At 46.3% G+C, this 288,358-nt stretch overlaps 1 protein-coding gene across 4 annotated transcripts; it reads right to left on the reverse strand.

Moving 5' to 3' along the window:
• Positions 1 to 30,707: 30,707 nt before the first annotated feature.
• Positions 30,708 to 222,551, reverse strand: LOC144129295 (glutamate receptor 1-like). 4 transcript variants are annotated; one of them, XM_077663319.1, is made up of 17 exons: positions 221,676 to 222,546; positions 171,417 to 171,491; positions 168,881 to 169,027; positions 128,646 to 128,894; positions 83,608 to 83,855; positions 82,063 to 82,227; positions 76,714 to 76,914; positions 75,042 to 75,149; positions 72,867 to 72,977; positions 71,376 to 71,591; positions 64,282 to 64,637; positions 59,037 to 59,235; positions 54,646 to 54,890; positions 52,599 to 52,707; positions 43,918 to 44,055; positions 40,557 to 40,631; positions 30,708 to 34,375 (listed from the first exon to the last, which is right to left on the reverse strand). In XM_077663319.1, exons 1-17 carry the CDS (start codon positions 221,758 to 221,760, stop codon positions 34,274 to 34,276), a joined length of 2,829 nt encoding a protein of 942 aa, XP_077519445.1. In that variant the 5' UTR covers positions 221,761 to 222,546; the 3' UTR covers positions 30,708 to 34,273. The 4 variants fall into 4 exon arrangements, with proteins under 4 accessions (XP_077519445.1, XP_077519447.1, XP_077519446.1 ...); XM_077663321.1 differs by having other exon boundaries at positions 40,532 to 40,631; XM_077663320.1 differs by lacking the exon at positions 171,417 to 171,491 and having other exon boundaries at positions 221,676 to 222,551.
• Positions 222,552 to 288,358: the final 65,807 nt, after the last annotated feature.

Genomic DNA, 288,358 nt, shown 5'->3' on the forward strand with positions numbered 1-288,358 from the left:
CCTCTGACACCGAAGGTCTGGTGCGTGGTGCCTATTAAGTGAGCGGCAACTAGCTGCATACAATTGCAAAGAACCTTTGCAAAAAGCCTGTAATCTACATTACAGAGGGAAATTGGACGATATCTCTCAACGGTTTTCTACCGATTTGTATCTGTGCTTCTTGGAATTAATATAGTGTGCCCAGAATAGAAAGCGGGAGGGGGGCAAAAAACCAACATCGTAAGAAGCATGGAAAACCTCCATCAAGACAGGCGTAAGGCAAGTGGAAAATGTTTTATAGGACTCGCTAGTAATGTCATCTGGCCCAGGAGATTACTGAGCCGTCAGTTCAGAAATGGCAGATTTAATTTCGTGCAAAGCGATAGGCCGCTCCACTACAGCACGCTGCACATCGTTAAGTCGGGGGAAAGGCTTCGAATAGTAGGGAAAGAAAGCCTAAATAATAGCAGGATCATCACTGCATGTGCGACCCCCATATTGAATTTACAATATTTATTTAGCGAGAGCTGTCTGCCTATCATGACTCAGGGCCGACGATATAGTTGCGTTACAAGCGTCAGTGTGTGGCGTATGGTTCTGGATAAGCAACCATACGCCACACACTGACGCTTGTGTGCAAGCGGAGATTTATACGTATTTCGTGCTGCCTTTCATCACCACCATTTATTGTCACTTGAGAAACTCTAGGTGGAGCATTACATAAGGGGGGGGGGAGCAAATAAACAAAAGTACGATGTGATCGCATAACAACAGAAGACGAACAAATTATGACAAGGCATTGCAGAAGGGCGAACAGACCATACATAGGTACAGTCTTTGTCAAAAATATACAGCCCAATGGGTTTGCGAGGCGTGTAGCGGGGCTGTTTAGCACATTTGACAGTCCTAAGCATGGAAAGGTTGAGAACTTAAGTTCCTCGTCCTCCTTCGTGAGATTAGGGTCCCTGAATATGCGAGAGGAGCCGCGCTGCAGGGCACAGAAGCAGATCCTTTGGGCTGCATACTTTTGGCAAAGACTGTATGCTGTGGCCATCTGGCAATACAGGTAAAGCCAAAAAGGGTGCACGTAATACGGATTAGGGCGCAACATGTAACTCGAAAAAAAGGTAATAAGAAGTGCAGCTGTGGTACATGAGGAGTAGTAGGCAATGCGTGTTAGTGGCGGCTATTAATATATATGGCCTAAGAGTAGATTCTTGAATTTATTCGAATTGCGCTCAGTTGCTACGGGTTCTGGCAGCTCACTCTATTGTTCTATAGCTGATGGCAAGAACGATTTGTGGAATGATGAGTAGAGTTACGTAAACGCTGCAAACTTAAGCTGTTAAAGTTAACGGCGATGTTCTGTTGGGTGGAAGTAGGAGTGTTTTGTGCAGGTGAGGGAAATTGTAATATAGTTTATAGAAAAGACAGAATTTGGCCAATTCTGCGACGAAAAGACAGCGGCGGTATGTACAGCGACGATTTTATGCCAGAAACACTGGTTCTGCGGTTTTAACATGATGTTATAAATTGGACTGCGCGACTTCGCATTCATTCTAATGAAACAATAAGATGTCTGGTACGGCTCCAAATGGGTGAGGCATATTCCAGTTTTATGCAAATGAAGGTTCCGCAGGCGAGTTTGCGGATAGCAGCTTGCGGTACGGTTATAATTGGAAAGCATGAAGCAAACGGTATTATTTTGGATAAGTTCGATAATAGTTGTAAGGTTTTTTTGCGTAGGGTCCCATATTAATGCTGTGTATTCAAGCTTATGAAGTATTAGTGATTTATAAAGTAAAAGTTTTTAGGGACGATGAAGCGGCGAAGTTGGAACGTAAATGCCCTAACATGCGATTAGCGTAATTAGTCACGTATGCGATATGGGCATACCATGTTAAGTTTCGTGTGGTATGAACGCATAAGTATTTATATGCTGTGATAGAATCAAGAGGGATGCCATTAAAATAATATAAAGCAAGAATTCTGGTTGTGCGGGAAATGCACATGGACTTCTATTTGTTAATGTTTATTTCACTTTTCAATGTTCTGCACCAGTTGAGACGAGATTAAAATTGTACTGGAGAGTGTCTATGTCGTTGTGGTTAAGGTTTTCCCGGACCGCATTCCTTTTTCTTTAAAGTTACAGAGTCGTCTGCAAAACGATAGAATGCAGAAGATGCGGTAGAAGGAAGGTCCATAATATTAATTAAATATAAAAGCAGCCCAAGGACGGATCCTTGTGGTAGACCAGAAATCACGTTAGTAAGCGGCGAGGGAGTGCCATTGGCAAATACAAATAGCTAGTGGTTAAGTAGGAGTCGTTAGGAACGAGCTTAAGATGACTTAATTTATGATACAAATATAAATACAGTCGATATAAAATGCAGTGGTGTGCAAATAGCGGATTGATGATATGTTGCAGGTAAGATTTGTGGTAAAAACTAAAAAAAGCAGTAGAGGGCCAAGCATATGCTCAGAGAGACACCCGAAATTACTTCAGTTGCTGCGGAATGGTGATTATCAATTACAGTGTGTTCTGACGGTTAAAGAGAAAATATTTGAGCCAAGATAATGTGAGTTGGTCAACACGAAAGCTCTAAATCTTGACCATGATGCGACGATGGGGAACGCGATTAAACGCCTTGGAAAAGTCAATATCAATGATGTCTGCTTGAAAGCTCGAGTCAAGATTATGGTGAAGACATGTTGTGAGTTCGAATAGCTGGGTTTCGCATGAAATGCCTCGACGGAAACCATGTTGAAAAAGGAGTTGTTGTGAAGGTGCGATGCAGTTAGAGAGTATATTACATGCTCGAGGAATTTTCAGGAGTTACACTTTAACGAAATAGGGCGGTGATTGGGAGAGTCAGAACGGCTGCCAGCTTTTTGTACAGGAATAATGTGTTAATTTTCGAGTCGTTAGGTGCTGATTTTGCGGCGATAGATTGGGTGAAAATTATCAGTGAAATATGACTTGAAATCAGTTTGGTGCCTTTCAATATTTTTAGGGGATATATTGCCAGGGCCAGGACGGCTGTAAACCTTACGGTTGTCTATAAATTTGGCTCTGCCTTCAATGTCAGTGACCGGCTGCATTTGAGAAAAATTAAAACTAGGGTAGAAGGGGGCGTCGGAAGTGGGCTCTTCGGCAAATACTCTGGTAAAATATCTGTTCACAACTTCAGCGCACTGGTTAACTAGCACTTGCGAGCCATCAGCGTTGATGAATGAAATGTGTTGTGAATTGCATTTCGCAGTTAACAACACAATTCGTGTTGTGAATTGCAATAAGCTCCAAATTTTTTGCAAGTTTTCTCAAAGAATAGGCAACAATTCCTGGTCAAAAAAATCGTGTTGAGGACCTTAATAGGCTTGTAAGTTCACGTACTCCTCTAAAAAAGGAAGATAATTTTTGCAGGAAATTTGCTTTTTTAGCTTCTTGAAAAATATGCTTTTTTCTTCAAACTAGCTTTCTCAGCGAATTAAAAAACCATGGGCTGCTGTGAACACCTGCAATTAATACCAAAGGAACATATTTATCAGTGAGGAACAAACAAAACAAACAATGAGGTTGTCAAACAAAATCTTATGTTGGAAAAGGGATTAGTTTTTCAATTTTTTCTAGAGCTAGTTGAGAGACTAAAATATTGCAGCAGTACGTCGAGTTCGGCATTGATTTGGTTGAAATTAGAATTAACAGGTTTGTAACGCAATGGACAGGTTGAATAAGAGAATGTTGAGATCACCTACGCCGTTAATTATCCGTAGATATTTAATTAATTCGTGATCCGACACTAGAATCAAATTAAGAATGTCAGATTCAAAGGTTGGGACAGTGACATTTGGGTGAAAATTAACAAAATAACTACATCGATAAAGTTTTTTGATAGGCCGGATTTAGCGGTGAAATTTTCGCTGTCTATATCGGTGAGACTGAAGTCGCCAGACAATAAGTAGTTCGTGGAGGAAAGCAGCAGTGCAGGTTTAAAATGATAGACCGAAGTTCATAACTAAAATAATTATCACAGTTTGCTGCGCCGCAGCACGAAATGAGGATTACCGTGCACTCTGGAAGTTAAATATTCAGGCATAGAATTTAGGGGCGGCAATTTATGCGTGTGTGCTCACAGATGAGTCCGGGTTTTGTGAATACCAAGATGTCTCCCCCTTGAGACTTCACGTGGTGAAGCCTATCAATGAGTAGGCGTCATTAACGCTGAGAAGTTCCTGGTCATCAATCTCTGGGCTGAGCCATGACTGAGTTATTATGGCGATGTCAGTATCATTATCTCCCTGAAATGTTTAAACAGCCTCTTTTTTGCACGTGTATATGCGAACTCTTGATAAGAAGACAGACACTGTGGGAAATGTTGGTTCTTTTTGACGGGACACGGCGGATATTGGTGGACGAGAACATGCAGGAACAGGTGCACACTTTGGTTTGGTTCATGGTTTATGGGGGTTTAACGTCCCAAAGCGACTCTATGAGAGACGCCGTAGTGAAGGACTCCGGGAATTTCGACCACCTGGGGTTCTTTAACGTGCACTGACATCGCACACTACACGGGCCTCTAAAATTTCGCCTCCATCGAAATTCGACCGCCGCGGCCGGCATCGAACCCATGACTTTCGGGACAGCAGCCGAGCGCCATAACCACTCAGCCACCGCGGCGGCTGGGTGCACACTTTGTAGTTTATGATAATTTTATGACTGAATCAGACTCGGCTTTATAGATGAACTGTTTATTGTCCATGAGTAGTTTATCATATCACATCTTAAACTTGGATTCGCTTTGGAATGGACACAAACAAAACTTTTTCCTGGCTAGACGCACACGTGCGGAGAAATCTTCTCGAATTAAAAAAAAAAAGAAAACGTTTTCTACAGTTGCGATGGTGCAACAAGACTTTTGGATTTGTCTTTGAAGCACAGAAATTTGACAGCGACTGCACTCTTCATAGACGCTTGGAAACGTCCTAGTCTGTGTGCTCTTTCGATGTCATAAGTTGACATCATCGATGTTTAGTTTCTCAGATAAAAAGGTGACTATATGTGCTTTGAATTGAACCCACTTTTCTCTGTTAGTATCGGCGATACCAAAGGACAGTCAATTCGGTCTTCGTAATCAAATAACCGCGTCGTCACAGTTTTTCTGCAAGCTTTATGATTTCACATCTCAAGTTGGCAGCATCATCATCGCAGCATTGCATCGTAAGATGGCACCTAAAGTGGTATTTCGGTGCAGACGAAATACTAGATGCCGGTGTACTGTGCGATGCCAGTGCACTTTAAAGAAACCCTGGCGGTCGAAATTATTCGGAGCTCTGCACTACTGCTTCTCTCGTAGACTGAGTCGCTTTGGGACGTTAAACCCAATAAACCATAAACCTAAACCGGAAAGAGTTGCTGCATTGATGGATGTGGTGTAGTAGGGGTCGGTTTTTCTTCCAAAAGTAGAGGGCTTGTGTCTTTTTTCTTGCTTTATTCCTTCTCTTAGTCCAATGTGGAGTCTCTCGAGGCTTCCGTGAGGTCCTTCTCTGCCGTTTCAGAGCAGTGATTCTGAAATGTACTTACACGACCCCCGCTTATACCACCGTGCTAGCTATCCTCCTAATACTTCGTGAACACGAGCAGAAAACAGCGCGTTGACACGGTACACAGGCGGAGGCAAATAACGGAAAGTACAGGCGATAAACTAAACACTTACTGCCGACGAAGCGAGAATTAAGGAGCGAAGCTACGTCTAAGGTGCTTAGAAAACACGGGGGTACTGCTGTTTTTGAAAATGCTCTGCGGAATCCTAAATGACCTTTCCTTTGGTTTAACACAGGTAGTACTAAATAAGTTGTCCCATGACATTGATAATGTAAGCCTTTCTGAGCCAGCATCTTTATTACGATAGCACTAGGAGGGCCACGAAATAAAAAAGGTGTTCTGGGGGACGTGCGCCTCTCTCCACCGGCCCTTATCCCCTCCCTCTCTCCACTTGTAAGGGAGAGGAAGGAGACGCCCGTTGAAGAATGAGTCCGCAGAAATGAAAATCAGTAAGAAGAAAATGATATCTAAAACAGGATATCTAAAAATGAAACTTGCAAAAGCTATTCCTTCTCGCATTGCTCGCGAATAGCAACATGGGTCTATAAAACCCCACCGGTGGCTGGCTTAGAAACCGCCTGCTAGTGCTGTGGCGTATCGGTTAACGGCTGCTCCTCTGCGCCGCTAGTGGTTTGAGGGTTCGTCGCGATCTAAGAATGCGACACATTTTGCTTTGAAATAGGCTATGTAGTGAAGAACAATCCACTCAGAATTGGAATAGAATCAGAACTGGAATAGATTGGTGAGTGAAAGATGCATACTATCGCGTTTCCTCCTTGCAGGCGGTACACCGTAATACGGACAAAAGACGAAGAGGAGACCACACGGACGAGTGCTCGTCCGTGTGGTCTTCATGACGCACTGAAAATATATAAGGATGCAACAAGTGCAGCTTAGTGGAGTTGCCATTTTAGCGCAGTGATAGCTCATGATTTGCGTTTCTCAAAAACTTTAAATTAAAATCTGTTTCTGGCACTTTTGGATGTAAAATATACATAAAAATTTTTTGAATCTAGAATACCTGAACTCCACCAGTGCATAAGTACAAGCGCAAAAAAAAAATATCAGCTGTCTAATCCAATCAAGCACACGAGCACACACTTCTACGGCTTTTACGGCTTGAGCCAGATTCTTAATTTATGTATAGCATATGCGTCAAATAAAACATAGCAATTCAGGATTTATTAGCTGTCTCAGTGAAAAAAGAAGCAAAAGTATTTTTATTCACATGAACATGTTGAAAGCGAGGAACAGTAATCTTTTAGTATACACACAGCTGTTCCATATTACAAATGTTACCATCTCCTCACTGAACGGTGGCATTAATCATCTAACTTCTTGGCATCAAAATTCAAGAAGATCCCTTCTGCAGGCACTCTTTCTGCGACAGGTCTAAATTGCGCTCCAATAAAAAGTCGGTGATTTTAACGTCTCAAAATTTTCGTACCGATTCGCGAGCTACAGGTAATCGCCAAAAAATACTTCCTCAAGTAAGCAGCAATATCCTGAGGAGTGGCTGGCAAAGAAAGCGGAGGGGTATGTGCGCTCGTCCTCGCGACAGCTCTCGGCTCTCAGAGAAAGCAGTGTGCAAGCTCTCCAGCAAAGGTTTTCTAGAGCTGGAACCAAAAGAGTACAATAAAACTTCATAAAGCTTGCAGGAGCATTTGCGATGCTCGGAAACTAGTTTCGACGCCCGAGCGTACTGACTGCAGAGAAACACAGGCCGGTCTTTTTTATTTTTTTTTGCGCTCGTCGCTTTGCTTTTCCACGTGCCGGCAGACTTCAACGCCAGAGGGGCTTCCATGCCCAAGGGAGACACTGCGACCCTTCTGACCTGTCCTGCGTAGGTTCTCGTCCGGTGTCTTTTCTCCTGGGGATCGCTTGAGAAAGAACGCGCTGCCTCTTCCCTTTTCTCCGCTTTCCCGCGCCGGTCGCGGCGTGTGTCCACTCCGCTATGCCACTGGGAGTGCTTTCAGAGCAGGCTTACATTAGTCATGACAGCGCTGTCACCGGGTTTAACGTTTTACTCAGCAGCCTGCCGTTCCGACGCGGCACCGAACGTGCACCTCCGGTCCGCCTCTCTGCCTGTCCTAACCCTATGCCGCCCTCCCTCTGAACGCCTCCTGCTCATCTATTCCTCAAGAGAACCAGATGGAGAATTGGGTCCTGTGCTCGAGCCACTGTGGCGGAGAGCGAACAGGGAAACACACTAAAAGGCGATATATAAAAACGTAAATTATTTACTTTCAAGCTCAAGTTTCATTTGAGATGTGTTTGCGCTCCCAGTTTGGTGCGAGCTCTACAGTACACGTCAGTCGACAAACATCTTTTTTCTGTAGCTGTAGTGGAGACTTTGTGTAAATATGTCTGACAGCGATATACGAGAAAAAAAAAAAGAAGCGAAGGTCCTACAAGCGGCGGTCTTAATGAGACGGTTCTCTTTACAACTTCCCACTTCATTTGTCGAGCTTGCATAATAAAACAAAAACAAATGCACACACAGAGTGTTTATAAGTTGCCATCGCACACTTGCCTTTCGTACCTACTGCTCGCTTAACGCGAGCCATGATAATAAATGCGACATTTTTGACAGGTTTCAACTTTTCCCTTTTTTTTTAATGTATGAATGGCTTGCAGAACAAGGAGAGCGTTAACGCTTATTTATGCCTCAGCATTTTTGCAGGAAAGGAATTTTTATTAACGCGTTAGGAGGGATATTTTGGGACTTCTTTAATAATGAACCGCAGAATGTCAACTCTATAGATAAGGCTTCATGGTGATATCGTTCGCTTCTTATAAGTCCAGCATGAAAGCGATTGACAGCTCAGTCTATCTCTTGAATCTGTGCGTTCAACCAATTGCCGGCAAGCGGCTTGGTATGACTGGCTTGGTTGGCCTCCTAAGCTCTTAGGTGCACTTTGCGTAAGGAATAAAACGTTTACTAAACGACTGTTAACAAACGAAAATCGCAAAAAAGGAGCCTGAAAGTAATTGAATGCAGTGCATGGCTTATTTCCATGCGCAAAGCGGACTTAAGACGTGTTCTGTTCGCTTTATTCACTAGCGAAGCACGCGTGGAATCTTCGCGACCACTGCAGTGGGACGGACGGAGTAGGAGCGTCTACACAAGTCTTTTCACTTCCACAAGCTTAGCAAAGCATCCTCGCTCCCCACGCTCGACATATTTGCAAACTCATAAAAGACAAACACGGTAGATACACAACTTCGTCGAAAACCCGTCTCCGAGGCGGAATGCCTCATCAGTTTGTCGACAGTGGAAACCCTCGGGGACCGTAGCATGCACAGTCAGTAGGCGAACACAGCCTGCCCGAAAAAGCGCGTCAGCCAGGGCGCCTCGCTCCAGAATGACGTGCGCCAATGAGCGGTCATTGTCACCTGCGTAGCCATCGTAAGAACCGACTCGTTGACGATAGGTTATCCCGGAACGCAGCAAAAGACAGCATCCGCATCCATCGCCGACGCCGTCGAGAGGGGAGTAAATGGCACAACGCGGATGACTCGTTGCTTCCCGCGTCAGGTAGCGCCTACGGTGGGGACAAAAGATGCCTCCTCCAGGGATACTCCAGCTTCTCAATATACCGCAAGACGCACTGCCCAGCACTGTCCTCAATAGTGGCTCGGACTCGTCACTCGCGGAGTCCAAATAATAAAAAAAACCTCGAACAAATTTACACACAGCGCCCAGCAACGTGGCGCTCGGTCCGTCCGTACTGGGGGCTCGAGGGGTGAGTGTGTCTGGTTTGTGTGAGTGTGTGAGCGGGGGGGGGGGGGGGGGGGGGAGGGGTGTATTCGAACCACGCATACGATACCTCTTTTCAAAGTGTGCTGTGTACTATCTTAGGATGAAAGTGCAAAAAACTTCGAGGAAGAGAGCAGAGGACGTGTCACGCGTTTCCTTCCCAAAACTTACTCTTTCCCTCAAGAAATGGGACCGGAGTCAACTTCCGTCGCATTCAAGTAAACGCGGCTTATGAGGGACGCCGTAGTGAAAGGCTCCGGAAATTTCGACCACCTGGGTTTCTTTAACCTGCACTGACATCGCACAGTACCGGGCCCCCACAATTTCGCCTCCATAGAAATTCGACCGCCACGGCTGCGATCGAACCCGAGTCTTTCGGGTCAGCAGCCGAGCGCCGTAACCACTGAGCCACCGCGGCGACTCATCTGCAGTTTAACGACGGCACCAACACTTTGTCGCGAATGCAACGTGATATTGAGCAGAGAATTTATCAGGTTTGGTTTATGGTTTATGAGGGTTTAACGTCCCAAAGCGACTCAGGCTATGAGAGACGCCGTAGTGAAGGGCTCCGGAAATTTCGACCACCTGGGGTTCTTTAACGTGCACTGAGATCGCACAGCACACGGGCCTCTAGAATTTCGCCTCCATCGAAATTCGACCGCCGCGGCCGGGATCGAACCCGCGTCTTTCGGGCCAGCAGCCGAGCGCCGTAACCACTCAGCCACCGCGGCGGCTAGAATTTATCAGGTATTGGCTGCATTCATTAAGAGTGCAGAATAAATCTCCTTTCATTTCCACCATCACTGGGGCCCGCGCTTTCGCATGGGCCGCTCCTATCAGCTAGAAATTGCTATTGCAACCGTGACTGCAAGCGAGAGCTCGCAGTTCACATCCCTGTTGTTTACGTCGAAGGCTTTTCTAGCCTGGACCCACTGCGAGAAGTAACCTGCAGGCACTTGGCTCGGCATTCGCTGCCTTTCATCATCATCATCAGCCCGACTACGCCCACTGCAGGGCAAAGGCCTCTCCCATGTCTCTCGAATTAGCCCTGTCCTTTTCCAGCTGCGCCCACCCTATGCCTGAAAACTTCTTAATCTCATCCACCCACCTAACCTTCTGACGCCCCCTGCTACGTTTGCCTTCTCTTGAAGTGCACTCCGTTACCCTTAAGGAGCAGCGGTTATCTTGCCTTCGCAGTACATGCCCTGCCCAGGCCCATTTCTTCCCCGTGATTTCGTCTAGGATGTCATTAACCCGCGTTTCTTAACTCACCCAGTCTGCACGCTCCCGGTCCCTTAACGTTACAGCTATTACTTTTCTTTCATGGCTTTGTCCTCAGGTTGACGTTCCGTTTGACAAGATAAGGCGACTGCTGAACATTTTTTTAACTATGACGCTCGGAAAGCATCCGTGAGAGCAAAGCCTTGCGTTTTTTGTCCAATGTCACAGTAAAACGAGAACCTCAGGCCAATTTTTCGTTGGGAGATGCGGCAGCCATTGTCAGCTAGATCGGCTCTCGCTCAAGCTGAGATTGCGACAGCGCACATCTACGCCGCAAGGCGTTGACTCGCCGCCGAAGCGCTGGAGGCACCGATTACTATCTCTACCGTAAATCCAATGAGAAGAGGAAGCACTCAGGCGTTGTATGAAGGTAGTGTTAGCGTGGCTCGGATTGGACAGTTGGCATCATGCAAGTGGCATTCGCAGGGGCTGACTTGAACCAATTCCGCCTGAGTGTGTTGTGCTTGCAACCGGTGATTAAAAACAACAAAAAGCACCTGTAAACAAGGAATATCACCACTCAGCTGCGCTGTCCATTCTTTATATCGGCAATCATAAGTTCTGTTAATTTTTTTTAATGCACTGATTTCCACAACGACTGCAAGATTCAGGCATCTTTACACTTCAGCTATCTTGTGTACTTATGTGTTTTCCTTTGAGGCATAATTTGAAATGATGAGAACTCGAACAGCTCTTAATATTGATTATGAAAGGCTTGTAAATGTGGACAATTCTTTGCCTTCTTCTTTCAACGGCAGCGAACTTCATTTGTGCCGATGCTTTGACATTTCAATGATTGAAATTACGATTGAAAGCTCATGCTTTCTGAAGTAATTTTCTGGTGTTCTGCATCCTGCATTAAAGCGTTCTAGCACCAAGTGCTCAAGGCTGTGCACGTATGTAAAATCATAATCAAGGTTTGCTGTCGGCACACCGTCCCTTTTCTCAAGAAATCACCTCCGGATTGGAGATCACAGTGGCATTCGTTATCCGCAACGGTTGTTAACTACTATCGTGACGAGTTAGAGGATCGCTCAGTATGAAATGGAACACGGAAGCGCGTGGCTTTCATAAGAATGGGCGCCAAAGGCGCATGCTCACCAAGCTCTGCCGACTGCTCTTTTCGCGCATGCTCTTGGTGCCGCTCATTCTCGCCAAATATCGGAGGCAGCGCTTCGCGAAGCGCCAATGTCGCGTGCTCCAGTGTTCCCTTTCAAACTGAATTGTTCTGTTCATCATTTTGTGGTCGCGCCATGCTGCTGCTGCACGTAATGCAGAATCATTTGGCAAAAAGTTGAAGACGCACCACGCGCTCCCACGCAAACTCTCAAACGCACGTACTCTAATAACTCGGCCTGCGTTCGGGCTTGACTCCGCTCAGATTATTCTTTTACGATCCCTCCACCGAAAAGCTGATTTTCTGGCTTGTCGTGGTCAGAAAAACACTCAGCTTCCACAACTGTCACTTCAGGTCGGCCTACTTTAGTGCTGAAAAAAGAGAAATAATATGAATACTAAGAAAGCAGAAAGAAAATACGCCAATATCTTGGAACGCACCATCAATTCCCTGCGCTGATGGTTTTTCTCTCCGGCGCACAAAAAACAGCAAAGATGCATTCTTTTCCACGCTAACAACCGAATCGAAGGTGTTTATGTGGGCAACTCATTTTTCTCTCTGTTTCTTTCCGTCCATTTTATGGAAGCCGTTGTTCCGCGCCCTTCAAGATAAACTAGCCTAAGCGGCTTAGGCAGCTTCTTCCTTAGTATACAAAACGCTGGCTACGATGGGCGCCGTCTTCTTTCATTCAGGCCGGCTTATCTCCCTAGTGTGCCCGCCTTTTGCGCGTCAGGGCGTTTTTCGACAGAAAGGTGGGTTTTTGCGCCCGTTTTCTTGCAGATGCAGTGGATTTAAGGCGAGAAAAACTTAGGCCAAGTAAAGTGCGAGGCAAATATTGTTGAGCTGGCGGATATCATATTTTAGCTTGCGTGGAGCACGGCGCTATGGATGCCCACAACAACCCTGTCGGTCGCGGAGATGACTGTTACCTTGACCATAAGCTTCTACCTAACCGCAGCCATGCAGCTACGAAGGAGGGCTGCCTTAGAAACTGCGCAGTTGAGGAAAAATCACCACGTGTTTGCACTGTGCTGCGCAACACACTATACTCAGCGAAAACTCTCGCCATGCTGCTGCCACCAGTCCTCTTGCTTACAACGGTGTTGTTGCGGGCTAGTTGATATAACATTGCTGAAAAGGGAACAGCGCAAACACAGGACGAAGAGCGGAACGTACAACACAGGCGCTGACTTACAACTGACTTACAACTTTTATATCTTTTAAGATTTTATCGCTTTTATCCGGCCCTTTACACCGCCCCTGACGTTCACTCGGCTGGCAGCTTGCCACGAGACTACTTATATTCTCCATTCTACCAGCACGTCGTACACCCCGCACAGGCCATCCAAACAGCGCCATCCCGCATCGTGCCCGCACTACTACTTTTCAGAAATCATTTTTTGTCCACACAGCTCGTGACTGGAATGACCTTCCCTCCGACTTAGCACTAATCCCTGATCCAGCCCATTTCAAGGCTGCCATCGAGGAAGCCACGTCATCGTCATGATTCCCATGTAACATTCATTGTTAACCGCTGTTCTTGCGCCCATCCGTCATGTAATGCCTGCCAGGGACCCTTGGGGTTCAAATAAATAAATAAATAAATAAATAAATAAATGTATGTGTGTGTGTGTGTGTGTGTGCACCTTACGAATGAATATCAGTTGTAAGTCAGCGCCTGTGTTGTAAGTTCCTCTCTTCGTCCAGTGTTTGTGCTGTTTCCTTTTCAGCAACCCTTTTGCTAATGGTTACGACCGTACAGTAAGAGTCAAGCTCTTAAGAAATTTTTCCAACTTGAGCTTCTGCAGCTATCGCAACGAGCACACAATCATGTGCTTGGCTTTGGTCACGTGGTGACATGTGACAGGTCATGTGACAGCCACGTGACCGGATGTCCACGGTCTGCGCTCTCAATCAGCCGACAGCTTTCGGCGTAAAAAAAACTGTCCTGTATCGGCATTGATACCTGGACCATCGCTTATCCGGGGCAGTTGCTCAGCCAGCTAATGGCGTAATCCGATTGCCGATCCAAAGCAACAAATATTGCTCGGCGAAACTGAACAGCGCATTTCAATGGTCGATTTGGATTGATATATACTGAGCTCTGATTGGTTCGCGACGAATACCTTGCTCTCTCGTAGATCCGTAATGCTGTTCCTGATCGCCGATAGGAATGCGCCCTAAGATAACCAGAATTATTATGATTTGCCGGCAAAAGCCGAATGGATCAACAATTCGAAGCGCGGACCATCTTAAACCAATGTATTTAGGAGAATTCTCCTAAGTACAGTATATTTCAGTTAAGGAAGCAATTACCTACTATCTGTTCGTAGCCCTGTAGCTGCATGGGGACGCTAACGACTTATTGCTCCCTTCGTTGAAGTCTACCCCTCATTTCGGGATTTACCTAAGTATAAATTATTTTAATGTCTAAAAGAGTGACCTTCAATGCATTAAGAAATAAAGCCAGATTTGTTCCTGTGCGTGGCGCAGCCACACATGCCTTTTGAGAAAGAACGAATCACATAAAGACGGGTATCGTTAGATCGTTATTTCATCCGCAATACTGCAACGTAGCAAGTGACGAACGGCGTAAAGACGAACGCCAGAGAAACGAAAGACAACTTTATTGCACTCACATATGTGAAAAATGCTTCGTATCCTCTCGTAGACGGCCGCTATGGATTCTTTGGCGTAGAATATCTGAGAGGAGGCTGTAAAAGGTTTAATGTCTAGCTTAATTATTGGACTGGAAAGCGAGAGCTTTTACGTTGGTCTGTGGTGCGTGCGCAGTCAAAAACGATTACTGATTGGCTCGTGCATTCAACAGAGGCTGAATGCTGCGCTTTTGCATTGGCACATATGCTTTTATCGTTTGACGTCAGATGGGGTGGTTACCCGTCCTCCTCTCTCTCTCTCTTGAACAGTGATCCCTTGCTGCTTGCCTTGTCTGGTTCGCGCAGCAAATTTTCTTTCGATAGGTCATGCACAGATGCAGGCTTTATAGCAGCAGAACGGGCCACCGAATAGCGTCTATACTACATTTGGCATAAGAACGAAGCAAGTTTCCTGTAAAACTTTCCGGGCCTATGTACCTTTTAAAATAGCAATGTCAAATGTGTAAAATTTACGGCTCTAAAAGGTCAACGGAGCGTTGCTTCTGACAATGCAGCGTTTGCTGTCTCGCATTCTTTAAGAGTTTGGGGTCACGCTTAAGCATGCTACGCTGTTCTTTTTGCGCACAAGCTGCTTTCTTCTTTGAGAAGTGACTGAAAGCAGGGTAATCTTTTTATTACATTTTTGGAAAGAGCCAAGAGCGGAAGACGTCAAAATGAGAAGCAGAAGACACGAAGCTGGACTGATTGCATCTTGATAAAAGGCGATTTTATTTAATGCTGTAATTTTGATGTATAGTAAAATGAAAAGAATTCACCTAAAATAAACTAAGGTGCGGCGGCACGTGGCGGCGAGCACGTAGCAAGCTTTTAAATTAAATAAATTAAATTAAATTAGTGATTTTGAGGAAGTGAATGGCGCAGTAACTCTCTCACTTCAAAGTGGACACCTCAACCGCGCTGTGAGGGTAGGGAGGAAGGTGGTAGTGAAAGGAGAAACAGAGGAGAAGGCGCCGTAGTGGAAGACTCCGGACTGACATCGCACAGCGCACGGACGCCTTTTGCGTTTCGCCTCCATCGAAACGCGGCCGCCGCGGTCGGGTTCGAACCAGGGTACTCCGCCTCAGTAGCCAAGCGCCCTAACCGCTGAGATACCGCGGAGAGTATGTTTTATAGGGACGGAGAGAGGAAGGCACACAAAAGAACGCAAAGTATTCTACCCTACACGCGGTAATGCAGAAGAACAATAGCGTTCTATTTGTTGCTAAGGCTTATAAACGGCGAACTGACGCGCTCGGCGCCATTGTCATGAGGTGAATGCGTCCACTACTTTCCGAAGATGCTGATCCTTGTGTTCTTTTTCTAATATGGCTAATATGTCGTGAAGGTATACTCTCGGAAAAGGCATTGTCGGAGTGCCTTCTGTCAAGATTTGAGTTTCGTCCTACTATTCTTGTGACGTTATCCGCTCTGGGATGATACGAAAAATATAACTGATTAGCAATTCGCTCAGTTCCAGGAAATTAACAGCTACTGTTCGTTTTCTTTCACGTTTTTCACCTCGCAGTAATAAATACTGCAGACGAAATAAAACAAAATTTTGTTTTAGACCTACGCATGCAGTCAAAAGCAAAGGATGTTACGTTTTTTCATTAAACAAAAAGTTTTGACCAAAAACGAACGGGTACAGCAATGCCGCTCTCGTAATTTCCTGGCAATTCTTTCTCCGAGAAGCCATGCGGGTTTGTTTTCAGTGCCGCAAAGAATTCGGTTATGTAGTGCCGTTCGCAAATTACCCCTTTTTTATACGTGCACTGACTGCTTGACTGTTTACATATTTTAGCACAATCCGATTTCTTGCGCGGCAATATCAGAATGGTAATGGCATGCGATCATTTTTATTTCGGTTCTGCGTTCCACTTCATTTATGCGGAAAAAAAAGAGACAGAAAGCAGGAATGAAAGTACCTCTCTCAGTTTTTTTTTTTTTTTGTGACCCACATGTCGAGTCAGATTGGTCCTGCCATTTCCTGTTGCGCGGACCGTGTTAGCGCCGGGTACACACGGCGCGTTACCTGAGCTCTCCGGCTTCTCCCTGCTGGGGGAAGAGCTGGACTGCCGGGAGAACGTTTGCTCAGGAAGGAAAACATTTCTCCGCGATCTCGGCGAGGCAAACACACCGGAGGAGCCGCGAACGATGTCTTGTTCGGGTCGCTGTGCGCACCGCACTTGGGCACGTATAGCCCGGCGAACATTGGGCAAGCAACACCCGGTGCGGGGGAGGCGACGTTACTTCGGCATCCCTTCTGTTTGGCTTCGGGGGCTCGGCGCTTCTTCTGAGCTGCGGTTACTTATATCATGAGCGGTTCATTAATAAAATAAAAAAGCTGAAGGAAAAGATGCTGCCAGCCGCGACATCTGCCATCGAAGCCTGAAGCACCTCAGCTGCGGCTATAGCGGAAATAAAAGGGACAGTGAGGGGGAAAGACAGAGGGAACGACCGTAAGAAGGAATAGTTAATTGAGATGTGTTTGATGACAAATTAATTGAATGTCAGCGTGCAATCGGGGAAAGAAAGGAGCTGCTTGAAATAGAAGAACAAAAGAATAACAGAGGGATGAAACGAAACATGAAAAAAATTGAACCCGCAACTCTGAAAACCCGCAACTCTGATCTCTCGTTCGGCCAGTCTAAAATGCCGCGAATTCCTTGACGAGCATCACGAAATGGAAAATTTTTGGCAACGCTGACATGATTTACACCGACAGGAAAGAAGTTATTTCTTACTGCGGCAGAATACGTTTTACTTTCAGTCCTGAGGCACAGGGTCCACTGCTAGGGGCGCAACGCTTACGGGTGCCGTTCGAGATGAATATTCGTGTTCTTTGTGCATTTCCTGCGAGAACGGGAAATGCAAGGTTGAAGATGAGAACACGAAAAACGAGCTCTCCTTTTCACATAGATGTTTTATGGAGTGTTATCAAAAAATTATTTGAAATAAGTTGGTGTACTCTTTTGCACTATCTAGGTAGGGGGGACCTAAGCCGCGACCAGCGGCTCTTGTGACTGAGGGGTAAATGCTGCAAAAGGCTTAGTCCGAGGAAGAAAAGGAGAGAACTTGAGCTGGATTTCGGCCTACCTTTAAATCCCGCGATCCCCTCGGGGAAGAAAACCGGAAAAAGACAACGCTGCGCGAAGAAGTGAACGCGTAAATGATTCAGGCGTTTCCAGGGACGCGACAGATGGCGGCGGGCTTTATCTTGCCGAGTTTGGCTGCAGACTCGGAAGCTGGACAGCTGCCTGCCGGGAGCTTCAGGCAGTCTCAGGAAGCTTAGCCTGGAACGTGACTTCCTACAGTTGCGTCAAGATGGCCTCGAAGCAGGGTGGCACAGCGAATTCTTTATGTGCGATGCACTTTTGTAGCGCAGACTTGCTCTCGTCGACGGGGAAGGAAAACCGGCAGGAGACGGCTCTCATTGAACACGGGGGGCTCTATGGAGGGCCCAGGCTAGTGTCCTAGGCGCCGTATAGTGCTGATCTGGTGAACTGGAGGAAATGAGGGTAGCGACCTTCAGCGGCATTGCTGAAGCTTCACGTCGCCTTCTGTGCTTGACGATCGGGCTTTAAGTGAGCAACGAGTGTTCATTCTGGCCGCGACTTCGTTCGTGTGGTTCATGCGCACTATTTTTTTTTTATGCGAAGCATACTAGCCGCACAATCGAGCTTTTCCTTGCTGCGCCACGCGCGGCCGCGTAGCTACCACTTGACCTACATCGGCGCACCACGTGATATGACGTCACAACAGCTGTGAAAGCTGGGACTGAACTCGTGCGCTCGCTTGCGGACACGCAGCCTCCGCCGGCGGCCTAACTCCCGCTCCTACCGCTAGGAGATACTGACGTCACGCAATTGTATAAAAGGCGACGCACTCGTTGAGTCAGTTGAGCAGCGAGATGTCGGCCAGGGAGAGGGCGGCTCGCCAGACCGCAAAGCGCAAGTTACAAAGAGCCACGGAAACGGGAGAAGAACGAGAAGTACGGCTTGCCAAGCGACGTATGCTTCACATCCTAGGCTTAACCATAAGCTAAGCCAGGCCATTTTTTTATCCGGCACTCGCATACCTTACTCTTAATGAAATTCTAAAACGGAAAACTATACCGACAGATTTGGAACAGCGGCACATATAGTCAGTAAACCACATTATTTGTCAGGCATTTATAAAAAAGAAAACAGATGTGTCATTTTTTTTTATTTCACTGTTACAATTGAGTCACTTGAACATTGCATTGAGAGGACACTTATAGTTGCTCGTACAGACTTTTAGGGTTACAGAGGTGTGCAATCAAAAAGCCGGTTTATGAATGAGGAGTCCCCATGCTTTTACCGCAAAGGCGATCGCAATCACTGGAATTTCAACAGCGCGTGGCAAGTTGTGTTTTCTTTGTGTGCACTGCAAACTGGGCAGTTGCTCCGTAGGAGCGTGTCGTATGTGTCCCCGATGCCATGCAGTCGCTATTTCTCTTATTTTCTGGCTCTCGCGCGTATCGTGTGAGCAGTGGCAAAAATTGAAAAATTGTTTTTTTTTTGTGGAAAGGAAATGGCGCAGTATCTGTCGCACATATCAGCAGACACCTAAAAGGTGCCTTAAGGGAAGGGATAATGGAGGGACTGAGAGAAAAAAGGAAGAAAAGGGTGCCGTAGTGGAGTGCTCCGGAATAATTTCTACCACCTGGGGATCTTTTACATGCACTGATATCGCACAGCTAACGAGTACCTTTGCGTCTCGCCTCCATCATTTCACACAGACGTTTTAATTCGCGATCGAGTTGATTTTAATCGTTTCGGTGTTCAGCCAGTGTGCATGCATAGCCAGCTTCAGTCACAACCGAACCCAATCATGCTGTTCGTCAAGACAGTTCCAAGAGCGATAGTGAAATTTTCACACTGATCCAGGAACTACCACTGTTACCCTGAGGCTCAAAAAAGATTCAAATGGAAATTAAAAACTTTTTCAAACTGTTTTCATGCGCGTAACTGGAAGTTTGCGTGGCAGTATTGAGATCAAAAGTGACGTTTATTACTTTCACTTGATTACTAACTCACGTGCTTGCCTTAGGCTACGTAGCAAAAAGTGGGTATGGCGCCATCTGGCGTTGAACAAGCCCTTTCATTGAACTGGATCGAGTGAGGACGTTTAGCAGCGTTGAATTTTTCAGCCGGGATCGGAAGCAGTCGGGAATCAAAGTGGCAATGTAGCAGCGCTACAGCACCCTGTGCAGGGCCAACTGGTTCGGCATGTTCCTAATACAGCAGCGCCAAAAGCCGGACGGGACAAAGCGAGTAGCAGACGCACCTGCGAGTGGTCGTGTGCTGATTAGAAAGAATTTCATTTACATACGTACACATGATAAGGTTACCGGATACATTGACATTCGCAAGTAGACATGATGCTAAGCATGTAAGACGAGCCAATTGATGAGGTACCCTAAGTATCTTTGAGCAACTTACGCGAATTGCTTGTGAGCGATATGTAAAACGGGATAGCATACCTACTGACAGAAGGGTGAAGCAGCAATAATCTGACACGGAAAAAAAAGACCTTAGGGCCAGTTTGGTCTAAAGACCAGAACAAGACGATCGTTGTTAACAGAAATGAATGAGAACGACCACTGCCGGAGGAACTCTTCCTCCCCCAAGAAAAAGATTTCCTCCGACAAGAAACTGATGAGCTCTCTTCGAAGACGGCCAAGTATTGGCCACACAGCACGGCGTCGAAAGCCACCAGCGACCGCAGTGCGTCGACTGCGCCATAAACTAAAAAGACCCGCAACAATTAACAGGCGAGCAAAACGGCCGCTGGGAAAGCGGCCGTGGGAGACAAAGCTCGAAATGCCCTGCCTGCGGAATTCCGCATGAACCGCGCGCCAAAAGACACGCGCTACCACGCAGGTGACTGTAGCGTGACGTATGTTTGTCTCTTCCTTCCCTTTGTACGGCTCTTGGCGTTCCTGGGCGACGCGCTCTGGTGGCCTTTTGCTGCACTATGGATTGCATTCGTGCGCAACGTGACAAACGCTTTCACTGCCTGCGTCCCCGCATGTACTTCAGCGCAGCCTGCGAAAACTCGTAAAAACAAAGCGCAAATGTAGCTGCAAAAAACTGCATTTCACTCTAGGTAAAACTAGGCATATGAATAGCTGGGGAGCTCAAAGCAGATTGTACATGTGGGCGTTACGCGCCTTGGTTGCGATAGCGAAGACAGATTCTTTAAATATTGGCATTTTTCCGCGCGCAGGTAGTCTCTGGAAGACCTCTATATTTCTACGCCACATGATCCTCGCTCCTTTGGCACGCGGCATCAGACTTCGCGAAAGAAGAGGACAAAAGAGCGACGCTGCAAAACGGCAGCCGGTGATGTCCCTTGAAGGAAACGGGAGGAGGCAGGGGAGGAGGGGGCATCTGCTTTCCGTTAGATTGAAACCGGCTGATGACCTTAGGCAGGTAGGGTGCTTCCGGCCCGGTCGCGGCTCCCCAGGTACCGCGATGCCTCTGCCGCCTCTGCGAGCCGGAGTCAGAATGGAGGCCATTCATCAACTCTCACCGCCGCGGCGCCACTGCCTGCGCTGCGGCTTCGCAGGAAGCCAAGCCCGCAAAGGCGTCCCCAGCTCCCACTCTTACTCCCTACGCGCTATAGGGGCTGCGAGCGAAGAGTAGAGGGTAGGGAAAAAAAGGAGGAAAAGAAATGCCCGTGAACCACCGCTTGCAATGTTGATGGGGCACCGGAAACAACGTGCCGGCATCCGAAGAAGGAGCTTCCCTTCGTTACCCTTTCTCCCGAGCTGTGTATGGCTCTTAGCTCGTTTTCCTTTTTGGTTGTCGTGAATGTTCGCGGCCTTGCGGTGGCATACATAAATAACGGTCTGCGCTCAGCAGCCACACAACGCCTCCTGCCTTCACCACCGCCCAGTCAGTGGCAGAGGCGGCGGGCAGCAGAAAGAGGAAAGAGCGAGGAAGGAATGGAGACGCGATGCGTAGAGACGACCAGCAGTACCAAACACACCCGACGGGTGCGGCCTCCGACGCCGCGTCTGCTGCAAATGAAATACTATCTTCGTCCTCATCTCGGCCACGCTTCCTTTGGTCGATAAGTGCTACGGATGCACTGCTGGAGTTGCCAGTGCGCGTTTGTTACTCTCTTAGGTTCGTCTGGTATGAATGGTTCTGATGAGCCGCAGGTGTTTCCGTGGCTCGTGCCTGCTCCAAGGTCTCGGAAGGCACGACGTTGTTTGTGTTCCTTTTTTTTACCTCCTCCCAGAGTTTCTAACTCTCTCCCCTTCTCCATAACGCTGCTCGTTAGCTTATTAGCTCTGAACCGGTTCAGTAATGAGCGCATCGACAATCGATACCAACCGTGGAGTTAAAACGGCCTGCCCTCCGTAGCAAGTCAGCGACTAAGTTTAAAGCTTAGTGCTCATCGACGTTTCTTCTTCGTCGATGCTAGCCGCAGAAGTGCGCCGTCTAGAACTGGAGTTCCAAGAAGGGGTAGTTTACTTGACTGACTGCACAGTCAATATTCATTGGACGTTCCAATAATTAGCTTCCTTGATTTTTGTTCGTTATTCGCTTGGTAGTGCAGGGGCGGCTGGCGGAGGGGGGCCCTAATTGGATATTGGTGAGAGAGGCTTTTGTTTCGCATTCGGCTTGGCTTGGCTGGCAGTGGTGATAATGATGTAGATGACGATTTATTTTCAACTTGTCCAATGTTTTGCAGTAAAATCTAACTTCATGAGGAGTGTCAATATTGCCGAAAAAAAGACTTTAGGAATTAGTTTTGATGAATGCCTAGCTTTGTTATGAGTATTTTATTTTCTAATTAACAGTTCACTGCCTGAGTGATCCGGTCACCTGAAGCCAACAACTTTTTGCAGTTGAAGCAGACGAAAGTTTTGTGGTTGATAAATGTGTTAATTCGCAAAAAGCATCGAGTGGATATATTTTTAGTGGAGGCTAGGCACGAAAAGTGCGCTTATAATTCTACGCATGAGTCGTTAAAATATGCGAAAATAAAAAAAAATTTCCCATGATCAGCTGTATTGAAAAACCTGGGCATGATCGGGTACATTTACTGGCAGTGGGAATGGTGTATTTAGAAATGCGCATCCACTGTGTCGAGAGCTAGCGGTGCTTGTTGCAGAGGGTTCAACTTTCATATATAGAAACAATAACAACGTTATAAAAATTGGTTATTTGGTTCTTCTCTCAAACGTCTTGGAATTTGAAACTTCAAGGGCACTCACAAAAGGTCAGTAATCGGTGCTAATTGAACAATTCAAGCGGGAAATAATAATACTTTTGGAGGGTTAGACGGACTCCAGAACACATTAAATAAGCGTCGTTCTATGAAGTCAGAAATATTTTGGTGCTCGCTAGTTGAAACACCAAGTAGGAGCAAAAGGGAAACACAATACGTTATTGTCAGTATGCATACAGTTCAGAACGTGAAAACAGACTCCTGTATGTAGATTTCCACTGATTCTCTTTGTTTTGATGACCGTAGAGCAAGCGACTGCTAAAGAATTCTGCCATCAAAACCATTTTCCTTACGTTGTGGAGCAGCCCACGACCAAAACGGCACCTTTTAAAGTATTTTTGTAATTTTCTGACATTCATCATTTAGTAAACCCAAAGGAGCCCCTCTCGAAAAATCTCTTATGATATCATATGTATCTCGTATGAATTCACGTGTGTTTCATACGAGTTTCATGTGTTGCAAATGTGCCCCGTATAAACTCTAATGGACAGCAGATGAGTCATATGTATCAAGAAATGTTTCTCTTATGAATACATGTATGCTTCATAAGTGATGTGTCACAAAGTGTGCCGTATGAACTCCTATGGTCTGCATAAGAGTTCGTACTTGACAGGAGGAACAAAACACCTGAAAAATAAGCGCGAGTATTGTAATGGGCAGTGGAGGTGTTGTAATAAAGAAAAAAAATATGCCATGGTGTAGTGGTTTTTGCACAGAGCTGAAGATCTGCAGGATGGTGGCTTGATTCCTCCTGAAGGCAAGTTTTTGTTTTAGCGCTCAATTCTCTGTATTTGCAGCCCCCTCTCTCTCTCTCTCTCTCTCTCACACACACACACACACACACACACACACACACACACACACACACACACACACACACACACACACACACACACACACACACACACACACACACACACACACACACACACACACACACACACACACACACACACACACACACACACACACACACACACACACACACGTACGCACGCACGCACACACACACACACACACACACACACACACACACACACGCACGCACGCACACACACACGCACGCGCGCACGCACGCACACACACACACGCGCGCGCACACACACACACACGCACACACACACACACACACACACACACACACACACACACACACACACACACACACACACACACACACACACACACACACACACACACACACACACACACACACACACACACACGCACACACGCACGCGCACACACACACACACACACGCGCGCGCATATATATATATATATATATATATATATATATATATATATATATATATATATATATATATATATATATATATATATATATATAAGCATAACAGGGGCGTACGGACGTTTCGGCTGGGGACCAGTTTTCTTCAAAGTGCTTCATGATTATTGCAGACGAGTACTTATAGCGGTTGCAAAAGGCTGCTACAATGCGCCCGAATTGATCCTTCCTAAAAAAGAAAGCTTTAGAAATATAGCACCTACGCGCTTGGCGCATGATGAAGCACAGAACGTATCGCCATTCCGATCACTCATAGCTCTTGCCGGAAAACTAGACCGCCATCAACACTTCTGGCTCGGAATATCTGTACTTCTGACCCATGTCCTTCCTTCAATGAAAGCAAGTGCTTATCATATCAAGAAAACGTGGTTTGACCAAGGCACCGCACGCTATACAGACAATGAATTTATCAGAGACTTCACTGGAGTGGTAAGTGTGATTGGGCTATTAACGTTTCATTGCGCAAAAAATGATAAAGGAATATAACTAAGCACTAAATAGTATTCAGTTGGTTAACATGAAATAAGAAATATCGCTTTGTGTGTTTTGTTGCAAATTTGACACAATTTTAGAGGAAAAAAGTATATAATCATGCTAGTCTTACCCTACCACAGCTGACTTGAGCCGGTCGGTACATGTGGACCATGTTCAAAGAAGGCAAATTTTAAACTGTAGACATTGAGGAAGAAACTTCGGAGCGATGTCAGATGTAAAAAGTTTAGATACTGTTGCTGGCCGGAGTGACGTATATATATACAGTAGTGAAAAAAATCAACAACATATTTTCATGTTTTCGTATAAACTCAAAATATCGTAGATATAAAAGTGTTATTTGCTTTTTCTTAAACATTATTATCTACTAAGGCCGTCTTCCTCCTCCAGGAGTTGTTGAGGGCGTTACTGTTTGCCTTCACTTCATTTTTTCATTTTTGTCCTTGCATGGGAGCTTCCAATTGCGTTAATTTTCTGTCTGCTAGAAATTATTAACTCGCTGTCATTTTCAGGTCCCATATTCTGCAGTTACAGGTATTACTGCATATCTTTATAAGCAGTGGGCGGAGTGTGTGGTTAATAAAAGGTCATCAAGACTGCTGAAGAGGAAAGTATCCGCGGCCACAACTAAGGGATCGAACACTGCCAGCTTTCACTGGATCTCAGAGTAGCGCAGCCCGCGCCTTGACAAGGTTTGGGAATATACAGGTTCAGAAGAGGTTCGGTTTTTCCATCTTCACAGTAGGCACATCCGAACGACCAACCAAGCTGCCGAGAAATACACTGTCCGCGGGAGCATATAAACCTCTAGTCTTCCTTTTATCAACATTTCCGAATACTCGGTCCTTTTATCAGGCTCTACAATAACTACATCGACTCTGAGACGTGCAACGTGCTGAGCTAAACTACAGGATCCCAGCTCAAATCCCCGATATCTATGAAAATAATTTGGTTTCCAGGCTGATGTAGGCAAATTTGGGACACTTAGTGCGGGTAGGCGACGAATGAAAAAAAAAAGTGATATCATTAGACGAATGGAAGTTCTTGTTTTGCGGGAATGATGGAATTGGTTGTATGTATCGCCTCGAACGGAATTTATATGGACTATAGTTATCAACTTCCGACGTTAAACCACAGAGGCGGGAACGTAATGTCGGGAGGCTGATTCTCCGCTCGTAGAGTTTGTCTCCTTGACTGAATCCAAGGCACCATGAGAGAAGAGGTTGATCAGGACATTCTTAAAAAGGTTATACTTCCGTAAGCATGCAAGAATGTGGATTTGGATAGGTGTTTCAAGAGAATTACGATCCGAAACACTCTTCTCTTTTCCTGAAAAACTGAATGAAGAAGAGGATGGCGGACCTTATAGAGTACTCTGAGCAGTCTGCTGAGATCTTTTCAATTAGATATCTGAGTGAGCATCGCGCATCGTCCGATGGACAAAAAGCGAGCAGCGCCCAGCATAATGTCAAGAATCGGCGGCAATTTAAAAGTGGGGGAACATGACTAGACGTTCACTGTCAGCTTTCTACACTCCATGCCTCGGCGGAGTCAAGCAGTGATCGACAGAAAAGGATTGCATATTAAGTACCCACGCATTAGGTTACTGTATAAAGACATTCTTGAAATTGTTACCTTTCTCTCTATCGCTCCCCTCCTTCTTTCCCCCTCACTGCCCGTTTTGGGCACTAGCCGCAGCTTAGGGGCTTAAGGTTTCGATGGCAGGTGCCGCGGCTAGCAACATCTTTTTACTTCCGTGTTTATTTTATTACATAAACCACTAATAATAAGTTGACAAGGGAATGGGAAAAAGGTCCTCGTTATGACATTCGGTTATGACATCGTCTTCCGTTGGCTTCCGACACTATTAATAAGTCGTTGACTCATTCAGTCATAAAAAAATCATATAATAGCCTGTATCTTCTCGCAGGGCAGAAAGCCGTTGTTTATTAAATTTGCTGCGGGAACAAAATTTCGCTCCATATTATAATACACTTTGGTTGATATTGTGTAAAAAGTCTGACATCGTCGTGCTAGCAACCTCGTGAGCAAATTTTAGTGCGGCAAACAAAATGTAAATTAAAAAACTGGAATATCATATATTTTTGATCACTAATGTACATTACTAGCGAGACAAAATAATTTTGAGTTGCAAGACTAGCCTCCCTAAGAGCCTAAAATAATCAGCTACTTCCACCTACTTGCAGTATTTAGGGCGCCCCGGCGCCCCAACATAAGCGATCATAGGCTATCAAACTTAACGATACTGACCATTTAAAGAGAGCTCCTCGAAAACACTAAAGTTACCACTAAAAGTATAATGAATCTGCAGAAGTCAAGTGTCGGAAAAAGAACTTCTGACAAAAAAAAAATTGTCTTTAGCTGCCATTAGGATTTAGCGTAAAACGTTCAATGTCACACCACGGTTCGCGAATCGTCAGCATGCACGCAGTGTTCCTTTTATTCTCTTTCGCGGTTTCGAATAGAAACATTGTCTGCTGGCTAATACCGTCCTTGATTATTTTCCTGTTGCTTCGTGAATTCACGTCACAAATACAGAGCGCCTTGTTTCAGCTGCCCGAAATTTTATAAAAAATGCTAATTTTCTAACTATATTTTCCGAAAAGCTTTCAGTTTATAAGACTTTGTGTGTGACCACTAGGAACTCGGCATCGTGCATATTTCGGTTGATAATTTGCAAGGATATCTTAATGAGCTGCATAATTAGCAAATATAGAAGGAATGCTGCTGCCCTGGAATTGAAGTCAGGAAGTCATATCTACAAACATAACAAATGCTTTTTCTCTAAAAAAAATGTATTCGCTCCTGCAGCCTGCAGTAGCTTGGCACTGCGGGCGCCTTACGGGCGTCTACGACCCACGGGCCCCGGTTGCCAGATCATCTAACTGTGCCGTCACTGATTGAGGTGACATATTTCATCGTGGAAATTTGTTCTTAGTGGTCTTTCGCCATTCTTTTTTTCTTCTCAGTGCTAGTTAGAAGCTCCGCAAAGAAACTGACGGGGAAACGAGGTTAGCCTTCCTCTTAACTCTGTATCCTTATCTAATTTTCCCCTTGCATAGAGCGGGCAGCGCGCACTAGAAGACAACACCAAAAAAATGAGATCACTTTGCAATGCACGAGCGCGCTCCAGCAGAACTGGCGCGCCATCTCCTAGACGGAAGTAAAAACGGGTACGCTTGGCCACAGTCGGTCTGGAGCGCGCGCATCTCGCTCCAGACCGGCCGTGGCTTGAGTTGAGTACTGTTGAAAACCGGCGCTTCGTCGCCAAGTTTGGTAGAATCTAACAGCGGAACTGGCGCGCCATCTCCTAGACGGAAGTAAAAACGGGTACGCTTGGCCACAGTCGGTCTGGAGCGCGCGCATCTCGCTCCAGACCGGCCGTGGCTTGAGTTGAGTACTGTTGAAAACCGGCGCTTCGTCGCCAAGTTTGGTAGAATCTAACGATTTATATAAGAAACTAATAATAAGAGTATTGATTTTGAACTCTTCAGCCCTGTCGTGAGTGCAAAAAAATGTTTTTTGTTAAAAATATTTGCGCTATCACACATTGCATTAGAAATGCCGAGCGTTGGAATATGGAGGCCTAATTCAAATGTAGTAGACTTTATGCGGAGATTATTTAAATATCACTGGTTGCGTTCGGGACGATGAGTGTTGGCTGCGTAGTTCTGAAAGTTTCTACCTAGGACACAATACATCTAGCGAAGCGAAGCCTGCAAAACAAAAAAAAAATTGTTTGTCTGCTAGATAATTCAACCGAAGCAGTTCCTCTAAATCTCGTTTCTTGCTGCATTACACCCGTGGCTCAGCTAAAATTTGTAAGATGTGATCACTGCTTCTTATTAAATGTGTCATATGCCTGCATACATGTATGTTAATTTTATTTTACAAGCAAAGTTAAAGTCCTAGTTTTTTGATGAGGCTGCCAGGAAAATAGTTTTTTTTTTTGCTTTCATGCGTTGTGTTAGTTGTGAAGGTGAAATTTCGAACAGAAGACAAGAAGTCAGTTTGTTTCACATGAATCGCTCTCCATTTGCCATTTTCTATGCTTACCTGAAGTTTCGTGCCAGCAATGCAGAAAGGTTTACATCTTAAAAACACGAAAATACACTTTTGCATCTGGTAACCTTGCATAAACGGTTGCTACACCGTGGTTTAAGCCCAATGGCTGTGAGAGTGTTAACACAGAGTGTTTGCTGCCTGCAGAAAGAGATAGAGCACTGGGTTCAACGTTTCAGAACTCTGATGTCGCAGTGGATACTTCAAATCCACAAACTTGACGCCCTACCGAGTAATGTTTAAGTAATACTTTTGTTTGGGCAAGTTGGTTCATGTCGTGTGTGTTCCTTTGTTGTATACCGTCTTCCTCGCGCAAGTACGCACCCTTTCTAGGTAAAGTTCGAGTGCAGCGGGTGAAGAGTTAGGCAGTAGTCAATCAACGAGGACAAGGATTTTAAGCAAAAAGAATTCTGCATGCCGTTCGCTTCTTGTCCTCCTTCCATGATCTTTGCGCATGTCATTGCCTCACTACTTCAATTTGTCAACTAGATTAAATTCGTTGTTTTTTAATATATATTCATACTCTCCGGATTAGCCTAGACAGGAATTTCACGATGTCTACAATAACAATTATTACAGATTTATAGTAAAAACATCAATACAACTACTCAATCCACTGGCACTTGAAAGTGTGACTATACAGGATGCACGAAACACTGCTCTATAAAAACTTCGCTTTACAGCTTTAATTAGCATAGAACAAAAACAACTCATAATTCGGCAAGTGCATGGAATGACTAGTGTGGCTTCCCCAATAAAATTACACAACTTTTCATGAATTTGTTATACCGTTATCAAGTAGTTTGTCAAATAATTTTCAAACGCTACAAGTTCTGCAAGGATCTCTTTATCATGTGGTCGCTTGTTCCACTCGTCTATTGACTAAAATGAGTAATTTCAGGAATCTGGTCTGTAGACTAATGGTTTGATGTATTCTGTGTTTTGTTGATTAGTGAAAAATGACATATTTTGTGATGTGTCCTCTAATATGCACCTGATAGTATCCAATAAAGGTTTGAAGATTTGAAAAAAAAAGCAATCCAGTCTACTGCATTTCATTCTTTGACTTAATGTAACCCGCCTCAGTTGTTTTTTTCTCAGTGCTGTAACAGGCTGTTCTTTAGAGGAGGCATTACAGACGAATCTATGTGCATTATTCTGAACCCTCCTGCATTTCTGTGCATTTTTTTTGTATAAGGTAGCGAGACATGAGTTGCGTATTTAAGAGCGGCATCACAGTTATTTTATACGCAAGAAGCTTTACATCTGACGTCGCACCGAAGTTTCTTCCTCAGGGTTTGCAGCTTTAAAGTTGCCTTCTTTGAACATGGTCCACATTGCCAACCGGTTCAGGTCGGTGGTAAAGTAACGGTCAATATGTTTATATTCTTCTTTTCCTGTTAAAAATGTTGTCCAATTTGCAACAAAACACACAAAGCGATTTTATTTTTTGCGTGTCAACCACGTGAAAACTGTTTTCTGCTTATTTATATTCGTTTGTCATTATTTACGCCAATGGTAAATTTTATCTAAAAGGTCACTAAGTATAACCTGGACATCGGAAGTCTGCTTTTTGTCATAGACTACGACGTCATCGGCGTAATGGCGTATCCTTACATCTGTGTGATTAGTAAGGTTAATAAGTGAAGCCGCCGCCGTTACTCAGTGGTTATGGTTCTTGACTGCTTACCCGAGATACGCTGATTCGATGCGAGCCGCGGCGGTTGCATTTCGGTGGAGGCGAAACAAGCTGAGAACGTGTCCAATACAGCGCTTTTGTATTTTTCATACGTCGCACATCAAGTGACGAGAGCCTAACGATTAGTAAGCCGAGGTGCGCTTGTTGTGAAATAGCCCTGCCGCACTAAGTAATATATCAACTATCGTGTGTGTAGCTATGTCAGGCGTGAGTGCATTAGCTCTGCCCATAGAAAAGCTCATACCCCGAACAACTGTGGTTCAGGTTGCTGTAAACAGTACGTTGTTTCCCGCGGGGTAGCTTCGTCATGTAAAGCGACGAAATGTCGGTCACACACTGTTTAAAAATATTTAAAGCTTTCAGATTGGCTTAGGAGACAAGCCCAACTTCACAGTGCCAGAGCGATATGCCACTTACCTTGTGTCAAAGTTACGTGCATTGAGTGGTAAGACGCCAGACAGAAAACAGAAACAAATATGCTTTATTATACACAATATTCATTTTTTTCCTTAGGTTCCTTCTTGTTGATGCGAAGTTTGCGAGTGTGTTTTGAATGTTTCTCAACGCCAAAGCGACTGAGAGAAAAGTGAAGGTGTGTTCGTTAAACGAGTTTAGCATCGAGGAACTCGCTTAGCAAAACACGTTGTGGGGCTAGTTGGGGGCGAACTGTTTTTGTTGAAAAAGTAATCCAGCACTAGATTTTAAGACAAGGACACAGAAATATCTCGACAGGTAGGGCACTGGATTACTTTTCCAAGAAAACAGCCAGGGCTACGCAGAGTAAATGCCTTCGATCGAAAACATCTATAAAACCTTTACCATAAGAAGAAAAGTGCAATTGTTATTTCATTAAGGCAAGAACCTAATCATATAGCGATGAGAATCGCATCAGAACATCAATAATGCAAGTTAAACACAATCATACACATCCTTAGGGCAATTAGAATCAAAACTGAACATATGTACTAAATGCAGTCACAGAATTTCAAAAACATGATTCATAAGAATAGCTTCACTCACAAAAAATGGAGCTCATAACAACCTATCAGGGATCGAATCCCAAGTAAATTAACGAAACACGCGTTTCAGTACAATGTGTGCAATAAAATTCTGATCATATTAAGTGATTAATGGCAGCATGCAGTAAATTGAATTTCCTGGTTTGGCATCTTTCCTGCGCGATGTCAGGAGTCGCGGGTGAGACCACTAACTGCTTCTTCACATGTGCGGTGTGAGAGAAACGGCCACAATTAGCACCGTGTTCAGAGTTCAAGAATGCTTACCAAGACAAATATGTACACAGTTTCAGACTTAAAATTCTTCGTACATCAGTGAGAAAGCGTTTAAAGCGAACATTCCGTGTCGTGCAGGCAAGAACGATCGTTTCTGTCTGCTGAGCCTCCGCGGTCTTGAATTCAAATTCTTATTGCAGTTTAAGCAGCTTGTGATGCTTGAGGATAAAAGAGGGAAAGCTTATAATCAAGTCTTCAAAAGAACATCCCGATAAACGGGTTGATATATCTATAATACGTCAACAGCTTTGTTACTTTATCTCGACTTCTTAGTTGGAAGTTCGGCAGCGTAGCGTGAGCTTATCCAAACTGTCTGTACAACTGCTTGAGTTAATTTTGTTCTTATTAGAATACGAACTACACTATTTTAAATAGAGTAATTTTATGTACAGTTATTATATACCAGGGGCCATATTTCTACATGCAGGCAAGGATCGTACACAAGGGTAATATAAAGATTGGCCACTTTCTAACATTACAGAAAGATGCAAAATTCTTTCTCGTTCTACATCTCGCTCACTTTTGCCTACCATACTGAAAAGAGCTGTGCTTTCAAAATGTCACGGTACCTCAAAAACTGTATTTGAGTATAAAGAGATCATGAAGATCTGTTCTTTTTCTGTGCTGTGAATCGACGCGTTCAAACAGTAACTGCGGCTGCATATCTTCAGCGATTAAGAAATAGCCGCTCAAGTGCTACTTTGTGCTAGGAGGAAAACACAGACACCGCCCAGATTTACATTGCGCTGAGTCCTGTTCTGGCTTTTTGCTAATGGCTCACTTTCATACAGCAGGGAAGGATTAGCTTAGCCATTGCTGAGCTTGGCCACCAGAAGCCGAAACACTGTCTAAATACCGTGGCCACATGAAAACGAAAAACGTTTCAGCATAGCCGGTTTCTTTCGTTGAATTTAACATTTTAACACGCTTCGCTGCGTAACTGTGTACACGGCGAACTCACAGCTTTTTCGTAGTCTGCTGCACCTTGCAGTGATTCCATTGTTTCAGGTGAAGTTAGGATACTTCTTGTCGCAGATAAAATGACGTTTTATTCCTTATATTTATTTATTTACGTTACTCTCTTGGCCCAGATGGCATTATAGAGAGAAGTGATCGAGAACAAAACAAAAAATAAAAAAGAAGAGCTAAAAATGAATACAGGAGGGAACCAGGGATTATTCTCGTCCGAAAAACACACGGTAACGCGCGGTAACAAAAAATACTAACATCGCATGGAAAACATAGCTAATAAGTGGCAACACTCGTAAGTGTTTGCTGTTAAAAATGGAGAAGAAAGTGGAGCACAATATGAAACCACATAAAACACACAACAATATAACTGAAAACTGGCAAACTAAAGCAGTTAGAAGAGAGAAACTTCTCTATGGTATAATGCAAGCATAGGTTTTTCCTGAATACTTCGATATTGTTTGTAAGCAACAGCGCGGCAGGCAGACGATTCCACTCTGTTGCTGTTTTAGGAATGAATGAATATTGATAGGATGCAGTGCAGAAGTAGGGGATGCCTACTTTGCACGGATTATCGATGCGCGACGATATATATGTGGGTTACGCGATCAGTTCAGTTTTTAGAATTGGATTAGTGTGGTAAATTTTAAAGAAAAGGCACAAACGGGAAATTTTTCTGCGCATTCACAACGGTGCTATTGATAAAGTTTCTTTCATGAATGTTACGCTTGATAGACGACCATAGTCACCAAGAATAAAACTTGCGGAGCGATTTGGGCCGCTTCAAGGGCATTGGTTAATCCGTCGGTATGTGGGTCCCATACTGATGAGGCGTATTCGAGCCAAGGAAGTGAATAATATTTTGCTAAACAGTGATAGACATACACGTGAAAATTTCTATGCAGACAGATTTTGCCGCCAGTAATGTTCAAGTGTAATGTTTATCTTTAAAACAAATTTGTTCTGTGATCCTACGGCTCTTTACGTGACAACTCGCGGCATTTAGATTTTTCATCTTAATCGACTGTGATACATTGTGTGAAATTTTGCGCACCCCTGTAAAATATCCGCTAGAATTTTGTGCTGGAAGTTAATAAACTATCAGCCTTGAAGCCTCAATTTAATAATGAGGCGGAAAATATCTGTTTCGCATGGAATGCAAAAATCGCACCTGAACGGGTTAGCCCAAGCAGCATACACGCCGTGACCTATTAAACACAATTTAGTTTTCTTAAACAGCAAAGAGGAATTTGTATGTTACTGTCACGAGACGAAGTTTAAACTCCATTGCTTCTTTGCGCTTGCACAAGAAGCTAATGAGAGGTTATAACTCAAGATGTTTTTTCAACTTCCTGTTTTCAAACGAGGGTATGCTTGAGACACGTTAGAACGAAGATATTTAGCGGTTATATTTAATTTTTTTTTCTGTTTGAAGCTTGAAATCGAACTGCCATTAAACTGTGCAAATAACTGTGAATCTAGTGTGTTGGTTCAGAAAAAAAGTGGATACTCGTTAATTATTATAACATTCCTGGATTCACAAATAACTTGGAGTGACGTAGAGCTGTTCGGAAGTTCCTCAGGTGAAAGCACACTTCTGCCGACGCTGTCAGCAAGCCATATCAGTTTCGATGTAGCAGCTGCGCTTCCTGACTTCACATTGCTCAGAAGTTCATCACAAGAAGTTCACGTGAAGGTCCAGTTTCTGTGCTTGAAGTATGCGTCCCGGCCGCGCAGCATGTTGCTGCGAGAGGCGTCAGCGGGGTCAGACCTGGGTGTGGGTGTTGTCTCCAGCAAAAGCATGATGTTCGAGACTACTGTGGTCCACACCCACCATGTTTGCGGTTGGGCTGTACATCTGTTGTACCTGAAAATACAGGTGAGAAGAACGAAACCGAAATGAGTCAAGTGTGGAAGTGTTTGTTGCACACAAGTCCCTCATACGGGAATGAGGAGTCCGGCGGACCAGCTTTCTGTTTTAAGTTTGTTTTTCTACGTCTTGTTTGTCCACAAAACTATTTTCCTGCCGCGAGGACAAAAGATATTTTCAAATGGCAAACAAAAATATAAAATTACAAAAAGCATAATGAACTACCAGTTCACTAAAGGCTGATTGGTTTGTTGAAAAACGATGCCAACTTCTCGGTCTGCAGAGGATACCTAATAGAACAATTTAAAGTTGAAAAATGAAAAATGTCGGCAAGAAATGCTTTTAGCTTGTGTTGTCGGCACGCCGCTGGTGACTATGGCGCAAGAGCCAAGGAGAACACAGAACCGAAAACGAACAAATGCGAAACTTTCAGTTCACCCGCCCCTGGTGCCTATGTGCGGCGCTGCCACCGGAACCGCGCATGCGTTAACAACAGCGTCTTTTTGGTTCCGTGGTGGTGAAAGCAAGCCCGCGGCACGGAGGAACCTAGTAGAACTTTCTGGCGGGCTAGTTGGTACATTTCAATTGAATAGCGTGCGCTAACAGGACGAAGACAGGAAAGTTGGAGAAGTCGAAAGAAGCGCAACTACCAACTTTAATAACAGGAAAAAGATGCCAGACGCTCTTTTATAGCTGCTGGGGTGTGAGGGTGTGCGATATGATTAACAGAGGCAAACAACTTCAGCAAAAGAAAGCACGTGGCGTAACATGGCTCATCATGCAGTCCAAAAGGCGGGATGTAAGGTGACCAAATAGTGATAACGGTTTATATGAAGTACGACAACATGGGCAGAGGAAACGTAAGGAACAACACGATGGAAATGTAAAGGATAAAACTTAAAAATGCACATAAAGCGGCGCGTAAAACGCACCTAAAACAGTAAAAAAGAAGAAAAAATAACAACATAGGGGAATGCATAGAAAAAGTATACTACTAAAAACATGAGAAAAGAACCTAGACGAAATCATCTAGAAAGGATAGTTCCTTTCTGGAAAGAAGAATAGAAGGCGTGCTAACGCACTTGTCTTTTCTTTGGTCAACGTAAAAGGCCTCAATGATTTCTCTTTCAGCCTTGTCCGGTGCCTTGGCTAGGAACTTTATTTCATGGAACTTGGGACGGCGATCTTTACAATGGCTACAGAGTAGAGGAAGGTTACCTCCCTTCTTACTATTCAAGGTCACATTGTGCTTTCGGCCGCGCTCATTAAAACATTTTCCTGTTTCTCCCACGTAACCTCTGCCGCACGTCAAAGGGATCTCGTAAACCACATCGACAGTACACTCTGTAAATTTTTTTTTGATGTTTGATGAAAAGTTCACAGAGTGTACTGCCAATGTGGTTTCCGAGATCCTTTTGACATGCGGCAGAGTATACGTGGAACAAACAGGAAAATGTTTTAATGAGCGCGCCCGAAAGCACAATGTGACCTTGAATAGTAAGACGGGAGGTAACCTTCCTCTACACTGTAGCCAATGTAAAGATCACCGTCCCAAGTTCCATGAAACAAGGTTCCTAGCCAAGGCACCGGACAAGGCTGAGAGAGAAATAATTGAGGCCTTTTACGTTGACCAAAGAAAAGACAAGTGCGTTAGCACGCCTTCTATTCTTCTTTCCAGAAAGGAACTATCCTTTTTAGATGGTTTCGTCTAGGTTCTTTTCTCATGTGTTTAGTAGTATAATTTTTCTCTGCATTCCCATATGTTGTTCTTTTTCTTCTTTTTTACTGTTTTAGGTGCCTTTTACACGCCGTTTTATGTGCCTTTTTAAGTTCTATCCTTTACATTTGCATCGTGTTGTTCCTTACGTTTTCTCTGCCCATATTGTCGTACTTCATGTCAACCGTTATCACTCTTTGGTCACCTGTTGTTACATCCCGCCTTTTAGACTGCATGATGAGCCATGTTACGCCACGTGTTTTCTTTTGCTGAAGTTGTTTGCCTCCGTTAATCATATCATACACCCTCACACCCGAGCAGCTATAAAAGAGCGTCTGGCATATTTTTCCTGTTATTAAAGTTGGAAGTTGCGTTTCTTTCGTCTTCTCCAAGTTTCCTGTGTTCGTCCTGTTAGCGCACGCTATTCAATTGAAGGAACATAATACCGTTGTCAAGTGCGCAAAATAAAGTGCGCTTACGGTGATTGAGCCTCAGCCTCTCGAGTGCACTTAACGTTACTCGGTGCTAAACGGGAAAGCGAAGTACGCTAGTAGATGCGAAAATGGCAGCTAGATAAAAATGCTTTTTCGGAATTACTATATGTAAGCATAACCTTCAGAATTGTGTTTGTTTAAAGCAGTGGTGGACGTAAAAATGAGCATAACATGATTTTCGGCCACGGCCGCATTAAGTTTGTTTTATGGTAATTCTAACAAGTGGAAAGAAGTTCCTAGCACATCCAGAATCTGGACAACAATCAATATAGGCCGACTACAGCTCGTTTTCGTTACACGTTGTTTGGCCAGTCGCTATCATAAAACTGGTGCAGAAATAAAATGTATATGTAACAGGTAAAATCAACTTGTGCGCACGTCTTCTTTTATGGTACATTTTGTACCGGAAAAATCAATGCCGTCGAGGCTGGGCTCTCGGCCCTCAAAGTGTCACTGTGAACGCACTCCGGCCTGAGTGCGCGCTTCGGCGAGTGCACTAATGTTAAGCCGTTTAGCTCTGCTAGAGTGCATTTTATTTTTCGCGCTGCACAGGAGTATACGCAGCTGCCCTGCAGCCCGACAAGCGCATGCGCAGTCCTGGCGACGGTTTATGAGCGAGGCAAAAGCGCCGCGTGAGTTGCCGTCATTACGCAATGCCCACGCCGGCGACAGAGGTCTCGTGGCGCCATCCGTCGACGTGGCCAGTAACCAGCTCTGGTGGCGCGGGTTACCGTACAGCCGGCCAAATCATTTAGCTGGCGTGCGTGCCGGCCGCGTTTTGCGTGCTCTTGCAGCTTATAAGTAAATAAGTAAGGTTTATTCCGGTTGACGGAGAAAACGTGTGAAAATATCAAATCTAAGCATAGGCTCACTAAGCCCGTGCTAAATATTGAGCTCTCCGCAAGATTCCTTGGTCCCAATGCGCAGGAGCGCAGAAAAAGTGGCTGTCGCGCACGCCAGTTAAAAAGTTGGCCGGCTGTACATAAAAAGCGGCACAGGAAGCCGAGTGCGCTATCGCTCGCGAAGGACAGCTTATGAAAGAAAAACGGCTGATGTGGGACGCTTCCCAAGACACGAGTGTGGCTATCAGTATCTATGAGCCGTCCTAGATTACGGTGCGCGTTTCATGCAGTGCATTTAATGCTGACATCTACTCTCGACGGTGAGATAGTCTGCGGACTTTTTAACGTTGATTTCTGTAGGCTAGGAAACTCCCCGAGAATAATTAGAGGAATATGAATCATTTCTCGTCACCAACAAATGAGAGCTCTGGACAGTGAGGTAAAAATGTTTTCTGCTTTTTCCCTCGGGATGTCGATAGCACAGCGTCAAATTTAAAAGAATTACAAGAAAAGGGTGCGTGAAGAAAAAATAAGCATAAGAACTACGGCAGTTCACATGGCGAATGTCGGCAAGAACAACTTGCTCATGCTGCATGAACGTTGCGAAAATGCTTCGCTCAGTTTTTCGAATAAAACAAGGAAAGGTTTAATATCGAGAGCTACTCAGCGCATGTGGTTGTATATAAAGACATCATATGGATATGTGGCATACTACTGCCCGTCGCTTGATCCACTTGTTGAGCCAAGTGGAAACTTCCGCCTTTTATTCGAGAGGCTCCAAGTTCGAGTTACAGTTCTAATGGTAATGGATACAACTTCTCCGAGCCTGATGAATTACCTCCCTACGAAAGAAAGGCTCGTAAAAGCTGTTACCTGGCTTCTTTGCTTTATAGACAAAACAGGAGCGTTTTGACAAGTTATACGTGCAGGGAAGGTCACATTACAGAAAGAGACTGCAAAGAAAAAGTAATTGGTTGTTTATTTGTCTGTCGGCGGAGATTTGGTTATGTCGGACGCTTCCGACATCTTGTTGCGATTTTTCTTTACAAAAGGAAACTGATTCGCAGTTATAGCTTGATTTCAAATGCCTCGTTCTGCCTGTAGAATGTGAACTTTTAAGACATAGACAGGATGTTCCAACTAGAGTAATTCAAAGCTGTAGCCGTGGTTTTTGAGCAGGATATGCGCCAGACACGAAGTGAATGGTCTTTATTTGGAGTTGGAAGAGGAATAATAATGTCGGAGGCAACTGTCGTATCGCATCATGCTGGACTTGACAGCTGGTTGCATGCTGCTGGCTAGGGAAAAATTTAAACTGTCCTCACTCGGCATAAAATTAGCACCGCAAAGTACTGGACATAGAAGAAGTCCTTCGTGAGGTTGAGGTTGTTGAACCTACAGGTGGGAGCAGCCTAGCGGATTCTGCCGGCATTTGCTCCACGGTAGCGACACTTAAATGTTAAGTGAGATCCACAAATCAGGCACATACCTGAGCCCTTACTGATCCACATTACTATAAACACACAATCACTCAAAACAATCAAAATCCACATTGCTATAAACACAAAATCACTCATAGCAATCAAAAGTGAACTCCTGCTCTAACCATCTGGAGTTCTCCTCCAGGACTCGGATCTGGAGTGCTGGAGGAGCTTTGAAAGAACGCGTGCGGCCTTTTTTTCTACATGACTGTTTTTCTTCCTGTTCCTTTTGCGCACTGCATGTGTCGCCCCGAGGTGGCTGTCACACATCTATATGCGTTATCGCATCACGAACACAGCTCTGGCCTGCATGGTGGGATGTTTTGCCAAATGTGCTGGTTTTTCGTAATAGTCGCTTTCAGTTATGTATATTGTAGAAATGCCTTAGTGGGCTATTAAGTAAATTATGACAAGAACACACGGTAAGAAACCATATGCACTGAAAGCGAAAATTCCAACGTGAAAACTGCAATCGTAGATCTTTCGAGAAGATCCAAATTTTTATATAGCACGTCAGAATAAAATAACGAAAGCAACTTGTCTATCGCCAGCCTCAATAATGTATGGACGCTCAGAAAAATTCCTAAGAGACAGTGTAATCAATTTAAACTCCATGAAAAATACTTTTCTAATGCTATCTCTGCAATGCATTTTCTCGCGTGTTGGTCGACATGTCTTTACTAGACCCCTTAACTTCAGCAACCCGGAAAAGGAAAACAAAATTGGAATGTATTTTTCGACCAACGGAAGCTCCGAGCCCTCAACACGCAATCAAAAGAACCGACATAGCGCATCAAATAGCGGTGCCTTGAGAAACTCATCATTAGATAAGTACCACCCCAGTATCTGAAGGACTTTTCAGTGACAGCGATATCGTGTGCGTCGTCCAATTTTTTTCACGCCTCCGCGCGTAGCTTGATGTCTCGATTAAGTGCTGCTCAAAATGGTCGCCCACTTTCGGGAAGTATGAGTTGCCACGCGGTTGAGCCTCGAAGAGAAGTTTCGTTTTTACGACGATGCCAGAAAATCGCGCGGTCTGTACGGTGGGGCTCCGTTCTTATCCTCGGATCGGCATTATCTGCCAATCTTTTTTGCAGTTTACTCAAAAACGAAGGGGCGCGTGAAACGTTTGTATAGCAAGGACAGGACGGCAGCAACTGCCGTATTTTGTGAAGGCTCGAAGGTTTCGATTATACAGCACACTCCTCAGCAGTATCGTTAACGTTGTTCTCTCTTCCTTTTTAGAGTTTGGAGTCGAGTGTACACCCCCCCCCCCCCCCCCCCCCAATCTGGCTGTGGTTCACGTGTTTGGTCGGTTCCCGAGTTTGGAAAGCACAACTTGGAAAAAAGTTCGAGTCATACGCGATTAAGTGTGACAGCACACTACGGCATTGTTTGGCGTCCGGCTCTAATAGACATTTTAACAATGACAAAAGGGAGCACGGTCAGCACACCACCAGCGACAACGAAATGAAGCAAAGCAGGACTGACATTATAATGTAAATACGAGACATGTTCCTAACATGGTCTTTCAGCTGAAAGGAAAGAAATAAGGTGCCCTTGAAGATAAAAAGTGAGAGTTCAACACGATGTCAAGAGCGCAGAATAAGGTTAAGTACCCAACTAGAGAGAGCCTTGCCGTACCCTTCCACGATCGCCATGTTGTGTCCCTGTGATGGACATGCGTACTTTGGCCTTCATAGCCTCATACATTGTCATCTGGAACAGAAGAAGTGGCACAAGAGGTCAGTCATAACAAATAAGTGGCGAAAAGCGCGAGTGCACCTTGTACTGCATGGGGCATCATGTAAATTGTCGTGGGTGGAGTATTTAAGCGTTTTGCTAAAACCTGTCGAATTGTTGTGCAGCAGAATTAGTGAATGTCGCATATGAATAGCGGATACCTTTTTTTTCTTTATCTCTTACGTGCATGAATTGAGAATAATGCCGCACACACCGGAACACACCTAAAACTCTGCAACAACACTGCAAACGCTGCTTATTGGGCTGCAGTTCGCAAACAGTATGTCGAAATTAACACAAGCGCATTCTTTGGAGTTTCCCGGGAGGACACCCTCATACGTAGTTGCATCATGAAAACGTTCCAAAACAGGTGGTTGATTATAAACAGAAAATATTATTTAATGCCCTTGGTGGCGATGACCCAAAAGTGAGCTACAGCTGCCTGAAAATGGTGAAGTTGGGCGTTTAGGGTTAATTCACCTTCGAATTCGAGGGTGTCGATTTTTTTGTGCCCGTTCTCAAAAGAAACCACCACAAGAAAGAAAACAGCTTTTTCTCGACGCCCAAACGAGGAACCGATACTACCCGTGCCGCATCATTGGCGCCTTAGCACGTAGTGCCAATTACGAGAGGAAAAAAAAACAGTACTTAAAGAAGACCATCTATCGCCAAAATCGGCTCCAAAAACGCCCACTCATGTGGCGGGTTACACGCATCCTCCACGAGTTGTTACGTTTTCCAAGTGCCATGAATACAGTGATGTTAAATTTGGCATCGTAAAAAAGAGGCGCCGGCTTCACTTCGAACGTACTACGCGGAACACTTGTAGCAAAAGATGAGCAAAGCTACACGTGTGAAGAACAATCCAGACCTTCCAACTTCATTTGAGGATACAACGGCCACAGGAACTGTAAAACAAGGTTGTATCAATGGTCTTCGCAGATTTGCCTCCAATCTCGCCCGTATTTCGCCCAGCGTTGTTAATCCTACAGACGTTGTAATAAATTGCGGGACACTGAGCTGAAATCTGACCAGAGTTTTTCCCATTTCCAGATAAGTTATAATAAACAAGATTGACGCAACTGGCTGACATGTGCGATGGGAACATATGTTCCAATCGAACACATGTTGGATAGGAATCCTTGACGTACTCGTACGTTCTCCTGCCGTAGCCCGTGTCGCGGAGGTTAACTCAATACCGCCCTTTTAGGTAAGCTGTCGGGTGCTGGGTTAGAGTCTACAGCGAGGATGGCGCTCTTGTGCCTCGTGCTCAGTCTTTAAGTTGTAAAACGGCGTCCTGAGTGGAGAGGTGCGGGTGAAAGCTGTATATGATCTTGTTGTCAACCATGGGCTGCTTGCGTTTTCCGGCGCATGAAGTTAGCGAGATGGGTCTAAAGTTTTGCAAAATGATTGGCTTGTTCGGATTGGGAACCTTGTGAGATACGCGCGCTCCGGGACTCCGGGTCGATCCCCGATTCCCAGCTCCGGTTGATGTGTACAAGATGTAAAGTGGCTGTTGGGCTTGTTGGTCAGTGAACATGGTTAAAGAATGCAGCGCGATAAGACAAGGACAAACGAAGGAGTGGACTGGACTGGCGCCAGTCACGTCCAATTCTTCGCTTTTCCTTGTCTTTTCGCGCTGCATTCTTTAACCATGTTCAAGAAGTCATTTCGCCGACCGTCGTCGAGGTTGCCAAGCGTGTAGTTAATGCGGTCTCTGCCTGGCGCGATTTTCCTGATCAACTGCATCAAAGCGGCGCCCACATCTTCTCGGAAAAAAGGGGTTGTCCTGCTCCGGGTTCACGCTTTCTTTATACTGCGGGTGACCTGGAGGAGCGATGGACGGTTGCTTGGCGACCATCTTCTCCATAACCGCCTCGAAGACTGGTTCTTGAGTTCTTTGAAGCTTGTGAACGAGGATTTTGATGCTTCGATCTACGACAGTCTTCAATTCCTTTGTGGCCAGCAGCGACATGAGGATGAGACAGATCGTAGGCCTGATTTGCGTTCTGTTTGCGGAGTTGTTCCACGTGCTGCTTACGTCGGCTTGGTTTCTCTTCTGTTTCGTCCACTTTCTGAGGAGGCCCAGGTGGCCCAGGTGGGTCTCCCAGAGGTGGAGGAACTGCGCTTCGTCTTCCGGGTTGTCTGTGGTTCGCTACATCTCCTCCGCGTTTTCACACTCTTCACGACGATTTGGTCCACTTTTTGAAGTTTTTCGACACTCGGGTGACACTCTTTGCTGAAAGCTGACCAGTCGGTGTATTGTCCCTGCCCAGTCTGATGGGCGCCTTAAGGAAAGCGATCTCGGTCTGCACGGAGCGGTGATCGCTTCCCAGCGTCTCCTCTAGCCTCCTCCACTCAACCTGCCTGATGCCCGCGGTAACGTTAAGGTCTGGACGCGTGTCTTTCGAGCTGCTGTTGCCGATACAGGTTGAAGGGTGCGGATCATTCCAGAGGGTTAGCTAGTGTTGCTGGGCTCCATCTTTTACGTCCATTCCCATCTTGTTTGCCCTGTGGTAACTCCGAGTGGCGTGGGGCGCGTTGAAGTCTCTGCGAAGCACGATCTTGTTTCCCTTGGTGATCTTCTTCATCTCTCGCAGGGACATTTCCAGGTCCGCAAGAGTGTCTCTGTGTACATGTTGAGGATGACCAGGCTTTGCTCCATCTTCTTCCCCTGGATAATCTCGACCAGGGTGCGTTCGATCCGGTGGTCGGTGCTGTGTTGTTTTGTGGCAAGGTGTATCTGCGTCAATACGGCTGTGCAGGTTCAGCCATTCGTGATGGGAGATTCGTAGCCTGTAATTGGGATACGGTCACTTATCATTACCTGTAAGCCAGTGACGTCCGGCTTGTCTGTAACAGCTGAAGTAGGCTTTGCATTTTGGATCGAATGAATATTAAGTTCTACTTCCAGATATTGAGCTTTCGGGGCACTAGGATAGGCGCAAAAGCTTTAACATAGCATGGCGCAACCTTCTGATCTTTCCTGAATTTATTCGCCCCCCAATTTGGAATATTAAATTCCTGCCTAAACAGCGAGTTTGGCTCTCGCTGTTGTCATTGTAGCGAAAGATCTAGAAGAATATGCTGAAATCTTTATGCTCGTGTCTGGCAGTAGGCTGCCCCTTTAAGCTTTTGATGTCTGTTTCGCGCAGAGTGAGCATGCGCTTTATCGCAAGCATTGGTTGCACCTGACTGCGCGAACGCCAAGGAAGCAACAATTTGTTTCTACTGAAAGTCATGTATAGAGATGGTCGCTTACCTTTGAGCGCGCCGCCTCCATGCGAGATTTGTAGCAGAACTCAAGCAGTGCCACCACCATAGCCAACACGAGTCCTCCGATGAGGATGTAAAAGCAGCCGGCGACGTTGCTCAGCGTGAGCTCGTTTTGAGTTGACTCCTGTAAGTGCGGATAATCCAGATGTCCGTAAGAATCTGAAGGCGATTACGCAGTAACAATTAATACAGGGGAAAAAAACGCTCAGTTTTCCTCAGGATATCTATACCCTGTATCTTCGGTAATGTTCTTTCCAAAACCGGATAGCCTGCCGTCCACATTTTAACGCGACAGCGTTAAGGAGCTCGTGTCGCAGAAATACCGGTGTTGTCGGCGTCTTTGGCCGTAAGCGAAAAATCGCGCATCTCGGTGGACACCTGAACCGCGCCGTAAGGGAAGAGATTTTCCTTTCCTTAGGGCGTGGTACGGGTGTCCACCGAGATATGTGAGACAGGCGTCTTTTCCTTTCCTTAAAAAAATATTTTCGTTTTCCTTGCTTTACGGCGCGGTTCGGGTGTCTACCAAGATCCTTTCCTTAAATTGTCCGGGCAAGGGGTCGCACCGAAGGACGATGGCATTCCGTGGATTCCTTGGCAATGCTGCAACGCGCTGTCGCGTCCAGATCTTAAAGGCTAACCTTAAGCGTCCTCCAACTTTTTTCATCCCTATTGACACTCATGGAGTGCTGTGCAGTCAACTTGTTTTACTGTCAATAGCCATTCGCAAGCCTTTTCCTTCGTAGGATAAATATTTTTGAGTAGTGGTATTAGCAGTAGAGAAAAGAAAAAAAAATTGTGCTTCTTCGTTATTTCATTTCGACTTAATTCGTTACCATCAAGATGTGAAGGGAAAAAATACGGTTCACGAGAACACTGTAAAATAACACTAAATGCATAAAGTTATTTCTTTACAAATCACTAATTTAGTATACGTAGCCTTACAAAATAGATATCTGATTTATTAGAAGAGGATGATTGTTTGGAATGTGGGGGTTTATGTTAACGAAGCTGCCCATGGGCACTGAGAGCTTCGGAGTAACTTCGACTTTCTGGGGCTCTTTGATCTGCAGTGACGTCGCCTGAACTCAGGGGCGTTTTTGCATTTTGTTTCTACCTAAACTCAGCTTCCACAGCTTGTATTCTAGCACCTGCCTGCTTCCTCCGCGTTCTAAAGACTTAGCCACTGGGCCATAACGCCCTGCGAGAGAAGACGACATTGTCTGGATAAGTTCTAGCAGATCAGTTATTATTAGAAGTAACCTACGAGGATTCGAGCCCCGAAAAACCAAGGAAGAAGATAGATTCAAGATTCCAGAACTAAAAACTGCAAAAATTGCATGTCCTACAACGAAAAACTGAAGACTCCAACTATCAAGGTAACCAGTAGAACTTTGAAATGATGTGTAAAATGAGTTTGCATTAAGCACGGAAGTGGCAGGGCAAATTCACGGGCAAAATAATGAAGTGCCTATTTTTGCAGGCACATCCATAATGCGCAATTTAGATAAAAAATTAAGGCAAAGAATAAGGAAAGAACGAAGGAAGAAAAATGAAGGGCGGTTTAGTATAGTTCGGCCAAGTGCGAATGAGGTGCGTTGGCACTTCGGTTTTGATTTTAATTTCGGCCCGAGGCTCGCTTTAAAAGGGCAACGCCACAGCGGCGTACCCTTGATCCACTGTACACGGATAGAAGTTGACGAAGACGACGACATTCAGAGCACTGAGCGAGAGACTGGCAGTTAAAGACGGAGGGTATTCGGCTGCGGAGATGACGCCGTGGCCAAACGCAGCGGCTAGCGAAGCAGGTCTGTTCGCACCAGCGCTCATTCGAAACAGACTTGCGGGCGTAGTGTATTTTGCGATAAAGTGTTTTGCATAGTTGGCCAAAGAGACTTCTGGTAGGCTGCCCACAACCCGGTGGCCGGGCTGCCATCTGCCGATAGCATGTCGGCTCTGAAAGCTATAAAAAAAAGTCCTATGAACACTAACCCTCCTGTACAAGATTTTTAGACAACCATTTTGAAAATTGGGAAATTGTAAGACACCTTTATGAAAATATTGAAGGCAAGGTGCATTCTTCTGATATGTAGAAAGATCTTTCTTTTAAAGTGTTTCGAAGTACGGAAAGCTGAGCAAGTTGGTTAATGTTATCCATGGTAAAACAGCGCGGAAAAAACACAAGGTAGGAACAAACACGACGACACGAGCGCTGACTTTCAACTGGTGATTTATTACGCACGTGTGTACATATACTATTCCCGCCAAACACTACACAGAACAAAAAATATTCAAGAAACACTGCGTCATCACTGAACACATTAAATCTACCTTGCTGCAAATGCATGCTCCAAACAGGTGATTTCGTGGTTAGCCAATGATAATGAGGGCTTGCTAATGCATGCTGCACCCCCCTTGTCAATATGATATGCCTCTACTAGTTCCCTTACTATCTGATCTTTATGTTTGAAGATGACATATGTCTGATGAAGCAATGGGGCGCACGTGTGCTTAGGTTGCCTGCAGTGCAGTGCCAAATTCGAACCGGCTGTCCTGTCCAAAGAATTGTGATGCTCCCTCAGCCGTTTGTTAAGACATCGCCCAGTCTGGCCAACATACCACCCACCGCATGAAAGGGGGATCTTGTATACTACACCTTCGACGCACTCAACCCTCCTTTCTGCGTGTGCTGTGGTACAACCACCACCAATCGTCCTTCCTAGTAGGGACTCTCGCTTCCGCTGCACAGCTCGGCAAATGTTGCTTAATTTTCTGCGAGACGAAAATACAACATCAGCTAGAAATTTTCGCCCCACTTTCTTCAGACTGTGTGATAATGCATGGACATAAGGGATGACAGCAATCTTCCGGCGATTCGTGACCTCATCTTCCTCAGGAGCACGCTTATGCTCCGATTTGATTTTGGCCATCAGCCTTTCGCATAACCTTCCGATAGTTGCCTCAGGAAAACCAGCGTCCTTAAGCCTAGAATTGAGCCCGGAAATGTTTGCTGGCTGTATTCGCCTCGTTCCGTCAAGCCCCTACTCAGCTTCCAGTCTGGGTACTCTAAGCTGGTAAAGGATGGCATCGCCCTGTCTTGTGTTCGCGCCGCCCTCAACAGGTCGTGTGTCCATATCATTGAGGAAGGTGTGCAAGGCCAGATTTCTAGGCTTAAGGACGCTGGCTTTCATCAGGCAACTATCGGAAGGTTATGCGAAAGGCTGATGGCCAAAATCAAATCGGAGCATAAGCGTGCTCCTCAGGAAGATGAGGTCCCGAATCGCCGGAAGATTGCTGTCATCCCTTATGTCCATGCATTATCACACCGTCTGAAGAAAGTGGGGCGAAAATTTCTAGCTGATGTATTTTCGTCTCGCAGAAAATTAAGCAACATTTGCCGAGCTGTGCAGCGGAAGCGAGAGTCCTTACTGGGAAGGACGATGGGTGGTGGTTGTACCACAGCACACGCAGAGAGGAGGGTTGAGTGCGTCGAAGGTGTAGTATACAAGATCCCCCTTTCATGCGGTGGGTGGTATGTTGGCCAGACTGGGCGATCTCTTAACGAACGGCTGAGGGAGCATCACAATTCTTTGGACAGGACAGCCGGTTCGAATTTGGCGCTGCACTGCAGGCAACCTAAGCACCCGTGCGCCCCATTGCTTCATCAGACATCCGTCATCTTCAAACATAAAGATCAGATAGTAAGGGAACTAGTAGAGGCATATCATATTGACAAGGGGGGTGCAGCATGCATTAGCAAGCCCTCATTATCATTGGCTAACCACGAAATCACCTGTTTGGAGCATGCATTTTCAGCAAGGTAGATTTAATGTGTTCAGTGATGACGCAGTGTTTCTTGAATATATTTTGTTCTGTGTAGTGTTTCGCGGGAATAGTATATGTACACACGCGCGTAATAAATCACCAGTTAAAACTCAGCGCTCGTGTCGTCATGTTTGTTCCGTCCTTGTGTTTTTTTCCGCGCTGTTTTACCATGGATAAAAGTGTTTCCATTGACCGCATCGAACTGTTAAGGCTCCCATATAAAACCATGGGGAACGCTTTTGACGATAGCAAAAACGTTAATAGAAAAAAAATACAAGACTGCCGTCGGGTGATCTACGCACAAATTGATTCTTTTAGTGAAATGTTACATTATATAAAAAATTGCGTTAAAAAAAGGTTTCCCGCTCGAAAAAGCATTTGTCTACAATTTCCAGCCATGATTATTCACATAGTCAAAGGGAACCTTTTGAAACTCCTGCGGTACCAAAAAATTTAACCTATTTCAAGAGACACGGAGGAAATACCGGCAATGAAACAGCAGATCAACTACCGAAGGAAGCGCCAGATACAGGAGGGGGAGAAAATCTACCGGTAACAGCACAATTAATAAAAAAAAGCAACCAAACATGAAACTTGCAAATGAATGGAATAACATCTGTCTGTATGAAGGAAAAATACATTCGCATTTCAGTGGGTTCAAGGAGCACTAAACAAAACCAATTACCACAAACACTTCCAAGGAGTCAATACCTAGCACGAGCCATCACCGGGCACGGACGATGTCCATTTTACTTCCAGCGATTCATTATTGCGTGATAGAGCAATTGAAAATGTGGTGCGGAAGACAAGGCTTTGATAATTCCCTGCGTAATTTTATCTTAACGAAACATGAAAGAAAAATGTTAACAGGAAAGCTTGAAAAAACATATCAAAAAAGAAAACCAGAGATAATAAAATATCAAAAGCTAGTTAAAGTATCAGAGGATATGGTGAAAAACATACTGGAGAAATCATACGAAAAACAGCATGCCTGCGTTGCCCCCTGAAGACAATCATTTGGCAGCGGGGCAGATGGCCAGCATGCTTCCATGGGACAACACAGCAAAGTAACAAAATGAATCAACAAAGCGCAATCGGCAGACAACCACAAGACACCACATGCGTCATTAGTGCATCACATTTCAGGAGACGATCGAGAGATACTATAGATACTGGTACAGAAGCAGCAAGAATCTACAAATCAAGAACACCAAGCAAGAACCGTCGGCCCATACAGGATTTTCTGGCGTAGGCAGCAAACATTGACACATATCTTGGACCTACCTTACATTTAGTAAATTTACCCGCGGACTAAGACGTATCAACTATGACTTCGACAACGGAAGAGGAGGAACAAGAAGAGGAAAGAATGGAAAAAAAACACACTTTTTTGGACGCCAATGTCGTGAAAAGTCTAACTTCACCTCTTTTCTTGCTTTCATATCCTGAACATTTTCCCCCTTTCATCATTATCAAAATTTATTCCTTTTCTTGGCACTATGCCCCTCTCTTTTTTTACATTAGATTTTCTTCATCACCCGCAATACATTAGTGGTGCGAAGAGGTCTTCTTCTATTGACCTCAACCAAGAGTATGTATGTTAGTCTCTTTACTTATTGAGAGGCATGTAGCCTCCGTAATTAACATCGGCGTAACTATTTAAAATTTCGAAAGCGAGGTTACCCTCGGGGCTGTGTCTCTACAAAATGCGCCTATTGCAACGAGTTACGTGTTGTGAAGGGGTTGCCTTGCCTGCAAGCTTTTAGAAAACGCGTGTATTTTGGTGCAACATAGCCTAAATGTGTTGGGCCACAGCGCCGAAGGTAATTGAAGTTTCGAAATTCTATAAACTGAAATGAGTATAACTTACCGTGAGCTACTATCCGGGACAAAAGTGGTATACTCCATGTAGCGGGAGCCAGAGCAACGGAAAACTACATTTTATCGCCATCTAAAGCACGAAACATTGAAACGAGTCAACTGACATGCCTGCAAATAATAAAGGGCTCCCATTGGCTGTCTCGATCCCAGATGGAGCCAGTAGATGGCGTTACGATGCAGTTTTCCGTTGCTCCGCCTCCCGCTACGTGGAGTATACCAGTTTTGTCCCCGATAGTACGTCTCTCAATAAATAAGGAGACTAACAGTAATAGCTAAAAAAGTGATCTGTTCAACAACCACTCCTTTACCTTCCCTTGTCTGCTCAGTAGTTAACGGGGGCCTCGATTCTGGCAGTCTTGATGCCATGGGTAGCATAAGAGGGCTGTCGCGCAGCTTCCGCCCTAACCGTTCGATCACGTTTCACGAGGCACTCGCGGTAATGGAGGACGTACTACGTCCGCCGCTATAAACGAGTGACGCTGGTGGACACCTCAAGGCCATGTTACGCTACACATAAATACACCCTAGAGCAGTAGATCGAACAGCTCTGGCCGTAGCTGAGTTGGTAGAGCACTGGACGCGACACTCGGAGGTCGGGGATTTGGATTCCATAGGCGGCATGTGGCTGTTTTTCTTCTGCTTTCCAAACAGCTGTGTTTAAATAATTCGCTTATTAATTCACAAATTGAAAAGCAAAAACAAAAAGAAACATCCCCTGTACTCCTGGGTTTCAGTAACTGCGGGCTTTCATCATGTATTCAATATTAGTTAACCAACCTACTAGTTAGCGCGCCTTAGCTCTATTCTGATAAACTACAAGGCTGAGAATGCTATGCCGAAAAAAGCGGTCTTCTACCTCAAAAAAACCTATTTTTAAAAACTGCAGAACATCTTAGGCAAAATACCCGATATACCATGCCGTTTCGTTCCCACTCGGGTCAGTTATTGAATGTTGTTCAGCACCGAATATTGTTCCTCTCCCTCTGAACTTGCGTAGAATCTCTACTTGTCGCTGCTCCTTTTCTACAGAAATGCGAACATCGTAGTTTTTGGCAGCTCTACTAAAACAATCCATATGAGCCGCTCATAAAAACTTTGAGGTTATGGAGTCCATCTAATATAGAATAGTTATTATAATTTGTTTTCTATATGATTTCATCATCATCATCATCATCATTTATTAACCCTTAAGGGTCCCGTAGGGACATTACATAATGGGGGGGGGGATACATAGTGTCCGACGGTCATACATATGAAAAGGCAAACAAACTTGAGAAAACTAGGCAAAGTAAAAGAGACAAATTAATATAGTCAACCAAAGAAAATGTGAAGAAGAAGCACACAGAAATACACACTATAGTAATAGAACGTGTTCAACAAAGTGTGTGGTCGATTTACAGTGCATCGTAGCTGACACCGGGTATAGGAAAGTTTTATTATTCTTCGAAATGTTCGATGAGTAGCTGCCTAAATTTGGAAGGATTAGTCTCAACGGCAATGTTTTCGGGTAGGTTATTCCAGAATTCAATGGCACAAGGAAGGAACGATTTGTTGAATGCGTTGGTGGAGCCGTGCAAGCGTTGTATGCTCGAGGAATTAAATAAGCGGCGAGATGATCGTACCGGAGTGCGCAGGAGGTTTTCCCGAAGTGCTGGAAAGTTAAAGTACAGTTTGTGGAAGAGGGAGAGAATTGAAATTTTTCGGCGAAGCGCTAAAGATTTCTGACCGAAAGATGATTTCATGACAGTAACACTGAGCCGGGGTTTGTACTGCGAGGTGATGAAACGTGCTGCCCGGTTTTGGGTGGCTTCTAGTGAGTCAACCAGGTAGGCCTGGTGAGGGTTTCATATTGTTGAGCCGTATTCAAGTTTGCTGCGAATATATGTTACAAATGCTAGTTTTCTGATGGCTGGAGGAGACAGGCCAAGTGATCTCCTGATGAATCCAAGTGTCCTGGAAGCACTAGCACATAATTACGTTATGTGATCTGCCCATGTTAGACTGGTCGTTATCTCAATGCCGAGGTACCTGTATGAATATGTTTGAGACAAGGCTATGGAGTTCAAGGTGTATGGAAAATAGAGATTGGAGCGTTTGCATGAAATGTGCATGAATTTGCATTTTGAAACATTGAGCTGCAATAGCCAGTCGGAGCACCGCTTTTGGATTCTGCTGAGATCATCCTGTAATATTTTCTGATCACTGCTGTTGCTGATGCGGCGGTAGATTACACAATCGTCAGCGAAAAGACGGACAGTTGGTGAGATACCAGAATGTAGATCATTGATAAATATTAAAAACAGTAACGGAGCAAGCACCGATCCCTGGGGGACCCCGGAGATTACTCTTGTAGTTTCGGATGTATGACTGGCGATGACTGTTGGCGGTTAGTTAAGAAGCAGTGGATCCAGGATAAAGTAAGACGGTCGAGTATGTTGCTCATAAGTTTTACATATAGCATTTATGTAATTCATTAAAATGTGCATGATGTCACATGTAGTCCGTAAGGGTCTAAATGGGCTTTCTAAAGCGCCGATATACGCTTCATATATTCCATAGCGCTCTATATTATCCATATGGAAACATAGAATGGACACTTCCAGAATGAAAGAAGTAAACAAAAAGATATCCTGTCGAAATGATATCATAAGCAACACTCACTGTGTGAGAAATCAATACCAAAATTTAAAAAAATGTAAGAAAAATCCGCACGTGGAGAATGATATTTTTCCATATCCTGTGTCCAGTTTTCAGTGAAACTTTGAGGAGACCAGCTGCATCAAGGGCCATTCTCTAGGCAGGTTTTGAGATGGCCAGAGTGAGAAGTTCCTCGCCGAATCGAAAGAAGCGGATGATTTCCAACGCAAACACGAAGAAACGGAGCCACAGACAAGCGCAAAAAAAGTGTGCGAATGATACTTAGGGAAAAGGTTGTGCCTACGAGACGATCGGTGTAGTGCTTACCTTGCTGTCACCGCTTCTGCATTCGCTGCGATCATACCACCATTTGTTTTCTAAACGAGCCAAGTCTCCGTTTTCCTTCATGCTAAGAACTGCGAGGTTCAGGCGGTCCCTACAGAGACGGAAGGAACGAAAAAAATAATGGTGAATAGGTGGGCACAGAAAAAAAAAACGGATGCAAGAGAGAAAAATTTGGTTCACTGTAACTTTCGGTCAGAAAAAAAAAGGAACAAATCAATAGAGACGAGTACGGCAGACTGAATGCATGCAGATTTGTGTGGAGCCCTGCAGCGGTGAATATAAACACCTTGATGTTGCATACATGACGCAAACACTCCCTCTCACCTGCTTTCTCTTTTGCTCTTTGTACGCTTCGTAGATGTAGTGGTCCAAACCAAAAATGGAGCGAAATGGAAGTTTTGCGTAGATACCATCATTAGTACCGTTCTTTTCTGCGAATAATTTGACGTCGCCGCGACCGCAGTCTGACCTCAGGTGAGAGGCGAGGCTTTGAGGCTTGAAGCGGCTGGCCTGAGTACAAACTACAGTCGACTGCACAAATACAGTAGCGTCTACGTTTATTTAATGATCACTACATGAAAAATTAAGGGAGACGCTTTTTATATTGCAGTCAGAAGCACAGCTGTAATCTGCGTATGCGTTCCTGCTTTCTCGTACTCGTTTGGTACTGTACCACATGATGTACTTTGATTAAAGGTCACTGAGGAAACGACATTGGAGAATGGTCACATGCATATATCAACATTACATTATTTTCTTATTTAGCCTCAGTGCTCGTCTTTTTCTGTGGATAGTCTTCTGTTTCTGACAGGCTGCCTGAAATATGATTTATTTGATGAGCGAAACAACACGAGAAGAGCCACTTATGGGCGGATAACAAAAATCCACTAAATTTGATGGACACCCTCGCAGTCAACGTTGTAAGTTTTGAGTGAAAATAACACATCCATGCATGCATGCGCTTTGTTTGATGCTTCACGTAGGTGATCCGTGGACGTGTTTGCATCAGTAAATCATTTCATAACGCTTTGTTAATCCGTAGAGCGGAAGACCAAAAAAATTTTGCTAGCATCAGAAATTACACCACGCAGGCTGTCTTAATTTCAGCGGTGAAAATACCGGAACGTCAAAATGCGTGGTACCGTCGGTGAACAGATGATAAAGGTGTGCCTCACAAGCGATGCTAACGTGCGTTTAGCGCTTGCTAGCCGACAGCTCTCGAGCCAAGTGATTTTTCTTCGCGTTTGAGACAAACCTTCCCTGGGGCAACAGGCATTACTTCACAGTAAATGCCGTGCATTCATCATCATCGCCAGACCCCTTCACGTCCACTGCGGGGGAAAGGCATCTCCCACTGACTTGCAATTAAGCCTGACCTGCGCCACCTGCGACCACCTTTTACCTGCCGACTTCCAGGTTTTTGCTACTCGCCCCATATTCTGCTTCCTGCAACGTTTGCCTTTTCTTGGAATCCACTGCGTTGCCGTAAAGGGCCATTCATAGCTCATGCTGATCTCCACCGGTCTCGCAACACTACTGCAGTGACTATAGTATTGAACCCCAGATTTCCATGAGGCTGCAGAAAGGAATGAGTGAGGGTTGTTTCTCTATATATATATATAATTATAATTGGTTTTGGGGGGAAAGGAAATGGCGCAGTATCTGCCTCATATATCATTGGACACCTGAACCACGCCGTAAGGGAAGGGTAAAGGAGGGAGTGAAAGGAGACAGGAAGAGAGAGAGGTGCCGTAGTGGAGGGCTCCGGAATAATTTCGACCACCTGGGGATCTTTAACGTGCACTGACATCACACAGCCCACGGGCGCCTTAGCGTTTTTCCTCCATAAAAACGCAGCCGCCGCGGTCGGGTTCGAACCCGGGAACTCCGGATCAGTAGTCGAGCGCCCTAACCACTGAGCCACCGCGGCGGGGTAACTCGCTAGTTTCGATGAAAAACGATGTATCCCGTTGTTTTGAGCCGGAATACAAGTTTTCGCGCAGTTCTGAGAGAAAAAGTTTTTCTCTACCTGAGATTCGAGCCGAGAGGCGTGGCGACGCCGTATCCCTTTGCGTCGAGATTCCTGCCCACCTTCATGGTGTCGCAGGGGTGTCGCTCGTTGATGTAGTCGTTCTTTGTGGACTCCATGAGGAAGGCGTATTTACCCTTGGACTCGCGTACGCGCCGGATGCCTTCCTCGTATGTTGACGTGAAGACATGCTTGCGGGTGTTCATGAACTCCCACATCCGCGCGTACACGGCAATTTTGGATCGCTGAAAGGGAGAAGAACGCTTACTTGGCGCGGCTTGTAAACAAGAGCAGTGAATGGCGTGGCACATTCAAAGCAGGCTGTGTATGTGGGTGTCAGGAGGCTATACACCGCAGCAGAACATATGACAGAGAGAGGTGACGACACAGGCTGGTGTCTCACCTACTGGCCTACACAGCTACCCTCCTAACTGTGTGTTAATGCCAGTAGCCTGGCATTAACACACAGTTAGGAGGGTAGATGTGTAGACCAGTAGGGGCCTGGCATTAACACACAGTTAAGAGGGTAGATGTGTAGACCAGTAGGTGAGACACCAGCCTGTGTCGTCCTGGCATTAACACGCAGGATCTGTAAGAAGTATGAAAACCTGGGAAGGATCTAAAGCGGGAGAATCCTCTGCACTCACAGATGGTCGTAAAGAATTTTTATTGTGTGTTCTTGTTAGAAGGAAGTGAGTAAATATAGTGAACGCGAATGGCGCCAAAAGAACAAGGATATTAAACAGTGAGAATATTAGAATAATAAATATACTAGATTAAACAAATATTAAATAGAAGCATAAGAATATTAAATAATATTAAACAATAGAATATTAATCAATATTAAAGATTATTAAACAAAGAATATTAAGAATATTAAAGAGGGAATATTAAACAGCTGATATAAAGGCCAGTGAAACACACGCGAATGCTTCACATAAATAGACAGAACAGCGTTATAACATAATACTAAACCAAAGCTGGGATAGCGTCAGTATACTATTGTAAATAAATTGTTATGCTATTCTAATTTTTTTCCATTGGCTCAGCCATCGTCACGCCCTCGTTATCGATTGCGTCAGCCCGTCTTTTTCTAACAGTAAATTTGGCAAACGTACGAGACGAGCACTAAAGGAACAACGGACATGGCGAATGAAGACGTTCAATTGACTTTTTTGCGCTTAGGAAACCGCATATATAGGAAAAGTTCGAATATGCGCATTATACATACCATATTATGAATACGAGTTAACTGTTTACTATACACACAAGTCACTTATTATATCATGCTCGACTTCAATTTCTTGCTTAGGGCGCGTAATGCGTATGCCTGATTGTTTTCTCTATTTACGTTGAATAAGCGATGGTAGTCAAATGCAAAAGACTGGATTCCAGGAGAAGGGAAGCGTAGCAGGGGGCGGCTGGAAATTATGTGGGTGAAAGAGATTAAGAAGTGCGCGGGGATAAGGTGGCGGCGACTGGCAGACGACGGGATTAATTTGAGAGATATGGGAGAGGTCTTTGTGGTACAGTGAGCGTAGTCAGGTAGCTGCTGCTGCTGCTGATGATGATGTTTATGGAAAGCAAATAAAACCAGTTGAAAGCCTAATACAGGTAAGGGAATCATCCGATGTGGAGCATACTTCATCAGCATCTGCGTGAACGCCGCCATATCGCTATGAAGGATGGAAGAAAGCTATACAGGTTTCTCACAAACTTCGCTGTTGGTGGAAAAGTCCCGCTCCGTGACTAGAATCGGGAAGCGTATTCGCCAACTGCAGCCTTACAGCCACTAGGCTTGAATACCTCTTTATGGACCACCGCGACTGAAAACTGCCACAGTGCTTTCCTAAAGGGCATAACAAACCCAAGAGGGTACGTGAAATAACATACCAAGCCGGTAAGTTTGAGCTTAAAACCTTAAAATGATTGGCCAACAACGTGAACAATTTGTAAGGAGAGACGGCAGAAAACGCTTATCTCAGAGCTTCTTAAACATCGTTTTAAACTTCTAAGCATCCCGATTTGCACTCGAAAAAATACTCACCGAAGGATACCTATAAGTTTAAAATGCGAAAAAAAAAAAAAGATTGCGAAAAAGAAAGTGGTCTAGAACTACTTTTCTCCATGCAGGTATAATCCACTACTCCACAGCGCCGGTGCCAAGCCGCGTTTTGATCGTGTTACTAGAGCCAAATCGACGGGGCTGGGACCAGCCGGTGAGTGGCGCTGCCATCGCTGGCTGTATCGGCTGCATTTGGCAAATAGACAATCCAGAACAACCGCCTCTCCTAAGCAGTCGCTTTCCAGCAACTAAGCCAACCAGGACGGCTAGTAGTTGGCAGAGCAGGCAGAATCGATCAACAACAAAAAGCGGGAGCCGATCCTGCTTACCTATACCTACTGCTTCAGCTGCACAGCGATGCTGTTAAGCCTAATCCATTTGCTATTAAATAAACATTACGCATAAAAGCGCACAACCGAATGCCAAAAATGTAGAGGACATTTATCGTTGTGGTTGTAAGAGGGGCCTTGGGTTCCGGAACGTTCAGTGGCTGGCGCTTAAATGGAAGAAGATGACGACGCTCGTGTATGCTCTGGACTTATCGCTGCAGCTGGACTGGATCTGGACTGCACTGCTAGTTCGCGACGCAGCGCCTTGTGAGACGCCCCCTATTGGATACCAATGTAAATTTGATCGACAACTGGGGTTCTAGAAATGCTGATGCCAGTTGGAGGCCTTTTGTAAAGAGTGCGCTAGTACTAGTAGTGCCCATCCCCATATTTAGCCGCTGTGTGTTCGTTCGAAGCTTGTCTTGTGGAAGGCTGCTCTCCTGCCCGTTTGTGTGTGTGTGTGTGTGTGTGTGTGTGTGTGTGTGTGTGTGTGTGTGTGTGTGTGTGTGTGTGTGTGTGTGTGTGTGTGTGTGTGTGTGTGTGTGTGTGTGTGTGTGTGTGTGTGTGAGAGAGAGAGACGATATTACGTACATATATGTGAGAAGTGATATGCTTATAAAGTAGACTGACCGAGCCTTAAAAACACAAGGTTTTACTGACGCTTCGGCTGGGGACCAGGCTTCTTCAGAGTGGTTACATGATTATTGCAGACGACTATTTATAGGGGTTCGAAAAAGGGTGCTACAATGCGCCCAAGTTACACCCCTTTACCCCCCCCCCCCCTCCTCAAAAAGAAAGAAAATAAAACTACAAACACAAAAATGGCAGCTACGCGCTTAGCGTGTGATGTGTCACAGTCCAGAGGGGTGTACAGTGGGTGTACTTCGGGCATAGCACAAAACGGCGAAACACACGCACAGCACACAGCTGTGTGCTGCTCTCGTCGTCATCTGAAGCCGACTCCAGCTCGCGAATGAAGTCATAGCCACTATCGGAAACAAATTCTACATCGTCAACAACGCTGCCGTCACAACTGCTCCAAGAAATAGGTCTTTTTCTCGGTACATCGCCGCCAACGGTACTTTTTATGCGTGGCGCCATTATGAAATGGCTGTTGTCAGGCTTAAAGTGCGCACTAAAGGCGCGAAACGGGTTTCTTTCCCCGAAAAACGACCCCCCTCTGGTATTGCAAGCGATGCTATTGCCGCTCGTAACTCGTCTTTGGCCGTGGGAGAAGCTCAGCATCGCGACGGACTAGAGTTACTCGTCGTGGGCGATATTGATACAATCTCCAATGACGATTATAGCTCGGAGTTGGCGGTTAGAGGGAGACTGAGGCAAACTCTATCCAGATAACGTTCTCCCTAAAAATGGACTCTTTGGAACTTTATGTCAATGTTGATGTTTGTCCGGCAACAGACGATGCATTTAACGGCGGGAAAATTGGACTTCCCTCCATGGGATGCGAACTCCTGACGCCTCATGAAAAATGGCGTGTTGGCATCATAATTAAGGGAACGGCGTCGTGGCGTAGACTCTGGGATCCGTCCTGAAATCGGTGTCGACGCATGCGATTTACTTGCGGAATCGGCCTTCAGTGGAAACGCCTTTATTATGTTTTTTGCACGATTTTTAGCTCCGTTTTCGTTGCGAGTGTTCTCATTGCGATCAGAGTGCGGTACAGGCGGACGCCTTTTGACCTCGGTCTACCTTTTATTAAGCTTGCGTGACGCACGGTGGCCCTGCACTCCGTCCGTGTTTCTTTGCGGCCCGTACATTGACACTGTCCACGGACCGTGATTTCGCCCAACGTGCCACATGCAGCTGAAAGACACGGCGTGGGAGAGTAACACCAGCTAGTACAAAGTGACACCCTTGCACAGCTGCAGCAGTATAACTACTAGTTTTCTGCTGTGACTGTCTAGTTTGCGCCGTTGCAATCTCGTGTTTTCTTACAATGTAGGTAGTGTCTACAAAGTAATGCTTTGACGACTTACTCGAAAGAATTCCTGCGTTGAAGAAAAGGAGAGGGTGCCGTATTCAACCTCCGTCTGCTTCGCGAGGTCGTCGGCCGAGTTGATGGGCGTGACCATTCTCTCGACGGTCAGGAAGGCGGCCAGGTTGGCAGTGTAGCTCGATATGATTATGAGCGTGAAGAACCACCACACACTGCCAACGATGCGGCCGGCCACAGATCTGGAAGGGAAGGCCCAGACTTCAGGGCGGGCTGTTTAGGACGAAACACAAGCGTTGCTGAGAGAACTAGTGTACGACATCGGATCTGGTGCACAATACTATCTGAGGACATCTGCTACACACTCGAAGCTCACTGGAAATAGCTTACAGCATATTAATGCAAAAGTTCTAACGTTGTCGTTGTCAGACGCCTAGTCCGAAGGCAACAGTTACAAAAATTACGCACTCATGCCAAACCCAGTCCATGCCAGACACAGCGTCAAATTTTAGGCCTAGTAAAATGACAAACAGCCGAAACTAAAATATTTTTCTCAGGGCATTGTACACATCATCATCATCAGCCTGACTAAACCACTGCAGGGCAAAGGCCTCTCCCGTGTCTCTTTAATTAACCCATGGCCTTTGCCAGCTGCGCCCACCCTATGCCTGCAAACTTGTGAATCTCATCCGCCCACCTAACTTCGTCTGCCCCCTGCTACGCTTGCCTTTTCTTACACAATTACACACAATAACGGCTAAATAATATATTAAACGAGTCACAATGCCGGAGCTTCCTTAGCGATACAAAGATTAGAAATTTCTATAAACTCATGCCCAGGCATCCACCCCTAAATAAGAAGGACAAATGTGCAGCAAGTGATCACACATAGTAGTTATAATTAGATATATACAATTTTGTGCATATGGAAGGAGTCACTTTTAGTTTCTTTTTGTGTGAAGAGTGCTGTAAGCTGGAGAAAGCTGCTCAGATCTTGTTAGGGAGTATCAAAATGCAGCACAATCAAGAGCAACAACAAAAAGAAACACAACCAGTGAAGGCTTATCTTGCGTGATTCCTAGAGGCAACAAAACACCTCGCTCTACGTTATTTGCCCGTCTGGGCCAATTCGTCTCCGGGCCCCGGAGTCCTGGGCACCACCCACCGACAAAGTTACGACATCTGCCCGTCGTCAGTGTGGGAAAGGTTTCCATCAACTTAGCACAGGCATCAGCGTGAAGCGGAGAGGGTGTAAGGCACGGAGGGACTAAGAGGATTACTTGCCGACAGAAAGAAGCACGCAAGACAAGAGAGATGGGAGCGACGCGACAGAAATGCGCAGTCCCCGTGTGATCAACTGCAGCTCAGATCCGGCTCAACTTCACCGGATAAGTAGGTGGCGTCACAGAATAGAAACATTGAATATCTTGTTACGAACTGAGTCGTAGAGAAGTCAGTGCGTCACCACGAGTCGATTTAAAATTGCACGCTGGATCAGAGATGGAAGAAAACACTGACGGGGTGAGTTATTTTGTCTTGGTGCGTAAAAATCCTAACAATTAATACAAATTCGTTCTTCACCTACACTGCAGAAGTGAATATTGTAAGCTTCGTTACTATCATGACATCTGAATGGATACTCGCCTAAACCAAATCAGGGACAGAAAGCACCATGCAAGGATATGCAAGGATTGAATAAGTAGCATGAAAGCTGTGAGTGCTGTAACCGCACAAAGCTTATGATAGAACATACATAACCTATTATTTTTATTAACAGTAATAGCAACGAACCCGAAGACGAATTGCGCCCTACAGTTCTAATGCCTCATTATTCTCCCTAGTGCATATGCATATAAACGAAACAAATTGCTGCATATACCATGCGGAAGGAACGTAATGTAAGTTTTCATGCTTAATGAGTATGCAGCTCAAATGTTTGGTTTATTTGTCATGAGCTATACCTGAACGAGCGAAAGGTGTCCGTGCGCACTTGTCTCCCACATCTTTCATGAAATGCAGACGTAAAAGGGGATCAGTCTTTTTTTTTCTTTCATAGCAGCCACGCTTGAGCATTCCCACTTTCTGCATAGTTATGACAGTTTACCAACATTCCTGAAGAAAAAGTATATAACTGCAGTATCTTACCGGCGCTCACCTATGGGGCTGAAACGAGGAGGATAACGAAAAGGGTGGAGCTTAAGTTAAGGACAACGCAGCGAGCTAAGGAAAGAAGAATTATAGGTGTAACGTTAAGAGTCCGGAAGCGGACAGAGTGGGTGAGGGAACAAACGCGGGTTAATGACATCCTAATCGAAATCGAGAGGAAAAATTGGGCTTGGGCAGGGAATGTAATGCGAAGGCAAGATAACCGCTGGTACTCAAGGAGTGGATTCCAAGGGAAGTAAAGCTTAGCAGGGGGCGGCAGAAGGTTAGGTGGGCGGATGAGATTAAGAAGTTTGCGGGGATATGGTGGCCGCAGCTGGCAAGGGAACGGGCTTCATTGGAGAGACATGCGAGAGACCTTTGTACTGCAGTGGGTGCAGTCAGGCTGATGATGATGATGATGATGATGATGATGATGATGATGATGATGATGATGATGATGATAGTATAACAGCTGTATCTTGTCGATACTCACCTATGGGGCAGAAACGTGGAGGCTAACGAAATGGGTTCAACTTCAACTAAGGAAAACGCAGTGAGCTATGAAAATAAAATGGTACGTCTAACGTTAAGAAACAGGAAGAGCGCAGTGTGTTGATCACTGACATACTAGTCGAAGTCAGGAATGAAAAATGAGATTGGACAGGGCATGTAATGCGATGGCAAGATAACCGGTGGTCCCTGAGGGTAAAGGAGTGGATTCCAAGAGAAGGCAAGAGTAGCAGGAGGGGGCAGTAAATTAGGTGGCCGGATCAGATTAAGAAGTTTGCGGGGATACGGTGGCCGCAGCTGGCAAAGGACAAGGTTAATTGAAGAGTCATGGGTGAGGCCTTTGTCCTGCAGTGGGTGTAGTCAGGCTGACGATGATGATAAAGAATTCGCTTGTTAATTTTTTTTGACGAATTAGGAGCAAGAATCATAACGAGTGAGGTAAACAATGCCGAAAGTCGGAACGCTGAGGCGTGGCTGCTAAGAAGAAAAGAAGACAGGTCCCGTTTTATGACCGGAGTTGATGAGGAGTGTGCGAGACAGGCCCGGAAATCGCGTTCATTTTTCAACATTGAAGCTTAGGTGCGCATGGTGATGCAACAACAGAACACTTTGCTCTCTATGAGGGCCTTGGGGCCGCCTTGACTGGGAAGTGCAAAGTGAATACAGGGCTGTTTCTTAGTAGGATGCGAATAACCATTCGAAAAGAAAATGGGTTTTGCGCTTTGGGTCTTGTAATCAACCAGTGTAGTTTGCGCAGGATTCAGTGCTGTCTTTCTTCAGCGAGCGCAACCCCGTCAAACGGCTCGTGCGTATGTGTTCATGCTTGTAATGGTGCGTGCGTTTTCGAGCAGGGCAGGCAAGGTGCCAAAAAAAGCGGGGCGAGCGGTGGAAACGGTGCCCACACTGAGAGAGTGGTGACAGGGGAGCTCTGGCTCGTTCGCAAACCGCATCGTGCGCCGTATCCTAGCCGACTGTAGCCACACTCCACTGGTGGTGTAGTCAAATACGTGACATGTGCAGGCCGCGTGTGGTGCTGGGAAAACAAAAATAGGTAAATGGGCCTTGTCCCCAATCCCACTAAAAGTTAGAAAGCCAGTGGCCTTTGTATCATCTTCGAGCAGTGCTGAGGCAGTTCTGTTATATTGCTCTTCCGATTAGTGACAGCTCTGTGACATAACGTCATGTGCCTGCAGGCACTTGTGACTTCGTAGTCCCTTTATCTGATTGGTCGACCCAATGTTACTATGTAATGTGACGTCGCACGCACATGCCTCTACAACATTACATGATTGCAAGTGGGTGCGACGCAATCGTACGTGCATGCATGTGAATCGTCTTGCCCCTCACCCCATTTCCAATAACTGTATCCTATGGTGTTATGACGACATCTTGTGACCTGAATGCAAGTGTTAGCTCCGTCGATGGTGATCGTTCTTTTCTTGGGTTTCATTTGTCTGTAGCTATGTAGGTGTAATCTAACCTAGTCGTTCCAGTGTTTAGTAGCACACACCTTACACGCGGTGGCAGCTGAGGAAAATCCTTCGCCATCATGGCGCACAATACGTGTTATGAGTTGGTAACTAACCGCGTATTCTCTTTATTTCCTGAGGAATGCGTTATCTTTTCACGCTCTTTTAGGATTGCTACAGCTTGGCTGTTCTCACGTGCACTAAACGTTTCTAGACTCTATTCAGCATGCTTATATTCGGTGCCGATAAACAGAGGAAAGCCTACCGCAGGGAAGAAGGCCTCATCATTAGAGGGAATGGTCGCGCAATGCAAGAGGGTCGAGGAGTTGATATTCTCTGCTGTCATAACCGAGCAGGTTCAGTAGAGTTCAGAAGAAGCAGGCCGAGGTACAGCACCTAACTGTTTTTTGTCTGTGTCTGTCTGACTTGGCCATAGATTAGTTTCTTTGTTTTGTTTGCTACTTGCGCGACTCGCAAACATTACGAGATTGAAGACAAATGCTATGAAGTTTGACACCATAAGAATCACAAGACGTCACCGAGGCTGCGCATGTGTGAAAGTAGCAACAACTGGAAATTGAGGTTGTCTACTCAGTTTTTGGCAGCGCAGTGCTATCCTTTGCTGCCTGCGATATTTTTGCTTGCATTGTTTGCCGAATCACTGTGCCGCTGTGATGAAACATACCTTGTGTCCTATGATCCGAGGCTGATTTCACAGAAACACATAAACGTGCCAATAGTTAGCGGAGGAAAAAATAAACCGGAGAGGTGTCTGAAAGAGAAGCCAAAAGTTGGTGTGCGTAGTAATATTGTCGGTCCTTTCACTTCATTCAGGTTACGTGTTTTCTTGAGCTAGCGCCATGTGTAATGCACTTCATATTCTTTGGTACAGATACGGGATTGAGGAGCGACAGTACGTGTTATTTTATTTTCATGAAGAAACGTAAATATGTTGCGGTACGTCTGCTTTGCGTAATGAACGTTGAGCGGTGCAACGAAACTGTGGTGTTCAATAGCACCTAATTAACAACTCTCTCTCTCAGCGCCATATTCCTCTCCGTTTCGGCTGCGATGGCGAGCTTTGAATCTCTATGAGAAGGCAGTGCACGATGCGGTCTGCGAGCGGCGCAGCGCGATCTCTCGCGGACTCCCCGGGGCGCCTACCTGGGGCAGATGTCGCACCCCTGTTGCATGAAGGCTCCCAGGGAGAACCAGAGACTGTTGTAGAGCGAGAAGTCGTTGGACACCGAGGGCCCCACGAAGGTCTCCTCGTAGCGCCACTCGTGGGGCGAGAAGCGGCTGACGAGGAACAGCACCACCGAGACGCCCACGTAGGCAAATATGATGCACATCCAGATCTCGCGAGACAGCGGGTTCATGAAGGAGAACACGCCGGGCTTCATTTTCATGGGCTTCTTGATCATGATGCTGATGCCGAGTGACATGAACGGCTTCGTGAAGTCGATCACACGCTCCCGGGCCGAGGTGATGGTCAGGGGTGCGATTGCGATGTCTGCCTCCTGGAAGGAAAGCGTGCGCAAGGACAGAGTCAGTGTGCTGAAGTCAGGAGCAGGGTGTTTCACTCGCGGAGGTGGCGCTCCATCAGTAATAAAAATTAAGTTGACAGCTCACTGGGAATTCAGTTGTTTAATAGAGGGGGTCCTCAAGTGAGCAACTGTTGGGAAGCTGAAAGTCTAACGCTCCTACTGCTAATACCATACCTCTTCACCATCTCTTTCTCCTGCATAGGACTGACGCTAAAAGAAATGAATTACGCTCGAATTAGAAAGAACAAAAGAACTCAGAACTCCGTTAATTTTTCAGTACAGCCTAGTTTTATTTCAGAGTAGAATGGCATTTCACGACAGGCGGTATTGCGACTGAAAACTCTTCACGTAAGGAATTGACCAGAGACACATTTCAGCCTTTGTGGTTGTGCAGAAGATGTGTTTAGGCTTTTATTCGAATCAAAGCCTGCGCAAGCTAGAATAGGTCACGAGCTTCGCATGCAGCAGATTATTTCTTTCAATCTGATGTCAAAACCATATTTTGTATTAATTCATACTTTAATTAGCTAGTGATATTGTGCAAACGCTATTACAAAGGGAATTTTGCATATTTACAAAGTGAACGAGTGATGGTAAAGCCTGCTCATGTTTGCCTCTCTTAAAAAGCACCGTACTAATATTAGGAGTGTGCTGTGAAGTAAAGGAAGACACAGAAGTACAGGATGCTTTTAACTGGCAGTGTCTTTTACAGCCTCTTTTACTATTTCTTCATAAAAACAAATAATGCGCTGATTTGGAATGTACTACTAAACACCTTTAGGATCAAAATTGTCGGATCATTCAAATGTTTCGGCGTATACTCTGATCACAATATTTCTTGGCACTCTCATGTAAATTTTCTCGCCGGCGAACTGTTTCAGATGTTGACTCTAGTCCATTCCTTCAAATACCTTCCTCTATCTGTAAAACAGTTAATCTATAATTCACCTGTTCTCACTCATCTTAATTGCTGCTGTCTTATATGGGGGACAACTTACACAAACATTCACAATCTGCTAGTCTTCCAGAAGAATGTTCGTCAAGTCATGTGCAATAAGCCTCACGACTTTCATTTTGCTCCTCTCTTCCCTGAGCTTAGATCCCTAAAATTTCCTGGCTTAATTAATTGCCGCCTGATTTAAGCTTATCGAAAAGATTCAAAAACAACCCTTGGAATTCATAGCTCTCCCTAATTTCTCAAAGCACATAGCCTTCATACAACTTAAGCCCCAGAGACTTGGTGTGTTCTTCACCTACGAAATAATTGTTGTCAGTAAATAAGGTGCAACAGGCTACCAAATTTACTGAATGATTTTAGTCAATGTAATAGCAATTTGCTCACTTGTCCTCCTGGAAATTTGTATGATGCTTTAGCGCTCATGACTGTGTACTGTAAGAAGTTGTGTACTGTCATGCGTTCCGCATCAAACTTTTATAATTGTTAATAAGTTTTTTTTACTTTTTATTGTTGGTGCTTGTTACATTTCTCTCCGCCCTGCTACAGCCATTGTAAAGAACACTAAGGCAAGTCATACTGTGTCTCAGCAGCTTTTTCTCATTGTTCCCCACAATAATTGGGCCCCTTGTTTGTGCAGATAAATCTAGTCACTTTCTAAGACACACACGCGCACGTACATACACACACATCTAAGCATCTGTGCGCTCACGCGTACAGGTGCAGTCAGAAAACAAGAAATCAACCATTTAGGTATCTTTTTTTTATCGTTGGCACGGGGATGACCCTTCTAACACCTGCGTTAAACTACCTTTTACATACATGAGTAAGGGCGTTCTATTCAGTTCTCCGTTTTTGGTTTGGTTTGTGGGGGTTTAACGCCCCAAAGCGACTCAGGGTATGAGGGACGCTGCAGTTAAGGGCTCCAGAAATTTCTACCACCTGGGGTTCTTTTACGTGCACTGACATCGCACAGCACACGGGCCTCTAGATTTTCGCCTCCATCGAAATTCGACCGCCGCGGCCAGGTCGAGCCCGCGTCTTTCGGGCCGGCAGCCGAGCGCCATAACCACTCAGCCAGCGTGGCGGCAGTTTTATTTTATTTATTTTTATTCAAGTTACCCCTAAAGGCCCTCCAGAAGAGGGTATTACATAGGGGGGGGGGGTACAATCATAAGTAAAAACGCTAATTAAAACATAAGGCATCACACAAAGAAAAATTGAACACTAACAAAAACAGCAAACATTTACACATTTCCGTCACAGCGAAGAAGCTCTTGGAATTTTTTATTGTCAGTTTCTGTGGCGATGACTGATGGCAAACTATTCCATTCAGTGATAGTACGGGGAATAAATGAATTGGCATAAGACGATGAATGACAGTTTACGCGTTTAACTTTGAAAGAATGATCACGGCGTGGAAAGAGAGCATCAGGCGACTGAAACAAATCACGGCGAAGGGATGGGTGGTGATAAAGCTTATGGAAAAGGGTTAAGCGAGCAAGTTTACGGCGATATGACAAATCTTCCAGTTCGGCACGTTTTTTTAATGCTGAAAGGCTTGTGAAGGGTGAGTAGTCTGAAAATATGAAACGAACAGCACGGTTTTGCAAGGATTCAATGTTAGTGATAACGTAGGCTTGAATAGGGTCCCAAATGGCCGCAGCATATTCGATTTTAGGGCGTATTAGAGTTATATAAGCAAGCTTTTTAACGTGTATAGGGGCGTATCTGAGGTTACGTTTAAGAAAACCAAGTGAGCGGTTAGCAGATGCTAGGGTGAGGTCGATATGGTGATGCCATGTTAGGTCAAACTGAAGGTGCACCCCAAGGTACTTGTATGTTGATGTTAGTTCCACAGTATTGTCATTTAGAATATAAGTGGTTGGAATGCGAGCTGTACGGCGAGTGAAAGATATTAGTTTAGTTTTAGAAACGTTTATTGCCATTAACCATGATGAGCACCAAGAGCTTACTGCGTTCAGGTCAGATTGTAGAGATTGGCGGTCACTGTCTGTAGTAATGTTACGGTAAATTACGCAGTCATCAGCGAAAAGGCGAAGTCTAGATGTTACACAGGCAGGTAAATCATTAATATAGATTAGAAAAAGCAAAGGCCCTAGCACGCTTCCTTGTGGTACCCCAGATGTCACATTAGCAGAGGAAGAGTTAGAATTATTAACGGAGGTAAACTGAGTTCTAGATGACAGAAAGTCCTTAATCCAAGCGAGCACGTTAGGGTGTATATTAAGCTGTGCTAGTTTCAGTAGAAGTCTTTGATGAGGAACCCGATCGAAAGCTTTTGAGTAATCCAGGAACACTGCGTCGACCTGAAAGCCCGCGTCAAGTGATAATTGTAAGTCATTAATAAAGCCAGCTAACTGAGTATCACAAGAAAATCCCTTGCGAAAACCGTGCTGATAATCGAAAATAATGTTATGATCTTCGAGATAGCTGATGACTTGGCTGTGAATGATATGTTCGAGTAGTTTGCAAACAGTGCTGGTTAACGAGATGGGTCGATAGTTTAATGGAGAGGAACGCTCACCTGATTTAAATATAGGTATTACTTTGGCTATCCGCCAGTCATTAGGAATTAATCCGTGCGATAATGATTGCGAAAACAAACAGGACAACACAGCGCTAATGCTTTGGGATGTGTTCTTCAGCAACTTATTGTTGAAACCGAGGTGATCCGAACTATTAGTTATTTTAAGATTGTTTAATAAAGCTAAAATACCAGTTTCATTAATAACTATTTCCGGCATGCAAATATCTTGGATTATATCTAAGTCAGGGAATGCGCTAATGTCTTCTTTGGTGAATACTGATGAGAAGGCGTCGTTGAAAACCTGAGCACATTCATACTCTTTAATTATGACGCCGTCGCTGTCGGAAAGCAAAATGTCGGGTTGAAAGCCAGGATTTATGATGCGCCAGAATTTACGAGGGTTGTTGGTTAGCAGAGATGACAGGTCGTGATTGAAAAAGTGACGTCGAGTGGATTTCAGTAGTGACTGGTAGTCCTTGTCGCATTTCTTGTACTTTTCCCACGCGCTTAGAACACCATTTTTCACTGCCTGTCGGTAAAATCGCTTTTTCTTGTTATTGGCACGTCGCAACTTCTGGGTAAACCATGGTGCACTGCTGCTACATCTAATGGTCATTAGAGGAACGAAATCATCGATAAGTTTATTAAAAGTACTCTTGAATAAATCCCAGTTTTGCTGAACAGTGCGCAATAAATATTGATTAATGAACTGGGTGGAAAAAATTTCGAATTCGGAATTTATTTTTTCATAGTTAGCTCTGTTGTAACATCTGATTTGTTTAACAGTCGTTTTCTTTTCGTTAAAAGAACCAGTTATGCGTCCTGTTATTACGTCATGATCCGAAATGCCATCTAAATGAATAATGTCTGAACAACTATCGGGATTATTTGTTAATATTAAGTCTATAATGTTGGCAGTACTCGATGTGCGACGCGTGGGATTGGTAATGAGTTGCGATAGTGAAAAGTCAAGACATGATTGAAGAAACATGTTAGCTTCAGTTTCACTCGCTGTGACGGATTGTGTGAACCAGTTGATACTAGGAAAGTTAAATTCTCGAAATATGAGTAAAGTACAGTTAGGAAAACGCGTACATATTTCACACAGAATTCGATTAAATTCAGAAGAAAAGCCATTATTCATGTTAGGAGGACGGTTAAAAACACCAATAATTATAACTTTAGAACAACACTTAAAAGAAACCCATGTACACTCAAGAAAAGAACTAATCATGAGAGGCACAGTTGCCAAATCATCCCTTATCGCCAAGAGTACACCACCTCCTCTCCGGTACGGTCTGTCGCAGCGAAAGATGTTAAAATTTGTCTGGCTTACAAAAATTGAATCATCAGGAATAACATCACTGAGCCATGTTTCGGTTAGCGCAACTAATGATGCGGAGCACGAGTCGATTAGCGAAGATATTGCGACATCTTTCGATAAAACACTTCTGATGTTAGTGTAAAGGAAAGAAATGGTTTTGGGAGTATTACATGACGAACTTTGAGAAAAAAGGAAAGCTGGGATCTGATTTGAGTAAGTGACAGAAGAACGTCAGTCTTCTTGCGAGGGGTGCTGAGAAACACATACCACGCGATCAGCCTTAGTGTCCCATACATAGGCATCGTTATTAATGTGAAGCTTATTAAATGCGAGACGAATGCGGTCGCCTTCCTTTTTCACGGATTTGGCGTACTGCCAGAGATGACGGCGCTTTTGTCGGACGGCCTCAGAATAATCGCGAGAGATGCTGAAATCTGTACCCTTGAGCTTTGAACCGTTTTTATAGGCTTGACAAGCCTGCGTTCTGTTATTTTAAAGTAAAATGTGTATGAGAAAATAATGTAACTAGATAAATGCTTCATCGCTTCTGTCTCCTCAGGTTTTTCGGGCAGTGGCGGTAAGTTAGAAAAAAACGCTGTCTTCCTGGTTTGCCGTGAAATTGTATGTATAGTCGAGAGTACAAAACGTTTAAAGCACCGAGTCAAACCTTTTCTTTTTTTCAACTTAAAATAACAATAATATTGTTTTTTGGGGAAAAATAGCACAGTACCTGTCTCTCATATATCGTTGGACACCTGAACCGCGCCGTAAGGGAAGGGATAAAGGAGGGAGTGAAAGAAGAAAGAGGTGCCGTAGTGGAGGGCTCCGGAATAATTTCGACCAACTGGGGATCTCTAACGTGCACTGACATCGCACAGCACACGGGTGCCTTAGCGTTTTGCCTCCATAAAAACGAAGCCGCCGCTGTCGAGTTCAAACCCGGGAACCCCGGATCAGTAGCCGAGCGCCCTAACCCCTGAGCCGCCGCGGCGGGTTAACTTAAAATTCAAGAGCTGATTTCGATGCACATTTTGACAAGTTCGGCGTATTTTTTTACTGTGCCACAGATTTCGTTTACGTGATCGCGGCCCATGCGAGTATCTTACTGTCAGTGAGCCAAGTTTGTGCGGCTCAAGACGCGCCTGGTTTGAGGATACTCAAATCAATTGTCTATGCGATGGCAATGGGCAGAGAGACAGAGTCGCCTGCACACAGCAATGCTAAGTCACTTTCAAAAATTATATAAAGCGCACCTAGGACAACAGACAAGGGAGACCAAACAACACAAACGCTTGTCTGTTGTCCTAAGTGCGCTTTATATAATTTTTGAAAATGAAAAACCAACTAGCTCAGATGTCAATGCTAAGTCACCTTGGCGTGACGGTTGCCGCTCTCTGCTCGAACTGCCAATGCCACAGAAAGGGCTTCACATTTAGCAATGCTGCAAATTCCTCATTGTTCATCCTTAGCTTCAATGTAACGACGTCACTGACTACGAGGCCCAATTTACAAACTCGTTAGCGGCCAGAAATGTTTATGATGACATCGGTGGCTGTTGTGGATAGATCGGCGTATTGGCTATTTGGTGAACGGTTACGTTCAGTTAGGATGGGCGCACGTGAGCAGGGAAAGTATTTTCTGACGGTTAATTTCTCAATCAAGTTTTGTTTCCATCACTTGCAACTGGTCTGTCAGGCGTCTGCGTTATCAGAGACATTGCTATTCAAAGTCAAAAAAGCTGAAGAATAAACTCGTAATAGAACCCCTGCAATACACAGATACAGCAGTAGTAGGTTCTCGCTCAAGCTAATGTATTGGTGTACGGCTTCGAGTGAACATATTCTGCGTTTCCTCGGAGCAGATAAAGCAGATAAAGCTCACCTGTCGGATAAGTTCTCCAACCATTCCATTCCAGCCGGCGGGAGAGTTGACGTCGCGGCCTCCGTATTTGGAGTCGTTGACGAGCTTCAGAATGTAGTTGACCTTCACCTGGTCGGCTATTAGGTCGGCCAAGTCTTTGCAATAACCTTCAAACTGGTCGTTCCCAACTAGAACTTGTCCTGGTTCGGGCTTCTTAAACATCAGGTACGGCTCCTCCTATCATCGAACGACACGTAAGAAAGGAAAATGAGTGACATGCAAAGGAGTTGCTTTCGTTTTGAGCGTGCTCAGCGATGGCCCTGACCGGCAGAAATGGCTGGCCACTGCGGCGGCGTCGACAAACGGGACCACGGACTACGCTCCCACCCCTTTTCTCTCGTTGAGATTAAATAATTTTTCGTCCCATTCCTCGTTGAGAAGACAGGCTGTAATCAGTTCTCAAAGAAAGCATATTTTCACGCAAGAATTCTGTAAACAATATGCCCTAGAAGCATATAATATGTTGCTTATTATTAACCAAAAAATATCAGTTTTAACGTCAGTATCCGTAAACATTTGATCACATGCGTAAGAATGTCGTTATCTGTGAAAATATGTACAAAGAAAATGTACTATTGAAATCCTAAACACAAACACAAAAGTAGCTTCCCATCGCCACAGAGTGCTGAAAATAAGGCACGAAAACTGTAAATGATAGCTTGCTTTTATCTTCGTTTTTTGCATGCGACAACGCTTCACTGCTCAAAAGTTCATTTGTTTCGAATTGAGAAGAAAACATTGGAGGGTACTTAAGCATCGCCTTTATGACTGGAACGCCACAGCATGTTGCAGCGCTGCCAGGGTATTACTCATGTACGCATCAGTACGCAAAGACATTTCACAAAGTCATAAACGACAACGCACTCACTAGGTTCACTTTCATTCAGTTCCAACCAACGAGCCTTCGTAGCGCGTACTGCGCGTGCTCACCTCGCAAGCTAAAGTACCCGAGTTTGATTCCGCTTATCTCCACAAAGCTTTTTTTTATTTGAAGGTTATCGCGTTACAACGCCGACACCGGCTTTTCAGCGACACGAGCTCCTTAAGGCTGTCGCTTGAAAATGTGCTGTCCTCGGTGGAGGTTTAAAATTGAACAGCAACCTATCACAAGCAAAAGAAAATTTGTGCCAAAGAAGAAAATGCTAAAATGTGCATCCAGACAGCGATAGAAAAGAGGCATTTACATGTTTTTTGTCCGACAGATAACATTGTATTTATGATGTTAGTAGGAATATCTGCTGATGCAGCCATCAGCGATGTGGGTGAGTTACATGCACAATAACAAAGAAGAATAGAGCATAAAGGTAACCATCACTGCAGCAAGTTCGCTAATATCAAACAAATGGGAGGAGAATAAAAGAACGAGAGCCTAAGAATACTGAATGTGCGCATGGCATTGCTAACGAATTACGGCAGGGCAGGTATGAGTGCTAAATGCAAGAAGAGACTTACCAAAATGCTTGTCACAATATACGTCTTGTTTTCTAGTTCGCTGTCTTGTTTAACTCTTTTGTACTTTGGTGGGTGAGGGTGTAAACCAGATGAATCACTCCACTCTGCAATCTAGAAATGAGCAACATTTTAGCAACCATGAGCCAGGTAGAAAATGTGCGGAGGAATCTTTTTGCCATTACGTGTCAGTATTGTGTAACTATTGTTTTTAATACCTTTCAATCACATGAAATCAGGGTGCTGTAAACCTAATTATAGTACAGCAATAACTGCTGACAGGCAAGTTATAGTTTTTTTAAATTTAAAAACCGTGAAAGACAAGGAGACCAAGTGTTGACTCAAAACTGAAATTTATAGAAGCATACAGGGTCTGTTCTGAAAGTAATAGAACTTATTTAAAAACAAATTATTCATGGGAATAGTGCAAACGATTAGAATTTTTCAAAGTAGCACCCCTACCCATCTACATACTGCTGCCAACGAGTTTTACAGTTTTTGTACGCCTGGAGGAACGCCTGGACCGGAATGCTGTTTAGCTCCCTCGTCACGGCCTGTTGATCCGCCTCTACCGATCTGTGATGCTCCCGCTTGAGCGTAGATTTTAATCTCGGGAAAAGCAAAAAAGTCTGGCGGGGCCAAGTCGGGGCTGCAGGGGGGCTGAGGCAGCGTTGCCACCTTGTGCTGGGCGCGTTGTCATGGTGCAACCGCCGATTGTTGGCGATGGCTGGGCGGACACGAACAATGCGTTTTCGCAGTGTTTTGAGAACTTCCACGCAAAAAATCTGCATTAACTGTTTTTCCGCGTGGTACGAACTCTTTGAAGATGACCCCATGTTGATCAAGAAGGCAAATGAGCATGGAATTTAGCTTTGATTTGCTCATTTGCGCTTTGTTGGGGCGTGGTGAAAAAGGGGTGTGGCATCCTGAGATCTGCCGCTTGCTCTCCTGGTCGTATTCAGACAACCACGTCTCGTCACAGGTCATTACATTGTGCAAAGAGTCGGGGTCCTCATTCATACGATGAAGAGAATCCTGGCAGATAGCTTTCCGGTTGGCCTTTTGCTCCTCTTACAACACTCGCGGTACCAACTTTCCACCCACTTTTCTCATGGCTAAGTTTTCTGTCACGACCTCAAAAACACAGGTTTGAGGAATGCTCAAGTCATCAGCAATCATTCTGATACTCATCCTACGATCACTGATCAGTAAATTTTTCACTCGCGACACACTTTCGTTGGTCGTGCTGGTCGAAGGGCGTCTAGAGCGTCTTCGTCTTCCACTCTTTCCCTACCTTCTCGGAACAACTTGGGCCACTAAAAAACACGTGATGCTGCCCATGGCAGCATCACCGTGGGCCTTGTTAATCCTATCGTTAGTCTCTTTGCCCGTTTTAGCAAGCTTTACACAAAATTTGATTCCATATCGCTGATCCAGTAAACGCTCCGTGATCCTGCGTGACGAGGCGTTTCGACAGGGGTTCACTGTACAAGCGACCTACTCTCTTCAACGGCCGAGAGCCGACTGCCGATTTTTCCCAGCGTTTCCAATACCCCCCTTCACCGATCCTGTGCGCGCAAACTGCCTCTCATCCGCCCGTTCACCCAGGAAAAAACCAGTCCTACTAATTTCAAAACAGACCTGTATACTTCACCTGCGGGACAGCGCTTGTCATCTGTAGTTCATGTCCTTATCTTTCGTGCTGATAAATTCAAAATGGTACGTACCAACTTTTTCACATTTCTATTCTTCTGCAAGTTCTAATTGGCTTTCTCTAATGATCGTAATGCATTTTCTTCTAGCATTGGGTTTTATAAAGGGAGTCGGCCTGTGAGGCGGTGGTATCGGGTTGGAACCCCAGTTTGTTAAAAATTTGTAGCGCAGAAACAGACAATCAAAGGATACGGCCCACATGCACACAGCCACACACACGTGTAAGTGTGCCGTCTTCCTGTGGTTGTCTGTCTTCGCGCTATAACCTTTTACTAAATCATTATGCACCAACTGGCCTAAAAAAAGTTTTAATGAAGTTGCACCACCGGATCAGGACAAATTTATCTTTAACTACGATGTTTCCGAGGAAGCTGTATTTTTTTCCTTTGCGGCCGTATGGGCGCGCTAGGGAGGATTCCATTAAGTAATTACTCCGTGATTACGAATTACTTAAAGTTATCTCACCTTAACCATCTCGCTGTTCATCGTCATCTCTACTACGTCGATAGTAAAATTGACACGGTTTCCTTGTTCATCAAAAGATATATTTCCTGTGAGACCTATAATTTGAGTCTGAAAAAAAGAGAGTTCATTAGTATTGCTTCAGCAATAAAAAAACGTGAAATAAGTGTTTTTTTTTTACGTGGGAGAGAGGAGGAACGAGGTCCCAATATGCCCCCAATAATTTAAGAGGTGGCGCCGCGAAATTAAAGGTTCCGTTAAAGGAAGGGTACGTCGAGTGTACACGTTGATACCAGATGGCCATTACACAGACAGAAGAAGCAAATCACACAGTTAGAGTTCAGCTAAAAAATACGCAAACCTTCATTGCCTGTCATACCCTGCTAAGATTCTTTCTTGAATAAGTCACTCCAGTTTCGCTGCAGGTACAAATCGTTTGAAGGTGTAAATACAACAGAAATGAAGTTCAGCTTATGCCTATGGCACGGTTGATTGCGGTTATTTTTTTTTTCTCAGGAATATTTATTGACACGGCTCTCTACTGCCACACTTCTTTTCTTAAAAGGGCTGTGGTGTCATTTAAACTGTAAATGCCAGAGCATAATTAATGTGGTGCGTATTCTCTACGACGGCGACGCATAAATGACAAATATTAGCCCGGAAACCCGAAATTTTTGTGCCGTTTGCCCACGGCGTAGCGCTGTTCGTCTACCGGCGCCAGCTTCGATCACATACGTCGCATTCATTTAATACCACTCGTCTCTAATGCAATTTGTGTGTCCTGTGGTGGAGAACTGGCAGACTGCATTAGTGCATCCTAAGAGAACTAACTCTGCGCAAGAAAAGAACGAGGTCCAGGTAAAAAGCAAACGCAGTATTTTGCGCCAGGTAGGATTCATTGAAAGGCGATAGCGGCGACGTTCTTCTCGATCTTTTTTTCTTTTGTGTAACATATTCAGAAAGCAGAAGCGTTCATGTACCAGCAGCATGGTGTACGATTGAATAGCGTTTCCTAATGCGGCCGGTAGACCTCGGAACTATACTGGTGTGTGAACAGCTAATGGCTTGGCACGGCTTTTGCGACAGATGTGAGCAGAACACCGTTGAATGGGCTGTGCTGCTCCCGGATTTCTAGCTTTATGGCTGTGTAGCTCTGAGGAAAGCATGGCAGATATATGAATGAAATGAAGCTGGGGGCACTAGGATCATGTTTTGCGCACGACGAGGGAGCAGTGGCGATGCTTCGCTTCCGTTCTGTCGCGATTTTAAAAGGAGAAATAGAATTTACTGCAGCATCGTGTTCGTGGCAAGAAGCACCTGCGTTTGAATGGCAAGATCGAACTATATCTCTAGATGTGGCCAACAGCAGTGCCCCTTTGTTAGTTCGCCTGTGCTTGCCTCTTATGGCTGTAGCGGCTAGTTCATGCGCTCTGCTGTTCGGTTATTACTGTATTTATTTTCTATTTCGCTTGTGGGCAGCACAAAATTGCTACACAAGTTTTCAACGCAAGCCTGCGGACTGTTGCGTTCAGATCTGTGTATGCGTGTGCCAATACTTTACCCGAAGGTCATCTGTCTGGTTCGCGAGCGTTTTACCGCTGAAGCAGTAGATACAAGATGGGGACCCCATTTAGCCGTAATGTGCACTTCCTCGAATGTAGGGCGATGCTCTTACCTGTCTGAGAAACTCGGCGATTGCCTTGCCATGTTCCCATGTGACGGCAGGCCAACTCTGGCAGTCGATGCCTTTCATACCGCGGTTGTAGACTTCACCTCGGCGAAAGTTGTTACGGAAGATGTCAGACTTATTTTTCAGCAAACGGCTGTATGTGTCCAGGATTACTTTAGCGGCATCGTGCATTAGCGCCACATCCGCCTACGAAACAAATAGACAGAAAATGATTAGACTCTCAATTCTGCTCTTTTCTTGATAAATCTTGCCTTAATACGCCAGAGAAAGGGAAGGGGAAGTATGTTCTTATGGTTCATCGAAGCCTATCGTCACTACTGTATCTAGAGGAAATGTAACGATCAATTGTGTATTAATCATTAGCTCTAATACAATTGTTTATTACTGCTTATTGTATTGCCCATCTCGCCTTTGGCTTCAGCACATACCGAAGCAAGGAAACAAGTCAGGCTAAATTATCTCATATGAACATGAGCCAGCGAACATGAATGCACAACAAATTCGTGTCTATCCTAATTTTAGGATTTGGCTATGTCACCAAGTATTTTGCTCGAGACCAAAGCTGTGATGTGCACCCGGAATCAACAGAGGTTACGACGGCACTTGTGTCTCTTGTGTCCGAAAGTTAGAGGATCAGTTAACACTCAAGTTGTGATCATCTTAATTTGCGGACGACGTGTGATCACAAGACAGTGCAGCCAAAAGAAAAAATGCTAGGCGAAGCTCTGATACGACAGCTGCGGTTAGTGCATATGCGGCATGTGAAAGGTCTCTTGTGGTCTTGAATAACAGGTTTCATAGGACTGAATTGTTTTTATTGCTTGCTAGCATGCCCTGCTGCGGGCAATGACGCTAAGAAACTAAATTTTGAAGAAATTTGATGGACTTAAAAGATTTACTAGCACAGTCTAGAGTTTAACCTAACAACTTCCTGAGCGTGCCATGAATGCTCAGACTGCGCTAGACCCATTTGCCAATGCAAATGTTTCTTTCGGCTGAAATGCCGCGTTTTTAAACAAGGATGTGCGCATTTCTGCTCGACTATGCACATTACAGCGATCAAATGATATAAAACTTGTGCCCGAGCTCCTGGTTATTAAGGCTGCTGCAGTAAAGCCTAAATTTTATCATTCGAACTTCTTACGGGCTACTAGGAGTATTTATATCGCTATGTCAAAATAGTGCGTGTCTGCAAATATTCTGAAATGGAAATTCATCCAATAGATCACCAGTGCGCGGAATATATATTCGCCGTATGAAGCGATTCCTCTTTGCCGACGGTTCTTTTTTTTTCTTCTAAGACGTTGGCGGGCTTTGTCAGAGCGCGATGGATTTGCATGTAAATGCACCCTTCTTGGACGAGCTCGCTTAAGTACCCAACTTTAATATAAGGGACTGCGCCCCGCAGCAAGAACACCTTTCCTAAGGCATATGCACTCATATTCCACGTCATTGAACAAGCAAACCGTATGGAGTACATTTGCATATATTTAGGAGCTTCCCATTATACTTCCTTTTCTGTCCCAATTCAAAATCTGCCCCTGAAGAAAACTACTTATATAGGCTCCTATTCCGCTACTAATACTGTTTTGTTATGCACCCCAGGAAAGGTTTTAAGAAACGGTTATAAAAACAAAACACGGAGGGGGGGATATGCATCAATAAGTCTGAAATACTTCACTCCAACCGAAATGATCGGCGAAGACTGCTTCTGCCTTGTCTGAAACAGCAAGGATGGAGAGGAAAGAATTGCGTGTGATTAGGCATTACCTCGTGCGTCTTAATGAACATCGTAGTTACGTTTTTTTCTACACCACCTCATCTAGACCATCTGAAGTAAGGTGGTAGGCGTGCGCGCTTTGAAGATTCCTATCATTTTAGGTTTATCGTAAACGCTAAAAAATTTTCTGCATTTTCTGACATCACTGGTAATAATGAAATATTCCGTCTTGTGTCTTGAGCTCATTGCGTGCGGTCTGTGCATGTTAACTGAAGTGCAGTGATTTCGTATCCGTAATTGCTGCTCAATATTTATTCATTTACTTGTTTACTTATTTGTTTATTTCTTGATTTATCGTAATGTGGCCACTGACAGACATAGGCGTTTCACAGAGGTGTACTGACAGCAGTGGAAGAGAAAACAATTAATAGAAAGGAGTAAGTGGTTTATGAGGTTTAACGTCCTAAAGTGACTAAGGCTATGAGGGACTCCGTAGTGGAGGGCTACTAATAATTTCAACCATGTGGGGTTGTTTAACGTGCACTGGCCCCGCCGTGGTGGCTGAGTGGTTATGGCGCTCGGCTGCCGGCCCGAAAGACGCGGGTTCGATCCCGGCCGCGGTGGTCGAATTTCGATGGAGGCGCAATTCTAGAGGCCCGTGTACTGTGCGATGTCAGTGCAGGTTAAAGAAGCCCAGGCGGTCGAAATTTCCGGAGCCCCTCACTACGGCGTCTCTCATAGCCTGAGTTGCTTTGGGACGTTAAACCCCTATAAATCAAACCAAACTAACGTGCACTGACATCGCACAGTACACGGGCCTCTAGTATTTCGCCTCCAGCGAAATGCGACTCCCATAGCCGGGATCGAATCAGCGTCTTTCGGGTGAGCAGCCGAGCACCATAACCACTTAGCCACTGTGGCGGCTGTAAAACAGAGCAACCAAAGAGAAATTAAAACGGTTAAGACGATGAGAGTGGCAACGAATGATAGAAACAGTTAACAGACGAACAGTTAAAGACAACAATGAGGAACAAGAAGTGTAATCCGGTTGTAAACATTTCTCTGCAATAGACGACACGTTAAGGTGGGGAAACTAGCGGGAGCCGTTGAGAAAAAAACAGAACACTAAAGGGAGAGAAGAGGAAGTCCGCGAAGGGCGAGACCGATACATCACATTATAAACAACCGGAAACGCTAAAATAGCGGGGCTTTACTCTCAATATAGAAGACCGCGGCTCTTGAAAAATTGTGCTACCTTAGCACAGTCACTGGTCGCTTTTCCTGTGATGTCATCAGATCATCAAATTGCTTTAATTTTTTTATCAAAGCATCTGAGTGGCAAAATTTTAAAAGGGATAGGTGGTCGCGGACGTTTTAATAGAAGCGCCAAGCTTAATGTAAAGAGACGAACTTGTTTATCCAGCTACGGAAAAAGGATTTTAGCCGGAAATCACACTTATAAAAAAATGGACGCCTAAAGCTTTGTAGAAAATGGCTAGTTGGCCAACGAATTGTACTAGTAATTACATGGTGACTGTCACGTAGAAAGATTTTACCTGGCAGCCGCAGTTCAAGAACTGCACGTTTTTAGCCTCGATAAATGTGGCTGGTTGAAACAAGGAATTTCACTCATAGTCATGTGGTGACCGTTACAAACATTTTGATCCACATTTAGGAGATCAACATGGCACAACACCGTTCCCACTTTGAGTTGTTGATCAATTCGATTCCCACCTATCATACTGTATGTTAGCAATCCAGGTTAACTCAGGGAGTAGAGCGACTGCTTCGGCGAGGCCTAGTCCCGGGTTCGGCCCACTGACCAGGGCAAGTTTTTCTTCAACCATTTTGTTCAATTTTTATGGAAGCTGTATAGTTTTCCTTTGTAGCCGTAAGGCTGCGCTTGGGTGGATGCTAACGAGTAATTACTCCCTGAGTACAAATCTTCTACACCTAGGGGAATTCCGCTAAGCATTGTACCAACACCGTTGCATTTCAAACTACTGACCGATTCACTCTATCCCTGAAATGTACTTTACCCGTTCAAGTTAGCTCAGTTGGTAGAGCGACTGATCCGGTGAGGTGGTGGTCCTGGGTTAGACTTCTGGACCAGCACGAATTTTTCTGCACGGTATTTTTGTGCCAGCTCTTTAGTTGTCCTTTGTAGTCGTATGGCTGCGCATGGGTGGATGCTAGTAATTACTGCTTTATTAACGAAAGATTTTATTTGGGAGCCATACTTCAAGAATATGACGCTTTTGTTTTTGTTCAACATTGATGGCTGACGCAGCAAATCGCGCTCGTACTGACTTCGTGACTACCGATTATTTTTATTCCTAGAGATAAGACGTTCACATGTGGCTTAGAAGAAATTAGTGAACTTCAGTAAAGCTTTCATTTGCCTGTGCTAAACACTACAATTCAATATAGTTATCAGCTACAGCGTTTTGTGAAATAATGAGAAATCTAGGCGCTGTTAAGCCGTCAACGCCATATAATTTCGAATTGTTCTAGGTGCAAAGGTTCTGCTTTCTAGATAAAACTAACTGGTCAACAGTTTTCGCAAATAAATAGTTAGAACCTTGCACACAAATTGCGGTGATTTCATGTCCCTCCGCTCGTCCCTTTCCATGCAGACAAAAAACCAAAAATCCCAACACGGTCACAGCACTTTCGATATATGAGAGAAGTTGACCACCTTACTTCGCTCATAATGCCCTCGCAACCTGGAGAACAGTGCGCCACTTGAGTGGCAAATGTTGTCCTCAGGTTCTTCAATTTGTACATCTGCATGCCTTCTACATGATGGTATTATGTCTTAAGCACTGCGCAGGATTGTACTACATAAAAAACCGTCTCTGGAAGCTTGCAACCTGCTTCGGTTTTTCTGCGGTCATGTGGAATAAAATAAGATGTGCTAAGACTTAATGAAGTTCGTGCATACAGTTTAAGCAGCTTTTCTCTTAACTAGTGTTTCGTCATCAAACGGGTTTGGCTAGTGTTTTGGGGCTGGCCATTTACGAATCAATTAATGTTTGCTTCCGTGCACTACAAACTCCTGAATATATCCCCAGGAGGAGGAGGAGGAGGAGAAGGACTCTTCTCAGCACACGTATATCCTCAGAACAAGTGTAGTATTGCTCGGACACAAGCAACTTAGGCAGTCAGCAAATGACTTAAGTAATCGAAAGCAAACAGGTGCTGGCATTTCAGGAGAGCAAGCTGCCGGGCTAGTTGGTGATGCATGTTGTAAACTTGGAAGCGCAAAAAACCGGACGACAGACAGAGCAAGGGAACACAAAAAATAGCGCTCGAGAACCTGTTTTTTGTGTTCCCTTACTCTGTCCGTCGTCCGGTTTTTTGCGCTTCCAAGTTTACAACATGCTGGCATTATGTTCACATATTTTGGGAGTCTCATTAGCACGCCTTAAACATCTAGATATTATAGATAATCGAAGAGAAGGTGTAGAGAAAATTCTAAAAATTTACTAATATAGCCTTATCCTGTGCTAAGTATCACAGTGGACAATCTTTATTTCAGTACACAGGTTGGCAATTTTACTTCGACTTTCTTCAGCATTGAGCAGAGAATAGCACTAAAAAACGACGGTTACCGAAACGTGAGGTGTTCCAGCTCCTGGCCATTTGTTGTGGTCCAACTTTTCCCAAGGCTTGTGGAACAGTTTGAACTCATCTCTGTTGACCTGGATTATCCTGAAGCCAGTGATGTTCACTACTCCGAGCTCGAGGATTTGGTTGTTGAAGTACTCGTCCATTACCTGTGTTCAACAGCGACACAAAAGCGTGGCGATAAGAACATGTGCAAGCATTTTTTTAGACAAATGGACAAAATTAGGTGATGATAAATCATCGTTGTGAGCTCGCTGGTGTTATCTGAAAGTACGAAGTCTATGATTGCCAATGTTCCGGAGAAATAATGGCATTAGATGCATTAAAATGTCAATCACGTCTTCTGAAGGTCTATGATTTAATCCATTTGTGCGCTCGCGATTAATATAAAAACTGCGAATCACAGTGTATTCCGCGATATCTGCGAAGAGAACCATTTCAGTGTTTCTGCCTTCTGCTTGGAAATGAAGCAAGATTCACGAGATGTTTAGTGAGCTTAAGCTACTCACAGCTACTGCAGATGTGAACAGAGTTTCGCTACGTTTAATAAGTTGCTGTTGACTTGGCACCATAAATCTCCATTTTTTCTACCGGTTACTTGAAGTCAATCGTTAGCAAAACTACTAAGAAATAACATATTTATATTCGAAGCACCCGATGCGGCTGTTGTAAAATATCTTCCTACCGACGTGCCATTGAAGTCCCTGTAATACACCGAGGCTATTTCCTCCTTCGTCAACTACTAATAGTAGTAAGTGGTTTTAATAAAATCATAATAAATAGGAAGGAAAAGATTTTTGCTAGCCCCGGCATCTGCCATCGATACTGCAGCACCTGAGCTGGGGCAGCGGAAATAGAGGATACTACTAATACGTCTTGTTCCTGTTCTTGGAAGTGCGTGTGGATAAGACAGAAAACTTCTTCTCTGAGGGGCCGTGCGTACAGCGCACATGTTCAGATCACTGTGCGGTATTCACTGTAGCTAAAGTAGCCTTGGACGTGAACTGTCATTGCAGATATTCCTCGCAATGCAGACGCAAGAGTGCTGCCGCGAAGGGCAAACGCGAAAGCGATGCTTTACCAAGTTGGGACGACGTAGACGAACAAAGCCTGTGGCGTGCATCGCCTCAGGGATCCTATGCAATTTTTTCAGGCATTGCTCAAACTTGGTGGCTCATCATTCGACATGCGCTCAACCTAATGCAGCCCCATGCCTCCGACCGGCGACTCAATTTATTAAGGCATTTCGCCTAACCACTACCAGGACGTCGTTCGCTATTTGTCGTGCAATACCTGCCAAAATGAGCTCCCACTTTTCAAAATGAGAGGCGTGAGATAACTTTCTCTAAAACCAAGTGGGCACCTCTCAAGTTGCCTGTTATGAGCCATTGTCTTATCAGCCATAAGGGCGATGGGTCTCGCTAAAATTCGGACGTTTTTTTTTTTTTTGCTGGGGGAGAGGGGAAAATTGTGAGGCGGAGGCCAAGAATGCACTTCTACATCAAAACGTGTACACGAAGGATACTCACTAAGCTCGTCAGCAGGAAGTGGAAGTTCCTCCTTCCAGTGTAGAGGTCGCGAACGTGGTTGATGATGATGTCCCGCGCCACGTCGGCGCTGCTGTCGAGCACGACGTACTTGCGCGACTCGCGGTCGTTCAGCTCCATCTGGTGGAGGAACGCGTTCGCATCTGACGCGTTGTAGAAGCGTCGCACCACCCGCACCTCGAGTTTCTTGTTGGCAGTCATGTGAAATATCTGCTGCAGTTTCAGCAGCCCTGCAAGGAGAGGAGGAGACAGGGAGTTGGACCACGGATACGACTGGTAGTTGCCAACTTTTAACTTGGGAGACGGACAACGAGGTGAGCAGAATTCTAAAGGATACAAGGCGAAGGAGAGTATAGTAAACCTAGGCTGTTCAATCTAGGAGCGCTACTACATTGCCAGTAATTGAGTACTACTTGTGCTGCTGCTTGCTCAGTACTTAAATATTAAGGCGATTAAATATTAAGTCATCAGTGGCATAATTGCTAAAACCCTTATACATACTCTTAGCAATTACTAAGTAATGGGTGATTAGTAATTATTTATTAATCTTAATTATGGTTAAGTTACTAATTAGGTAAATAAATCAAATATAAAAATAAATAAACAGTTAAACAATAGAAATAAAAGAAATAACTGAATAACAAATTTAAATAAAGATAGTAAGAAAGGCTTTTTTAAATAAAAAATTAAAAAATTAAAAATAGCAAAGGGGAAAAGTAAGAATGAATGACGGAATGAAAATTAAAAACTAGACAAATAAATAAATAAAATAGATAAAAGAAAAATCACAGAAGCAGGCAGAATGGACGCAGAAAAGCTTTCGCCTCGCGCACTTTGCATTGCCAAAGTAACCCCTGAATTTTTTGGACGCAAGAAGACATCTTATAATGCGTCATAATCAGAGGGATCTGTGCCAGCGGAAAGGCGACCGCCGTCTGGCAGTAGCTAGCGGCAGGTGCAAACCTGCCCACCGGCTACGCACGAACTTAGTACACCACCTATACGAACTTCGTATATTAACTCGGATATAACCAACGTTTGGCTGCTAACGCATCAAACGATCCATCCAGGACCGCCTCTGTGTTTTTTTTTAATGGTTTAGCACTGAATGGTCTATGTAAACGGGAATGGCGGCTGCCGTCTGAAAGTGGCCAGTGGTAGGTGGAAACTAAAGTGCCTTGATTAGATTTGTAGCGATAGCTAAATTACGGTAGCATATTGAGCCTGCAGCGTGGCGGCGCGACACTCTGTGGCTGCGCCGCCACGCTGTCACGTGGGTGGTCACTTGGTGCGGAGCAGCTGCCGGTGGCCTGACGCCGTGGCTGATCACGTGGTTCGTCACGCGCTTGGTCACGTGACCAAGTTCTGCTCCGCCAGCTGTAGCTATCACGTCACTTCAGGTTTAACCAGAGCTAAAGCACCGCAAATTTTTTTTTGAAAAAGGCTAATTAGCGAAAACGTTTGCGGTGCCGCCGACGAATTTTACTGGACAGCATCCATTCCCGGTTTCAGAGCTGCTTCTGTCTACCACGTTCTTCTCGAAGCGGTCCGGCTTCCTCAGTCGTTTCGTACACGCAAGCTTTACGTGTTGAATGCGTTTTACGCTGGAAACATTTGACCGCCGAAACTGTGCCTGTCATCGCCAAACGAGTGCACAGTGCATCTTTAGGGGCCACTTGTTAGGAGATTTCAATGCGCACTCTTTTCATAGCAAGAGACGAAGCGATCAAGCTTTAGGACTATTTTGATAATTCGCGCCGAAAGAAGGAAGTGGTGTGCCGTCTGTGATTAAGTGGTTACGAAAGTGCACAATCGAATTGGAATATGTGCTCAGGTGCATTGCCCGCCTTTCTGGCGAAAACACAATCACTTCATTCTTGTAAGAAAGTAATATATACCTGGTAGGCAAACATGAACGACAAGAAAACAGGTTTTCCCGCACAGGCGTCTCCCCACTGGCATCGGCTGGGGTCAGCCGCGTAACTCACCAAAAATTTTGGAAACAAAGTTCATTGACGAATTCCCAACGTGTGAACTGTGGCGCATGTATTACCGTACCTAAGTTGTGTTTATTGCCTGTAGCTTGGAAAGCACACTGGCATATTTTTCAACCACGTGACAGCCAAAAGCGTCCACAGCGTTCTTCCGTTTTCTCAGCAATAGTCTTTTGCAGCGAGGACATCTTTAGGTCAAACTCCGTTTGGTTCCACTGTCTGATATTTTTACCTTGGTTTCTTGTGTGTGCTTTCTGCATTTCCTATTTATTATTTGGCATCCAGTAAACCTACAGCTATTAGTACAGCTCGTGCTGTCTCTTCTATTTTCCTTCTTGATGCGCTTGCTTCTGTAAAATATGCCGCCTCTTCGGCTGCAAACACAAACGAGTTACATGGTTCCTTAGCCGTGCAAAGCGACACGCCGCTTAGCCGGAATTTTCGTGAAGCTACTGCCTAGGAAATATCTTGAATAGCAGCATACAGGGGATACAGCATGCCAGAAAGCGCTCGAGAAATCGGCCGCCGCACTAAGCACTTTGTCACCCTCACCATTTCCGGCAAAACACCGCGTAGAATATTAAACTTGAAGCGCACTACTGGCATTTCTAGTGCTTGTCTCTACCTAGTTCATTCACCACAAATATCACTGCGCCGGACGGCAAAACTGTGGCTCTGCAAGGTCTCCCAACGCCCCGCTCGGATACTTGCGGCCGCACACCCCAACCGCGGTTGGGAGAACACGGCGGACGACGCGAGCCGCGCAGGAAAGGATGCTGGGAAAGGATGCTGGGCAAAGAGGGACTTGCCGGCACTTAGCAAAGGTGAACTACGGAGTTTAGTGGAATCCTATTCGCCGGTATCTGAATGAACTTAGTATACTACCTATACGAACTTAGCTTACTACCTATAGGGTATAACGACCTTTCGTGTGTTAACCTCGCATATAACGAATCTTGGTATGTCACCACGGATTTATCATACTTTAATGTATTAACCGTGGATACAGCGAGCCTGAGCATGCCACCTCGGATATAACCAACTGACGCGTGTTAATCTCAGCCATAGCAAAACTCCGTGTATTAACCTCGAACGTAACCAACTTTCCTGTGTGGAGCTCGGATGTAACGAACTTAGCGTGTTTACCTCGGATACAACAAACCTTTGGTCGCTAACGCGTTCAGACGATCCACCGAGTATCGCTTAAGAGTTTTAAATTTGTAGACTTGGGCACCACAGTAGCGTCTTTAGATGTATACTCCGTTCCAAGCATCATGTGCAACGCTGTCAAAGCTAGCGCTCTTGTTTGCGCTGCCTGCATCCGCGACCAAAAAGTAGTGCGTTATTTCTGGTGAGCGAAACGTACTAAATGCTTTGCCTGTAGGCTTACCTCATGACACATTTCTCATGATCTTGATTAAATGCACTCTTATTATAGACCACTCGGCCACAGAACAAGCGCGGAATAACACGGCTTTCTTTGTTTTCCCGTCTGGACTACTTCCGTACCTTTCACAGCGTTGCACCTGATGTATGAAACGCAGTATAGAAGCACCGTAACGGTCAAGTCACAGAGTATCGCGTGTACTCCTCGTACACCTTAGAGGTATCCTTGAAAATGCAGCAGGTTACGCCACAGGTGATTTGGGAAGAACCCTGATTCACAATCCGAAGACGTTGAAGAGGAGGTGCTGCGGATTTCCCGGTCCCCTAGGTGAGACGGTGCAGGTTTTCAGCAATATACAGTCGCTGACCAGCCGTCTTGAGTTACTACCGAACTAGTTTAAGACGTTTAATGCAAAAATTATAATATTTAGTGAATTTTCCTACCTCTGCATCTTTTTTTCTAAATGAGCGCTTCCGTTTAAAGAAACGCTGAGGACAACTCTATCCAATAATTTTTCACAGTAAAAATCAATTCTGTGCCTCTCTCTGAGTATGTAGATATTTGTAGGGTAAGAAAAGGCGCATTTACTGCAGCTGAAGCCACATGTAACTCCCTTCCCCCTCATCATTCGTCTCAAACTTGTGACGTCTACAGCGAAAAGCGCTCCGTGATCACAAATTTGAAGTGAATGACGGTTTAGCGTAGCCTCTTGGATCCGCGATCCATGCCTTACGCTCCGTTTTCATTAACAGCGTTGTTTTCAGTTAATGCAGCGCCTTTACCTTAAGAAAGTGATAATAACGTTGTAGGCTTTAGTTATTCCTCATTGTTACTTTAAGCATAAGGGCCTACACTCTGTGTCTCTCCTTCTGCATCTATATTTTTCTTAAATGAATAGTAGCTGCTTGAGGATAAGGATTATTTGCGCCGACTCTGCAAGCGGGGCTCATTTTCCCGGTTAGAGGACGGCTCAATCGCTAATTGAGACAGGAGTCTCTGTCGGCTTTCTCGACCTCTTTTACGATATCGCTGCAGCCAACATTTCCGGCGAACTGAGGCCTATTCAGAAGCCAGGCGAGAGCATGCATCTCCTGCGCACGCTTTGCAGTTTGTATAATCTGGAAGCGCGAGAAGCTTTCTGTAGCGGCGGAACTCAAGCGGGAAACGTTGCAGATTTGTTTTTCTATAATTAAAAACTATAGCTCTTCACAAAACACTGAAAACATATATCGAATTGCTTCACTACGCTAAGGGCTTCGCCATCCAAAAACTAAACTGCTTAAATAATGGCCGAACTACTTTTGTTTTCACCTAGTTGTGCTGCTATTCACTTTTTCAGCTTTGTATTCGCATTTACAGCCTGCTCCTGCTACCTTCAATAAAGTATAAATGTGCAATTTTCGCCCGACCAATTTTTTTTTTCTGCGAGCTGCTCCAACTTCTGGTTGTAGATTGTGATGGAGTATGGGAGACCCCACACCCATCAATTGGAGAGCACAATGTCACGATGACAGAGGACAAAGCGCGAGCGGCCCAGAAATGAAAGTGAAAGTGTCACCAGAGACCTCAAGAAAAAAAAATGTGGTCAAGCCGGTCAGAATAGAAGGGCAGCTGGGAAGTGCCGCGAAGAACCGTTTCTCTGTCGCATCGATCGGAACGTGTTAATGCTGTGCCATTCTCGCTGAACGACCGTTATTTGCGGGCACTAGTCTGTATTTTAGAAAAATCCGCGAGAGAAAGTCCGGCGCACGATTCCAGGCATTTCGACGAAACTATTGAACTCATACTTCTGAACGTTTGTGTGAACTATATCTCCTTCATTTCTTTGACGGGGAAAAAAAATGCACGATTGGAGGATGATTTCAATTCGCAGAAAGGTTTTGCGAAACTCTAAAAAGCGTTTTCTAGATCAGTTCAACTGAATTTTATTCGAATTTACCGCATCTTTGGCATATATGCCTCCTTTCCTCCGTCACTCGTAAACGGTGTACAAAATATCAGAGAGGACGATGGTAGAAGTAGCAGTCAAACTGTCTCAGTGTGGGTCAACCCGAAGTGGCGAAGTCGAACGCTTTTAAGCTGTTTGAATTTCCTTAAAATTAACTACGTATAGTATGCGTTTCTGGCAAAAGAAATTTTCCCAGACTTTTTCTCCTCCTCATCTGGTGGTGAGCCTCGACCTTCTCTCCTTAGAGCACTGCAGCCCGCTCTCAGCGACTAGGCCATTCAACCAAGTTTCAACCAAGGCCATTCAACCAGCGGCACCATGCTTGGCATGTTGCCCTCTAACGGAGAATTGTCGGGCCGAGACTTGAGCGTGCTTCCGTTGTTGAAATTCCATCTGCCGCGCCCCTTCGCAAACACTCGAAAAGGTGCAGGAACAGCTTTGAGGAATGCCACGGGGCGTGCGGTCTGCTTATCCGCTTCTCGAGACAGTGACAACACTGCCCCCGCTCTCGGAGACTAACCGATTTGACGGTAATCGCGGGACATTCTCTTCCTTTTTGAGTGCTTAAATGAACACATTGGGTGCATCCACTTATCACCTTTTATCAAGCTTCGGATGCCTGGATGGTCCGTGCGACAAGGCTATGTGTTTGACGAGTGATCGTTCAAATTATGCTCCATTGTGCAAATGAATCGTACGTATAACGTTGTGGCACCATGTGGTCTTCATATATTTCAACAATATGTTAACTCTTTCACGCAAAAGCTGCTGTGCCACTGGGAAAACAACCCATTTTGACAGGAAACTGCTTCTATCATTCATTGCCACTGTCATCGTCTCCATAGTTTCCATTGTCCTTTTATTCTTTTCTTATTGTTTTCATCATTTGTTTGTCACTGCTCTGAGTGCGCCGCTGTAAAAACATTACGGAGAGTTACCAGGTCAGTCGGTACGTGATTTCAACGAAAACAGTGCGCGAAAAACAGGACCGAGAAGCGGAATTCCTGGACGCCCTCATTACCAGTCTCGGCTACAAGCTTTTGAAATAACTACGCCAATCAGGCCAGTCGAACGAGTTGCAAGAAAATGAAATAGAGAAGAGAGCCGTCATGTGCACGGGATCAGCCATGCGTTGAAGAAAATAGTAGGGCGGCCTGGAGTAAATTTGATCCCAACCGCGCCCAAGAAGCTGAATATGCTATGCAGAATTGTGAATGATGAAGGCCTAAAACTAGCGCGGTGTAATAAGCGGCATGGCAAAAATTTCATCACATGTCATACTAAAGCGGTGTATTCAGCAGACAAGGGAATGGAAAGAGGTGCTCGTTATGACACACGTGACGGAAGCTGACAGTCACCGAAACAAAGAAGCTTAGGGGATGTCATTTTTTTTAGTTTGTGGTTTTTTTCATCAATGAAATATTATTAAAAACAGAGGAGAAAACAACCACAAGCCGCTGGTGGAATCCAAACCCACGACCTCCGAATTTCAGGTGTTCAAACAACTGAGCTACGGCAGCGGCTGTCCAGTCTCCTGTTTTCGGTGGTATTTATGAGCAGTGTAAGCTAACCTGGAGAGTTTTCCCCAGCCTCATCCTCGTCCAAAGCAGCGGACATTGTGTGTCCTTTATTACCTCGAGTGCCACTTAGCAACATGATCGAACGGTGAGGGAGGAAGCTGAGCGAGGACCCACTTGTGCTAGCTATCACATCAAGATTGCCAGATACTAGGCCCTTGTTAAACTATTCAGAAGGCAAGGAAATGAAAGGAGGTGCTGTGCATGTTTGTGCAGAGGTGTGTACATGTGGGCTCGGATCCCATCGGCCGCATGTGGTTGTTTTTATTGTTCTAAAAATCTCTTATTGATGAAAACAAAAATAAAAATGACATCCCCTATGCTCCTTGATTTCGGCAACTGTTCGCTTCCGTTATGAGTATCATAACAGGCACCTATTTTCGTATGTTTTCATACGTTTGTGGGTGCACTTTAAGGGCTTCTTGCTGCAGTACTCCTTGGTTATCTTTTACTGTTTTTATGGCCAGCTGTGATTTTGATATTGTCTTTACGTTTGTTCTCCCATACAGCACTGCCCAGCGGGCGATTTGTACATATTGAAATAAATAAATAAATAAATAAATAAATAAATAAATAAATAAATAAATAAATAAATAAATAAATAAAAAATAAATAAATAAGTAAATAAATAAATAAATAAATAAATAAATATTCGCAAGCCGCTGCGGTGACTCAAATTTTGATGGAGGCGACATTCTAGAGGCCCGTGTACTGTGCGGTGTCAGTGCACGTTAAAGAACCCCAAATGGTTTAAATTTCCGGAGCCCTTCACTACGGCGTCCCTCATAGCCTGAGTCGCTCAGGGACGTTAAACCCCCAAGAACCATAAACCATGAATAAATATTCGTGATATGGTGCTGTTGTAAAGAACAAGTTAACTGTTGAATTCCTAATCTCACTTTCCTCATCTAAATTCGCTATCTATTCGCCAACCTTATCTAAAGCGTCATTCGGTGGCAAGTTGTTTTCCTATGCAACCAAGAAAATAGTTAAATAGTGGCAAGTTAAATAGTTAACCAAGTTAAATAGTGCCAGAACATATTAGGAGATACCTTAACGAATTTATTTAGACTAATATAATATACTCCATAATTTTAAGTTCTTGACAACTCACGAATCATCTCGCTATAGCTTGAAAGTAGATCCTCTTTTCTAACCTTCCTTATTCTTGCAATTTTCAGCTTTGGCCGAATCATTTCTCGTAAGATCCAGGGTTTATTATTTTTTTCACCACGGCCACTTTAGTGGAAACAAATTCAATAAACAGCGGTAGGCAACGAATTTCAATGATATATATATATATATATATATATATATATATATATATATATATATATATATATATATATATATATATATATATATATATATATATATATATATATATAGGTCATTCACTGAAACCTTCGTGTCAGCGAAGCGATGGGAGAAGTTCTTAACCACTCTATCAAAATGGCATCGAATGCTGACGTCGTCTGCTCGAACCCAGTTGAAAATCCTTGTGGTTGCCTTTTCTTGACGTGGGCGTTCGGATATCGATACTGATCATTTTTTGCCTCATGGTGAGATACGCCCTCTAACACTTCCCAGGAATAGGAGCTAAGCAGAATGTTTTCGTTCATGAAAGTTCTCTCTGGGAATTCTTAGGTTCGCACGGGTGACACGCTTCGGTTGCTCGATAATCTGCTTTCAAGTGAATCTGAAGACAAGATCAATTGACCCTTCTGCACTGTCTTTATCAGTTACCCGGCTTTCGAAAGCATGCCATTTGATGTCACGAAGATTACAATCTGGAGTAATATTTTTTTTCTGGTGCATGTGTCGTTGCACATATTCAGCGAAGATGCGCTGCCTGTGTATTGTAGTGTTAGGGGGCCTGTACATAGTGGCCACGTAAATAGAAGACTCACCAACTGACCAGAATGACTAGACGCGTGCGACATCAAGCAGGGAAGTACTATGTACAGCCGGTCAAATCTTTGGTTGGCGTGCGTGACGGCAGCGTTTTCCGTGCTCCTGCAGCTTATGGCGGAGAAAATTTGCGAAGATATCAAATCTAAGCGCAGGCTCCTAAGCCCGTGCTCAATATTGAGCTTTCCGCAAGTTTTCTTCGTCGTAAAGCGCAGGAGTGGCCGTCGCTCCCACCAGCAAGAAATTTGCCCAGCTGTACGCAACCTTTAATCAGAATGAAGATGCCACGTCCACACTTGCATTTGCGCAGGACCACATAACCCGGCGGAAAGATGCGGCTGCTGCTAATGTGAAAAAAAAGCCATGTGTTAGGGAATTAAACAAAGTAGACATTACGTTCAAGAAGTTGTGTTTTCGACACTCGTGCTGCTTGTATTTACGATGTTTAAGCATTTCATTCCCATTGGCTGCTTTCTTTGCCTCACACGATGGTATGGTTTTTAACTTCATCCCAGATGAACTCCTTATCATTTGCTCTAATTTTATCGTCGCGTTCTCTGTTTTTAAACTGCCCCAAAGAATCTTTCTGGTATTTCTAACACTTACTGTAAATTACTCGCTTACTAAGTCTTCGGATCTATACGCTTCGAGAAGTTTTTCATTATATTAATGTTGTCTCTGAAGTCAAGCAGCATGAATATAATTGTACAGTATTTATTTGCATTTTTGGCACCAAGCCGATGTGCCCTTCCTATTCCAGAAATCGATACTGCAAGTTTGTCTTTGAGGATGCTAGCCAATACTTCTTTTTCAGGCTTTGCGCGGTCTTTTTTTTGTGTTCGTTCATGCCATAAATAATCAAGTTTGACCGCCCGCTGTGATTTTCAAGGTCACCAACCTGCCGTACATATGGTGCTATGCTCCGCTCAAGCTCTGCCAGTCTTTCCTTGGCCTTTGTTTCTCGACTCTAGCTGTTTGCCAGCGTGTCCGATTCAACGTGGGTAGCTGCCAGGGGCTCATTCGACGTCTTATATGCCTCGTTAATTGCGCTGATGACAGCCGACAGGTGGAGGATGTTTTCAGCCATAGCCCCTCGCATGTTAGGGTCCGCGTTGCTCTCTGTGTCGTCCGCAAGCGAAAGTATATTTCTCAAAAAGGCAACGCAGTCAGTCAACATTACCCGAATATTACGTGGGCATGGCAGCACCAACAGGAGCAAGTAACTGCGACGCAAGCGCTTGTCATGGCCTTTTCTTACCTGAATAAAAATATAACACGATTGTCGATACCAATATGCATTAATCAATCAATGCCCGATTGGACACTAGGACTTCGACAGCTAGTGAACTAAATACGCGATTCCAAATACGCGATTGAGGTACGCGATGCCTGCCAACCGTGGATCAGTGCTATCCGATTAAAGAAATGTAAATAAAAATAACTGATCGCGCCGTTTAATAAAGCAATCGAGTTCATGTCTTTTCGACACGTTCCTCATTAGCTTTTTCCAATAAAACGTTGTAATTAGAAGAGAAACCTCAGAGATTTCGCTTAGGCTGCTTCGCGCGGCAGTGACCAAATTAATTCGCCAAGACACGACTTACTAAAAAAACTCCAGGGAATTAAACCCCGAATGGAGGAGAAACAGTGAGGCCGACTGATGGAGAATTAAAAGGCTGTCGGAAAAAGACGAAATAACACTGTTCGCTTGTTTAGTTTTTATATTTTTAACACTAACTCCCTCATAATCCTTTATGTATGGGAACAGAGAGAACGTACTTACATTAGAGCCGGCATGCGGACCCGGACGGCTCTTGTCACACTTCGAAAAGGCAGGGGCAACACATACGAATCTACACGAAGGGACGGACACTCAAAAACTCCGGAAAAAAGTTTTTCGTTTGGGATATAAGCGCGTAAAAATAATTGTTTCCCTGTCCGTGGCTTCCATATTCTTCTTCCTGCATGCGTGTGCCGTTGCCTTTTTGCCTGTTCGCCACCGATCGTGGAGGCGTCGGAGCTTCTGGTAAGCGGATTACAGGATTTGCACCGGCAGGCACGGCATGCTAAGCGCCGGCACAGAATTCGACTGACTGCAACTCGAGACGGGGATTAAACTGTGTTCCTTTGGCGATGTTCATTTGGGCTGCTGTTGCGTCCATATATTATTGCCGATGGCAAAACGGGCAAAGAGGTGCTAGGGGTGCTTTTAAGCAAGAGAAAAATTCGAAAACACATGAGAAGAGGGGTACAGCAGTTTCTGCTTCGGCCGCTATTCATTGTAGTGTGTTCTTCATTGTTATACTGCTTTGCTTACGCCGTGGAAACTTAAGTGCATACAATAATTTGTCGCTATGTTTAAACAAACTAAAGTTGCCTTCTTGCAGTTGATTTCAAAAATTTGTCGTACAAAACACACAATTACATCGTGTTAGACTTGCCTTGCTTTTACTTATTCTCTATCAACTGATTTCAAGGAAATTTTGTTAATCCTCTATTTACAAGTCTGTTAAGCGCTTCTTGTTTATGCTGAAACGTGAACAAATAGACTGGATACAATATCTGGATGGCCTTTAAATCGCCGGTGTATCACACTTACGAGACGAACAGACACAAGTATTAGTCCGACCCATCAAATTGTACAAAAGCACGACTTTTCAAACCATTATGCTCAACTCTGGTCACCCGCCCCTCTGAGTAGCTGGTTCGGCCGACAGCAGATGCATGCCGATGCTATATAAGCAATGAAGCAAGGTGAAGAGAATCAGAAATGGGCAGATTTAAAACAGAATTCTTCTTTTACCCTCGTCCATAGGCCGTATTTTGTAACGATTTTGTTTCTTAATTCATTCTTTTTCACCTCTACCGTTGACAGGCAGCGCCTACGAGGTAGTTATTGATGGATGGTCTTTATCTGCCGCATCTAGCATCCATGGTGAGTTGAAGCGATAGAAAGCAAAAAACAAAGAGAATAAATTGAAGAAAATACTGGCTAGATTACGCTTCGGCTTGGCTTACAGTTTCTGCTAGGGCCGTGATTCTTCTTCATTTTCTCTTCGTCTTTTTCTCTTCTTCTTCTTGCCGTTCTTTTTTTAACGCGTTAGCATTTCAACCCCAATGCCTGAAATATCTGTTCGTCGGTCCATACGCCTGAAGCCTCGGTCGGCGGAAGCCTCTCTACTTTTAGAGGAGAGGGAAAGGAAAGATAAAGAAAGAGTGGTAGGCGACGGGTGAGGAAAGTGGAGAGCCAGTACGGCGTGGCACACTGTGATTTTTGGATGTGACCGGGAGAGTGGAGCGGGGTCACGATGTGTCACACGGTAACTGACGGACTGAATCACGTCTCCCGTTCGCATGGTCGAAACCTGTCAGCTGCAGTGGCTGGTCCGTCCGAGGGGAACCCTAAGGCTAACGCATACTCTGTCGTATCAGTTCCAGTTCTTCTTCTTCGTCTTCTTAAAAACAGTTGTCCATAATTCTTCATGGTCCTTTATTTGTCCCTCTTCTTTCACCTGCTCTTCTTTTCTCTCTTGGCCTTGCGTGCTTTCTTTTTCACTTTTTTTTCTGCTTCGTTCTTTTCGGCCCCTCCATCTTCTTATCCTTCTTCGTTCTTCTTCCTCTTTTTCTCTCCCTTTCATATCTCTTGGGATGGCTTGTCCTGGCTTCCGAATTTCTACGAAAATACTACTTCATCGGACTTCACTTACTCGGCCACTGGGGGTGGGCCCCACTATCAGGACTCGTCACAACAAAACAAGTAAAACCGTTAGAAAGGACCGCGTTTTTGTGACGCACAGTATTTCACTGTCGTCATTTTAAAAATACAGCATGCATCCGAGGGTTGATCCTGAAAAGATTCGTGCTCAAAGAGCATGCGTTTTCCCATGGGCAACAAACCTGGGGGTTTGTTCCCCAGAGCGCTCCTTAACGTACACTAACTTCTGCCCTTTGTGCCGAACACTTTCCATGCCCTTAAATGAAATGTACCTCTTGGAAGAGTCATGTCACTCGTCAGCAGCAGCCATGGCTGCCGCGTCTGCCCGAATATTCTGTCCCTTCACATTTTTCTTCGCGGCAGTGAACAGATGAAAGTGTCGCGCTGGGAAGTAAAAAGAATAAAGCGAACGCGGGAACAGCTGAACCTGTGGGCGTTGGGTGTTTGCAGGGAATGAAACGCTGTTCGGAAGGGGGGGGGGGGGAGTTTTTATGTTTTGCAGAAAGTTTTCTCCCAATGCAATGTTGACTATGAAAATTTGTAAAAGGTTCGAGAAATGCTTTCTTTTCATTTTCCTAAGTTATGGGGGTTTCTAGACAACCTCACGCTCTTGCGGTGGATGGCCATAACCTTGTTGGTGGATTTTCTAGGCTCGAGTAAAAAAGGTGCATCTGCTTTTCACCTTGGGTGAAAAACCGGCACAGAAAGCCTCAAAATCTCTAGACTGCTCCAAGGCTCACCAAGACCACAAATTCTCAGTCGCTGTAATTTTTTACCACTGTAAAATTTCAGCACGTGTCAAACCTTGATAACTCAGAGCCAACTATATATCGACGTTTTAAGCTTTGCAATTGGACAAACCCTTCGAACGTGTGTCTGACAGTCGATAGTGGCATTCGCCGCATTCACAAAATATTCTCATACGGTTTGCTATTTATCGCAAGGTCACCCGACAGTTTTGCATGATGTGATCGTGAACGCGGGTTCACTCAGAGACCGAAGCGATCGTCATTTGTGGTGAACTGGCGTCTCCTTTTCAACGTTTCTGCCCACCTCTTGATTTTTAGGCCACGGAGAACACTCTCTTGTGACGTTTCTTGAAGGTCTGCGCGTAGAGCCCGCTTGCCAGCGACCCTCTCACAAATAGCGTACAGCAGCATGATTCAAAGCGCAGTAGTCGCAACTGGAGCTCGCCATTTTTGTATTTATGGCCGCCGACAGAGGGCAGTACATCATATTGTGATAGAACCTGTGGGAAGGGGAGTTTGAAGTCGTGCAATCTGTGAAAAAAAAATTCTAGTTTCAGCGCCGCTTCGTCACATACATACTCGAAACGTTTCATTTTACCCCCGCATGCTCGTGCAGTAAATGTCCCAGGCACAGAAGCGACTGCTCACATCCATACAGAGAGCTTCTGCCTGCCGGCGTTTCCATATTGTACTTTTAATGATGTCAGTATTCGTAGCAGAGACAATATTCTTTCGGCAGGCACTCACATTTCTTTTCTCGGCATTCTGCAAGCGCTGCTCTGCGTGCCAAAATACCTACACGCCATTTTGCACAGTGCACTTTCCCGTAGAGACATCCTACTGACGTCTTTCAAATGAAGGACGGCGACTTCAACATCAAATAGTCTACAAGATGAAGATGCTGGATAATAAAGGAAGGCAGTGCGCGCCACTCTCGGCGTAAGTAAATCAGTGTGTCCTGTCACACTAGCCCCATCTGCAGCCGCGATGTAGTGCAGTCACCACTGTAGTCCCCACCGCGTGAGCAAGAAATAAAGACTAGAAAAAGCATGGCTGACGTCGCATTCCAGTTGGATAGCGACAGAGCTCACGCGTAGTCCCGCGCTCGCCAATGTGCGTCTGGGACATGCCGTTCATGCGATCTGCCCGCCAGGATGAAAAACCCGGGCCGCTCCGGTGCTCCTGCGGAATGCAATAAGCTCGTGGGCGAGCCTCTCGGATATACGCGGACGTTGCCGAATGTACTGCGGCCTGGCAGGGCATATAAACACACAGACATGTGCGCGGCCGTCATATTGTGAGTGTGCGTCTGCCTCCAGATATAACCGGAAGCCCGGCGGGATCAGAATTCAAGCAGCGCCGCAGAGACTGGAGGCCCGCGCGGAATTCGATTTAGCCGTGGCCGTTGCACGTAGTTTTGACTTCGGACTTCGGCGTCAGACTCGCGCGGATAAAGATGGATCGTGCGCGCTCCAGCGAACTTTCCGCCCTTGAGCCCTGGACCCGAGTCTCGTGTCTGTGCAGGCAACCGTGCGGAATCAGCGGACGTTGCTGGCGGTTGGTGAGCGTTGCTCAGGGATCGCGTACTCTGTAGCGAAGTTAATGCTGTGGGGCCACTTTTCGTGATTAGGGTTAGGCCTCCGAGGAGCTTTTCATTGGCTCCGTAAGATGAACTGCTGCAGTTGTCCTCCTTCTAGATGCCGCCATGCTGCTTAGAGTGAGGATGTATGAAGTGGGTACTGCAGGCACATGTGAGTAATTGCTGCGCCGTAACATTGCAGAAAGAAAACGAAAAAAGAACATTGCATGAATGCTCTCCGCTAATATCACACACCGATGACAAATCTCTGGCGTCGGCAGGGAGAGAGAGGAGAGGCAGGCGAGCCTTGTCCAGTTGGCTGCCTTACCCATGGAGAGAGGAATGAAAGAGAATGAAAGATAAAGAGAAGAGGGGATTGAAATGCGAGCGCAGATCGCAGAATGGAATGCCGCCGCACTCCATGGGCTGAGAAGACTGGAGTAAAGACATACATTTTCAGCTAATGCGTTGTGTTTTGCTTTGCGAGAGAGATCTTCGTGGGCTACGAACTTGTAGTTGAATGCTTGATCGATATATTCATGCTTCAACGTGACTACGCGCATGCAAAACAACTGCTCATATAGCACTTTTGACGGATGACGACCACGTCAAGGATCATTGGGTTAACGGCAGAAATGTAAGGGCGCCAGACTGTCCTTCCTTATAGTTGCATAATGCGAACAGTCTTGAAAAACAGCATCATTGTAGTGACGTCACTACGTAGTGACGTCACCACGGAATTGTAGCGTGAAACAGGGCAGGCGAACAGCCGGGCAAGCGAAGCACGAAATGCGTGGAGCGCGGAGGCTGGGTGACTTCGGGGCCGCATTGCAATCTTCCGCTGCCCACTGAAGGCGATCTGATGAACTAAGACATTTACACCTCTTGGTGAAAAATCAACGATCGAACAGTTATATGTGCGTCCGCTGAAGCACGATGGCAGTGTTCTCAAGCATATACGTGCATTTTGAAACAACGCAAACGTCAAGTGCAGCTCGTCGTGTCATTGACCCCAGATGTATGCGTTTGTTGTTACTCTGAAGGGCTTAGCTTTCGTGCGTCAGCCTGGCAGATGTCGTTGGGCCGCACCATCAGTAATAACGCCAGTAGAAGATCAATGCAGGGTTCATTAGTGATGCAACAATGAACAAGCAACCCGCTTTTCAAGTGGAACAATGTAAAAAAAAAATGCGAGCACTACGAAATCTCCAAATGGTGCGGAAATTAAAGAAACTGAGAATTAAATTTTAAAGTGAAGAATTAATAGCCCGCATTTCTGAAGTATAGGGGCGAGGCGAGTCTTGCAGAACAACACATCCACAAAAAAAGTCGAACACCATGTCTCCTGTTGCGCAAAGTTGCACACATCGCGTAGGCTCCTCCCAGTAGCAGAGAACCTGCTGCAGGGCCTTTTAATTTGCTTCGCAGATGCACTCCCATTATCCACTCGGAAGTTTGGTTCGCAGATGACGTTTGTTCCGCCGTATGGAAGCAATCTCTGCTCTTCTAGAAAATTCTTTTCGTACGAACCTAAAAAAAGGGAGGGGGAGAAAGACGGAGCGAGAGAGAAATAGGAGAGGGAGAGAGGAGGGTCGATTCGCAGCGACGCATGAGAGAAATCCGAGCTCCGGCGAGCATGCTTCATTACCCCGGCGTATAATCAATACCAAAGCGATCAGCGACACGCTCCGGGCGCGCGAAAACTGGGCTCCGGGCGCGCTGGCGCGTTTGGAGAACCGGCCGGACACGCCGTTAATTACCGCCGTGGCGGCGGAAGCCGAAAGGGTCTGATGCGGAGGCCCGCGCTTTCCGCCGACAGGGCACGCCGAATCCCGACGGACCTATGGGGTTCAAAGGCGTTGCTCGTTTGCCGAACTCCTTTGCGGACCTTCGTTTTCATTTTTTTTTTACTCCAGGAGCAGGCGACATTCGAATGTGGAACGCGCGTCAACTTCGTTCGAGCTTTTCTGCAGTGTACACTGCAGCTTCCTTTCTCATCGGAGCATTGAAGCGACGCATCGGTGCTTCTTCTTTCCACTTTGATTTCAGTATTTACGCGTGCCGGCAGAGTTTCGGTGGGCTAGCCCCTCTCCCAGCTTACAACATCCCAGCCCTAAGCCTTGCGAGTGTGTGACGGGAAGGAAACAGGCCTACTTCCGTTTTATGGAGATAACTATTTACGAGGTTTGTTGTCCCAATGCGACTCAGACTACGAGGGACGCCGTAGTGGAGGGCTCCGGACAATTTCGACCACCTGGGTTCTTTAACCTGCACTTACTATCGCGGTGGAAGGAAACAGCACCTACGCGCTACGCTCTTCGAATTTGTTTTCATCGCGCTTTTACCTGGGTGGCCCGAGAAAGACGTGAGAGTCGTCCTGGAATGTGTCGTGGACGACTCTAGCGTATTTTTACTACCACCGAAATAAAAGCGTGATAAAAAGAAATGCCTACGGCGGAGCGCCTAGGTGCACTAAAATCAGCACTAAGGCTCTGTTAATACTCAATATTATAACAGCCGCGGATTCTATGCAGTTCATAATGAGTGCCGCGCTTCCTGGGCCAGGCATAGGTTCTCTGCCATGCAGGGGTCGCCATTGGCGGAAAAAAGTGAGATGGTGTACAGGGTGCAGCGCGGTGGCAGGGCGTAAAGCAGAAAAAAAAAGAGATATCCCCCGTCATGTGTTGTGAATTTCTGGTGTGAAAAACGTCGGCCTATAGACTAATTTATTTTTTTCACTGGGGGAGTACTTGCTTTTGCGGCATTTCCAGGCTTTCCCTCTATCAAAAGTTTATTTCTTTTCTTTATGTTACATCAGATCAACATCACGCATATCTAATTGCACTCGCCATTCACTTCAGGTTGTGCGCCCAGGTGTTTGGACCATCACTGCATGCACTGCCTCATTTCCTTCCCAACCACCACGGCCCGAAACGACACGGCTGCTACCACCTTCACGTCTTCATTTTTACGTCTTGTAGCTCACCATTTTGTTCAATGAATATTTACAACGATATTTACACGGTTTCTCTAAAACCTTGCCTCTGTGCGATGGCTCTACGGGGGGAACTTTAAGATAATAAACTTACATGGCCTAATAATTCCTGTCAAGACAGCTGCTCTTCCTCATTCTTTCTACACTTGCTGTAGCCGCAGTCGTAATGCATAACCCGTGGTGAAATATTTACAACACGCATGATCACATCAGTACATAATGCGTGTCAATCATTGCAGCAACGCTAAAAAATCGCAGCCTGAAGCAGATATGTAAAGGCTGCGGTTGCTGTATGATGGTTTTCCCCTGAATCAGCCTCTTCCAGAGCTCCCATTTTAGGTAGCTAAAGTAGCTGCTTGCGACGCAGTAAAGTTATTATGCTGCACGCGCACCCTCTGCTAATTACTTCTCAAAACTGCTAACTAAACGGTCTTCCCTGAGTGCTATAAATAGCACAGCAGCGGCGGCGGCGGTGGCAGCTGCGTAGAAGATCTTAATGACGGCGTTTAATTGTGGAAAACGCATGAGCGAATAGTTATCAAGTAACGGCTGCGTACAAAGTAGCACCGAATTGCTACGAAGCATTGTTACTGGCGGTTTTTTCTGCTAATCAGTGTCAAACCTTAGAAACCAACAACGCTCTACGAGGATCATATTATTGCACTTTTGTAAGCACGTGTCTTCATATCTCGAATATAAATTTTAAATGTGTCTGATTTTACAAACAAAAATGAATTACCTGGCATTTTTGTTCCGAACTTTGGAGCAAAAGTTTCGACGTGAAAGTTGAAGAATGTATTTATAAATGCCCATTTAAGCGCTTTTCTTCGAAAGAACTTCAGCGTCGTTACTTTTCTTTGACGTCCAAATTAAGCCTGCAATATTTATGAATCACCATGGGACTATGAGCTCCCGCGCCGCGCTTTTAAGGCCCTCGAACACACCCCGACGGGAAGAGCTTGGTTACACAAAGCAACATAAATAGGCGAGCCACCGGTATACAGACATTGTTCCGCAATTAGGGCGACCACTTCATTTTGATAGAATCTTTACACTGCAACACAGGTGCGGTCACGCTTGATCTAACTCCTGTTGCGGCGTAATGATTGTTGCAAAGGAAAGTGCCTGAGCACATTGCAGAACCGTAGCCGTTCCTGGGGGGTAGTACACCCCGAATTAAAACAGGGACGAAGGATAACAGACGAGGTTGAGAGCTGACTTGCAGCAGAAGTATACTGCTTGGTCAGCGAAAATGTATATGACGTGCTCAACCAACAAAACAAAACATATCAACAATCTCAAGAGACGATTCATGCTACAACTGTTAATACGATTCATAGTGCAACTCAATGCATTACAACCAGCCCAAGCTTCAGTTTTAGCTTGTTCCAGGTGCCCTGTTTATTTCATTTGTGTTTTGTGTTGTAACCAGGTTCCTTCCATCGGTGTGTGTTTGAGGAGTCTATCAACGCGACGCGGGAGCGCATAGTCCCGTGGAAATTTCCAAATATCGCTGGCTGAGTTTTACACCTGAGGTAAAATAGCCCCGCCAGAGGCCTTTTGAAGAAAACAGCTCCATCAATGTTTTCTCAACACACTCTACAAATTGCATATGAAGAATATTGTCCTGAAGTTTACAATAAAAAGTGCTAATTCATTCTTGATTCTTAACAAATTAGGTGCATTCAAACATACGTTTGCCTGGCAAAAGCGAAATCCTGTAACCATGCACTGGTATAAAGTTCGTGGACCACGCTGTCATTTTTTAAGCCTCGGTGCAAGCTGGCTGAAACATCCTGTACATGCATTATTGCATAGCTTCAGGGTGATCGGCATGAGCGTACCATCACTGCATGATAATATTTTCGAATGTGAAAAACTACGTTTTCTTTACTTCGAGTTCAGAACTTGCGTTTATTCCGAAAGAAGACACCCACCACTCCCGCACCGAATGTGAGTGGCTTGGATGCCACCCTCACGTGTAGTCTTTCGGACACTCGTTGAGAAGGGACAGTAATTGCGGTCATTGCAAAAGCGTTCGATCTGACACTTAATTCAAATTTATAAGCAGAAGGGGAAAAAAAAGAGGCGGCAGAGAGCCAATTATTTGAACGAAGTCTCCAAAGAAACTGGCTCTGACTTAAAATTTCTCTAGGTCGCTTGCAGTAAAGCTAAACACTGTTAAGGTTTAGTACGTAGCACCCCCCGTGGGAAGTTTAATTTTCGGATAAATTTCACCTTTGCGTAGCAAACAACTTATATTAACAGCGCAATGTGATTTCTCACACGAATAGGAGCGTGCGAGATTCCGAGTAAGTGCTCTACCCTAAATAAGATGCTTGCGAAGATTGCATAATATTAGAGAAATGTCGCAAGCACAGGAGGAATCGTTTAGCTGAGCTCATCACTCTTCCATTCGCAACGACGTATTTCGGTTTCCCTCCTTTATTCAGCCCAGCTGCTTCGGCGACATCTAACATTATAGTCTTAGGAGAGATAAAGAGTGAGTCGTTTTATGTTGGAGGTAAGAAGAGCGCAGCCCGCGCAAATAGCTGGCTTGTGAAGAAGCAAAAAAGCACAGAGAAAAGAGCGAGACCAGCTGGGTGCTCCCATTGCCCCTAGTGGCGTCACTGACACACCGCGCGTGTATGCGGGAAAGAGCGAGGAGGAAAAGGAGGCGCAGGAGGATGGCCACGGGCTGGGGAAAGATGGCGGAAAACGTTGCTCGGAGGAGACAGAGAGAGGGGACGCATAAACAGCGGAGCACCAGCGAGTGTATACCGAAGGCCATTTTGTCGTCGCCGGCACAGGCCAATCGTGCGCCCACCTGATCATCGGCGTGAATGATCGATTCGCAGCACGCGTCGCGTCCCGTGGCCAAAGAGCCCCGACAACCGCGGCGAACGAGGAGAAGAACGGGGGAGCGGAAAGACCGCGCCTACTGCTTTTCTAACCTCGCGAGACGCGCGGAGGTTTATTTCTTTTTTTCTTCTTCTTTACTTGGAGGTCTGCTAGGCAAAAGAGCAATCAAGGAGAAATCGGTGGCGACTGCTGCGGCAGAGGCAGCGTCTGGAGGCCTAGGCTCGGCAGCGGCGACGGGAGACTATTATCGCCAGCTGGCGCGGCCGTTGAGAACAGGGGAGGCGCGCCTCTGCGGCGGCGATCGTGGCTTCCTCATCTACAACGGAAAGGGGAGAGTCACACGCGAGCTGCTACCGAGTCAGCCAGCGCGGCTGCCTCCGTGTCTGTGCGCTTGTTGCTTTCCCCTTCCCATACTTCCCTAGCTGGCAGATTTTTTTTTTCTTCCTTTCGTGGCGGGTGTATCTCACGACTTTCCTGGCATTTTCTGTGTCGAATATCAGGTGAGCACTGTGCGGTTCAATTTTTAGGGGAAAACCCGAGGTGTAGTACATTTGTAATGACTTCATGTTCATCGTAGTTAATAATAATAATAATAATTGGTTTTTGGTGGAAAGGAAATGGCGCAGTATCTGTCTCATATATCGTTGGACACCTGAACCGCGCCGTAATGGGAGGGATAAGAGAGGGAGTGAAAGAAGAAAGGAAGAGAGAGGTGCCGTAGTGGAGGGCTCCGGAATAATTTCGACCACCTGGGGATCTTTAACGTGCACTGACATCGCACAGCACACGGGCGCCTTAGCGTTTTTCCTCCATAAAAACACAGCCGCCGCGGTCGGGTTCGAGCCCGGTAACTCCGGATCAGTAGTCGAGCGCCCTAACCACTGAGCCACCGCGGCGGGGCGTAGTTAATAATAATAATTGGTTTTTGGGGAAAGGAAATGGCGCAGTATCTGTCTCACATATCTCAGTGGACACCTGAACCGTGCCGTAAGGGAGGGATAAAGGAGGGAGTGGAAGAAAGGAAGAAAGAGGTGACGCAGCGGAGGGCTCCGGAATAATTTCATCGTAATAATAATAAGTCAATCCTAGTTCGAAGCCGGAAAGGAACGAAATTTGCTTCAAATACGACGCTTCTGAGAAAGTTGTATAGGTTTCCATTGTACCCGAATGACTGCGCTTGGGTTGATGCTAACGACTAATTACTCCCTTATTGTAAACTATGTATGCAATGGCTATATGTTAATACTGCACCACCTCAGCGGTGGCCCAATGGTTGAGCATACGCCTAGAATGCGGGAGGTTGGTTTGGTTTACAGGGGTTTAACGTCCCAAAGCAGCTCAGGCTATGAGAGACGCCGTAGTGAAGGACTCCGGAAATTTCGACCACCTGGGGTTCTTTAACGTGCACTGACATCGCACACTACACGGGCCACTAGAATTTCGCCTCCATCGAAATTCGACCGTCGCGGCCGGGATCGAACCCGCGTCTTTCCTGCCAGCAGCCGAGCGCCGTAACCACTCAGCCACCGCGGCGGCTGGAATGCGGGAGCTGCTGAGTTCGATCCCCAGTAAGGTCGGGTACCCACCGGTCATACAATGGGTACAAGCTTCCCCTGTTGTAAACTAGGAAGCGCAAAATACCGGACGACGGACAGAGTAAGGGACACAAAAAACAGGTTCACGAGCGCTTCCCCTGGCCTGGTGCTCGGCTTATTCAGGGTGAAATGCTTGAGAAATGGGCCTTTGACCCCTCCTTGAGAAAACGAAAAATACCTCTAGCCGCAGATGCCATTGCGCCATAAAAATCATCATCTACGGCACCATGGTAGAAAAATAAAAAAGGAGGTTCCTTGTGACGTTGTGCTTGGTTGCAAGAGCTCCCGAGGCAAACCTGAATGAGTTCAGCGATTTCTGGAGTTTCGTGATGGTTAATCTGTAACCAAAAAGATAATGACTTTCCTTTTATACTCACAAGTGCCACGTTGTCGAGCCTTTCGATAATACGTGATTTCTCTGCTTGAGCGAAGTCGTGCTTGCACAAATAAAGAGCAGTGTATAATATTATATATATTGCGCAGGCAACCTGTGAAACAATTTTACCACGCTAGCAGTATGAGCGACCTTCCCTCAAAATGGTGGCAACCAACCTGGAGAACCCTGGAAAACTGCCACTCACCTCCCGAAACCAGCCCCCTAACTAGGGAACTGCCTAATCGCCAACTCTACCCAAGAGCGGCGCCCCCACCTGCCCAAATGGACCCTCTCTTGAAAAGATCTCCCGGCATCCGAACGCAAAATTGACGGTGAAATCAAATTTAAATACGCAAAGGGAAAGCGATCGATGTAGAATCGAAATGGACAGCCACGACTGATAACGAAGATCTGTCGCATCGCAAAATATGACCTCGCGCTGGTATTTTTTTTTTTTTGTCGTAGGATAGCCATCGGTGCTGTAGATGCAGTATTCCGCTCGAAAGGCAAAGATAAGGTCAAAACCGTAAGCATTTTCCCCCTCACCGTAGCTAACGACATGCAAGGCGTAGTGATAGTTTATTAGAACCTCCGTTTACAAAATATGAAAACTAACCAAACGTACATGCCTTAGCGCTTGTCCTTGTAGAATTCCCGCGTCCGTATGTATTTCAACGCGCTTTTTCAACCATGAATTATAACCAGCTTGCCCAACTTTCTTCCCCTCTAATTGCACGTCCATGGCAGCGTACGACGACAACCTGGCTTTTGGCGCTGGAACTCTTGCTTCCTCGTTTCGTATCGTCAGAAGGCGGCTTGCGTTCCCTTTACGAGCGTCACAGGCCAAAGAGCGCTAAAGAACGTCGAATTTGCGCTCTCTCTATACTTTGAAAAAAGAAAGGCAACAAAGAATCAACGCCTTGCGATTCCAGGCGGAGTGCATCCAGGGATGGCGGCAGTAAGAGGAGGAGAAAAGGCGTTGCGGAAAAGCCTTGCTCCGTGAGCGCTGCCTCGGCTCTCGATCGGCACTCGGCGCCACTCTCGCAACACCGCCCTGCCAAGGTGAGCCGGCGCCTCTTGTAAAGGATTCATGCGAGACGCTCGTACGAAAGGAGGCCGGGAGTGGAGAGGAAAAGGCGAGAGACAGGCACAGGACGCAATCTAGAGAAATAGATGGAAAGGAAGGCTGCACAGCAGCTATGTACTGGAGGGGCCACTTCTGGTGCAGCCGCCGACGGCGGCAGTAGCAGTGTGTAGCTTGGTGAGCTGGGATGAAAGGGACCCACCCTGATCCCCTCGCTCTTCGGGCTCTGGTATAGCTTTTACCGTCGCCTCTGGCCCCTTTCTGTCTCTTTTCTCCGATCGCTGAATAATGAACAAGGCGGCCGATGCGCTTCACCGATGTACTTACCCCCTTTGAAAGGGTATCCACTATGCCACACGAGTATCTCTCTACCTCCAGCTGCTCCCACTGTTTTGCCAGACGTGCAGAGAGGAGGAGGAAAGGTGCATGCAAGAAAAACTATGACGTATAAGAAACAAAAGTGTGCACAATCTCAATCGAGCTACACTCATAAATGCGAGTTGCACGAGGCTACGCCTGCTGGCTGTGCTAGACGTTTTTTCCGGGGTGTTAGTGTGTTCAGCGCGAGCCACGCGCAGTTATCGCCGGTAATTCCGAACAACTAACGCATCTTGTTGAGGGAAAATGTCTGTAGTGAACGAAGCACATCTGGGCCCTCCCGCGTGAGCCTTAAAAGGAATATGCTCAAGAAGTACTTTGGTTTGGGCTAGTTGCTGCATAGCTTTTTGATAATGTCAGGACGGCGCGAAAACAACAAGGACCAAAGAGGCGCCTGTCCTGTTGTATTCATGTGCCTCTTTGGTCCTTGTTGTTTTCGCGCCGTTCTGACATCATCAAAAAGCTTAAAGGGTAGCTGAAACGGTTTTCCAATCGCATGAAACGCTGTGGTTGGGAAGAAGGGACCTTAAAAATCATGTGTGTGAATTTTTTTCCCGATTCTGTCCGCAAACAGAGCTGCAATCGCTTCTTAAAAGCCCGCCGCCGGCACGCCCTCGTCGCTTCCGGAAGCGCCGGGTGGGAACTGGGGAGAGGAAGAACTGGCGGAAGTGTCGCCATTCACGGAGAGTCGGCCGGCCGTCCGGCTGCGCTTGGTTCGCTGCGGCTCGCGCTTTGGCAAACCACAGATCAACGTAATTTTCTGCCATTGCCGTTTATTTTCTTTCGTTTGGGCGTTCCGTGTAATGCTTGAATCCTGTGTATAAACCAGTTTTGGCGTGGTACTTCTTTCGAACAGCGCTCGGCACACAGCTTGGTAGAATCCGTCGGTATTACTCCCCAGTCCTCTTCCGCGTTAACCAGACATTCTGGTGGTACGCAGCATGCCGAAACTGCCTGCACAAAACATGTGCATCAATATTTCTCTTTCGTTATATTACTTTCTTACCTGTTTGTAAACTCTTTGCCTTTTCCAGCTGGTTCACACCCATGCTGAGCTAAAGCCACTTCCAGCACTGTGTTTAAGGCACACAGTCTTGAACTCTTTTGGGCTCGTTACGCACTGTGTGCCTTCTTGCTTTTTCCTGATTGCTTGCACATCATGCCAGCATAAGCAATTTTCTTAATCTTTAATCAGCGGTAGGCCGTGAAAGGCCCATGCTGGGTTAACGAAATTTCCGGCTTGTAGGCGCCGCCATGCGGTCGCTTCTCTATTACTTAGCTTCTTATCCGGCGGTGGCACCAGTTTTCTGTTTATTCTGTAGTTCTCAACGATTTCGGAATAGGTTTGCGCGCGCTCGTCCAGGTTCCGACAGTCCGGCGGTTCCACGGTCACCCGGAAGCAGAGAATATGGGAATGCGCTGACTACCCCGGAGTCGACGAAGATATTCATAGCAGAGAAAGGAAGCCCTGCTGCGCAGCGAAGAACACGCTCGGCAGAAACAAGCCAATCCGCCTGGCGGCTAAGGCCGCAAAGAGAGAAAATCTCTTGGTTAGGTTTTAGTCACGGAGGCTCCGGCCCCCGCCCTCCAGGCCTGCGTGCCGGGGCGGTGAGTAGTAAGGGATTTCCATTTAAGGGTGTAATTAAAAGCTGTCGTCCATCCATCCATCCAGTCGAGATTTCCAACACGTGAAAATGTCGCGACTTGACTTTCCCTGCCGGCGCACTCCGTGGCGTCGCTGGTTCTGCCGTTTTCTGAGGCTGCTGATGGCTCGAACATGCATGGTGAAAGTCTAAACTGCTCAACACTGCTTGAATTATTGATAAGTTTCAAAACGTAGTCCTGAAAAGCCAGCTGAAGCAACGCGCTACGCAGCAACGCCGTCGGTGCTAGCCGGTGAACCCCGTGAATGACGTCACGACAGTCCCGGCCAATCGTGGGCAAGAGCGGCATCCGCTCGGCGCCCTGAGGCGATGGGGTGCGTTTTCTACTAAAAAACTACTTTTTGCGTTTATTTCCGCTCTTTTTGAATGAGATATTCTTTTTCAGCGGACTAAAAGCTATAAAATAACATAGATAACTCATTTTTTTTCGAATAGTGCTTCCGCTTCCCTTCAATTCATCAGAAGAGTGTGTTCAGCCATAGTGAGCTGCTTTTTCTTCTCTCCTCTCATCTTCTGCAGTCGTTGCGACGACTGCTGCCATGTGAACTATGTGGCCACATGACACATAGGCAAAAATTTCTCGTTCTGATTGCATTTGCATCATGGCTACTACCCGTGTTTCTTGAAAGATAGGTGCATAGGGTCAGGGTCATCGGGGAATCAATTGGTAAAACACGGTTTGCAGTTATCAGCGAGAATCCCTTAAGCCGGTATGGATTCCGCTGCCGTTCATTTAATCATCGATCTGACTGCCCAATGTATGACGTGCCAAAAGTTAGCGAGGTTTTGTATACGACACCGACTTTGCATGGAACCAATTGCTCTTGATGGTTCGTAGTGGGCTGTCTTGCTGCGCCATTCAAGAGAGGGCATACGCGCACAAGTTTCTTCGAAGCAGTCAATACAAGCTCGAAGCCACACTTTATCGCCATTTTTTTAGACGGTGCGATACATTGTGCACATACGCACAGAAGGGGAGCTCTCCGGTGAGGATCTTCGTGCTTTTGTCACAGCTCAGCTCTCAATTCTTTCAGGAGCTTTTCCGCCACAGATATGGTTTCCTCAGCAAACCCGGCCTTCTCTGTGCGAAGTTTTTGCAACGTCACGCTTTCGGTGATGCAATGGCGAGCGTAACTCAAGGAATCACAGAAACACGTGGTACTTTCAAGTTTGGAGACTAAAGGCACCAAAAATATCGACGTCTTGATAAGAAATATTGAAGTATATTACAGGCCGGAAAACAACTTGAGTCTTCCTGAATTCAGGGATGCTTTACTCGGGTGAATTTTTGCTCAGAAATTACGCATAAAGGAAAAGGGAACATTGATGAGTTTGCAGGGAATTTTAGCAGTTGGCGAAGAAATTGGGGAAACTTTCTGGGGTAAAGGTAATTTCGGCTAACGGTAAATATAGCTGCCTTAGCAAGGCGCATAAAAATTACGGAAATAAACGCAGAGAACGCCGCAATCGATGCCATTGCGGAAAGCCTTTCCTGACGGCGACCTTCGAGCGTTCTCAAATACGACAGTAGCCACCACTGCTAAAACGAAGGACAATGCCTGTGTGCGAGCCGCTTCCTTTTTGCTACGAATGACTTTACACAGTCAAAAAGAAAAATATTTGCAACTAAGCGCACGCGCTGTTCGTTTCTCTCCCCCCCCCCCCTCCCCCTTAAAAAGTGCACTCTTCAGCGCTGTCCATTTTAAACATATACGTGATTGCCTTGCGCGTTCGGAAAACGCCACGATGAGTTTTCACCTGCTTGGTTTGTCATAAATAAATTGTTATGCACGAGAAACCCTTAAAGTTTAGATTATTTGTTTATTTATTTACCCTCAGGGCCAGGGGCATTACAGAGGGGAGTGGTAAAAATATACAACAATGAACAAGAAATGCAGTTGAACGTTATAAAGAAAAATTCCTCGTAATCATATAATATAAGCTAGAAAGTTTCGAAACAGTTCGTTATTATTGGTCGACACAATTTAGTGCGATGGGGGTTTCATTCGCGAGACGTAAGCGGAATATATGACTGAAAAAAAGTTTTCGTGTTACAACGACCCACACCAACTTTGTGAATGCGATCAATGCGATGGAACAAATAGAGCGGTTCAAGAATCAGTTCAGTGTGCAGTGTGGGATGGTGGAAAACTCTATGAAATATATGCTAAGCAAGAAATGTTACGGCGAGACGCTAAATGCGATAGCTCAACGCTACTTTTCAAGGCTGATATTTCATTTCATTCATTTCATTTATTTACCCTCAGGGCCGTTAGGCGTTACAGAGGGGAGTGGGAATAACATATAAGTACAAAAAACAAAAACAGCAGCTAAAAAATTTGAATATAGTTACAGCACACACTGATTTAAGATTAGTAACAGCACTAGCAAAAGGCAGCATTACACAAAACAAACCACAAAAGAAAACAGCAGCAAATAAAATAAAACATAGATATAGACAGAGACTTATATAAAATTAGTAACAGCGTTTCGAAAGGCAACAGTATCGGTAATTTCAACAATATCGTGGGGAAGGTGATTCCAGCTGACACAAGTTCTGGGTATGAATGAATCGTGAAAACATCTCGTGCGACAAGGAGGGATCCAAACTTTGTGGCGGTGATCCATGCGTGCTGAAATATATGACGGTCTTTTTAACAACCTCTCTTTAAGATAAGGATTATGATACATTTTGTGAAAAGTACATAATGAAGCTATTGACCTGCGATGGGAAAGAAGCGGTAGGGAAAGGTTAGCTTTCATGGCAGTTACACTACTAGTACGATGATAGTTGGAAAGTATGAAACGACAACCGCGGTTTTGAACTGATTCTAAGTCAGAAATGAGAGATTTGACCCCAGGGTTCCACACCGATGAAGCATATTCTAATTTAGAGCGGACCAAAGTTTTGTAAAGTAGTAGTTTTAATGAACTCGGTGCACATGAAAAATTTCTGCGAAGGTATCCAAGGATGCGGTTAGCGTTATTTATAATGCTGGCTGATGGGTGACATGAGGAGGATCCCGTACTGATGACGCGAGTAAATTGCTAAGAGATGGTCCGCTGTTTCTTCGGAGGGGCACAGACTTCTCCAAACGTGGTTATTCGGCGGCTGTGAAGGAGGAGACGAAAGATGATGCAGATGATAATGACGAGGAAATATATTTGCAGAATTTAAAAGAGTGATAACTTCAAGTTACAGAAGCGAAGTCGCATAGACAAGTGCAATGACTGTAACTTAAAAGAACTGACCTCACGCAGAGAAACAGCACTAGAACACCTTACTTATCGACCGAAAGTCTCGGTTAAAGCTTAGCCGTTCTTAAAGTATACGCGCTAAGCAAGGAACTTTTGCTATACTGATGTGCAATGCTTTTTGTGGCATTTTTGTGCGTTTCACAAATAAAAAAGTTAGGGCGTTCATGTTCGGAGGCTCGTCCTAGACTTCGCTAACCAGTGAAGCTCTAATACAAATTAGCCACAGCCGCAGAAGGTTAGGAACTACCTCTAACCCAGGGTTTAGCTAAAAAAAAAGCAACAAGAAAATATTCATAACACCCTCTCCCCGCTGGGGTCCTTGCTTTTATCGCGATGCTCTTTCCCCCTTTCCTGCCGCACCTGCGAGTCACTTCTCGAAGGATGGCGAGTTCTTTTAGCTAATTGACAGGGCGAGTAATTTCCTGGCTCATCGAGGAAGTGTCGGATGGCGGAGGCAGGAAACGAGCCCCCCGACACTTCAGTGGTGGCATGAGTGGCTGCGAACTAAAGGGCCACTTTCGAAACTCTCCGCAGGTTCGCATGTTTCTGCGAAAGTGGTATGGGGATGCACTGCCGTCGGAACGCCAGACACAATCGAGCGGCGCCGCCTGCCGCCTACTGCACGCGCAGCGCGTGCTTTCTTGGTGCGCTGGCGGATGCACGCGCTTAACAATGCTAGGAGTCCTCGGCAGTCGTAGCAGTGCTGTTAAGCGGACAATGACTTCGGCGCTTTTGTGGATGTTTACGGGAGACGCGCGGATGGGGGGCTCAGAGAACTCTCCGAGTAGATCGGAGGCGTAGATTGACCTCAAGCTGAATTAATTACAAGCGTAACGAGACCTTAGGGAAGCCTTACAACGCATATTCAAGTTTCATCAATTTAAGGGAAGATGGACCACTGGAAAAATTACGGCGGAGGTAACCTAGCATGCGATTAGTATTATTGATGATATAATTAATGTGACTAGTCCAGCATAAACTATTAGCAAAAAAATTATGGGAGCACTTTGCCAACCTAAAGTACGGCAAGGCGAAAGCCTTTGGCCTTGCCAATTGCGATTCTAGCTTCGCAGGTTCCCATACCAGTGGCACTCCCAAAGGAGTGCACCTTGCCACACTTTCGATCCAGAAGACGTTGTTGGCACTTGCGGTCTGCTTCTCTGACCTTCTTCTTTTCTTCTCTGGCTTCTGGCTCCTCTGGTGGTGGCGCGCAGGTGGCGCCACCAGCGCGCGCGCCGTTACCATGACGACCTCTGGTGTGACGTCACCCTTTCCCATCGCTATATCGACGCATTTGGTTTTTGTTTCGCTATAATTGGCTATAATTAACTAGTCACTCTACAGTCATGTAACTTGGCGTGGGGGTTACATTTTGTCCCTTCTATCTGATGCTACCGTTCGTTTTCTGCTATCCTGATTAGTTGGCGCGTTATTCGTGGAAGACAGCGTTACACCGGACGCGCGAGTATGAGCCATTTAAGGCTTTCGCCTTAATATATACTTCGAGGCACTTGTAGGCGCAAACGAATTCCAAAGCAGTGATATTTAAGTAGCAAGTCGTGGGGCTGGAATCTCTGCGAGACACGTGCATGACTTATTTGTTAGTATTAAGTTCCATGAGCAAAGTATTACACCAGTTTTTTATAGCAATTAAGTCATTCTGGAGAATAGTAGCGCCGTTATAGCGTTCCTTAGTTCGGGGAAAATATCACAGTCGTCAACAAAAAGGTGAATATTAGAAGGCACAGTGGAGGAAAGGTTATTTATGCAGATAAGGAAAAAAAAGTGGCTTAAGAACAGATCCTTGTGGTACACCACAATGCACATAAGTTAGCGGGGAGTTATGGCCGTTAGCTGCAATAAATTGAGCGATTATAAAGGAATTATACAACCCATTTCACAAGACTGTAATCGATATTTAACGGTTTTAATCAGTAAAGAAAGAGCTCGTGAGAAATCTTGTCGAAGGCTTTAGAGAAACGTAAAAAAACACCATCGGCACGAGATGAGCGGTCTAAAATGTCTTAGAGTTTGTGCGTGAAGGCTATAAGCTGCGTTACACATGAATATGTTTTACGGAAGCCATGCTGAGACGAGGTAAAAACGAGTTTGATGCAAGGAAGTTAATCAACTGAGAAAAAATTAGATGAGGGAAATGGTACCTCGCAGGATTACTTTTATCGCCAAATTTTTGTATTGGAACGACCTTCCCTATTTTTAAAGCAGTAGTTGTCCCGTGACTGCTGAAAAAGTTTTGTTAAAATTACTGAACAATGAGCACATATATATTTTTTAGAAACTTGGCCGCTATTCCATCATAACCGGCAGAAGAGTAATTTGGCAGGTCATCAATTAACTTAACAATGCCTTGCACGTCGGCCATAATTCTGGTCATCAGAGTGAGAGAGAAGTGGTAGAGGAAAGGCGGGAGGTTAACCAGTAAAATGTTCTGGTTGGTCACCCTGCACTGGGGGAGAGGGATGAGGGGGCGTAAAAGATTAAGAAGCATAAAGAAATGCGGTCCGTAGCAAGCACGACAGGCAATGACACAAGCACTGTAAGCCACAGGCTGCCGCAGCTGTAGGCCTGCATACCTTGAGGACTGCCGACTGATGCGGTGTGAGTAGAACAGATCGAGGGCCCTCCATCACAAAGCAGCGCAGACTTTTCAGTGTCAAGAAAGGCTGCTTGCCGTTGCGGCTGATAATGTTGACTACAACGTAAGCATCGGACTGCTTCTCGGAGGGATGAGGCTGGAGGATGCGTTGCGCCAGCTATTTGACAGCTGCAAGCACTGGATTCAACAAACTCAGCATCTGCAGTGCATTCTGTGCAGCTGGCATGTACATGCTGGAAAGCAGCACACGCATGACATTCACGATTGGCTTCAGCATTGCAATCACTCGCTCGTCTGCGACCTGGTCCGGTTTCTGACCTACTACGCGACCAGCAGTAGGCTCAACACACTGGGTGCGCGGTGACTGTTATATCATTGAGGGTGTGCAGTGCTTCGGGAACGATGGTCAAGTCACTTGCGGTCGCGGTCTTGGACCGTAGTTAATTGCGACTCGTACGTGATTAGCAATGGGCTCGGGACTCTGAGTACGCAATACCTGCTTGGTTCACTTTCATAGTATTCCAGCGCAACGGCACATAGCCAAAGAAAAGAAGACGGAAAAGAAGAAGGACGAACACAGCGCTGACTGACCACTGTTTAATCAGAAACGCACACACAGCTTAAATACTCTTAGCCCAGCGCAAGCGCGCACCGTAAAAGAACCAAAAAGGAGAAAATAGGAAAACAGAATCTCATCAAATCTTTATCGCAAAAATTTTGAAAGGAATGCCTTTTCTGTATTATACAAAAATACTCAGGTATCGCTGACACATCCTGACCCTGCTTTTTTAATATATCAGGCCTCTATCGCTTCACGGGTTGTTTTTAATTTGCTTCTGCTCAGAATCTTTACTCCCGAAAACATCGGTGTGCAATCCTTGCAAGTTGCGCAGTGCTCGACAAGGTTAGCACCTTCCCTATTCCTTAGGTCTTCTGCGTGTTCCCTAAGGCGGTCGTTGACGCAGCGCCCCGTTTTCCCTATGTACGAACTGCCACACGTCAAGCGGATTTCGTACACAACGCCTGTGACGCATTCCGCAAAGCGGTTCCCGTGCCTCTTTTTACACCCAGGTTTTTGGTTTTCACCTGTGATGCGTCGGGCCAACTGGCCAAGCTTCCGAGGGGCTGAAAAGACCAACGGCACATTGTGCTGGTTTTCCACCTTTTTGAGCCCATGGGATAATTTGTGCACGTAGGGCATCACTTCAGGCTTTACTTTAGCCTGCGGAGGGGTTATTGCCTCCTTCAGAGTTCTGGGCTTCAACTTCTTCAATAGCGCTTCTGCAACAGCGACAACAACCGAGTCAGGGAAACCGGCTGCCTGAAGCCTAGCCAATTGATTCTCAAAACTATCTTGCATATCATGCACACAAGATTTTCGGAGTGCAGACTCTAAGCAGAGTTTTGCGATGCCTCTCTTCACAATTTTTGAGTGGGATGAATTATAAGGCAATAGCTCTTTTTGTGCTCTGGGCAAGTAAGACCAACACACGTGCTTATTCATGAACCTAATTCTTACATCCAAGAACTGCAGGCTGTCTTCAACCGGGAGCTTATACGTTCACATCCGCAGTGACCTGCTTGGTCACAGCGGATGGGTGTAGTTCAGGCAGGGATGGCCAATGCCCATCTGCGACAACCGTATGTGCCTCGCCAGTCATATTGCTCCAAATCCAAATCCTTAAAGTAGTATACGCAAGTGAGAGGACAAGTTGCGGAAATTCTTGGACGGTCCTTTTCAATGCTCGCTACACATTTAGAAGGTCTGTGACGAGGGCGACGACGTCGTCGCACCTTAGCGGCAGCTTCTCTGTGTGTGGAATTGTCTCTTGTCATTTGTTTGAGCATCGCCCTTTCCCTTTTCAGGCGAGGACAATCTTTTGAGGCAGCGTCATGAGGGCCGCGGCAATTGGCACACGTAAGGACTGTTGCCCGGCAAGAATCGCCGCTGTGTGGCTGAGTACATCATGGGCACACAGTGGGGAAATCGCACACACTACTCACGTGTCCAATCTTCATGCATTTCCGACACTGGAGAGGCTTCGGGACGAAAGGCCTAACAGCATGAGAAAGTGCCCAACCTTCACGTACGTTGGAATGCAGTCCCCTTGGAAGGTCAACTTGATGCACTTTGTCCTCCCAAGACGCTGAGCTTGCAGTATGGCTACACCGCCGGTAGCTGGTTGAATCAAAACGGGCAGATCAGAGTCGCAGATGGCTACGTAGACGTCATAAATGACGCCTGCCGTAGTGCCACTGCCTAGAAGGACATGGAAACGAACGCTGGTGCCGCCGAGCGTTCTGATGTTGCTCAAACTCTCAAGCACGTTCCGGTCCATGAAATCAATGGTGACGACATTCCTAAAACGATTCACCCTCACATCTTAATTTGCTCCCTGGACGCGAGCCTCCAGGAACGCAGACGTGGCTTGCCTATTGATGTGGTTGAGAGTGTCGGTGGGAGTCCCTGGCACAAATAGGACAGTATGTGCCGATGATCCTCGCTCCGTAGTGATCGTGTACGTACTCGACGACGACGAGTCTTCACCTTTGCGCAGTCTCCGTTTGGCCTTCTTGCTTAGGACTTTGTCGAAGCCGTCGTCAGACGAAGAGCCATCACTGGTGGCCGAGTACACCACGGTGGCCTGGCTGCTTGCGTCATTCGGGAGGCCAAGACGTTTTCTCTGGGCGGCAGTAGCTGACCGACCGGACTGAAGTTCAACAGCGTCACTTCCATCACCGTCACCAAAAAGAAACAGTGGTTTGATTTTAATGTCGTAAATCAGGAAAAAAACTGAAGAGGGGAAGGCACGGCGTTCTGGTCTAGAGCCACTTCATTGCCTTCCCATCTTCTGAGTGAAGTTGTAATTACGTGTAGGAGGCGAAAGAAGCTTTGTACTACAGCAAACGTTTACCATGAAGAAATTGTTAAGTGCGATCGCACACTGATTCGCGTGAATAGGGATATGCGATTTTGACGATTAATGAAGCTGCTGATCAAATTTTCTTGTTACGCTGTTTGCAGAATATCACTAAACGTTTCTGTTATAGTTGCTCCTCCGAAATGTCAACCTTGCCAGTGCTATTGACTGCTGACGGCCCGTGTGCCCTGCTCGGAGTCATATTTTCTTGTATCTTGCAAACCAAAAGGAAACTGAAACGTTTGAAACGGAGCGGCGCCTGCCAGCGCATCATTGATCGTACACGGGCCACACTTACTCAAGCTGTGAGCAGAGCCAAGCGGCATTATTTTCAGGTTACTTTACCCAACTCTATGAAGAATAAGCCTGATAAGTTTTTGAGCCATTTATCCAAAAAGAGAAAGCCCGTAGATGAAATACTCCATGACGGGGCTATCATTCATAACAAGCAAGTAATCGCGAATCATTTTAATGAATATTTACAGAGTGTTTTTTTTTTCCTTTCCAATTAGACATGCGCAAAGCGATGTCCTCCACCAACAAATTGACGATGAGTGTGACTTGATGTCTTTGCCTGGTGTCTGTGCAACACTTCTGAACTTAAAACTACGTTCGTCTCCAGGGCCAGGTAACATCCCCAATGTATTCCTGCACCGTTACGCTGAAATGTTATCAAAGTTCTTAGTCGTTATTTTCAGAGTGTCTATTTCGTCGGCAAATCTTCCTTCTGACTGGCGAGTGGCTCGTAAGTCCCTGTGCTTAAAAAAGGCAACTCCACCCTCCTCCAGAATTATCGCCCCATTTCATTGCTATCATCACGTTGTAAAACGTTAGAACACATCATTGCCAATTACGTAACTGAATTTCTAAAGAACAAAGGTTTTCTAACTCTACTTCAGCATGGTTTTAGGAAAAGTTGCTCAACTGTAACTCAATTAACTTGAGTTGTGCACAGCTTCGCAGAAATCCTCGATAGATCAGACCAAGTAGATGTAATTTTTTTTAGATTTTACGAAAGCGTTTGATCTTGTTTCACATAACAAACTAATTTGTAAACACAAATTCGCTCGTCTACCTTCTCTCTTAATCAAATATATTACTGAATAGCTCACTAACACAACCCAATTTATTTGTGTTGGTGGTCACTCCTCGCGCTCCCTCCCGGTAACATCTGGAGTCTCTCAGGGAAGCGTCCTTGGCCCGTTATTATTTCTTATCTATATAAATGATATTGTTAACGTTATCACAGAACCAGTTCAAATTAGGCTATTCGCGGACCACTGCGTTTTATTCACAGAAATTAAAACTCCTGAGGACCAAGTAGTGCTTAACTCTAACCTCAACAGCATTAACGATTGGTGTTACAGACACGAGATGAAACTAAATGCCGAAAAAACCAGTTTTCATGAGAATAACTAACAAAAAAAGTATATCTTACCAGTACCGCCTATCATCACTATGCCTATCAGAAGTAACGCAGTACAAGTACCTTGGTGTAACAGTAACTAATACCTTAAGTTGGAATACTCACATTTCTAACATTTGTGCATCATCGTTCCGTAAACTGTGTTTTCTTAGATATAAATTGAAACGAGCCCCTTCCGCAACGAAGCCTTTAGCTTATACATCTATCATAGGACCAAAATTAGAATATGCCTGTACAGTGTGGGATCATTTCACTAAAACTAACATCCATTCGTTATAAATGATTCAGCGGAAAGCAGTTCGTTTTATTTTTTCTAAATTCCGCACTACCAATTCGCCTACCACTGCAATAAATGTTAATGGCACACAGACACTGGAAACTTGGAGAAAGCTTTTGCGACTAAAATTTCTCTTTGTTGAAAAATAACAAGTTATCAATGAGCCCGGACCCTTACTTAAAACCACTAGTGACGCGATTAACGAGACATCGTCACGCCCAGTCCTTAACGCCTTATTGTGCCAGAACGAACTTGTACAAATATTCTTATTTTCCCGAACAATAACTGAGTGGAACCAGCTTCTTTTGAGTGGACTAACAAGCGCTGAGAGCATTGCCAATTTTTTATAAAGACTTTTTAATGCTGTAAGTACAGTTCTGGCGAAAAAAAATGTGTTCGATTTACCTATTTTTTTGTTCGAATCATGCATGTCTTGTCTTTGGTTTGTTCATCTTTTAATTTGTGTGCTAAATGTTACCATACCTTGTATCTCGTTGTATTGCCCCTCCTGTCCGGGCCTACCAAGGCTGGCGGTATTGAATAAATAAATTTAGGGATAAGCGTCAGCGTTGCTTCACTTCACGTTTATACAACGACTGAAAATTAAACATTTCGATAGAATTGCAAGTTTAGCTAAGCTTGATAACTTATAGTAAACTGTAACGCATCCAAGAAAAATTTCATTAATTTTCAACCCAAAATTTCGGATATGTTCGGAGCGCAAGAATCGGGCAAAATCGGGTTTTACGTGAAAATCAATGGCCCTATGTATGTTTAAAGACGCTAGGCACAACATCCTGTCACCCCTGAAGACGCAGCCGAGCAGACTCCGAAACGTTTAGTTTGAAACTAAAAGGTTTTGGTTGGGGATGTGTTACAGTTTGTTATAAGCTATACAGCGAAGTACGTGTCACAAGTCACTGGGGCTAATTATGCTTCACCAAACTGTACGTTAATAACATTCCGCTGTTTTCAACCTCGGGTTTATCTCTTCTCATATGGAGGCTGCAAAACGTGGGATGCAATTTTAAACAAGAAAATCGAAGAGAGTCAGGCTGCTGGAGAAGCCAAAGTTTAGAGATTGGATTTTACTGATAATACCTCATGGATGGGAGAAATAGCCCTCGGGTGCGGGGATGTTAGCGTAGAGCATTGGGCAAGAGGTTTCATATCTAAATATAATGTTAAAAAGGGGCCTCATTTAGGTTATGTAATGTAATTAAAGAAGAGCTAAAGAAATAACAAAATAGTGTAACATCTTGTAGAATGGTAATGAGTTTTTAAGTACTGCAAGCGGAAGTAGCTTCTTGCCGCGGAGAGCGAGAGAGATTTTAACGAATACCGGAGAGGTCTTCCTGATTTCTAACCTACGGTTGCTGTTTTACCTTTTAGTTTTGCCATCTGCGCTGAAAATTATGCAACGGCTGAAAAAAAAAAATTCACTCTACTATGAACATAATTGTCAGAATAACAAAAACAACAACAATAAAAATTTATTACACTCGCTTCTCCAACCAGTCTTAGAAGCTTATAGCAAGTTAACGACAGCCGAGAGTAAATAAAGAGGGGGATGTGAGATCACAAGTCCTTGTTCTGTATGCAGTTTAACCATAACTTTTTCTAAGCAAACATAACTTACATCGCCCGTGCAACTTTACCCTACAATATGCGCTCTCGCGAGTGTCCAAGTTTGTTTGTCTTAACTCACACACGTTCATCGCGCCACGCTGGTACATAGTCCGTCGTTGAAATCTGCGAGCCTCATTTTGCGTAAAAAGGGGTACTGAGCATAAAGCCCGGCCGGTGTGTTTCGCCGCATTGCCTGCGGGGTAATTTGCCCGTAAGGAAAACAAACGCGTGTCACACGCAGACGCGCGGCTATCCAGCTTGGCGGCCCGTTTTTGTTGTGTGCTGGCGCGATTTTCGGCGCTTGGCCTTCCTTTTCTACCGCCGCTGCACTGCCGCACGAACGCTGCATGCGAACACTCGTTCGGCTCTGCCGGGTTAAGAAAATAGCCCCGAGGCTATGCCACGATAAGGGCGGAACTTCAGAAGCCTCAGAGCCTGCGACTACGCGAGATGACGCCCTGCAGATAGACCTAGCAAAAAGGAAGGAAAAGAAAGGTATCAAAGAAGCTGGAACGGAAGCCTCAGTAAGAGAAATAAACATCACAGAGGTTGCTAGGCCCCGCAAAATGATCTTGGCAGTCTGCACGAGAAAAAAAAAATGAGCCGGCTAAGCACGACTGGCCCTGGAAACACGCGTCGCCGTGGCACGTTATCACCGCGGGACGAGGCGCGCTGGAGACCCAAATTAGAACCTTTTGTCCCAGACCACATCCTTGTAGCCTCCTCTTCCCTGTCCTCCTTTCCTTCCGCGCCCGTTTTTGTTTTTATTATTATTGCAGCTCGGTGGGCAGAGCGCACCACTTGGCATCACCCCCTCTCGCTCGCTGGGTCGTGCGACTGCGATATATTATTTTGCTTTGTACGCCAACACTGCGCTGTGCTCCAAGCGTTTTCTGACACGACGCCGGCAAAGTTTCGGGCCAGCCGCGCTTATATTGAACGAGTTGGGAAGAAAGCTCGACTCTCCGAGTGGGGGCGTACGCTTCTGTTCTCCACTTCTGAGGGATGCGCGTATGCTGCGCGAGAGAGATGTGTCTGCGCCTGAAGTTTACTCCGGAGTGTGGGCGTCAACGAAAGGTGACGCGAGAGCGTCTTTCGTGCGTTGTATTCATTTTTTTTTCTTCAAAAGTGCCGACAGACGAGAAGTCCGAATGGCAGGACGTACTTCTATATCCGGCTCCCTAATCTCTAAAGAATGCAGAAACGCCACTGCACATTTACTCCGTCTTTCCTGCGTAAATAAAAGACTCGGTGTGGGCGTCTGTGTGGCCACACCAGACTCTTTTGTTACTTCATGTTTAGGCATTCTTTTTGCGACAGAACTGGCGGCTGCGGCCACGGGACGTAAATAGACGGTGCATTGTACAACTAAACATATCAAGCTGTTCGCTATCATTTTAAGGCTATGAAATGTGTCCAGCCAACTCAGCACTGGCTCTAGTATGAAAGCGATTGCATAAAGGTTTTTTTTTTTCGTGTGCTCAAAAGTTTGGAGAAAGCGGGATTATGCTAAATGAACCACATAAATAGAAGCAAATATTTAAAAAATTGGTAGAGAGTGCTATTGTTATTATCACGTGATGCATATTCATATTTAAAGACTGCATATTCTCCGAAACAAAGTAAAACGAAAACGAGGAAAAATACAATTTTTTTTCCTCTTTGAAAAAGGAACATATTTTTGCCAGCTTTCGATAAAATGTAAAATTTACAGTGTCGCTATATATATTTATGTATTTGTCTTATTGTTCGCTAGTTATACAACGAAACTGAACCGTAACTGCAGCTGTTCTCAGGAATTCACCGCTTCGATTTCAGTCATATTGCTAGCGCTATTGCAGTGCGTGACTTCATTGCTGTCGTGGCTGCCAGTGCAGACATTGTTTGAAGCGCCATTGCCTGTCATAAGGCAAAACTAACTAACTCCCCGAGGCTGGTGGTGAAGGGCGAAGTTGTTGCAACGTCTTTTGCCTCAGGAGCTGCCATTTTATAATATGTGGCCGCATCAGTTTTGTTGAAAGACCCCCAGGCATGTTTTAGCAGGAGGAAGTCAACCTAGCAAATTCCCTTAAATATGTGGCCGGAAACATAACATGGTGCACTATTCGTAGCTGCTCTAGAAAGCATTTGTACGCATTGCAGAGCACGCTTCGCAAACATCTAGCTTGTATATTTCAGTGGAAAGGTGTATGCTGTATACTTCAATGATTTTGAGCATTATCACCGCAACTGCTTCTCGAGTAGAAAAATAAAGTAAGGCGATAAAAGAAAAAAAATTGCGCTAACAATTATATAGCCATTGATTTACTAAGCTAAATGCTCCCAGCGTTGGAAGACATTGAGGAAAATACATTTTCCTTCCCGATGCACGCGTTGATTATATCGCTACAAACGCAACGAACGGCTTGGACGCGGAAGAAGCTGTGTGTGCATGGCCCGTGCTCGCTGGCCGAATCCGTCGCGGCGGCCTGTGTCCAGTGTTCCTTGTGTGCCTTGCGTTGTGTGGTTCTACGTGCGGCGGCCACCTTCTGCCCCGTAGCATCTTGGTGGAGCCGCGGGGTGAGCTTCGTGACAACTTTAGCGAAGGTTTTTTTTGTTGAGAGCGTCCCCAGAAGAAAATGACATCCTTTTTGAGAAGTTCTGTGCGGGGCTGAGTAACGTCGGAGAAGCCTTGAACGAATTGATGGAAGCCCGAACAAAGGCCCAAAAAGCTTCGGACGTCATAGGTTGATCGGGGCACTGAAAAGTGCTTCACTGCTGGGATATTTTTGATATCGGGACGAACACCCGTAGCGTCGACGACATGGCCTAATTTATTCATCTGACGACGCGCGAAACGGCATTGGGAAGAGTTGAGCTGCAGTCTCCCATGACGAAAGCGCGAAATAATTCTAGAAAGGTCTGCAATGTGAGAAGAAAATGTGTGTGAAACGACAGTCCCGTCGTCTAAATAGCAAAGGCATGTGGACCATTTAAAGCCTGGCAGTAGGGCGTCCATCAAACGTTCGTATTTGGCTAGGGCGTTGCACAAGCCGAAAGGCTTAACTTGAAACTAATATAGGCCATCTGGAGAGACACGCACAGGCTTCGCACGGTCCCAGTCATGTGCCAATAGCCAATTTGCAATTTGCCAATAGCGTGATCGCAGGTCGGTTGATGGAGGAGAAGAATTTGGCCTCGTAGAGACAATCCAAGGAATCGTCGATTTGAGGAAGTGGGTATACATTCTTTTTAGTGATCTTATTTATATCGCGGTATAATGAACACAAAAGTGCCACGAGACCTCTTTTTTCTTGACCAGGACGACTGGCGAAGCCCAGGGACTGTGAGAGGCCTCAATAATGTTCTTATCACGCATTCCTGCAACCACCACATTGATAACGTCGCTCAGCACGGGGTATCCGGTACGGCCGGCAGCGTATAGAAGTGGCATCGCTGGTGCCGATGCGGTGCGTAACAGTGACAGCTTGGCCCAGGGCGTTGTTATTCAGGCCAAATAAGTCAGAGAAAGACTCGAGAAGCGTACGAAGCTGACTAAATTGAGCGAGGAGCAGATCGGAGGCCATCATTGTCGTGATTGAGTCGGTCGCTGGGAGCGTGATCAGGTTCTGCAGGAGCTGGAGAATGGTCAGCCTCACGTGGAGCGAGTTGGCAGCAACCAAGAGGGGAGAGCGTCGCCGCTCAAATGATGGATGGGAACACTTGGGGCGAGTTTGCTGAAGTTGAGAAACGAATGTGTCACAGTGCTTCCCTTGACCTTAGCGACGATTTGGGGCAGGGCAATGTTGCGGGTCAGCAGAAGATCGGCAATAGGCGCAACTAGGTAGTCACCATCGGGGAGAGACGGGGTGGGACGCATGGCAACGAGAGATGCGGCTTGTGATAGAAGAGAAACTTGGGTGGGAGAACACAATCGGCGCGAAGAAGATAAGGGGTCAGCGTTAATGAGTGAGAGATCGAGGTGCAGAACGCCTTGCGAGTAGTCGATAAGAGCTGAGTGTTCGGATAGAAAATGGAGACCGCGAATGCGCGAATGCGTTCATGAGCAGAGGAGTTTAAAACAGGGAACTGCACTGGGAGAACATGGCTGGCAACTCTAACGTGGGCGGTGCAGATTCCATCAACAGCAAACGTTCCGCAGTCCGCGACACGCACCCGAGACAGAGCAGGGGTGAGGACGTTGTGAAGGCGACGGCGAATGTCTGCACTAATTACGAATACGTTTGCTCCAGTGTCGATGAGCGCACGCACGGGAACGCCATCGACAGAAATGTCTAGTTGGCTGTTTCGGGATGTAGTTAGAGGTTTTGGGGTCTTGGTCATGGATGCAAGCTCTCTGGATTTCGTTCTCCTGGTGTGTGAGGAAATTGAGTTGCTTGTCTTGACGCACGACTATGAGCAAAATAATGACATGAAAGCTTATGAAGAGCCTCTTTAGCAAATGCTATATTCCGAAAGCTTGACTAAGGCTGTGTAACTGAATAGAATTTTAAAAAATGCAGATTATGTTGGTTACTTGGCCAATACGCTGCATTATTATTCTGCGAACTCGGGCTTCCGAGGAGATATTCCTGTCCGACTGACAGCCTTGGCTGGTATCTATTGTTATGAGCCTATCCTGCGAGGGAATAAAGAAGAGCCTGTTTTGAACTGCATATTCTTAGGAGAGTGAACAGCATTACCTGAAACCACAGAATGGAAACAAAACAGGGAAGGGAAGCAAGGGTTGAAGTAAGATTTGGCACTAAGATTTGGCACTAAAAAAGTGAGGTGTTTGTCACGTGCCCATACTGTTAAGCCTCGAAAAAAGTTTGTGAGTGATGTTGTGGCTCTATGTGACCAATAAAATTGTCAGGTTATCAGTTGTGCACTATAGAGTTGTGTAAAGACTGTGATTCCTAATACGCATGATTCAATTCTCATTTTAAGTGGTTGCCTAAGAGAGGTGCCGCATCTGTCGCGATCTTCACTAACAAATTTATTGTACAGCGTGCAGGATAGCTTGACTGGGAAGTTCGGCCCATTATGTTTGTAACAAGGTAAGAATTTGCGCAATGAAGAATTATTATCACTCCCATTACGATTGCTAAAAAAATGGTGGGCCAATAGTGTTTTTGAAATAGAATACATTTTACCCGTTAATTTTAAGATTAACTCGTAAACCCTGTTCCAAAGGAGAAAGAGGATAAGGGAGAGAGGCCTCAGGACCACTAGGCAGTGTTCCTTAGACTCTACTTTATTATAAATAAATATAAACACGGAATCAAGTGCTTTAAATGGTGCTAATTAACTCAGTGCTCTGTGTGTACAACAGTGGCTCAACAAAAAAAAATCGGTGAGAACCAAATTATGCTCTTCTTCAATAAACAGTTTACTGATATATTTTCCACTAAACTGCAGCAAGAGCAGCAAATATTCAAAGAAGTATTTGAGCAAAAGCACTACATCACAATAAAAGCAAAGATCGAAGTATAAGTCAAATGTTTAGGGGAATCCCCCAAGGTGGAGTAGATTTGTAATCAAGTAGTAATTACTCGATACTCATTTTGAGTTAGTGATCACTTAAATTTCTCTATACCATTTGGTAGCCATCCAGGTTAGCTCTGTTGGCAGAGCGACTGCTCCGGTCAGGATGTGGTCCCGGGTTTGAACCCCGGACCGGGACGAATTTTTCTAAGAAGTTTCTGTGGAAGCTGTATAGCTTTCGCTTGTAGCCGTATGGCTGCGCTGGGATGGATGCCAAAAATTAATTGCTGCTATATTACAAAACGAGGCAAATCAAAAACGCAGTCTTTCGATAACTATGCTAATCATGCTTGATCTGTTAAAAAGATCAGAAGCAAGGAAGTAGATTTACACATTTTAACATAGTACACAAGAAAAAGAAGATTGATATAGTTCAAGAAAACTTTTGAAACCATTAAGATAAGATCTTTACTTTGAATAACACTCGTACACTTGTACACTCGTACAACACTCGTAATAATACTCGTACAAAACTAACATTTCAGCTTTAGTGTGCATGGCAAGGATATTCGTATCTTTTCAGTCGACTGGAAGAAACCGCGCAGAGAAGAGGATTTGACGTACTGAAAAGGCAAGGCTTCGCCTAAGATTAAGCCAGGTAAAAAGCTAAATCGGTTTAATGAAGGCCACAGGTTTGCATGTCCTTTTCACTGCGTAGGCAGGAATGTTCCTAGTATTCTTTATCTTCATACATCGCTTGCAGTCGTCATAGCATTCGTGGCGCAGTGGTGCTGTGATGCGCCACTGCCTTGTGATGGCAGGTGCTGCCACAGGTTGGGTTTGTGAGACCCAGGTTGCTCTTGCCGAGCAACCTCTCGTGACCAGTCTTTAAATTAACTTCCACCTGCCCCAGTGGCCTGTGTGCTCACAATACGGTGGGCAAGTTGTGATGACGTCACAAGGTGACGTGGCCTAGGTGAGCCACGAGCCAGCTAGGTTGCTGCTTTGGTGATTTTTCGCGGATTTTTTCGCTCGGGGCCAACAACGGAGACGACGACGCCGGCTTTTCTGCGACACGGGGCACTTTACGCTCTGGCGTTTCACACCGGTCCTGTTCATCATTTCTTTTAAACCTGCGACGCTAAGGCCAAACAGGCATGGCACATGTAATCCTATTCATCGAGGATTGATGCTTGTGCGCCAAGTACAAAAGAAATATCGCGTAAAGTTTCACATATATTGTGGCTGACGACTTCCGTAGCTTTCAAACAACCTGCGTGCACTCTACGATGCCGTTTTAGTGAAGCCTTATTCAATGCCAGAATAATTTTCTTTTATGGAAACACTCTCTGCTTACCGCATGAGCGCGCGCCAAAACATTAATCTAAAATGTTTGGGTCCTGTTTTTTTTGGCACTTTGTTTCCATCGTGTGTACTTCCTCTTCCGAGAATTGCAGGACAAAGGCAGTACTGGACACGTAAGACCCTCATTCGCAAGATTCCAGGAGAAAGGAATAAAGCAGCGAAGCAGCATATTTAAGTCAGACAAGGAAAAAGAAGCGCACAGGCGTCCGCGAGAGAGAGAGAAGAGGGGCGGTGGCGCGTTACCTACCGTCGTCCGAGTCGTAGAGGTAGATGATGAAGGACCAGTTGTAGTGACTGATGACGTCCAGGATGGCCGGTATGTAGTTGGGCTTGAGCGAGACCCCGAAGGAGGCCGGCCGGTAGGAGGCCAACTCGGGGAACGAGGTGCTCACGAAGGGCATGTGGAACGTGTTGGACAGCGACACCAGCGTCTCGTACGAGGAGCCCACGTTGGGCGCCACCACGGTGATGATGCCGCGGCTCATCTGGTGGCACACTGTGCAGCCAACAAAGGCCGGGACAAAAGAGGCGCTGAAAAATACTACGAGCACTTTCCGCTTTTGAAGATTTTGCAAGGTATAAAGGAAAGCAAGAAAATGCTGATGTGACATGTCATATTTGAGGAAGTCAGTATGAAAGCCGTTCGCAACGAAGCTGGAGCACGCAAGAAATATAGGCTTACGAAAAAAAATGAAAAAATTTTTTGAGCACATTTCACCTGCGAGTCTTCAGCGAGATTTGGTATAGTGAGGGATAACAGCAATGCATGTTGATTCAGTATTTGCGTGCAACATATTTTCACTGCACCATAAGAGAGAGGGGAACACTGTGCGGGCAGTCTGATCACCCAAGATGTTTCACGCTAACATCTCACTTCCACGTCTTCGCCCTCGTCTGGTTGTTGCACCAAATACTTTGATTATGGCTTGGATGCGCGCATGCCATTTGGAGCCAGGCAGTGATGGAACTGATGTTATCGCTGAAAATATACTACTGTTTTTCATACATAAGCAACAATAACAACGCCGCTAAAATAGGACAAAGCGAGCGCACTCTATTGCTTGGACATGCCTTCAATACGCCACTGCTGCGCATGGAACATTAAATATGTTCATCGAAAAACACTACGTTTGCTTTTTTTTAGTTTTACATATTTTGCAAAACAGCCCAAAAACTACAAATTCATAAGCAATTAAATGTCAGAGTAAATATATGACGATGATGAAAACGTTTTATTGACGGGAAAAAAGTATGAGGAATTTGTGGAAGCTAGGTCGGTTGCATCCTTACACCGGGATTTCGTTGGCTAATGGCGCCGCCCTGGCCCTTTTTACGGGGGCTTGCTGTTCCTCGAGGGCCGAACTGGACAGGGTTGCCTCCCATCTTTCCCACGTTGGCTATCCTAAACTGCTTAAGCAGTATTAGCCTGGCAGACCTATACAATGCAGCACAAATCTGCTTTCTTCCTGCAAAATTTACATTAGACTGAAAAGGCTTCTGGCTGGATAGCATAAAGTTTTACTTGATACAAATTCCTTGATCTAGCCAAGGGGCTAGACAAAGCCGAGAAGTGTCATTTACGACAAGAAAATACACGAGTAATACTTTCTCCGTTAAGAGCTCTTTTCGTCCTTGATCATACACTACAAGCTCCACTAGCTGCTATCTAATGCAGGCTGTCCCTCCATATAAAAATTAACGCCTTCATTAAAAAAGAAATTGGAACCATAAATTTTCTCTCACGCTTGGTCTTGGGTGTTCAGCATCCATTTGCCGAGAGAGACGAATATAACGACGTCAACTTTTAAGAAACCACTGTTTTTTTTTTCTGTGGTGATTCGCGTGGTGCTGCCCTGAATAATTGGGCGCATATTTCCGTTCCCGTGTTACTATGGTGAGCGCTTTATTAGAGTAAGTCTATGGTCTCGCGGTGTGCGTAATTAGGGCAAGTTATTACTACAAGTAACAGCACAAAGATTGGGCAGTACGGAATAAACAACGATTTTTCATTGCGACTCTCGTTTACGTAGCGCCCGTTGCGTAGTCTGAACATAATTCACTATGTAGAGGAAAAACCCTGAGCTGGAGCAACTTACATATAAGGAAGAAATTATTCAATAATATCCACCCAAGCGCAGCCGTGATGCTTTTAATAAAACAATTGGCGATTTTCACGACCAAGGGGAGGCGCTGCAGTGCAAGGAAGATCGGAAACAGTTTTAAATTTAGCACACCTTACAAAAAATCCAAAAACCTACACTTTTCGGTACCAGCCACCATGGTTTGTTCCCTCTTCGCGTACTGGCTACGGCACCGAAAGAATTAGACATTCGTTACCATCCATTTTAAATGATTTCGACTTCCAGAGCGTGGATGTCATTTCAATCCCGCGTAGACACATCGCCAAACTCTTTGTCGGGTGAACCATGTTGATGTTGTTTTTCATGTCCGTTTTCCCCTTCTGTTTGCCTTTCAGTGTTATTTAATCATCTCTGTGTTGTGCACATGTATAAAACTTAATCCTTTATTTTCGTTTTCCATTTCGTTTTGCAAGTGCAGTTGTACTGCAAGATAGGCCTTTGAAAAAAAAGCAAAAAAATAACAATGGTGTTTCAGATGTGCACTGTATGCCTCGCCATTGCTCCTGATGTAAAGGTGGCTGGAGCGCTGTCAAGCTGCCGATAGAGCAGCTTTTTCTCCAGCCACCTATTTTCGCTCCTCTGTATTTCAGTGGCGAAAATAAACATGACTAATATTATTATTATTATTATTATTATTATTATTATTATTATTATTATTATTATTATTATTATTATTATTATTATTATTATTATTATTATTATTATTATTATTATTATTATTATTATTATTATTATTATTATTATTATTGATCCGAAAACGTGAAGGTACCCATAAGCTCTGCCGTAAGGGTATGACGCGATGCCGTCAATCGCTCCCTTTAGCGGCCTATGAGGGTCAATTTGCGTATATACTTCGCAGACACGGTGATTCTCTAATTTACATTCATAGGTCGCGGAGAGTCCTCACACCACTGCTGGCGCGGCGGTTACACAATGAACCAAATGCCCCGACAGGTGGCTCTCTAAAGCCGCCACGAGTGAGGCTTTTGAGAACCAGGTTGCTATCCACGAACAGCCTCTCGCGTCCCGTCATCAAGTTAGCTGTCACCTGCCACGGTGTGCAGGTTGTGATAACGTTACAAGGTCACGTGACCTAGGTGCAAGGTGGGAGACATATTTGTCACAACACCACCACTGGATTTTCTGCTCATCGGAAGCCCTGGAGCTGCCGTGTTAGGATGGCGGCCCTGCGGATGACGGCTACTGCGGTCAGCCCAGGTAGAAACACGGATTTTTCCAAATTTTAAGATGAGTCCGCTCTTGTTTTTAAGATGTGATCTCGAAGTCGCTGCCTTACGTTTGAAAGCGGTAAAAGAGGAGTGGTAGACTAGCACTGTAGAGAGAATTAAAAATAAATGGCATCGATGACGAAAGCTGTTGAAAAAGGTTTAATGGAGAGAGTTACAGGTGTAATTTGTGGGATTTAGTAGTGCCGGTAAATAAAGGGACACTGCGGACAATGCTATCAATTTTTTTTGTTAGCAAAATCTAATAGTTCAGCATTTTGTGGTTTTGTTGCCGCTAGCCCGGCAGCAAAAAGTGCGTTTATTACTAAGATATTTGGATTCGAATTTGAAAGACTTTTTCCTCCCGCTACGATTCAAACTCGGGACACTGCTGGCGAAATAGGATAAGTGTGACGTAAAGTGGCGCAAACGGAAACGAGGACTCCGTGATTGCAAAGACTCCGTGATTGCAATGCGAAATGACAACTACTGGCGGCCGGACGTTGAAGGCCTCTTTCTGCCGTCATCGCTTTGCGTACGTTTGCACCAACGTTACAATGAATCCCGGTCCCGATTCTGACAACGAAGTTCTCGCAAAGAACTGCGACCTGCATTCAGCTACCTCAACCCCTCACTGCGTGCAATGTTTTTGAGGGCTGAGGCGGCGGATCTGGGGAAAAACTCTTAGCGCCGAGGAGTCGGCAGCGTTGCTGTCACCGCCGAGCCATCGTCACGACTGATGTGCAGCGGCTGGTACCTGCGGGCATATTTAGATTCAGTAATAAAAGTCCTCGTAGGTCTGGTTATGCAGCCGAGCATCTTAGTATGTTGAGAAAGCGACCACGCCTAGCGGTGCGTTTGGTAACGAAAAGGCGCGTTGAACATTGGCTATACACATCTTTTTCCCTGTCACAGTTGTATGCCGTTGCACGAACATTTTCTGAGGAGAACTTAGGCACTTGGAGGTCCTCTTGGAAAAGGCTCTTGGAGAGGCACTTGGGAGCACCCCAAAGCATACCGAAACTCATCTGGCTGCCTCTTGTGCCACCAATTGCAGGTTTTTTTTTTTTTCACATCCAACTTCCAGGTTTTCTTTTTTCTGTCTTCCTCGTGCAATAAAAGTGTAAAAGTGCGTTGGTGGTTTCAAAACAAAATTTACATGCTTCAATATCAATCAAACACGCAACCTTCATGTAGTTTGTCAGCCTAAGAGATCGGTGGTTTCTTTTCTCCTATTTCATCACGCTTGTACTTGGGAGATTGGCCTGTGCCGGTGATACTTGTATTTTAGTTATTGCTCTTCTTTCTTACAAGCGCTTTGTTTTCAGAAAGAGTGGTGTTTTTTTTTTTGTTTCGGAGCGGGTATTCTATCGATACAAGGCAACTTAAATTTCTGCTCAGTGTCCCTTTAAGAAGCTGCGATTGCCATGCTGCTATCACTACCCAGCGTGGCCTTGCGCGTAGCCTGGGCCTTTCACTGGTGAGGAACAAGTGAGACCCCTTGTAAACCGTGGGGGCGCCACTCGCGGACCTTCCGGAATCTGCGCGACGTAGACGGCATCCTCCTCTCAAGCTCAACACGTGACGGGGGCGTGTCCCTAAGGATAGAGTATGTGATGAGTGCCACAGTGGGCTTTTCAGGACATGCCTTCCTCGGCAGGCCCGGCCTCCCTCTACGGATTTGAGAGAAGGAAAATCCGACAAAACTCGGCACCGAGTACGGCCGAAAGCCTGCCTCTCATCGAGACTCTTAAGCTGAGAGACACTCTCAGTTCCTGTTTACTTTTACGCAATGTAAACACTTTTAAAAAGATCTCTTTGTCTTCGTTGTAACTCCGTCTTCGATTCTTCTCGTCCCGTCTCCGGCCCGACCATGCTACCTGAGTCCCAACAGGGCACTTTGGGTTGAAAGATTTGGGACCCTTCGCATATGTTCCTCGTAGGGCAGGTGTTTTTTCTCGCATTCATTCATGTTTCCTTGTGTTTTTTTTCTATCAATAGCTGCGTCTCTTTTGTGCGTGGTGCCTGAAGAGCTTTTTTTTTTGTTTGCCACGAGGACGCGGCGGAGGGAAAACCGCAAGCCAGGGCAGTTGGCTTGAAGAAATCGGTGTGTGCGGACGTGCGTGAGGTCAGCCAAGGAAGTGGACGGCAAGTGAGCCTTACGGCGGATTGCCACTGACGAGTCTCAAACGTCGTGCGATCAATTTCGTTCAGTTAGTTACGGTTTGCGAAGCTCTAGGAAAGCGGGGAGGGAGCGTAGCAAATCGATTTAAACCTGTCGGGCGACCTCCACTACTCGCAAATGTGAACAGCCCGTTAAGCGGGGGTCTGACGCATAGAGCGCGGTGACAGCAGCGCTGAAGACGCGTGGCCCAAGTTTGTCTGTATGCGGGATAGCTCATCAGCCCCGCAGCGAGCATCTCCAGCCCGACGCTGACTGCGACCAGACCTTGCCACTCCGCAGCTTAGCCACCGTTTCTCCTCACTCTCTCGAACTCTTGGTCTTCTCGCTCGCTATTCCTCGTCTTGTTCTGTTCTACAGTATTGCTTTAATCTTGAAACGTTGTTGCATATTTATCGCCATTAAGTTTCCTTCTTTTGATAATAGCTTTGTGTGCATCCTCATTTTGTTTTTGCTATTTCCTTGCACTGACTGGCGATCTTTTGTTAGGCTTGGTTGTGCAATATTTTGTTGTCGATCGGTGCCTAAGCGAAGTGTTTGTTACGGAACTTGTATCCGCTCAACGGCTAATCAGACGTAGCCTCGATCACCGGACAGCTGTCCGAATATGATCTTTCGCGCGCGGAGTGGATAAGTTTGTGGCTCCTCCCCCTGCAAACTTGCGGAGAGTGCAATGTTGGGCAGGTTGTCCCCCCATTGCAATACACGAACAATTATACTTTCGGTGTAAACCAACCATCCAGCTGCCCACAGTATCCTGATAGACGCCTCAACAGGGCTGTTAAGGAAGTGAGGAACGTGGGAGTGATAGAAGAAAGAGGTGCCGTAGTGGAAGGCTCCGGAATAATTTCGACCACCTCGGAACATTTAACGTGCACTGACATCGCACTGCACACGGGCGCCTTTTGCGTTTCGCCTCCAGCGTGTCAGGCACTATGTACTATGTCAAGCATCCAGCATTCACAGAACGAGAGAGAAAAAGTTTGCCCACTGTCGGGACTATTACTATGCTCTAGGATTAGTTTTGTGTCTGAATAAAGATTGTAATACAAAAAGAAGCTTTCCTTCCTGACATATAGTCCATATGGTGAGACAAGTCTTTAGGCGGACCTACATTCACCGACAAAAAAAAATTCTATTCTTAATGTTCTGCCCGATCGATGCAGTAATGTCAACCATTCATTGAATCACCGCTCACTAGGCGGCATCGAAGCGTTAAGGATTTAGAAAACGAGGGCCCCAATAAAACCCACAACAAAATATTGGGAAGAAAGGTAACAACGTATTGGGGGACGGCCAGCACATTCACATCGCCGGAGGGATCACACCACGTGGAATGTGCACTTGAAGAGCTCCAAAACATGGTCCAACGTTCCTCGCACTATTTTTTATTTTTTACATGTACTCTAGGGAAGTTATTTTTGGAATAGTATTTTTAACGGATAATGGCCCAAAGCTCGACCATTGGTCGAAGTAAGCTATTCAGTCAACGGAGAACACCATACACATCCGTGGCTCGGAACGACCAGAGCGGTTCAGATTGTTGAACAATGTGTGTGTTAGATCCCACCGAGATTCATCATAGTAGTATCTTTCGGTGCTGTGGCATTTAACGGGCTTGATGGTGTTGCAGAACGTAACCCAGCTTGGCTGCGCGAATATGCTGTCCCTTTCGCCAGAGGTATCGTCCGCTTGCAGGAGGGCAAAACCAACGACCTTATGTCGAACATGGCGACGAATATCAACATCTCAACAGGGGAAGAGGCGTCGCTTAGATTGACGACATCGACTGACTGTCCTATGTTTCCCGCACAGCAAGCGTCGCGCTCACGAAGCTAGATGGCAGTGTCGCTCAGTTTCAATGCGTCATGAACCCCGCACTATTCGAAAAGGTGACAGAGTACGTCACGACAGTCCTGCAGTGCGAAAGCAAGGAATATAAAGGTCAGAACCACCGGATACGTGCCACGTATTTTGGCCGATCCCCCAGTGTGGGTATGTGCCATCTTTTGATAGGCTAACAACAACAACAACAACAACAACAACAACAACAACAACAACAACAACAACAACAACAACAACAACAACAACAACAACAACAACAACAACAACAACAACAACAACAACAACAACAACAACAACAACAACAACAACAACAACAACAACAACAACAACAACAACAACAACAACAACAACAACAACAACAACAACAACAACAACAACAACAACAACAACAACAACAACAACAACAACAACAACAACAACAACAACAACAACAACAACAACAACAACAACAACAACAACAACAACAACAACAACAACAACAACAACAACAACAACAACAACAACAACAACAACAACAACAACAACAACAACAACAACAACGTGCCACGTAGAAGACGACGATGAGCGGGCAGTGCCGCGAGACAGAGCGTTCGCGCTAGGCCAGGCTTGGCGCTAGGCTCGCCCTTCCAGTCGTACAAGAAGGCGGCGGTTTTGCTACGCTATGAACATCCGTATTCGTGTTTTGGCACTGAAAGCAGCAGTACCACATGCGACACTTGCTCCAGAGCTGCCCGAGTATATTTTCGTCAGGCTCACAAACTTTCAGTGTTTGCTGCATGTTGTCATTCTTGGTATTTCTAAACTTTGGTGTGGCGGGCACTACAAGCCTCCAAGCTCAATAAAGGACGAAGTTCTTGCACTGGGAAATCTACCACTTCACAGAGCTAACTCAGTTCCCTGCACAATTTCTACAAAACCTGTACATAACTGCAAGTTTTGTTGTTTCCACATACTAGGTTTGGCGCAAAAGTCAAATACAGCGGAACATAAAACCCGTTTCTGAACATTTTTCTACCAAAAGGAGCTCAAAAAGCTTTGCTTTGACTTGAATACAGGGAATAAAGAGACGAAAAAAGTGCGATCCATTCCAACGCGTGCGCTTTGTTTTAACTTTGTCTTCGAGCCAATCGCTTGACTGGTGAGGAGGCAGGGTAGTCGTGCAAAGAACAAAAAGTAAAGCATATGTAACAGTGAGAGCATGAAGAAAAAGTAAATGAGAAAAAAGAAAGAGTAAACTAATTACACGCACCCGTCACCGAAATCAGCCGGGCTGCTTTCGCTTCTCAGCGGAGATTCTCGGTCACGTCGCTGCCAATAAGGCCGGATTCTGGGGAACGTAAGCCAGAGCAGCAGGCGGGAGAGGGGGATGCAGGCGGGATGGGAATAAGGTTGAATTATTTGCCGACGCCGGCACGCGAGTTGCGGTCCTTTTGCCGGCTCGGCTCGGGGCGCTGCTGCTGGGGCTGCCGCGAGCATCGACTCCTGAGGCCTGGCTTCTGGCTATGCCGCACGAGGCTGTGTGCCAGGCGAGCGAGGCTTCGCTTTTTCGTGCGGCTCCGTGCGGATGCATCGGTCGATGCGTGCACAAGAACTTCGTGCGGAGTCCTGCGCCTGTTATGCACTGCTGTTTGTGTTTGCATAAAAATGGGCGAGAATTGCGGGCGTGAAGCCGCAGCTGCGATGTACTGACAAAGAGCGAAGCTTTTTTTTTTCGATTCGTAGTTTTCTCCGCATACCTTTCGCGAGGCTGGAGTTTGGAATTGTCTTGCCTTCTAGCAATTTCGGTGGAGCTTCGCGTATGATCTCTCGCGTTGCGGAGGCAGGGCTTGAGAAATGTTTGCCGCTTTCCCAGCACTTCTCGGTGTTTAGAGGAACGTAGCTTCGATAGTGTTGGGATGAAACAAGTTGTTTAAATAAACAATAAACTAAGCAAAATGTTGGGCATTAATTTGTCTGAAATATAGTTTTCGGCATTAGCACGCTAAGTAAGGACCGGCAGCTGTGGAGGTTGATGATACCAAAAATACCGCTTGGTTGCGGGGATCTCGTGCGAGTCGCTCGTCGTCGCAATTTCTGTGAGTGCCGACCGGCAGCCGTGCATTTACGATGGCAGCGGAAGCGACATTAAGCGACTAGGTCCGATGCGCATCTCCCGACATCATCTTTTATGAAGTACCCGTTCGGAGAAAGGAGAAAAGGGAGCAACTACTGACCCGCGCTGCGTCCCGCGTCAGCGCGGGAAGCCGGGAGAGGAACGGCCGTTCGGTCTACTGGCCGCCGGACGTCACTCCATCGCATCCGCATTGACATTCTCACCGCAAAAGAAGAGGCTACACACTCGTCACGCAACGACGAAAGCAGAGCTAATGCAAGCAACGCTGAAAGAAAAGTGCGAGGAGGGGAGTACAAGAGGAAAATATAGAAAGCTGGGAAGGCAGAGAAGAGGGAAAGAGGGCCGGGACTCCCTCCCCATGTACTCTGCTCGGCCCATTTAGCACCGAGTCGGCTCGTCGGGCCAGCGGGCAGCGCGCACCCTGGAAGTCGCATGTCTTTTCCGGCCACGATGCTTCGGTGGCCCGTATAAACATCGGCCGCCGAAAAAAGCAGCGGCGAATGCGACCCCTCCGCCGGTCTCTCCTCTGCTTCTGCTGCGGCGACGACGTCCCGGCGCTGGCCAGGACGATGGCGATATTCATTCGGCGTAGCCTGAAGGCTATTCCGAATGGGGGGCGTTCGGCTTCTTCAGAGCGGTTGCCGGACATCAATAACGCGCAGCGACGCCAATGGCGGCGCTCAGTCGCTGAAAGCTCCCGCGAAATTCGCGAGGGCGGACACTACCGCGCTCTCTTCTGAGTGCGCGTCTCCGCAGCTTAATGCCTTCTCGGCGGCGGCGGCCCGGCGAAGCGGGAGAAATACCGTCTGCCTTTAACCCCCGTCTTCTTCAATGAATGAACCCCACCGGGGCGTCTTCATTCTCCAGAGACTGCGGCGCCGAGTAGCTCTTACATGCTAGCCAAGAAAGAGCGAGATAGGAGCATAATAGTTACAGCCGTGCACGACGTCCCAAATGATCGCTGAATGACGACTGCGCCACCGCCTTTCTCCCGTTTCCCTTTTATGCGGTAGGTGATGAGGGATATAGAGTGACGAGTACTCTTTTCGTCGGGTGCTGTGTAGGCGTGTTCGATATGCCAGTCTTCTTTTTAATTTCAGCTCCTGCTATGCTTTAGTTTTTTGTGACGTTGGCGGCTCAGACCAATTTTGACTCGGATTTAAGAAGTCGAAGAACCCCTTCCTATACTACTGACGGTAAATGTTGTTGACAAAAATAAGACGTTCTGTGGCGTATGAAGGAACTGTGTTGTAAAGCTTTTACGTCTTTATATAGGGTGTTTTACCTAAGATATTATACAATTTTTAAAAATTTGCTTTCTGAGTTAGAAGGGCGCTTTTTTCGGCAAAGCATTGCCAGTAATGTAGTGCAATAAAATAAAGCCCATAATTGCTAACACGTAGTCTGGTTAACTAATATTAAAGAGAATTTTTAGCTATTACTGTTAGGCTCTTTAAATATTGTAAGGCGTGTAGTCTACCGTAAGTAATATCGATATCACTTTTTAGAACTTAGAAAACACGGTTGCCCTGTGCGTTGTGGCCCAACAAATTTTCGCTCTTTCGACGAGTTACGACCACTGGTGTGGCTGCTTTCCCTGCAAAATTTTCGAAAGCGCATATAATTTGGCACGATGTAGCCAAAATTTATTCGGCCACAGCACCGATGGTAACCGCTTTTTCAAAATTATAAAAAGTCACATTGATATTACTTACGGTGCGCTACGTGGCTCTCAAACATTAACCAGCCTAACAGTAATAGTTAAAAAGTTTACCATTCAATATTATTCCACCAGCCTGTTAGCGCGTCTTAGATGTATTTTGATGCACTACACCGCTGCCAATGCTAAGCCGGAAGAAGCTCTCATCCAACTCAAAAAGCCTAGTATTAAAAATTGTGTAAACTCTTAGGAGAAACACTGTGTATTTAGCGGCCTGTCACTATTCGTTAATATGTCCGCGCAGCCTTTTGGTCGTGTTTTGTTGGTGTGAAAATATTAGACATCAGTTAACATTTATTAGACAGCCCGGCCTCGTTGCGCCGAACCACTCACTCCTTGTTCTGCCACTGCTAACCAGTTCTTAACCATCGACGAACCACTGGGAGGCTTGCCGTCTGATCATCACTCATGTTTCGACGTAAATGTGGAAAGACTGCTCGTTGTGCTTCTGTATTAACAGCTGTGCATGTCCACCATAAAATTAAGCCATCGGATAAACCTGCTCTGTAAAGCGTTCTTTGCCACAGTAAGAAAACTTATGTGGTGAACCACGCAATTTGCTAATCTGGCTGTGTAAAGCGTGCTTTGCCACCATAGGAACTTTTATGTGGTGAACCATATCTATGTAAAAAAAAGTATCTGTTAGAAGATCTGCGAGAACATGAATTACCTTCATTGAAAGTTCTTGTAAACATTTTATTAAATCGAAAGGCTTATACAGGGTCTTTAAAGTACCCGTCTCGTAATTTTTAGGGCACTCCGTGACGTTTTTTTTTTCCGTCCGGTACTTTGGAACAAACACAAACACATTTTGCAACAATAGTTAGCAGAAATTCGGGGAAGCGGTCGAATTCGCTGTTATTGCCCCCTCCGCTCTCTCTCCACCCCTCTCTCCCACCTTGAGGTGCATGACAAGTAACGATTGCGTTTATTTTCTGGAAAAATAAATTGCAGAGCGGTAGGAAAGGTGTGATAATGAAGTTTTTCATCTGTACAGTGTAGCGTTAGACTGCTCAGCTACAAACCGACGTGTACCTGCGGGTGGGGGCATTAAATTATAGCCCTACAACGTCAGAAAAAGTAACGCTGTTGGGAAAATACCAATAGTGGACAATTTTCGTCTTTGTTTTTACAAACGTGGCTGATTTATTAGAAGCCGTGAGAAAAAAGCGCCGGGAACTTTGGATTCATCGAAAATCCTGTTTTCGAAACCCAAAAGTGCTCTAAATATTCGTAATTTTCACAGAAAAAGTGCCTAAACATTGAATGTTTTTAGAGCAAACGTTAGACGTCTCGTCGATACGTCGCTATCTTTGAGATATGGAGATCATCTGGCGCCTAAATATTGCGGCAAAACATGGTCCGTTATCTTTACTATCATTTATGATAAAGAACGGACTTCTCGCACTGAAGCATCACATGCCGCAAGGCTTAGCGTCACTAGCTTGGAGGTGTCCGAAATTCCTGATAGCGGTTTGTCTTTCTGTGCTTGTGTTTAGAACAGTTTTTAAAGCGAAAGCTTTACTACGCAACCCAGCGAGCCATCGACTCGTCGCGCACTTCAGCCGTATGCCGTATGCCCCGTGCCATTTGCCGTATGCCATATGGCTTGGCCAACGAACGACCTTGAGCCGCTGTTGCCTAGCAACGCCGCAGATGCGCTCCAACAGATAGCGCCGCCATCGACGCCGCTCGCTCCACCAGATGTGCACCGCTGGGGTAGAGAGAGAGGAGGTGTTGCCTCGCGGGGGTATATATATATATATATATATATATATATACATATATATATATATATATATATATATATATATATATATATATATATATATATATATATATATATATATATATATATATATATATATATATATATATATATATATATATATATATATATATATATATATATATATGGGCTTCGCCTCGGTGTATTGTAGTTGCTATGGAGAGCGCCAAAGAGACAACGACAAAACGAAGCAAGGAAGAGACAACGCGCTCAAGATACGCCGGAAAAACGCGCCTCACGACTCGAGAAGCGTCGTAACAAAGATGCTTCTAGAAGAAGTCGTGCCACGTCTCGGAGTGACTTTTCAACTGCGGAAGAGACCGCTTTGAGTTCTCGAGAGCGTCGAATGGGACGCTGCTTAGACGACGTGCTGAGGAAACGAAGCTTTCGCAATTAAACTAGGGTTAACCAGAGCTAAACCACAGCCAATTTTTGTTTCCAATATGGATGTTCTAGTGCCTTTTCAGGGGTGCGTGAATTTTCATGACCGTCGCGTTTATTTTAAAATAAAATTTTGAAGAGTCTAGGCTGTTTGATGCTAAGCCGAATTTTCGGTGTTTCTGCATATTTTTGGTATCCTGCTCCTGGCACATTTAACGTGGTTTAAATGGAAACATTTTGTTGGTTGCATTGTGATGTAGTTATTTAAGAATTAGGCGGGTGTTAGTGCGTTTCTTTTCATCCGGAGATATTCCACCATCCATCACCATCATCAGCAGTATCACGCCCACTGCAGGGCGAAGGTCGTTACCATATCTTTATCCCTGTCGCTCATATGTTTTTGAGCAAAGCTGATTTTAAAGGAATGTGCTTTTACGCATTCATGTTTCATTCAACATGGGCGAAAATGAACGAATGACTCTGCGCTGACTTTCATATTGAAAAGTACTGAAAGTATAGCAGAAAAACCAGGTGTCTGCTGCGCATTTTCCGTCTGATTACATGGTCATGGAAGTTTTTTTTTTTTTGCATAAAGGCAATATTTGTCAGCTGCATAAAATTTCGCTCTGATTTGAGCTGCTTCAATTTTTTTGCGAAGTGGTCCCCTCTAAGGAAAACCACGTGAGGGTTTAATCATCGTACGCACCTGCATTTCCCTGTGGTAACATTTCTCCAATGCAACGCTTTTCTATGAGGCCTGATCTCTGCACGGTAATCGGTGGATATGTCAACAACGCTCCCATAGGCCTAAATAATTTCTGTAATGAAATCAACTGGTAAAATTAGCATTCCTGTGGCTTTCCTTGCAGCTCAAAACGGTAAATATTCTGTGTGCTGCATAATTATGTAAATTATTGATTACATTCTTTAATAAAGAATGCACTAGTGTTATAGAGAAAGCAGTGAGCAGATGCGAGACTTTCAGAAATACAATCAGTCCACATCAGTGGCACGAGCAGCCTACGAATGAGGATACCACGAATATTAGGAGTATAAACCACTCACTGTTTACGCTGGAAACTGTCCAATTTCCAGCAGCTCGCGCGAGCGTACCACTTCCCTCATAGTCACCTCTGACTCGCGCGTCGAGGAAAATTTACGACTGCACGGATACCACTTTAACCATTCACAACGACCAGATGACGTCAGCAGATTGCTAATAGGCTTTCAAATCAAATTTTTATTTTCCATCAGGTGCTGCAGATGGAGGGGCTACGGAAAAAAAGCTGCCACTAGGCAGCTTGACGAGCCCGCAGACCCATATATAAGGCAGCGTATAGACAGCACCAGAGCATAAACAAGCGATAAACAAATCAAGACACTTGATCAACGCAAAATAAAAGAGACAGTCCTGCGCCTGATCAACCAAACATCGTCAGCACAAAACAATGAACAAGTGATAGTATATCAAGACACTTGATAAATGCAGAAGAAAAGAAAAAGTCCTGAACTAGATAAAACAAACACCATAATAGATGAAATCACGTTAGTCAATGAGCAAACAGGTCTCTAAGTGTAACAGTGGAACAACTAAATAAATCAAAATTCAGTGACTGATAATGCCGGGAGGTAGGGAGGCCGGGATATCCTTGCGAAAGGATATCCCGGCCTCGCCACCTCACAGTGACAACAAATACGTGTACGCCTTAACACTAATTGGCAGACAAGAGTACACCCTCATTAGAGTATATCTTGGGCCAGGCAAACCGCACGACGCTTCAAAGCTTGAAAATTTATTGGGAAGGACGCCCTCTCTGCATATTCTTTGTGAAACTTCATAGCTCGCAGTGAAATTTGGGGCAGCTCACATACATGTGCCCGAGTTACCAAGTTTGCAAAACTTCTCTCAAAACATTCAAATGAGCCGCTAAATGATGGCAGCATAACCTACCTTCTAGGCCTGATGATTGCCAGCAGCATCGACGTGGCCTTTGAAACAAGTTCAGTCGCCCACAACTTTGCTTGCTGCACCGATTTGGAAACACGTAGAAGCAACCATTACCGAGTCCTCATATCAGCTGTTCTTGCGCAGACGGCGTCAAAGAAATTCCTAATAAAATGTACAGATTGAGATGCATACAAGGGCGCTGCAAGCAGAGGAATTACGGCCGAAACAAGGAATGAGAAATTAGTATCGAGAATAGCTCGTTGTTTGAGAGGAAGTACACGAATTACAGCTGAAAATTATAGGCGACCTTAAAGTGATGAGGCATTTCAAAGGCTGTGCGCTATTCGCAGGCGAGCTGAAAGGAAAGCTTGGCGCACAAAAAATACTGCAGACCTTCGTGCCTTCCGACGGGCACAACGTCACAATCGACGCTATCTGGATGAACTCAGTCGGCAAAGATGGCGCGACTTTTGTTCTGCGCTGTATGAGCGCCTACCAGCAACCGAAATTCGGCGGATCGTTAGAGGTATGCTTACGCCAGTCCAGCATCTTCTCCCCTTCACTGCACTCTCTCTGCATAAAAGCAAATCCCTATAAGAAGTCCCAGAGGAATACTGCATACTACTGACAGTGGGTTCAGAGCCTTCGACACACTCTGCAGATGATCAATCAGGCATCCCACAGGCGGGAGTGCCAGCGTTGGACCTGCCTTTCACAACTGAAGAGCTATCCACAGCTATCGCGGAATCAAACAGACGCACGTTTCCTGGTAATGTAAAGCCCTCACCCAAGGGCCCTTGAGGTATCTCTAATAAAATAAATAAATAAATAAAAGTAACCTACGACGCCGTCGCGAAGCCGCCTCACAGCTCCTGTCTTCGACTCCTGGAATACTACAATTCTTCCTGAATGACTGGTGAGATCCCCACAGAAAGAAATCTATAGAAAATTGTGTCTGTCCTAAAACCTTGTAAGCACCAACAAGCTACGCATGCTTCCGGCCCATCACCCTGCTGAGGTGCGTAGGTAATCTTGTGGAGCTAATTATCTGCAAACGCACCGCTTGCCTAGAAATAAACGGGTTCCGTGAAATTAGATCTGCAAATGATAATATCATCGCCCTCGTCTCATAAGAGTACCTTCATGCTGGGTACATCCAGATAGCCGTTTTCCTTGACATCAAGGCGGCTTTCGACTCTATTTTTCACCATGCAATTCTTGCAGCGTTGGCCAGTCTTGGCCTCGGAATAAAGCTGTACAAATGGATTGAACACTACTTAAAAGAACGATAAATTTTTATCAGCACTCCAAGTGGTCCAACACTCTTTCACGAAGTGGAGAGGGGTGCACCTCAGTAAGCGGCACTCAGCCCTTCCCTGTTCGCTATTACCCTTATGCACAAAACAAGAAATCTTCCGTGAGGGTACGCATAAAGAATTCTGCAGACGACATCTGCTTCTGGAACGCGTCACGTTCGTGCTATTACCCAGCAACTTCCTCAGAGAGCGTTACTGCATGTCTCGATGTGCCTGGCCCCCGAGGTCTTCGTCTCTAGGAAGAAAACAAAGTTGCGATGGCCTTTACATGAAAAATATGGCTCGACACCACTCCCCTCCTCGGACACCACTTCGACGGTCACTACTATATGTAGAACCTCAGCGATTCCTAGGTGTTGTGATGGACAGAAATCGCTCGAGGTCACATCAGATAAAAAAAAATGGCGGTGGTTTAGCTCTGGTTAAACCTGGAGTGACGCGATAGCTACAGCTGGCTGAGGGGAACTTGGTTGCGTGACCAAGCGCGTGAGAAACCACTTGATCAGCCACAGCGCCGCGCCGCCGGCAGCTGCTCCGCACCACGTGACTAACCACGTGACAGGGTCGTGGCGCAGCAACAGCGTGGCGGCGCCGCCACGCCGAAGGCTCGAAATACTACGGTAATGTAGCTATCGCTACAAAAAGTTCGCGAAAGGATCATTGCAGCATCGTAGGTTTTCAGGTTCATGGTGGGAACACGGTGGAAAGCAACTGCCGTTGAATGGTTCTGCTTGAAAAAGACTACTTTGAAGGAACCTTGCGCTACTGTCTCCCGGTGCTCCAAAGATTATGTCCAACAAGCAACAAGATTCTTGAGGCCACGCGGAATGCCTGCGGATATGCCTTGGCCTCCCAAAGTCTTCCTCTGCGTCAGGAACAGTAGCGGAAGCAGGCTGTCTTCCTCTAGATGAGATTTCCACCCAAGAAACTATGCGTACCCATCTACGCTATTTCATCTACGCCAAAGGAAGAAGCACTTCCTACAGTGTCCACCCAACTGACTGTAACTCTGGCTTTGGCCAAGCTGTGCAGCTCCTGCTCCTCCCTACTACTAATCAGCCACAGAAACCACTACCTCTGTCCGTTCCCCTCTGGACACTCTCGCTTCTAAAGGTGAAGCAGTTTGTTACAGGAGTGAATGCAGAGAGCCGCATGCCACAGGCAGCGCTTCTGCAAGATACTTAAGCTAGCCTACTTAAGCAAGGAATAAACGCAGCATACCCGGATCTTCGCCGACGGTTCAACTACTCTATAAACCTCTTACTGTGGCCTTTCTGTGCCTTCAAGAAGCTATGTCCTTTCTTACCGGCTTCAGTGGAAGACATCCTCTAAGACAGCCGAGATTCACGGCAATAAAGAATCTGTTTCCTATATCCTGTGCCGAACCCCTGCCGATGGGTTATGTTTACCGACTGCAAAGCATCTCTGCGGGTCCTCTGCAACCGCTGAAGAACACCAATTGCCTGCCGATTCCTCTTGACATTCAGTATCTACATCATTTGTTTATTGTCGCAGTCCACTGCATAATATTTGAGTGGATACCAGCACACTGTCGCATTCTTGCTAATGAAAAAGCAGATGAAGCGGCCCGTAGAGGCCAGCAACGTCGGAGGTACAACGGGACTTTCTTCACAAAATCTGATGCGTCCCAAATGGTTAAAAGATTTGCTTCGGAAGAAATGCATCGGCTGTGGAGCTTGCCGGCACATCACTACAAATTTATGAACTCAATCGGCCCACATCTCAGATCAATGCTCCCACCGGGAATTTCTCGCCACCTGGAAACACTTTATCACCGCCTTCACCTGAACGCTGCATTTACGAACGTCTTGCGATACCGTTTCGGTCAAACGAACAGTCATCTTTGCGACAGCTGCAGATCGGTCGAATCTGTGGAACATATCTTGCTTGAGTGTCCTGCGTATGCTGACGAGTGTGTGTACCATTAATATTGCATGAAGAAGCTCTCCTCAGTGCCTCTAACAATGGACAGTGTTTTAGGTCCCTTAGCCTGCCCTAGGCAACAGCGACAAACAATGAACTTTTTGCTTGCATACTTAAAGGACAGTGCACATCTTCACAAGCTCTAAGTTGACCTTTCATGTTCTCCTCATGCATTGTTGCAATCTCATGCGCACTTGCAAAGCGTCATTCTCTGCTCCACTGGCGCTGAAGCAGTGAAATGGCAGGGAGCATTGCTGCGCGGGCGGGGTAGAGATTGTGGCGTGTTATGTGCGTAACAAAGTGTCGCGATTTGGTCGGCGTCGATTTGCCTCCTCCCGCAAGCGCATGGTTTTCGAATGGTGGGAGAAATGGCCAAAATTAGTTGAGCCACAGCAGCGAGGGTAACCACATTTTCGGAATTCTAAAGCATAATATCGCTATTACTTACGACCGTTTACCAATCTCTAAATGCAGTTAGGTGCTTATAAGTAATAGTTTAAAGTTAATCATTAGACTTTAGGTAATCACTTTACTAGTTAGCATGATTCGCCTGTTTTTGACGTCCGCCAACGCTCTTGGTCAATTCAAGAAAAACAACGCAGCTGGCCATTATAACGCGAGCTCAAGAGGTCGCTCCCGACTGAAGGCCACTCTGGACTCGCCCCAGCCCCAACTAATCCCTTCCATTTTGTGGGAATAAAATTGTAACCACCAGCCGCCAACACTGGCATTTACAGCGCGCAAAAAGCTTCTCTTGAACTCAAAAATTCGATTTAAAGAAGTTTGACCTTCTCAAAAAGAAAAGAAAATACGATGTACTGTCAACCCCCTTCTTATGTGCACAAAAAATGACGCGCCAGTTAAGATAAGGATGTCTGTGTTAGTGCCATGCACGCTGAGGTTTCGCCTCACCGTTATTTTCAACTACCACTGGTTCTTGAATGTGCCTAGCTGCATGGCTTCTAAAGCTGCTCACCTTTCTCATAACTGCGTTTTTAGCTTTCAAAGCCGGCGAAGCGCATTACTTTGCTTTAGGTGACGCAGCAGAATCGGAAGAAATATGACACGTTTCAAGCCATCTTTTTTTCTGCAATACATACTCCAGAGACAGTGAATAAATTTTCCAGAATAAATTGAGCCAGAGTGGTTTCCAACTTCTTGTCGTTTTTTTTTTGTGAAAAGCGCTCTTGCGCCGAACGCGCAACACTATTTTCCCCAAAATGGAACCACTAGAATGGACCCTCAACAAGCGAAACAGGATGCTAAACGGCAACACTAGACCGGCGTGCACTCAACAAGCGACACGATGAAAACAAAGAGCGGAGGAGAGGGGCGTTCTGCGCTCGCGTGAGCCAATGACAGCGTCCCACCATGTCAGTGTCCTTCTTTCGTTCGCCCTCCCAGCGGCACAATCAAAAGCCGTCTCTCGAGCTGGCGACCTCGTCGTCAAGAGACAATCGAGACGATTGCCTCGAGACAGACAACAGGAAGACATTGGAGCAGCGCCGGCGACCGAGGAAGAAGCCTCATCGATGGAGAAGAGACCTCGGTACGTCCGCACCCACAACACTCTAGTAGCTCGCAGCTTGTCTTTCTACTTCCAGTGCTTCTTTTCTGTCCTGTTCGAGGAACTGCCGTTGCAGCCACGCTCGAAGCAACTCCCATTACAGCAACCCGACGCCCGCTGCCAACCAAGACCAGAAAATGGCCAAGAGATGAAGATGGTGATGGGAGAGGAGGGCGCAGGATTTGTCGCCGTGGAAAGGGCGGCAAGGCGTAGTGTGCAAGAGGCCGTCCGTGGCAGGGACACCGGCTAATGGCGACAACTCCCCACCATCATCGCCCCGTGACTGGCGCGACCGCGGCTTTGTTTAGTTCGCACCTCCACCACCAGTAGTGTTGCCTTTCAGTCCACTTAGACGAAGAGATGAGGGAGTGCAACTTGAACTGACAGAATTCGGTTCCGGTTTTGACGTGAACGCTGAGGGAGCGCAGCAATATGGGGAAGCAGTTCTCGGTGAAGAGGGAGCGCCTCTTCTTTCTTGCTGCCATGTTCAGAAAAACGCGTACTCCTACCTTAGCGTCACCACATGTCTTTTCCTCTGCTAGTAGCGAACTGACTGACCGAAGCTCGCCACACCACATTTTGGCTCTGTCGTGGAGGGAACTGCATAGATCGAGAAAAAAGAATCAAAAGAAAGGTGGAAGAGATTGGAAACCGCTTTCTGCTTCGGGCAGGTAAACGCCTCTGGGCGGCGAAGCCGGTTTCCGAGTTTGGGGCGTCAATATTGACGCAATCGGTCTGCTCGGGCGCGTGGCCGTTGCAGCCTGGTTGCCCTGCACTGGCGACGGCGCCGGCTTATTGAATGTCGTCACACTGAGTTTGACATCTCTCCTCCCACCGACTTTGGCGTCTTACGAACTTTTTTATTCTTTTTTTCTTGCGTGTGTGCACACAGCAGTGCAATTGGTTTCTCGCTCTGTATGTCACCGAGAGGTGTCACAAGCTCAGAAATAGAGCCTGAGTGACGATGTAAGCATTGGGTGCAATATACATAAAAACAGGGTAACACATACATTATAAGTGAAGTAAAAATGCGATAAACTTACTCTTGCGTTAAATTTGTGACACTGATCATCGATATTTTTTTTTTGCGTGGCCTCGCTGATAAACTGGACATTTTTGTGACAGACATGGAAGCTACCATTTGGTGTATATGTCTTTAGATGAAGCGCTCAATAAATTCATTCGTTCCTAGTTGCTTGTTATGCTTTTCAACTTGATTTATTTTATCCACTCAACCGAAACATTATTCATGAAAGCAGCCCTGAGTGGTAGTCTGCTGCAAAAATTTAACGCAATCCTTCATGTAGTATAACTTGCGCAGCAGTCAGTGTTAACATACAAAATCTACCCCTGAATTTCTCTAAGCTGTATTGGTTTTGGAAACTCACAGTATAAATCTTATTGTCTTCAGGCTCAGCGGTCTTAGAAAATAGAGGGCTTTGTCACTGAAAAAAAAGCACCACCTCCCCTTTTTGCGTTCAGTATAGATTCATGTGCATGCCCCAAGCAGCTATTAAAAGTGTGCTTTCGGAGAAACCTCGGCTGACGTAACTCATAGCTCGTGGCGATATGGACGGAGACTCTGCCTATAGATTTTTTCCTCCTTGCGCCCTTTCCAAGCTTGTATTCGTTTCCTTCTTTTTCTGCGTGTTGGGGGGGGGGGGGGGGAGAGTAGGCGAATAGGGGGAGGGAAGCCGATGATCGATGTGGCGAAAATTTTAAATGGCGTCGTTAAAAGAAGAGAAGAAAAGAATGACGTGATAAACCATGAACAAAATGGCCGCCGGAAATGAATTCTAAACGCGGGCTCATAAATCCGCGTCCTCCGAATTCTGCCCGGGGAGGCCCAAGAAGCCACACAGGCGGTCTGCCACCGCCGCCTTTTAAACATGAAAAAGCGTGCCGAGGGACGCGGCGTTGTGGCCGCTCCACCAGACGTCTTTGGGGGAAGCAAGGAGACCGATTTCTTTCTCCTTTCTCACTTTGTGCGAGAGCGCGTTTTACTTGCGACGACGCGGAGCTTTTGAAGGGTTTGTTTAACATCTGCGAGTCGCGGCAACCATTACTCATCGGGAATTTCTCGGCAGACGACCGAACGCGGACCACGCTTAGACGTTTACACAGATATGGCGAGAGCGAAGCACCGCATTTAAACTAGACCCGCTTGGAGTTCGAGTTGAAATTTTTCATGCGCCTCTTTTCATGTCCCGTAAATCCCCACTCTTCTGAAGAAATCTTTTCATTGGGCGTGGAAACTTTCAAATAGCGAGAAGACTTCAGTAACACAGGATACATTTGTATGTGAAAGGTAGGAGAAAAACGAGCCGCGCTAAAAACAATGCTGGAGAGAATTCTTTGCGAATACTGCAGCACTCAGTACACCATGATAAATGTCGCCAAGTAATTAAGAAGGAAGGCGACGAGGTCAAGTTTTGCACATAACCGGGAGGACTACGAGAAAAAACTGATTCAAGCTGTAATGTCTTGACGACAATTGCCGAGAAAAAAAGAGGTTGGCCGGAAGGCGTGTTCTTCGAGCAAGACGAATCGAATTAATAACGCGTGTCGAAACGCAGGTCAGTATATTTTTGCACACGATTCTACTTTTCACGTTCGCATGCAAGCCGCAACTATTTAAACCTGCATTTTCACGCAGTTGAGTGGAATGTATAGCCTCTCGCTTTGGCTGCAGGCCACAACTGACGGCGTGTTGTTGTTGTTGCCTCAAAAACGATGGCACATACCCGCGGTGGGGGATTGGCGAGGGTTTGGTGCAGATCCAAACAGAAAAAAAACTAATCCAGGTTTATCTCAAGAAGTTTGCCCCAGGCATCACAGCGCAGGCAGTGCAATAAAGATCAGTTCGAAACTCAGCATCGTCGGGGCTGGTTCTTCCTTGCCATAGCTGTGACAGATTTGGCGACTCGACATCGAAGACGCAGCTCCACCCCCTCCGCCATGAATACCTCCAGCGGCGACGACGCGCTCCAGCACGTCCACTGCAGCGTCGATTTGTTGGCAGCGTTCTTCCTGCACGTCAGCCTGCCGCCATTTGGGGCCAAAAGCCCCCGCGCCTAGCTCCTGCAGGTCGAGGTGCACTTCAGGACCAGGGCATCACCCAGGAATCACGTGGCCTCTCTCTCACCGGACGGCGCCGAGCAATCAGCGGATATCACCACTAAACCAGGCACGCTGAAGGCGGCTATCGTTGCCTGGAAGTCTGAATCCGAGCTCAGGAGGCTCCAGCAGTTCCTCACCGCTGCAGACTTCGGTGACAGCCGCCCTTCACAGCTCCTCCGCCGTATGCGTCAGCTGCTTGGAGCCACTCCTGCACAGCATGCCAAGCTGCTGCGTGAGTCGTTTCTCGAGCAGTATCCTGCGGTATGGTTCCCTTCCTCGCGGATAAGCTCGCCGAACTCGCTGACCAAGTTGCGGACTAACCGCTGGCGCGCAACCCCATCGCAGTTACTACTCCTTCTCAAATTACCACCGCAGACTCCCAGTTTACTTGCATAGAGGGCCGTTTGGACGCTCTTAACAGGCAGCTCGAAGCTCTCGTGCCTTTGTCAGGCCGTCTCCCGTCGCTATTCTGGTCTCGCCCTCACTCCCCTGCATTTTTCGTGCTCCCCGGAGTCCTAGCCATACGACGCGTGACAAGATACTTCGCACTCAGCTGTGTGCTGTTTTCACCATGTCTACGGTGAATTTGCCCGCAAGTACACCGGCCCATGCTTCGTTTTGGGAAATGTTGCGACCGGCCACAGGCGGCGGTAGTGTGGTACTGATCGACGGACATGCTGCCTTTTCTATGCTCCTGATAAAATCACTGGCGCTTGTTCCCTCGTCTACACCGGAGCACACTAGAGTTTCGTATTGGCTGGCTTCTTGTGCAGATCACTGTCGCAACGAACAGACCTTGAATTGCTGCACACGTTTCGCTCGATTTTCATAATCACTGACATCCCACAATCTGTTCGGCACCGACTTCATCAGTTTTTTCAACGTTGTGGTCGATATGCACGGTCATCACCTCTTGGCTGTGATCATGCACCTCTCCGTCAGCAGCGTACTACTCTCCACCATCTCTGTGACGGGGCTTCGCGCTCTCGCCCCAGCTTCGCCCTACGCGAATATCTCTGGTGGCTTTACCAACCCTAGGAAGCCGCACATCACAGTTACCGTTGAAGCGCCAGTTCATCCAGCACGTCGTGAACTCTGGAACTCCGGTCTTTGCTAGCCCTGACCGACTGCCTGGAGAACGCCTCGCTATCGCTCATCGTAAGTACTAGGAAGAGCAGCGTGTGCCCTTCCTCGAACATTTGGGCATCGTCATTCTACGTTGTGCCAAAGAAAGATACTGGCGATTGGAGACCACGTGGGGATTACCGCGCCCTCAAAGCCCACACCCCTGCCGACCGCTATCCACTTCCTCTTATGCAAGACTTCACTGCAAATCTAGCTAAATGTAGGATCTCTTCTAAGAATGACTATGAACGCTTACCATCAGATCCCTGTGGAGCCCGCTGACATTCCCAAGACAGCCTTTACCACGCGCTTTGGCCTCTTCGGGTATCTTGGGATACTTTTTTGACTGCGCAACTATGCACAAGCTTCTAAGCAAACTATCAATGGGGCCATGCGTGTTCTCAACTTCATGTTCGCCCAACTTGACGATCACCCTGACGCAAGTCCCTCCGGTCACCAGCACGAAGTTCACTTGCGCACCTCTTTTACCAGCTCGACGATAACGACCTCGGGATCAACCCCAATAAGTGTCTCTTGTGTTTGTCTTCCGCAGGCGAGCGTTATGCCGCGTTTACTCGACAAGGCTGAGGTTCTCCACAATGAAGGGGTCGTCATTGGTGGAAAAATGCAAGATGGTGTCCAGGGTGCAGCGCGGTCGCAGGGCGTACAGGAAAAAGAAAAGACTAAAGCCCGTCGTCTCACGGGTCGCAGAGTTGAAATCATAGGTGATAAAAGGCAGTACAGTGTTCTAGTTCTTGTGATCCGGGACTACATACATCGATAGCATGTTGATTAGAGTTCCGCTGATGCACCTTGTCAAACCGTTATTTTGTGAGTCATAAGGCGTTTAGTGCCGGAAAAATTCAAAAGTTGTGCACAGACGCAGGAGCGCCTTCACTACATCCGCAGTGGATTGACGGCCTCGGTCACTTATAATAATATACCTCACGGGTTCATGGCATAGCATGACGTTGCAGAGTAGATACAGCGACGCGTGGTATACAGTGGCCGATGGAAGGGCTGCCGTTATACAATAACCAGTAAGATGATCGGCACCGACGACGATTTGACGATTGTCATCGGAAGGCTTCGCAAAGAGACAGCCGACTTGCTCGAACGGAGTGCGGCAGGAGTCATAGGCTGCAGCAGACCAGCTGGAGGAGCAGTTGCAGTGCGCTTGTGGCATTTTTGACATTCTGTCGTGGAGCACATTTTCGCCCAGAAAAACCGTTCTCGTGCACGGCGAAGTGTTGGAACCAAATCTGAGATTACCACACGTGGGGTCGTCGCGCGGGAAGCGTAAAACCGACAAGACAAGGCCTTGTGGAATCACAAGCAGGAACCGCGCGCCTACAAGGGAGTAGTTCTTTTCTCACAGGAGACCATCGCCAGTAGCCCTATGGTCTTGCGCGGTGGTGAAGGTGAGCTTGAGATCCAGATCATTTTGCTGTTCAGCTCGAAAGACACAAATATGTGAAAATTTCGGCTTCAACGTCTTCGGGGTCGTTAGGGTATGCACTGCTGTACTTTTGGCGGGCTTGGGTCTGGAAATATAACAATAAGAGTTCACGCTGCTGCCGTCCCGGGCTGTAATTGATATGCTTTTGTTTTTGTGCAGCACTGCTTGCTTATTACGTGGGAACGGCTTCCTGATTAATTTCTGGCTGCTAGCTTTGGTTCGATATTGATGATTTCTGATAATGTGTAGATTTAGCCAGATTTATATTCGTCACACCAGGAAGAGACGTAGCATCTTTCACGTCACCGAACAATAACACAGCCGAAACATAAGAAGACCATTTGAAATTAGAAATGCATTCGAGTGCAGGGCACACGATTTAAAAAAAATTGTTCTGATCGAATTGGCATTCGGCCCGACGTTCTGCTCTGGTCATGTATCGCCGGAGAGCAACGGTCGAGTCCGGTGTCAGCAGATCACGTCACAGCATTGTCTCCGCAGAAACGATGCCGTTACAGCCGCTTCTCGAAACGCATTTCGCGTGCTGTTTAATAGTAAAACCTTGCTCGGACTGGGTTTGCTCCATCTCAAAAAATTTGAAACCCTTGATCTCTGCGGCATCTCCACGGTTTTAGGGACAAGCCGTGGGGCCCTAGTGGCCCTAGTGGTAACAACTACTTTCAGCGTTCACAGGGCCTCATCCATGCCATGTCGCTGCGGAACTTCGATGCCCTTCGCTCAAGCTCAGGTGAACTCCACGTCTCATGCCTGGGCCGCTTGGAGATTCCTTAGAGTATTAGCTGTTCAAAGGTCTAGCGACGGTCGGGCGAAGCAACCAGCGGTTCGTCGTTTCTTCGTGAACTGTATAGCGCCAGCAAATCGTACTCCCTTTTGACTTTGCATCTTTTCTTGTTTTTCTCTCCACATACCATGAGCTCTAAGTGCACCAACGCCACGCGTTAATTTTTTAACTTTTTTTCTGTGAATGCTGCCTGCCACATCTTTCTTCCATCTCCTTTTTTATCTTCGAGAGAAGAGTGCGTGCGCTTTGCATCGTACAACGCTGTAGCAGTAATGCTCTATTCCTCAACTCGCGCGTTGGTCGTTTGTTCCTGTTATTGTTCGGCTAGCCATTTCGTCGACATGCGAGAGGGAGGTAAAAGAATCGCTAACATTCACTTTAACTACTACCCGAATTTTTGAAGCAATGCTAAGGCTACAACTGCCATTAGAAAGGAAGACAAACTATCATTCCGAAGCAGGGCGCATAGTACTTTTCTTGGTCAAGTTTATAGCGTCTCTTTCCTCCACTCTCTAGTTTTCTTACTTTTCAGTCTGGCCCAACAGCTGGTTTCGGCCACAGTATATTTTGTTGCGTGATTTAGAATGAACTACCTCCATTTGGTGGTTCTTTCTTACGACCGAGAAGAGGGCAGGTTAAGCGCTAGAGCTTCGTCGCGAACGATAACGATTACTTAATCCGATGGGCTGTCAGGTTCCCCGGAAGTGCCGGTGATGTTGCGCTTGGTCTAGGAACATCCAGCAGCGTGCATTCAACGGATTGCTGTTCGTACAGCTTCATTACTGAAGCAACGCCTAGAGCGAAGTGAGATGTGGGTTTGGGCAAACTGGTGAGACAAGCGCGCAGAAGACACATGGACAAGAGAGAAAACGACAGACTAACGCTGCCTTGCTAGAACCGTTCATTGAAGGTACATAGAAAAAAAAAATAACTTTAGAAAGCGGATCACGTTCACACCAGCCAAGTTCTGAAATTGGAAAGCACGAAGCGCAAGAACACACCCTGCAAAAGGCCCTTGTGCGGTAGCGAATGAAAAAGGTAGCTTATGTCCGTGGATTAAAGTTTGAAGCTTATTCTCGCATGGACATTTCACTTTTCATCCTCAAAAATGGGTCGTCGCCTTTAGGAGGTTTAACCTCATCTGCAAAAGGGAGGTCGCCGCCTTTTGCACGTTGTCCCCTCCGTGACAATGACTCAAAGGGCCCGATAACCTTGTGCGTTTCGATGGAGAAGAATACTGCCGACCTAGTAACCTCGATTTTGTCAATTTGTGGCGCAAACCCTGTTAGTTGATGCTTATTAAAGCCAAAACTTTACTAGGCTATGTCGGCGGTTTCGTGCCAGCAACATGTGTCCGCAGACATTGTGGGGAAGTAGAAAGAGAGAACGTCTAAAAAAGGGTTATAATCGAAGGAGGATGATGCAAGGATGCGGGGCAAAAAATATGGTGACGATCGGATGAATAATAATTAATTAGAGATACAAATGTGCAAATGTGGCCGTCACCAGGAAAAAAGTGTCGCCAAATTTAAAACGCCGGATGTGTGGTACCACGTGACCGGAAGTGCGGGTGAAGCCAACGAGCGGCGCCAAATTTGAAAGTTTGGAACGAAGCGTGGTCAGAATTACATTAATTGTACAAATTCTCAGGCAATAGGGCCAATAGAGGCAAAGAGGAGCAAATAGAGGCGACGAGTGTCGATGACGCGTCAATGCCTTCTCATTACTCCAATGCAGGTTACCGCAGTGATCTCAAATTGTATTTCGTTAGCATTACAACAGCCATACAAATAAAAACCGTTGTCCGTCTGTTGGTGGCATGCATGATGCCTCTAAGAAAGAAAGGAAAACTTTTCATCGTAATGACCTCAAGCGGAATTCGAACTCGTGATGAGCGAAATGACCAGCTTCGTTTTCCGCTGGTTTAGTCCATCTTTCAATATTCTTATTTGTTGCTTTTATTCTTTGTTTTACAAGAAGTGTTTGTAGAAGAGCGGCAAAAATGAACAAAAATCTTGGCCACCGCCGCAGCCTATCACGCCGCTGTCTAAAATACCATCCTCTGACGCTGTGCTTTAGATATCATCTTCAAATTATCGTCTTCAAAGCTGATAAAGGCGATGAGGTAGGAAGGACAAAGGTCGACACATGTACAAGAGCCAGATGCATTAGAAATGAACCTCCGTGAGATGTAAGTTTGGCTGAGTTGATAAACCGTACTTGATACAAGCGCGCAGAAAAAACACATAGGAGTGACAACGAAAAACGAGCGCTACCATGTCACAATCGTAGACCGGAGATATAGAGAAAGCAATTCTAGAAAGCCGCTCACTCTCACACCGGCCGAATTCTGAAACTGGACGGCACCAGACGAAAGAAAGCACTCCTCGACACATTGCAGAATACTTTCGTGCAGCAGCGAATAAAAAAAAATCACGTAATGTCAATGGCAGAAAACTTTGAGTGCCATTCGACCACGGTTTTTTCTAAAACTCTATGTTATTGTTCGAATTGCTTATCAAAACTGGGCCGTCTCGCCTTCTGCGGTTTAACTTTCTTGCATGCAGCATGGAAACCGTGTATGTAAGATGTAACGAGTGGAATGGTGGCGGCTGGTGCGCTTCTAAAACAACTGCCTTTTCCATCGAGTTCAGCGGGAAGATTCTCGTGCCTGAGTGAGAATAAGATGACAGGAATGAAAACACCTGGGCGACCGAACTTCTGAGGTCCCCTGACATACTATCCTCATCCATCTCCACTCCTGCCAACGAGTGATAGGACGAACTTCTTCAGTTAGCAACGTTCACACTCCTGAAGGCGGGAACCTTGCCAACTTTGTACGTCTCTTCCGGTTGTACCAAAATTTGTTGCTCAGCCCAGGAAGACTCTACCAGAGCTCCTGTCTCTCGTAAAGGAGGCCTCTAAGCTAGCGCCGGACAGCGAACGTTACCGGTGTATTTCGAAGAACGTGAATATTCTAAAGCGCGGCATCTTTTCTCCACTGATTTCGTCTTTGAAACGCGTCAAGGGCTATTCGATGGACCATGCCTTTTTCTAGCATACAAGGAAGGGGGATTAGCGATGCTACCTAGCGTTTTGTTCAAAGAGAAGGCTAAGCATGTAACCGAGGCTTCCTTCATGCCCTTTTCGAATATGTCCTTTGCAAAGATTTAAGAAAAGGTGAAAAGGTTGTGCAACTAGCATCAGCTAACACTCGCCCATCAGATTGAATAAAGCAAGGCCACTAGTTTGAAACTATTTTTCTCTGTCAAAACACCAAGATTGGCTAGCCTTTGCATGCCATTCGAGGTTTTTTAGATAAGAGTGAGGATATCGGTTGGAGACACAGGAGAATAGCGGGAGGCCAGTGCGCATGCGCAGCACAATAACTCCCATCATTTCGGTTATTGTCTTGCGCTTGTGCACTGGCGTCCCACTATTCTGCTGTGCCTCCAACCGATAGCGTCAGCATGTTCGAAAAGTCGCTACTGTCGCGCAGCGGGAAACGTGGCCGAAGGCGGTGACCTTCTTTTTCCCAAGTCCAGCTTTCTGGGGCAAAAATTATGAAAATCGAAAAATTGTAGCACATTGTTATGGAAATATTTAGGGTAATGGTCCATTATTCTGATATGTAAAAAATATTTTTTTTAAATTGTTTCCAGCGATCGCATCCAGCTGTTAAGACTGCCATAGAAAACGAATGAAGAAGGCTTTTGAAGGTAGCAAAAACGTGAAAAGAAAAAAAAATACAAGACTGCCGTCGGGTGATCTGCGGATATACTGGTTGTTATATTGAAATCTTACATAATATATGAAAAAATTGCTTTCGTAAATGGTTTGCCGCTCAAATATGGTTTTGTCCAGAATTGCTGGGTACGAGATGACGTTAAACCTAGTGAAAGTGAAGGACCCATTTCTGATGAGAAGTTGGGAAAATGATATTCAGTTTAAAAAAAAAAAACATGCGGGAATGGGCTTCGAAATTCTATTCCATTGACAAAAAATAGCTTTTTATTAGCTGCCGCACAGAGGTCATTTGCAGTGTGTTGACGAGAGCTTTACTTGGTAGCGTGGCGTTCATTTTTCCCGAACTCAGCTGGTGTGAGCGTGCGCGCCTTTCTAAAATAGCTTTCTATCAATGTCCACTTAGCGTTTGGGACATGATAGCGTTCATGTGTCGTCTTCAGTAGTCCAAGTGTTTCTGTGTGCTTCAGGTCAAAGAAAGTGAGATACTTCGGAAGAAGGGAAAGGCAGCTTTCAACAATCATAAACCAGATTAAAGGATGTGTGCCACTAAATGGTCCATGTATATGGAGCTGCTCTTGAGATGCTGCTAAATTTATATATCTGCCGTAATACCGGTAAACACTGCACCCAAGTCTCGCGCTTTTGCGGTAATTATATTTAACGACGTGCCTACTGATCGACGCAATGTTTTACCTCGCAAAATACTCATCAAATATGCGTAATATATTTCAGAATTCAGCAAAGAAGCGCGTATAAAATGTAGCTTAGGGGTGTAAATATAGGAACTCATTGCTGTATCATTTCGCAGGCACTCTGGCGATACTATGCTTTGAGAGGGTGTTCAGATACTGTATGGAAATAGTTTACCGAATGCTCAGTTATTTGTGATGTACACAGATCATGTGAAATACACCCTAACTTTGACAAGCTGCCGAAACCGCGCTCTGAACAAGATTGACTGCGCAGGATAATAGATCAAAAGAAGAAACCATATGCAAGGGCCTGTGTCTTATTGTTTTGATTTCTTCAAATGCACTTCATTGTGCAGTTTGTTAACGCAAATAAGTGCATATTAAAAGAAATACTCAGGGTTTACTGTGTAGCCCATAGTGCGCCTTTATGCTCGAGGCAGTTACAGCTACACATTGCAGGCCTGTACGCCTTGTAACTTGCAGCCACCCTTTTGTTGTATGACAAAGGAGGAACAAAAAATGCAGTTTTATGTTTGCCGTCGCTATACGGATCAATCTTTAGATGACCGAAGGGCAAACTGTTTTCTTGTGTGTGTGCGCCATCACAATGAAGAAACGCTTTTTGTTGGCTTGGTGGTAGAACCGTGTACGGGCAGAAAGCGCCACCCTCGCCTTTTCTGTCACTGGCCATAAAAAGAGTTCTAGGTTTTACAACCTACGCTGGAAGGACTGGACTTTGACGGGCGCTCCTGTTTTATGTGTCGGTTAGTTTTACAGCCTGAATTGCAACGACCTGTTTTAAGGAGGGATGGACGGTAAGATTCAAAACATCAGAGGATGCGCTGCTTCCTACGACGCAATTGAGCTGGACTTAAACGCATCTACGTGACCTCGTTTCTTATTTACGCACGAATGCCTAAAAATTTCTGCCCAGTTGAGAAGGAAGCATTAAAGAAAGCTGGCAGCTCTGTTTTTGAAGCTCAGGTCTTTCTGAAACATCATGTACCAACTAGCCAGGCTCATCCATGTGCGATCTTGAAGTCGTGTCACTGCACGCCTGCGCTGATATAACTGAGCGGAGTGCTAATGAAAAAAAAAATGGCCCCATAAACCTAATCGAAAGACCGTGTTATTTTATCTGAGTAGAAGCTCGTGTGAGGCAAGGGCCATTATCGCATTTTTTTTTCGTGAAATCCGGGGGAGAGAGAGAGAAAGACAAACGGAAAGGCAGGGAGGTTAACTAGGCAGCGCCCGGTATGCTACCCTACACGTGGGAAGAGGAACGGAGGGAGAGATAGAAAGGGGAGGGAACAAAGGGAGATGATCACTTTTGCACATGTCCGTTGGCCATTACTTGCAGGGTACGCAGGGCACACACTGATAGTTCAGAACCTGGCACTCAGTCCTGAGTCCTTCAAGAACTTGAAAAATGCCTTCAAAGCTGTCCTCTGCGATGAAGGCTTACTCCAGGGACCCAGAATCTTGGCTTCAGTAAAGGGCCGAGGATCTAAACGGCGGAGTGCTGCAGCCAGGAGAGCACGCTCACGTTGGAACCGAGGGCAGTTACAAAGAAGGTGTTCTATAGTTTCGTCGCACCCACAGATCTCACACGCAGGAGAGTATGCCATTGCGATTAAGTTGGAGTAGGCATTTGTGAACGCCGCCCCCAGCCACAGGCGCCACAACAGCGTAGCATCGCAGCGGGGGAGGCCGGACGGAGGACTGAGTTGGAGTGAGGGGTTTAGGCGGTGCAGACGGCATGTGGAGTTTCCAGGAGAAGACCATGACGCTAAAATCTCTTTCCGGCCAAGCATTTGCAGATGTCTTGCTGCGTCGGCTCTTGCCAACGGTATCTGGATAATGTTGGCACTGCTGTGAGCCGCTCGAGCTGCAGCGCCAGCTGCGTCGCTTCCGACAATGCCACTGTGTCCCGGTATCCACTGGAAGACGATGTCATGACCCTCTTCCCGCACCTGGTGTTGAAGATGTTTTAATTCAGCTACGAGTTGATCGTGATTGCCGTGGCGTAAAACAGAATTAAGACATTGTAGGGCTGCTTTTGAGTCGTATAACACAGCCCATTTGCGGGGTATTTGTACACTGATGTACTGCACAGCCCCACGAAGAATGGCCAATTCTGACCCGGCGGAGGAATTGTCCGATGCGAAGTTTGCTGGATAATACTGGTCTGTCTCGAAGGAATGACGACGGCGTATGTTGAACTTGTACCTGAGACCGAACCTTCTGTATGCACACGAGTGCGGTCACTATATGTGGCGTGGTGTAGGTAGAGTGTCAACTTTTTAATGACCGGTATTGATAAGTTCGATTTTTTCGTTATGCCCGGAATTGTAAGGCGCACGCATGGCTCCCGCAGACACCACAGCGCAGAGAAAGGCCGTGCTGCCGGGGTGAACTGTGAAGGGCCGCATACGGGAGGCCCCGGCATTGCTGAAAAGAACTAACCCGGCGACCAGCGCCCAAGACATTTTCCCTGCCTTCAAATTTATCGACCCAGACATGACGCGAAGACGGTAGTGGGGAATGCGGCGGGCGATGCAGAAGACAGATGTGCAAAGACAGCCAGACGGCTAAAGAGGAGAGGCTGCGCGCGGTGCCCTACGCAACCGCAGTCTTCCCTGCGGTTTGAGCCGTGCTCCCCCCCACCGGCGTGCGAAGACGGGTTCGTTTGTGCGTTTGTGTGTGCAGGCCGACAGGCGACCTTACTAGCAGCGGACACGACGGGCTGCGTAATGGCTCGAGGTGGCGGAGGAGGTCGGCGGCTGGCTCCAGACGGACTGACTGCAGAGAAGCGTCGCCCTCCGAGGGACACCTGATCCCCTTCGACCCATCCCCAACGGCGCCATTAACAGCCGCGGATTCCTAGAAGTTTGGCGGGTGCCTTTTATCGGCTGTGTGAGCAGCGACGACGAAAAACCGTTGGGCGAAGATTACCCAGAAAGAGAGAGAGAGAGAGAAAGGGAATCTCCGGAGAGACGCGGCGGGGGCAGCGGAGACAAAGAAGAGGAGTCGAGCAGAGACAGGCGATGCGAACGGACGCAAGATATCGCGCTGGTCTATAGTCAGTGATGCCGGACCTCAGCGTCCGTAGCAAACTGACCGCCAGCCGAAACGCCCGAGAGTCCTGTGGCCTTGACCCGTCAGAGCACCGCCAGCCGAGAGACGCCGGGAAGAGAGGCAGACCCCGGGAGAGCCGAAGCAGCCGCGGCCCGCCGACGCGAGACGATTGGAGTGGAGCCCCGATCTGCCGGGCCTACAACCAGAGGCTCCTGAAAGCCAGCGGTGAGCGGACCACCAGTTTCGCCTTCAGGTAGAGAGGAATAAATATTGTTTTGCTGGGTTACCGCCTTGTTGACTCATTCCTTCTCGCTTCAGCAGGACCCGTAGATTCTGTGATTGACCCCCGACAGGTGGGAACTTCACAAACTGTGATGGGATGTACGTCTGGTGGGCTGCTATAACTTTTGAAAATGCTGCGAGTGGTCTTTGATCCGCCACCGACACAAGGTGGTGCTGGGGAATCCTTGTTAGATGCCGTATGTGGATCCGCAGTGTGTCAAGGGTAATATACGTCGAGAGTGGGTAGTCCTGGGCGATTGCAATGGTAGCAAATGTTGATGCGCTGCGAGGGAGACCCAGGCATGTGCGAAGTGCGAAGTTTGAAAGGCACACAAATTCATCTTGCATGTGCCTGAAAGCACTGGTGCACTATACCGCAAACATCCCAAAAAGAGTGCTCTGACAACTGCAGCGTTGACAGAATCGACAAGCCCCATGATTTTCCGCCAAGAAATCTGAGCAGGTGTGTGATAGAGATTAGCTTTTTCTTTACAAAGCTGCAATGTGGGCTCCATGATAAATTCTCATCTATAACAATTCCTAAAAAATGATGAGATGCAGGATAGGCAATGGCATGGCCATCAACAGTTAGCGGATAACGAGTCATACTTTTGCGCGTAAATGCCACTATAGCGCACTTCTCGGCTGACACGCTCAGACTTTGCTCTCGGAGATAGGAGGAAGTTATGGTTGCTGCCCTCTGAAGTCTTGCTCGCACCTGGAGACGCGTCACAGATGACGCCCAGATGCAGATGTCATTGGCATACATAGAGATATAGACGGTATTAGGTCGGTACTCTGGGAGTCTTATAAATGTTAGATTAAACAAAGTAGGCCTGAGCACTCCGCCCGGGGGCACGCCCCGGTAGGTGTAATGCACGGGTGTGGAGCCATCTTCACACATAATTAAAAAAATGTCCTTTTGGTCAGATAGCTTTGGATTCCTCTATACATCCATTCACCGATCCCAACAGCCTCTAGCGCATCAAGAATGGCCTCATGTGTCACGTTGTCGTATGCACCTTTGATATCAAGAAAAACTACCGCGCACATGCGCTTCTGGCGTTTCTGTTGTTGTACTGTAGACACAAGATCGATGACGTTGTCTATAGAGGAGCGACCCCGTCAGAAACCCGCCATGGCATTAGGCTACACTTCATTGGGCTCAATGTACCACTCAAGACGCGCCAGAAGCATTCTTTTCATGACTTTTCCCACACAACTGGCCAGAGCTATTGGCCTGTATGATGACAGGTCGAGCGGGGATTTCCCTGGTTCTAGTAATGGTATCATGCCACTGGATTTCCACTGGGGAGGAACAACTCCGTCTTGCCACGAGTGGTTGTAAAGGCTGAGTAGCTCTCTACGCGCGTAGTGGCCAAGGTGACACAGTGCGGCATATGTAATGCCGTCTGAACTTTTTGCAAATGAACGCTTACTGTCTGCAAGGGCAGCATCAGATTCCTCACGAGTAAAGACAACATCAATCGCTGAATCCCGTGATGCAAGAGAAACACGCTGGGAACCAGAGGTAATCACTGCACCCGCAATTGTCCTGCAGAAGTCAGTTGCAACTTAAATCTGGTGGCGGTTTTGATGTAGAGCCAACGCATAGAAACGCTGTCTTTGCTGTGGAATCGTTCAAAGCCCCCGCACTGTCCGCCAAATTAGGGACATGGGCTTTCGAGCATCCAGAGATTGACAGAAGGACTTCCAGAGCTGTTCCGCCAGCGTGGCCATTTGTCGCTTGATTTTCCTCTGCAAACGACGCGCCTCTCTGAGGTCCCTTACGCATTTGGTCCGTCTTTAACGTCTCTCTGCACGCCGACGAATAGCACGTAGGCGGTCTAATTCGACATCAAATTCTAGTTGACGTGAGGAAGTTTCTAGCAGCATTCATTGCTGTTGCTATAATGTCCTCCAATTGGAAGTGAGGGCTTCTTTGCACGGCTCTTCCATTGGAGTTTTAAATGCCGCCCAATCGATGTGCGCGTGTTTAGCTGAGCCGAACGCCCGAACACCTGTAATCTTGAGGTAGGTGGGTATGTGGTCACTCCGGTAGGTCTCCACATCACAAAACCACTGGACACGCCGGCGCAGAGACCGCGAAACTATATGGCGTCAGGTCTAGGAAACTGCTGTATGAACTGCCTCGCAGGTATGTCGGGCTGCCGTCATTCATTACGTAAAGTTCCTTTTCTGAAACAAATAAGGCCAGATTCCTCCCTCTGGCATTGACTGTAGGACTTCCCCACAGTTGGTGGTGGGCGTTGAAATCTCCGCTAATAATCCAAGGAGCCCGGGTTGCCTCCATAATTGTCTTCAACCTCTCGCAGTACAATTGATTGTAGGGGGAGACATACGCCGCAATCAGTGTGAACTCTATGGATCATTTTTTGACTATGAAAAACACGTACTGATTGTCATTGTGGGGTTGAACTGGGCAGCAAACGTAGTTTATGTCGGTGCGGATGTACACCAGAAATTTGCTGCGCTCCCCGCGTGTCGGAGCAAAGAAGGGCTCGTACCCGGAAAGCCTGATTGCTTGGGATAAGTTAGGTTCACAGATGACTAATATCTGGAAGTGGTTGTTGAAAACATATTGCCGAAAACTTGCGATTCGTGACTTTAGGCCTCTTGCGTTCCACTGGAAGACTGCAGCGCCCCTGACTTCCTCACGGAACGTGGGAAGCTGGCCAGCCATTCTGTTTTAAAGGTCTTGTAGTGCTGGAACCAGAGAGTCCAGCACCAGTAAGACGCTTCTGGCGGTTGACGATTGCAGGGCCTGTATCAGAGGACGAATGGCGTTGACCACCGTCCTAAGGATCACGAGGGCTTGGCGATCTTGCTCTGGGAGCTCTTCTTTAACGACAGGTGAGCTCGGCGATGGGAGCTTGTGCTGAGGAGGCTCAGCAGGACGTAACGGCGGAAGCGCTGGCCAAGCATGCGCACACGAAGAGGTCTGATTATCCTTGGCGATATTTCACTGACTGGACACACTTGGACGTGGCGGCACGGCAGGAGGTTGAGAAGGAGGTGCCGTGGGCGCGTCGGTGTGGTTGCTTTTTGCAATAGACTTCCTTAAGTTCTTGCGGCGAGAACGCCTTTTCTGAACAGTCGCGGCAGCTTCACGGTGCGTAGAATTGTCCCGAACCATTTGCTTTAGAACGGCACGCTCGTTGTTTTATGCGCGGACAATTCTTAGATGAGGTGTCATGAGGCCCGTTGCAGTTGGAACACTTAAGCACGTGTGCAGTACAGGACTCAGCGCTGTGAACTCAGGCACAACGAGAGCACACTCTCGTGTTGTCGCAGACCCCACTTGCATGACCCAGTTCCAAACATTTGTGGCTTTGCAGGGGCTTTGATAGAAATGGCCGCACGGCGAAAATGATGAAAATGGCCCCCCTTCACGTGTGATGGAAGGCTGTCTCCTTGGAACAAAATCTTGACACAACGGGAATTGCCCACACGTGACACCCGTAGAATTACGGTGCCTTCGTTTGCCGGCCTCACGAGTATCGGCAAATCATCTTGCTTGATAGCCTCGTCGACATCATAGATTGCGCCGGAAGAGGACTCATCCCCGCCGAGCGGGATAACTGTACGTACTGATAAATCGCCGAGCTAAGCTATGGCCCGCAGTGGTTCCAGCGCAGCCGCATGGTGGACATCAACGGCAACAATGTTCTTCCGCGCATTCAGTGGAACATCTTTGATTTCGCTAGGCACGAGGGCCTCGAGTTCTACAGAGACGACTTGCCTGTTAAGCCGCCTCAAGTTGTCGGTTGGCTGCACAGGAAGGCCGAGGTCGGTGTATGCCGGTGTGTGGCCATTTGTCGTTACAGTAGACTCACTGGGTGACGATCCGGCTCTTGAAGTCTTCTCTTGGTCCTCCGGCTGAGGTAAGTCTCAAAGCCGTCCTCACTGCTGGCATCGCTGAGGTACTCGATGGTGTCATCGCTGTCGGGGTCGCTCGGACGGCTGCACCGCTTCCTCGACGAGGTCGAGGAGGAGGTCGCCAGGCCATTCGGATGCCCAAGAGGGTTCAGATCCATCGCCGTATGACGGGGGACGGCCTCCCCGCGGTACACACGCAAAAACACAGAAAGAAGCTTCTTCTTCTTCTTCTTCTCCTCAAGTAATATGGCACATACCCACGTGGGGGGGATTGGCCAAGGTATAGGGTAGAATGCCAATGAAGCATTTGCGCGGGGAAGGAAACGTCAGAAGACTGAATCAAGATAAAAAAAATTGGGAAAAATAAAATGAATTCAAGAGGTATGAGTCATCCGGAATAGAATCAATCTAGCCTTTTTTGGACATGCGAAAGAATTTTGTGTATAGCTAACAAGATAATCGATTCTGGAGACTGAAAACATTCCACAAGGATGCACTTCGTCGTCTTCCAGCTATAAAGGAAAGAGTGAAATCTGCGAAATTGTACATTACATTACCTGCTTTGTACAACCAAATAAGTAGCTTGTCTAGGCACGTATTAATGGAAAATTTTGTATAAAGTAGTGTCGTAAATGTACAAATACCATTTGAAATTAAATTGTAGCTCTCTTACGCCAGGCATTACGCTTCGAAGAAAGCATGAAGTGGCACAAATACGCAGAGGGAACACAAGAACAACAATTAAAAAAAGTGCACTTAAAACGGTAAGTATTTCTTCTGTGAGGTGTCGAGAAACAAAACCCAGAAAGGCAGTGAGCAGAAATTCAGGCTCCACCAATGACGTTAGCAACTGCCCTCATTAATTCTGCGGCGCATCTCCGGTTTCACTGGGTTATAATGAGTCAGTGTGGCTTTATCATCACTTGGGTGTCACCTCATGGGCTGTATACGCAGAGCCAGCAAAGTACGGCCCTTATGATCCAAGCGTCGGTGCCCTCTTTCATTTCTTTATCGTACCACCGAGTGCATTACCTGCGCAAGTAAGCTATAGGAGATATGTTTAAGCGATAGAAACTATGATTCTGGTGGCATTATTATAACTCACTTTATGGTACTTTATTGTCATTCTATACTGTGCAAGATGTGCACGGAATGAGCTTTAGATTAATTTGTCATGTAAGAACTTTTTCTTGTTCTGCGAGAGAACGCTACTGTCGTGTCATCAGCTGGGGTGGCTTTCACTTGACGCAGAAATTTTAGCGGATTTTTTTTTTTGGGGGGGGGGGGGGGGGAGGAATCGGAGCCTCTTCTTACCATGTGACCTGCCAGACGGCGCGCGTAATTTGAATGGAGCAGTGGGGTAGCTTCGCAAAGTCATGTGTGAACAAAAGTGACGCAGTGTCTACGGCTTGGGCGAAGGAGCGGAGAAAAGTTTTCTTTCTTTGCGCCTCGTTGCAGCTTGTTCGTTTAAGCAATAGCAGTACTCAAGTCCGGTATTTTATCAAGCGCCGCTTCTGCGCCTTGAGTCCATGCGAAACAAATGTATCGATGGCAAAAAAAAAATGATCCAGTACCTTGAATTGGTCATGCATCGGGTAATTCCACCATTCCATTTCGCAATGCGACAATGCGCCCGTTGAACTGCGACCATCCCGCTTAGTATTTTTCGCCGCCTCGTTGCTATTTGTGACGCAGTATTGGGGACTCACAGTGACGTCCAATGCAGCGGTCTGAGTGTATATGCTTCCCAGTAAGCTCTCGCTACCGTATAATCGGTACAGAAAACTTGAACTTCGACGGTTACAGGTTGAGGACCGCCATGCAGTCGACGTTTCTGGCAGTCAAAAAATAAAGCTGTAACTCTTCGTCGGTTATGTCATTAAACGGCATTAAATATACTACTAGCAGAGAGCGTATTCCAAATGTTCGTTTGAGTGTGGCAGTTCCAAGCCGTACAATAAAGTCTTCAAAGCGTCAGGCGAAACGTATTGAACACTTCGGATAACAAGTTTCACTGCATTTTGATCTGATTTTGACTCGTTAGCATCAATTCTTGCGCACAGCCATGTCGAAGACATTGCTGGGCCGTCGATCAACATGCTCACCTTCACGGGTCATGTTGAAAGGGTCGTCGTTCAGAACCACGCCAGTCGAGGAGTTGACCTTGAACCTCGAGTCTCCCCTGTTGTGCTCATACATTGTGTACTCGTAGGCTGTCTGCTGCTCCCGTGAGTGCGGTGTGAAGATGGCGCCTGCAAACGCAGAACAAACAGGCGAGAGCAGAAGAGATGGACTCGGCGTCTCCAAACAATATACTAATAAATATCGTTGTCATTCTTTTATTTCAGTAAAAGACGCAAGAAAACGGGATGTTAATAGAACGGGCATGGGGTTGAGTGCGGTTTGGTCTTGTCAGCTGTGTTGATGCCATGTGCAATTACACTTTCATCGCTAAATATTGTTCTTTTCGGGCACAGCTTAGGGCTGCTGTCATTGAAGATTTGTGAAAAGCTTGCTGCTCGTGCACACGGCCAACTTAACCTATCTGGGCCGGCGTTACGCGGGCTCTTAGCAAGGAGAAGGCGGTTGATCAAGTTCCTAGTCCAAAGGTGCGCCCGCTGCACTCGTGAGGTGTGGAAGCTGACCTGCTTGCGAGCTATTTAGGAAGTCTACTCTCAATACACGCTGCAAGTTGATGCGTTAAATCTACCAGGTGTCTCAAGAGAGCTCGCCACTAATTTTTTTAAAGAAGGTTTTCCAAGCTTAAGAGAAGCTTTTTGAGTGATAGTAATGCCAGTGCTGGCGGACGTCCCAAACAAGCGAGTTAAGTTAACTAGTAACGTTATTAATTAAATTAAATGACTTAACTTTTTCTTCATTATTCACAGATTCCCGATTAGGGCGCTCGACTACTGATCCGGAGTTCCCGGGTTCGAACGCGACGGCGGCGGCCCCGTTTCGATCGTGGCAAAACGCTAAGGCGCACGTGTGCTGTGCGTTGTCAGTGCACGTTAAAGATCTTCAGATGATCGAAATTATTCCGGAGCCTTCCCCTACGTCACCTCTTTCTTCCTTTATTCTCTCAGTCCCTCGTCTATCCCTTCACTTACGGCGCCGTTCAGGTGTCCACCGATACGTGAGACAGATACTGCGCCATTTCCTTTCCCCGAAAAAACCAATTTATTTAATTTAGACTCCCGAGCGGAATTGGGGATTTGCAGCCGGAGTTAGTAATAGCCATATCAGATTTCAGAATCTTGAAAACGCGATTACCCTCGCCGCTGTGGCTCATCTAATTTGGACCGCGACGTTCGAAGACCGCGCTCCTGCAGGAGGGCGCATAGTGACGTCAAAGGAATCGCTTCACTCCGTGACGCTCTTGCCACGCTACAATCGCTGTCCCGTCCATGCTGCCGTGCAACCCGCTCCCGGCCTACCTCCATGTCCTCGCCCATCCCCACCATTTCGCTGCTGCAGCGTGGGTGGGGAAGAGAATGCCACGTGCGTTACGGGGTATCGCGACGACGTCGCTTCGCGCTGCACGCAGACGCGCGGTTATCGAATGGCGCAAGAAGTGGCCCGAATTAGTTGAGCCGCACCGGCGAGAGTAATCGCTGTTTCGAAATTCTAAAGACTTATAAAGCTAGATCCAAATTCCGGCTACAGATTTGCAAGTGCGACTGGACTACTGTCGATAATGGTTAAAAGGTTACTAGTAGAATTTTGTTAAACACGTTACTAGTTAACGTGATTCGCTTGTCTTGGGCGTCCGCCAACTCTATTATTACTATCCCCATAAAAAGCTTCTCTTTGCCTCAAAACTCTTATTTTTAAAAATTAGGTGAGTTTCCCTGAAACACCTGGTAGATTTTATAATCAGGTAATATATAGATTCTCTCAATGTGGACCAAGTAAACAAAAATATCAATTTTATGAATGACCGCACATTTTCAGGTGAGAATAAAGTACGCTTTATATTTCCTCTCAAAGAACAGTCAAGCGGCCAAAGGTTTTTTTGTCAGTTCTTTTTCCATTCTTTCTTCCCTAACTCAATATGAGAGCTTCTTTTGACGCACGCACAACATTCGTAAAGGTAGCGACATACGTTGCACACATCAAAGCTTTCTCAAGCTGTCAAGGTTCTTCTTGAAGTGAAGTGAGCAGCCTACTCTCGCTTGCACAAGGCGTCAGCAGGAAACATTGCTGCAACGCTCACAGATCACATACAAGAGAGCACACGTTTGGAGGCATGTACGACAAGGGCAGCAACACACATGCATTCTTGATATCAAATGCGGACTACTTGAGGACAAACGTCAAGACAGACAAGAATAAAAAAAGCAGCAGGAGCAGGGGGTAAAACACGGTTCCGCGAAACTGCAGATGCAGAGAAGGCAGAAGCAAATGAAACAAGGGTCTGTAGCATTCGGGGAAAAAAAAATTCATTCTGGCAGCCGCCGTATCATTCCATCGACATTACTCCACTACAACGCTTTGCCGAACTAGCACGATGGCGTCCAGGACGTAACTAAGTGGTCGGGTGCAGTCGCAAGGCAGGAGCTGTTGTCTACGAAAATCAGGAGACGAAAATAAAAATGCGACGCTACGAAAACGGGGAACGCACTTTGCACGGAAGCGTACCTATGTACAAGTTACTGTTGGATCTGCCTCCTGAGTACCTTCCGGATCCTCTGTGCTTGAGAGAGTCTGGCGAGCCTGAAAAGATTTGTGGAGGTCACTGTTCCGTTGTCCGAATTGGAGTCGCCACTTCTTACGCGTGCACAGTGCATCAGTCACAGCCTGCGCACAACGCTGTATGCACTGCTTTGTCGTGGAAAACAGCAGCGAGGTTGATTGGCAGCCGCTACTGGAACCATGTTTTCGCTAAGTCTGAGCATCGTTTCCCTTTCAGCCACGTGGTATAAATAAATACTACGAATCCTACCGAGCGACTCTTGTTTGGTACGCTCTTGACCAGGCTCAGTCCCGTGAAAGTCATAGGTGCGTCTATTAGTTAAAGGTGAGCGGGAAGGCCAGCCGAATTGCTCACACCTCCCAAGACCGTAAATGCGAGTCTATCCGGAACTATACGAAGAGACCACTCGGCATCACTCGGTTTCGACTTAACGTAAACACTCACAGTTTTACACTTTGAATTGTGGGCGCCGGATAATTGTTCATTGGTACTTATAATTAGCTGAGAATCCACCTTAATGCATTTAGTTTAGCCACAGTTTCACTGAGCAGTAAAAACAAATTTATTTAGGTGACTTGGTCATCGAAAAACCTTATTTATGCCTTGTATGAACTGCAAAGATAACATCGCGCACTAGGTTTGCATCTCTTCTCTTCAGGGTCAATTGAGCTAACGCAACAAGTTCTGTATCAATAGCATGCGAGAAAACTTGGTACCTGGTTTGACGGCATTCATGGACTCTGATACGACAACGCAAGGCTGTCAAATAATGTTCGTAAAATTTTAGTGCGAGAACACTGCTTCACGATGTCAAACCTGCTCACCGGTTTGTGTGAAGCTTGACCTTGAGAGTGACTTTGTCCAAACCATAAATAAATAAACAAATATTGCCGCAACTGGGATTCGAACCCGCGGCGGCGCGAACACGTCAGTTTCGCTGCCACTCCGCGCTATCTCCGCAGCCAAACATTGCTGCAGAAACGTGGCACTGGAGCATAAGCTTACGTCGGCGTACATTGGGTAAATTGGCACTGACGATGGAAAACTTTAAGACGCGTACAACTGGCTACCTGGGTCAGTTGACCACCCATTCGCTCTTTCAGGCACGCGGCAGTGGTACCCATATGCAAGAAGAACTGTGCTTTCGCAAAATATTGTTTGCTGGTGAATGCTAAACCACTATTCAATTTTTTTTTATCGTTTTGCTTCCCAATGGTAAGAATTAACTTACGTGACTCAAAACTTCCCAGAAATTACTCCCTCTAACCTAACTTCGCTGACCACCAGACTTCAGCTTTCATATTACTGTACGCATGAAAGGCGGGTTTATGAAATATTGAGGATATATCCCGTGGGCGCGTCTCTTTCAAATTAACAGCTTAAAACAAAACGATAATCATAATACACATCATTATTCTTAATAAGGTAGCGCTTGCAACACTAAATTCTTCCAGGCGATCCAGGAGTTGTCAAGGTTGCCGTAAAGAGAAAGTACCTCGCCTGTAAAGCACTAATTTCTTGCAACTTTTTGAGTACTTGGCCATGTAATAGCCAGGCAACACACAAGGCTTATCGTAATCTTAGATGCTTTATATACATAATGCACCTGTGTAGCCCAGGGTGCCGAAATAATCAATGGTGTAATCCGCAAAGCAGCCGCTTCTTATGCATCAAAAAGGGAAAAGCGCTGTCGGAGGCCGACACAGTAGAAAAAAAAGCGAAACGAACACTGTGTACGTCACACTCTGTTTGCTTCATGACGCTTCACAACCAACTAGCCCGCCAAACTTTCTTAAAGCTTCTACAGACGGCAAGCATGTTACATTGATAAGCGTAACGAAGGTGCTTCTCTGCCGTTCTAAAGCTTATTCCGCCGCCCGTAAACTACATTTCTTTCGCAGCGATGGCATATATAGGTATATATAAGCCCATGCTGTACCACTCCAACTTTCGTCATTTGAGCTAACAGGCCCGCTGCGATTGTGCTGACGCCGCTCACTTGGAACGATTCGGGCACAAGTACCGCCGAAATTGGCCCCGAGCAAAAGAATGCGAAGCGAAGGCTTTTTCAGTGGCGCAGTCCAGAAGGCAAGATCTAGTGACCTTAAAGAAAAGGAAAAGTAATAAGGGAGACCACCTCGCAGAACTTGAACTGGTTAAAGTGCACTTCGTGTCGTGGTCATTTCGGCGAGCGCTTTACGTGGAAAGCATGTTAAGGGAGCATTCGTCATCTGTTTTCCCATTTAAGTGCACTTTCGGCGTGGTCATTCCACGCGAGTGAAGAAAAGAAGGAACTCCAGGAAACTGACGTTCCTCTTGGCTATGTTTTATTGTTTCCTGTGTTCGCAATGCTGTTATAGCGCCCTCGAACAACGTCAGAGTAGAGCTTTATCATGTGACGTACGTTGACCGCTTTGTGACAGCGCTTTCTAAATCTTTTTTTTTATCACTAAATCATCCTTTCCCTGTGCTACCTTCATTGATAGAAGTGATAGAACTTCGTCGAGTGAAACCTTTAAACTTAGAGCGCGGCGCTGTCTTTGTCAAATGAATGGAGCTGTTGGTATTAGAAAAACGTCAACAAGGCTCTCCCGTCGACGAAGATTGAGGGGCGTTTTTTATTTGTTCTTGAATACTCGGTCGTACGTACGTCTGTGCGACATGTACGTGCGCCTTATAGCGAACGTGGGAGCACAAGCCGCGTCTACCCTATATTTCTTTGTTTCCATTTCTTGCTCGTCGATATTTGCTCTTATTATTTTGTTTGCGCAGTCTCATGCTGTATATTATCAGCGACATAGTCGCGCTCTATGCTGCTCAATAGGGGCCTCTGACATTTGTTCATTTTGCTTAAAGACGCCCTGTGTGTTTTGTACGCCACAAGCCGCGTGGTGCACACATTACGGATGCAATGCGGACTTTATATCTGCGCGGGTGCGTTTCGAAGACGTTGCTGGTTTCACTACATACACCACCCTATACATTGGTGCTGTTTACTAAGCGCTCGCGCTAGCTAACACTGACCATTAAATACGTAATTCTTTCAATGCACGCTTGTTTTCTTGTCCTTCGGCTTCCCGCCGTCCAACATGGTTCCAACTCAGGAGCTTGGGAGCGTTTCATCCGCCGTGATCGTCTGTCAACTTTTTCTGGTCCGCACAGACCAGCCCAACCATAGACTTCCATGAAACGTAGTCACATAACTCTTGCCGAACTTCAGCAAAATGACGCCCAGTAGTAAGTGTAATCAGTAAGTATGTGACAGTATCAAACTTCATACCGACGACCGACCTTAGTGTTTTGTCTTCGCTAAAAGGTACACTTGTTTGGTAGCGCTCAGTGTTAGTGAGCACCTATAGCCGGCTAGTGCAATGTGCATGAGACATTTTAATGGAATCCGGTGTTTACCCGTCTAACTGCTCCCTATGAAGTTTGCGTGATGTGGACGCTTTATCTCGTATGCAGCTGCCCCCGAGCAGGCTTACGTATGTAAAATAAGTCCGTTATATCTTAAGACGCATTTTTATTTATGCGGTCTCTTTTTGCAACGTCTGTTTTCTCTCAACCCAGCCCGACAGAAAAAGATTCAACAATTTTAATTTTTAGATTTATGTTTAGGCTTCCAACACAAGCGGCCAAGCACTTTCAACACACGCACACACGTCATTTATTCGGCTACGCTGACTAGGACGACTAGAAGATGGTGGAGCGAGTGGGAAGTGGTATATAATTCGAAGTGAGAAAGGATTAGTCCGCGTTATTAGTCGAATCCCCCAAAGTGGAGGAAATTTGCAATATGGGAGCATTCACTAGCCCATATGGTTTTGTTTACACTGCCGTCTGTTTTATTTCCTGGCTGGATGTAAAAAGTGCGCTGAGTATTCGAAATAGTCTCTTGTACGCATCAAAGGAACACGTTTGCTCTTATCCTATCTGATTGTTTTTGCTCCTTTTAATTTTTGATTGTCTCCAGCCCAGCTTCCTTGGTTATCAATTTTAATTGTTGGGGAACTGCGGAACATTGTAGGAGAATTTTATCAACATATTGATTGGAATGGCCTCAACTTTCGATGCGTAGCAAAATCTTGCTTTTAAAGTGTTTCTTGCGCTCGCCTCGGATAGATAATACGCTCGCAGAAAAGCAATGCGGTGCGTTTTTGAAAATAACTGGCTGAAAATTACATGTGTCCCGACTGTTATGGTAAAGGCAGAGGATGTGCAAAAAAATTGCGTCCATAAACAACTTCCCGTAGAAAAAAAAGCTTTTTCTCATTTTCTGTGTATGCGAAGGATATCAAATGTAAGAACTGTCATTTTGGTTGAACGACTGTGCGTTTTTGTTTCAGTTTCAATAAGGAAACTCACTCTCTCCCCTTTTTCTTGCTCACGGACGGGGTTCATCGAGCCATAAACAACTCGCAAAACGTGAACACCACACAGAACCTTAGAAGGGACAAAAAGAAGGAAAGCCAAATAAAGAACAGCAAATGAAAAATATAGAGGAACGGATAGAACTGCCGGTGTGAGGCGCACTCCGTTCATTCTTTCCTTCCTGGGCCAGAAATAATCGTCAGCCGTGAGGCCCGATTCGCAAAGAACACATTTTCTCGCGCGCTCGCATCCAGGACCCTTGGCAACGTATGTACAGTACGTAGAGGCCGCTCAAAGGAGAGGAGAAGGCGGTGGCGGCCTAGAAAAGTGGCATCCCCAGAAGCTCTTTCCAACTCCCCTCCTCAAATGCACCTCAGCTTTCATGTCGCTGTGGCTGGCTCTCAGTTCTGCTACGCTTGTGTTGGTCTCATGCACGCATGGTCTTATTTTGTTGTTCTTGTCGTGGTCGTTTAGCTTGTAGCGAGAGCCGGCCAGCAGTGTCGCTTGGCCCGATCAGACACTTTAGCGTGGGCGGGACGGGCCGAGCCCAGCTCTGGCCCTGTCTTTCGTATCGATTTTTCCATTGGACGCGCGCGAAGAGCAACAGAAGATGCAGTGAGAAAAAGAATAAGTGCCGGGGCCAGGAGGCTAGGATATGCTGAGCAAATAAAAAATAACGATCATAAAACGGTGGGAGATATGACTTTGGCCGGCCGAGACGCTCGCTCGCTCGCCCGGTGGGGGCTTGCGTCAGCGAAGCGGCGATAGAGACGGTCTTATCGGTGTCCCGACCGGCTGCCGCGCTTTGTTCGACGGCTCCGCATTATTTTGTGAGCAACTCTTTCCCCACCCCCTTTTCTCTTCTCGCTGCACCCAACGCTTGCGCCGGATCGTCCGGCGGAAGTGAAATCCCGGAAGTGAAATCCACGCTACTGAAGGAGCTGCCTGTAGTGTTCCGCTCTTGCTTGTGTCTTTCTTTATCCCTTCATCCTACACTGTGGGCTTAAAAAGCAGAGGAATCATAAAAGCACTGTGCCGGTGCAGAGACTTTATAAGAGAGGTATCCTCCTTTTTTTCTGTTACCGAGCACGAAACACAAGCACGCGAAAGACACACGCATGTGCCAGCCATGCTTAATACGCTTGTGGACAGCGGTGTGAAGATTTCCGAGATCAAAAAATAAATAGCCTAAAAAGATTTACCGTCCTTTGTTTATCTCTTACACGCTCATAAGAAGTATTTCGAAATTATCCATAATGTTTCTCAGCGAAAATTATCTTAATTTCGTACCAATTTTTTGTGGTATTGTTGTGCCTAATTACTTCATAGTAACTAAGTCATACTCTGCATGCAATTGAATTATGCCAAAGACAGGCAACAACACACCAAAACTTGCATCCACGCTTTAAGGATACAGTGTGCAAAAAGTAGAATGGGCCTCTGGAAAGCCCATTGCTCATGCCTATGGCGTACCAATTTCTAGCGAATGTCGAATATGTGCATGAAATATTTATGTTTTGAGTGCTCGTTTCTGTTTGCAAACAGGGGTGACAGACCGAGAGCATGAAGTGCGACATGACAGGAATTCTGAATAACTTGTTGTCTTTCTTGTCTTCGAGAGCGAAGACACAGAGGTGAAAGCATTCCTCGCTTGCCGTGACCGAACTTAGTATAGGCTACACTTCAGTTCTGGCGCTGTTTGTTGTGCGCTCTTTTCGAGCTACTGGCATCGCATTGGTACCTTGACTGAAAAAAAAAAAGAGATCGAAATTAGTACAAAAAGAACACAAGAGAACTGAGGTGCAAGAAACGCGCTCAAGAAAATAGATCCGAAAAAGCCATTTCCATTTTCGCGTCCCGAGGTTCTTTCGATTTCACATTTTGAGCAGGTATACGCTCGGTCCGACACCCCCCAGCAGGAGGTGCGGAAAGAAGAGAAAAAGAGAGCGAAAGCAGTAATGTCAAAGAAGTATAGCTGGCCACGTTTCTCTCAAACTGGTGCATTTTTGATGATCTTTTCCTTCCAATTCTGACATTTGCTTCTTACACTTTGTTGATGGAAGGAAAGATCCAGGCTTCTTTCGCTTTCGAGGGCGATGGATATATCGCCAACTCATAGTTACGCTCTTTCATTGAACACCTTCGTTGCTTCTCAAGTAAACAGAATAGAAGTTAAGGAGGAAGAAACAGATATATAGGAAAGGGAGTGAGATATAGAAAGCTAGCGAGAGGAGTAAGAAAGATGGAAGTGAGGTGAAGAATTTGTAGCAAGCAGGGTTCGTGAATTTTTTTCGTTTGTTTGCGAACTGCCTCTTCCGCTCCCGTTCCTTACGGCCCGAGGTTCCTCCGGAATTCCCCACCACTTTACCGGTAGTTAGAGCCAGGGTAATTTTCTCTCCTGAATATCATTCAGGGCGTTCATTTTTTTTTTCTAATTTCCAGGCTACGCTGAGGTCATTGCTTGATTTCTCCAAAGGTACGTCTTTCGTTCTCTCTATCTCTCTCTTTTCTTCGTTCAATTTTTCCCACAATTCTTTCCTCACGTCGGCCTTCTGTCGGGAGCCAGCTGACCGCGTTCGTGGTGCGGTATGCGAAGCTACGTACAAGGAGGAGTTTGGCGCGTTCGTCGCTTCCAACGCGTCCACAGCGTTCGGTCACGGTCCCCTCGTTTTCGAGGTTCCGTGCTAGTTTCTTTCTTCGATCGAGGTTTTCACCGTTTTAGAACGAAAAGAACCACGAGAAGAAAACAATTTTCGACTTCATCTCTTTCCCGCCTTCTCTCGCCTCTCTCTCTTTTTCCGATTTCAGGAACGCGTTCGTGTCTCCTCGTAGCTGGTGGTGCACGGGCAGCGAATGTCGGGGCGGAAAACAATAATCGGCGCTACGAGGACACGCAGAGCGAATAAGAAGTCAGAGGAGGAAAATAAGCGGTGAGGGAGCTGCATGCCCAGAATAAAGAGGCGCCGGAGCACCTCTCTTCCTCACTGCGTGCCTTTCTTGCTTTATTCCTCGCTTTTACCTTTACACTTATATCCTTCCGCGCCCATCTTCTTTCCCACCGCTGTCCCATCCGTTTCTTCAACCCTATTTCCTCTGAGCGGACTCCTTTTGTCTCCGGTACTTCTATCAACTTCCATCCTTGCAGTTCCGTGGGGCGAGGTGAGAAGGGAGAAACAGAAGAACAGACAGAAATACACTGCGCAAAGCACGGTGCGGTGCGAAGAACATTGAGCCGGTGCGAGTGTTTGTTTGGAGTGCCTTCGTCATTTGCTCTTCTTCGTCCATTCGCACCCGGAGCACACTCCATCTACAGATGATTCCTTTTCCCCTTTTTGCTTCACACTCCGCTGCGGTGTAAAATTGCGTACACAGCTTCCCGCCCCACCCGACCCACTCTCGTCTCGTGGCTTCCCGCCGGAGCACACCACATTTCTTCGGCCTGCCTGCGCAAGCGGACGGGTCGGTAAGCGTCGTGGATTTTTCTTGCCCCGCGTGTCTGCGCATGGCTGGCTCCTTTTTCGGCGGGTTCCTCCAATTCGCTCTTTCCCATCACCGATCATTTCTTCTTCCAACTATCCCGCTCTCTCCTCTTCATTCCCCAACTTCTTTTGACAGTTGCTCTCACCTTCCCCCGCTCTCCCGTTCACATCTGTGGGAAGGAAGCCGGATGAACACATCTTGTGCGTTCCTATTCAAACTTTTTTTTTTCTCGCTCCGCGGATCGAATTTCCTATTGCTTTTTTTTACTTTCTGTTCTTGCGGAGCTCTGTCCCAATTCGGAATCACGCGCAGGTGTGCATGCTGTGCGCGTGTATTTTTTTTTTTTGGTATAGCGCCGGCACCGCTGCCTGCGACGTATTCCGAAAACGGGACGTTGCGCGATCTGCCTTCGGGCGGGAAGACAATGGGGCTTAGTTGTCTTCTCGGGCCTGTGCGCGCACTGCCACGACGTCTCGCGAGGAAATGGCGTCTGTCGCGCCTTCTTTTGTATCGCCGCTGTCCCTCACTCGCCTTTCCTCCCAGAAGGCCCTCGGGGAAGAAGGCGCTTTGGGGCGCCTCTGTTCGTAGGCGCCCTAGTAGAAGGAAGAAAGGAAGCATTTCGACGCCGAAGGGTACGAAGCGAAAAAGAAGGAAAAAATAGTAAGACGAAGAACTGCTTCCCCTTTCTGTGGTTGCGGCGAGAAGCCAGCTTAGGCGCCGCGGGCTTTTGGGAACCGTTCAGCGGCTTGCTTCTATCTCTCGGGCAGAAATTCTCCCGCTTTCTTCGTCTGGCTGAATGCGGCGGTAATGAAAGAGTGGTAGCTGCTTTGGTGCTTCGCCTAGCTAGTTTCTTGGTGGGCGCTGAATGAAATGAAAGTGATTTGCGGCCTCTAATTACTTGAGCGCTTTTGCCCGTTATCACTGAGGACACGTTCATTTTTTTCAGTTCCTGTTCCTCTTTTTGTGGTGACAAGCATTCTTATTCGTCAGTGCGAGACAGAAAATCCACGATTATAACGACATTCGTTGAAACGTGTCTTGCTTACTGAAAGCAGGACTGCAATTTTCTTAGAACTGGGCGGAAAGCCAGTACGAGGTAGCCTTAAGAAGTTTGCCGTAGATGTTTTGCTGTACGAATTTTTCCTTTTTGCTGAAGTGACAAAATTGCGAGTGACGAAAGCCTGAATTGAACGCAGTAATTACGCTTGTACACGCGTTATCACAAGAGCATCAGTCGAATGTTGGCCTCAACATCTTTGAAACCACCATCGTGAATGCATGACTTGTGAAATAGCAACCATGGTGACAATTTTCCCCCTGCTGGGTCCACACTCTGCAATTCCGAACGTTGCTTGATGGCGCGTCTCGTGGCTTTCAGTGACTGCTTTGGGCACATATGTGAGGCAGCTTCTTCATAACAAATCGCATAAGTATGTATTCGTTGTATGTGCCCCTGCTTTCCGTGAGCAACTTAAGAAATGTCATATTTCAGTGCTGTTTTAAAAGTTCATTAAAACGAGTATTGCTGTGTAATGCAGTGTGTTTCGTTTTCAAGTTAAATTCAGTTTCACTCTTCAGCAACAAAACCAGCGTCAGGGGGATGAAACTTCGTATACCTCCCAGCGGCCACGAAGTGCAGACGGTAGCGCCAGTTACTCCTTCAGTTACGTTCACAACGGCTGGCAGCGCAGTTACGATGACCGAAACACCGGGCACGGGGGGTGTTCGCATGGAATCTGCTTCACGCCCGGACTGCTCCAAAATCGGGCCCGCTAGGGGAGGTAGGTGGATGTATCGTTGTCCGTCTGCTCTGCGCGCGGCCGCTCGCCGCGCTTTACTTCGGTGTTCTTACACCCTTTCCTTGCTGTTGTAGCGTGTTTAAATTGGTTGCGCTCCTGGTCTGTAATGGTAACCGCAGCACTTAGTTAATGGACGCAGGGCAGAGAGCATTTGCGGTAAATGCATATGTCTATGTTACATTATTCCGTACCATGTAATCCGCCGCGGTGGCTCAGCAGTTATGGAGCTCGGCTGCTGACCCGAATGACGCGGGTTCGATCCCGGCCGCAGCGGCTGAATTTCGATGGAGACGAAATTCTAGAGACCCGTGTACTGTGCGATGTCAGTGCACTTTAAAGAACCACAGGTGGACGAAATTGCCGGAACCCCTCACTGCTCATGATCCACGGTGCCGAAATGAGCGGTGCCTCCCGAGAAAGTAAGCACAGGCTGCGGTTCCTGTCATATTCTTGCGGGTCTCACTGTGCTCTTCGCAATTTCGAGATGGGCACAAAACCAAACAGCCCCGTAGTTGTCGCAGCACCGACATCACTAACACGTGAAGGGACATGATGCAAGTGCCTGTGACGGGCTCCGCGAAGCAGGCGACAGCGCTCGAGGTAATGCGGCTGATGGAGTTCCTGAAACACGCAAAGTATGCGCGATTGTTGCACCGGCCGCGGGCGTCAGAAATTCAAATGGTTTAGATAGAGCGAGAGATCTTTTCACTTTTCAGAACCTTCTTGCGGTTAGATCTTTTTTATTATTATTATAGATACCTCAAGGGCCCTTGAGGGCTTTACATGAGGGTTATTATTATAGATACCTCATATAGATACCTTTTTCTTCACTACAGACGCTAGCGCCAATTCTTCCTTCAGTTACGTTCATAGCGGTAGACGGACCAGTTATGGCTTCAGCGGAGGTTTCTGCATTTAGCCAGTACGGAAGTTGCTTGCGCTCTCCCCCTGCTAGCGTCATGTCGGGAAAATAACAGTGCTAATAGCTCAGTTCCTCCGGAAAGTCTAATATTTTGGAGCAGTTTACGCTGCATTGTGGAAGAATTATGAACTTATGAACAATGCCTCGCTCAAAATAGAAGCACATTTAACACAATTTATGCAAGAAGCTAGTTCAGCCACCCGCTTATGCTAGTCAATTTACTCGCTCGCTTACTCACTGCTGGCGACTTATGCCGACCGTTGTGAGACAACGAGTCATACCTTTCCGCTTCTTTATTCCGCACTGTAATCGGAGTGCGCACTTTGCGTTTGGTGTTAGGGTTAGAAAAGACACTTGAAGCCCAGAGTGAATCAGCTAATAGCAAAAAAGAAAAGGAAAGGAAGGAGCCAAGCAAAGGGGTCTGAGAAAAAGGGCGTTTAATGGTCGGGATGATGACGAAACGCAATCCTTTTACTCAGTGATGTTTATTTCGTTCTTACAACGCGACTCTTGCTTGTCGTAAAACTGCTCCATCCATCAGTGGCAGTTTTTAGAAAAATATTGCCGTCAGATCCCAAGCGCTGTTTAAAAGCCACAGTTTCTGAACAGTTCTGAGCAAATTACGGGCGACGCAAATGACTGCAATAGAGTTGAGACCATTGAGCATCATGTGCCCACTCAGTCAAAATCACCAGACGCAGTGATTCACGATGAAGATTGAAGACCGCTTTAAGGAATTCGCTTAAGACTGCATCATGTGTGCGTTTTCCCAAAACAGAAGCCCTCATGGGTGCATCACCGCCGACTAAGTCCACAGCAAGAGTGCTTGAGGGCACTTCGCCAGAGCGAATAGACCTGGCACAAAGTTTCGTGGGTAAGCCTGCAGGTGTTTGGGCTATCGGGGCACCTTATTTTGGTCAAATGAGCAGCGCGGTGAACAGTCCGAGCAGGACACAAGTGCAGAAATATACCGGTCAATTCAGGGTTTGCCTGAGTGCGCGCTGCTCTACCTCGCCTCCTCGCTCATTTCCCTCCGACCCATCCTCACCGGCGATGGCCGGGAAAGCCGCTAGAAGGGGGGGGGGGGGGGGGGGGCAAGCTTTATAAGTGGGGCGACGAGTCACTTAGCGGTACCTTGGCTCGACACAGGCGGACATGTCGACACCGCTGGTCGTAGGAACGGAAAAAAGAGAGAGAGAAACATTATTTTAACGCAATATTAAGCGCAAGCGATGTCTTGGGCCAGCAGGGGCTCCGAGGCTAGCCAAGCCCGCCATGTTGAGGGAAAGGGGGAAAAAAAGGACGAAATGGCAACGAGGCAGGAGAAAAGGCAATGTGCCAGATTAGCATAAGGTTCACGGCATTTGGGGCAACCCTGGGAGTGTCGATACGGTAGAGATAAGAATGGGCAGGAGTAAGGAATCTGTTTAGGCGTATGCGTCGAAGAATGCGTAGTTGAGTGGTGGTGAGAAATTTGTCCGGATCACCTTTAGTTCACGAAGAATTGCTCTAGAGTTGTCATTGAGAACATTTATTTATTCTTTGTAATGGAGAGTAGTGTCCCCATGCTGACGAGATGCGAGTCATGCATTAAGCACCTTTTTTTTTTTTTAATGGGTACCATGGCTGTGTGCTTCTCTGCCCTTGGGCAGAAGAATCGCCCACAGAAGTGGCGCCCAACTTCTTTATTTGGCCCCTGTGGAGGATTTTTCTGCCGGTTATCGAGCGCACAGCCAGGCTCGCGGCAGGCTTTCCTTATGTGTGAGGACGACGCAGTGTCAAGTGTAGGCTTAGCGTGCCATGTCTTCCGAGGTTTTGTGCTTTGTGTATAGCTTTCCAGAGGCAATGTCTAATGTTTTTGAAGATTTCATGGCCACTTTTTCGAATTTAGATTTTCAACAAGTCTTGCATATTTCATCTGTTAGTAGATTTTGTGAACACATTTTCATACATATATGTTGGTTGGTATCTTCGACGCTGTGAGAGGGCATTTGCCGAGCGACGGCTGACGTCGGCTAGAAGGGTCACGTGGCTGTAGCAATGAGGCAAGTGCAATATTGGATTTCCTATAAAATTGCTACATTTAATACTGTTCGAGCTTTCTGCATATTTTGATGCAAACAGAAAATGTTATAATTGCAAAAAGCTAGAAAATCCTGAAATGTAATCTTTATTTCTTCCCGGCCCACTAACCTAGAAGTTTTTTTTAAACAGAAAAAAGGCGTCCATTTTCTTCTAAACGCTTGTTAGAAAGCATCCAAGGTTGCCAAAATAAATGCTTCGCACTTGACTCTGAAATGTGTCGTTATCTTGTTAGTAATAATGCTTTGTAACTAACCATTCACGACGCAGGGATTTCAAGCTCACTGTAATATATGGTGTCATTGTTAGTGGAAAGGTAATTCAGCATGGTTTTGATCATTTTGAGAAATGCCACATGTTGTGCCTCTTTTTTCTTTATTTTCACATAGATGGAAACGCTTGAAAACAAAGTTTCTTTAATTTAATATAATCCGTAGAATTTCTTTGAAATTTCATTCTTAGTTTGGCAGCGTATGCAAGATGAAATTATTTTATCGTTGTCGTATTTTAGCGAAAACGCAGACTTGTACCCCTAAGCAAAAGCGCATCTCAACCATATTTCCATTTTTATCACCTCATTGTACAGTTCAATCTGTGTCACTTCGGAAGATCTCAGCTCGTGCTTAAATTGTGACGTTTTACAGCGTAACGAAAGAAAAAAATCTCGAAAAGACACAAACTGTTCCCTTTCACATAAGAGCCAACGGGCGCAGACAGAATGACCAGTGAGGGCACTCGTGGGAGATTGCGTCGTTCTGAGCAGGGACGGGCACGTGGCGTCGGTGTTTATTAGAGACCGCCACCAGCAAAAAGAAAAAAAAAGAAAACCTGAGCTTGGTGAAACCTCCGTCCAATACTGCTCAGGCGACGACCGCGACCAAAAGTATAGCCTGAACGGCTCCGCTCAGCAACAGCAGCTTCGGATGAGGAGCGCGAAAGAGCCAGCGCAGACGAGCCGCACTGTGAGCACAGTGGCAGCCTGGAGGCGCAACGTCGCCGACAGAAGGACCCCGCGCCGCAGCACTGTGGGGCAAATACGCGCGTCCCGAGCATCGGCCGTGGAGGTCCCTCTCTCTCTTTCTATTTCTCCTCCTCCTCCAGCTCGTGGCTGGAGCTCGTAAATCCCCGGGTCGTAAACTCGGATCCCCGACGTCGTCCAACGACACGGGAACGTCTGCAGATGGGGCTCTTTCCTTATCTCGGGGTCTCGACCACCGGCTCGCAGCCTGCTGTCCGTGCAGCTTTGAATGAAGGCTTAGCGCAGGCCTTAACGTCGCGCAAGGAGCGAGACCTCATTTGCACGTTTGCGGATGGCCCACTATGTCCTTCCTTGCTAACTTCTTTTTGTTTTTTGCCACAGTGGTCTATACGTTGCAAACTAGTTCACGCGTTGCCTTTAGGGGACCCCGCGGGCAGTAGCAAGGCGTGCGTTTGAGCAGGGTTTGTGCTTGGCAGTACTGGGTCACGCACTTAGAGTGCGAGAAAAGCAAGGTTCGACTCAACCGTAAATGTAGCATCGTGTTACTTTAGTTTCAGCTGGGCACTCCCGGTGATAAGTTAGCTCTTGCTACTTATGTTTGTCAAGGGCGCGTCAGTCTGCGATGAAGGCCAAATTGACCAAAACAGTAACCTCGTGACCACTGTGGGCGCGTATCGACTCACTTGATGCCTATACTTTCGATCCGTTATGTATGTGCCAGTATAGGGGCCACCGAATTGGAACCCCCCCCGGGACCATCATTTGCATAAAATTTGGGGCAACCCGTTTGACGCAGAATGTTCGAAGTGGTGCCAAATGACTTGTCATGTTCCTGATGATATAGTTACTAATTGAGATAAAGACCGAAATATGTGTGGAATTCGTAAAGACGACCTTTCCGCCCCCGAACAATGCATTCCGAGGACCTTCAGACGGCCATTACGGCTGGCCTGTTTGCCGCAGGGGTTCCAAGCAGTGTCAAGCGGTTCGTCGTATTGTGATACACACGTCTATAAAATTTATTAACTGATATAACGAGGAAATATACCGGATATAGCGAAGGTGGCTCTAAATCGCAATAGTATAGCAGCGTTATCTACCTATGATGTAGATAACGCTGCTTTTGTCTTAGAAGGAATGTTTGGATTTGGTCATCTCTACGTTAGCTGAGCACACCGACGTAAAAACTTGAAGCTCCCGTAGCTAACGCTCTTAAGGCAGTGTTCGCAGAGAACTTTTTTTCTTACGCTGTAAACAGAGATGTGGTGAGTTAAACATGTGAAAATAAATTTAATGAATTCCTTGCACACAGTGGTGAAGTAGCGACGTCCACTAAATCCTTCGCGTGTTGATTCGCCATTTTTAGAAGCACACTCTTGAGACACAGGCTCAACTCACTGCATTTACTCTGCCCCCAGTTATTCTCCGAACTCTTCACTTCCACAAGCTGTACTACCTACGCTCGTTTTCCCTTGGTTCCTTCTTCACTTTCTCGCCACTTATGCTGATTCTTTTCTTTCGCTACATGGTCTGGCGGTGTCACATTCGCATTCCCCTTTTGGCGATTGCAGGAACGCGTTTTACTGCCGCAAAGTAGTCCGTCCTCACCCTCGGCGAGGCCTCTAAGAGCAGTGGCTGGTGCGCTCTTGCAACCGGCTGGTGGCTTTTAATTAAAACACGAGCCCCGCGGGCCGAAATCCCGGGACAAAAGCAAGCCGCACTGCCAAGGGGCTTCGCACATGGAGTCATGTACAAACCAGCGATGGCGACGCGCCGCCGCCGCAGATAAGCGCGCTGGCGCCGGAGGCGGCGGGTGCTCCCCGGGTTCGCCTCCGCGACTTGCTCGCACCCGCCGGACGGGCTCGGGGAAGGCGAGGGAAGGGCGGGCCCGTGTCCCGTGTTTCTCAGTCAGCGAGGAGCGTTATTAATTCCGAGCTCCTCTCTTTCTTACCCTCCGTGTAAGGCGCGTAGAACAAGGCCTTCGGGCACCGGACAGCGCGAGCTCATAAATAACCGCCGCATTTGGTAGCGTTTCTCTTTCAGCCCCTCCTTCCTTGCTTCTTTCTGTTTCTTCTCTCTTTCCACGTGGCACCTCTTCGAAAAGGCACACGAAAAAGGCACTAGCAAACGTTGGCAACGAATGAGTGAAACTGCTCGTACTCCTCCTCCGTCACCACCACGCTCACATTCAACCCTCCCCACCCCCCCCCCCCCCCTCGTCCAAACGTCCCGTGTTTTATGCAAGAACCCCCCCCCCCCTCTCTCTCTCTCTATCACCCTCCTCCGGCGCGCTCTAGAGAATTAAGCCGAGTGGACGATCCATAAAAAGATGATCCTTGTACCACAATGAGGTCGGATCAAACGCCGGTTACGCACTTCGCGGGGCGCGGAATAAGGATGTGGCGCGGTATTAATAAGGATGTTGCGGGGACTGGGCCGCCGAGATCAATTGAAAGGCCGCCTATCAGGGCGGAGGATGAAAGTGCGGGGCCATGTACGCTGCATAGCCGCGATTGTTGTTTTTGTTCAGTTCTCTTGTCTGAAATATGCGATTCGTGTACCGTGGGTAATAAGGCCCATTAATGACAGGCAAAGCTATTGAGTGCGCCTGAGTGGCTCAGGCAGCTACCGGGTGGTAGTCCCGGAGATTTGAAAGACTATTTTTCAATCAAACTACAAGAATGATCATGTATGGCCCATACCTGCTTCCATCGTTTATTCAGCTTGCGACTGTTCTTGCTCCTCTTGCGTATTTTCGAAGAATGGTAATGGTAGCCCAACAGAACGGGTAGGTAGCTGGTAGCTAGAAGGTTTAAAGACTGTTAAAACGCAATCACAAGAGAAACGCCGAAGAGGAAGAGGGCAAGGAACAAGCGGGTGTGCCTTGTATTTCTTCCGTCTCCGACATTTGTCGTCTCAGTGCGCGGCACCACTTTCTAAATAACCAAGGCTTTTATTGCATAAGTAGGCACACGTTAAACGGTTGGTGGAGCACATTTATATTTATCAAGCCCGAGCTAAGAATAATCCGTTACTTAGGCACGTAATGAATTGAGTGACCAACGGTGTGCCACACACTAATCATCATCAGTATCACATGAGTTTAGTTTTGAAGGCTTCTCTAAATGACCCGTAGTTATTGGCTCACTGTGTTTAGGGCAGTCTCTCAAGGTTAAGTATCACTTGAAATCCGACATACACACACACGCACACGCACACGCACACACACACACACACGCACGCACACGCACACGCACACGCACGCACGCACGCACGCACGCCATATTGAACGGCAAGAGCCCGAAACAACAGTGAGTTCCATTTTTGTCCAGCGAAGAATCATAACAAAATTGAAAAAAAAACACTCAGAAACGAAACATCCCCCCCCCCCCCCCCTTGTTCTCCTCCAACTGCATGATGAGGATGAGCGAAGTTCATCACCATCGTACTGCATCCGCACTGTTACTTTCTCTAATGTCAAGCCAACTAGACCTCGGCACCACCCTCGTGAGGGTCACTCGCAGTCCGCACGCGATTTTCAAGCTGCGATGATCGCTGCGCAACGCATTTCGCTTATTGAAAGAAACTACCGCGAAGTAGTAAACAAACGCAGGCTGCGGGTGTTCTGGGTGGAAGCAGGAATATAAAAGGATTGTGAGCTCTACCTATAATGCACAAAAGTGGCGTGTTGTAATGACACAGCGGCAGTTAATGGAAGGAAAACGAAGTGGAATTCGAAAAACTCTAATAGTGATGAGACTGGGAAATTCCCTGTGATGATGTGCCGGTCTGAGCGCAGATAAACGGATTTTAGTGAGAGGCACACTTACCCGCATATGATTCAGCCCTCGTGGCGGCGTTAGCACATGAGGGGAATCATCTTCGGCGGGTCTGCTTTATTGAGTAATATATTTTGTTGATCAGTCGCAATCAGGAACTGAAGTTAGTGTGAGCATATACGCGTGTATTTCGAACATTGCCTGTATACTATACACCTTTGTGCGTATTTAGGCCATTCTTGATGAAAGCAGATAGCGTCGACCAAAAGGAAGGAGACGGAAACACGTTTCGGCTCCTCTGTTGTTCACAATGAGGCAAAACGCAGTAGCTCCGCTTTTTAAATAAGGCACATGAACGACCACAAGATTCCGTCAGATCCTCGACTTTAGGACATCCTTGAGTTGTGCAGCGAGAATTTACGCGATGTTGGTTCATATCCGTGCTTTTGACTGCTCTGTTGACCTTCTGATCTACGGCCGGGAAAATAACGGCTGTGGAAAACCTGCCGGCAGCGAAGCTGGAAGATTGTATGTTTTTGATAGGGTCACGCGATGACAAAAGAGAATTTCTCCCAGGTGCTTGCCAACTTGGCTCATTCGATAAAGGGTTCGATGGCGCCTTCGAGCAGGCAGTGCTCAAAGAGAACGCATCATCACTCCAAGTACTCCTAAGTACGACGCGGTATTTATGCGTGTTCTGTCGTGTTTAGAGTACTAAAATAAACAAAGCAGCAAATTATCCCATTAAAATAAACAGCGCAAACAGCAATTAGCCTCGGCTCTTAATGCGGTCGCGATGTCCTTTCCGGCAATTTTTCGTCGAAGCAGCAGGGACGCGGCCGGGCAACAATTAGATGAGCTCCGTCAACAGAGCCCGGAGAGACGTCATTAGGTCATTTATTTAGCGAGCCATTTTTGCCGCAATTCGGAGAGCGACGCATCGAGCACAGGCCGAGCGACAGATGCGCCGCGCATAGTCGGGAGCGGACCCTCGTTGGGGGCGCTTCTTCGCCGCTGCCGCTTTTGTGGCGGCCTCGTTCGTTCCCCCGCTCGCATTTAAACGGACCGGCCACGACACAATGATGGAGCGCGTAAGTGTCCGCTGCCTAATGCTTCCGGACCTAATGGCAGAATAATGCAGCTTCAAGGGGGAGGAGGGGGAGGGGGCAGCGTCCTTTCCGCTACCACACTGTTCCGCTTGCGCTCGTCTTCTCCCGTTCCCTCCTGTGCTCCCTTTTTTTCCCCAGTGCGTTTGCTTTCCTCGATATCCGCGTCCTAAGCGCGGCTTCTTTCCTCACCGGGGATCGCTCCCTCTCCCCCCTCTACGCAGCATTATATTTTATGCAAGAAGGAATGGCCAACGCAACGCAAAGATTCGCCTTTCAAAACGATTTCTTCGATCGACTTAACGTCGGATAACCTAAAGCGCCTATACGTTTAACGCAACAGCGTTAAAGGCTCCGTTCACCAAAAAATCCAGTGCCGGCGCTGTGAGTAAAAAATTACGGCATGGCTACGGCACGTGATCCACAGAGTGTAACCTAGGAGGCAGGCGGGGCCACCTAGGTCACGTGACCTTGTGGAGCCATGACAACATGCCCACTTTAGCAGGTGGCAGTTAATGATTGGTCAGGAGGCTATATATACACCGCAGCAGACACAGGACTGATGGAGGTGACGACACAGGGTGGTACTTGCAACTAAGGTTTTATTGAAAAGCTTCATGGCTTTTATAGACAGAGGCACGTGTGATCCGTGTGATCTTACAATCAGGCAAGATAGAATGGAAAACACAAATAGAAAACAAGACCATTGGCGACACAAATAACGCCAATGCGAACATGGAAGATAGGGGGATGCTAAGCATAAATGACGCAAACTATACATGAAAAAGACATCATAGGATCTAAAACATGACGGCCGCACGTGGAAGCTAAGACATGTAAACCACTGCTCAAAGGAACGAAATGCAGTTCAAAAAGAAAAGAAACAAAGCAACTAAACGGTCACGTATCAAGGGAACCCAGTTCTTTCTGGAGGATGAAAACGGAAGACGAGCTAACACATTCATCCGGTTGCGAGCGTAAGATGGCAATCGCCTCTGCAATCTCTCGTTCAAGTAGTCCATTCCTTCTTCCAATAATCTGGGTCCGGCTGAACTGAGGGCAACAGCCCCTACACCTCCAACAGCCCCAACTTCCAACACCTCCCCCTGTCCTGTGCCTGCGGCGGTGTATGTCTCACCAACTGGCCTACACATCTACCCTCTTAAGTTAATGATTGGTCGCTCGGAAAGAGGAAACTAGGCCGCACAAGGCCCGCCGCTGGGAGCACCTGCCATTGCAGTGCAGTGGAGAATTGCTTAACCGCTGCACCACTGCCCCAGGGGGGTATGAGGACTCCCAGGGATATATCAATGTAAAGTAGAGAACGACCATCCCCATATATGGGAATTAAGCCATTAACGCTATCGCGTCATACCCTTAAGGCGGAGCTTAAGTGTGCCATCCAATTTTTTGCTACTCCTTTGCGGACGTAAAATAGTTAGATTTATAATATTCTGGCTTTTTTTTTGTAGTTTTCATCTTTTCAGGACCTGTCGAGCTTGTTTAAAATCGCTAATGTTTTTTCAACTGAGAAGAATTAAAATCTTAGCACAGAACTTACACCGTTATCATCATCGTAAAGGTAATCAGCGCAGTGATCTACAACTCGAAGTGCCAGCTCCACGAAGGTGGTGGAGCGGTTAACAATATACAGTTTTCATGTGACGTCGCACCAGCCGCTTCCGTCGGATGTGTATGCAGATGACATAACAATGTGGACAACCACAGGCTTTCTAGCAGCAAAAGAAGAGCAGCTACAAAGAGCGATCGACCTTACTGAACAATACCACAACAATACGCCAGGGCCCCAGGACTTTTGTGCTCAGCATAAAAATCAGAATACGTAGGAATAAAAAAAATATACACGAAAATACGACTCCCAAATCACCCTGAAACTCGGAAACGAGACAATACTTGAGAAAACGGAAGTCAGAGTTCTTGGAATGTGGCTGCAAAACACAGGACGATGTAGCAAAGCCATAACCTCTCTTAAGAATACAACAGAGCAAGTCACAAGAATCACGCGAAAAGTCAGTCGTAAAAAGAAGGGGCTGAGAGAACAGGACAACCTAAGACTCATAGACAGTCTCGTCACGAGCAGGGTAACGTACAGTCTTCCCTACCACGAACTAAACAAGCAAGAGACTCTACAAATCGACACCATATAACGCAAAGCGTAAAAAACGGCGCTCAAACTTCAAATGTCAACACCAACCGAAAAGCTAATGGCACTGGGAGTATCGAACACATTCGACGAACTACGAGAAACGCAACGTAGTGCGCAACTAGACAGACTCACCCAGACCAGAACGGGAAGACACCTACTGGAGAAATTAGGGCTACCCCAAGGCACACAAAAGACAAGGAACATATTAATAATGATAAGACAGGAACAACATCCGGGTAAAACCCATACCCAGACACATGGACCCCAATAAACATCAACACCATGAAGGACGACAATCCAGAGTCCGAGCACTTAGCAGGAAATTCAGCGACAATCCCAGCGTTGCCTACACGGACGCAGGAAAGTACCGATACCAACGCAAAACGATCGCCGTTTAAACAGATGAAGGAGGGAAAGAAATAACCAGTGCAACGATAAACAACCCAAGCATAGAGGCAGCTGAAGAGGCCGCCATTGCTCTGGCAATATCGCACGGCAACGCAACAGGACAAAACCTTACTATAGTGACGGACTCTAAACAAGCATGCAGATACTACACAAGAGGCAAGATCGACAGCATTGCCAGTCATATTTTACACCCGACGAGAAGACACAAACACTAGACATAATATAGTACGGGTTCCGTAACATGAGGGGATGAGGGGCAACGTGGCAGCAGACGAGTTAGCTCGAGGGTGCGTCAACCGAGCAGACTCAACACTTTGCACCACGGGCACCTTTGACCCTGTTACCCCCACGTACTCAGACATACCTGATCATTACAGGGGTCAGCAGAAACGCTGCCCAGCCCCACACAAAACGTTATCCAAAGAGGAGGCGGTAGACTGGCGCAGACTACAAACCGGTACCTACCCGCACCTGCACAAACTACACAAGACCTTCCCTAGACAATATGCAGACGAATGTCCATGGTACCAGGGTAAACCTGCACTAGAACGTATCACATGAACTTCCCTAAGGCAGACTTAGAGCCTAAAATAGACCACCCTAGTGTGACGCAGCGGGAGCACTTGCTGGCCAGTCAGGACGAGGAAGCGCGACGATTTCTCGTACGCCCAGCCACGTTGGCAGCTGTCAAGTGTGGCATCCTGAACTGAGGATCGACCACGGCGCCCAGTGACAGTCAAGGGTCAAGAACTCTTTAAATTTGTCGCCAATAAAGTTTTTCCATCCATCTGCTGGATGTGCGCCATTGCCAGGTATTGAAGCTGGCTACCTAGGCCGACTGCTATGCATCGCCCGTTCGTTCGTTCGCTACACCGTTGCTGTATACGATGGCACCCGCGCAGTACGATGGCGAATGCCGACGGGCACGAGTTTTGCCGCTCTTACTTTGGCGAGCTTGTGGGGCCTACGCGGGCTCGGTACAAATACAAGGTTGATGTGTGCGGCGGTATGGACCGGCGCACGCTACGCACCTGGACGGGCACCACTCACGTTGATATCATCAATCGCCTCGTGTTATCAACGAGCTGCGTTTCCCTTCAGCAGATGAAGCCATACAAGTCCCTCGAGACCCATGATTAGTTCACGAGCCAATGGGTGAAGAACGTGACTGCAGTGTGGGTACTATCGAAGCGTTTCTCGTTCTGAGCGAGGTGAGCTTATTCAACCACTACGCCCATGTGCGCAGCGCATGCTGGCATGACCGTGTTCGCAATAATCTAAAAGGTCATGATCGCGCTCTGTTATCTCTGGCTTATGTGCCACCCGCAGCACGCACTAGAATGTACTGTCGATTTGTTTCGAACGGCGGGTCCGAGTTCGTGTATGTAGGGTGCGTGCGAGTGCAGAGTGCTTGCAAACTCAAAGAAATGCAGCTATCGGCACAAGTTGACAGCCTCAGGCTAAATCCTTGAATGCACTGCAGCCTTAATTTGTCGAAGGGAATCGTAGTTCGAGGGTTTTAGTTGCCGATGCTGCAGCTGGGCTACTAGGAACGTCGCGAGTCACGCATGCCGGTCTCCTGTTAAGTCTGAAGGTGTGTGGGAACGTGCACCATTCACCAGCTGGTAACCTTACAAGCGATTGAGTCGTGCGAATGCTACAATATTTTTTTTTCGAGAACACGCATCCCGTAAACTATTGCTGCCGATAGCACGTTTCTGCTTTCCCCTCCTGTAGAAATGCGGCCTCCGGGGCCGAAATCGAACTAGCGATCCTTTGATAAGCGGCATTTTATTAAGCGTGTCAGTTGCTATCAACATCTAATTACTGGTCATTTCATCGCAGGTAAGCTATTCACAACGGCTATTGGAGGCACTACTCAGGGTTCCGGTTCTCACCGAGACGACGGAGCTATCGTGACAGCTCAATGCACCTGCATGGCAGGTGCAGGTGAAACCTGGTCTCACATTGGCGCAACGCTGTTCGCTTCTGAGATGGCCGTGCTTCTCAGACTGCCAAACGTGTGCAGACAAAACATGTGGCTTCCTGCACACAGCTCGGAGACCGGTAACACGAGAATCCAAATCATTGACTTTTCATCGTAAACGAAAAGAATCCAACTCATTTACAACGTTCACCTAAAGCTAGATCGTCAGGACTTTCCCGAAGGCCTGCCACAAGCGCTACCATCTGTGCCACCTCGAACGCAAGAAGCAAAGAAGTTGTGTCACGATAGACTTGCAATCGCCGGCTCTACACCCGCACTCTTCATGTTGCACCCACAGTACAGTTCCATGTTTGAGCCGCCATGCAGAAAAGAACCGCTACCCCTTCGCAGTGGGTCGTGTTCACAAGAACACCCATGCTTGCACCGATCCGCTGTGCTTAGAAAGTTGCTGCCTAGCTTTTGTATCAGTGAAGAGATGATGAGTTTTGAGAAATGCACGCGGGAGCAATCCAAGTGTGCAAAATGGTATGCATATCGTGCAGGGAGAATCAATGTTTCAGCAATGAAAAGTGTGTGGTCGACAAATGTGACTGAAACGTCATTAAGCGTACCAAGGAAAATTTGCTACCTCGAGCAGCATACTTTCTTTAGTCAAATCACGGCTTGGAGGTTGCAGCACGAGGCTGCTGCAATGGCAAGTTGCGCAGAAGAAATAAGGAAGAGCCACACTGACTTCATTCATGACAAGACAGGCGTTTTTGAAGCATCCATACATCCTGATAGTTCTGCTTCTTGTGCATGCTGTGGAATGGGCATTGTTTAAGTAAATAATTCATATTCGCTGTCTGGCAAGACAGTACACAAGCTGTGAAGGACCACAACTTCTGCTTCGGAAAAACTGATGGATACCTGCTTCTAAAACGACAGCACGCATATTTATTTCAAGCGTAGAAACCGATGGCGGTGTGTGGCGTTGCATACTGCGATTTTGTTGTGTGGTCTCCGTCGTTGGTGTACGTAGAAAGAGTGGAGAGAGACGACGTATTCTTTCAGAGACTAGTGCCAACAAAACTATTTTTTTACTCTAGCAACCCTGCCAGAACTTTTTTCACAGCATTTTTCAGAAAGTAACTCAACCAAGCTGACAGGTGGCGCCAACAAGTTTTCCTACTGCCATGGTCCGAAGGCAGGAAGAATGCTTGTATGTGATGGACCATAGTGCAAGTAATGATGACTTCATTACAGTTGCTTGGGTATCAATAGGGCCCGGAGGGAAAAAATGATTCTGTCAAGACTCTCCAGTCAAGAATAATGGCTTGCAGTTGGCTGGTTCTCTTGTTCCTTCCTAGAGGAACAACACATCAATTCAGGCTCATATGCCACTGGGCAAGCCTGCTGAGTAGCTCGGCAATGAGGCATAACCCATCAACACGTTCTTAACTGCTGCTAGGGCCTTATTTGTCAATAAACACACTTCAATATGGCATATACTTAAAGTGTGGCATCTATTAAAGACGCACTGCAGCCAGAGCAAAACTGCAAAATGAACCGAGCAAGCAGTCTACCACTTGCTTTTTTTCGTAGCGGTCTACTCCAGGATAACAGCAATGACAAATTCAGCTCAGAATGATCACACATGGGTTCTTCGTAAGAAAAATAAGTAAGCATGCCACGCTGCAGATTGTGATATCTGTGCATGCAGCTACCATTCATTAGACTAGATTCAGAATTACTAGGACAGCCTATTGAATGCCTTGACTTCCCTTATATATACTCCGTTTCATACGTAGCAGACAATAGCGCCCGCAAAATCATTGCTCCACCGTGTATCATTCGTTCCTTTTGAAGCTTCGGTGAGTGTTTGGACGAAGCCAAAGCTGTATAAAGCCGTATAAAACGAAAAGCTAGCATTGAAAATCACGATCAGGGCTATGAGGCGTTCAGTAGTCGGGGCCCTCTGGCTATAATTTTCTTGAGTGTGCACTACTTTTTAGGCGCAGGTGGAGTTTGAGTGATTCGCCCTATCAACCACGTATGGTCATGCCACGTCATTCTTACTTCTCGATATCTTGATAAGTCGCAGGACGAAAACGTGGCAAGAGGTAAAAAGAAAGGCAGGGGGTTGCCAGTCATGCTACATGATATTTTACGAAACGAAATATGCCTGTGTTCAGTTTGGCCTCATGGCGAACTACTTTTCGGGCATGCACTTCACTTGCGTGAACAGGGGCGCTAGCTTTCGCATTGTTGACTGCTGTGTGTGAAACGGGGTAAAATTATTATGTAGAGCCTGCGGTTTTCTGAAACGTGTAGTTGCCCTAATCCTGTTTTCTGATGCAGTTTTATGGCATGTTAAAACCAAGAAATGAAAGGAAGAAAATGTAAGCCCTTAAAAATGGGTACACATGCATACCGAGAAATAATCATTAATGAGACGACAAAGAAATGCACATGTATTTACAAAGCAGATATTTCTCTCATCTAGAGCATTGCAAAAATGGCCATTTCACCCATTACGAACAAGAGATGTCAAGATATGTGTATACTATTGTGCTTATTATGCAGTGTAACACAGAAGAGTTGGAAGCAACAGCTTACAAAGCAATGCAATCCCAGTGGTGCTGCAATGTTATGCATTTTGCTGTTGATTAAAACGAGAGAGTACCTAAAATGTTCGGGAAAATTGAGTGCTTTGTATGAAGTCATACTTGTTCGCTACAAAGCAGAAATTTCAGCTGGTCCACTCCGAATACGATTCGTGTTGTATTGAGCACATAATACGAATTTGTCAGCAGCCCAAGCATTCAAGACAGTGCACTCCACGAAAACTTGTTTTCTTGTTGCATGTATAAAATAACCACACAGCGATGCTATATGAGCAAGGCATTCGCTACAGGATTAAACAAAGGCGCTCAAAGAGCAATTAGCCGCCGCGGTGGCTGAGTGGTTATGGCGCTCGGCTGCTGGCCCGAAAGACGCGGGTTCGATCCCGGCCGCGGCGGTCGAATTTCGATGGAGGCAAAATTCTAGAGGCCCGTGTACTGTGCGATGTTAGTGCACGTAAAAGAACCCCAGGTGGTCGAAATTTCCGGAGCCCTTCACTACGGCGTCTCTCATAGCCTGAGTCGCTTTGGGACGTTAAACCCCCATAAACCATAAACCAATCAAAGAGCAATTACCACGAACATGATTGCACACCAAGGATACAAAGGAAAGCTGCAGCGCTTTTTTTTGAGGTGTTAGGTTTAAATCAGGTGTATGCATTGATTAATTTTACGCCACCGTGAGGGTTTCCTTCAATTCATCGGTCTAAAACAAAAGCACAATACTATTAAGAAGAAAACTGAAGGTCAAAAAGATAAGAAGAAAACTGAAGCTTGCTTCCAAAAAAGCTAAACTAACAGCCTATCTCGCGCTGGTACGACCGACACTGGAATATGCGAGCGTCACATGGGATCCGCATCAGAAAAACCAAATTGACAGGATCGAAAAAGTTTATAGAAGGGCGGCTAGGTTCATTTTCTGAAAATACAGATTTACAGATTCAGTGACTGACATGCTTCGTGAACTAACTTGCCTCAACGTTCAAAGCGAAGGAAAGTTGTCAGACTGAAATTGTTTTATCTGTCATATAATAAACACTTTAACTTGAACACAAGCACCTACTTGAAACAGCGTTTCTCAGACCTGTGAGACCTTCTCACAAAGATCACGTTACACCCATGACGGCCCAGATCAATTCCTTTAAATATCCCTTCTTCCCCAGAACCATAGCTGGATGGAATTCCTTGCTTCAAGACCATTTACAAGCAGACAATCTACACCAATTTGAAGCCTGTCTGCCCCATTATTTAAGCCTTTAGAAGCCATTTGCCATTGCTGTCACTCATTATGTTCTTCACCTGCGGTTCCGATTCTCAGTGGTCTGAAACCCAGCATATTATGAGCACTCGTCCTATCTGACGCACTTGCGGCTGTATCTGCTGGCAGATGTCTTTGTCATAATGATTGGTGGTTTCATACAAATTTGCATAAATCTTGTACTTGTGGCTGCGTGTACTTGTTGAGTTGTATGCATCCACCCTGTAACGGCCTTATGGCTAACAGTATCTCTAAATAACTAAACAAATTGACAACAGTAAGCACTGCATCACTAAGACCATTTTTCGCAGTGTGGTTCACATGAGATTCAACGAGCTGAAAGACAGCAAATAGCAGAGTAAAGCTCGTGAGTCCGGTATAAAACTGAACCTTAGCGTCGTCGCTACCAAGCGAAGGGTGAAATTTCAAGCTTGGTTTTTTCTGCTTTAATGTCGCGCAGCTTTGCAGCAAGTTTCTTGTTTTTCTCTTCAACAGCACAGATGTCTTTCGCAGTCACATCAGTCTGCACTGCTGCCTCCGTAAACATGGAAAGTAAAGCCATTTTAGCTCCAACCCATCTCAGGTTACAGAAGTTGTAAAACTGGCACACGAAAAACCTTTATTTTAGAGGTGGACTAGACCTGATATCGACTCCGGGCGCATGCTACAGCTTTCGCGTGGTGGGTCACTCGCCCTCCGATAACTGACAGGCTGCTGCATCGACGATAACATTCTCAACTCCTTTCACTGCCGATGCGCCTTCGTCCTCTCAAAACGGGCGGACATGTCAGCAGGTGGTTTATCTCCGCATCCTTAACTATAGGTGCTGCGTCGGCGCCCAGTCCGGATTCGCGTCGTCCGTGAGACTTGAAGGTCTTCCTAAAAAACATAAAAGGCATGATCTGGCGCTCATTGTTCATATCTTGAGTGGTTATTTCGCTACGAACACTGTCACAGTTACCAGCTGCAGCTGCCGTGGTAAACATCTCGGAGAAGGACTGCAGGCTTATGTCAACGCGTGCAGTTTACTTTTTCTTACCTGTGATGAAGTGCCGTATGCACACAGGGACGTTGTCCACGTTCTTCAAATCCTTACGGTTGATCCGTGCCAGCCGAACACTCCGGCACTTCTCAGAGAGCAGCTTCGTGCGCTCGCACTGCCGCGTGATCACCTTCGTTAGACAGTGAGTCCCGGCTCGGTATTTGTCTTCTGCGCAGAAGATTTGCTCCTGCTTGCGCAGCCGTATATGGCACACATCGGCATGGTGATGCCTCCCGGAAACGAATGCGAACGGTAGCGTAGGGGTGTATGCCTACCCACCACCGTCATAACTCTGCTCCCGCCGGTCCTCTCAGCATTTGGTGATGGCAGCACGTATCCCAGAAGCCCTCGCATGTGAAGTCCGTGGAAATTGAGTATACACGCTTCGTGTCACCTCAGCGCAAAGGAAACACCTAGGCACGGAGCCCATTTGGCATTTGCAGACTCAACCAGCCAACTAGCCCAGAACCAACTAGCCCAGATTTCTGCTTTGACGATTTAAAGCCCAGGTGGCTCGCTCACTTAATCACTTTAATTGCCCGCCGCTATCTCCGGCACGGCATAAGTGCGCGCCGGTTTCTCGGTCAGCGGACGAAATGCGCAGGTCAAGAACGCCTTCCTCGTTCTGCCAGGAAGGAAAAAAGAAGGCGGGAGAAATCTCCGTCTGTCGCGGCTCGCTGCTCGAGCGCAGAGTGCGACGAACGCAAGGTTCTGCGGAGGCGCAGGGAAGAAACCCTTTCGAGCAGCGGATGGCATTGACGCCGACCCTCCCCTGTTTCTAATTATGCGCGCTGGGCGCGTCTGTTCTCCGCCGATTAGGAGGGAGCCGCGAATCCGGGGCCGGGTGCCGTATGGCGTGTGACTCGGACGTGGAGGAATGGCCGGATTTCGTAACCGCTACGGCACAGTGTGATTCGCGTCGATGAAATAACGCTGCGTGCGGGAAGGTGAAGCCGACGTCTCCTCATCACGGGCCAAAATTCATATATATTTCACAAATTCGAAATATTGGAGAATAGCAAGAAGTCATGCTATGAAGACAGAGGGTGTCGCTTCTGATGAAACCCTGACCAATGGCGGATCCTTCTCAATTGCTGATTCAGCTTGACAAATGTATGGCTGCCTACATTGAAATAAAGACGAGAACTGAGAGAGGCACGCAACTGTCACAACATTACTTATTAACATAGCACGTAAACGCGCGCACAAAAAGGCTCTCCGAGCATAGTTTTTTGTTTAAAATAAGCACTTGTCGTTCGTTTGTGTGATGCAAAGGAATTTACGAACTAATATTGACTTTCTTCGGCTGCGCTTGCAAATTAGACATTTAGACTTTGTGCGAAGGGGAGGGGGAGGCAAATTATAATCAAGCATTTTTATTATTATATAGACAGATGTTTTCTGCACTACAGTTGGGAGACATGAAGCGACGGTAAGCAGACGCTACGATCTGTAGAACAGTATCGAGAGTCGAAAACATATATTTGTAAACTTGGGGCGGAGATGAAACAGGGCTACTCAAAAACTGGTTGTGGTGAATTCGGGAAATGTTGCCAGGTTAAAAAGTGAGACAGTGAACAAACGTAGCACCGTAATGCTATTTCAACTGCGACTCATAAAAATTTCTTTAATAAGAAAAATAAATGTAAAACGCAGACAATGTTTAAAAATGCGCTTGAAAAGAACACATGAAGCGTTGGTTTATTCGCAGTTGAATAGAGCTACATCCGCTTAACTAATTAATTCGGTGTTGCGGACAACTGTGTTTTCTTTCGTTTTTTTCCTACTTTGGTTTTCTTTCCTCAAAGGGACACGAGATCGAAATAGGAAACTTAAAACTATCGATCGATTGTTCTTTGGAAATATTGCCGAAGTTCTTTCTGAGCGGCAAGTTTTCCATGTTCCTGAAAAAAATCACAAATAAAATTCCTGAAACCCTTCGCCAATCAATTCGCCTGCGAAATTTGCTCACGTTGGCGTCAATTTTATGACGTTGTCGTACTCCGGGTCTCCGGTCGTCCAAAGCGAGAATAACAAATTTGTGTCACGTCACTGACGTGACATGACTCCTGCCAACTAACTGCACAGCCAACTGCACAGAGAATGCCCAGCTCAATACCATTGATGAGCTGGTGCAGCAGCGCTGTGAAGCGCGCAGCCTTAAGGCCAACCTATCGCACTCCACGCACGCACTGAGGACTTATGCAACGTCACACTCCATTCTTCAGCCGCCAACGCCAGTTCTTCCCCCATGAAAGTTTGTACTGCTCAGCGACAACAAGCCAACAGATAATCGCCGACCAACATCTGCTAATTCGGCGTCGTTGCTTCGCCAGAAATTTGAGGAACAAGATGTTTGCCTGCCTGAAGGATCCATTGTTGTCTACGTAGGCGCAAGCATACAAGGCTGCAAAGCAACAACAGCTATCTACTGCCCGTGCAGACCTGCCCTGAGTCAAACCTCTTGGTTTCTGCTTACGGAACACCCTTCGTCTTTTTCTGCTGAGCTCGCTGCAGTTCAAGAAGCACTCTGCTCCGTGACCGACATAACTATGCTCCCTGCGTCCAGCGTTGTCATCCGCACTAACGCCCTTCAAGTTGTCCGGTTGCTACGACGTGTTAGCCGCTGTCCAACGATATGTCAGGACATCCACCGGCTCGCGGCACGCCTCTCGCAGCGAGTACGTATTGAATGGGTCCCACGGGATCTGCTGACCTATCAAAGCCAGGAAGATTTAGCGACCCGCCTTGCGAATACAAACTCATCACCGCTTCGGCTCCTTCATTTGGACAGTTTTACCCTTCTTTCATCACGAAAGGAACTCCTCCGGCGCTGCACACGTGCTCTCATCCCTCCGTGTGCGGTAACCCTCCCCCGTGGTCTTACCCGTGCAGAGGAGGTTGCGCTTAGGAGGATCCGGGTAGGAGTTGCCCTCACACCAGCCATCACTCGGAAGTGGCCTCAGTACCGAGAATTGTTTTCTCGGCCAGGGTGTCCGATATGTAAACACGAGGACATTGAGGCCGACATTCATCACTTACTGTGGGACTGCCGAGCTCTCAAGCCTACAAGGATCCGGCACCTGATGGTAGCAGGTCAAGTAACCCTGCTTCATACATTGCCTGGACGCAGGGGCCGTACCATCGTTCTCTACTGGACTTCATCAAATCAGCTAACCTTTTTTCCATTCATTTAATCTCTACTACATCATTCATCACACCTTAATCCATCACTGATGCCCTGGGGCAATAAATTTCGCTTTAAAAAATCTGCACAGTAAGCGAGCGGAGAGACCAGGCGTAGGCCTATTTCCACGTCAAGGGAAACAAGGGCGAACTCTCCTGCAGTGTTTTGCAATCTTGTCGGACATAAAAACAGACACAAGAAAAAAAGAACGAATAGCCAAGAAAATACCTACCAAATATGCCCGACTCTGGCCTGATAAAGAAAAAGAAGAAAGCGGGAGATTGGCATCATCGTTATCATCAACCTGAGTACGCCCACTGCAGGGCAAACGCCTCTCTCGTGTCTCTCCAATCAACCGTATCCTTTGCCAGCGGCGGCCACCGGCCGCAGCTGGCAAGTATATTGGCAAGTATTGTATAAATACCCTGCATATTTCACGTGATGACACTGCAATAATGGATAAATGTAGTAACAATAATGCAGGATGCAGGACAGCAATTTCATGGCATGCGCCGCACATCGTTCAAACTTGGGCAACGAGGCAGTAATTAAAAACAAAAGAACGCAGGATTGTAACAATAGGGAGTTGGATTTCTCCAAAGATTTGCACTTTGAGTGTGGGCAGGCCATGACGCGCAGCAACTCGTGAACCAAGTAATAATCGAAGCTCACCGCAAAGTTAATTTCAGCGTCAAATGAAACGCGAACAAAAAAAAATTGAAACTCGAACTGCAAGATTATATCATGTTAAGCAGAGAAGTCTCAATACTAGAGCGAATTTATTTCGCATCGAAGGCGAAATAAACACCTGAATAAAGACGATCATCTTCAAAGACACGCTAGAGGTGTAAGGACCCAGTGCAGGCATTTGAGAATTTTCAGTTTTTTGTGCGTTCCACAACTGAAAAGCTGTCCACGGTAAAAAGAAATAAATAAAAGGAATAAAGCAAACCAGGATCACGAACTGATTTTAGTCGTGACCATCAATCGTCCCTCTGCTCATGTCCCAGTGCCCGTAACATTGTAATTCTCCTCATCTGCAGATGGGCTCGCCTTACTGCTTCATCACCCGAGAACAGCGTAATTCAAGGGCCCCGGCATCAGCGCCACACGGGCTATGCACATCCCGAAACGAGCTTCGCATTGCCCCATTGGAAATGACTGCCGCGCCATGGCAGCACTGTCCCCAATCCGACTGATTGTGTAACGTCTAGGATTACAGACTGCGCCAAGAAGCATTTCCAATCAGGTGAAAGGTCTTCTCATCGTAGCCGCTTCTTTTGTGTTCTTTTCCCACCATGATCTCTTGTTACCATTTCTCGCCTCCTAATTAGGCAAGTGCGAAAGACGAAAGTGTAATCAGTGGAATGACATTTGAAACACGCATATTAACCGACGTGGTCTTCAGCTCATGATGTCCGCTGCGTATGCCATAAGGAGCCCAGGCGTTTTGGAGAAGTAGTATAGCATACGTCATGAGCGAAAAATCACGTGATTTATTTTATTCTGCCCGGGGACAGTGGAGCGCGTGCCTCTTGTCACTTCTTTGTCTTCTGCCGTTAGCGCCATCGGGGGAAACGTGCCACTGCCTCATGAAATCAAGCCTGAACTGTACCCTCTTCCTGCCTCGTTCGTGGGTTTGACTTTCTGTGATGCATGCATGTTTTTTTTTTTTGTTTTTTTAGAGTTCTAGCCCTTCTCAGCTCGTTCCTGAGTTACACGCCGTTGGCCGCATCGACGCTGATCGCCGCAGACATCGCAAAGACAATGAAGGCGCACTTGTTCGTCTTTGGTTCTTCATATTTTTTTAATCGATCTCATTTTTTTAAAACCAAAACTCTTATCCCTTTTAAGTCCATGCCCTCCTGGAGGTAGAATCCAACGGTGTTGCTTTCTCATGTGCTTCTTTTGCCTCTATTGAGTACAGATGACTAACAATCTCAGCCTCCAAATTCTTGCCCGATCCCCCAGTGTAGGTAGGTGACATATTTTGAAAGGCTAACAACAACAACAACAACACTTGCTTGTTGATCCCTTTGCGCTGCAGAATACCACGAGTAAATATTTATTTACGTCGATCGTGGTTATCTACGACCAACCTTTGTGAGTCTTGTGGCGAAATTCAGTACATAGATTACTTTTTCCTGTTCTGCCGGCGGTTCGCTTATCTCCGTCGAATTTACTTGGAGATTCCCCCCCCCCCCCCCCCCCACTCGTCTGGAGCTACCTCTTTCTATTCCGATTCTCCTCTCCTTCGGGGCAAACGCCAAGGGATATATGGCCTGAAACCAGTGTGTGATTATATTCGCGACTATATAATTACATAGAAGGACTTTGGTGTAGGCCAGTTGGTATGACATCATGAAGAGCAAAACCACAAAACAGGACCGCCCTGTGTTGTCGCCTGCCTCAGTCCCGTCCTGTTTTGCGGTATTGCTCTTCATGATATAATTACATCACGGAGATTCCTGTGCTTGAACGAGAATTCACTGCATCTTCATTCTGTTTTCTTTTCTTCATTTTTTTTGCCCAAATTATAGTCTAAGACACAAAATTATCTAAATACTCCACTCCATTAGTACGTTTGTACACGCAATGCACCCTGGCCAATCCTCCGCCGTGGGCATCGGCCATTAAGCCTGAGGACATCATCATTACATCACTTGTTCGTCATTGTTAATCGCAGACTACTAATCCGTGGTTCAGCTGTCCGCACCCATTCGTGGTTCCTGTCCGATCTGCCTTAGCTGCTCCGTGTTCTTGTCGTCACTTTCACCAGCCCCCTCACTTCAAACAGAATGTTTTCAGACATCTTGACCTCGTTCCTCAATTGAAGCGCCGACGGCGCAGTCCTCAGCATAGAAGTTTGCATCGCTCCAAGGTGCTGCGCTCCAGTAACAGCACTGCACGGTGTTTATGCTCGGACGGCAGCGCCGGCAGCGGCACCTTGCTTGGCGAACTTGGCGGTGCGCCAGGACGCTGCTGTAGCCGGCTGCGGCAGTGTATGATAAGACAGCCGGCGAAAATATGTGGAGGGGACGTGGGTCATGAAGCGACGTGCGTCGCAGTACATGCGGTCGAGCATCGGAGAGGAGCTAATGGTTTAAACCAAAACATGAAAATTATTCGTTCTGACAGCCCAGCTGCCGCTCGAATATTCGCATTACACGCTCGCAACCGTTCAGTGAGTGTTTTTTATACTTATATAATGATATGCGCGGCTTTCGTTTGTGTTCTTAAACAAATGCGTGAAGTAAAATCATCAGCGGCGTCATCAAACACTCGTCAAAAAATATTCCCCTTTTGCATTTCGATGAATAGTTCAGTGGAATGGCACGCAAACGCTATGCCAACCTAAAGTAATATACCAAGCCGCGAGCTCCTGTGCGAGCAGTGCGAGGCATGCTGCAAGTTCTGTATTTGCACTTATTTCCCACGAGAAGCGCTATAAACAGGTGGTTATCCCAAAGCCTTTAGCGTTGGGGTGCCTGACGATAGCGGTGAGAATGAGAAAAACTCGATTCACTGCGGATTTGATGCGGCCTCGCCTTGTAGCCTCCGTTTTTAACGAATAAAAATGCAGCCTTCATTTTTATCAACTTATCTCGGCTGCAAATATTTAAACATTTAAGACCAACTGGTTTCAGGAGAGCACCTTGATTTTGTGTCTGTGAGCTCGCGAGTCTATTGAGAAGGGGCGGTCTCCTCGCTGCGAGAATGTGACGTCAAAACAAGTAGGCCTTTCGAATGAGGAAATTTGGTCCAAACAGCCGGAATGTAATCAAAGCTCACTCAGCGAAGAGTTCCAGTGCCGCCGGATAAGCACTGGTGATGCAATGCGAATAAGTTTTCCCCAGTCCCGATGCTCGGCATCTCTCTAGAACGAAATGCTTAAAAATAAGTATTCAACCCCACCTTGTGTAACTAAATTAGCTCACGCCATGGCGCCGTCTCGCCAAAAGCTGCCCTTTCGACAGCAGAATTTATCATCATCACTTAACGAGCTTATACCTGCTATTTATAGTTTGATCACAGTTATTGCTCGGCATTTCTCCAGTGCTGTAACACAGTTTGCACTATAGGTTCATCTCTATTACAAAACCGTCGCTAGCCCGTAGGAACATGTATCGAAGCGCTGAGAAAAGACTAAAGCCGGGGCCCAAAGTTCTCACGAAATTTAACCCACACACGAACACAAGTAACAGCATGACAGGTGACTCCGAGCGGCCGTAGTTCTCTTGACGCCCATCGCCACTGCGCTCCTCGCACATTCTCGTGCAGTTAAACACTGGGCACGCACGCAGTCACACACAACTGAGCGGCATTTTGGGGCGTCTTCTGCGCCATTATTTAGCACAATGGCAGAGTTTCAGGCGGCGCGCGAAAGCTCGCCCCGTGTAAGCTGCTCCGGTTTTCGCCAATAATGGAGCGGTGGCGCCGAGAATGCCTTTTGGAACGCCAAGCGCGCCACACGTTGCCAGCTTAGCCTTGGCAAAGCCTGGGTTCTCTCCCCGTCGAAACCGAAAGGAGGAATGGGCAGCGGCCCGCAAAGCTGCGCTGGGCAAGATTCTCTGCCCAGGAGACCGCAGGGCTTGCTGCGAAACAAGCTCCGAATGGCGCGGAATGCTTAGAGGTCGGAAGAGGAGGAGAAATAGGGGAGGAGGGAACGTGCGCAGAAAGAGAGGGAAAATGGCAGGAAACGGGGAGTTAACCCCTGGCGACTCGCATTCCTTCGGAAGTGCTCGGCGCGGCCTTTCTTCCCCTTCCCGCCTCCGCCTTTCGCTCTGTCCTTAATTTCCCCGCATTCCAGATGCCTCGCCGCTCGGCGTTGACGACGCGCAGGCTGGCTGGGCCAGTCGGCCGGGATCTGCTTGGCACTCGGCTTTCTGCCGCATGCGCTGGCGTGCGGCGCCTCCAGAGCATGCTTTCCTTATGCCTTTGCCACGGCTTGATGAAATATAGCAATTTTTATTTTTTCACGTGGAAATTCTTTGAGGCTCAAATAAGTGCGTTTGTGTAAACCGGACACTTAGCTCCGAGGTTTGTAAAGATGCAAATATTGCACATAACATTGCGTTCTGTTGTAAACAGAAAAATTCCTTTGCCCCCCCCCCCCCCTCTTTATTTCAGTACACAGGTGCATGGAAGCTGACGCAGCGGGAAGCAAGAAGCAGGTCAAAGTGAGTAAAGGAAGCAAAAAGTAAAAAGGAATGAAAACGCGGGAAAATCCTGGGTATCGAGAGTTTTTTTTTTTTTTGTCCAGCCTTTTGTTCGCAAGACAAAAGGCTCTCCTAGGCGCGGATATATTGCGTCTTGTCTCACAGAAGGCGCGTTGACCTGCATGGGGCCAGTGTCGGCATTCATCAGGTCTCTGGGGCTCCTATTGCAGGCGTGTCTTCCCCTTTCATCTTGTGGACACTATTGCCTTTGGACTGAATGCCGTTTTTTCTGGACTTTTTAAATGTGCTGATATAAAAAAAGAAGCTTAAAGGGTGCTTTTTCTTTAGGAATGTGTGCTCGGAAAAGCAGATGTGGGACAGTAACTCAGCACCCTAGCTGTGCAGTACACCTCAAATTTAGCTCGAGATGAAGGGGGAAATCCTTCTTGCCCTCCCCTTTATATGGAACACACAAATGAAGTTGTACCTGAAGGCACTTCCGAGTAGAGGCGTCTCAGAAGGGAAGGGCAGAGAGTTAGCCTTCAGACAGCAAAATTAATACACATGCTGCACCGTGTGACCTTTCCTTACTGTTGAATGCGGCGTCAGTAGAAACCTACATATAGCTGTTGATGTAAATAGAATAATCAGCATATAACTGTATTCGTAACATTAGATGTTCGTTAGTAAGCAGATTTTCAATGTTATTTGTTCGTGTAGCGAGTTAATTAGATAGCTCGTTTAAGGGTCTCAACTCGCGATTAGCTGGATGTTAGCGCTTATAGACGCAGAGGAGAAGCGCAGTTGGTGGATTCAAGCATGATACCGCGTGGCGTAACGAGACAATACAAGAAATGATATAACCAGAAAAACCAGCGTCGTGAGCAGCAAAAGAATGAAGTACGCGCAAACTGCGCGCTACTGTAATCTAGGCTTAGTATCTTTAGACTCGAGGCCTTGAGTATCTCACAATTTTTACTTGTTTTTGCTGCTCATAACCTCGAAACTAACTCGTGCCGCAAATGCCGCGCAGATAGCGCTAATGACACGTGCGTTCATGCGCGCACAGCCTAGCCGCCGCGCAAGAAGAAATAATTACGTGTTTGCACAAGTGTTAATGACTAATGAGTTCAGACCAGAAGAAACTGGGCTGCCGCTGCTCGTCGGCTACCGCAGCCGAGCTGCACAATGCCATTAAGCAGAGTAAATATTTCACTCCGCCGAGCTCGAAACGCGAGGCTCAGCTCCAAGCCGCGTGGGAAGCAGCTCAGCGGAGCCGCGAGGGCTGCGCCGTAAACTGCGCGCTCACTTCAAACCGGGCATATTTACGGCCTCAAGGAGCTGAATCTTCCTCCACCGAGAGCATCAGATGCTCCTTGTTAAGTAAGTAGCGCACGGGTGCCCCATCACAACGCTTGTAACACGCACTCGACGCTCGATGCTCTCGCGCTACCGAGGGACACGTTTAGGCACAGCTTTGCTTAGTGGCTTGCACCAATGAGAGGCATTTGTCGGAGATTTGCTAGATAATTTTTGGGAGAAATGATGCAAGCAAGAAAACTGAAATGCATTTGGAACAAAAACGCGGCGTAGTCAATGAGAAAAGTTTGTTGCCGGGGAGGTCCATCGCACGGTACCCATGTAGTAGCGAGATTTGAAAAGTAGAGGTACTGCTTACACATTAGAGTGCACATACAACAGGCCATATATATATATATATATATATATATATATATATATATATATATATATATATATATATATATATATATATATATATATATATATATATATATATATATATATATATATATATACAGTGTGTGTGTGTATGTGTGAAATGTAATATTTCGCGGGGTTGTTATTAAAACTATAGCACCACGCCTGAATAAAACGAACTCTGGGGAGCTATACAGATGGCAGCGGCTCACAAAAGCTGTGATCAAAGTCGGTACGTATAAACGACGCCTAAAAATGGCAATCATTCTGTACTTAATAGTTATTTCTCCCATTTTATTCGTTGCCTCTATTCTGGGCAAATTAAGGCAGAAAGAAGCTCCACCCGATGCCGCGCAGCGGGCAATTCTACCTCTGCATGGCTCTATGTAGCCGCCGAACCCCATCTGATCTGCTCGCTAACTTCGTGAAGACACTCACCGGCGTGCCGCGGCCCGCGCTCCGTTTTAAGGGTATGACAAGACGGCTGATGAATGAATGCCCATTTATGCGGAATTGGTCTTTGTCTACATAAAATGCATAGCTCTCTGGGAGTCATCATACCACTGCTGGCGCAGTGGTGAACAGGTTAAGCGGTGCGCCTGTGCCCTGGGATGACACTATTTCTCCCACTGTTGCTCTTCCTAAGCAACCTCGCGTGGAGAATCATTAATTTAACCGCCGCCTGCCAGGCTGCATAAGGATGCCAGCCGATTTAAACAGCGGATTTAAACGCCGGCTAAATTCTGTTTTTAATTAAAGAGCTTCTGTCTCTCTTAAACGCACACAAAGACGGGTTTTCACCCAATGGGGCAAGTAAGGTTTCCGCCTTTAAAATAATTTTTTTTTTGCTCTTAAGAAGTCGACAACTGAAGTCGCTACACAGCGTTTTTGATGGACGGTGTTTATTATTTGTATTGCTTGCAACATGCAGCTGTCACAAATGCATATTAGTAAAGGATACTTCGACGCTGGCTCGTTTTCTCCGTTTCTTTTTTTTTTTTACCGATGACAATTTGTGCAACGTAAAAGGCTTTTAAAATCTGTCAGCTGAAGTTATTTACACGTAAATGATCTGCCATGAAAGTTAATGGGGTGCGTGTCCTATGAAAAAAAAGAGTTATTGCTGCGTTGCATCACAACGCTACCGGGTAATGCTCCAGATTATGGAGCATGCTCATTCACACACGCCTTCTGACAGTTCAAGCGATTGGCTTGCGCGGCGGTTTTCAAATAAGCTTTTTCCTACACACCCGCATCCCGTAAACTTTTGTATCCTGTAGTGCAGACCAGAACACACTTGTCTCGAGCGATCGAGCGTTGTGCGCCAGAGAATGAAGCTAAATCTTAAAGCAGCTGCTTTCCTAAGGGCAATGAGCTAAGGCCTGTGCGGTTGTTTTGTCTTGTTACGCCATCTTGCGGCAATTAATGGGAGGTGGACCGATCGGTCGTAAATGGAGTGAGGCTACAATGTAGCGTCAAGTGGTAGCGAAAGACAGTCTGTGCATCTGGGCTGTGCGGTGTGCTTCTGTCAGCTCACTGAAGATCCGGGGATCTACAACATGCACTGGCATCGCAGCGCACACGGGCGCCTTTTCCATTTCGCCTCCATCAAAAGGCGGCCCCCGCGGTCGGTTTCGAACTCGAGTTTTCCGGTTCAGTAGCCGAGTGCCTTAACCACTGAGCTTCCACTGGGTTTAAAAAGTTGATAGTCGCTTTTGGCTCATTAATCGTCTAATTATTGAGCTCTTCGTGTATCTATTGTGACGCCCATGAAGAGGCGATTCCTTTTCTAATTGGTCGGGATCGCTGATTACGCAGAAGATGAAGAGAACGAGGTTGACGCACCTCGTGCTCTGCAAGCGCACCCAGTTAGTTTGAGTCACCCGTCGTGGTCTGAATAAACCCCTGGTCGCCACAATATTGTCCCTGCAGCTGCATAGTCTACCTGCACAGACCTGCGTATATCTCGCAGATTTTGAACTACGTATCTGTAGGCGTAAAAAAAAATCATGCGGTATACGTTGGCTTCCTTTTTATTTACACTTTTTTAGTAATGTTTTGCTTCATATACGCATATGTCGGTTTTGAGTTGTCTTCTATGTTTTTGTGTTTATTGAGTGCAGAAGGCTGCTACGCAGAATTCTAGAAATGTTTCTGCATGTTGGTGAATGCTTTCTTCCACAATGACGAATCCTCGCCCCGATAACACCTTTACTCCGTACATCTTCAGTTTTTGCTTTTCACAAACTGAAAAGAATAATTTACTACCAGTGTATTTTGTACACGAATCCCATCTTTTTGTCGACAGTTTTTCATGATGCACTGCTACGAACTGGCGTTCACTCGAGCTGTTCGATAATTCACGCGACATTTACGATGCGGCAGCATGCATCGCACATGGGATAAATGACAACGCTTTGTCCTATTTCCAGGCGGCGTCATGCGCGAATCTGCCGTGCGCAGACAAACTTGCTAAGCGCATTCATTTCTCAATGACGCCGCCTCGCTGCATGTCGAAAACGGGGCCATACTACGCGAAACTCCGCTCGTTCTCGCTCCGTATTAACGATCACGAGAGCGGAAACAGTGGGAAGAAAGTGCTGCCGCCGGAAACACGTTTAGCCACTCTCGTGAACTCTTCGTTCGCTCCTGATTTGCCCTTTTTTTTTGCCTTCGTGCGGCTCGTTCGCACGGTAATTAATGATTAGGCGAGGCGAGTCCGCGAGGGGAGAGAATTTGCAAGCGCCGCGCCAGATGCTCATTTCCGGCGGCAGAGTGTGGCGAGGCCAAAGGGGAAATTGTGGCCAAGGTCTCCTATTTGAGTTGCGTGTTTCTGACGTCGATGTTCTAATGACAATGATGGGACCCTCTCATGTCTCCGAGGTTGAAATTGTTCCCGTCGATAGTGTCGCAAATAAGGGCTACAGTCTGAATCGCGGACACTTTTACTAAAACTCCCCGTTCCGCATGTCATGTGAAATACATTCACATCCTTCATGTGTGCGCAACATCGTTTCCAGGTATATTATTACAGACGAGTTCCCCATACATGTGCCCCAGGGCTTTCCAAAAAGTTCACGTGGTGCAAAACGATATTCTCTTCGATTATCGACCTTTCGTGTCACTGCAGTAATAAAGTAACATGATTAAAAAACGCATCACAAAACCCGTTAAGACAGTAGTTTTTTTTTCAATGAAAGTTTGAGTGCAATGATAATTAGCGGAATGCAAAAACTACCTAAAAAAACTAAAAAGTTAGCGTGCACAGAGGATGCGTTGTTGGGCAACTTGATGCGTGCCGAAATCATCGAGGTGGAATTCGCATTTTAGACGATCACAAGACAAAAAATATGAGATTTGCAACAGCTCCGTTTCGTCCGCCTTGTGATCGCCTCCAATGCCCATCTCATCTGGACGATTTCGATGGCGTGCTGAAGCTGAGAAGTTCTGTATTAAGCTCTTAACCACGTAGCATTAGCACGTGCAAGCAATGTGTGAAGCTTCGAAATTGCTGCACTTGAAGCACTGTAGGTTTCGCCGTTAGTAAGCATTATGTACACTCTCCTCGGCACCCAGCAGCCGCAGTGCCTCGTTACAGTTCTGAGGCTCCAAAGATGCGGTTGTGATGCTTGCCGTGGCGGTCGTATTTCGACGGAGGCGAAATGCTAGAGGCCCGTGTAGTGTGCGCCGTCAATGCTCGTTGGTCGAAATTATCCTGAGCACTCCACTACGGCGTCCCTCATAGCCTGAGTCGCTTTGGAACTTAATACCCTATCATCCAACCATCTTCTCGGCTTCCTCTTCGTTCAACTCTTTGTGGAAGACAGCTCTCTGACTTCAGCTAAAGCACACCAAAATTTCAGATCATTAAAGAATGTACAAGTGCTGTAACATTCTGTCGAAAAAAGAAGGAGGCGCAATAACTTGTGCGTTAAATAGTGCTCACTTCACTTTTACTTATTTATTTATTGCAAGTACCTACAGCGTCCATGAGGCATTATTGTAGGGGAATTAACGTCATATAATATCACACGCAGAGAAGATATTAGGAAAATATGAGCAAGGTGACACAACATCATAAATCATAGGGCGCAAAAGTAAAAGCCATAAAATAACTGGAGATAATTTTGTTCACACGCATTTTTTTTTTACGAAAATACCGTAGAAAGAACAGGTCTGGTTTTGCAGGTATTCGTGAAGGTGCTGCGCGTAATATGGGGAAAGAAATGCACAGTCACAAGGATACGCGATTACACAAAATATCAGTTTAACGAATACAGGCTCAACATAAGTGGAGGACAACGGTTTTTCCGACGCATGTTTAAGTCTTCAAAGAGGGAAAGCGATGGAGTGAACTACGTCGAAGGTACTACGCGCTACCCCGAAAGCATCTGCTGCGTACTGCGTGCTGCTGAATACAGCATGTATGATTGCGGACACGTGCAACTCTAGTGAGGGCTTGTAGCCAAACCTCATCTCGCTCATCTCGCTGTGTTAGTACGTTGTGTGCCTACCGTTTCACGTATTCAACTGATATTTGCTATAGTAAGTTTCTTCAAAGGAAATGAATCGCCTCCGTGTAAACGGCTGCAACATTTCTCGGTCTTATTTTTTAGTGTCACATAGCAACATTCACTCAAAACAACACACTGGGCGTTTATTTAACTTCTAGCGAATACCTTAGAACGCGCGTCATTCAATTTGGTGCAGTGGTTTCGCTAGCGTCGGCATAGTTGACCAAAAAATTCCTCGATGAGTCAAACAAAAAAGCTCTAGCAAAGTTGAGAATACATCGCCTTAAAAAAAGGGGGGACGGGGCGCTGAAAGCACCGTGCAAAGCTGTTATTGAGGAGTTATTGCTCTTGTTAATGGTAATAGCATATTAAAGCGGCTTTTGTGCACTCGAAGTTGTTAATTATTACGCACTGTTTTTCTCTCCCCCGGCGCCCCTGTCTCACTTACGCACATCCGAAAGGAAAGAACCAAAAAAAAAATATTAAGGGATATGTAAGAAAAGAATGACAAGCAGAAAACTCCTCCTTCTTGCAGTGTTCCCAAATCCCCCCATCTGTCTTGCTGTCGACTAATCCTTGGGCGGGCTATTTGCATATGCCAAGTCAAGGGATTTCTCAGATGTGTTAGCATATCAAGGTGCTGTGTTCTAATCCCTTCGGATAGCAGTTTCACGTGAGTGTAATTTCTCGCGGTAATTATCTGTCTCGGGGAAAATGTGCCGAGTATGCACACGCCTGCTTTGGGGCTCCACTCGAGGCTTCGGAACTTCCGCCTGCTGCTACTTTTCTGTTGCTTTTAGTCCAATGAAAGCGACCGCTTGCAGAGGGCGCATCGTCTCTACTTGTCGCCATGGTGCGACGCCGCAGTACCATCTGCCCAGGGTGACCCCACTTGCTTAGTTAGCAAGGTTTCTCCTCTACAACTTGGAGTTGGTAGGGTTCTCGTTAAACGTTGAGATGCCCTTATGGACCTCAATTCTTTTACTCCAGTGGCCAGCAGTGCAAAGTGCGTTTGGTACGCCGTTAAGTTTGGTAGAGGTTTAGTCATGGGTCGCACTGTAGTCAGGTGTCCTTCATTCCAATGCTTTGTGAAAGTGATGCAAGCGTTTCTGTAAGCCAGAATAAAAGGTGGCAACCACGTGACAAGTTCGTGTGGGCCTACACTTTCGAGCTTTTTTATTTCTAACAGAAGCTAGCAGCACAACAGATCAGCATAAGGAGTGACTGGATGTTACCGCACTTATCCAAAGCACTCTCAATTTCATACGATCAGTATAAAAATTAGGTGACGTGATGTAACACGCAGCTGAAAATTTGCTTATTATTTAGTAATTTTCTTTAATAAACAGTTAACTCTGGCTTTCTGCCTGGCCAGTGGAAAATAGCTGACGTAGTCCTGATTCACAAATGTGATTCAATAAAAAAATGTCGCGAAAAACAGGCCTACCTCCCTTATTCTTACCTATTGTAGAATAATGGGACACATCTTTGACATTGCTGTGAAAAAACACCTTGGGTGCAATAAATTGTTACCGACTCCCAACATGGTTTTAAGCCAGGCCACTCATGCGTAACACAATTAGCTGAACTCAGTCATTACATCTTTCTGCTTTCCTCCTTTTCCTTACGGCGCGGCTCAGGTGTCCACTGAAATATGTGAGACAGTAGCTGCGTCACTTCCCTTCGCCAAAACCAATTTTTTCACCCGTGTGCAGATAGGCTGGGTTTCTTGGGTTTTAAAAAAGGCCTTCGCCATTATTCCTCATGTCTCGTTGCATTACGAGCAGTCCTTTCTTGGTATAGCCAACGAAATGTTTCAGTGGATTAAAAATTATCTTGAACGGCACAAGCTCTTCTAAACGAGCAACGAGCCTTCGCCAGCGGCTGCTTTTCAGACATGGCAAGAGTGAGTTCTAGCTTTCAGCATGGGTCTGAACATATGACTATTGCATTGTGGGAAAGATTACTTGCCAGATACAGTTGTAAACGGATTACTGCGCTTCCTACAGTTAGATAAAAGCCCCAAGTTTCACATTTAGGCTCCAGCTGAACTCAGACCGCATTTAGTGCTGGTGCAAAATATGGAAAACGGTGTTGAATGCTGGAACATGCTACCATGTTTCCTTAGCGTGCAGGCACACTCCTAATGTGTCTGAGTAGCCCTTATCTCAAACTACAGATTATTTAGGTGTTTATTTTTCTGCTTACCTCTCCTGGACAAAGCATGTAAAATATTAATTCAAAAGTACTTAAAATATGTTAAGCTTTTGAAAACGGAACTGCAGGATTGCTCTCCAGAAAGTTAAGGTACCTTTATATTTCGCTCACATGAGACCAGTTGTGATAGAAAGAGGGTGGACAGATGGTTTCTGATAAACACAAAGCGCACAAGGGAGGGAAAGCCTCAGGGTGGTTGCCCCTGAGGCAAGCAGCATGAGGCTTTCCCTTCCTTGTTCGCTTTGTGACAAACCAATTACGGATATGCCTGCGCAATTTGGGCAATCATGTCGGTACGGAATATATATGCTGGAGCGCCTACATGCAGAAGATGAGGTCCTTAGCAGTTTACGAGCAAGCAAGATATTCAACATTCTGGATCTCTTACAGGCGCCTCAGCAGCAGCAACTCCAGGGATGGCCGAGATACCGGGGTCTCAGTACTGACACGACCCATTTTACTATGCTGGAGAGCGTTGAGAATCGTGGTTTGTGACAAACAACTATTTTTCCGGACATCCTGCCATCCGTATTGAAAATTAAAATTAAAAATTGGTTTTTGAGAGAAGAAACGGCGGAGTAGTTGTCTCACATGTCTCGGCAGACACCCGAACCGCGCCGTAATTGAAGGGAGGAAGGTAGGAATGAAAGAAGAAAGAGAGAAAGAGGTACCGAAATGAAGGACTCCGGCATAATTTCGACCACCTGGGGATCTTTAATGTGCACTGACATCGGAGAACACACGGGCGCCTTTTGCGTTTCGCCTGCATCGAAACGCGGCCGCGGCAGTCGTGTTCGTACCCGAGTACTCCGGCTCAGTAGACGAGTGCCTTAACCACTGAGCCACCGCGGTGGGTGCACTGTTAGCTCATGTGGTCCCCCCCCCCCCCTCCCTTCATTTCACGGCTTACATCCCCGGCTCTGCAAGAATTGTAAATATATAAACACTGCAAGGTACAGAGCAAGAGAAACTATTATGTCTCATCCTGAAGTCCACAAAAAAATAAGACACCTCAGTTTAATGCGCTGTGCTTAGGTGAAATTAGTGCTGTCAAGTCAGCAGCATGCAAATCTGTTCAACCATGAATCACCGTAGTAAAACTTTCGAGTGCACTGCTGCCCTTCCATGTGTTTTTGGCATTATCTCACCAGCTGAGAGCCACAACACTAGCACTGAACAAACCAAGCTTTCCTTGGTTCTCTCCCACTTCCTGTTCACCAACACTGTGAGCACATTTGTTCGTCCGTTTCTAAAATAAGCAGCAAATAAAGTCCCGCAACAAGGCTAATTTATTTTTAATTTTTGCATACGATTCAGAAAACCATCTCCACGCAAATTTGTTTCCGTGTGTATGTGTGTGTGCGCGCGCAGCGCAGCGTACCAAGCGTTCCAGTGGGAAAAAATGACATAATTTCTGCCTAAATTTTACAAACGTTGAAAAGCAGAACTGCGTGAACATTGACTTGTATTATCTTATAATGCTGTTTTTCGTGTAGTAAATTGTAAGGTTCTAACCTAGCTAAACCGAGTAGGATGAGCGAGAGCAATAGAGGCAACACCGCCTCATAGGCAGCCGCATAAACAGACACGACACTAGCAGCTCGCATCCATCGCCGCGGCGCGGTTGCTCGCATGATTCCGACGCCAGTGGCTGTTGCGCGTCGGTAGCGGGGACAGGCACGGAAACGGACGGTGTGTGCTCGGCATGGTGAGCAAGTAGCGGGCAAGCGGTGGCGCGAGGAGCATAAACGATGTTGTGGGATGGCGGCACCGTCGGCAGTGATGGCACAAACGCATGAACATGGCTAGATCTTGCTCGGGGTTTACCCATCGGAGTAATGCCTCCACGCTTATAAAATATTATCGCACTGGGGGCTCACGCTATGGTGCGCAGAATGTTGAGCACAGCTCATCTGCTGTCACTGAATATTCAAGCGCCGTGACACACACGATGGTGTTTACTGTTGTTGTGACGGAACAGCCCACAACAGACACGAACAATGAAAACAACACGACGACAAAGGTCTGCCATTCTGACCGACCAGACAAAGGGAGACGAAACATCACTGACATGTAATCTTTATTCTCAGCAGGATATTTATAATGCCGCAGAATTACATAGAAGCATGCATACCGACCAGGCCATCGACCATCGATCGGCGTCGTATCTGCCTAGTGTGACCTGACCGCAACTACACCGAAGGAAACCGACCCTTAGCGCTTTCGCGTCAGCACTCACTCATATATGAGGGAGCTACTTGGATCGCCCACGAAACTAGAGGGGACAAGAGACCTCGTTTTCGAGCATTGCAGCAACGATAGCAGACGACGCTGCTCCGTGTGTGTCCTTATGACGTCACACGAGCATTTTATATGGCGGTCGCGGCCAGAGGGAGGAGTTTCGCGGCTTAAATTTCGACACGTTTTCTGGAATATACAATGCGTCCAGGACACTCAAATTTTAGAAATGGAATCATGGCTTTTCTTTATTATTTACTAGAGTACAAAACAGCAATACGTAGACCAACCATGTCTGGCCCGTTTAAGAAATAAAAGAAGTGTAACATAAGCTAGCAAACATGATGAGTGACATGGGTTTCGTCTAGAAACAGGATCGTAACTGTGGAGTAACAGGAACAACTGGACGACTGATTGATAATAGCTATATATAAAAAGTACTCTTAAGCGCTCTCAAGTGCACTCCTGCTCTGAGCGCCTGGCGATCTCGTGGTTTCGCTGCGGCCATGGTTGTCTCGACGGATGTCAATATGGTCGCCATCGAGAGCCACGGTGCTCACCGCCACAGGTCAATCGTTTTTAAATGTGCGAACTTTTAAGAGTGAGGCATCCTCACGTGCAACTGGACCACCTCAGCAAGGGTGTTCTTTTAGCCGAAATAACATGCGACAGCCTGTGTTAGTCACTTCCCCGCAATGAAAAGCGATGACAAACAGGTCCAGTAAGAAAACATCCGGTCCTCAGTGCATTGGCTGAGCTTATGAATGCCTAAGTTTCAGCGCAAATCGGGGCCGCGAATACCTGTGCAGAAGTGCGAAAGACGTGACGCCGAATGAACAGGTAATAATACTAGCGAACGAATGGAATTGAATTTTTGACAATTGTAAAGGAAGCAGATATAATGTCATCGGGCTCCAGTGCTTTTGATGAGAGCTAACTGTAAAAACTATTTTTCATATTGAAACTAATATATTCTGCCCTGCTGCATTCAGACGCATTAGGATTAAAACTTGTTTCTTCTTTCAATACAAAAAGAATCACATTCTCGGCTTAACAAAACTTAAAGGATTATTTTTGAACTACAGGTCACCGCGCCAGTTTTTGAAAAGTTTTGTACAAAGAAGGTACTGGAGATATATAACGACGACCAAGTGAATAGATGTTCTGCGTTTATCTCAAATAATAGAAATGGATATTTAAATAAAGGCTTATATCTACTACTCTGGGAATAATCCTTCAACGCCGTCAGACGCTGGAAAGATAATCTACAGCTTTCGAGATGCCACCTGAAGCGATAATTCGAGCACAGAACCGTAGGAATGCAACGTTTCTGGTTCATAAACTCTATTATTGTGGAGCTATCACTGTACTCAATACCGGGTAATTTGAAAAGCATTGTGCAGTGTAACACAATAGGAGGCTTAGGAAAGTTCCACACGATATTGAGTCAGAACGAGACAATATTTACAACGAAAATCTGTCTCAGCCTCAGCAGACTGGTGTAGAATGCGTGGAACTGTACTGAGGCAGACATCAGTTAGAAGTGTTCTCTTTACTGCGCATTATTATTTCACCATTCGGCCATGCAAATCACTCCTCATTGATTGGGGGCGTATTGACTCTACTTTTTTTTCTTATAGAAAATTGGTACAATGCGAAATGCGTGGTTTGAAAGCGGTCTTTAATTTGGTAACGCAAATGTGCCTTTTATGGCAAGCCTTGAGTGATTGTTAGAAAGAAATAAACAAGATGCCAAAATGTTTCTTTATCGACAGTTACGCATGCATGCCTATAAGTGCGTTTCCTTTCATTCACGAGTCATGCCGTTTGCTCCCCTGCAATAATTTTATGTTTTCACGTAGCCAGTTAAAATAAATCAGTCCCTGTCTACGTCATCCAGCTCCACAGTGATCCTATCTCTCTCAGCTTGCAAGACAAATGTTGAAATAAAGAATAGAAACTCTCAACTTGCTGGATGTACAGACATGAAATATAATTACCCCTCATTTACATGCGCAATCAGTTCTCATTGAAATGTATATATTAGTTCGAATAGCCGCTGTTGTGCGTGGCCTACGAAAAAAAAAACTGGAACTCTTAAAAAAAAAGCTTTTTTTTTTTACAACGCAGACGGTAATTTTACTATTAACGCCAACCTCTTCGCTCAAGTACTTCTATCTGCGACAGTTAGCGTTCATTATTAGAACTCGCTCAGATAAAAAAGTGTGCGTTGTATTGATGTCAACTAATCTATTCAAAATGGCACTTGTTGTTGCAGCATGTCGGCGACAGAAAGAAAAATAATTGCATATTTGGTTAACAAAGCGAGATTATGACCTTCACGCGCTTGTGAGAAAGGCCTAGTAAGCGTTTCTACGTTTTCGCTCTTCCACTACTATGAAAAGCAATGTGCGCTTCCAATATTCATGCTCCCAGTGTCTTAAGGTAAAGGCTGCGCTTTTGTGCAGTTTGCACTGAAGAAACCTGAGATGCGCAGTCGAGGGCAAAATCAGAAATCTGGTCAATTTTGCTGCCCAAATTCAGCCCCAAGAAAGTAAAGCTTTGTCTCGTGTCACTGTCGTCACTGGCAAGTCCAGGCGAGGCATTCTTAAAGCTGCTTATAGCACGGATAATAATATTGATATCAAATGATACATTATTTCTTCCCGCTGCATTCAGTAAAGACTCGACTGAAGGGTGCGTCAACCACAGCCTTGTTCATAGCTCTTTTCTTTTTTTTTGTTTTAGAGAATAAAAAGGCCAAATAGCCATGTAATCTAACCAACGTGTTTCATACAAGTGATCGAAGATCATAAAAAAGGAAAGAACATTAGATTTGGAACGTATTTCTAGACGATGACAAGACGGGCGAGTTGGTGACACATACTTATGCGAAAATAGCGCGAAAGACGAGGACAACAAGGAAAGAAAAGAACAGGACCAGCACTATTTTTTAGCGCTGGTCCTGTTGTTTTCTTTCCTTGTTGCCCTCGTCTTTCGCGCTAGTTTCGCATAAGAACGTATTTCTCTTTTCCATAGTAGAACTAACTGCTGGCGTAAAAGCATTCTCACTTCATGTCTAAAAATGTTAATAAGAAAAATATAAAATAAAAGCTGTCATTTCCGACCAGTGTTTTCAATAAAAAAAAAACGCAAAGTGCTGTGCATACATCTGCAATGCGTTGGCATATGCCCGAGCCTGAGGCACGCATAGATATTAAAATACCTAGTGGGAGTTTGTCAGGACCAGCCCATCCGAGCCCGGTGGAGCCCCAGAGCAAGGTGGCAGCGATGAGAATCCACGATCCCATGTCCCTCTCCGGGGCAGAGCTCCTAGCAGGCTTTGCCAATGTCCAGGCCAGTGCAGGCAGGGCAGCTGGGTGCAGGCGGCCACTCCAGACCTCCGCCACGGGTAGTCTTGCCAGTGGGCACCAGCGCCCTGGACCAAAGTGTGGACGAGTTTGCCGAGGAGCCTCTTTCCATGTCCGTGTTGTCTTTGGAAAAATCCGTATGCCTTTAGGAAGCCACTCTGTGGGGCATATCCCGCATCTTGGGGCGCGATGAAGATTTTGCCAGAGGCGACGAGGATCTTTTCATTAACAGAATTCAAAAAAGAAAAATACGGCGACTTTCTTCGCTAGTCAGGGTAGCCGGGTCTCATCGCGGTCATCCTTGGCGCCGGTGGGTCCGGACGTTTCGGCTTTCTTTCCTTCCCGCTCTGTCGGACTTCTATGCGAACCACTTCGTGAGCTACGCTCTCGCAACGCTGAGACCGAGTCGTTCGTCCGCGCAGTGAAACTTTAGGGAAGTGGCCAATTTTTCTACGACGTGCTGAAGGCTTCCGTCACCGACGAAGAGGCGTGCTGCTGTCGCAGGCAAGCGGGGCGGGCTTTTCTTTGCGCCGTTGGAGAAGAGCGCGTCGCGCTGGCGCGGCGTGCGCCTGCCCAGCAGGTCCGCGTGCTTTGATGCGGGTTTCTCGGGCGGCGCTCCGAGCGGCGGCGGCGGAAGCCGCCGCTTAGGCACGGCCGTCGCTGCGCATGCGTGGAAGAGGAGGCGCCCGCGAGCGCGAGCGCGCAAGCCGCCTTTGGCGCGGGGTTGAGGCAGCGGCGGAGCAGCAGCCGCCGCCGGCACTTTTGGCGGCGCGCGCTCTCTGGCGGAGCGGTGCGCGGCGGGCTTCGGCGGCGTCAGATCAGGGGGAAGAAGCAACACATTGCTGTTTACAAAAGGGGCCCGCGGCCACACGTACTTCTTCTGCTGCAGCCGCTCTCTGTGCCTGAACACGCAGAAATAATCGCGGCTAAGCACGTCGACAAGCTGCCGTCCAGTTCTCGCGGGACGGGGATGCAGCTGGCCGATAGGACGCCCCTGGCATTTTTCCGCTATAGCTTTCTCTGTCTTTCATCCTCACCTCCGTGTCTTGTTTCTTGTTTTTATTTTTGCTTTCATCCGCTTCCAGACACCGCGGAAAGCGAAGCTCTGTTGCGCGCTCCATATCGGAAAGCAGCTTGTTGACGGTCTCAGGCTACGTGCGTGCGCCGGCAGCGCTGTTTTGTTGTTCGCGTTTGTGTGCCTGCACCGTTTCGCGCGTTAGCGTAGCCTTTAATGCGTCGCTGGCTGTTAGGCGCAGCGGCGTAGAGAATACTTTTTTTTTTTTGCGCTTTAATATCGCTCTCGGGCTCACTTACGCAAGCGCTGCCACTGGTTTTGCGAGGTGCCGACGGCGATGTTTTATCGTGGAGTTTACCGCTCGGATTGGCCGCTAAAATGATCCTCAACATACGCGGTACAGCACTTCTCTTTTTGAAAACAAAAGAAAAAAGAAGGCAAATAAATCGTGAACAAATGCCCCACGCAAAAAAACAACTATGAACACTATGAAGTTTTTTTTCTTGTTTTCCGCCGGGCGTTCCTTCAAATTTTAATATTGTGGAACGTACCCTTCTCCAGAGTTACAAAGATGTATTGGATAGCCGCTGTTTAATGTGGTGACTTAAATGATTGTTGTTAAGTCAGGGCGCATTTCAACGCCTTATCATCGCAATGTTCGATCTCAAAGCGGAAGGAAGAAAACCAGGTGAAGAAATCTCATAACTCGGAAAGGACGCCGTGGCGTGATCTCAATTGCACTCCGAAAGAGGAGTGTTCTTACCTCTCCTTTTGACACAGGAGTGAGCGACAGCAATGCTTTCCATCTGTCGGCCCTGTCATTCCATGTTGCAGGTACTCAAGGTAATGGTTTTTATATACCCAGAAAATAAAGGGTTACAAAATATTGCCTTGGATCCTACCTTTTCCTATCCTTTTATTCGTGTTGATAACAACAGGCTCTTCTGATTTAGCCATCTGATGAGATCGCGTTTTTCCTGTCTTAGCCAATAATACGCATACTACTAAGCACGGCCAAAAAGCTCTTCTTACGAAAGGTGGTATCTTATTTGAGCTTTGTTTTATAACATCCGAAAAATACGTACTATCGTGATCAGAGCAACGACATTTGTTATTAATTGCGGCAAGGGCACAAAATACCATGTTCCGAAACTCAGGCAGTCGATCACATAGTATAACTTAAGCATTATGAAGTCGCTAGCCATGCCTCTCACTTAAGTTTGAAAAAATAAGGGAATCATCACGCTTAAAGTGCTTGGAGTTCTATTACCTTAAATAAGTGTAAGTATTTTCACCGTTGAGGAGCTTTCAAGAGGCCGGTCTCGAAGTGATGAATATTCACCGAGGAACATGCAGCGCATAAACAGAGCCCGAGACCAGGCTTGAGAGAAGCGCAGCACTTGAAGCGTCCCTTGAATATTTAGCGCAGGCCTCAAGTTCCCACTTGTTGGTAATGCAGTATGGCAGCGGACTGGTCGTTTTATTAGCGTGAAGCCGGCCTCCCGATAAAACTCTGCGGTTTCTGTGCGCGAGCTCCCACGTTCGACTCATTCACTCTTTCTTTGCCTGAAGGAAAGGGTCATTCCATATGACATGCGCTTGATCGAATAGATGTGGACACAGTCTCTAGCAATTCGACGGCCTTGTTTTTTTTTTCGCTGAAAGAAATAGGGGCCGCGAAGTTTGTTTGCTGCAGATATTCCTAAGTTGTCAAATGAATTCCGCACCTTGCTCTGTCCTTGCAAATCGTTATGTAGTAGAGCTGTGAATTAAGCGCTCTTAAAGAGGAATCGCGTACGTTTGTAACGTTTTTTTTTTTTTTTGCTTAAACGCTTCACACACGTTTAGACAGACGGAAACAAGGCGAGCTTGGCACAGTGCAGTGTTGTAGCGCATGTTCTGTTATATCCACTCGCCGCTTAAGAAAGCGAGTGGCCACCTGGCTTGAGGAAACACAGGTATGAAGAGATAAGCTAGGGTTAGATAATAAACTTTAATGTAATAGAAGTAAAGTGATATTACAGCGACTGCAGTTTATGGTAGCTCAAACTGCGTCATCGTGTACTTGCAGCCCGCTGTAGTTGCCGCAATTGTCGACTTGGAATGGCTTAGTTTGTCCTGGCTTGGCGCCATCCTGTACCACCGTCGTTAACTGAGAAGTAGCTTATCTGAGCCACTTTATATTACTCACACTTTTGAATAGAGGTAAGTTAGGCAGGCTAGCACAACAGCATAGCCATGGCGCCAGCTCCTCTCAGGTGGAACAAAAAAAAAAGAAGGAAAGGGAATGCTACAGGGCTGCGGGAGACTGTGACTTATATCAGACCGGCCTTTTTTATCGTTTACGTTTCTGGTTCCAATGGTTACGACTACTGCGCAATACATGTAGCCGTTTCCTACTCGCTTCATTGGACTTCTAGATGGAGTCATAACGCAGCACTCCACATATCTCAAGACGTTCGACAAAAAAGTTTAGACTGACTTGAAAATCTCAGTACCGAAAGCGAGGAGTATAAAGGGGCCATTTAGCAACTAACAGAGTTTTGGGGAAGTCATTATTTTTGTTACTTGTCTTCAAGGCGTGATTTCTGGCACAAAGGGCTCTGCAGCCTTCGATGCGTTCATTGGCACAGGCAAAGAAAATTCCAACTCAGCTCTTTTTTTCTCCTTCCCCTTTACATGCACCTACTCCTTTCCCCAGTGGACTGTAGCAAACCGGTATCTTTTCCAAGTCAGCCTCGCTGCCTTTCCTCCAACCCTTCCCTCTAAGATATATTCCATACACATGTTAGTATAAGTGTTAGAAGAAGTGTTTCCGACAACTTACTACATTTGGCGTTGACTAGGTTTGAAAGTTTCAACCGCTGTCGGTGGGAAAATTTTGTTGTGCCCGAGTGGTCAGCTTAGCTGTGTTAACGTTTATTCGCGCCAATTGGCCGCAGGATTGCACTGCACAAAAGTTATATTTTTTCAAGCTCCAAGTTACGACATACAGCAATGCTCTTTTTCTGGCCGAAAACACAAAGATGCATAGCTATTGAGTACTGTACTAGGCTTGGTGCACCAGCTCAAAACACAATGGTACGCCTTTCCTTATGGTGCTGCTTTTCCGAATCACGATTAATATTGTTGCAGTGTACGATTTAAGGGCGAGAACTTAACAATAAAAGATGATTCCCTTGTATTATTTTAAGCTTCGTCCATGTTCTGCCGAAGTATCGATATTCAGCAGAGATAAGTGTTAAACAAATCACTGCTGAAAATTGCAACCTGTCAAACTCTAGCTAAATCTCGTTGATATAAATTTACAGGTCCTAAACAAAACAGCGCGTCATTAATTTACGACGTGAACCTGTTTGAGCGTTTAAGCTGTCTGATAGACACATTAAATCTTTCGCAAACTGTGACACTTTTACCTCTAACTAACCGACCGAAAGCGCGGCAGCTTCGTAAGTAGGGGTATTTAGGACTGCAAGTTGACGTGCTTAAGTTGCTCCAGTCGGCGTAGTTCCTAGAAGTTGGTGTTTTCCTCTTATGGCAATGTACAGATAAGAAAAACGACGGACGATTTAATGAGCTAGCACAAACGCAAATTAGATGCGCCACGACTTCGGTTTTCATTTCTGTTTCGGTTTTCAAGGCCAAGTAGGCTTAAGACAAAGATAAGCGAACTCGGTGAGCGAAATCCGTGAGTAGGGGCCTTAGTGATGGAGCAATTAAGCTCCGTCATAAGGGCGGGACGCTAAAGCGTGAATGCCCACATGTGCGGAATTGGTCATTGTCAGCATTCAAAGTTCGCTGAGAGAACTGATGCTGTCATGAGATGAACTGTAACTAGAGAACGGTAGCAATTTATCAATTCTTTCTTTACTGCACAAGAGTCAACCTTGCTGTTGTGCCTCCCCTCTTGACATGAATGTTTGATGGTTATGTGCTTTTGAAAAAAGGTGATGGGCAAAACAGACCACACAGGAGGAAGACAGACGAAACAAGCGCTTGTTTCGGCTGTCTTCCTCCTGTGTTGTCTGTTTCGGGCATCAACTTTTTTAAAAACTATGCATCAACAAGACCCCAGAGTGTATTACTCGGTTATGTCCTTGCTGATGCCCTGAGCATGCATATTTCGATCCAATGTGTTCTCTGTTTAAATGTGTCACAGGCATACCATGTGCTGTAGTGTTGTGTGACTGTGGGTTTTTTGTGCACAATGAAGCATCTGTAGGGCGCGGGAACCCCCGTCAAGCCTATATAGGCTTTTTGTCGCGACTTCTCTCATCCTTGATGTGAAATAAAACCTGATTGATTGATTGATTGATTGATTGATTGATTGATTGATTGATTGATTGATTTAGTTATTTATTTATTTATTTATTTGTTTGTTTATTTATTTATTGGACTAAGTATTTCTGCGTACTGTAGCCTGTTAGTTAAATAGCATTTATCTAGGTTAAAGAGCTATTCACTTTATCCCATACTCATTTACTTTTTGCAATAAGATGTCATGCTTGATGGAGTCAAACGCGTTTTTAAAGTCGAGAAATATTCCTATTGAATGCAGTTTATTCTCAAAGTTTTCTATTTATTTTTAATGTGTAGCACGCCGTTTTCGTATACTGTTGTCTTCAAAACCGTATTGTTTTTCTGTTATATTATTTACAGCGCAGAATTTCTGAATATGTTCCTTATTCACTTGTTCTACTAATTTTGAAAAAAAAAATGGCAGGATTGAAATTGGTCTATACTTTTTAATGTCACTCCTGTCACCCCTTCAAATATTACCGATACCTTTGCATCCTTAATTCATCAGGAAAAATGCCAGTACACAATATGGGATTGCAGATGTCTGAGAGTGGTTTGCTAATGTACGCCGTGGCTGTTTTTATGAACACAGGAGATGTCGATTTATGTTTCGTGGGTTCGGATCCCACCGCTGGCATGCGGTTATTTTTTCTTCTGCTTTCTAATAAATCACGTTTAAGCGATAAAATAATTAAAAAACATATCTCCCACTTATCAACACCACAAATAATTTCGGCAGCAATGCGCATCTTGCCACATTCACAAATGTTCCTTCACTTTGTAGCCAAGAAATTCGACCTTCATCGACCCCATATCAGCTGTTTTCCGCCGGAAGCAGACACACGCCGGAAGCAACAGATTCAGCACCTTGCGGGATCGCAGGCCTGCGCTGACGTTTGAGCCGCCACCTGGAACATCAATGAATGCTAGAGCACGACGAAAGAAATTCCATTCGGCACCAGTGCGCATCTTGCCACAGTCACAAACCTTCCTGCGCTTTGCAGGTAAGCAAAACATTTTTTTTTACGCTCTTTCTGTGCGTTTTTGTATTTTTGCACTGCGGCCGAATTATTCGTCGTCTGTTGGTGAAGAGTTTTTTTCGTGCGTTGCTAGTTTGGAGTGTGGTGTGGAATAACGAATGATCGCAACACACGACTCAATAAGGTAAAGAAACTGGTGAGAATAGCGACTTGAAATCTGAGCTGGATGACTTCCTAAAAAAAAGTTCCAGCTCAATCCTTACATGCTAGCATCAAGTTTTGCAGCGAATCCAGTGCCGAAGTGAATCTAACAAATAAATGAAAAGGGGTAATGAAAGAAATCAAAACATTGAGAGAAACCAACAAGGTACTCAAAGATGAAACCCGCAAGCTAGTTGAGCGTGTGCAGCAGCTTTAGCAGTGTTCCCGCTCGAACAATCAGCAGATCGAGGCTGCGCCATCCGATCTTGAACCTAGTGATGTTTTCATTGAGTTAACCGAGGTGGTCGGCGAACCAATTTCGTTGGACGACACGTGTCACATAGTATCAAGGTATAACTCAAGTTAAACAAACAGTGTACTAGCAAAGACAACAAAAACCGGGTCACAACTGCTACGTTCGGATGCGAAACATCCCATGCAGTTTTTATAAGTGAGTATTTGACCCGCTGCAACATGCACCTACTTGGTGCTACAGTCACAAAGAAAAAGCAAGTTGGATGGAAGTATGCATGGCGCAAAGACGGCAAAATTTTTGCGCGCAAGGAAGATGGCTCGTCTGTGATTCGTATCGCATCCTTGAGTGGCTTAGATAACATGACCAGCAGTGATGGGACATCGTAGTTGTATCTAGTTAACCAGTGATTCACGGTAAGCATAAACGTGAAATCTCATCCCAGTGACGCTCGACTGTCTTATAAACCTGAAAGCACATTGTATTTTCTTTAGCTAAATTCCCGTTCGCTGGGAAATATGCACGAGGAATTTCAACTTTTCCTGGATTCTCTGGATACCAAGTTTGATGCTATTACGGTCTCTGAAACCTGGTACTTTGAAGCCTCATGTACCTTTGATCATTCCGATTTTGAAAGCTTTGCTTTTAGTCCTCCGCAGAAAAAGGATGGTGGTTTGCTGGTCCTTTTAAAACACTGTCTTAACGTACATATATTTGAAGAATTTTCTGCGTCAAATGATAAATATGAGGCACTGACTGTTCGAGACGCCTGTAGATTTTTCAACGTGATTTATCGCCCACCGCACGCAAACGTCACCGTTTTTCTACAATAGCAGATTTTATACTTCGTATATTTAAAAAAAATATTTCTTATTTCTTAGTGGGTAGGTCAACATTTACCTGACTGTCTGTTCAAACTATCGAACTGGTCTGCTATCGGTTTTCGATGTATATGGCTTTGTAGACCTCATTAATGAGCCTACACGTATAACATCAACTTCGCAAACTGATATCTTAGTCACCAATGTCGACACACCTGCAACTTCTGGCACCTTTGTAAGTGACTTTAGTTGGCGCTTGCCTATTTTTTTTAATATCACTAATGATCATTTAAACAGTTTTCCTGCTGATATTCAAGCCCACAACCGGGTTCATGTTCTTGAAGAAACTGATGTTGATTCATGTATGATGCTTTCTTGTCAGATATATTACAGTCCTATACAAAAAGCATTTTCTGTACGCGTCACTAACGAGTAACGAAAGGTACCGGAAGCCATGGTTGCAAGCCACCTTCTCGCTCAAATTAAGGTTAAATATATATTTTACTCGAAAATCGTAAAATCAAAGTATATCAAAGTATATGTTAGAGTTTAAAGCATTTAAATCATTCAAGAATTGTCGAAAATGCTAAGCTTAAGAATATTAAGACCAGCAATTAATGGTGCAGTTCAATAATGAAATAAAAACATCGATTTTTTATGGAAGCGTTTAAATAGTCTTCTTCAAAGGAAAAGCCCAACTGTACTCACCAGCTTTAGTGTGGTTAATACCGTTGTGGCGGACAAAGAGCTATCTGATGTGCTTAATTACCATTTTATTATTGTTGGCACATCAAGCAGTCTGCCAGAAACAAGCTCTGTGCCATTTCCTGGATCAAGTACAGATAGTATTTTTCCCCAAAACTGAGACTGAAATTATTGCGGCAATCCAAACAATGAAAAATTATAAGTCACAGGATATTAACGACATGCAGGTTACCCTAGTGAAATATATCATGTGCCTGATTGAGCTTGTCCTGAATAAGATATACAACATAGCGCTTAGAGTGCTAGAGCACAACTTAGAGTGCATCAGCATTGAGAAACAGCAAAATCAAATTAACTAGGGATTTCGTCAAAAAGCACTCTTTATCTGTCAGTTTGATCTTTTGCTTCCATAGAGGCCTACGTCTGTCAGTTTGATCTTTTGCTTCCATAGAGGCCTACGTCTGTCAGTTTGATCTTTTGCTTGCACAGAGGTCTACCATTCGTTTTGTTGTCGGGCTGTACCAGTTTGTGTTCAACGCCAATTGAACGGAACATTTCACAAACGTCGATGTCCGGACTATTAGCCTTCTAGAATGTATTAATAATAAGGTCAGGACATTCCTTTAGAAATTCAGCAGTTCGCCTATGACTGCACGTTGTGTCACGAGGTGGTAAGCTTAGTGACGACATCCTCGTAATAAGTGCTATCGAAAAAAAAGGAATATGTTGTGAAGCATGGCTAATTGAGGACAACACAAAGAATCAGTTACTATGACAAATGGAAAAATATTGAGATAAATTTTCGGATTTTCGGCTATTAGTAATCGGGCCTTATATTTATTTCGAGCCTTGGATGGAAGGACCACGTCTACCACATTGAAAAAAAGAAACCATGCCAAAACTTCGGTTCTTAAGGGGGCTTTAAAGGCGTATGCTAAGTAAGGCTATAATTTTACGCTAGCGTCACGTAATAACAAATATTTCATTTTTAGCGAAAAACAAAACTTCCGTAATCGACGAAGCTTGCTAAATGCGAAATAGACGTGCTACCCCCTTTGCAGATTCCTGCAACTGCACCACGGGACGTAAATTTCTCTCTGGACTGGACTCGTTTATTGCTTCCTTGCGCAGCGTTATTTCGGCATCTATCGTTAAGTATCGGTTTGAAATAGCCATGAATACGAAGAGTCTTACCTTTCAGACAGCGATCATCACAGGATGCACAGGCAAGCCGTGACACGCACAGCAAGACCAGACAGTCATTCGACTCGCATTCTGTGTACTGAGCTTGTATGTCCGTTGAACGCGGCAAACTCTTATTGTAGCGATAGCTACACTACGCCAGCCACTTCGCGAGGTCAGCGTGACTGCGCGTTGAGCCGTGGCACCACCGCTCCGCTAGCTGTGCGCATGCGCGGTGTGACGTCATAGCCCGCAGCCGGTGTGCGCGCGGCGCGCCTCGCCGCTGAGCTGAAGGCGGAGCAGACTCCGCCCGCCTCGTCAGTTGTGCGCATGCGCGGAGTGACGTCAGAGCACGCAGCTGGTGTGCGCGCCGCGCGCCTAAATTACGCTAGCATTTCGAGCCTTCAGCGTGGCGGTGCCGTGGCCACCGTGGCAGCTACCGGCGAAACCGAGTGGGGGAGGAGTGGAGAGGGGGAGAGAGTGAATCCACGTCCAGGGATGAAGATGAAAAAGGAAGGCCCAGCGAAACGCAGCGGCAAAAGACTGACTTTGCAATTCTACTGAGCGAGTTCCACTCGGCCAGCTGTAGCTATCGCGTCACTCCAGGTTTACCCAGAGCTAAGCCAGAGCAATTTTTCTGATTCTGAGACTTAAACTGTAAACGCCATTCAGGTTTGGAAAAGCGGCTGTGAATGACCGGGTCGCTCCGGTCAATGTAAAACAAATGACCGATGATTTAGCGTGGTTAGGCCGAATGCCAATTAGGTGCACTAGCACTTCGGCTTCCACTTCAGTTGCGGTGTTCAGCTTCACTGGAGGGGACACTCAAGCTGATCCCTAAGGGTATGGCCTGATAGCGATAATTGGTGGTGGTGGTGGTGATGTAAATCTACAGGCGGAGAGAGCCTTTACAGTGGCCTGTTGGCAGTTGCTCCGCCTGAGTCGCTGATTTAAGCGATTGCGTCTCTACCACTGTCCCATGAGGCCTAATCATCGTGAAAATAAAATGTCAGAAGAATCGGAACGTTCAGTTTCCTTAGGCTAAAGTAGTCGCAAGGAAAGGAAGTTTTCGTAGTGAGTTGCTGGTCTCTGCCAACTACTCTCCGCGCTTTCATCTAGAATACTTCAGAACTGAACGAGGCGAAAGGACGCAAGGAAAGAAACATATACAACCGGGGCAACCGCTTGTCTGATATGTATTGCCTTTTCCATAAATAGAGTCCAAGTGGTTTGCTGCTTAGTCGTGTTATGGAGCTCTGTAAATTCTAAGATAGGATGGGTGAGTACGTGAGCTCGTCTCACCTTTGAGCGATCTAGAGGCTGACGACGCCAAAAGAACTGCCCAGCAATGCCCACAAGGAGAACTAGTGGGCGGTACATTTTTTACAGTAAATGGGCGTGTTTAGTAACAGTCATGTCTATATTGCTTCAAGTTAACGTTACCTCACTTAATCGTCATTGGAGTATTTGGGAGCGTAACATACTAAGCTCCACCTTATGAACTGACGACTGAAGTTCACAAGTGATTAAACTATATTTTGGAAGAGAGTTGTATTAAGTGTTCAGAAGCTGCTTTATCCAGCAGTGGCGACGCTCCAAATCTTTTGCGGCAGCCATTTTGGAACTCTCTTTTGACACTGAACTTTAGAAAAAGCATAACGATGACAACATATAAAATAGTTTCCAACGCTCGTGAAGATGTCACTTGATCGTACTGCTCAACTTTTTCTTCGCATTATTATAATATTGCAGCAGAGCCTTCGTACTAACTTGTAAGCACATGAGCACAAACTCGAGGAACACATGTGCGGCTCAACAAAAAGTAAAATAATGTCCACGAAATTCGCGGAAAATTTAAAAACAAATGGTACGAGCAATAACCTCCTCCCATGGCACCACCGTGAGCGTTGTAACCTATCTACGGTGTTGACAATTAAGAATCACATGTGTTGCATGTGGTATGAAGACGCAGGTATCTATCCCAGAAAATTATTTGATCTTTGATAGCCGATGAAGGCCCCCTGATCAATGCACCACCACACAAATAGTCCTGCTGCTTCGAACAGACCCGCACTCGATTAGCTATGGCAGATTTCATGACCTCATAGAATGCTAAATAAGGCAAAAAGAAAAGGAGTTTTTGTAAATCTAGACAAGGAAATAGGGTGCCCGGGAAAAGAGGTCGAAACATTACCTGGTTCTGCAATGTGTCTTGAAGACACATTGCAGCCTGGATAATACTGCTCTGTATTTGCTGCCAATTCTACGGGTGGTATATATCCCAAATGTTTTGTGTAAGCAACCCCGCCAGTACTCAAACATCAATATTGAAGCATCCAAGGTTTGCATACACCAGGAATTTATCGCTGACTAAACTCTTCCTGCAAGAAATAGAAAGTGTGGGCGTCAAGCTTCAATCAATCAATCAATCAATCAATCAATCAATCAATCAATCAATCAATCAATCAATCAATCAATCAATCAATCAATCAATCAATCCAGTCGATGTTTCTTTTTCTCTAACAGAGACTGAGGGAGGACTAAAAGCTCGCAAGCCTGACAAAGATCCTGCCCCCTTTTTCAACTTGGCGGTACAGCAGACAAACGGCAAGGTGTTTTTCACAGAAACAGAAAGTAGAGACAAAAATAGAAATATAAAACACTGAGTAAAAAAGTCAAGTGCTTTCAAAATGTGACCACATATATTTTGACAGAATCTACTATTTCTACATGATCATAGCTTAATGATACATTCAGAGGCTTGAATAATACCTTGCCTTTTGGAAAGTATAATACTATTTTTGTCTTTTCAGGATGAATCTTCAAAGATTTTTCTATCACCCATATATTCAATGCATCTAGTGTTCTGGTTCCTTTTGCTTTAACGTCACCTTCTGATTTGCCGGATATAAGCAATGAAGTGCCATCAGCTTAGGATACAACTTTACCACCAGTTACACAATGCACAATGTCAGTTATAAAGATTAAAAATAACAGCGGCCAGAAAATGCTTCCTTGGGGGACTCCAGCACTAACATTTTGTATTGAGGACAATGAATTATTTTTTTTTAATCTGCATATCGTGTCCTGTGCGAGAGGTAGGATTTCATAAGACCAGGAGCTTTTCCGTGTAACACCATAGTTTACCAGCTTATGTAGCAGAACTTCTGGGGTTTATTAAATCAAATGCCTTAGTAAAATCGATGTATATACCGGCAACTATCTCTTTATTTTGAAACTTGTTAATTATTATTTCTTTTCGAGTGAGTAGTGCTGTATGTGTGGATCGTTTTTTTCGAAAACCGTGTTGAAATCAAGGAGCAGGTTATGTTTCTTAAAGGAAGACAGTACCCTATCATGCATTAATTTCTCTATACCTTTTGAAAATACCAGTAATAAGAAAATTGGACGGTAGTTACTGATCGAATTTTTGTCGCCACTTTTAAAACCTGGTATCATTCGAGCCATTTCTAGTGCCTTCGGAAAAAACAGCGCTCGATAATATCAGATTGTAGATGTGGGTGATAGCCAGGCATATTAAGTGCAGAACATGTTTAATGGGGGCTATTTTAAGGCCAGTTGCATCTACTGACTTGCTATTATAGAAACATTGCGCTTATTCTGTGCAGCCTTCTTCAAGAGCTCAGCAAAAGCTTACCCGTAAGAACCCTCCTGGGCTCTAGACTTTTCACGAAGGCTGCACATAAGCCCTTAACCCGGCGGCTTGTTTATCTGCATGATTCACGCGGAGAAGTGCGTATGTGGCTATCTCTACATGCGAAAACTTCATTTGTTGCACAGCCTCCTCGTTGCAGTGACTACAGTAGTAGTGTTTCTTCTGTCATGTTTCGCACAATTTTAGCAAAATATTTTAGACATGAAAGCTTATTAAAATGTTCTTTTTTAATTTGACCTCAGAGTACAAACTTTTCGCAACGCTGTCCTCCCCATCTTCAAATATCTCGGATATCAGGACTAAGTGAGGAGTCTTTAATTAATTACTCAGCTGCTTGTTTACCAATGAATACGTGCGTTATGGGCAATGAGCCCTTTCTGCAGCAGGCCCGCATCGTCTCTGCAACTTCCTCCTTTGACTCACCGCGCCCCGCACTGATAACCTGAATAATAAACAATCCCTTCCCCACGCCAAGATGATCCTCTCTCCTGCCTGGCCTCTGCTGCATTGCCGCAGAAAGCCCTGTTTTCTCGTCATCGGTAGATGCTTACGTGGACCACGTGCGAACATCTGTGCCCGTGAGTTAGGTCCGGCCGCCATAGTGCTGGAACTGCTGTCGCATAAGGAAGCTGAGTTATAGGTTTTCCGACTCCTCTATAGCATTTATCTGCGTAGAAGTAACGAAAAATTTGATTTAATGTGTTTTGTAGACAAAAATGAGTGCGTTCCAAAAAAAACGATTTAAGTACGTCTTTCAAAATATTAACGAAAAGATCAGCAACTTACAGCTGTGGCACAAACAAACATTGGATAAAGACATATAGTCTGTGGGGAACAAACGCTCAATGCGATAAATTTGAATCATGCCGCACATTGAACAGGGATACAAGCGCTGAACGCGATTTAGAAAGGAATGCAGTAGCTGCGGTTCTTTTTGCAAGCGAAGCTATTCGGCATGGTTTTTCACCGCTCCTTTCAAACGGGGCTGCTGTTTTCTGGCTTTGACAAGAAATAATATTTCGGGTCTGCCAATGACAATTTGCAGCCGACGGCTTCAACGCTTAGAGGACCTGGCAAGTAAACCTCAGACCGCATGAATTTTGAGACCCGAATGGTGCCGCGACGCAGACTGTCGAGCCCGCGGCCGTTTTGGCGCGGAGGGCCAAAAATTGCTCGTGACAAGTGGCCAATAAAGCGGTCGATACAGGCTGCTAATGGCGGCGGCCGCGCCAACGGCACATGCCTCGTGGCAGCGTACACGCCCGCCCAGGCACCTGCCAGAATGCTAATTAGCGCTGTCTATATTGAGGCCCGTGTGCGCCCTCTGACGTCGTGGCCTACTACATTTTTTGTTGCCTCTTCCAAACACACCGCAGCTCTTGCCGTCTTTTTTTTTTGTACATTAACCTCGCTGCTCCGCAGTTTTTCTACAAAGAGAAAACTTAAAGCGACAGGTTTTGTCTGTTCGGAACGTACCTTTTATACTTGTTCGACAGCGGATTTCTTTTTCCTTGTCCAGGGGGTCTAAAATGGTGCACTAATTGGATTTTCCCGCTCTTATTGAGAAGGCAATTCGGAGGTGCCCAAGCACAATTAAAGAATCCCAGAAGTACAATAAGGAAGGTGACCGACATTCCGGAATGGCGTCGGCAAAGAGCAAAGTTTCTTCAACTAATTAGCTCGTGGAATTAAGGTTTTGTGTTTTGTTTTGGGCGTGCGCGGTAATAACTAGTGGTCTCGCCTAATACTGCTCTCGCTGCTGAAACAACAAGGTGCCAGTAAATTCATAGGCTGCCCCACATGTTTTGGTTTAAAAAAGAATAATATCTTCAATGTACACTGGCTCGCAGCATTGCGTGGGGTTTTTTGTATTTATATCACTCCTGTTTAGTTCCTACAGCGCGTGCATTGGACAACTTTGAGCAGTGTAAGATCTCTCCGAGTGTCGCAGATTCGGTGGCTCTAAATTCCCGACTTTACTGTGCTGACAGATTCTTTGAGTATCTGAGATAATCATTCAGTCGTTTTATTAATGCTATCAAGCAATTTTCGCGCAGCCCGATTGCTTAGCTGGCCAAGCATCGTCTTTTTAAAAGTCCTGTTGTCCCAAAACGACGTCAGTTGCTAAAACGCGCAGTTCATCTCTACGGACAAAATTATTTAAATAGAAGTCGCAAGGCCTGCATCTCTAAGATTGCGGCCAGATGCTAATTGGTGGATTCGGGAGGCTCACAATTCGGGAGGCTCAGGGGTCGAATCTGGGAACAACGCGGTGTCTTAAATGTAAGCTTATTAATGCGAAATCATTCTATGGCTCATCAGTCAGAAAGTTCGTCGTTGACAGACCGCCCGAGAGAAACGGGCTGAAACCTTCCATGTGACCTCATGGCGTCATAGGCAGTGCCTACATCAGAAAAGAAAAATAAAATTTCTTGCCAAGTAGGTTTTGAACCCAAGCTGGCGCGAACAGATCGGTAAAACACGTTACGGGGTAAGCTGGGTGCATGGTTTGGAGGAAAAATAAAGCGCCGAACAGGCCAGCACAGAAGAAGAGACGACGAGATAGGCGAGACAGATAGCGTGTGTCTCGTCGTCTCTTCCTGTGGGCTGTCCTGTTCTGCGCTTTATTTTTCGAACAGATCAGCTGCGCTGGCCACTTCATTACAGCATTACGCCATCACCGCAGAACAGCACCGGGCGCTAAATTTCTAGTTTACCGCGCTGAGTTTTGTTATCGTGTTCGTCATCAACTGTCATTCGTTTGGCGCGACGAGATCAGCTTCGATGGCCATTGCATTAGATTAGAACGCCATCGCGGCAGGCGAACACAACGGATGCATGTTTTCTCATTCACAGCACGTAAATAGGCACAAGTGCCCTGCATAATTTTTCAGTGGCGCGTCGCACGACGCATTACTTAATGGTTGCTTCCATGCGCACATCAAGACGCTCAAACTTGCAAGTGCCCATTTTCTGTGCACAACGTAAGAAGGCAGCCGTGTAGGCAGCAGCATGATATGAACCGCAAGATGTGCTTGAATAGCAGAAGGCTAGGACACAGTGTACGAGTCCTGTAGCCGGGGTAAAGCATTTAACCGCGGTTAGAGATTTCAGAAAGCTATACCATAAAGCTACAGGTTTCGCTCAAAGCTGACGGAGACTATGGCAAGGCGAGTATTTGTAGATCGAGCTAGCGTTCCCGTACCATAGGCTGCATTTGTAGGTTATCGATAATGAAAGCAAACGCGAGACGCTTTCAGTATTTTTCAGGAACAATGGGTTCGTGCCAAATGGAAATGAGAATCCTGTTGAGGGCCGAGGAGAATAAGACAATGCACAATGTTATGAAATAAAACGGCAAGGCAAAAACAAAAGCACACAGTTCTCGTTTCAAACATGTTGCTTGGTACTTGCGTCATGGCAACGGTTGTATGCGCAGATACCTTTATTAAGCTTTTCTTCCGTTTTTCAATCTAAAAAAAATACCGTAGCCAGGTCATGCTATTATCTCGTGCGGAAATGCTTGCACTTGAGTGTTAATTGAAATATCTGGTAAATTTACGTTGCCTTCATGAAACAACACGTAGTAACAGATGCCCATTTGGGACATGAGTAGAAACTGCTTACAATTTTTATATTTTGTTTAACCTGAACTCGTCTAAACACTAGATTACTAGTATGCACAAATGTACGATGGCAGAAATTCTTCAAGCGCGGACCAATCGTTTAAAAAAAATGACGTTTCGGCCCCGGCTTACGGAGGCCTTGTGCACAACGACCAATCGTTTGAAGAATTTCCGCCATGAACATACCGGACCAGACTGGTTTCCGTCGAACCCTGGATTTCACAATGTACGATGTGATACAAAATGCGTTGCCCGTAAAATGCTAGATACAAACGTCTTTTTAACAACCCTTTTGGTCTCACCCAACAAGACCAAGTTAAATTGCTACTAATTATTCATTTCTCTCCAAAAGAGAATGTATGGCATATAATTTCTTCTTTTATGATATCTTTGTCATAATCCATAACTACAGCGCGGACAGAAAGGAAAGTTACACGGAGCAGCACGTCAGGACATATCCAACACACAACACATATCCAATAAATGCTCCGTAATTTGAAACATGAACAATCGAACTAACCGAGGCACCATAAAAATCTAAGCACTCTCTGGTGCGAAGAGCTGCTCTGATTAAGGACCTTCTTCCGTTTAGTGTCATTTTGTTTTCGCAATCCTGTGAGAAGAAAATAATATTTGTAAAAAAATAAAATACGGTGCAAAAAGCAAAGTCGGAGAATTTCCGCTTAGGACATCGGCGCTTTCTAAATAACCAATAGCGCGTGCCAAAAAAAAAAAAAGACATGTTCTTATCCAATCAACATGCACTTATATTGCGGACACAGCTCTCCTCGAGTTAAGCCGAGGACCCATCATCTCAATGGCACACTTTGTGCCGTTCTTTCTCTTTCTCATGAAAAGAACAAACATGAAAGAGCGCCAAATACAAACACGATAAGAAAAAATCGGTGAATCAAGACCGCGCACTTTTGGCGTACAGCGATTGCGCGTAGTCTCCCCTGGACATTGAAATTAGTTTGTAACGATATTTGCTCGACCAACGCTGGCTGACCTAAGCTTGCGTTTGCCCCAGGAGCGCAAAATAGCAGTAGAGCCGCTGCCTTCCCGCGCAAGATGTTTGAGAAAGTAAAGAACCAACATCGATAGAAAGACTCTAAGGTTAGAGAGGGGGTGAGTAAGGAGGGAAGGGGGGGTGGGGGGCTACTGTCGTCGCCGATGAATGAAGACGGCTAAGTTGATTAAGGGCAGGTCCGAATAAGCTCTCGGTTGCCTTCGCGGAGGGGGGGGAGGGGGGTCTCATCAAAACGAGATCCGGCAACGGGGCTCCGGCCTGTGTTTGCTCGAGCCACAGCGGCGGCGGCGATGACGATGACGACGCTGTTTGCGCTCTGGAGAGAAAATTAATTAGGCACGTATCGCGACGCCGCGTTCGCGGGGCCTGGGCCCGGCTTGGCTTGCCATGGCTCGGCCTAGCTGGTGGGCGCTGCGTGCGATCAGGTTGCCCCGTGCCGCGTAGCCAACTGCGTCGCGACAGGCACCAGAATCACATCTCCTTCCTTCCTTCCCTCTTTTACCGATCGCCTTCATTTCGCCTAACGTGGCGCTAAGTTTGCGTCCTGCGCAATCGCGCGCCTTGCTCCTGGCACTATAGGGTCAGGCGCTCGCACTGTGCTTACTGCTCGTTGCAGCCGCGCACAATGTGAGCGCGAATGCACACGCATGTGTCCCCTACTGCGCTGCAGAAAAAATACCTTGGGGCTTCCCCGTCGTGTGTGTCTGAGCTGTGTGGGCAAAATTTTCTTCCGCTTTATAAAGCGTTGGTCGTCGGTGGTGCTTTGTTTTAACGTGGTAGAGTTGAAGCTCCCGTTGTGCAGAAAATTCGGCGTCGTTGGCGTTGTGAGAGAAAAATCCCCAGAGAAGCAACCAGGTGGGCCACCTAGGTCACGTGACCTTGTGGCATCATCAGATTTGGGCACACGAGTACACCATGCTGAATGGTGTTTTCGGCCGCGCACCACCTGGGGCACTCGGTGTCCAACCCTTCGGTATATTTGGCATGGGTTATATTTGTGCGTAGAACACCGCTCGGTGCCTCGCAGGGCTTGCCGCTCCCTCTTTAGCTATGGCAGGTTTTGCCCTGGAGTACACCGCCAGGGATGATTTCGCACGCATACTTCTCTGTGCCATCTCTCGGTTCCCGGACCTGGTGGTGGAACTTCTTTCTCCACAAGGGCTGGAGTACCTCTGGCAGGAATTCCATACTTCTCTGCCAGCCTCCGCGTTCGAAGCATCCATCTAGTGTTGGTGCACTTGAATACGATGTACCTGTACACCACTCTGGACCACCTACCGTCAGGCAAAGCGCTCAGCCGGCGCTTGGTGCCGTTCTCAAGTGCCTCAAAGGACGACCATCCGAAATTTCCCTGCGGAGCCTCGTTAGGGACCTATTCGAGGACCCCAGCGCAAGACAGCCGGCCTCAATCTGTCGGACATTGAGGGTCCTCCGTGTCGCTGAAGACGTGCACACTGCGGAATTTCCGCGTGTGAGCCCTGGTACAGTCAGTCACTAGCTTCCGCAGGGCTCTGAAAACCTCGAAACGGCTGAAAGCCCTCAGCGCCCTGGTGCAATGAAGCGCTTTGCCTCATAAACCCTCAGACAGCCTTTAGGCCGCGGGGTCAACACCGAGGTACCTGTGGACCTTCGTACGGGTGATCTCGCTTCCCTGCAGCCGCATAGTTGGCTCCTCGCCTCCTTCATTCATGCTGTTGGTCCCATGGAGGGCCGATTTTCAGGCGTTACAACTGAGGCCAGAGCCTGAACCCTCCTCCGAGCTTATATACAGTAGGATCTAGAGTTCAGGAATTGAGTCAGCCATCAAACCGACATCGTCAGCGTATAGCAATGTAGAGATGCGTCGATGCTGAGTTATGCCAATTTTAATGTAGGTAAGATTCAAGCCTGCGCAACTATCTGCGAGCCGGTTCGCCATGCAGGACATGTGGGCGACATTGGTCAAATAAAGCTTGCTGACAGCGTGCCCTTCCCTCACTTTTTCTTGGTTCGCGCTTTGCGCTCCTGCGTCTTTCCAGAGTACTAAAATAATTTTAAATTAGCGGAGAGGAGACGAAAAGATGTACTGAAATGGTGTGGTGGTGGTGGAGGTGGTGATGTAAAAGTACAGGAGGTATTAGCCTTACAGTAGCCTGTCGTCAGTTGCCCCGCCTGAGTCACTGGTTTAAGTGATTGCGTCTCTACAACTATTCCAAAAGGCCACTTTTCACTATAAACGTGAATAGTGATCGTCACACTAATCGCCGCTCAGTTCAGGAGCCTTAGGGCTACATGATGCATGAGACGTCTCCAATGGGAACATCCAGTCTCTTCAGGTTTTCCATGAGTATCTCACGCTCGGCGCAAAAACGCTTACACGTTAAAATGTGATGTAAAAGTACAGGAGGTATTAGCCTTACAGTAGCCTGTCGTCAGTTGCCCCGCCTGAGTCACTGGTTTAAGTGATTGCGTCTCTACAACTATTCCAAAAGGCCACTTTTCACTATAAACGTGAATAGTGATCGTCACACTAATCGCCGCTCAGTTCAGGAGCCTTAGGGCTACATGATGCATGAGACGTCTCCAATGGGAACATCCAGTCTCTTCAGGTTTTCCATGAGTATCTCACGCTCGGCGCAAAAACGCTTACACGTTAAAATGAAATGGTTCACATCACCCACAACATAACCGTGTGCGCACATAGGTGAATCTTGTGCAACCATACCGGCGTATAGGCAGAGTTCATGCGCAGTCAATACAAGAGAGTGGCTCTGTCTCGCGACAAGCGGCGCTTAACGCAAGGGAGGCGCAAAGGTTGCCGAAGTCCAGAAAGGGGTTGCACCACTAGCTGCCTAGTGAAGTTCTCGTCGTTTGGGACAGCCACTGAAGGTGTATAAGACCGGGCTTCTTAAGCAAGAAGGTCTGCCGTCGTATTTTGAGCGACTCCAACGTGAGATGGTAGCCACTGGAAGCAAAGTTGAAATCCTTCAAACTGTACGTTCCTCAGCCAGGTGAGAGCGCAGAGACTGAATTTATCAACGGCTGTCCCTCGTTGCAGGCGCTGTAGTGGAGACTTGGAGTCAGAAAGAATGACGACTGTCTGTGGTCAGAAGAAAGACTTTTAAGCGACCTTGCAATGGCCAATTCATCCGAAGTGGACGACAGTATACTCTTTGCAGGTGCCCTTCCCTAGGTTTTTCAAGGTCAGCTACTACAAATGCGGCTGCGCGGAACTGTTCATGCATGCGCACAGTGTAAACTTGCAGGTGTTCATCGTAGACGCCGTTTAGAAGTTACAGAACCAAGGATTTTAGTTCCCGCTGAGGTAGGAATCATTTTGTTCGGTTTTGCAGGGTCTAACGTTCCAAAGCGATTGAGGCTATGAGGGATGCCGTAGTGGTAATAATAATTTCGACCATCTGACATCGCACAGTACACGGGCCTCTAGCAATTCGCCTCCATCGAAATGCGATGGCCGCGGCTGGGGTCAAGCCCGCGTCTTTCGGGCAGCAGCCAAACACCATAACAACTTAGCCACAGCGGCGGCTTCGATCGTTTTGTGCGTAAGCCAGGGATGTATCGAACGGTGTGCTATCCTAAAGGGAATATGATGTGTTAAAGGGGCTTGAAAGCAGCTCTAATAAAGTTGCGCTATGCCAATGAATATTAAAACGCGCCGCCTCACGAATATTGTCCAGAAAGAATTTTTCATTGCGCTTTCTGGAAGCTGAGTTATCTGTAGTCAAAATTTGAATTTCAACGTCTTCGCGCCTTTCCCTCTTGTAACTTTTTTGCAGGCTGGAAGGTCGGCGATCCTCCGCTGGCCCCACCTCCAGCAATGGAGCCTCCTCACCCACCGGAGTAAAGCGGCTTATTGGCCGCGGCGATGGCAGCTGCCTGACGTATGAAAGAATCTAACCAGTAGCCACCTCTCAACATGTATACGTAGATGCGAGCGACGGAGGAGGGTGCGAGCATGAAAACGTCACCGAGAAGGGCTCGCCAACTTTCGCGCTTGATTGTGGGTCCTCTGCTGCGTGCAGAAGTGTATTGTTTGGCTCAGGTTTTCATGACAACACAATGTAGTGATTGAGCGAGTTGATGTGCTCTCCTAGAAAGGTGTTTCAGAGCCCCCTTAAGTAGAACTAAAGATATATATGACGAACACAGTATCAAGCTGAAGAGAGCGTTGAGCATATCTGCAAAAGGTTCACCCCTAAAAGGTACAAAAGTAACGTATACGGAGTAAAAAGAAACAACGGCAGTTTGAATGAGACATAGCGGAGCGTCTTCGATGGTCGCGGAGGAAGACGATCTGGGCGTCCATTTTCAAGGAGACCGCCGGTGGCTTCGCGCGCGTAGAAGCCCCGGCTGCCGAGCTTTCCTTCGGGCCAGGCAAGCACTTCAATTTGCTCCTCCATTAGCCAGTCCCGGGACAATAGCGCTGGACGGCGGGCGTCATTCTTGCCAGACCCGAAAACCGGCGCCTCTTCTTGCGTCCGTATACCTAAAAAAAAAGATAGAAAGACGGTAGAGAGAGAGAGAGAGAAAGAAAAGAAAACCCGGGAAGAAGGAGAGCCGAGACGGTCGTCGTGGAACACCGTTGTTACCGAGGTGTTTGCTTGGCGTCGCGATCCATTACCTTCGTTCTCCCAGGCGGCGGTCGCCCAGCACACACCTTTTGTTTCTCTGTTAGCCCGGGCACTTCGGTCTAGGTTGCTACGAGTGTTCGTGTTTCCATTCGATTTTTTCTTTCTTGTTTGCTTCTTTCGATTTTCCCGTCCCCGAACTCCGGTGAGGTGAACGAGATCGGTGAAAGGATGGAAAAGGGAAACGAGGTTTAGCGCCGAAGGTGATGGAACACTGACTACGGCGGGAGAAAGCCGCGGCCGAATGTCACCAGCCGTGGCTTCTCGCTTCATTGGGTTTTCCCGCCCGGATTTTCGGCGCATAAGGTTTATTTTGCTCAGCGAGCCTCTGCGGATCCACCGTGCCGGAGAAGGCGACAACGTAGGGAGCGAATGCGAGTCGAAAGGGAAAAGTAAGGGAAATAACGTGCGCGGTGGAATCGTCGAAGCGAAATTTTGGTGGCGAAAGAAAAGATGGATACCGAAGGAACGAGAAAGAATTCCCGGTCAATATGGCTGTTCCTTGCTCGAGGGGTGGCTCCGAGATAACTTATCGCTTCGGAACAAAACTCAGCGCTCGCGCCCACTCCCTGTTCACTTTTTTCGCGTTATCTGTTGCTGATGTTTTTGCGCGACGAACATCTATAACAGATGTTTCCAGGAAATTTGCATGAGAACGATTTCAACAACGACAAAGAGACGCGAGGTGGAGAGAGAGCCTGAATCAAATTTTATTCTTTTTTTTTAATAGTGGCGGAAAACGATTATCAGCACAGTTTTTGTCTGCCCTCTATTTGTTTAAAAGGGGAAAGCCGAGAAGCAAGAAAGTTTGACATTGTACGTCCCAAATCGATGCGCTTCACAATTCCAAGCAATTTTGATGGTGATTTTCGTAATTATCTCTTCTCATTTCTTTACTGCCGGCCATTAAGGAAGGATGTGTAGCAACTGTACTGCTCATTTTTATTCTCTCTTTTACTGATTTGTTTGCTTTTAATTAGTCTCTCTATAGAATGCAGAAGAAGCATATTTTTTGGGCTAGAAAATTGAGAAGACTGAATCTGCCTGCCCCAGCACAAGATCCACACTCTTCGCGCTCATGCGACAGCTTTGTAACATGAATGGAGCTTTTTCGCTCTACCACGGAGCATAAAGAACAAGGAAGAGATAACAGTGTCCACACTTACTTGCTGAGAAACCGTTTGCAGAAGCAGGGTCGCCTCTTGCGGTCTTTTCGAGCGGTTAGACTCTGCCACACTCCTCGTCTTAGCCTGCTTTAAGCTTGTTTTGTGCATTAGCATGTTTTCAGCGACAATAAAATTATGCTCTGAATGTATTGTCCTGGCGCATTTATTTTTATTCACTCTGGGGCCTTGCAATGTTTGGCCCATTAATTTACGGTTTATTTTTAATTAAATTGTCGTATGATTGCAATTTCGTTTTTTTTTTTAGTTTTCAAGGAAGTTCAACGTGGCCACGTCCGGAAAATTAGTCGCATACATACAGGCGCGCTTTTATGTAACAAAGAAAAGAAATATTCAACAACATTAGCTACTTCCTCAACTTTTTTTGCGTTTATATATGTTTTAGATTTTCAACAAGGGATTGAATAGAAGTTTACCCCTCAAAAAAAAAAAAAGCTGCATTCCTTTCATGGAAAAGAGCGACTTTTGTCCGGAGTGCTTGCGACTACGACTGCAGTTCATTCAAAACATTCTGCATGTCCCAGAATACTTTTCGATTTAGCGCGCTCCATCCTGGCGCATCTTTACTGAATACTTTTTATGTGCTAAGAGAAAGTGGGCTTCTTGCTTCAAAAACTACGTACAGAGTACCCTTTGTCTGATGCGATTCAAGCGACAAGGCTAAGCCATTTTCTGTCCTCCTGTTTAGGAGCTCTCTGTGGAAAGATATGTTGAACAGTTAAAAACGACGTTCAGTTTGTGTTCATTTTCGCCATCTACGAGAACACTGAACTGTCTCTTTTATAGGCCCCGTGAGGCGGTAGTCCTTAAAAGTAGCGATGCGATTGGCTTCTTACCAGTTCCATTCATTCATGTGACACTACCTATTTATGCTTATAACTATATAAGCAAAGATATTTCCATCGGTATAGTGCTCGATGCTTTCGTTTAAGGTTTGATGTTAGTGCCGAGAAGCAAAATTTGTTCTTTTTGAACTAGAGCACTTGCTTCACGTAAATGCTTCATGCTTTTTTTTTATCTATTTATCACACCACGTAACTGGGCGGATTTTTCCTGCGTATAGCGTACGTTTAGCTTAAGAGTCCTTAGTGAAGGTTGTAGTGAGCTCATTTTGTGTTCGAAGCTAGACCATGGGTAGGAAACGTCCCGTACATACCACTGTTTAGCTAGTAGAGACGCCAGCGCCAGTTGCTGCCATAGCGGCCGAAGAAAATCCACTTGGAGCGACGTATCGTTGTCATGCAGCGTTGTCAAGAAGCAGGAACCTTCCTCTCCGAGCGGGGATCGAAGCACCGCCGGCGTAAGCAATGCAGCTTCGTCTCCCGGTGCTTCGACCAATTCCCGCAGCCTGTGGGGCCGCAAGGACGTGCGCGCCACGTGGGCGAATGATCCATTGTTAAACGCCAGTTCCTCTCCAGTCACCAGGCCACCAGCCACCTGGAGTTTCCTAGGCCAGAGTACTCACACAAATACGCTTCGTTATGTTCATTTGCTAGATGATTTTTTTTAACTTTGAGTAATATTTCAGCCCTGTGCATTAATTAATTTTACTTGCTGCATCAGCCTTTACCTCTCTGTCTTTTGCCATGAAACGCCGCGAATGAATTCGTTTCTGGAGACATGGATGCCTTCTCACGGGCGCCACAGGGGTCACTCTGTGCACCTGGTTTGTTCCTTAGTTTTATAAACGATTGATCTTTCTGCGTCCACCTGCCACTTACCACCAGACTTTCGCGAAATGATTATGTGTTATGCGTAACCGAAAACAAAGCAATGCAGCAAGTCAAGCTTGATGAGTCGCTAAAATTTCTCCGGCTGCGGTGTCTGAAGTGGGGGATGAAACTTAATTCAACCAAAACGAAATCTATTATATTTACTAATACAAAAATGCTTTCAAATTTATATCCTCATTTAACTGAACTGAAATAATGAAATGCGGTAAAGTTAAGTATTCGGTGGTAGTAATCACAAATAAACTAGGCTGGCATCCCCACACTGAAACCATCTGTCGCAAGGCAGAAGAGATCACTTTCTCGGAAAGTTGCCTAATCCTCCCTCTGAGATCAAACTTAATACTTGCTTATGGAACATTTCTTTGGCCAACATTCCAATATGCTAAATTAATCTGGGGCCCACATCATCATTATCACCTTCCTGACTACGCCCTCTGCAGGGCAAAGGCCTCGCCCATGTCTCTCCAATTAACCGTTTGCACTGCCAGCTGTGGCCACCGTATTCCCCCCAAACTTCTTAATCTTATCCGCCTACCTAACTTTCTGCCCCCCCCCCCCCCCTGCGGCGCTTGCCTTCTCTTAGAATCCACTCCGTTACCCTTAAGGACCAGCTGTTATCTTGCCTTTGCATTACATGTCCTGCCCAAGCCAATTTCGTCCTCGTGATCTCGATTAGGATGGCATTACCCCGAGTTTGTTCCCTCACCCACTCTGCCCGCTTCCGGTCTCTTCAAGTTACACCTATCATTTTTCTTTCCTTAGCTCGCTGCGTTGTCCTTAACTTAAGCTGAACCCTTTTTGTTAGCCTCCACGTTTCTGCCCCGTAGGTGAGTACCGGTAAGATACAGCTGTTGTGCGCTTTCTCTTGAGGGATATTAGTAAACTGCCATTTAAGATGTTAAAACCTGCCATATGCGCTCCACTGCATTCCTATTCTTCTAGTTATCTCCCTCTCATGATCCGGATCAGCTGTCACTACCTGCCCTAAGTAGACGAATTCCCTTATAACTTCCAGCACATTGCTACCAAATGTGAACTGCTGTTCTCTTGCGATATTGTTGAACGTTACTTGGTTTTCTGCGTGTTAATTTTTAGACCCACCACTCTCCTCTGTCTATCTAACTCATTCATGATGTTTTGCAGTTCATCTCCTGCGTGGCTTAGCAAGGCAATGTCATCAGCGAATCGTAAATTACTTAGCTTTTCTCAATGAGCTGTTATCCTCAACAGTTCCCAATGGAGGCCTCGGAACGCCTCATATAAACAGGCGGTGAAAACTTTTGCGAGATCGTGTCTCCCTGCCTGACACCCTTCGTTAGTCGAATTTTATTGCTTACTTTATGGAGGGCTATGGCAGTTGTGCAGTCATTAAATCTTCCAGTATTTTCATATAAGGCTCTTCTACACCCTGATTCCGCAATGCCTTTATGACTACTGAGGTTTCCACTGAGTCAAAAACATTCTCGTAATTAATGAAGGCTATATAAAGGAGTTGGTTATATTGTCTCGTAGTGATGACGGCAGTCCAGACAGCTAAAATGACAGCGAAGAGTTATTCTAAAAGAAAACTGCTTATTGGGTTGACCTGAGCCCAGAATTACAGAATGAACTGAATGATTCGGCGGTGGCGAATGCAACAAGCGTGTACGGCGGTCATCGAACAGAATGCCCGCCACTCTCAGTTGTGTTCAATTTAAATCTGATAGCGAAGTTTGGAGATACGGCGTGCAAAGCTACCACAACAGTTACCACAAACAAAGCGATAAAGCCGCTTGCCAGCAGCTTTGAAGAATTGACAAACAAAAACCAAACAGTATAAAGGTTCGCGGCAATATTCAGCGCACTTCTCTATCACTTGATTGATAGGGTGAATATGGTAGCTGTACAGTTCATTATATATCTTCCGGTATTTTGACATAAGGCTCATCCACACCCTGATTCCGCAATGCCTGTATGACTGCTGAGGTTTCCACTGAGTCAAATGCCTTCTCATAATCAATGAAGGCTATATATAGGGGTTGGTTATATTGTGCACATTTCTCTATCATCTGATTGATGGTGTGAATATGATCTGTTGCGGAATATCCTTTACAAAAGCCTGCCTGATCATTTGGTTTATTTAAGTTTAAGGTTGTCCTGATTCTATTTGCGATTACCTTAGTAAATACCTTGTAGACAACCGACAGTAAGCTGATCGGTCTGACATTTTTCAGTCCTACAAGATTTTATTAATATCATAGGGACTGTTTACAATTAGCACAACGATTCATATTTTGATCTTTTTTGAAAAAATTGAAATTTGTGTTTGACAGTGCCCCTCAACCAATTACGGACCTCCTAAGAGATGACATCGAACTAAAGAGAAAAGGTTTAGCTAACACTTTTAATAATTACTTTCTCACTATCAGCTCCACACCGACCATCAACAATGGTCTATGTTGTGATATGGACGCCATAAATCACACTGTTTTCTTGAATACAATATCCCATAATGATGTAGTAGCTGAATTTATGTCCTTAAAGTAGCAAATCTTCCGATGCGTGTGGAATTCAGGTCAAGCCCGTTAAATATGTTCTAGAGGTAATCGCCCCTTGCTTGGCTTACGTTTTTAACATGTGTATCTCAGAGGGAACTTTTCCTCGGAGCACGAAAGGTGACCGAAACGACTTATCAAATTATCGTCCCATTTCAATTTTGCCAGTCTTTTCAAAGGGTTTTGAGAAACTGATTCTTGAACGACTCACATCCTTCACCGACCATTACAGTATTATAAGCCCGTCGCAATACGGGTATCGAAAAAAAAACAGATAAACAGAATTGGCCCTTCTCTCTCAAAAATAGTTCATATTGGATAACTTTGACAACAGACGTATAGTACTAGGTATTTTTCTTTACTTCAGCAAAGCTTTTGATCTCGTTAATCATCAAATATTGCTCCAGAAACTTAACTACTACGGGATTCGTGGTAAGGCTTTGTCACTATTAACATCGTATCTACAGCAACGCACACAATTTGTTGATATAAATGGACACTCCTCACATGATTAAATGGTGACTACAGGCGTTCCCCAAGGTAGTATTCTTGGTCCGTTTCTTTTTATATTATATATTAGCGATATTGTGCGCATAGGTGAACCTGACAAATACATATTATATGCAGATGATATAGCAATGTTCTTTTCGGGAAGCAAAAGCTGAGACTTAAGTGCTCGTGCGAATGGCACCCTTTCGCAAATAAACAACTGGGCATGTAACAACTATTTAAAGTTATATACCAATAAGTCAAAAGCAGTTATATTTCATACACGAAACACGAATATTTAACTGCCTCCCCTCCTGCTCAACGAAAATGTACTGGAAGTTGTACCCTGTTATAAAACTTTAGGAGTTTACATCACTGAAAATATGTCATGGGATAGACACATTCAACATTTGTCCGCTAAATTATATAGCACCATTGGCCTTATACGCCGCTACTGCCCGACTTTCCCCACATCCTTTAATACCCTCCTTTTTAAATCGCTCTTCATATCTTTGATTAAATATGGCATCCTAGTGTGGGCCACTACAACTGCAGAAAACATGCACAAGTTGGTAGTCTTGCAAAAATGTGCCATTAGAATTATAAGTAAAGTGTCATACCTATATCCTACAGCTGACTTATTCAAAAAACTAAACGTTACTCATGTTGACCCCATGTATGACTTTAGTTATGCAAATGTTACAGGTCAAATGTCATAAACAACATCCGAACTCTGGCTGAATTAGCCGAATTAAATAGAAACATAGCTTCACACCCCACACGTCATCTTGAATTCTGGAAATTTGCCAAATGCCGTATCAGTTATGGAAAGCAGATGCTAAAGTTTACTTAGCCAACTGCCATAAATCAGCTACTACAAAATGACATAGATGTTGCGAGATTGTCCACAAAAAAGCTCCGCAATATCTTTACTTAGATAACGTATGTGTTTTCTACTTAAACTTATTTTGTTAACTAGTCATGCTTGCTCTGTACCTTTTTTTTTCAAATACGACAGTAAGCGTTTATGCTTTGCATTTTTCTGATAATGAAAACATGGTGTGTACGATTGGCTTATATATGCTGTGTAATCTTCCATTGCCCTCTCTCTCTATTTTTATCGATGTATGTATTCATGTTGTGTAACGTAATATTTTCCACCCCTGCTGTAAAAGAATGGGTGCACTGGCCTAGTCAAGCCTTTCTGGCTTTTTGCCCGATGTTGAATAAAGATCAAATCAAATCAAATCTTACGCAAGTTCAGCGTTATTAACCTGGGAAAGAGGACCAGTCTTCAGACGCTCGCTCAACGCAGAACAATAATCACCCGACTAAAATTCTGATGGCAGCTTTATGCTGGTCATTTCAAAACGTCCCGATCAGTTTTGAGGCTTCCCTACTCTAGCTAAAGCCGATTTCGCCATGCGTTGCCAGTTGACCTTCAAGTGAGCCAGCGATTAAAGGGGCTCTGAAAGGGGCTCTAATAAAGTTGCGGTATGGCTGGGATGTTAAAGCACGCCTCACCACGAATACTGTCCAGCAATAAATTTTCCAATGCGCTTTGTAGAAGCTGAGTTATCTGTAGTCAAAATTTCAATTTCAGCGTCTTCGCGTCTTTCCCTCTCCTTTCGTCACTTCTTGCACGCTGGAAGGTCGGCGCTCCTCCGCCGGCCCCACCGCTGGGGGCAGAGCTTCCCGACCCGCCGGAGCTAAGCGACTTATTGGCCGCGGCCACGGTAGCTGCCTGACGTCTGAAATAATCTAACCAATAGCCATCGCTCAACATGTATACGTAGATGCGAGCGATGGAGGAGGCTATGAGCATGAAAAAGTCGCCAGGAATGGCTCGCCAACTTTCGCGCGTGATTGTGGGTCCTCTGCTGCGTGTAGAAGTGTATCATTTGGCTCATGTTTTCAAGACAACACAACGCAGTGACTGAGAGAGTTGATGTGCTTTCCTCTGGAGGTGTTTCAGAGCCCTTTAAGTGTGGCTATAGGCCTTACCATATGGGGTCCACCATGGTGTCGCACCACTGACCTTTGACCTTTCTATTCGCCGGTAGAGGGTGGTAGAATGGGTAGTAGCGTTCGTTCGGTGACCAACCTCTCGCGATCAACCATTAACCTAACTGCCACCCTGGCAGGTGGCAGGTTGGGCGCGCTGCATATCCAGTGTGCGGAACGCACTCACCTTTGCAGACGCTAAGCAGCGTATACTTGTCAGGTGCACAACAGCTTTGAGTCTCTAACCAGGTTCAGCAGTAGTTAAACCGCAGCTATTTTTTTTTCTTTAGGATCCATTCAGACATTCTGCGCCGCGTAGTGAAACAATACAACGAAGTCATATTAATTCATATAAATCTTCTTTGTTTGCAAGTGCAATCATCCTTTGGAATAGTTTTCCTGCTGTGGAAGTAAACTGTTGTACTGTTGATGTTTTTGCGGGTTGTATAGAAAACTGGGGATTTCATGTGGTGTTAATTGCCTGCGATGTTGACCTCTTTTATTGTCTTTTGCTCAGACATTTAGCATTGCTTCCAGCATCCTAGTATATTGCTTTTATGCTGTCTCCCATTTGAGCTTGATGTCTGTTTAGTTTTTTTGCACTTCATTGTAACTATTCCAGCTTAGGCACGTAAAGATCCCGCAGTATTTGTAAATATGATAAATATTAATAATTGTATTTTCATCGCCTGTCGTCGCACTTATACTTTCAAATCTGAAGTCGCAATTTAGGCTGTAAATAAACTTACCGCCTCGCGAAACGCTTTCTATTTATGCGCCCGGAACGTTAAGGTTGTCCGTACTTAACTGCAACTCAGTCTTAACACTAATACCGAGGGCTGCCGCGCTATGCAAATCACCTGTGTCGCGCACAGTTCGACCTCTCACAAATCCTCTGTGACCTGCATATGTGTTTATTAGTTCTCTTTATTCGTAGGAGGTAAGTATCTTTTATTTAAGTGTTTACTTCCTGGTCATTGATCAAAGCGGTGCGGTTTTTCCTGAATATAGCACACTACTTTTTCTGCCTTCAGAACGGCTCTCAACGCTTCCCAATGCTTCAGTCTTCTTTGCCTGCCCTGTACAGCCTAGAAGTATAAAACGCCGCTAATACACAGCTGCTGTTTACGCGGAAGAAAACTGCTAGTCTAATAATACCGGCAACAAAACAAGTTCTCCCGCATCTGCGATTTTTCTGTCTGTCGCCCTTCGTAATTTTTGCAAATCTTGTCTTTTATCCGAGCTCCAAAAATAAGCTCCGTGCCCAGACAGAATACATTTTTTTTTATCCAGCTGCTGTGCTCTATTTTCTTGTGCACCGTTCTTTTTTCTTGCATCAAGATGCGAATATGACGGCTGAGACCGCAATAGCGCGCATAATATGTGGAATCAGGCGTCCCGTGCCAGCTGCGATGGTGTCGCGCAATATTTATGTAAATATCACTCATTCTCCCCCCCCCCCATTCCCCCCCTCCCCCCGTACTATCCAAAACGCACTCATATTTATATGCAGAGCGAACATAATCGAGACTATATCGTCTTACCCAACAATAGGGTCTCCCACCCCGACGTCTCGGCGCTTCGTTCGAAGTAATCCTTTTCGGCGCCGTCAGCTAATGGCGGGCAGTGTATTGTTACACTGTCGTTTGGAGCAAATATTCTCGGCCTGATTCATTTTTTCTTCTTTTGCCTTTCAAACTTCGTTCCATCCCTCTAGCGCAAGGAAATAAGACACCGAGCTTCACTCACTCCTCAATGTAAGTGAGGTCTGGGGATGCTCTTTATTAGCTCAAGTGGAGCATAAAGAAAAAGCAATCCGGCCGAGATGTAGGGTTAGTTCATCGTTTTCAAATATCTGATCTATATGTCTATATTGAACTTTGCTTCCTTTCTTTAAAGGACAGAGTGAAAAGGAAAAAAAATGCAGAGTTTGGTTAACAAGGGAAGCGCGTGAAATACTGTTACTTTGCTCCCAAGTACTTCATGGATATATCAAATTGAGAAGGTTACGAGCCCTGCATGCAAATGAACCATTTCCCAACATAAAATAGGACAGAGCTTGGCGTTTCCAAGCTTAGTTAATTCATCTAATTTATCTGCCAGAGATGCGGCTGACAGTTCTGGAAGGGCGGGGCTACGTTTGAAAGCTAGTGCATCTCTACCGTTAAAAAGTTCTGTTTGTGACGAATCTGTACGACTATGCTTAATTAAAATATTTTATGACTTGCGGATGATATCTCTTTAAAATGTAATTTTTTTTCGATGTATTATATCCCAGCGCTACGAATGACAATTTCAAAAATACCCCATACATAACGAAAACATACGTTACCCGCCTTTCATCCTGCGGCGTTCGTAACAGAAATATATTTCAGTTAGTCTGCAGCGCTTGGTACTGAAACACCATAATACATTGCAGTTTTAAATGTGCATTATCTCGTTTACATATGACAATTTCATATTTTGCTTGTTTTTTTTCTCTCGATGCTGTTTTTCAATAGGCGACCGCAGAAAACAAAATGAGCTAGGACATAAAGATAAAAATTGCTCTCGAGACTTCTTGCCTCAAGAATTACAGGAGCATAATTAAACAGCGAAGAAACTGGCGCAGGTTTATGGAGGTGTGAAAATTACAGTGATCCCCAGGAGCACTAGAGCAGAAGAGAGAAAACCGTAAAATTCCTGAGCTTAAGCAGTCATCATCATCAGGAGCCTGACTATGTCCACAGCAGGGCAAAGGCCTCTCCCATGTCTCTCCAATTAACCCTGTCCTTTGCCAGCTGCGCCCATCGTATGCCCGCAAACTTTTTAATCTCATCCGCCCACCTAACTTTCTGCCATCCCCTAATACGCTTGCCTTCTCTTGGAACTCACTCCGTTGCCCTTAAAGGGTCCCTGAAAAGGGTGCTTGATGTTGGCTATAAAATATTCGCATTATGTAGAGTACAGGCCTACGAGCGTTCATGCCACGTACAAGACCTCAAAAGCGAGCCGATAATTTACAATAGAATTTTTAAAAATTCCCGCTTCCGTGCATAGCGGCGACCTGCGGTACTGGGCTTTCGCCCGAATCAGAGCTCGTTACGTCATGTAGAGCTCGTTACGTCAGCAGCGCACTGTTAGCATTTATGTAAACAACTTCAAAAACGCATTTGTGGCAGAACGGGGAAAGGGGGAGGGCATGCGACCTGATCAGCTGATCTTAGCTGGCTTGGATGCGGAAGAGAACTGACTGGTTGCGCAGTGAATCAAAATGTGGGAGTTAACCCTTCTACTTTTCCCTCTTTGGTGTTGAAACCACAAGATTAAAAATTTTCGCCTCTAAAAGTCTAACTATTAATTTCTGTCTTTTTCTTTTCCTCAAAATCAACTTCGATGGATTGACTGCTCCTTGGCAAGGAGTAAACTGCGTGCAAAACTGAAAAATTCCGCATCTTAAAACTTGGATGTTTATTCAGGAGTACCACAGGATTTAGTTCTCGCACCCTTATTGTACCTAATATACATCAATGACATCAATTAATGCCCTGACGCCGGGATACAAATCCGACTCTTTGCAGATGACTGCGCGGTGTAGACGGCAACATATTCCGTGCATTATCAAATTAAGCTAAAATAATCTCTGTCACTCATTCAGACGGGGCATAAAGCAGGGAATCAAACTAATTCCGTGAAAAGGAAGAGCATTATTTTTGCAAACGAAAAAAAAAGCCACTAGATCTTCTATACATTGTGCCTAATGTAGAAGTCGCAAAGGGTAGTTATGTAAAATACCTAGAGGCGCCCCTGTCAAGTAATCTGCGATTGGAACACGTTAAAACATAAGTAACAATGCCGAAGGAAAGTTCTACATCTGAAGAATATTACGTAATACTTCTCATACTGTAGAACTTCATGCATAAAACAAAATCATGAGACTATCCCTAGAATATGCTCATATTATTTTGAGTCCCCATCAGAAGTGTTCGAAAGGAAAGCTTGACCGTATTCGATACTTAGCAGCATGCTTTGTACACTCAATCTGTTCCATGCATTCGAACTTACCTAATCTACTTAAGAACGCAGATCTTCACAGCTTAGCACAGCGTCGAACAACATCGAGGCAAATTTTTCGACTTACTTTGCCACGGTCATTTGAGTGTAACAAAATAAGCATACTTTCAGGAACCAATGCGCCACTCTTTGAGAACTAACAATCTGAGATCACGTCACGAACCCATTAGCCAAATCAGTGCTCATAATATATGCCTTGCTCTCAACGGGCATTTTTTACTTAAATAAACTTCCCTCTATACTGTTGTGAACTGCAACTTAGTCGAATCTTTTATGGAGTATGGCAATCGCCACGAACTTATGCAATTACCACCGCGATGCCTCTGCGATGATGATTTGTTATATTTTGTATTTATTTCTGCCAGCACTTGTTTCCCGTGTTCGATCCGCTATTGCCATTTTTCTACCTTTGTAGCCATTGCGGTATGGGCTCGCGAACGGCCTGAGTATTTGTAAATAACTAAGTAAAGGCTGTTTCTCAGGTTAAATTTCTTTTTCTTTTACTTCGGCACTTCCTCAGCGACAATGTGTGCTTGGTGACTGCTCACAACGGCAATCTAGTCAGCTACAACCTGCTGCAGCTATCCTGCGTGCCCGAAGCACATCAAAATGTATCGCTCCCTAGGCGCTGACAAATCCGAGACGCCTGACGGCCGCGAGCGTTAACTCGACACTCTCATTTGCAACCGGAGAGATGCCGTGTCGCCGAGCCGACAGACTGCGCCACTATGAAGCTGCTAGGAGAGGCAGAGAGGTGCCGCTGTGATGATGGGCCAGTGACGGCAGCATCGGAGCCGCAACGGAAAAAAAAAAGAAAAGACGCTACGACGACGTGAAAAAATAAAGCAACGAAATTATGTTCCCACAAATGTGCAGGGCCGCACACGCGGTATTTCTCCCGCCGAGCCTCAAAGAAGCAAACAGCCTCCTCTGGGAAATTATCTCCGCGCGCGAGCCAAGCAGGGCGCGTCATTCTTCCGAGAGCCCTCGCCTCCGTCGCTGCCGCCGCTATGCACGGGATTTGCCCGCGTCCATGTAACGCGCGATCCACGAGAAGCGAAGAGCGAGGGAAAGATTAACGTCGCGCGAAATTTGGATTAGGCATGCGAAACGAGTCCCTCACTACGAGTCCCCCGAGGCAGCCTCTTCCCTCTGCACAGTCTTCCCCACTCCCCTTTGGCGTCACGGGAGAGGACCTCGACCGCGTCGACGGCTCCTCGATCCGTGAGCCCGCATAGACAGGCAAGCAGGCGCGCACGCACACACAAGCACATAGGCTCGGGTCCCCGGCACGTCGTTGGTGGAAGCACGCACGTCCACCACCGCCCGCTGCACCGAGAGCCCGTGCTCTTCCCGCTGCCCGGGGAACGCGGAAGTAGGGAGAGGGTGGTCATCCGGCTGCTTTCCCTTTGTCTCTGATCTCCTCCGGGGCACTTGCTTTGTGTCCGTTGCCGCATCGGCCGGCCCCGACGGATGTCTTCGCATCGAAGCCCCCATGTGTCGTTGCCGGATCGCGTTTGTCTTTATTACGGGGCGTCGCGGCTCGGACGTGTTGCGCTGTGTGGGGAGAAATCCCAGCACCGGCGGGAGGCACGCCAATCGCGAGCGAGAGGAGGAGAGAGCGCGAAAGAAGCGGCGGACGGCTTTACACCATCGCATTGCGTCGCTTCCGGGCAAGAGGAAGAGGCCGAGGCCGGGCGAAAATACTTTAAACGAGGCGGAGGCCGCTGTCGAAAGCAGCACCTCTTTATTTACTTCGCCAAGGATCAGCGTCGAAGGCCTCTAGGGGAAAAATAAAGAAAAATGTCGGTTTTCATCCGCAAAGGAAATCATATGATGTGGCTCGAAATTTCTCACCAGTCCGAGGCTCTGCTCTATTGTTTAAAATTTTAATTCAGAAATGAATTCGAGGATTTGCACCTCAAATTTAATTGTTTGTTTAATACTTTGGTGTCCTTAATTCGCAGCGGCACCTTTGTCCTCATTACAGACGTCAAGTTTAAAATAGTCATGGTATACCGGGGAGGCCGGAGATGAAAGACTGGGAAGAAGAAGCGTAACAAAAAGTTAGCCTTAAATAAATACTGTTTCTTTTATTGGCAGCCTATGAGAATATAGTTTTGCAGCACTTGCATCGTCCGCGTCACATGTGTACTTTCACTCTTTTAGTTAACGTCGGTAAAGGGCTGCAGCCGATTTCTGGAATCGGAAGCATATTGGTCATCTGCACAATAATGCGAATTCAATTAAAACAGCAAATAACAATACCGCTGAAACTTCCATGAAGTTTCATAATTCCTGCGCTCGCTTACAATACTCTGCGTCAAAGGAGCCCTGAGGAGCCTCTCCAGGGAGCGGAATAAAATTTGATTTGATTTGATTTACAGTGAGGCATACAACCACGGTCCAAACCGCAGGTAGGTTGGAATCACCCATGTATTTGCAATATTGTGCGTGATAGGCACCTCCATTGCTTTATTTACCTCTTTTTATCCCTCCCAACTCCTTCTCTTGAGGCCCGCTCAGGTGTCCACCAAGCGTGAGGTGGTTACCACACTTGAAACTCGAAGCTACCCTATAGACCTCCTGCATGTTTGTAAACAAACGAGGTGGCGCTGCAGTCGCTAGCGAGCTCGTGGTAGGCAAAAGGTCGGGGAGTGGCGTCGCGGATAGGTGTTGAGCGCGGGTTTTCAAGGCTTGTAGGCGCGTTTCCAGTTTCTGCGAATCACAGTAATGGTTGATGTTTTCAACTTAGTAATTTCTTGAATTACACGAGCTCGCGTTGACCACGTGCGGCGTAGTCAGAGAAATAGTTTGCCACTGTGTATTGTATATATGGTTATTAGTAAACAGAAAACATTTCTGCCGTTGATTTCTACGCTACGCATTGAATAAAATAGGAAGTTTTAGCACTCTGCTCTAGCCAGAATGATATTACTTCAGGACAGTAGTGAGGGGAAGTGCTGGCGTTCTTTCGGCGGAGCAGACGTGCGCTCATTGTCTGCTGACACAGGTACCTGTCGCGCTGAGCGAAAAGTGGGGACAGCGTCGTCTCCCATTCTCCGTCTCGCTTAAGCGCTGTTTTTAGCCGCAGGATCACGCACCAGCCAGGCCGACTTCTGTCTCCCCTTGTTAAACTGGTCGATTTGGTGAAAATTTTTGATTTCTGGAATTTTCTTTCTTACCCTGGGGTGATCTGTTTCCTGACGAAAAAATTATAGCAAAATATTCAGTAGAAATTTATAAATTACGCTTTCTTGATGTGTTGTCGAAAATTGTGAGGTAATTGCTCTGATTTTTTTGACGCTTTCTTTGAGTTCATTGCCCCATTTCTCTGACCAAAGCGCTAGCGAAGAGGCCAAAAACGAGGGAATAAACGTTAAGGTTCGTTTTTAGACCTTTCACATTTTCTGCGATTGGCATCACTCACACCTTCGTAATTTCGTAACGCAGGAAAATAGAATGATTCTATTTGTCGCAAACGATTTCCGAGTGAGAGATTGAGAAGTATAATAAATCGCTTATTTTTTTTCCTACTCGTGCAGTACTATATATATGTTCGTTATTTTTGTAAGAAACGTTTTCATGTAACTGTGCATGCATAAGTACTTGATCATCTAAACGAAGAGCTAACAGCGTCATCATACAGAACAGGGCTTTGTGAACATGCTGGCATAAAAAAAAATAGCGCACTTTCTACTCAATTATTTAAGACCTTGGGGTGACTTGACGAGGGTGTTAATTATAATGACTCAAGAACTGAACCAGGTATACATAAAAATAAAGCGCATTACTGAAACTAGCGCAGCAGTTTAATATTTGCACCAAATTTGGGTACATATCGCATGCATAAACAACGAAAACACTTTTCATCTCCGCGTCCCCTCTCAATCTCGCCACGTGTCTGTTAGTATCACGCCTGCTTCTCTAAACAAGCTTCGCGATCATGGACCACATCATGAAACATGGCACATGCGTGATGCAAAAGCAAGTGGCGTTTAGCACACTTAAGGTACGTTATTCTAAGCATGCCAACGTGACCGCGCAAGAACTTACCAGACTTCTTTCAACTCGAATCAGATAATTACGTCAGTCATATTTACAAAACATTTTCTAGTATATATTAAATGCCATAAAACGCGTCGTTTAAACATGCTGCGCTTTTAACAAAAGAATGCATTTCTTGGGGGCGAGTGAACTTGCTGGCGCCCCGTGCACACCGGCTCAAGGTGAAAAGTATATACGTGTGCAGCTACATATGTCTTTTTTTTTTTCCTTGACAATTATCAGCCTACTATCCTGAAGTTCAGGTGAATGAACGCAGTAACTTGCATGCTATTAAGTGCGTTGAGTGGCAGTGCCGATCGACTCCCAGAATTTGCGTTTTACTACCGCGGCCCATTCCCTGTTAGCCAGTTTCCTTATGCGGTATTTATCTGCTAGAAACATATCGGGGCTAATTTAAATTTCCTTTTATGCTACTACGCGGATCCAACAGTGACGCAGCTGGTCAGTACATGCTGCTTCTGCAGTACACAGGCATGATGCAGCCGCCGATAGCTAAGGCAGCTTCGGTAGGCACGGGCAGCAGGAACCTGTTTTGCCTACCATGCGAAAGTCGCTCCTGACATCAGCGCCACCGCATCCTCGTGACTTCGCGGGGTGAAGGAGGTCCATACGCTTGAGTGCTCAGGCGATTACTTAGGAAATCCTTTATAATATGCTAATTTTTTTTTCTCAGAAATTTATAACGAAGTAAAATAGGTCTGCGCCACGCCAACAAATTGCGTTCTAGAAGAATGAAAAGAAGTAAAATGGGACGCACAAATCCGGCAGAGTTGCTACTTTCTGTTGTGCACTTTTAAACGACCAAACACTGCGGACAAAATGAACATTTGAGGATCCACAGCGAAACTTGTTCTAAACAGAGCACTCTTTCAGGCTGTTATTTTTCTGCTTATTTTCTTTTCTTCCTGTAGTGATAGGGCGTCTCTGTTCTGGGAGGCCTACCCGGACGTTTGCTCTTCCAAACCACTTCACCCGAAACGGTTTCACGCTACATCGGGCGCCGCCGGCGGCTTCGCATTTCGCCGCTGCGTCAGCGAATCGGGGAAACAAAGACAAGAAGAGAAAACGAAACCCCATTTTTTTCGTGTCCTCTCACTGTGGACAGCTGGCGAGCGTACTTGTCGTTATGAATTCCATGTCGTCGAACAAGGAGGCTGTGACAGAATGAAAATGCGGAGTGTGACGCTCCATACGTAGTGTGTTCCGTGAGCTGTATACACAATGAAATTCGCCTGGGCAGTATGGACGCATAGTTCATGCTACGTTTTACATGAGAAGGTTCCGTAGAATTCAGGGCTCTTCCCTTTTTCAGTTTTGGCTTTCCTTCTTGCTTTCTTTTCTTGTCTCTTTCGTTCTTTCCTTTCTTTCTTTGTAAAGAACAAGGCGTACACTCGTGACAGAGAGGAAGATGACTTGAGTTTCAGCAGCATTGCTATCGCCGCGGGTGTCTGTGCTCGACCTGGCTGGCCTCAGACTGTTTTCGCGGCTGCTCCCGTCGTCCCAGTTCCTCTCAATAAACCCCAGTCTTACATTTGGTGGAGTTGCCGTGTTTAGCCCTGAAACTCCGCAGCCGTACTCTCCCGACACCTACGATGCCTAACCACGTTCGGCATTATGCCACGCAAGTGGGCGCAGCTGTTATCTGTGCCGGTTCACCGAGGTGGCTAACCTGTGGTATCGGAACCAGGATATGGACGTCCTAATTTGGTCTGCTTTCAAGATGAACTTCTCCGAGGTGTTTAGTCATCTGGCGGTCAAAAAATTTCTCGCCGAACAACGCTTGCGCGAACGGTCGCAGCAGGGGCGCTACATGCTGAAAGGCTCGAGTTTGGCGAAACTCGGGATTTTCCCGAGCTCTGACGATGCCCTCAGATGAATGAACTAACGGTATCAAGGCATAAAATTGAACCCTCGGCACGCCTTCAGTTTGATTGGTTTATCTGGCTATACTCCGGGGTTGTCATCACATGGGCGCCACCTCGTAGGCTTCATGGGCGGTCGACAGAGTGCGGTTCACATGATCCCACCACCGGTGCACTTTTTTCTTTTGTGTATCGTTCCACCGAGTGCATTACCTGTGCAAGTAAGTAAAATGAAGTTTCTGTGCTAAAGAACATAATTTGTAAAGTTCGGTGCTTCTTCATATGACAGCTGTGAGTGTTCAATCTTCCTTTCTGCAGGAGTGCGAGCGTCACAAAGTTTACACAGTGTGCACAAGGAAGACAGCCTGCACGGCTACGATGCAACAAGGAAGTGGCGCTGATGACGTATCTCGCTCAGCGTGACAATGAAGACATTAACAAACTGAATGTTAGTTTATTTGTACTGTTTTATATATAACATTATGAGGTAGCACGGGCTAGGCCAATTTCGTTATAACGATCTGAACGTGCTAATTCAGAAGGCGTGAATACACATATGTCTCTTGAGCTTTATCGTAGTACAAGCCTGCCCGAGAAAATTTGAAGTGCTTGCGTTAGTCCGTGCATGAAATGAAAGTAATTAACAAAATGTATCCCGGTGATTACGACACGAAACACTATGTGGCAATATAGCCATTTGCGGTCACACATTGTGTAACAGTAAACACCAGCTGCCACCGGAATGTCTAAGTTCCTACTCTCGAGCACTGAGAGGCCGTGTTGGTCATCTCAGACCTGGGCGTTCAAACCCGTGACATTGATTGGGCTACTGAGGTCGCTATCAGCCGTGGACTGATAGCCACTTGGCACAGACCATCTGCATTTGGTCTTCTGACAAAACATGGCGGAAAGCAAAGGTCAACACCTCATGCTTCTATTCGCCAAAAAGACAGTTAGTTGCTTTCTTCAAGTAGCCCCGGTCTAGCTAGGCTGAGCAGCGACTCGTCGGGGTTTTTTTACGGGCTGTGAAAATGAGCGGTTGTCGCAACTGGTTACGTCACTCTTCAGTGAACTGGGCCCCGCAGTAACGGACGCAGCCGGTTGAGGAGGATACTGGTCGGTATTCGTAGTATAAATTAAGAAAGACCCAAGCGTCGTGTCGGCCGCAACCACATTTTTTTCACCTAAAATACATTGAGGTAAATGGTTTGTAGGTAGGCAGTGGTGGTGGTGTTGGTTTTGGAGGAGGAGTAATAATAATTTTGCACGAGTAGCTTTTCAGCTGGGGAATGGTTCGTGCATGAAGTCCACTCGGACATTTTCTGCTCTCAATTTCAATGAAACACTTGGTGGGAAGATGAACGGTCTTGGGGGGAAGGTGCTTTCGCTAACTGGCCGTGAATCTGTCGTGGGCTGTAGGCTTCCACTGCTGGAGAAGAGTCCTACACTGTTGATTGCAGAAAACTGTTGCAGCAATTTCAATGCAAACCATTCTTGTCGAGTGTACAGCGGTTTTATTTGCCGGGCATCAAATCATTTTCACGAAGCAGGCAGATAAAGGAAATCCAGCTGTCTGGATAGCCAGCGTAGACTAGTTCTGCACAAATGAAATTAAAAGCTTTGTGTCATAGAGTGACAAAATGCGTAGAGCTGCAGGTCAACGCGCTACTTGAGAAGCTTCTTTGCATCAAAGGCTGGGCACCTTTGCTGCATATTAGAGGTTCCACTTGATGGCCCTGACTGTGGTACCAACAGTGCGGCGTATGATCTCATCGTGCACAGATGAGGTTTTCTGGAAGCATCTCCTCTTTGGACGTGAACCTTTGGCCCCTATCCTGTTGCATGGCATTCTTTCCCGTGAAGTCGTCACTTCTGCCATGGGTTGGCCTAGTATTGCACTACATTCGTTCGTTCCGCGGGGAGGATACTTTCATCAATATATGATGAGTGGCGTAATGAAAACGGGTGAGGGAGGGCGATGTGACGCTGTGGTGTGACGATAGCGGTTTGACAGCATGGCGAGGAGGGCATGGCGATTAACGACCGGCTGTTACCAGTCGTCCTCGTCATCGTTGTCTCCGCCGAAACTCGAATGTTTCTCATCACTTAGATTTCAGCTGAAGTTGTGCCGCTGCCCAATTTTTGTATTTGTTTAAAATTCAGCGCGCAAACGCAATGCACTTACAGCATAAACTCTCCCGTTTACATTCACGTACAGAATGTCATATGTAGGGATGCAGAAAGTAATTTTCCCTCTGCCACCTTCTCAGGTGGCAGTCAAATTAATGATTGGTCGCTCGGGAAGAGCATCCTGGGTCACACAAGGCCCATCGGTGGCAGTGCCTGCCATCGGCAGTGGCGCATCGCTTAACCTCTGCACAACGGTGCCTGGAGGGATATGAGGGCTCCCACGGATCTACGAATGTGAGCAGAGTATGAGCTTCTGTGTACATAGGAATTAACAAAGTACACTATCGCTTCCTGCCTTTAAGGCAGAGCTTAAGTGTCGCCACCAAATTTTTTGAACCTCGTTTAAGCAGCACACTGGGTGCAGGAAGTAGTATGGTCAGAAGCGAGAAAGCTTTCGTGCGATGAGAGAAGAAGATGTAGCCCATATTGCCCCTCTGCGTTAAGCTTGTCAACGCGATTTATGCGGTAGCGTAAGCGCAAGCATCGGTGTTTTCTCCGCACGGAGCAGCCTCCGACGAGTTCAGAGCTTACGAGCGGGTGGCGTGATGTAGGCCGTCAATCACCTTGTGACACCCCTGCCCCATTCCCTTGATCCAATTCACACAGGGACACATCGCAACCCATATCTTCGCTATGAAGGGTCATCTGTACTCAATTGACGGAGCGTTACTTATACCGATGGGTCTGTCCTTGACTGCGGTGGTTCAGACACGGCCACTTGCGTTACCGCTGCTCGTGGCGGCCACATGCAACGCAGACTGGCCACGCCATCGTCCGCCACAACTGCGCGACTGGCTGGTTCGGCCCTGGCTCTTGTCTTCCTCCTCGGATTGCCTCGTCCCTGTCAACGTGTCGCTTTATTCACAATTGAGCGCCACGCTCTCTCTCACCGTCCGGACGCGCGCGTCGCCTCCTCACAGCGCTTTGCTCCTCTCGACGCATGCGCCGAGACTTCGTCTGCTTGCTCCGTGTTGGCTGTGTGTGGACGGCGGAGCGAGCGCAGTGCTGTGTGGTCATCCGAGCAAAACTCTTCCACACTTTGTCAGCGAGTGCCACGCCTACACCCAATCCCGTGTTACAATGAGGCATGGTTACCGCAAGCTTCCAGCGTTATCCCTCACTGATGAGTTGTTCACCAATCGTGTGTATGGGCTACAAACAAGGGCTCACAAACTCTTGCCAGACTTCTTAAGATAGTCAAGCCTCCGCCCGCGCATGAAAAGCGAGTGCGCCTCTGGCCTCTTCTTCCTCCTCCCATGCGCAGCCGCGTTGCCGCGGCGCCTATCACAAAACGAGACAGTTATAGGGCTGTGCTATCCCCTTATTCCCCTTCCCTCCCACGCCCCCCCCCCCCTCCCGCACTATCGAACAACTACAGCATCACAAACTTAGTTGTCCTTCGCCCTCCTCTCTCCTGAATTTGGAGACGGCGATTTTCGTCTGTCCCCTTTGCCATCAGCTTCCTCCCACCCTCTCCTACTTCCCTTCCCCTCCTCTAAATGTGGCAAGAGGATTTCCATCTCTCTACATTGGCACCTGCCAACCGAGGCTGACGGACTGACAGATATTCCAAGCAGGACGGTTCTCATACTAATGCGTTGAAATTTCGTCCGCGCGTGACGAACACCCAACCAGCGACCGCGATTACTTCTTTAAAAAATATCGCGTCGTCATTGTTTGACGCAATTATGCAACGAACGTTTCCACGACTTCAACCTGCGTTATACTTTAGGCTGCCGCAGCAACGGTACTCTGAAAAAAAAAAATTCAAGTCCGCTCGATAACGTTGCCTGTGAGCAAAATATCCTCCCCTCAATTTATTCCTTAACCAACGATGGTGAACTCATTGCATTATGCTAATCCCTCCCAGCGTCGTGTTTGCCGTTCGAAGCCTCCGTGCGCGCCTTGTCCGTGGGCACAGACAGCCGCGCAGTGTGCCTAGAGCGGGCATAGCGCTTTGCAGGGGGGGAGGGGGGGGGGGGGGGAAGGAATCCGCTCTCCGGATGAAGGTCGTCGCCGGACCAGCCACAACGGCGCAGAGTGCCAGGCTAAGCCGACAATGTAGGGAACGCTGCAGGGAGGACGCCTGCGAAATCAGGCCCAGCACAGGACGAGGAAGAAGGGAGGGAAGGCGAGAGCTACTCTGGCATCCGATGCCACCGCGGCGGTTGCTCATTAAAGGGACTCGAGCGCCGGTTACCCGCGCGCGCTTTTCTGCGCGCGAAAAACGGGAGCCCGCGCTTCGCCGAGAGCCTCTTTCGCTTGGCGATGCGCAGCATCCCACGCAACCGGCAGGCAGCGGCCAGGCAAGGCAGGGGCGCGTGCAGAAACGCTGCAAGGCACGCAGGCAGACGCGGCTCCCCGGGCCCAACATAGCCTCGCGATGTGGGAACCGGGCACCTGGCGCCCACGCTGCGCTTTGAATCAGGCTGAATAATCAGCGCCGATTTCGGCGGGCCCCGAGCGAAAGTTAGGCGCGCGTGGCGGCGGCATTCTGCGCGCTCCTTTCGGCGTATGGTTTACGCGTACGCTTTCGAAGCGGAGGAGGAGGTGGGGGCCTCCTCCTCCTCTCCTCCTCGGGATCGGAAAGAGGCAGCTGCGGACCAATTGGTCTGGCGTGCAATCAGCGGGCCGTCTCCGCCTCCTACACTCCGCTTTCTATCCGATGGGAAAAGTCGATGATGGAATGCGCGATGGCGGGAGAAACCCGGGATTCATCTCCGGCGGCTGCCGCCCCTTCCATCGCCTCGTTGGCTGAGAGCGCTTGAGAGGTGCCCCTTTCCTTCCTCATTACTGACGCGATAAATCGCACCTTTATCACTTGCGCCACTGCTGAGCGTTTAAAACGGGGAGTCATTCTTTTGTGAGTGTTGTGTCCGGTCAATAGAGATGGCTGGAATACAAAACTGAAACCTCAAAGGAAACCGAAATGCCTTTCTCTTACCGTCCATTTGTTTGCCTGCAAGGCTTCCGGCACTTTCGGGTACCATAGGCAAGCTGATAGTTACTCTTAAAAGAAATGTAAAAAATGAATGCCTCATATTTCAGGAGAACAACAAGCCTAATTCAGAGCGAAATGAATATGACCTTTCGAATAAATGAAATTTTGCTGTCTGCGCCTTGGCCGCGTAGGTCATACGCACATGGGAGTGGGCGCATAACAGTGCAATCGGTGATAAAAAAAACTGTAATCCCTTCTTATGCGAAAGCCTTACCATTCCCATCACGAGAAAAGCCGGCGGCGTGTGTGTGCTTGTGTGTGTGTGCGTGTGTGTCTGTGTGTACTTGCAGAGACTGCAGAAAATCCCAGCAATGGGAAGAAAAAAAGTTAGGATGACGCTTAAGCACCCCTTTAAGAGCGCTTTTATTCCTTTTCTTTCTCATTTCTCACCGATTACCGATTCACGATGCCAATCACGATCATAGATTATAATCACAATTGCTGATCACAATTAGCGATTACTAATTACCGATCAGTGTCTAGATTACACTGCACGACGTACTACGTCGCTACATACTCATACACAAACGCACCATTTGTTTCAGTACAGTGAATCACCGCAACGCCGCCTTTTCATTCCGCAGAATTTGTGACGCCTAATTAGCATATTTGTTCGGTGACGTCATCAAGCAGCCGGTTTCCTAGAACGCTGTCAATTTTGACACAGCTTTTGCGTTCATGTATTGACTTCGACTTTCCGTTATTACTTTTTTACTCCTTTCGGATAAAACTGCCTCGTGCTGGTATCATTGCGCAGTTCTGACTCAGCTTACACTCCGTTCTGTTATCCTTGTTAGAAATGTTTTGTCTCTGTTATCTTTTACCTTTGACTTTATCATACGTTTTTGTTCCTGTTAAGTTTTACTTTTGGCTTTAAATTTCGTTTTTTGACAGTGCTCTGGCTCGCGCTTTTAATTTTGCCACTTCTCACTGTTTTCACTGTTTTCAAGAAGAACAGGACAAGTCCGGCAAGTCCCTGCTGTCTAAGAAAACATGAATATATGATCTAGGGCTTTCCACTAAAAAAAAAAATACGTCTCGGCTGCTGTTAACAAAACTTTTTGAACACGGGCTGCTGAGGAGCATTTTGTAAAAATACACGCAACAAGTCCATCAAACTATCGCTTCAGTAAAAATCGGTTCCTTCACTCTTTCTGGCTATGTTGACGTTTGTCTGTCTAGAAGATATACAGTTATCGGCATGGAAACAAGATTGAAAAATTTCCGATTCAAGCTCGCAAGGTCCTTGCCGAAAAAGACTGCCATTCACTATTTTGATGTTAATGGTGGTCTCGCGTGGCCTCTGGGATTTTTGTGTCGGCCCACGCGGTTCCCCATCTATTCTTAATGAGCTGGTGATGGAGACACCTGTATTTCTTTTTTGAGTATTTCTTCCTATGATTAGAATGCGGTACCCTGTCGATATAGGCGAACTCTCTATGAATGCTCAGTGTTCCTCTAAGCTGGCGCCGTATTCCATAAGCTGGCCATCCTCTATTGTTCATTTCGCGTCCATTTAGTGCTCTGTCATTGGCCACTCAGATATACCTTTCAAGCGTCTGTGCGAACCAATCCCGCCATTTGGTGGTTGGCGAACTGAGCTCACCATTGGATGCAATATTATCTGAGTGAGAAATGTCTGAGAACCAACTGGACGCGAAGTAGACAGTGGAAACATCCACAGCTTCTAGAATATGGCTCCCGGCTATCAGAACCTGAAGCGCTCAGCAAGAAACTGATATGCATGCAGCTTTGGTAGTAGGTATTCGGGCCTTGTGATTTGCATATCTGCAGGAGAGAAAGTATTAAAATGCGAGGATGTGAGCTCTCTTCAATCCTGCGGAGAGTTAGATTGAAGCAGACGGAGAGAGAGTGGCTTTTTTATCTAAGAACACACTATTTAACTGTGGCTTAAAAGAGCTGACATGTTGCGCTGTGTCTTGGCGAGGTTTTTGGAGTCGAAGTCAGTAAGAGAAGGGCGCTGAATGTATTTGAATGAAAGAATTTAAGAAATAACACGGACATTTATTTGAGGGGAATGCAAGTTTTTAAAGTTTGTGAAGATGTGCGGTGTCCTGCAGATAGGCAGATAGAAGACCAGTGCACGGCGAATAGGTGTTATACTAGACGCAAAGTTTGTCAGTAAGTCCAGTGTCCTGCAGATAGGCAGATAAGAAGTTCAGTCCACGGCGCTGCTGTGAAGGGCCTACCTAGAGACCTAAAACACAGTTCATTGTTAGTGGCACTTGTGTGAGAGCTACCGTTTTGTGTTCGTAACGTGCCGCTCGTATACCTAAGCTGAATGTCCAAACAAAATGTGCGCTCAAGGTGCGCCATAAGCTGCCGACTATGTGGCAGAAATGAAAATAACCATTTTGCCTGAAGACGTTTTATCAGAGTTGTACCTAGTCGTCACACGAAATGCGTAAGAATGGTTTGTCTGTTCGCATGCTTGCCTGTTTGTTTTTTAGTGTCTTTTATTCATTGAGACCGAATTCGTGGCTGACGCCTGCTCCTTTCTATAGTTTGCATACTGCCCTGCTGGGTTAGCAATCGTCACGTTATACTCCTTCCTGCCATCTAAAATGATGGCTCTCACCACGGGCCCAGCAACCAGGCGTCAGGGAAAAAATTGAGAAGCAATTTTTTCTAAGAAGCAATTGCGATGTCACGTGGTGACGCTGGTGGTGGACTGGTTTAGGTAATAGTGGTGCGCAATTGCCTATCCGCGAAGCATATATGCGATGCACGCATCGAAACACCGGGTCACGAATCACTGTACGCTAGAAAACGTGCGGTATTGTTCGGCTGCACCAAAAGCTATACATTTGCGGGCACGTTCAATACAAAATAATGATTCATTTCAAGAGGGCATCTGATAGGCCGTATTCGAATATTCGCTTCGTGTCGCGGTGATGTGGGACCGGATTCTCATGCAGCGCCGTCGGGCACCACTTGGTTTTTCCACTGGGTACAGTCTCACCAATGGCCTTCTGCTGTGCTTATCTGGGGTGAATGTTTAAAGCAATGCGTTTTTCAACTCCCCCCCCCCCCCCCCTCTCCCCCTTGTACATCTCACACAGCGATGACGCTCTGCGTCCAAGCTCAGCCTGAGTCATTACAATTGAGTAATTTATCGGGGCTGTACTGCTTTATTTTGTTTGCTCACTCCTGTAACCATAGCATTTGTGGTCGTTTACACTGTAGGGTTGATGCTTGGGCGAGTTGGTATGCCATTTTCAAGAAGAACAGCGCGAATTACACAAGAACTGAAGGACTGTCTGTGTGTGTGTGTTCCTTCAGTCCTTGTCTAATTCGCACTGTTCTTCTTGAAAATCGTTCGCACGACTTTAAGCGGCCGGTTCACATGGTCACGTGTAAGCGAATATTGAGGGAGATAACAGCCAGAGAATAGAAAGGAAGGCCGGTTGGCCAACATGCACCACAGAAAGAGGGAACAAGCGATTGAAAGAAAGGAAGGGGCAACAATGAAAAGCTGCAAAGAATACGCTGGCTTGAACAATGAAATGAGAACGACATATCAAGCGCGTGTGTCACTTCGTGTCCCTTTTGTTTTGACCACTCTCCTTCCTTAGTTGTATACAACTCGACATCTGATGTTATCAAATTCATTGAGGCACCGCGTTAATGAATCGGGACTTAACATGTAGGAGCAGAGCGCAGGCTTTAAGGAAAGGAATGATACTGGCGAATACAATATAAATTTACGTTGTTGCTAAGAGGTACAGTAAGCGTGTGCTTTGCTTATGCCGGCAACTTTTTTTTTCTGGCGTTCTGGTGTCTAACAGCTTCTTGCTTCGACAAAATGGTCTAGGGTAAACAGCGCGCAAAACAAAGTTGGCGTGCTAAACAGCAATATTTTCCTGGTGAAAGTGAAGGAATTTTTTTGTTAGCTTTTCGCTGAAGAAACTGTGCGCGGAAGCCAAAATTAATAAGCTGAGAAGCACTTTTGTAGCGTCTTTTTTCGTACAGTTATTATTGCATGTTGAGAACGGTGTAGGCGTTCCCGTTGGTATGCTGTTCCCTGCATGGCTCACTTGCAGGCGTGGCTGATCGGGCTGGTTCGTAATTCATGGCGGCTAAAAAACAGCCCAACTTCAAGAGAGGGACGAAGAGAAGACGGACAACACTGTGCTGTGGTTGTCGGTCTATTTTTTTTTGTCCCTGTCTCAAAGTTGCTCTGTATTTTTTATCTGTTACTCACTTGACCTTTAAAACCAGAAAAAAAAAAGCACCATCAAAGAAGCATAAAATGTTTGAACAATCGGAAATGATTTTTAGCTGTGCCCGATATCTCTTACTTAGGCTGTGAGCGTCTTGACTTCACGCAGGCTTCGAATCGCCTCTTGAAGCGGCACCGCTCGAAGATCCTTTCGTTTAAACCGACGCAACGGTCAAGGAACGATGCTGATAGGAGATCTTCTTTCTGCTGGCTGCCGGTGTAGTCGCGCTGCTCTGACACCATTCGTCGGAGTCGGGGTCGTTGCCGTGTCACGTTTCGTGTTCTTTGCGTGTGCTTGCCTGAAATGCGCCCTTGGCTTCTCTTGGGGGAAGCGCGAAAACGAGGATGGATGCAACCCGACACTGCATGCGCAGGTCGTGGGGGTCTCCTGCGTTGTCGCCATTATTTACTTGGTCAGAAACATTCGACGCGCCGCGGTGGCTCAGTGGTTAGGGCGCTCGACTACTGATCCGGAGTTGCCGGGTTCGAACCCGACCGCGGCGGCTGCGTTTTTATGGAGGAAAAACGCCAAGGCGCCCGTGTGCTGTGCGATGATGTCAGTGCACGTTAAAGATCCCCAGGTGGTCGAAATTATTCCGGAGCCCTCCACTACGGCACCTCTCTCTTCCTTTCTTCTTTCACTCCCTCCTTTACCCTTCCCTTACGGCGCGGTTCAGGTGTCCAACGATATATGAGGCAGATACTGCGCCATTTCCTTTCCCCAAAAACCAATTATTATTATTATCAAACATTCGCGCAAGGCCCGCAAGCATATCAGCAAGTCACAGAAGAACGCTCGGGAACACTGCTTGCGGGCGTGACGCGCTTATTGCGGTTAGGCCCGAGAAAAATGTCTCCACCAAGTTCATCCTGACGCAACAATGAAATGCTGAAAAAGGGTTGAAGTCATTAGTTTTTTCGAAAGGCACTACAAGAATGTTCCTCATGAGTGAAACACTGGTAGGGGTTGTTGCATTAACAGCACCGCTTCGGAAATAAGCAGCAAAAAAGAAATAATGAAGCGAATCGAAAATGGAAACTAAAGCTGCGCCCAAGCATTTGTTTATTTAATTTATCTTAAATTGATTAGCGTAAATTGATTAGCGTACTTTAAAATAATTATTTACTTCGCGCTGCGCTACATAGATTGTTTTGTGTTATTTTGCAGGAAATCGCATCCTTTTGCGCTTTTACTAGGGCACGAGACGTGTTCGTGCGGAGATTTCTAGATGAGTTTCTGATGCGAAGCTAGTGCGTGTATACGCGAGGCGCTCGTACATGTACCCTATTCGCCATAAATTTTCTCCAGTCTGAGTCCTCGTAAATTTTTATTTGCAAGCTACACGTGCACTGTCGCCACCACGCGGCCTCTTCCGGAACTGCCGCAGAGATGTTACCAGCGGCAGGCGAACGGCTTTGGCCGACGTCTCCTGGCCACCTTCTGCACTGTTAGTTCTGCCGTGCAGCGCTTTCAGTGCGAGAGCATTACTCCAGACGCACCAATTCCGAGCAAGAATCTTATCTTGCGCCTAAAATAACTGAAATAAACATTTCCGCGACTGGGATTCGAACGCGCGGCGGCGCGATCAGACCAGCTTCGCTGGCCACTGCACGAGAGCCCTATGCTACCGCCGCAGCCGATCACGCCCCCTCGTGTTAAACTGCAACACACTGTCGCGCTGCGCATTGCACATCGTCGTCTTCGTCAACTTCCATGTGCGGCGCGAACAGATCAGGTACGCTTAACCTCGACCAGAGCTTAACCTCAGTCTGATATCGTCGCCAGACTTGCCAACGACGCAGCAAAAGCAAAACCATGAGCCAATCAGGCTACACACGAGCTTCCGCTCGTCCACTCGTTTTAAGTACGCTGAAACGCGGCCATTTTTTAACGTATTATTGCGTTTTGAGTGGGGTTATTCACAAAAAAATGGAAACCAGCTAATGTAGCATCCAAGTGCGCCTGTAAAGCAGACAATAAGGGCAAAACAAAGCAATCGCATTTTCTGTCTGTTCATCATCATCATCATCAGCCTTACTACACCCACTGCAGGGAAAAGGCCTCTCCCATGGCTCTCCAATTAACCCTATCCTAACCCTTTCTGTCTGTTGCAGTGCTTGAAATGTCCGGTCAAAGGCGAGATAATTGTGCATATACGCTCCCTATAAGCTCAAGAAGCAGTGGTTAATCAAGGTAATTAAAATCCCAGTGCGGGCATGTCGGTTACTCATCGTGAAAATATAAAGCAGCTCAATAGAACGGCGGCAACGAAGAAGCTAACAAACGACAGCACTGGCGCTGTAGCTGTCCTGTTAGTTGTCCTTTCAATCGTCCCCATTTTGCGCGCGGCTTTAAGTTGGCACAGGTGTTGCCATTGGGGCTTGTTGGTTGCCGATCGTATTCGAAACAGCGCAAGGACAAAACACAAGGATGGAGGCCCCACGAGCGCTGACTGTCAACAGGATTTATTCCAAGAAGCTCTCTTTCCAGGAGAGCTCTTCCAAGAAGAAGTCTTCAAGAAAAATTTTTTTTTTCTTGAATGACCGATTGTGTGTAACGCTTGCAGTCCGTAGTCGCCAAATGCGCACTAAAATGGCAGTCTGTTGAACTGTACCGCGATGTAGAGCTACATCTGCAGCATTTGTGGAACCGAAGAAAAATTAGCAGCATGGCTGCTGTTGAAAGCCGGTGCTTCCTCGTTTGTCAAGTTATCGCTGCTCAAAAAGTATATCCGTCAGGGCGTGTTCATGAGTTACGTCAGTAGAAATTATCGCCTGCGTGTAGTGCTTCAAAATAAATCTGTGGAATAAAATGAGAATTGCAGACCATCATTGCTACTTTGTATTCTTGATATCTTCTTGCGCCTAGACCATGTTTTTTTTTTTAGTTTTGCTTGTCTTGGAAAGCGAAATGCGACGAGTATGTGCTGAAATAGGGTTGAAATCTGGGTCGCTCATTGCGAAAATCTTGAAATACTAGTGCCCGCGAGTGTAATAAACACGATAAAAGGCAGAAATTTTCTTGTTACCCGTGTTTTATCTCCGCACATGTGACCCTCCTGCCTTTCTTCCCGCCATTAGGGCCGCCGCGGTACGTGTCGCACGTGCCGCTCCACGCTGTCAGCAGCCGAACATTTTGCATACCAGACCAACCACACCTGCGCGTAGATGGCTGTACGCTGACTGATGAGATCGTGCATATCCCCGCGCCTCTGCACAAAACAGGGCCTGCACTGAGAGCTCCTCGCCTAAGAAGCGCACTCGCACGAACAGTTTATCGCAGCTTCAGGCGGCGCAGCACAACGCCAGCGCTGCCGCCAGATCTTCTCCAGGGCAGCCGAGTTGGGTTACCAGTGGCGCCTCCTATAGGCCGTGAAACTTGCGAACTGCGGCAGCATTAGACTTCAAAATAAGCGATTTCGCCTCCTGCGTCTGTCACAAACGTCGCTGATTGGTCGAGAGATGTCACGTGACCTTTCGATGGCATCACAACTTGTCAACTGTGGCAAGCTGTCCCCTGTCCAGCGGGTTGTGAGCAACCAGCCTAACACCGGAGGTTGGCAAATAAATTAATTCAATTCGATTTCCACCAGCCAACAATGGCACTGCATATCATACGATTTCACATCCTACGTTATTCATAAAAGTTACTGATTGGTAGAGAGGGTAATGTCGTCACAAGATCGCGTAACCATGGAGCGAAAAGTCGAAACAGAAAAACCCTAACCGGGAGTAGGCAAGACAAGCGGGTTGATACAGATTCTCGGCGGACTCGCTCAGCACATGATTATGTGTGTCCAAACAAAGATATGATGTCAGTGACAACATCCTGTATGTGATGACAGAACTGACACCGACGCATAAACGTATAGCAGCAACGTGTTTTCTGATACTGCCGCATTCCACTCTTAAGGTTACTTAAGCGTCCCCATAAATTTGTGATCGCTGTGCCTCGTACTTTGGCCCAGTCTCTGTTTTGCTGACAATTCTTTAAGCATGCATCATCAAGCATCTAAGCAGCAAGCTTTACTGGATCAATTTCTAACTCTCAATACAACAAAGTCGCTACCTCTGGTCGCGTTCCCATTAGCCTAATGAGACGCGGCTCCTAGGCCATTCAACATGCGTTCAAAATTTTATGAATATCTCTCAAAGAATTTTCATGTTTCTTGGGACGTATTCCTTACAAATGAATGCCCCATTAAAGCGTCTGCGACGTTTCCGATAGAATAAATTTCAGACGGTCTCCAGTGATTCGGAGGGCATGAAGCGGAGCATCATTAAGAGGCTGCTGAAACAGAGGTCCTAGCATTCTCGAGCAATTGGCACAAGTATGAGGTCAGATTTCTGCTCAGGGATCAGTTGGAGAAGTAATAATTGCCTACGTTGGGTCCAATTAAGAGGCCGCAAGCTGAATTCAGTTTCTAAGACATTCGTACTAAGCAGCCCGCATAGTTCTGGTTTCCCCCTGAATGCCTTCTGAGTAACTGGAGGTCTCGCTGCTACCCAATTCTTCGAGGGGCCTCGTGAATTACTCTCAGTGTGTCGTTGAATCTCTTTTCTTAGTTTCTTTAGCACTCTAGCACTCTCTTTAACAGGCTTTCACTGATTGCTATACACAATTGCTGCAATCGTCGATTGAATAACCATATGATGAAGGCTGGTGAACAGTGACATTACAATGGCGAGGCGGCACAGATTCATGCACATATATATATATATATATATATATATATATATATATATATATATATATATATATATATATATATATATATGTATGTATGTGTGTGTGTGTGTGTGTGTGTGTGTGTGTGTGTGTGTGTGTGTGTGTGTGTGTGTGTGTGTGTGTGTGTGTGTGTGTGTGTGTGTGTGTGTGTGTGTGTGTGTGTGTGTGTGTTATACATGGCAAAATTACTTCTGATAAAATTACATTAGTAATTACTCCTCGCCAAAAGTAACGCAATTACTGATAAATTGCTTTTTGGCATTCGTGCAGAAAACAAAAAACAAACTAAACATAGCAAACGCAATACCGACCTCTCTCGATGCAGAAACTCCTTGGTCTTCCCGCCATATTCCGCCCCAGACAACCTACCGTTTGAAGCCTATGACGTAGGCAGTTTATTGCGTCGGAGGACCCAAGAATTCCTCGGCAGCGTGCGGTCGGTATGTTCGCGCGATGTTCATCTACACCGGTTTCCCTCGAGCCTCGTGACGACGAGCGTAACGAGGTACCCCTGTACCGTTAGCCGACGTAACCTTGGGAGTGTCTTGGCGCGCTCCTGACCAGTTTTCAATTGCGTCGTGTTCCACCTGCCCTTTGGGCGCCCAAAGCAGAGCCTTGCGCCTTGCTGCTTGGGGGATACTCGCAAAATGTACATTGTATTGCGGTTTTCACTAATAGCCTCTTATACTACTTGTGCGCGGCTCGGCAAAACTGCATGACACCGCCATTCGGAGGAAGGATGCTGCTTCCCCTGACTTTATTCCCCCAGTGGCGACGTTGCGATAGTGCCCCTACCCTTCCGAGTGCACCGCAAGCCGAACCAGCCGAACCTCCGGGCCCGAGCATCAACATAACTTAGCGGCGGCGGCAAACGTGGTCTCGGCGAAGCCACGTATTTGCGTCTACGTTTCGGAAACATCCCCTCCTTTTCCCCATGCACTGTGAGTTGGGGAGAAAAGGCGCGGCGAGAGGGAGGGAATAAAGTACCCAGTGTGCTACTCTACTATCGCTCCTGGTCGAGTTGCGCTGCCGACCCACAGACGATGCTAGAGGCTGGCTTCCCAGCGGATGTTCTGGGAGCCTGCTGCCTGGAGGATCTGGGCTTGAACTGAGGCCCTGGGGCCAACGGCACGCCAGTGCTGCCAGACTGCGGGGGCGGGCGTCGGGCTTCGAAGCGAACGCCGCGGCCAACGGACGGCAACGCTGCGAAATCACCGTGTGTGAAGAGGCGCCAGAGAAGGGAGGCAGCCTGTTTACTCCGTCTCCGACCTTCTAGTATCAATTCTAATACTGAGATGTAAATACCCTGTATCAAGCAGTTTCCTGTTTTCATAAGCGTAACCCCATCTCTAGCCTCCCCGTCTAGCCTCCAACCAATACGCGCAGGCAGAGACCCAACAACCGAGGTCACCGACGGGCTCGGAGGCACAGCCCTACGCAGTGCTTCCCCTCGCGACATTCCTCCTTTAGAGGCGCTGAACAGGGAGCACGAGAGACCAAAGCTATGCCGACACTGAGAGTAACAGTCCATTTAGGTAGAGATAAATTTTGAGTCGACGTTTCGGACAGAGCCTGTCCTTTCTCAAGAGTCGATACACGCCGTGAAAACAACACTAGCACAGCCGTCAGTGCTCTTAACACGAACGCTCGACAGCTTGGCTTGGAGCGGCTTGGACTGACACCAGCGCCGCGAAGTGTGTGCCGCTGTTGCCGAGGTGATATCTCGGTATGTTTACGGTGGCTGATGGTAGCTGGAGCGCAGCTCGGTCTGACTGGTCGACTTGTCTTTCGCTTTTGTCTGACCGGCGGGGAGAATGCGCTCACTTGACAGGTCCGTTTCGCCACATTTCCCTCGTCGCTGTGGTGTCAGGCGCGGCCAGAAAACACGTTGAGGTTTGCTTGTCTCGGCAAAGCGACCTGGCGTGCGACAGCTCACGCGCCTTTCGAGTTTGGCCTCAAAGCTGCCGCTTGAAAGAAATGAAGTCAGGGAAAAGCGAAGAAAACGCGTGCTTGTGGCATTCGTAAATGTTGGACAACAAAGAAATCTGCAAATCCGGTGGTATAACAGTGCAGGTTCTTCATTTCTTGACTGTTGGACAGCGCGCATCGGAGTGTTCCCTAAGGTTAGTGTCCGGCTACCTGCTTATAGTTCACGCTGCACTGGAGATGCAGTGTCGGGGCATAAGGACTGCGAGGATCCTGAGCACGAAAGAGGTGTGTATGCGATTCAAACTAAGATTTAGATGTTTAGTTATTGGCGAAAGGCGCTAAGTGACGTCTAGTAGGATAAGAAACTGACTATTTATGAGTACTTTGGTTTGGTTTTAGGAAACAACTTCCCAAAGCGCCTCAGGCTATGAATGGTGCCATAGTGTAGGGCTCCGGATAATTTACTAACTAGGGTTCTTCAACGTGCACTGACGTCGCACAGAAGGCCTCTAGCATTTCTCCGCCATAGAAATGCGACCGCCGCGGCCGGGATCGAACCCGCGTACTGCCGAGCCAGCAGCTAAGTACCACGACAGCTGAGATACTGCGGCGGCATTATTATGTGAACTAGGAAGACTCCGGCTATAGATACAACGAGTGCAAGGGTACAAGCCGGTGTTGTATTAGCGCCAGTTGCCGTATAGTGGATTGCCCTTTAGGATATCCAGACCATGTGACCTGTGGCAGCGCCCTCATCTCCGTGTGCTCTTCATGGAATCTTTACAAACTGACTCCGACATGCATTGGACATTATTTTGCACGTAGATTGGCATCAAGGCGATAGTATGCTATAAAATGATGTAGCTCGTGCACGAAATTCATCACGGGCTCAAAATACGGGTGACAGTTCGCGGCTTTTCATGTCAGACAGCCTAACCATTGATAATACGAGAGCATGAAGCGATAAGAAAGCACCAAGTAGCATGTTTTCAAGCAGCTACCAAGGTGGAACAGCATGATAGCGCTAAGTGAAACTTTAAAGCATTTTACGGAAAAAATAAGGGTGCAAAGTGTGTCAGTAACACACCGTTTTTTCTTTATGAGGCTGAGAAGAAATTCCTTTCACGCCTACTATGATAAGACCTTTTGCTGGCATTTTCTTGTTGCCTTGCACGCATGCGCGCGCGGAAGGGTTTTGGGAGGCTATACAAGGCGACCGCTTTCTCCTCATTCAAACAGGTGTGAGTACCCCGTGTTGTCTTCTTTCTTAAGTGTAGTACGTCTTGGCGCTAAAATCCGGCTCACTTTTAATGTATATTAGTTTTTCTTGATCGGAGAGATAGCTCCGGGGGCTTCAAGCAAGGCGTTTTTCACAACTGACTCACCATCGAAAGGCATTACATATCTTGCAGTCAGATGGAGAATAAAAAAGTTGGATCTCACCTTTTCTTTGATTTGGCAAGTTCTTGGAAAACGTGCCGCTGTTTTCCGAGCGACGCCTTCCGTCCAGCCTTTTTGACGTCGCAGATCGTTTTAGTCAGTGCAGAGTGCAGTCATGGATGCGAATTTGCTGGATTTCTAGAGGATCGTGCATTCGTATTTCTTGATGCGTTTACGCATTTCATCGGCGTGCTTTGCCTGACCGTGCAGAAATATTTTTTTTGGCGGATCAGCATCTCATTAGTCTTTGTTCATGACTGTACATGTCATGATGACGGCGCATGAAGTGGCCTGGCGCGTTCTAATTTTTCTACCCAGACACAGCCTGAAGGCAGATTAAGCACACCACCTTGTCGCACGATTCAGTGAAGAAATACGACTGCAATCACCCAGGCTGAAAACACCGCGTCCCATCTGCAACTTGTGGCTTCATTGAAGCCTTCGGCAGCGAAATTCCAAAACTAAAAATTCACTATGAAATGCTTATCTCCAAACTGCCACGAGGGCTGTAGAAAATATTGAAACAGATATCGCAGACGTGAAACACACGTTTTGCAGGCTGTCGCTGAGTGTCATTTGGCATGGTGAATTTCTGCAGGACCCGAGCCGACATTTCGCGCGGGGGGATTCTCGCTAAAGTGAGAAAGAGCGGAAGAGAGGTGGAAAGAAGGGCTAGAGAAGCCCGAGCTCGCCCAGGCGCGCCATCTCCGCTAGCCGTCGTCGACGACTGCGATGCAGACCGTGCCTGCTTTACAGTCGGCAGGAGAACGCTGCCGGCAGCTGCATTAATATAAATCGCAATTAGGGGTCAGGCCCCGCGAGACCCCGAGATAGCATTATTTTCCATTACGGCAAAAAGAAAGGAGCAGTGCCGTCTCGTCGCCGGCGTTCCTCGCGGGGCCTTTGGAAGCGCGTGCAGTCCGCGGCGCGGAGCAAATGGATAAATCAATACTCGCCGCGCTCTGCCGTGCGCTCTGTTGCGGGCTTCAGGATAGCGCGCGCGCCCGTGCAGGGGCTTTTCTTCCTGATAGCAGGAATTCTATCGTCGGGGGAAAAAACGCGCTCTCTATTCATCTTTTTCTCTTTTTTTTTTGTGGCTTCCGCGTTAAGGTGCGAATCAACCCAGCGAAACGCGAGCAGCACGGCCTCCTGCTTCCAGCCTGCAGGCATGCGCATTCCTCGTTTTGGCGGCTTTTTAACGCGATATCGTTTCCGAGTCGCGGAAAAGCCGATGACGTTGGCCGTGAGCCAGAAATCTACGAAAAATTCCCAGAGAAGAAACCTAGGTGGCAGGTGGGCAACCTAGCTCACGTAACCTTGTGACGTCATCACAACCCGCTCACCGGATTGGGAGAAAATTCCGCACCGTGGCAAATGGGAGTTAAATTAGTGACTAGCGGCGAGCCACCTGCTCTCACAAGCCCCACCGGTGGCAGCACCTACCATCGCAGGGCAGTGGCGCATTGCTTAACAGCATCACCTCTGCGCCAGGTGTGGTATGAGGACTCCCAGGGATCTAGAATGTAAAGTAGAGAATGACCAACCCATTAACGCTGTCGCGCCGTAGCCTTAAGGCGGAGCTAACTGTCGCCTCCAGTTTTTCTTCAATCTTCGTCATGCTAGAAGTTTCGGAAGCGTGTAGTCGTATGGCTGGAAGTCTATGTGTCTGAGTGTCTTTGAGCGTGCATGGAGGCACACAAGCATTATGTGCCTGCGAAGATATTTACGGTACTCTGCCTCTTTGCTTTCAGTGCGAACAATTATTACTTACAGAAATTTGCCTTGGAAAACTGTCAGAAGCAAGGATTAAGAATTCTAATTACTGCTGCGTTATTATTTAATGTGCAGTGTTATGTTTACTCCTTAAGTGAAACCAAGGGTGCAAGGAGCGTTTGAAGAGAAGCGCTTGAAAGCAAAGCTACTCTTGATATTTGTGGATAACACTGACCTCCTGAGACAGTTGGCAAGAGATATACTTCCTGCGTTTTGTGGAACCCGGGTGGAGCAATAGCCGACATACTGAACGCAAGGTTGCGATTCAGCCTGTATCTCAACGCTACCATGCTCAGCACAGCCAAGGATGAACAGGAAAGCAAATTAAGATTTTTCAGCGCAAGAGGTTTGCTAAGCTCGAAAATGCGTCTCGAAATTATTGTAACTGCGCACTAGTCATATATATATATATATATATATATATATATATATATATATATATATATATATTGAGGCGCTTGATTTCTTTTCACACATCTAATTAAATTTTTTAAGAACATCGCGCGAAATCAGCGGCACCTGGCATGGCTCGTTTTCCTGCGCGCTGATGGCTAGTGCAGCTGCGCCAGCTCGGGCCAGAAATAGCAACGGCTGGAGTGTTATCGTAGCCAGACACAGCTGCGTTCGAAGCGCCTGGCGCTTCGCTAACATAAAGCCCATCTCTCATTCGAGCAGCGCTTCCATGCCGAGGTAGCGACGCGGAGATATAAAACCGCTTGCAAACAGCGCTAAGTATCATTTGCACCTACTTCAACGACAGAGGGCTCTCAAACTCCCCCACGAAATCGGAACTTCTCGCATACAAGCCCCACCAAACGCCTGGCACACCGCCCAATATTCAGCTCACTTTGGCCACGGAATCAATTCCCAATTGTCCCAAAGATTCGCACACTAGGCGTTTCTCACGACCCATGGCTCTCACACTGACACAATCCAAACACTCCATACGCACACACAACAGGCAATTAGGCCCATCAAATATGTGAAAAACAGGAAATCGGGCCTACGGGAAACAAACACGCTTCGGCTAACGCAGTCTTGCATTACCGGCAGAATAACATCCGCCCTACCATACTTCCCCCCTATTAGCGAAATACAGGGAATGCATAGACGGCCTCATAAGGAGCAGCACGCGCACCGCTTAGCGCCATCCCCCCAGCACTTCCACAGAGCTCCTCCGTAGACTAGGAGTACATAACACTTTCGAGGAAATCTGTGAAGGCACCAAAACGGCACAGCAAGCCAGTATTACACGTATTCCTGCAGGACGAGCTCTGATGCAGTCGCTTCACTTATCAGCCGTTGGCGCAGTACCCGACACTGACACAATCCCCCCTCCCACACGAGTTGCACTCTTGCAGATAACGCCTCCCCCCCCCCCCTCCTTCTCTCTTTAAAGACATGCACCCAGAACGCCGTCACAATCGCAGAGAGGTGGGGGCCCTGGCGCTACACAGAACCTACGGAGAAGATCCCAATGTGACATGCACTGATGCCTCGCTCTATACGCATCAGGCGCACAGGCAGTGATAGTGACTGTTCGCAGTGACGACCGCCCCATCACGGCAGCAACCATTCTTACCTTATCCACAACCACGGCTGAGGAGGCGGCTATGGCTCTAGCCATCTCCTTCTCTGCTGCCACCAAAATTATATCTGATTCTCAAGCAGCCATCCAAAATTTTAGCACGTTACGCGTCTCTCGGCAAGCCGGCACCGTACTCAGGCACTGGACCCCCACCAGGACAGTAACGCTCACCTGGGCGTTACAGATACGGGCGCGCATGCGCTACAGATACTGGACGTGCTAAATTCAGTCATAGCAGCCCTGTAGTAGTAGACTTAATGGCTCCACCAGCATTATCACTCCAAAAACAAGTCATGGAAGCATCCATCTGCCGCATCCATTTCAAGATTACGTTTAAAAACACAGATTGCCAATCCTTGTCAGTTCTGAAGGAAATGCACTAAAAGGCAATCCGACTTTTTGTTTACGAAGCGTTTGCGCCCTCCACGCACAACAGAAGCAGCAGGGTCATCGTTTACATTTAACGTGAGCCTTTCGACGTGCACCGTCTGATTCCCCTTCAAAAGACAACCAGTATATGTTTGCCTAAAGGCGAAGAGGCACACCCTTACGTTTACGCAATTTACCTCAGCGGTACGCTTCCCTCGCGGTAGTTCATGGTAGCGATAATCATACGCAGACCTTATCGCTTGCTCTCGCGTAAATCCTACAGCCGGCACCTGCGTCGAAGCCCTGGCACCTTTTCAGCGGCGGCACACCGGGCGAAATGATCTGTTCGTTCCTACGGGGGAAGTTTGAGAGCACTGCAATCACGGCGCGCTAGCGGACATGTCACGTGGAATTTTTTTGTGTATGTTTGGCGGGCACCTGCAGAGAGCGAGAAAAAGCTAATACGTAATAGATGGAAAGTTTGAAACTTTTTTATTTTTCCATGAGGGTTTAATGCCCCTAAGGAACTAAGGCTATGGGGGACGCAGAGGTGAAGGGCTCCGGTAATTTCGACCACCTGGGGTTCTCTAACGTGCACTGACATCGCACAGTGCACGGGCCTCTAGAATTTCCCCTCCATCGAAATGCGTCCGCCGTGGCCGAGATCCAACCCGCGTCTTTAGGGTCAGCAGCCGAGCTCCATAACCAGTGAACCACCGCGGTAGCGCAAAGTCAAAAAGAAACTGTGCAGTCGGTCGTTTTGCGGACTGTTCCAAGCACTTCGCGTTGAAATTTTTCGCCTATATTTACTTCTTGTGGAGTTTAATTAACCTTGACTAATTATGCGATTAAGCACAATGCAAAAAATAGTATGACTTGCACCTTACAATAGCCACAAACATGCATTTGGTTGCGTCGTCTTACAGTAAGGCGGCATATTTTTAAACCCTGGCTTAAGTTAGCTGGGACGCCTTGTATATAGCAACGCCACAAGAAAACGCCGTACGGAACGCATTGCGCTCAGTGCCGTCAAAACAAAAATAAGAAAATAAAGTGCTGCCAAAGGTGAGCAATGTGTTTGCTTCCCCCAGAACAATTTTCTTCGCAGCGACCGCAAGCCGCAGGGCGGTCGGCGCTCACATGTAACTTTCTGTAGCGCGCGAATGGGGAGAAAAGGCTTCAGGGAGGGGGCCAAGTAAACTCTAGAGGAGTAATGGAAAGAAAATGGCGACGAAGTAAAAACACAGGCAAAGACATTTTGACGAGCGTTCCTAAGCGACGCATGGCCTTTTGGCAACGAACGCTGGAAAGGGGGAAAAGGAAGCGTGGTGTAGGACTGTCTGGTCTATTCGGGAGGCGGCGGTAGCAGACGAAGCAGCAGTAAAGAAATCGGTGTCTAGAGATGAATGCGCGCCGGAGCAAAAAAAGGGAAAGTGACCGAAAGAAAGTGGCCGTATGGGAGATTTCTTTCGCCGCCGTTCGGAAGTGGACGAGGAAGACGCGGATGGAAGGGGAATTGCAGGCGGAGCAATGAAGAAGGTTCAAGATCGACCCGGTCCAGTCATCCGCAGACGCTTGTCTCCATCAAGCGAGCGTTCCTTTCGTACTTTGCTCCGTGTTGATTGTTTTTTTTTATGTCTTTATTTACACTCGCGCGTGTGTGGACGTGTGAGCGCGTGAGCACTGCAAGTGCTGGGTGCATCTCGTCTGATTTTTGTTTTGTTTATTTCCTCTCGTTTTACGCTGTCGTCTGCACCACGTTCGCAACGCGTCTTCTGTAGATGATTTTACTCACTCCTGGAGTCTCTGGCGGCGACGACTTTGGGGGTGTGCCTTTCATGGGCGGCGCTTTCGAGGCGACTTCCCTAATGACCTGCAGTGGCGCGTATCGCTCTACCCTTGTTCGGTGGCCAATCACGCCGTCCCTTTATAGCCAGCATTGCGCTAGGGTGCGTGCTATGTCCGGCGAACGAAGAGCTCGACTTATTCACGAAATGAGTGCCCCAGACTTCTAGTTTAGCCGGCAGCTGCGAGGCTTCGGGGGTATTTGCAGAAAGCTTTTGGGTCAGGAGACAGACTCGTTGTGTAAAAAAGAAGAAAGCGGAGTCATAAACCGCCAATGATTGCAGGAATTCAGTCACTTTTGCATCAGGCAACTGGAAGATGCGTCCTGATTTGAAGGAGCGTATTTGATACGGCGTCTGCAACAAGATGTCGTGAACTGCGATCACTTGCTCAGGAAGGTGCGCGCCTAAGCGCTTACTGATACCACTGAAGCCGTTTTTTTTCTCTTATCATTGAAGATTCGAACACGGCTTATGGTATCGCACAGGCACGATGCTTGTCAAATCTTTTTGGTTGTACTTTAACGTTCATAACTAATCCTGTGCCTGCCCAGTTCGAAGAGAGTAATGTTAGCTTCTCATTACTAGCGTTTAGTGCTTTATGTCGCTGTTTAGCGCCGTTGCAAGCCGTGCTCTTTATGACGTCAGCATGACGTGGCGCGTGGCTCGTGCACGAGTCTTCACTTAGTAACTAACCACTGCGACAGGGAAGATCGGTCGAGAGGAGCAGTCCAGTAAAACCTCGTTAATTCAACACCTGTTTATTCGGCATAAACTGAATAACTTGGACGCCCCGCACGATCTTGTGAAACGCAGGTACTATTTTATGGCGTGAAACTCCCGTTAGTTTGGGGGGATTTGGCGGCCGCGATTCGGTTAATTCAGAAAGGAGGCGGAGCTTGCACAGGGAGCTGGAAATGGGGTGATAGTGATCGTGAGTGAGCGTCAGAAAACTGGCCGCCATCAGTAATGGAAAGGCGCCGTACTCACCCCTGCGGTCATCAGTCCAGAATGTACGAAGTGGTGCTTTTTTGTCCTGAGCGCTATTTTCTTCTTTGTGGCATCTGCGTACGCCTCGTGAACCGTGGCGTTCTTCGTGTCATTCTGAAATCTCTACTTCTTTTACATTACGTCGTGTAGGCGTACTCAGGGTGTGCCTTTTTTTTCGCGCGGTGTATATGTGTGTGTGCGTAGGTTGGAGGCAGGGGTGAGGGACGTTGTTAATGCTCTGAGTGTCTTCAAAGTTACACAAGTGCTCCCTCACTCGATATTGTGCACGCCTTACACCCTTCAACGGAACTGCGAAAAGTACTGCCACAAAAGTTGCTCACACTAAGCAATGAAATATTGAAAATTTGTTAACGAAGTAAAGGCTTGTTAATGTGGGACACTTTCTTATGATCCCTTCTGGCATTAGATTAATCCGGACGCGGTCTTCTGAAATCTGAATGAACAGGGTTTTACTGTGCTCGGAAGGAGCGAAAGCGACGAACACGTGAACATCCGGAGATCCTGTCATGCAAGCTCGTGATGCAGAGAACAGGAACAGGAAGTGCGCGTCCGCGAAGCCACCGGACGCGGGACTGAGACCGAGGAAAGGAAGGACGCTGACAGGACGGAGGAGCACTCCGTGCCCTTCCTTTGTTCCATGTTCGTCTCGTAAAGCATCGCACGTAACATAGCATCTTCAGCATTACAGCTGTACTCCTTAAGCGGCCCATTCGTGGAGGTGGGGTTAAGCGGACAGCTAGAGCTCAAATTCGCAGCACATTTGATGGCCGCCTTGTAAACTTTTGTTTTTTATTGCGGAAGCATTAGATGGCTAATCGACACGAAAACCAAGCGTCGACAAAACAGTAAAAACGCTATAATACTCGCTATTGGACGAAACGGTGTGACGTCACCAGAGGAGGTTAAATACGAAATGTTAACCGGCAATAGTCAGTACTAGTAATTAGAACTACACCAAACACGAAGGAGCAGAACAAAAGTGGAATGGAATTAGAGAAATATTAGATTAGAGTCGAAATAAAATTGGGATAGAACTAGATTGCAATTGAAATAGAACTGTAATGGAATTGGAATGATTACTCGCAGGTAAGTGCATTCGGTAACCTTTCGGATTCCGCTTTCATTACTGCCACGTTGCAGCTTGAAGAGCGCTTGCCGTAACGCACTTCTCAATTTGAATGGCATTACACGCAAAATGCGCCGTCCGAATAACGTATTATTTTTTTAATATATAACATGACAGTCGCATGTGGGAGCCTCATCTTATGCATGTAATGCCGAATGGAGTGGATTTAGCAATCTGTTATTAAAAAACCAAGAAAGTATACAAAATTAAAAAATATATCATCGAGAGGTGGTTTACTGCACGCGTCTAGTGAACTGAAGCCCTGTACATTTTCTATTCGCTGTCAAGTATTTAGCTGCGTGAATGCGTCGGTATCTACAAAGCAGCCAGCGGTACTCGTGCTCTATTTAATAAATTAGGCACTAGATTTTCTTCTGTTATTATTAAAGCATGCATCACTGACGGAGTTACGATCGTTTTCAAAAATAAAGAGAGAAAGAAAGACAGTAAATAAAGAAAGAAAAAAGAAAGAAATGAAGAAAGAAAGAAAGAAAGAAAGAAAGAAAGAAAGAAAGAAAGAAAGAAAGAAAGAAAGAAAGAAAGAAAGAAAGAAAGAAAGAAAGAAAGAAAGAAAGAAAGAAAGAAAGAAAGAGAGAAAGAGAAATTGTTTTGTACAATCTTCCTTTTACGTTTCATCTCGGCTGTCACACAAGATATATATGGTTTTCCGCTTCATATTTGTTTTTCAGTTAGAAATCTTCAATTGGTCGTTGCAGGAGGCCTGAGTTTCTTCTATTTACTAAAAGGAATTGTCTAGCGTTCCGTCCAGACGGAACATTTGCTGCTGCAGTTCCGTCCAGACGGAAATATTTACTGCAGCTAGAGTTCCTTTATGTTACTCCTTTATGTTCCTTTATGTTAAGTTCAAGCCGACGTCCCGATGTGCCGGTGTCGAAGCCATTGTCAGCGAAGCCAGCAAACAATCCATTGAAGCCGGCTGGGAGGAATAATT

This window comes from Amblyomma americanum, chromosome 4, assembly GCF_052857255.1.
Source record: "Amblyomma americanum isolate KBUSLIRL-KWMA chromosome 4, ASM5285725v1, whole genome shotgun sequence".
Classification (NCBI taxonomy): Eukaryota; Metazoa; Arthropoda; class Arachnida; order Ixodida; family Ixodidae; genus Amblyomma; species Amblyomma americanum.

Coding starts and splice junctions, on each gene's coding strand:
- LOC144129295 (XM_077663319.1), bottom strand. CDS start 221,760: ATGGGATCGTGGATTCTCATCGCTGCCACCTTGCTCTGGGGCTCCACC. Junction 75,150..76,713: donor TCGCCGAGTTTCTCAGACAG/GTAAGAGCATCG, acceptor TCTTTTTTTCAG/ACTCAAATTATAGGTCTCAC. Junction 44,056..52,598: donor GCAGAAGCGGTGACAGCAAG/GTAAGCACTACA, acceptor CCGCACTTACAG/GAGTCAACTCAAAACGAGCT.